Genomic DNA, 245,362 nt, shown 5'->3' with positions numbered 1-245,362 from the left:
TGGTGCAGCCCAGGCTGCAGTCGGCCTTCTGGGCTGCAGGCACGCGCTGCTGGCTCCTGTCGAGCTTCTCCACCAGAGCCCCCAAGCCCCTCCCTGCGGGGCTGCTCTCAGTGAGTTCTTCTCCCAGTTCATGTCCAGGATTGCCCTGGCCCAGGTGCAGCACCTTGCACTTGGCCTTGTTGAACCTCATCAGGTTCACGTGGGCCAACACCTCCAGCTTGCCCAGGTGCCTCTGGATGGCGTCCCTTCCTGCTGGTGCATCAACTGCACCGCCCAGCTTGGAGTCATCTGAGGGACACCACTCACCACCAGTCTTCACCTGGAGACCACTGACCACAACTGGGTAAGGCCACTGAGCCAACTCCTTATCCACCAGGTGGCCCACCCTTCAGATCCATGCCTCTCCTATTCAGAGATCAGGATGTCAGGTGGAACTGTGCCAAAGGGACAGACGGACAGATGGCATCCGTCACCGCTGCAGCCCTGGGTGCTGCGGTGCTCAGAGCCGCCCCCCGCAGCCCCTCCACTGCCCAGCGCTGCCTCCTGCCACCAGCCCCTGCGGGAACCGCCCCGGCTGCTGCTTGTTCCACCGTGACAGTCACTAACCGGGCGCCCTTGCCAAAACAATAATAATTAAAAAATAAATAAAAATCCAGGATTAACTTAGTTACCTTTGTAATGTAAGCATGCACATTGCTGGGTGATGTCTTTGGAAGTTCATTGAGGGGGTGAGTGACTAATAACGCATGGTTTGTATTACACATTAACACAAGAATACTACCATTATATATATACTTACATACATATATATATATACTATGTATGCTCCTATATATATACTATACTATATATATGTGTACACTGAACTATATATATACACACAATACTATAAATGCATACTATATGTATTTTATTATGTGTGTCTTCATTTTAAGTCACTTTGACTGAAAACTCTGCTCATTGCAACCAGTGGGACAAGTGCTGGGGGCTGCAGTGAGCGTCAGGTCAGGAACTTAAAGAGTTGCTGTTTCAGAGTAACTCCAAGCTTCTTCTTGACGAGCAGCATCGTCTTGGGGGAAAACAAACAAACAAACCAACCAAAAAACATCAACAACAAGAACAAAACCCCACCGTCAAAACTATGTTATACTATTTCCAGGTCAGATGTGGTTTTAAAGCAAAGTGATCTCGTGTGTGTACAGTTAACGCCCTTCTTATGAAGAGTTTATGAGTGTAGCAGGGGTGCCAGTGCTGCCTCTCGCCCAGGTGCACTTTATTCCTCAGTCACCACTCTGAGTTTTCTGGAGGTTGTGAATTTTCTCAGCATAGTGGCAGAATTTATTTGCTGCTGCATGGTCCACTCTGCTGGAAACTGTTGCAGCAGGAGAGCAAGCATCGCAATTGGTGATGTGTAAATCAGCTCCTTCCCCTGTTAAGTTATGGGCAGCTTTTCTGCTTGATGCAGCGCCTGGGGCCCCCCCGTACTGGTGCTGGGGCATGCCGCCAGCAGTGGCAATGAGCACCCACCTCCTGCTGCCTGGGTCAGAGCGTTTTGTTTCCCCCAGCTGTTTGCTTTGAGGTTTTGAAGGTGCTGAGGGTGGTGGGAGCAGAAAGGGTTTCAAGCTGTGGATCCTTTTCAAGTAGTGACGGACTGGAGGCTGAGTGCTGGAGACAATGATTATCGGCAGCTTGCTTGTGCTGTTTGTGGCAGGATCAGAGATCTGGGCTTAAATCACTGGCTTCAAAGCCATCCTCACGTGTGCGTGTTACCGTTTGGTTTCTCTCACACCATCCTTGCCATTTGTGCCTTGGCTTCTCCCAGTCTGTGATGAGACAGCCAGGGAGCAGGCTGGGCTGACACCTTTAAAAAAAGCAGGGAGAACTGATGGCCTTTTGCTGTCGACGGAAAGAAACACAGAATTAGTGCAGCAAAACTCTCCAAAAGGGAGCGATGCTCATGGCAAGGACTATCCACCTGGCAAGGGAGCCTTAGGGCAGGAAGAAGGCCGGGACTACCTGCTTTTCTCTTAGGAATTAGAGCTTAGTCTTGGCCAATTTGCCAATGGCTGACCACAACACACTGGAAACGTAATCCACCTGTTTCATGCCTGCATGCGGGGCCGGGCACCTTCATCCCCCTGCTCCAGCAAAGGAGCAGCTCCTCCCTGCTCCCTGTCAGCCAGCCACGCTCCTTGTGAGCTCCCCACACTGCAGGCTCCCTGCGTGGGGGTCCCGATGGAGCTTTGGGGGGAAGGGGCAGCAGAGTCACAGCTCCTGTCAGGGAGGCGCTGCCCCACGCCGGAGCTGCCCTCCTGGCCCCGAGCTGTGAAAGTCTGAAGAACTGGTGAGTAAACTCCAAGGGTTACTTTCTTCCCTCCCACTTGCTCGTCTCCTGAAGCATCTAGGAATCCCTGGCTATTTCTGATTTATGCGCCTCATAAAAACTAAAATTAGTGGTTGTAGGTTTAATTTCTGCAACATCTGAGGAGTAATTGTATGACAGCCTGCTGCCAAAAGGCCTCGGTTTTGGCTCCTGCAGCCATGTTTCTCTGTGTTGGGTTCCCCTCTGGTTTGGGTTGTTTGCTGTGTGCAATGGCATTGACTGTGTCACTGCCGTGCCCTGGGCTTGTGGCACGAACAACCTGTAAAAGCTCTGGCTGAAGTCTTACTGCTGGCTCATGAGGCTCTGGGAGGTGTAATTGAGCAATACTGGGGGATAAAGATTGTCACGTTCAGTGCTCCAGCTGGTGCCCTCTCCCAGACTCATCTCCTTTTTGTGCAATCAGTTATTTGGGCTTTTTTTTTTCCCCATGGGCTAGTGATTTGGTTTTTAATATTCATAGATGCTCCACTGATTATTTTGAAAGTTGCTGCTTCTAAGCACTCTCTAATTAGTGAAATTGGTTATTTAGTATTGTCCTTACCATTGTTTCCTTTTTAAATAAACTGTTTATGAATATTATAATACTTGATAATAATGAAAAATCTTTTACGGAGTGGTTTCATCTGCAGGATTCAGAAGGCGCAAGTCCATGGGGGGGGCACCTTTGGACTCAAACTACTCATTTTACTGATGGCACTGATGTGCCACGACGCCCAGGATGTGTCTCCTGTGCAAGATACAGACTTGTGAGTTATTTATTTTTAATTACTCTCAAGTGCAATGATCTCTTCATGGCAAAACTGAGTAAAGATTTCAATGGGATTGTACAAGCAGGATCCAGAAGGGCTTTGGCCACATAAACCAGACCAGAAGGGACCTGCCTCCTCAAACTTTCAGTCCCAATGTGCTGCTGCTGCACCTGCCTTTCACCCCCACCTCTGCCCCTCGCGTGCTGTGGGCCAGGCGCCCCCAGGACCAGTCCCTCCCTGGCGGTGCGGGGTTGCTCCGGTGCTCCTCGGGCTGAGGAGCCTCAGGCAAACCTGACGTGGGCCCAAGCGCTGCAGGAGCAGCATCACACAACCAGCGCAGGGGCCGGGTGCCCGTGAGCTCGTCTCCAGCTGCAGGCAACCAGCGGGGTGGCACGGGGAGCCACACGCTGGCTGAAGGGTGCTGAAAAGCTCTTCTGGCAGTAGATGAAGTGGCGGTTCCTGCTGTTAGCGTGCCTGAACAGCTCATGGCCCCTGGCGGGTAGGTGGGCATCAGGCTGACTTACAAACCAGGCAATTAATTTTTAATTAACTGCAGTCATAGAGTCATAGGCGTCCTTTCCAACCTGAATGATTCTAAGACCATGGAGTCCAAGCTTTAATGAATGCAGTCAGTTCCCTTACTTTCCTCTTCAAGACCATCTTTTCAGGTCTGTCTGTCTGTCCATCAGCCCCCATCACAGAGATCCTGACCTGCGTGAGGCACCTGTACACTCACCAGGAGTGACAGACCCCTTCCTGCAGCCAACGTGCCCATCGTCTCGCTCACCCAGCTTCACCACACCAACTCCCAGGCACTTCATGCCTCCAAGTACCGGTCCTGCTTCCGAAGAGTTCTTGGCCTCAATGGCTGGACACCTCTGAACCTCGCTCTCTGCAATTAACACCCTCACCAAGCCGCCTGTCTTGGCCTTCATTTCCACTCTTGCTCATCAAAGCGGTGTGTTCTTTTCCTAATCCCCCGCGCCCACTTCCAGCACACACAGAAGCAAGGCAGGGCCGTCCATTGCCACCACAGATATCATCAGAGAAGGGCTACGAAGCTGGTGAAGGGCCTGGAGCACAAGTCCTGTGAGGAGCGGCTGAGGGCACTGGGGTTGTTTAGTCTGGAGAAGAGAAGGCTCAGGGGAGGCCTTAGTGCTCTCTACAGGTACCTGAAGGGAAGCTGTGGGGAGCTGGAGGTCGGCCTCTTCTCACAGGTAACCAGTGATAGGACAAGAGGTGCCAGGGGAAGAGTGATAGGCCTCAAGTTGTGCCAGGGAATGTTTGGGTTGGAAATGAGGAGACATTTCTTGTCAGAAAGAGCAGTCAGGCATTGGGACAGGTTGCCCAGAGAGGTGGTGGAGTCACCGTCCCTGGGCGTGTTTTAAGGAAAGGTTGGACGTGGTGCTTAGTGACATGGTTGAGTGGGTGACATTGGTTGTGAGGGATGGTTGGACCAGATGAGCTTGGAGGGCTCTCCCAACCTTAATGAGTCTGTGATCACCCAGCCCTAACAGCCAGAATCTAACAAAGCTTCTCTGAACCTCACACAGCAGGCAGGCAGCCGCCTTCGACAGGAGGCTCTTGCACAAGCCCTGTGACAATGTCTGCATGTACCTGGGGAGGCACTTCGGGAAGTACAGCAGGCATAGTCCCAGAAAGTAAGGAGGTGCTTGGAATGAAGCTCCCACCCATCGCGTGCTAGGTTCCCCAGGGGCTGTTTGCACCAAGCCCTTTGTTCAGTGCTCCCACCAGCCAGCACGTGGGACAGGTTTGAGTCAGGGCCTTGCCTGGCAATAACCAGTGCCTGGAGTCACCACTGCGGCAGTTCAGTACACGAACATTTTGCCACATGCATTTATTTCTCTTCAGCTCGCAGCATCTTCAGGCAGACAAGGCAGGGTGAGGGCAGGGTAATTGAAAACAAAGAGTGGGGAAGAGGAGGGGGAGCCCAGACAACACAAACAAGATTAAGTATGCACAGGTATAGAAGTAATAGCAATTAATACTGCCTTCTGAATTAAACCACTTGAGCCAGAATCATTGAAGACCAAACACAGACAACTGCCAGCTTAGTGAAAAGAATTTATTAGAAAATGTTAAGCACTACACAAAACTAGTTCTTAGAGTATTTTTTTCAGTAGACAGCACTCCAGCCTTCTGCTACAAACACCGTATCATGGGCTTCGGACAGCCACTGTGCTCCTAAGACACATCTTTAGGATGAGACATTCAAGCAGCATGCACAGTGAGACAGTGGAAGGAGTGCAAGGAAAATCCTTATCATTTGCATAAGTTCACAGAAAGTATACAGTTTTGTCATTATTTACCTCGAGGCAATTTGGATTGAATGAATTACTGATACCCCAGGGGCAGCAGGTGCACTGTGCATTCCCATCGCTTGCCTTCAGTACTAGTGCATGTAGTACAAGGAGTTTCAATAAATAGAAATACAGCTCTCACACTATTTTAACAAAAACATGACTACAGGGTTAAAGTACGTGCCTTCTCGGGCAGTCACACCAACAGAGACCGTACTGCTCCTCAGGAAGAATAGGAGAGTCTATGTATTAAGGCAATGCATTTTGTCATTTTTGTTTTTTTAAATTCAGCATAGAAATTGTAGCGAACTGCATATTTTCTGGTAAGTTCTGAATAATTTCACTCTAAAAAATAAAGTCACTAATCACATTCTAATCTATCCCATATTCTTCATTAACGTTTTGAAATACAGAGGAGCATCACTACAGTCACTGCCCCAACAACACGGCAGCACGTGATGGCTGATCAGCCAGCCAGGAGCAGCTCTCGTTTGTGCACTCCATCATTCCTTCCCACCCAACTTCCACCTCTCCTCTACAAGAAAAACGAGACACGAACACGTATCTGGCTCCTGAAAGGAGCTTTATAGCAAGGCTCAACTGTATAGAGTAAAAAGATATATAAAAAGTCATTAAAAATCCAAAAATTCGGAGAAGTAAAATGTAATAAAAATAAGTACGCACGGCGTGATAAACCAGGATAGACATAGCAATTTGCTACATTTTTCAAAAAGTGCTAACCAATTTTAGCTTAAAATAGTTCAAGAGATCATACAAATTGCTACCACAGTGTAAAACTGAATATTTTGAAAAATCTAAAGCCTGTCTTGACTGTAGAAAATGTATTATAGCAGTCTCTAATTTACATAGCATTTTCATTTAGGCACACAAAAATAAATATAGACAGTCAGATGCTTCGTTAAGTCTGCAGAAAGTTACAGTTAAAACCAAGTGATCAACTGCTGTGACAAACATCACATTTGTACAGATCTCTCTCCGTATATAGCCATGTGTGTGTACATGGGTGTCTATCCCTTAGCTCATCCTCAGGCTTCTGCAGAAGCTGCTTAGGAGGTAAGACTGAGTTTTCTGTCTAGAAAAGTTAACTTGAGGAACTACTGGTTACTAGGAGAACAATTATCAAAAACCTCTATCAATACTTTGTGTCAGGATGTTTATTCATGCTTTTGGGCCAGGAGACCTTTGTCAGGCTGAGCCAACACTAAAGGTTGTTACCACGCAGCAGGACTGAAGGGGCAGCGCTGAAGTTTTCACTGTACCCTCAGAGAAAGGGAAAGTCTTCCTATCCCAGAGTAAATCCCAGAGAAAGGTTTCTTCCCTACTCTGAGCTGGAAGGATCCCAAGCTATTTTTCCCAAAAGGGGCTCGTATTTGTCTCCGTATTTCAGCAACCTCCCTGCTATGATCTCAGTAAAGCAGGTGCTACATTAGGGGTAAGCATTCCTCTAGCACTTCTGATAACCCTGGATCTGCTTTTAAAATGCTTGTGGTACCTCTACGAACCTCTCTGTAGAAAAGTGGTCAGGGAAACAAAAGCTGCTGCACTTGACTTCACATTGTGCATTTTCAGTGATAGCAGTTTGGCAATCCATGCTACGTCCCTAGCTAACAAGGGCAAGCATTACACAGCCAAGCCTGGCACAACTGTCAGCCTCTGATCAACTGGCAACCTGGAGACAAATCCCTGCTTTCTTGATCCTACGTGAAGTAACAAGAAACTGGTTCGTGCATCTGAACATCCAACACAGAGCAACTCCCTACACTGTTTCACTAGCTACGGGCAGGATTAGACAGGAACTGGGGTTGTCAGTGTGTAGCGATTGAGGGCTTTCAGCACATAAAAATTGATCAAGTTCATCCCCACTACCTCGAAACAAATTGAAAAACATCACAAACAAAACCAAGCAGCATAACTTTTATTTGGTGTTACAACAGATGGCACAGTGCCCATGATTTTGGGCACTGAATTTCACTGTTTATGATTTTTCTTTTAAAAATCTAAACAGCTCTTCTGTTCAGAGAACTCCATGTGCCTTTTTATATACACATTGTGACCCCTGCATTCAGCCTGTCCAGTTAACGCTAGAAGTATCTGTCAAGGCAATACATTATTTTATCTTTGCTATAATTAGGGAGAAATCAAAAGAAAAAAATTAATCTGACTGATTACATGTACTGTACATACCTGTTCCAAAACCAATGTACTTAGACAGAAGTTTCTAATTTAATGCACTGTTATTCAAGTCAAAATGCTGTACACCTAAGTATCCACACAATCGTACATTCCTAATGATTCTTCTTTACACCTTTTACTTTTTTAGACATCTGTTTTTAAAAAGGAATAAAGAAGTTGCCCTGTAGATCTATATTTCTTTAAACAAAACATTATATACTACATTGAAAAATAATTTTATCAAAAGCAGATATAAATCACTGTCATGTACAGATTTCAGTTAACGGTTTATGTTGAAATTGCACTTTGCAGATAGAATAAAATTAAAAACTGAAAATGTGTTCTATTTCCTGTCACAGGAGACTGCCTCTTCTGGATTTTTCTTCCGAGAATGTTTGTATTTGTCTACATACGCTTTCACTAGATTGGCCACTTTCGCAGAATTAACTTCTCCGCTCTTGCTATGACAAACCTACAACAGTTTTAAAGAAAAACATGTTTGAAATCCATTTGTTGATTTGCTGTTGCTTCATATTTATTTTCCCAATACCCCAGGTTTCTACATCTCAGAGTAACTCTGGAAATCGTCAAAACTTCCCAAGTACTTCCTAATTCCCATTCAACTCTTTCCATCAATAAATTACATATCCACAAGAGCTTCTTCAGCTTGTGGGAGAAGACAGACAAAGGTATTTTTGCTTTTCCTGTTCCCCCCCACCCCCCCACAGCAACCACCAGTAGTTCCCACGTGGTCAGAAAACCCACCCCAAGCCTGCCTCAACTGAAACATACGCATTTCAGATTTTGTTAACAGATCAACTTACTTTATCCACAGCTTTCCGCACAATTTCTTTATATTCTTCCTTCGTGATGTCTTTATTTTGGTAGAAAGGCTTAATAGCTAGCTTGACCTCCTGTGCTGCTTTTTCTTGAATTAACAATTTCTGATGAAAAACAAAACTGGAGTATTATTTTTTAACGCCTGCGTAAATAATCTCATAGTCAATCACAAATTAAAACTTAACAGATAAAAATTACTATAAAAGACTAGAAAACTATGTTCCCTTACTCATATTCCAGCACTTGTGAGAGCTGCCTATGTTTTATTAAGAACGTAATGTTGTCCCACAGCAATTACAGTAATATCCATAACAGTACTGCTTTAAAAACGACTACTCTAAAAAGAGTCAATTCCCAGTTTGTTGTAGCCTGGAGCTGTGACAAAAGTATCACAGAGATGACAGGATTAAAAGATACACAGAGAAGAGGTACTATCAGTCATTTTTAGTATCTCAAAATGTATGTGAGTATATGGACAACTTTGAACTTGCCTGGTCCTTCTTCGAGCTATCTGCGGTGGCTTCCACTGTCACACTTGCTTTGTTTTCTCCCGGTTTTACAGCTGGATTAGAGCTTTTGACGTGACTTGATGACGTTGCATTACCAGAACTTGGTCCCTGAACTGTTCCCACGTTTCCCAGGACTGCTGTTGGCGCAGGCAAGGCTGGAGCACTCATGTTATTACTCACATGAGCAGCATTTTGCATACCCTGTTTTAAAAAGTTATCAGGAGTTAAAATACATTGGCCTTCAGTATGACAACATATCTTTCTGCATGTTTCAGCAGCTATTGAAAAAGTACCAAATGCTACACGCTTTGGCTCATCAACTCATTTCCATGCCGTTCATTATTGTGGAAGATACGCAAGTGATACCAGATCTACTCAAAGGGAAAAAAAAAGCATGAGAAATAAGGCATCCGCTGTGTTTTCACTGTGGTTGCTAGAATCTGGCTCTGATGGAGATCCCAGTGATATGGCATCCTGCAGGCAGATGTGGAAGGTGTTAGCACATGGGTGAAGGAACCTGATGACTGCAGAACCTTTTTGTCACAGGAGAGAATAGGAGGCCCATAGCTGTAAATCGGATTAACGTCAAAAAATAAAAAAGTCACCACCTAAACATACATACAAAAAAAAAAAAAACAAACCCTTAACACATGCCTGCATTCATGTCTTATAGTTACACTGCTTTGAAAACATTCATTGTCATGTTTGTCACTGGCTTTAACTTCCATGTGAATTTCAAACATGTAAATACCTACAGCCTAACACAAGGGAGGTGCAATGCTGGCTGAAGCACCAGGGTCTGTTCTTAAGGAAAAGCCATTTACTACACATTTCCAAACATCACCAAAGGGTACCATGAACACTGTTCAGTTTCTCAATTTCTTCAGAAATTGAGAAATGAAGTAGATCTTGGCAACTCAAATGGAGACTGTTTTTAGCAAAAGCCAGGAATGTTTCTGGCAGGCTACCCTAAATGCTTCTTCCCCGTCCCACCCCAAGTAATCAGCATTACTTTTTTCAAGTCTGCGTGTATCTAGATGAAAAATAATGATTTGATTGAAATCCTGGGAAAAGAGGCAGATAATCAAACTGCTATAATCAGTACACTAAACCTTGCCAGTTCTCCATCTTCGTCTTCCTTTGAACAAGGCAGGAAAGCTTGGAGCCCTGAAGTATTTGTTAATCTGTAATTGTGCTACCACCACGGACTTACTCAATGCAAGCTCAAAGGAAAAGCAGCAGGAACTCCCCACGAACATTCAGGTTCACGGACACCACTCCACAAAAGATAACAGCAACAGATATACCAGGGGCTTTCTTAACACATACCTGTATTTTGGAGCAGTACACAATTGCTATACAATCGTACCTATTGCTGCACTAGATGGTAAATTTTGCAGAGGTTCACAGCCTGCACTCTGCCTTCCTACATTTTAGAAATAAAACATACTGGATTTCCAACTGTGAAAATATTTTAATTACAGACAGCAGGCACAAATGAAATCAACAAAGAATCTACAACCATTTTAATTCAAATAGTACCTTACTGTTTTACTTTCACTATTAAAGTATTTCCCATGGTACTTAGGTTTTTGTTTGTTTTTCCTATGTGGGTATGAACGGTCAACAGCAGTTGAGAGTGAAAAAAGTATGTTAGCCATTTATCAATTCATTTCAATTATTTTTTTTCAGAGGCATTGCATAAAAACAAAGGTTTAGAACTTGTTATTCTAGAACTTTTTTTTTTTTTTTTTTTTTTTTAAATTTGGAAGGAAGGGGAAAGCATTTCAGGTTACATCAGGAGGCCTACAACAGCAGAAAAGCACAAACCTCAGTCAAGCCCTTAAGAACCCTTTGTACATCACAGACATGGTATTACATCTTGCATGGCCGTGCATTCTCTTGGAAGTTGTTCATTTTCCTTCCCCTGATATATAAACTCCTAATACAAACAGCTGGGTACAGGAGGAGCTCACATACACAACGACTGTTTTAAGCTATCTTGGAAGGCACAAAGAGTTGGTCTGGTCTGCCCCAAGCACAGCTGAGTTTTTGAAACTGGAGAAATGAAGCAAGAGTTAGGTCTCAAACAAAGCATACAAAACCAGGAGAACTGGGCAAGAAGCAGCAAGGAAAAGGTACCAGAGAAAACTTGGAACTTATTAACAAAAAGGCTCAAAAGATTAAACAGAGAATGTGGCAGTGGGGGTGGTAGTGGTGGAGCTGCTGAGACAGTGACAGCTGGAGAATGGAAGTGCGGAACAAACCGATGCCATGCAGGACTTGATGATAATTTTACTCTGCTCAAACAACATCCCAACGGATGAGAACTGCAACAAAGAGGCTGAGGTCATTTCCTACACACTGCTGGAAGAGGATTCAAGAATTGTCTCCAGCAAAACCCTGATTTTGAAGGGGAAAACTTGAAATTACCTTTTTCTCCTTAGTTCTGGAAACAGGGCAAGGGACAGTACTGAATAAATTTTTCAGTGTTCCATTACCAGCTGGAACATCTCATTACCACAAAACCAAACAAAATCAGTTGTGGTGTTATGTATTATTTAAAAGCTACAGCCCCCAAAAACTTCTCATGTCCTTGTGTATACTTCCACTTAAAATTTGATGTGGGGTGGAAGAGAACAGGCAAGAGAGAAAGAAACTGCAAGTATAAATTTATCAAGTATATAGAACTAAATTTAAGAAACCCTTAACTCATGTGTTGCCTCATTGCTGCTCTTGCCAAGGCTTCTGATAAAGCATACCTGCAATTGTTTTCCATCTTGCTGTGAAGCAATGTAGTTGACTTGTTGAGATGGTGGGGGTGGAGGTGGAGGCGGAGGTAATCCCTGAGACAAATTTGTGGGAGCAGCTACCTGAACGAGAGGCACTCCAGCGTGGAGATGCATGGGCATCGGAGGGTGGATGTTGAAAGGACTGCGTTGCATGTTCATCATGGGAGGATGGACACCCACGGGGTACGGAAACATATTCATGGGTTGGTGCTGTGCGTTCACCTGCGGCATTACGTTCATCTGCTGCTGCATCATATTTACTGGTAACTGAGAGCCATCACTTTGCTGGTTGCCTTGGTCTTTGAGGTTTGGATCTGTCCAAAGAAAAACCAGACCGTATGTAAAACAAAATATGTATTTTATTAAGCAAAAAGTGGAACCACTTGTCTAAACTCTTCACAAAGTATAGAGTATCAAAGAGATTTCTCTATATGAATATTTTAAAGATACTGCACCACATCACTCATCACACAGCACTCAGCACCAGACAAATACTAGTTTGAGTTTAAAAAGGTCAGCTTACTGTGGAAGCCTGCATTTTGAATTTTCATTTTCTCTACTTGTTCCCACAGGACACCTAATAAATTGTTCCATCACAATGAAACAGGATTTCTCCCGAAGAACAGCAACACAACTTAACTTACCCAGCTTCTGCAATTTCAGAAGTTTAGTCTTATGTTATCACATAGACTGCTTTCTGCTCCTCTTTGCCCAGGTTATACACACTCACTGTAGCCATTTCTGGTATCTACAGAAATACTCTGCTGTGTGTTTTCACTGAATAATAAATCATTCTCAACAAACTTTAAAAACATTCATATTCAGAAAGAGTTGTTCAAAAACTTTGCAATGGTACAACAGATATAGCCTGGAAGTAAAAATAACCTCATGGGATGGCACTTCTTTTAAAAACATGGTTTTACTATCTCACTCCACCTTCAACAGAAGCTAAAATGTAAGATGTAGGTATAAACGGCGAGAAATCCAAAAAGTCAAGAAACTGGTTCTGAGAAATGGTTGATAGGTTATGGTTCAGATGCATTTCCCTTCCCTCAGAATCCGTCCCTGGAGAGCCCTCTCACCTAATTCAAATGGACTTAAAAACTTATTCTGTGCCCCAAGTCACTGCTTTTTTGTTTGTTTTCTTTTTATTATTATTATTCCCCCCCACACACCTAGCCTGCTTGCTCCAGTTTTGAGAGAACACTGTATTGCTCTCATCTGAATTTCAGGTTCCAAAAGTTAGAATGACTGTTACCAAACTATAGAATATGTTACAAGATGCACAGTACTTGCAATTAAAGGTTTGATAAATTTTCCTGCAGCAAATTGAAGGTTGACAAAGCTTCCTTAAAACTACGAAGCCTTTGATGCAGTTACCTTTGAAAAGCAGAATACATAGAATGAAAGACAAAGCAAGGTGACAATGGGAAAGGACAAGTGTTGTTGCTTTCAGAACTGGATTTTATGATTTTTAAATACAATTCACACGTGCCATTTACTTCAGAGCATTAACGATCTGTGGATGTCTTCTTAGCTATTTAGAACCTGTCTCAACTACAGTCAACTGATTTTCTACCAAAAAGTTTATTTCTATTAGGGAGCTACCTTTTAGTTGTAAAATACTCAAAAATAATAAAAAACAACAACAACTAGACTGACATTTGGAATTTAGAGGAATTTTAATGCTAAAGTAGTTTTTTAATGCTAACATACTTTTGCATTAGTAAACTCCTCTTTTTAAAAAAAAAAAAAATAAAGAGGGAAAAGCTTATTTAGAAGCAAGAAGTACAAATCTATGTTGCAGATCTGCACAGTCAATTGCAAGTCTCGTTGAAAAAAATCTCCTTTTTTTAAAAGGTGGGCAGATGCTATATGTACCATACACACATATTGCAAAGTGATCACAAATTCACCCCGGTTTATTTTGAAGAACTACACAACTATGAAGACAACATGAATAGGATTTTACTTATCTACTGAATCTGCAACCAACCTTTCTTTTAAATCTATGAGTACCTTGTTCAGGTGTCTCCTCTTCTTGTCTCATTCCCCATCCAGACTGTGGGCTTGGAGAATTTCGTCCTCTTCTTGAATAATAATTCTGCACATCAGCAGGTAAAGTCTTTCTCACAGCCCAGCTGGAGGCAGATGTCCACCCAGATCTATCAGCAGGTGTATCAAAAGAATAATCCTGCTCATTCTTATGTTTGTATGGCTGATGTTCTGAGAACCTTGTAGATTCATTCCCAGAACCATTTGAGTTCCCTGAGAGAGGTTTTCTATTTTGCCAGTGATTTTCACTCTGGTCTCCATACATGAAACCGCCTCTGCCACGTCCACCTCTGCCACGGTGACCTCTCCCTCGATTTGGAATCCAACCTGAACCAAAGTTTTTATTCCAACCGTGTCCTGAATTATCATGTCTGCTATCTTCCCAATGTGGTTTCTCTCTCTCTCTGTTCCTGCCCTCAGGTACAGAATTTATCCTTTCCATTACCCAGTCTGGACAATCATTCCTCCGCTTGTCTGAAGAACATTGTTCATCACTGTTTTTTTCTGTATTGTCCTTCTCTTTAAGATTTTCGGTCTGTTTCTCTTGATCACTTCTTCTGTATCGATCATTTCCTCTGGGACTCCTCCAGCTGTCATTTGCCCATCTCTCTTTCCATCGAGGTGAATGACCATCCCTCTCATTTCTAGAGGACGAAAACCCTTTATTTCTTGTCCTAGATCGTGATCTCGACCTAGATCGTGACCGGGACCTAGACCATCTCCTGTTTCTTCTCTCTCTATCACGATCTCTTCTTTGACCATCTCTATCACTGCTTCGAGATCTAGATTTTTGCCTTGGAGATGAATCCCTAGTTCTTGACCGAGAAGATGATCTCCTGCTTTCCCTGACATTCTCCCTCTTTGGAGATCGAGATGGCGCTTTTTTCTCATCTTTGAGTGCCTCTCTTTTTGGAGACCTAGATAAAGATCTCCTTCCCTCCCTAACAGTTTCCTTCTTTGGTGATCGGGAGCTCCTGTCTATGGTTCCCTCCCTTTTAGGAGACGGTGATTGAGATTTCCTGCCTTCTCTTCTAGAAGGAGACCAAGTTGTTGATGGAGAGTGAAATCTAGACCTTCTTGTTCGAGTCTTTTTGTCTTTTTTGAGTTCTGACTGACACTCTTTTTCTTGAGGAACAGTTTCATCTTTTTCATCAGAAGGCCCTGAAACTGATGTACAGTTTGCTGCATCACACCCTACGGAGTTCATTTCTCCCTGCTCTGTCGTTTCAGCCGGTGGCAACTGTTCAATGTGAGGCTCGTTCTGGTCACTGCAAAATGAGTCGCAATCCATTGGTATCATTTCATTGTTATCTTCTCCAAAATGTTTATGTTCAGCATTTACCTGAGACGACTCCGAAGTTCTACTCTCTTCACCTTCTGGTAAGGTCTTCTCATTCAAGGATTGTTCTGATGTACTGTCTGTAGGAGTATTGCTTATTAATGTATCTGGTTCTTTGTCCTGAACAGTTTTAAAGCTTTGAATATTTGTACTTGCACAGTCTTCTACTGTTTTTTCTTCTGCCCCAGAATCATCTATTTCTGCAGCTTCTGTATGTTCTGTTTTTTCTTCTGCCCCAGAATCATCTATTTCTGAGGCTTCTGTATGTTCTTGCAATTTACTTCTGGGGCTCTCTAATGGCTGATCTTGTTCCAAAGGTTTAGGATACTCCAGCAATTCATTTTCTGGACTATCTATTGACTGTTGTACTTTTGTCAAAGTATCTATGTTCTCCGGTAATTCATTTTGAGGACTGCACAATATCTGATCTGATTTTTCAGATGTTGCATGGTCACATACCTCATCTGTGGAACTAGCTCTTATTTCCATTTGTTCAATAGTGTTTTCACAGGTATCCTGATTCTTAAGATCTACATTTTTTTCAGTAAGATCTTTTACTTCAAATTCCTGACTTTCTCCCCCTGAAGTTAGTACTGGAGGTTCTTGGACTGAAAAACTTGTATCTGCATCGCCTGAAGTGTCTTCATCTTTGCCATGTTCTCCTGTAGTTTCCTCAGTTTCCATATGTTCATTACAGCTTTCCAATCCATTGGCAGATTCTGTTTCTGCATCATTTTTCTGTGGAACGCTTGCACTACTGCTTTCATTATCTGACTGCTGGTCTTTATCTACTGTTTGAACTGCTTCAGACTCAGCAGTGTCGTCATCATCTACTGAATCACTGGATGACTTTTCAGAACGCGCAGAACTTCTCAGTTTCTTTTTAGCCAGAGGTGTTTGTTGTTTAACTATTCTTTTAGACTTTCGTTTTGGAAGAGCTTTCTCTGATTCTAAAGAAGATTTATTCAGAGGCTGGTTGTTGCCATCAGGGGCACTGCATCCAGAACTGCTTGACCGAGGTGAACTCCGAGACTGACCCAGAGTCTCGTTTTTAGTGTTCCGTGCAGACCTTCTTCTAGGAGTAGTATTAACTGCTTTCCTTCTAGCTCCCCTAGTGCCAGATGAACCTGAAGCTTGTTTTTTCTCTTCTCCTTCTTGGGTACATGCAACAGCATATCCTTTGCCTAAAGATAAAGCAAAATACATTAAAGTTTAATAATGACCATTTACATAAACAGAGTTAAGAACATAATTTTATGTTCTCCCCTTAAACAGATACTCTCATATAATGCAATGTAAGAGTCAGTATGAAATGCCGCCAGAGCTTAAGTAGCTAAATACCAGGTGTCCCCCCCAAACCCCAGTGCAGACTGACTCTCTTTAAAGAACAGAATCAAGCTAACAAAGTGACATGTTAGACATCCGAAGGCACATTCAGAGGCATACATACATGAACAGCATCTGCAATCACAATTAAACTACTATTGATATAACAGTATTGATATTCAAAGGCAGTCAGCATTTAAACCATTAGAAAAGCAACAAATTAAACACATGACATTGCTAGAATATACAAATTCCTGTCGTAACATTCAGGCCCTGTTGGCAGTCAAGTGTCAATACTACACAAGTGAAGCTCGATACTCCAGTAAGATTTTCAAATGGCCATCATCAGTGAAGGTTTGCATGTTGATCAGAAGTGTCAGTGTCAATATGATTCTCTACACAGTCTGAAATCAGATTTTGTAAACTCAGTCGCAGATTTTAAGAAAGGCTGTGCACACTCCATGGCAAAATGGACAAACTCTGCTACATGGCAGAGTCTTAATTTAAGATTAAATCATAATAGAAAAAATATACTTAAATTTAATACTAATCTTGGAACTATACTAATTTGAGATGTCCATTAATTTGTTTTATACTTGGTGTAGACTTCAGAAAGCATCAAGAATTTGCTGTTTAAATTCTCTCTTGATAGCTTCGCTTTTATACACAAATAGTAGAAACTTACTTTTACTTAAGAGTAATTGCAAAATCTATAGGAACTAATTTATCACATAACAAACTCACTCCAAATTTTGTTTTACGTATTCTTAAATAGTTTATATAAAAAGATAGGAGTAAGACAAAACAGCACAAAATCCTCTTTCTACAGCTTACTACTTTGTTAGCAGAATCAAAAACATAAATCTGTCTATTAAATATAAACGCAATTTGATCATTTTAAGAGAATTAACTCCACAAGCACCTCACTAGCCTTTAAAAGGCTAGAAAAGAGCACAGTACTGTAATAATCTCTTCTTTGTCCTGTGTCTACACAGCAATTCAGATTCCCCACAATAATTCGCCTGAGTATGAAAAACATATCTAATTTGGAGTTTTGGATGACTACTACTCAGATTAACACTTAAGATAATAAAAAACACTATTGATTGTATAGAAGGTATCTTGTATTTAAAAGCAAATGAGTAATAGAGAACTCCTAAAGTAGTTTTAGATGACTGTCACTATTTAAAGCATCTACTATGACGGCCTCCCCAGTAATTACACTAGGAAGTGACTACACTATGGTTAATCAGCAGTTACTCATCCACATGTGGCAGTCTCAAACTATGTCTTCAATCCTATTATGATCACTATGAAAACAAATCAGATATTAAATATTTGTAATGTCACTTAACATCTGTGATAATTTTCTTCAAGGGGGAAGAAATCAACTTGCAAGAATAAAAAAAAAAATCAAAACAGAAGTGAAACATGGAAATCCTGACAGAGCTAAAAGGCGAATTATTATTGTGGCAGTTTCAAAGGCTACTTGCAAAATACAAGCAGCTTTTTAGCATAGTTTGCTACTTGTAAAATTTTAAAGAAACAACGTTCACAAACTTTGCACTTGGACAAACTGTTTCAGCTCAACAAATCTTTATTTTAAAGTACTTTAATCATGCACAAGAACTGTATAATGTCAGCTTAAGTCATAACAGAATTTGTAGATTCAGTAATGTATTTTTAGGTCAAATTACTAAACAAGGTATTTACGTGCTAAGAGCATGTAAAAAACTGCAGCATCTACAAAGAAGATTTAGGTCATAGCTTTATGACCAGTGGTACTTGTATGCCTCTTTGGACAACTTTGCAAGCAACTACCAACTACCACTCTGATGCTAAACTGCCTATTTTAGATATAACTAAGAGATGAGGGGAGTATAAACAAGCTACAATTTTTCATGCCCGATTTACTAAGAGTCGCAAGGTTATTTTCTCATTTTTTTCCTATTATCTATTTTCTTCATTTCTCTCCTGTTTTTCACCTTTGCAGAAAGTCTGTGTTACCTGTTTCCTCCATCTTCTGCCTTTTTTTTTACATCTCATATATTTCCTGTAAAAGGAGAGCTTGCTCCCTTCTTCTTAATGTATTTCCCATGCATCTCTTAACAGTGTTCAGGTTATGTTTCTCCTTGCTTTTGTCCCTAGCATTTGTTGTGCACCTTTATCGTCTCCTAAGCTGCTATAAAAAAACTGAATGGGGAAGGAACACTCACTCACAGAATGTGACCAAATCCTGAAAGGACATCTTCACATCCAATATCCACTAGTTTCACTAGGGAATTTGAAGACTCTGCCTCTTATTCCTGTATACTCCTTATTGGTAGGAAGTCTTCAAGTCAAATCTGAATATGACTTAAAATCTGAATATGACTTAAAATTTTAGTGTGCACATATTTTAGTGTCTTTTTCACTTTGTCCACAGTATAAGTGATATACTTATATACATCAAACATGTGAACTCTGGTTCAGATGTGGCAAAAACATTTGGAAATATACAAAATATCTTAAGAATTTATTTGCTTTGTCTTTTTAGCATGGTAATTTTACATTTAAAAAAATCACACCTTTGTAAGATAAGCATTCCATTTTGTCTTTTAAGTATTTAAGTTCAAACCAAGAAAAATGAAGAATTAATTTCAGTTCAAATCTAAAATATTTTTCTTTTCTTTCCCTGGAAAGATTCAGATTCAAAATCTCCTCCTCCTTTCAAAAGACAATGTAAGGGATTTATTTTCATGTTCTGCATTAGGAGTTGACAACATTATCACTATTTGCACATCAATTACAGAAATTATCAATGGCAATTAATTATATGTTCTAAGTAGTCTAATGTTGCAAACTAATTAGGAGTTAATTTAAATACTCTTCATCTAGCAAGATTTTTCTTTTCTTCCGGTACATACTAACAAAGAAGCCTGACTGTATAAGTGAGAATGGGAAAGGAAAAATCAAGTTGGAGGAGCTAGCATATACGCTTATGACTACTAAAACCAGAAACAGTTAAGCATCAGTAAATTGCACTGCCAAAACTCAGAGGCCTAAGGAAGTAACCTATCAATTTTTCGCTGGCAAATGGGGAAGTGAAACAAGTACCTTTAACAAGAATGCATAATATTAATTAATAAAGTATCTTTTCCATCATCCTTCTACTTCTTTCCCACAATTCACTTCCTCAATTCAAGTAGGCCAAAAGAGACCCAAATCTCTCCTGCCTCTTTGCCTACTAGTAAAATGAAAGTAGTATAATTCCAAATTCAAAGAAGGCATTATCTCTGGCCTTAAAAACAGCATCCCTTTGTTTCCATTTCTTTGAATTTGTGCAGCCAGTGGGAAGAGAATCTACATTCTTGATGAGTACGGAGAGACAGGCAGTTAAAGCAACTGGAGAAAGCTAATTCTTTCTATATCTTGTCTTCTACTACATTCCTGCCAGATCCTGGCATCCTTCACGTTTTTGCCCTATAAAGCTTTCAGGTATACTGAAACAGATGCATATACTGCAACTTCCTGACTGTTCTTCTCCATCAGGAAATAGTTTGTTACACAGTATACCACAATGTATGTATGTATACTACTTCGTATACCACTAAAATATGTCAAGCAACTCAAAAGTATCAAAATGTAATTTAGACTTAATAGGAAGAGTTGCAACATGAAAGAAAATTTTGAATTTAGGAAGAGAACTAAGTTAAATAAAATACTTGTTCTTGGAGTGGCTGGTTCATGTTTTATATTCTGATTTCAGAAATAGGTCAGCTGGTTTTCAAATACCAAACTGCATCAAAATATATTTTTTCCCCTTTTAACTATAACTACATGCTTTGACTTCTGAGAATCATGTTGTAATACTACTCCACATTAGCTATAAATAAAACTTACAAAAAAAAAAAATGTTTACCAAAGTTTTCCAAAGGCCTAATATTTGCTGGAAGAATTGTCCCTGCCACTGTAGTAGAAGTAATAAGAAAGGTCTCAGCTTCAGCTCCGTAAGACATTAAAGGAATTCTGGAAAATAAAATCATTAACATTAGTTGTTTTAGTTGTTTGTAGGAAGTTTTAGAAACAATGCACAAAACCATTACACAAGCATGACACTTCCTGCTCCATTACAGTTGAAGAGACAGTCAAAGCCAATAGAGAACAAAAGTCTCCTTCTTTCAAGCTTACATTAAGGCCTAATCTACTTAAACAGTTTGAAGAAAGTATGCTATGTCGAAGGAACATATATTTGGCTTTCTTCAAAGTCAAACTGAACTGTAACAAGCAGCCTACTCCAAATCAGTACGCTATACCTACTGGAAATAAAATCCTGAACACTGATCTAGCACTTCAGTGGAAGAACTGCCTTTTCTGCAGAAAGAATGAGAAACAGTCTACAGGTCACATTAGTCACTTTTTTTTTTCTTTTTAAGCACACTAAATATGTGTTGATTCAGACTCCCACACCAGAAGAACAAACCTGGTGGAAAAAAGAATTTTTAAATTACCACTAAATTGGAATGGAACTTCCCGTAAAGAAAAACATCTGTAAAAAACAAACCCACTCGTTATTTAAATCCTACATGCCATTTTAAATTTTAATTAAAAATCTCCTTTACTTACTCTATTTTCTTTAGTCTGCTTTATGCCAGAGGTATGTAATGAAATTAATATCACTGACTGAAACATTTTTTTTTTACATCTGTTTTTATGCTTTTGTCTTATATTCACGAAAACACACTCAGAATACTTTTTAACACTCATCTGCTCTCTGACAAAAAAAATAATTTTATGTTCTGTTTTATTTGATAAAATTCCTCTTACAGAAGAGTGTCAAAACCAACCCATGAAGGAAGTGTGGGTAAAAGGGAATTAGAATCAATCTTCAAGTAATGCAAATATAGTCTGATTCTAATGATAGAAATAATTTAAAAAACACATTTACAGTACCTTCTAAGTAAAAGAAAATACATTTAAGCTCTCATTTCTGTGAAAAAGTGTCAAAGATGCATAAGTAGATGGAGTTGCTATGCTCATCATAAGTATCAAAAAAGCACAATATACAGAAACTATTTACATAAAAATAGCATGCAGCAAATACAAAAGATTAGCAACTTACATACAAACATAGTTTAGTTTTACGATCAAATGATATTCTACCTGAAAAGCAATTTGAATTTAATCAAATTCCAAACTTGAAGTAATACATTATAATCCATTGCACTATGAATACAAAACTTGTACCTTTCAACTCTAGCAAGCGCAGATGAACATGACAATTCCAGTTCTTGTCTCTTCTGCCTGATCACTGCATTGACTTCTGTGAATTCTGTACTAAAATACAAATTTCATGCCATTTAGAATAACCTTGTCTGATTTTGTATTTCAATAACTTCTTCTATCAGTTACTAATTTTTACATCTTACAACTTTCAACAGTTACCATGAAAGTATACAGGTATATGGTTTAGAGGGAAAAGTAAATATAAGAGAAGTCCCAAATAAACTTCTAGGCAGAGTGAATGCAAAACAGCAGATGAAATGTGTCTTCTGGGGGGGGGGGGGGGGGTGTTAAAAGATGAAAAAACTTTGTATCCCTGACAAATTAATACTGTCGTGTGCATGGCAAAAAGGATTTTTTATTTATAGACTGTTGAAAACACACAGATTATTTTTTTCTGAGTCTGTATTATCCAAATTAAGTTATTCCAGACCATTCTTTGTCTGTTCTTTTTCTTCTACCTTCTCAATCATAAATATTTGCCATGCTCCATCTTAGGTATTAGGTTCATTAGCAAAATTACTTCATGTACATTTAAAGTGCTCCTTTTGGAGTCATGGAACAACAGGAACACTTGCTTCTGCTACAGAACAGGAGGTTTACTGTTAACAATTTTACTAACTGCTGTTGTAATACCAGGACTAGCACTTTCCTATTCAAGGCCTCAATTTTGCAAGGACTTTAAATATCAGCTAAATTCCTATTAAATCGATGAGATTAAAAGCACATGCTTAAGTATTTGAACCTGAACACACAACAGATATTGATACAGATATTGAAGAGATATTGAGATGTTGATTTAACTGTACCAATTTTCAAGTGTTTATCTTTTAAATTCTGGTTTACCATGACAAAAAAAGCAGTTGAACTTCAAAATATTTCAAGGCAGTAATACGCAGATAGAAGCAGAAGGAACTATAGTATCTACAATACAGTAACTCATCACTTCATATTGCATGCTGGTATAAACTAACCAGTCATTCCTACAGCTAAGAAAGGATTCTTCATTGCTACCACCGGCCGGAAGTGTACTATAGAAATTAGTCCTGAAGCACTCGTTCCAGCAGGTCTTTCTTCTGGGCTACAATTAGAAACATCCAAAATGAAATAATTAGCATTTAGCACATAAAGATGCATTGAAATTTAATGTCAGCTAGGCTTTAGCTCACAGAACGTTGGCACCATAGTAGCCCCATAGTTTTATACTGAGATTTGCCATTACATCAAATAAGTTTGCTCTATTCAGTCTAAATTTTCAACACCTGCTCTTTGTAGATAAACATTTTTTTTAATAGTCTTTCAAAAGCAAAAATCTGTAATGCTTCATAAAGAAATTACACATAAATAAGCCCAATCTTCACTATTTCAGAATTCCCATTTCTGCTACCTAATGAACCACAGTAAGTACAATGCTAGCACATTCAGACAGACCCCTTCAGAGCAATTCATTGCATGTTTGGTTTCAAACTAACAAGAAAACCTGATATAAGAGCTGGGATTCTTCTTTGCCTTCAGGTAGAATTAGAAAATCCAAGGTTGACTGGTGTGTCTGTTTACTGCACCCTCACACAAAGAGACAATACTCAGAAGCAGCTTCACATTTCAACAGATACCACTTTCTATTTCAGTTGCTAACAATGCCTAACAAAAACATTGTATGCTAGTGCATCGCCTTTTCATTGTATTCAGAAAACAGCTTGACTCTGTTGCTATTGCTGTGCGCTGGGCTGGCTGCAATAGAAAAAAATCTGAACAATAACCCTCCAGACGCTGCTTCCAGACTATGAAACTGACACAGTTATCTACAGTGACCTGTTTTTGCCACTTGTATCATATCACCTAAAGGGCTAATGTCAACCTGAATTTGCCTGAAACGTTCCTGTTCGCTCCCTACCAGTTGTATTTTAAGATGGAAACTTACAGGGTCTTTCAGCAAATATTTACTCTGAAGAAAAATAAGCTTTGTAATAAGACATATGTAAATGTGCACTCAAGTGTCTAGTCATTTTCTACAAGCTCTATCAAACCTCAAGCTTTGGCACGGAAAACTGGTGAGACAGGGCCATGCCTTATTTCATCACTGTAAATAATAAAGTTCATCCTAAAATGCTGTTTTCAGAAATGCTTTATTTTAAAGACATCCTGAATTTGAACATTAGTATTTCCATCAAAAAAGGATACCCAAGTGTCCTGTAAATACCTTTATGAAGTGGCTATTAGTAAATCAGTGCTTTCTTTCAAATTTTGAACATATATTGTATAATTGAGCTCTGTACCTCCTCCCAAAGGTTTGTGGTATTTATCTCTACTTTTTTATGTACGTTTTCTGTAACAGGTCCTGTTTGAGATATTGATGCTATTCACCTGTATAATAAATCACTGAAAACAAGATATGAAAGTTTTCATCAATCTTGAAGCTAAATGAGTGCTCGATCTACCACTCAGCCCTATCTTTCCAGTTCAAAACCTCTTGAAATCAATAAAAGCTTTACTTTAGCTTTACATGGTGACAGAAACAAAATTTCTAAATATCTGACTTAGAAGAGGAAGGCTAGAGTTAAAGGTAGCCCTGAGAATTATGGTGTATAAGCATCAAATAAACATGACCACTCAGGCCACCAGCTACTGAAAGTCACCTGACAATGTATGTGCCCATAATATTACATGAAACAAGGCAGCAGGCAAAATAAGAACTTGAACACAGACTTCCCTCCTGTTCAAACTTAGGTAAGAGAAAATAATGGACAGCAACATTTACACTTCAAAATGAAATCAATTACTTACAACTATTTCATGCAAATATATTTACAGGTATAACTATATACAGGTAATACAGGTATAATTTTCCTGTGATCAGGAAATCATTGATCACCAGCTCATGTCACAGAGACCTGAAATATTTCTGAAAGGAGGGAAAACAAATCAAACAACAGAGCCTTTATAGCTCTTTACTTGTTGTAAGTGGAATTTATATTACAGGTTAAAATTTATGAACAAAACAAGAAGCCTGGGAATGCAAACATTCCTAAAGTAATCTCCCGTTAAAAGCCACCTTGGCGTAAATTAGAATGTCCATGGCTTATCAGACAAATAATATTAACCAAATTACACGGTTAATTACATGTAAGCATTTTCATAAAATGAATGAAAACCTTCATATCCTTTATCTAATGATACTTAGGTCAACAGCTTGCAGCTGATCCCACCTTCAGTTGATGAAGGAAGATGAAAAGAGGTTACAGAGTCTTAGGTAACAATCTAATCTAAATGAAAATACATACCACTACAAAAACATCTGGGAGAGAACCTTATATAACCTAGCACTATATTCTATGAGCTTCCTTCAAGACAAAACAAGACAAACTAAAAAGGTTTGGATCATACTAGAATTAACAAATAGAAAAAAAAAAAAAAAAACTAACTAAAAATAAGCAGAAAGGTAGTTTAAAATAAATGCTTATATGAGAAAAATGTTTACAAACGTCTCATCATCAGAACCAACCTTGTTTATCTTCACAGACAAAGCTTTCCTGTTTCGTTTGTCATACAAAATATTACCTGTGAGAAATAAGAAGCAAAATTTTTGATCCTAGCTTTAATATATTAGTTCTTAATTGCTTGTCAAAATAATTAATGAAATGAGATGGTAATTAAAATGTATCTGAAGCTTATTTACAATGTGTTTACACAAATTCAGTAAAATTAAAATACATGCACCTTCACAATAGCTTTTTATAACATCAACCATTTTTTAACCTCTTCAGATACTTGCTTAACTTCAGGAGTTATGAACACACTCAGAACACAATACCCGCCCAACCCCCCCCATCAACCCTCTCAAACTGTTCCCCCCAAAATACTGCCAAGTGCTTCTTCTTCCTGAACCATCAGCAAAATCTTCTGTTTCTTTGCTTATCATTAGCTGTGCATTAACTATCTGTCACAGAAAATGATTCACGCTGAAACCAAATCCAATTAATTTGTGACTGAAGTTGAAGAGGTAGTCTTGCCAGTAAAATGAGTATAGCAATGCCAAATATTGCAACTTTATTCTCTTAATCTCCAAGCTTCTATTCTTTGGCATTTGGTTTACAAATGCAAATGTAAACAGTAATGCAAAACATTAGCCCATCAAGAAAAGTACTTCTAGAGTTCCCTAATAAAAAACAGCTTTTCCAGAAAATGGAGAAAAAATAATGACTTACTGTATTTTTTCTTCACAACTTTGCTCAATTTTGCTGTTAAAGGCCCTCTGTTTGGACATAGAGCTCTTCTGTGAGATTAACAAAAGATATTTCAAAAGCAGCAACATTTATGGGCATACCTAAATTATGAGTATATACACCCAAACAAAAACAGTTCCTGTTTCAAGGAAGTTTTACCGTTTTACTTTACGCTCATAAACCAACATTCTGACTGCTATTAAAACCTGAACTTGTATCCAGTATATCATCTTCCATGACTTAAATGCCTCGAAAAGCTTTAGGGTGAAAAGAATCTATGTACACAACAAAAGTTAATTTCCTGTATTAAATCTGAATGCTTAATTTTGCTTTATTTCATGGCAACTTGTGACATGTGTCACAAACTGCTTACATAAACATTAAAAGAATACTGAAGTCAATGGTGATTCAGAGAGTTGCAAAGATCAATCTTATTTATTTTCTAATAATAGCCAAAAAATGGTAATTTACTTCCAAGTTATCTTTTCTGTAGTGAAGGGTGATTCAAATTTAACCTCAAGGACACTGCATACATCATATACACAATTAAATGCTGGCTTAAGGTTATCACTATTAGTAAAATTTATCTGTGTAATCCTAAACTATTTTATACAATACAAATGTGACAAAATCTTTCAAAACATGAATGGCATTTACATACTTCCATCTCAAACTCACTAGACTGAAAGCCGTAGTTGACTACAGCTGTTTTATACTAAAACTTGGAATACCACCATGGTTTATTGTAACATGCAAGAAAAAAAGCAGTTGTCCCTTTAGATAATTGAAGACTGGTATTACTAAACCATGTCCTAGCCACAAATGTATTAATAAAAATTAGTATGAAATTTGTCAGATGTGCTTGATAAAAATGCTACTTCCAGGTCTGAATGCAATAAGTATGTTGCTCCTTACTTCTTGTTTGCCAGAATATTTGTTGGAAATACATAGATCAGTACACTTTATTTAAAAAAAAAAAAATCCAGGCCATAACATTTATAAGATTTTAACTTATATTTTGGATATTCCAAATTAGAATGTTTTACATTAAACGCGCTACCAACCTCAGGAAACTTCTCATCTTTGTATGGCTATATTTTTCCTTATTGCAGGCACAGTTTTCCTCTTCTTTCTTCCTTTGCTGTTGTTTTACCTGAACCTGAATTGAAAAATAAAGTCGATCCAGTCTAGAATCTCAATAAACATGGGCTTTGAATACATTCAAAGTCTTTTAAGGTCTACAGAAAAATAAGCTCAAGCAGAAGGACTTGAAACTCTCAAATCATAGATTCGTTAATTTCTCAATGCACAGATTTCATAAAAAAAACAAAACAAAAACAGAACAAAACCAAAACACACCTTGATACCTATATTGACTGTGCCAGAGATACACATTAATTCCACAACTCCAAAACTCCCTGACCATTCAGCCTGCCATGGCAAGTATCTCAAAGCTATGCATTTTCTTTGATAGTCTGGTAACAGAAAAATTTTAAACTAAGTTGGTTGACCTGAATACCTGAAGGTCAGCTTTGGAAAATGCTGAACTTACATTTAATTTCAAATGCTTCTTCATCATTAAAACAACAACAACAAACAAAAACAAACAAACAAAAAAACAACAACAATTATCCTCTAAAATAATGTAAGTTACGGATTTCATATAACATTCCCCCTCCAATTTTCAAAATTCTGAGAACATACAACAATCTTTATTACACACTATGAAGTTGCTTTAGTAATTACACTTTCATTAGACATTTTTTATTTCCTTATTCTAGAATCTTGACTTTATATGCAATTTCTGAAGCTATTAGTGCTGTAATTATGAATTCAGTGGCTATCACAGTGGATAAGCTGTCTGTGTGCTGATATTGCCCCTGCGCCAATGTTTCTCTATCCCTACAGCCCCATTTGACATCAGGACCCTTGTTCTTTGTCTACTTTTTATAGTGTACTTCTGTAAACAAAGAACCCTTCAAACTAAGTTTTGATACAGCCTTGAAACTTCCAAATTAAAACCTTAATTTATCTGGTTTCAGCTGCTTCTGTGATTCTTTAGAGCAGAATATACTATTTTTGGTTTTCCCTGAGAAGGAAATATCTGTGGCTGCCAGTCTGGTTGCTCTGCAGCTGACTACCTGGGGCTTCTTGTTCTGGAATAACAAGAAATGGCTAGAGGGAGCCAGTTTGCTAAACACAGCAAAATTCAAAGCCAGCAGCTTAGGAATTACTTATAACCACAACTTTGCCACAGAGTCCCAGAGCTGAGCAGAGAAATATTAGCATTTTTCTATACATATTTTCAAGATCATCTATCATAATTAAGTTTTATTTTCCTAATCAATAACCCGCTCTCCACAGCAGTGTTATTCAGAAGAACTGAAAGATGAAAAGATTCAGAAATTTACATTCACCAAGGCTTAGCATTAATTGTTTTCTCTTGTTTTAACTAGTTTTTCTTCTATGAATTGAAGACTATGGATGTACAAGATTACATAGTAATTAATCCAGCAATTACTTAAAAAATCTAGTTTAAAAAAAAAATACTTTGAGACCAATTACTAAACTTCTATTCCTGGATATATCAGGAATGCTCAAAGATAGGAGCAATAGCAACATTATTATTCCTGTATCACTATTACTTCTTGGCACTGATATTATTATACTGTAACTTTTATACAATATTGCATACGTTCTGTTTGAAAAAAACAATTAAGAATAATTCCTAGCTTCAAATATATAATACAAACGTTAAAGCTACTATTATTTTATTAGGAAACCTTATTAAACACAGACATATTAGTAAAATCTTGCAGCATATTTTCTTGAATAGCATATAAGTCTAAAACTTACCTTTATCTGATCTTCTAACGCATTAAGCCTACATACTGCTTGAAATGGTCTGCGATCAATAGGACACGAAGCCTGTGTCTGAAAAATGATTTTTCCTATTACAAAATTTATAGTAAACTGTGAAAAACCTCAATTTTCTGCACTTTCATTCAATATTATAGTGCCTTACAGAAATACAGAAGTTCACAACTTGTTCACATTAAGAACATATTTGCACAAACTACCCATACAATCCAGTACTTTGCTTCATATAATAGATTTCTCCTTATGGGAAAATTCAAAAGGAAACAAGAATGTAATTGAGAATTGCATTAAAAAAAATCATTTAACATGAAGGTTACATGAAATATTTTACATGAAGGCTTGTTTTTTTAATCCCTGTTAAGTAGTTCTGGTTTTATATCAATACACAAACATTTATTTCTTAACGTCAAACAAACAAAACAGTAGCACACAGTATCAAAAAAAAAAAAGAACAGTTCCTTGGCATAGGTGAGGTCAGATGCCATATGAGCGGTTTCACTTCTCCATTTCAGAGTTCTGACAACCGTGGTGGAACTCACTGGCTCATCTCAACGTCTCAGCTACTAACCTTTTAAATTCACCAATGTCTTTTTTGAAAGAAATCAAACATGGGACTCCCTACAAGTCAGTACTGCTTTAATCCCTGCTCCAACTTCTCAATCTTCCTTCCTCTCTGCCACCAATGTATTGTTTTCACAGTTCTCTGCTACCTACTAGCAGGTAAAAGAAAAGTCTTTCCATATTTAACCTTTGACTACACTGCAGCTCTTCCAGTATCAACCCAAAAGCCAGTTTCCAAATACAGCCAGTTTCCAAATACAGCCAAAATTCCCAATGCACTGCTTTTCTGTTGTGTGTTGCCAGAAAACATTCTGGCATTTTTGCTGTATGCAGCTTCAACAAATAATTACATTTTTTCTGCTTACCAGCTTCTCCCTCAAGCCTAACAAACAGAAGTGTAAACTGACATTCTATTATTAACAAGTAATAGCATTGGCAGCAACATAATACCAAAAAAACACAAACAAACCAACAACCCACCCACCAACCAACCACCCAAAAACCCACAAGAAGGGAGGCAAAACAGCAGAAAGAACCCAAGCTAAACCCAGAGTTCCCTCCCACCCCCTTCCTTTTAAAAAATCACAGAACTGCGCAGATCAACAGCCAACACGGTAACACCTTCCCTTCTCTGACACATCTATTTGAATATATACACCTCTCATCTTTGCAGTCAGCAGAGCGAAAAACCTCCCACGTTTAAGACAGTGGAAGTTGTACAAAGCACTTTGCAACAGAACAGAATCGAAGGTCATCTTACCCTACAGTCTGATGGAAATACAGATTTACCCACCCCACCCCCTTTTTTTTTTTTTTAATATATCTAGCCACCCAAATGCCCACTCATTTAAGCTGCACTACATCAGAATACACAAACAGAGAAAAATAAAACATTAACAACCACAAAAAAAGGAAGCTTCAAGTGAAGCTCTTATCCAGGAGGATGATGGCATCAGCTTTCAGAAAACTCCACAGGGAACTAGATGCTAGTTTTTGCTGCTATACAATTACTTATTCATTTTAATTCCATAAATGTCTGTTGGTCCCGTCCCCCCCTTCACTTCAATGGTTCAGTTTAGAAGTCTTTTAAAAAAAAAAAATAAAAAAACACACAATAGACACACAAAAACACGACACCAAAACCCCACACCCAGCTTCTAATTCACTCACTGAACAAGAACCAGTATATGAAGCGTATTATTGCTGTACTTAAGACAACTATCTGGGAATTAGGATTTTTATTCATGCAAGCAGGATGTAGTGTTAGAATTGCACGAACAGCTATGAAAAATTTGTATATGAACTCTGCCCTAAAATTCAATGATGAACTTAATTCTTGTTTTTTCATTAGGAATTTTTTTTTTGTTGATTCTGTTCCCTTCTCAGTTTTTAAAGAGTGCCCAACCTTCTCATTCATCTACTCAGTCCCCAAACCTTCAGCCTTCAGTTGAAATCAGAAGCTTCAGGAACAAGAACCAGAGCACAGCTGTACTGATTTATAAACCAAGAACAGCAGGACTTGCATGAACAAGTTGTTGAACGATAAAGGTAGAGGCATTACCCCTCCTTTTGAAACTGTAGTATTTTACCTCAACTAAAAGCTTAGCCCTAGTGGAGGATTTTTGTTTGTTCCCTGAGGTGTCATGGCCTGCGTTAAAATAAGCCTGTTGGGCAATTAAGCCAGTTCCCTAGAGGCTCAGATTATTTAGACAGCTGTTGTCCTACAGTCAACACACAGCTACCCTACAGCAACGTAGCAAGGTGTTGTTCAACTGCCGTATTTGATGCTATGAAATGCACTGCAACTGCTGAACCAGCTGCAAACTTCCAGGTAAGTACTTTGATTTGCAGATACATCAAACTGTCAAAGACAGGAGGAAGCATAATTTACCTAGTAATTCTCACTCCCATTTCAGGATTTAGCTTTACTGAAAGCTAAGCTTTTCCAAGACAATCTGTTTCTACATTAAATTTACACATGAATATTATGCTCCCAAATTTAAATCCAGTTTTTATTCATAGCAGTGACACATCATAGAATACTAAGTGTTACTAACAGCAATTCAAGTGACAAGCATTTGACTTCATTAGGACAATATTCACATTGACATGTCCAGTTCATCTGAAAAAGCATTTAACAATTACAAACAGTTATACATGGCAAGAAGAGGGGAAAACAATCCAGGAGAATCAAAAGCTACAGCTAGGTTAAGGTATGTGTCTACTCCTACTAAGTTACTTTCCATACCTCAAGCATTATCCCTTAGTTTGTAACAAATCTCAGGAGAAATTCTAGTGAAGACAGGGCAGTCTCATGTGCATCCCTGCCCCATGACCTCTGCCATAGTACAATTGCTGGGGACCCTTGAGGACAGCTAGAGGTTATTTTGTCTATACTATACTACACCTAAACGTTAAAGTAGAAATGGAAGAAAATTCCCCTGCCTCTTTTCCCAACTGGGAGACTGAATTTGGAAGGAGTGGGAGTAAAAAAAGCTGTCTGCAATTCTACAATAAAGACACATGAAGTGTGGTGGCCTTCTACTCATCTCTTTCATCTTTTTCGAGGAGATGGTTCAGTAATCAAAGAAGGTGTCTTCTTTCATTCAAGGTAAATGAACAGGTTCTCTCTGCTGAAGCTTTATCCGGAAAACACTGTAAGTAATACTGAATGTACACTGTCCTTTTGGGAAAAAGGTTATTTAAAACAAGAAAAAGTTCACACAGCAGCTATCACTTTTATTGTGCATAAGAGGGCATGCATGTGTCACAGCCTGACAAGAATTACAGCTCCATACAGTATCTTCATTTAACATAGCTATCTAAAAATCAGAACAAAATCCAGAACATCAGATCATTTAATATAACAATCACAATCATTAGAACTCTGCGGCTGATATTCAAGTTGTTTTTCTTTTCTTCTCAATACCACCTTTCTTGGAGGGTAAGTACATGGAATCGCTATTTTTAGGTCTATTTGAAATAAAATAATAAAACCAAAACAAACCCACGAGATAAACACTAAGTTTTTGTAGTTGTGCTTGACAAAAGCTATTTCTAACAAAAGAAGCTGGTTTATTTTTTCTAGAAATAAAATAGCTGGATAATAAAGATAGAGAGCACATGAGAACAGATTTTAGACTCAATATGTAATCAACAAACTAATTAGTTAGAATTTGAACAACTGTTTCCTCTCTACCTACAACATTCAGGTTAGGTAGCTTTCACTTCTTATCCAAAATAGCCATCTGTTGCTTCTATATCTCATAAAGCATTGGCATGTTCTATTGAAATTGTGTCTGTCTTTAGGAAAGGATGAAATAATTTATTACCTGTAAGGATTTGTGAAATTATGCTAAAGGAAGCTATTGTGTGTCACTGTACTTCTCTTGATACCATCTTGTTGGGAAAACTTGGACCCAAGCTCAAAAACATTCACACCGAGTTTTACTCCCTAACACAGATTTGTAAGCTGTTGCATGAATGCACTTCACTTGATAAATATGGCACAGAACATGTAATTTGAGAAAATGTATCTAAACTCTAGGTTTTCTAAAAGACTTTGATTAAAACAGTTCTCCTGTGCAGCAGTTCTCAGATGCATTGCCTGTGTATGCAATACCTTCATCAAGAAGATTTTTTTTTGTATTTCAGTTTTTAAGTTCAGGGTTTCTTTGAACACCTTGCATACTTGGTTCATGAACGTAACCCTAATTCAGCCTGCAGTGCTTTGTATTGCAGCAGATCGCTGTGGAACTTGTTGCAACATAAGCTACTTCCTTCCTCTATCCTTTAGGACAAAAGAAAAGCAGATCAAAAAGAATAATACAAGTTCAAAATTCCAGTTACCATACCAAACTCCGTACCCACAGAGAAAATATACATATGCACTATATTCTACACAGTCAATGATCCAAACTTTACTCTAGCACAAAGGTAATGACTGCTGTAAGATCAGAACATCTACTAGAAACGTAACGCAAGGCAGCTCTTTGTGCCAGTTGCTTAGTTTTATTAAGTCAGTCCCTGGTACTACACAGGGCCTGCCTGAATGTGCCTCAATGCTTCGGAGAATTTACAGTAAAACATACTCCCCTTCCAAATCCTCCCAATGAGGAAAAATGAATGAGGGAGGCCAAGTACAAAGATTAAGAGAGACATGTTTAGCAGGGAAGGGTCATTAAAATCAAAGTTATTGTGCAAGAGATGTTGATGAAACAGACAGTGTGCTCAATCTTTTCTTCAGCACTCTTCCTCTTGTGATGGTTCATAAGAGGAAATACTGGAAGAACAAAGACAGAGTTCTCTGGTGTATTTATTGGCGCTCAAAAACAGAAGGGAAGTTAAGAAGTTAAAATGCCTGCAGCACAGAAGAATAAGTGTTTTATCTCCTCTAACTTAAGATTGTCATTTTTGACGACAAAATAGTTTTCCTCTAACGCGTACAGACAAGACATTTGCTGCTGGAGCAGCTGCCTTAGCTGAGGTTTTTAGGCTACTCTTTGTATCTGTTTCTCATAAAAAAGTCAACCTCTTAAGCTTTACTTAAATGCTTTCAGACCTGCTTATAACAAGCTAGAACAGGTGTGCCTCCCAGTTCAAACATGAAATACAAGCTTACCATGTATAGTTTTGACCTGTTACATGAGAAACACATGTAACTACTTCCCTTGATACAACACTGCAGTACTGAAGGTGTTTGAAGACTCCAGAGCAGTTTTTACACCCAGCAATGGCCAAAGCTCCCTCTTCATTCTGCCCACATAGCAATGTTATGCACGTGTTCCTTATATTGAAGGTAGCCCTTCTGCTTGCCTTCAGCACTCTCACTGAAGGCTGTGCCGAACAGCCTGAGCTCCAGATTTAGACAAATGTTCCTCACCATTTGTGATCTTCTAACACCCCTTCCTGAAATACAAAGTCTCAAGCATGGAAGGCCACATTATGAAGTTACACGATGTCAGTTTACAGAGGCGGATGGGTGACAGGTAGCACAGGATGAATCCCATTCATGCTGATCTCACTGAAACCATTCCCTGTCCTTTCACCTGCCCAGGAGTTCTTGGGAGAGCACAGGTTAGCATGGCCAAAGGCACACAAGATGACAGTCTAATACCACAGGAGAGCTTAATAGTACAGGCAACAGGAACCTACTGCACAGCAATACTCTCAGGTGCCACAATTAACTACAGTAAACATAGCTATGGAGGACAGAACAGTTCAGGCAACATTTTAAAACAAGAAAGTTCATTTGAAGACTAGCTTCTTGGTGGGGATTTTAATCTTCCCTTCATTTCTTCTTTAGGAAGTGGACACCTTTTCTCAAAAGGAATGAAAATACAGCACTAACTCAACTGTAATGCTACTAAAATCAGCAGACACTCACTTAAAAGCCACACATGTATATCTTTTTACAAAAGATCTTCAGAGTGCTGTTGCTGCTGGTTGCATCAAGAAAACCTGTGGGTACAGGACACTTCCCTGTAATAGTAATACTGGAAGTCTTCCATTGCTAGAGAAGGGAGCAAAACGGCAAACACATTTACCATCTACCTAAACTACCCAGGTTTTAATTAGGACATACACAGTTACACATAAGAGCCATAAAGTCTCAGAAAACCAGTGATTTTGCACAAGTTAAAAACAGCGATTTAGATAAATGGTTGATCCTGTTATATTTTGAATTGTGGATGCAACATGGGATAGAAAAAATGCCCAACTTGAACACAGATTGCTGGCAAAGCCTTTGAGTATATGAAGCACAACTGTAGTTATGCAACGCAGCTCATCATGGAATGTAAACACTAAGCAAAATCTTTAAAAATAAAACATCGAGACTCTTATCCTTTGTTTTAATATACTCCGACACCTACAGAAACAGGAAACTGTTTTAAAAAACAGTTTATTTATACCCAAGAAAGAATGCTTGAACAACAACACTTACTTACTAAATACTAACAGTGGACACAAAAAATACATGGCACTAGCATGCTTTATATGGCCATGTGTTTGTAATGTTTCTATCAGTCCAAGCTGTAAAACCTCATCTGTTTCTCAGAGCTGAAACCTCTTAACGACTTAGACAGCTTTCAGAACAATAAAAAAATAATTAAACTATGAGATCAGGCAATAGTTTCATGCACTGAGCAGGTCCAGCCATAGAGCATCCTCTAAAAGATGGGTGGTTTTACCCATCAGATCTCACTAATGGAAAGAAGCAGTGTAAGTCTTAAGTAGCTTTAAAAACAACCCCCCATTATTTTTTTATATTTAGTTCACTTGTAAACTCTTAAGAGCAGGATTTATTTTATTCTATTTGTATAGTGTTTCATGCCAAAATAAATTTGACACGACAAAAATTTTCCTGTCAAAAGAGTTTGCAAGTGAATGATATGAAGAAGTTTTCCTTTCTTCTTTGGGCTTAAAAGCATCTGTTAGACAATGTGAACAAGCTTAAATCCAGCAGCAAAGCCTTCAGTCTACTGTACTGCTTCACTTCCCTGTGCACGTTACTGTTTATTGCCTTTCAGCTGCCATAATAACAATCAGCTAAGCAAGTTAGGATAAAGTCGAGGATGAGAATTTCTCATTCACTGCTAAATAAAAGCATCATAATCATTTGCAGAACAGAAAATCTGGCAATAGGCAATTTAGTTAATTATCTGTTTTGTAAATATAAATTAAGTTTCATCTGATAGCTTTTATCACTGTCTGAAGATTTTATGTGGGCTTCAGAGAAACGATTTTTCTTACTGCGTATCTTCAGTAATAAAAGAACACAAAAATCAAGGTTAAAAACAAAAAAGTACATAAGTGTATTGTATATGTACATACACACACACAAGTGATAGCAACCTCCTCAAGGAAATACTGAAACCAAAATAACAACTTCAGAAGAAACTTATAAAGAAACCACGTAGCAATCTCTCCTATTGATTCTATAATAAATAACCTATTCAAGTGCACAGAAGCAGGACAAAAACCAGCACCTCATTAGAGCAAGCGTTGCGTCCCCCACCACAATATAGCATAAAGTAATTCTAATTTGGTGTTTCATATTGACAATTGAAACTGCTACAGGAAAGTTAAAGATCCTAAAGACTTGATGCAATGACTACAGGACGTGTGAAGAGAGATTAAACAGAACAACAAATAATAATTAGTTCAACAAGTCATTCTCCTTTAAAGCTCTAGCACTATCTACAAAGGTATGACTATTATGGGATACATGTCGATAATTATAATTAAAAAACCCAAGGTTTTATCAGGCTCGCTTTGTAAACTAACATGAAAACCAATTGGTCTCAGTCCTAAGAGTTCACAGGTGAGAAACAGCATAGAGGGTAAGTAAGATTAAGTTAATGGTACTGCAGTATTATGACATGTCCGTAATACTGTCTGATCTTCTGAACAGCCATCACCATTTTTTACTGATCCCTAAACTCTAGTAGCCATTAAAAAGGCAGGATGGTTGGTGAAAGAAAACACAAAGTACTTCATTACACTAAGGAGAAGGTTTCTCATGATCTACATATAAAAGTGCTTCAATAACCAGTTTATATCAAGTCAGAATGTGCAACCTATTTTCTTATGCTTAGTAAAAGAAAAACACACTTTGGTTCTCGGTCTTACCTCAGCCCATTTAAGAATACAAGTCATGCAGAAGGTATGACTGCAGCTCTCAGGAACACCGATCTCCTGTTCTAGAAGGCCGTTCAGACAGATGGGGCATGTGCTACCGTCATACAATGAGGTAGAACAGGAACAGCTTTCTTCCTTTTCTTCACCTGGTATTATGAACATTGACACTTAGAATTTCTGACAGTTTTTGAAACAAAGTCCTCGTAGATTTGAATGATAAGGCAATAAAATATATTTTTCTGTAGTTAGAAGCATATTAATCAAGTTTTCAGGTCCAATACAGTCAAGATGCCAGAGGAATAGTTCCAAGCATATACTTCAGGTGAAAAATACTGTGCAACGTATTCCATAGAACATTGTCTCATGATTCGCTGTTTAAGGAAATCTAGCTCCAGTGTTAGTGGTGTCTATTAGCTCTAGTGTTAAATATGGAAGCATCACGTAGTATTTCCTACTGCCCATGGAGTCATTTACTCATTGCTCTTCTGAAATCATAATTCCACTCTCTCCATGCAGTAATTAGCCCAGCATATCCTATACTCATTATCTTCACATATACGTAGTCTACTTTTATTCTAGTTTTCCAGTCTCAGAACTATTTTAATCTGACCATGCTCAAATATTTACCTAATCAAGTACATTTAACAAAATTGGGAGCATTTTTGCATAATGAAAACAGATCCCAATTTAAACAGAAAGAGGCGAGCTTTCCTTCAATGAATTTTACTTTAATTATTTTTCTGAATAGCAATTGCCATTTCCATTTTTGTTCTGCCAGTAGAAGTCAACACATGAAAAACAGAATTCATGGGAAAGGATACAGGGACTCCACAGGACAAAAAAAATATTATGATGAGATAGCAGTTATGTTTACACAACTTCTTTCAAAACAAGCAGCATGCTAATTGAGAGAACAAATGTAAAATCTGACCTTTCACAGCTCAAACTTGAATAACATACTTGAACGTTTTCAGACACAGACTTTACCTTCCATGCCTTCATGCTTCTGACCCTCTGTGTCTTGAATACACTGCTTTCTGTTCCTCATCTTCTTACAAAATAAGGTCTGGAAAACATAGAAAGAGTTTACACAGTTCATTTATATTGCGACTTGAAGATAAAACTGACCACTACGGACTTAATGAGTGCTCTCCAGCACTCTCCATTTCATTATATCTTTGTAGAGTAGAAACACATGACGTTAGGAGTCAGATACGGATCTTTTACAGTCTGTTTGCAATTTATGCGTATCATTAATGCTGTCTAGCAACTGATACTTGTAACTGAAAAATTGTCTTTGTTCAACAAATGCAAAGTTCTTGCAGTGTTTTAAGACCACCAACAGTGCTTTAACTTTTAGAAGTTAAATGCATTGCTAAGTTCCTTTGCAAACCACCCCATTTAACACTGCAGTAACTAACCTCTTGTAAATTGCTCTTCACAAATGGTTGAAGCGACAAAATTAAACACACAAAAACCAGAAGAGTTGGTTGCTTTCCACTCCTAGCATCCCAGCGGTAGTGGAAACCAAAAAATGAAAGCAGCTTACATTTGCTTGCTTCTTGCTTTTGCCGTACAATTAGAACTATTAACACCCAGGAGAGAGAATAAAGGGGAAGCTGCAATATCAAGCAAGAGAGCACTTCACCTGTGCTTGTCAGTGAAATGCGAGCAATGAAGAGGATGCGCCTTTTAAATGTTATCCAAGGTAGTTGTACGGAGTAAGAATACCAAGGATAGAGAATATTCTTGGGATCAACACCATACAGGTTGAAAGAACTTGGTATCATGTAATAAACAGCAAGAATATGTTCTTTGGATGGCTCACCCACAACGTGCAGAATGAAATACGTTTGGAAAAGCATCTACACCTCAGTCTGAGTCTCTTGCATTTCAACCTGCTGCGGTCACACCAGAGATCCCATGAACACCTAAAGCTCCAACCCACAGCCCTAGAGAAACCAGCGCTTTTATTCTGAACTCTATAAGCTTTTTCAACTATTATTAATTGAAAGAACCAATTAAAGCTTCACAAGGGATTGAATGAATGAGAAATTACTAAGATTTACTACGTAAGCATTCAGACCCGAACCAAGCTGACTGAGGTTTCAAGACCTTACTCTTTAATGACTTTACTAGAAAAAGTCACAAGAGCCCAGAACACCACAAGCATGCTTGTCAGCTGAACTTCCTTCTATTTCACTTAAAAACTATATTTTTTTTCTTTACTACCTGCATTCAGGAGGGTAGGGGAGGCAGAATTTGCCTCCTAAAACTTTTCTTCTGCTCAAATCTTTATTGCTTGATCTTGGCAGTAGGAAGTGTTTCAATGATCACTTCTTTTTACTGGGAAAAGAAACTCCTGCATATACCCGTCACACAGCACCCGAGAAAGCAGGGCTCTGAGCTGTGCCCCAAACACAATTCGTTAAAGAAGTGGTCAAAACTGTGAAACTAAGTAGAAATCTTAGTGCATCAGCATTTCCATTAGAAGCTGCTTTTCAAACACACACACACACACACACACACACCACCCTCCGCGAAGGAGCACATACATCAAGTCAGCTGGGGGAAGGAAGGAAGGAAAGACCCCTGGTGGAAGGAAATTCCACCTTTTGGTAACCTAGAGCAGTTATCAACACTAATATTAATACAGGCTGTGCTGTTACAGTCAATGCCACTAAGTTGCAGACAAGCTCTGTTAACAGCCACCATTGACAAAGCCACCAATAAATAACCTTGGCAAGCTAGGCAAGGATGAGACTAAACATAAGCAGAACTGCTACAGTAAAGCTTCATGTCTTGAACACGTGAAATCTGCAAATCTGCATCAAATTAGGACAGATAAGACCATAAAAAAACCATATCTGAACTTAAAATAAGAGATCAAGGTCTTTTGTTTTCCCAACTGGACTTTTAAGTGGCTTTGGTTCCAAAAAGCTTAAATCGGGTGACAGCGTGCAGTATACATGTTTTATGTGTAAACAGAGACGTTCCTTCTCTATGTAGTATGTGTTCACAAAACCTCAGCAATGCTTTCAAAAAAGCAAAAAAAATCCTCATTCCTAAGAGCCTTAGGATGTATCACGTAGAGAAGAGAACTCCACATTGTGCATACATCCGCAGAAAAAAAAAAAATAAAATAGAGTTTGGATGCCAAATTGTAGCTTAAGGAGAAGCAGCAGAGTTCATACTTATTATAATAGAGGTCTTAAGATAACTAAGGCAGCTCACAGAAACAGAACCTACAGAAGCTCTTTCTTTTTATTTTCCACAGAAAGAGCAACCTGTTCTTTGTTGTACTCTTTCTAGACTTTCTAGACACAAAAATATCTCAGAAATTCTTGCTGTGACAGTAATTTGCAAAAAACATCCTAAGATTTTGACAGAATATCAGTAAATCCAAGATGTGCAGCGACTGCAAACATTTATGCTGTGTTGCATCATTCTTCCCACAAACCTCGTATTTAAACAGGTCCTGAGTGCCACCAACACATTTCACAGATCAGCTTTTTGCCAGTTTGACACTGTACATTTCTCACAGACACAGGAATTTAATACAAAATATTGTAGCATTAAGTATATATTAATTTATATTTATAAAGTATAACACCTCACAAAAATCCATATGGTATTTAACAAATGAATTTCAGAAAGACTATTTTCTCCACTCTTTTAAGAGGGGCATCACAACCAGTAGAGTACCAAGAGTTAATACTAAAGACCACCATTATATTTATAAAATTAAAAAAAGGAAAAGAGAACTTAGTGGTTTAAAAAGAACAGTCAGTACAGAAAATAGAGGATTTTTTTTGTCCCTAGATGTGACATTCCTTTAGATTCTTCTAAATTTAAGCAAGATTTGGAAGTATTTCTAAAATTTTTCATCACAGTTGCATGCCACATAAGAAATCTGTAGTCTTGGCTGAGGACAGACAGTGAAAGAGTCGAGATTAATTTTTATGTGAGATTCTCCCAGTCAAATTGTATGACCTTACATGAAGATCCAGTCATATCCATGACCAGTCATGTCCAATAAGGCTGATATATATATTTGAATGCCAATAGCCAGAGTACTTGCACCAAATTTCCTTTGCTTATGACAAACACATTTTTAACTTAGTTACAGCTATTCAGTTGATGTGAGATACTAGAAAATACCCCAAGACCTACATATGAAGGGTACTTAACAAGACAGAAACAAAAGCATAACAAAAAAAACAACACACACACACACACACAAAAAAAAAACTCTGAAGAGAAATATCTTTTAAGAATGTGTAAAGATAGGACAGCATTATAGCCAAGATGGTATTTTTCTGGTTTTCAGTGGAATTACCGTGTAATGGAAACAGCTTATTTAATCCCGCTGAATCTTATTTAATCTATTTAATTTGAGATAAAGACAAGAATACTCTGGTATATTAAAGTGAAAATAGTGAACAAGGACACTGTTACTAGTACCCCTCCTCTCCCCATTATTTTAATTGAGTTAACCACTTCAATTCCTAGGTTATTACTCATAGGAAATCCCAGTTCTTGTCTTCAAAGAAGGCAAACACCAAAGGCATTTCTCAACAGAAGCGCTTAAAGTTAATTGCTGACTTGTTACCATCAGCCTGAAGAACATGGCTTCGTGATATTCTTGGACATCTCCTCAATATATTACATCTCCTCCTTCTATATCACAAAAATTTAAGTGTAACTTCACCATTTATATTAACACAGACTACTACCGCAAACTCAACCTGAAAATACAGATGTATTTCAACACTAATTCACTGTGCATGCAGAAAAACAACTTGGTCTGTTTGAAGTTGTGCAACTGTCATGTAACTGTCCCACTGAACTAAAACCTATCACATTAAAGTCTTAATTTTAGGTAGGCACAGAAAAATCATTGGACAGAAATGCACAGCAGTGCAATAACTGACAAATGAAATTATGTCTGCTTTTTGACTAACTACAAGACAAAAGTCTTCCCAATAACTCTTCATGCCCAGTAAATGCAACATTTCAATATCCTCTTCCTCCAATACAGCAGTGGTCCAGACCTGTCTACACAGAAGTAGACTTGTTCATTTTAGAAAGAGGGATAAAAATTAAAAGAGTGTGCAACAAAACCCCCAGTAAGCAAATAAAAAATGATGTCCAATACTGTTTTATTCTTGTTTCCTTAAGGGACTTAAGAAACATTTGTATACAACTTTCCAACTTCGACACGTGTTGCATCTGAATTTAAAGGAGTGATTTGTTTTGACTGTTCTGTTTCTACAAAAATATTTTCTGTTATTTTACAAAGAGTATGGCATTCTACTGCTTGCATTTTTATTTCTTCACTAACTCAAAACACAATCTGTTTCGAAACAGAAACAGTCAGCCATACATTCAGTGTACAGAAATGTATTTGGTTAATAAAGCTACAGTAACACCCTTTACTCCCATCAATTTTTTTTGGGGGGGCAGCAAAAAGCAGGGCTCTATCCTGCCCTATACATTTTGTTGATCTTTAATAAACCTTGGAAGGAGGTTTAAGACTCTCCCTCTCAGCAAGCATGTTTTTAAGGAAAACAGATCTTGGATGTGTACAAAACCAAAAGAGTTTTAGTATCTAATGACAGAAGACCAAGAAACTGCACATTGAGAACCCTCATAGTTCTTTTCATTTGGAAAAAAACTTTTAAGTTGTCTGAAGAGCCTGGAAGGTTGACTTGTTTAAAGTGACAACTCAGTGATGCTGTTTGCCCTTCAATAAAAGAGGACTATACTGAGGATCTGGAAGCAGTTATCCTGGATTTGTTCTTAGTGTAAAGGAATCTTGTGGCCCAGGACACCAGAGAGAATAGAGTCAATTGGTGCACTCCAAGGAGACCTTTTAAAGGGGATCTTTACTCTTTGTGTGGTCAACTTGCACCTTGTATGCATTCCCAAATGGAATGCCAAAGAGAAAGAAAGAGACCAGTGCTAAGCTTTGGAGAATGAAAAAAACCCTTCTATTGGTGGTTTAAGCCTATTCATGTGGATCCAGTCTCCGAAAGAATCAGTGCTATTCAGCCAAGGAGACACTGCTGATTTAGAGTCTTTGCAGACCCACTGAGGATGCAATTACCCAAGAGAGTTAATCTAATCTAACAGCTCGATGCCACCAAAAGCAGACACATGCCAAAGAAATTACAAGACAAAAAAATGGGTGAGGGAAAAGACAGAACAGGATTGCCCCTTTTGACAGCAGCAAGGTGCTGGAATAGCTAGGACTTTCTTGTCAAACTGCACGGACATGCCAGTACCTAGATTACCTGCCAACTCCACGAAAATGGAAGATAAAGCTGGAGGAACTGGTGCAATGGCTTGGATTATCTATCTTGCAGACTGACCATCAAAAGAGCCGCGGGTTTCAAGGCAGATGTAGAACCTCACAGTGGACACACAGGGCAATCATTTCCTTCCTGAAGCAAGTTTGTAATCACAGACTGGCTTAAGACATGCCATACCGACCTTTCAAAGTCAGGTCTAGGCAGCAGGCAGTATTCTTTACTGAAGTTTAACAAAAGAGTACCTGTAAGACACAGGTGAAACACACTAGGGCACGCCATGGCTTTTACAGGTTGCTATGTGCTGGTACAGACCAGATTGAGTTCTAGCTTCTACCCTTCAGTCTGCTGGGCAGGATAAGAAGCTAGCCCAGCAATGCCAGAACTGCTGTTTTTTGTACAACTGTCCTGACAAGTCACACTCACCTACAGGTTCCTTCAGTGCTCTACATTTCCTAACAGTAACGGGAGGATACTTCATTCATTATACATTATTCACATGCGTAGCAGAGTGTAATCATGTTATAGGCCGACTAGAAAAGTCACCATCCAAAAAGCTTCGGTACAACAGAGAACTAAGCCAGGCATGCTGCCAACTTCAAAAAAAGGGAAACATTTATATCATAAGGCTCGCGTTTTGCCATTAATACCTGCATCAACAGCACGATGCCAACTTAACAACTCTTATTTAAGAGCATTATCAAAGCTAAAAGAAACCCCAAACCCAGCAGTTTTACATACATCTAGTCTAACAATAGAAAGAAAATTAGCATCACCAGCAGGTATCTATTAAGGAACATCCCATGTCTCCTGTACTGGGAAACTTGTGCACAGGCCAAGCACTCCTTCGTGCCAGAATCCCAGCCATGCAGCTGGCCGCCTGATCTACCAGCCTTCATGTTCCTCCTCCTCGCAGTTACCAGATCTCATCAGTTTGTATCTTGTGCACTGGGACAGGCTCCCCAGGGCAGCGGTCATGGCTCTGAGCCTGCTGGAGTTCCTTGAAGTGTTTGGACAATGCTCTCAGACACATGGTCTGGTTTTTGGGTGGTCCTGTGTGAAGCCAAGAGTTGGACTCGATGATCCTTGGGGGTCCCTTCCAACTCGGGATATTCTATGTTTCTAATAAAGAAAAGTAGGCAGGCTGCAGGAGAAATTCAATATTAGTACCGAGGAACAAGAGATAACACAAGGACAAAGTCAAAGGTCTCGTGCTAAACATCAGTTGATAAATATCAGAGTCTCTGGCAAAACTCCAAATACCACCCCAAGAAGCCATCTCAGTCTGAAGTGTGCAACTTAGGAGAACATGGGGCACTAAGACTCATTAAAGTGTTATACCTCTGCCTCCTCCAAAAAAAAAAGAAATACACACGAGGGCTCTTTTGGTCTCCACTGATTTGCTCACCAAAAACATAAAAATCTACACAACTAGCAGGACAACCCACAGAAAGACTGGCATTTCTACAAGACAGGGAAGGTATCATGCTTGACTAAAAGACTTAAAACAAAGAGATATTCGCTCTCTTCCAAATATCTCTGTCAGAAACGCACTGAAGAAAGTTACCTCACACACATCTGTCCTGACCGTTCTACCACACAAGGCTGAGACCCATTTCTGAAGAAGCTCACGAAGAAGTGAAGAGCAGGTAACAAGCTTGCACAGCAGTTAGCAGCTCAGAGACATGACAAATTTGAGCTGGGTACCAGACTAGTTACCTTCCTGGCACTGATGCGTAATTACCTACAGAAAGCAAATTTCATTTCTCATCTTTCTGCACCGCCAACCGTAACACACTTTGTTCCACTAGGATAGGTGGCAGAAGTTTGGGCTGTGTCCCGAGCTTACGTTAAGAGTTCACACCCAGTAAGCAGCAATGAGAAACACTGTCTCAGCAGATTCCCCCTGCAAACAACCTAAATCGATTACCCAGCATTACACATATCTGTGAGGTTAACTCAGACCACGTGAATTTACATACAGAGGTTATGGAGAAATGGCACCTCTGCACCATCAGTACATGCGGCGTGACCACTGACAGCCAAGATGGCCAGTGCTTAGGCACGTTTAGTTCAGACTAAGAACTAGATGAAGCTAAGCTTGTTAATCTGCAAGGGAAAAATGACTTTTAGGAGTTGTTAAGGGTGCAGTCTCATTTGATTCAAAGTATATATTCACAGCTGACATCTAACCTGCAACTCAAAGCTATGCTTGTCTCCCTACTACCTTCAACCAAGTTCTCCCTACCGATTTCTCTTGTTTGTGAGCAAACATTTTTCTGTTCTGAGAGGGGACAAGCCCTACTCAAGCTCCGTTAGCTCCTGAGGATGCAGAAGTGCTGGGGGACGAACCCGCATTGCTTACCTACGCATTGAAGTAAGGTTATTTTGCAGGGTAGTTGCTCAGTAGGACTGCCACTCATAACACTGCTTTCCAAAAGCTTTCTGAATTACCCAAGACAAATCCCAGGCCTAGTCTGTACAGAAGTTTATGGCTGGGCCCACGAGAACCCTAAGACAGAACAAACACTCATTGGGTTTAGCACGTGTCATGGAGCCACTGCCCCCATGCAAAAGCCAGTTCATTTATACAATGGTCAGGATGACCAGAAGCTTCTGAAGACTGATACAAGGTTAAGTGTACACCCACATAAATTAAGAGGACCTCATTTTGCTTTCCAAAGCAGACATTTTCAATACAAGGCAATAAGCACAGTGCCTGTTGTCCTGTTCCATGCGTAGGGTAAGAAACCCCCCAGAACAGGCACTGTGCCATGACCACCCCCGCAGGGAGGACACACCTGTGTGCCAGGGCAAAATCACGCCGCTCCATGCAGGGCTGATAAACACGCAGGTACCACAGCCATTCACAGCACACAAAGCAATACACAACAGAAAACTTGAGGTCCTCTCACAAAATGTACGATTCAGCACTTAGGTGTTGCTTCTAAGTAGCCCGTGGCTGAGCTGTGTGAAATTGAGATTCGCAAACAACAGGAACTAATTGGGGATTAGATACTATTGTCGTGGCACACACGGTCCAGGCAACTAAACCAAGTCAGCATAAACTCACGACCCCATCTTCCGCTGCTGAGGGTCCTTAGTCACACGTACACTCGTGCAGCTGAAAGGGCTAGCATTGCATACCAGAGTCAGCAAAAACGGCTCAGCCATTTCCAAGAACAGTTAAAGCCTTCTTTTTTTTCTAGCCACTTGGAAGCAAGCACCAATATTTTCATGCTTTCCACCCAAGAGCAGATACTTGGCAGTGGGTCACTGAGATCAAGAACATGCCTTCCACACAAGTAACCCTTCCAGACCTACCAGGGCACAAATCTGAAAAAAATAAAAAAAAGTTTGCATTTACTCAGGAAAACTTTGCTACTCACTGCATTTATTTTCTCCCCATAAATTAGATCTGTGCTCAGCATACGCTAATAATTTCAAGTTTCTATCCCATTGCTACTCTGCACATGCAGCATTCCCACAAGATGAATGAGCATACTTCAGCCAGTGCTATGGCAACACAGCAGGGCTTGCTGCAATCACCTCTCCGATGCTAAAGAAACTCGGAAGACCATCTTTATGTTTCTTAATACCATCCTAAACATGCCCAAGCGGCGGGGCTTACACACCAGGGATGCAGGAGATCAACCAAAACCACCTTGCAAAGACAGGGAGAAGTGGAAAAGCTAAGACCTTTTAACAGGGGAAGGAAAAAGCATGGCAAAACTGGTAGAGTAAGAGGCAGAGTAAGACTGACCTCAAATGAAAAGCTCCAGGGTCACAGCAATGGTGAGAATATTTAACAAGTAAAAAAAAAAATAAAATAAAAAACACAGCAACAAAACCAGAGTGGTAGGTGATTAGAATATTATATTAAGCCAAAAAAAAAAAAAAAAAAAAAAAGGAATGAATCCAGCAAAGGAAGAAATAACCTGTAATTGTCCATTTACAGATTGCCATTATTTTTTCCTTCCACCTACATTATGGTAGTCTTACTGCTCAGCTTCTGAATCTTGAATTCCTGCAAACAATGCTGTCCCTTGAATAGAATTACGCAGTCCAGAGGCTCCTGTGTCATTTTCTGGAGTTAAACTGAAAAACGCACTCCAGAAGATCACACAGAACCATACCCACACCCTTGTTAAAAATACACTGAATTTGAGTCCTCTATTAAAAGCCTGCTGTTCTTTCATTTTAAACATCAAAAAAAGAGTTCAGTGATACAACATGCTCTTTTGGAACCTATGGAAACCTTCATCTCCATAAGAAGTAATTTCAGCTAGCTTACATTCAAAACATACAGGCATTGATTTACAAACAAACAGGACAAAGAAAGTAGCGTGGCCATTTATAAGTGTTTTGCCTCGCTGAGGCATACTCTTAAAGAAGTACTAGATGAAAGCTGTGATGTCAAAAACCATGGTTCTTGAGCTCCTTTTCCCTTTGAATAACAGTATTTTATAAGCTGAGGTCAAAGACCTACACTAACCACTTATAAATAAATGTCAGACATAAAACGCTGTATTTTTGGAAAGTGGTGTAAAAATACGGAGCTTGCATAGGTTTTATCATGACAATTGAAACAATCTTGAGCATCTTATTTTGCACAAAATCTCTTACAGCACTTGTAGAGCAATGCATTAGATGCCATTTGAGAAGTAGCAGATAGACAGGGAGTAAGCAGTTTCAATTACTGTTCATCTGGCTTTCACGGTTCTTACTTACTCGGTGATCACTTTCAAGATGGCTAAAATAAAGCTAGAAAGGTATAGCCAGGAATGGAAGATGGGGATTAGAGAGAAGCTTTCCTTGACACCAATAGCAACAGACAAAAGGTGACAAAAGCTATTAGCCACGAAAGGGGGAAAAAAACTGATCTGGGCTTGAAAAGGTATCTTGAACTCCATAATCCTTACCTTCAACTGAGGACAGTCTGCTAACAAGAAAACATGTAAATCACAATTTTGAGTTACTTTCACCCTAGCGATGGCATCAAGAAATCCCCTATAACAAATACTTGGCTGTGAGCTCTTCAAAAAATCAACATAGCTTTTGTTGTAATTATTGTATCTCATTACAAAGCTTTCAAGAGGAGTTTCCCATGTCACCTCTGCTAGAATCTACTTAGAGTGATGAACTCTCTCCTCATTCACAGCTTCTTGCCGCAATAGCAACTACCAAGCAAGTGCTGGTGCCAACTGGTGTTTCTCAGAGTGGGATTAGGTACCTTCTTGCTCAGACTTGAAAAGTGCATTTAAAAAAAAATAAAAAAAATCCCAACTGCACTGGTACAGAGAGAAGGTTATATGTTACCTTCATTGCTACAGGAATCTTTCATTTGAGGTGCTACCAAATAAACTCTAATGAGCTCAAGATACTAACACACTGCTTTTCTCATAGTACTTGCAATTACTTCTTGTACACCTCTGTCCACAGGGGCCACTACCTCTTGTATCACAAGCAGCAAACTACGAACATTTAAGACAAGCAGAACTGCACAGATGTGATTATTCAGTGGCAGAGTACAGAAGGCAGAGTGTTTCATTGTCTCTCCTTGTATCTTCAGAATCACTGAAGTAATTTGTTCTAGGCAGCGAACAGCCTAATTAACACTGCTCATCTGTCTTCAGATGCTACCTGAGAACACAAGTGTCAAGTATTATTATGGCTTAGTTTCATGTAAAATTCTCCATTTCCAAGGCAGAAATCTTCCCTGCTGCAGCTCTGTCCTGTGGTGCTATCAAAAGGTACAGACATTCGCGAGGACTTCTATCCAGATGCTGATCTCAGGGATTTCCCACTCACTGTTACTGTTGGCAGCCTAATAAAAGCCAAGTAGCAAGAAGAGAGACACGTGTTAATGCACTTGACGTTTCCAGGCAATTTCATACTAGTTTGGAAAAGTTCCAAACGCCGAATGCGTCAGTCAGGTTTACTCGCAGATAGTATCCTTGATGGAAGATCACAGTTAAGCAGTGCTTACAGACCTGATAGCAGATGAACAAAGACTGCATTTTAATGGGAGTTCACCAATCCTTAAATAACATCTGCATTAAGACAGAGATTATTATTAGCATCTATTAGAAAAAGTGACCAGATACTGCTATTTGCCACAGCATTAGGCTTTAGATAACAGCTTCTGCAAGACTTATTTCTTTAATATTCTGCTTGAGAGCAAAAAGCAAGCTTTTTCTCCAGTTCTCTCTACATCCTCATTCATACATATTTTTATTGTACATGTATGTGTGTGAAAGAAACTGAAATAATCTCAGAAATTTAAGAATGCCACTAGCCACAGAGTCAAAGACAGCTGCTGTGATGTGATGGAATAAGCATGGGTTGCACGCTGATTATTCCCTGTACCAAACTGTGACCTAACACAGGGACCATCAACCAAGTCATCCCTACCCCCCTTCAAACACAAATACACTATGGTATATATAAAAAAAAAATGCTTTATAGAAGATTGACAAATAATTTCTAATGAAAATAATCCAATATCTGGATTATTATTGACATCAAAACTCAAATTTTGCATTCTTGTGGGGGAAAAAAAAAAAGTAACGCTAGCATTACATCAAGATAATTTATAGAAAGTGTTACTTAATAATAAGAAGTGAAGGGGTAAAAATATTCATTTTATCACTATGTACACAAATGCAACGTGGAGATACACATATGCCTACATGTGTACATGTATTTGTGACCTTACTAAATGCCTTTAATACAAGTTCATTTTAATCTTGCTACTTAGTAGATAATTAGATGCAGTATTTTGATCCTTTGTCATGTCAGCTAACAACTTCGCCAGCCCAGAAATGACAACTTTCACATTTGGTTAAGTTTAATTAGTTTTCCTTAAGCCTTTTAGTTGGAGAAACAATCAGAAGTGCCATAAAAATAAGCAGTAGTAAAGCAGTATGTTTCTACAAGCAACAGGCTTTTAAAACAACAAAATAAAACTGTCAGGGAAAAACTGTTTGTTGCATCTGGTGTGGGCCACGGAAGTACAGATCATGCATATTCAGCCTTTGAGTCCCTCCAACAGTCACTTGGCCTTCAGCACGCCATCAGACCTAGACGTGGGGATGTGATGGACAGCTGAACGTTAAAGGATGCACGCATTCACCTCCCATCAGCTGCAAGCCCTTTGTTATTTCACGACTGCACACTGCTAACTTCCTACTGAAGGGAACATCCGTGCTCAGGTGGTTCAGGACACCAGAAGCAAGCAGCTTGCAGACTCGCAAAGAGATGTTCACAGCTTTCAGCTTGCAAACTGTACCTATAACCTCACAACCTCACTGCTGGCTTAAAAAAAAGTCGCCACACTCAGATTAAGGTTGCTCCTCATCAGGGTACAGCAGACTAGTACACACGTATGAAATAAAACGTGTCTATGCTGCTGAAAAGCCACGAACTAGTCCTTGTTCTGAGGCACTCCACATAACACTATAGCCATAAATATCAGAGGTTTCTAATGCGCATGTTAAACTTATACCTTAAAGCTCGTTCTATCTCGAAGTTGGCAAAGTAGGCAGAAAAGAGAACAATGTTGAGACTTATAAAACCTACTTTAATCTCAGATGCATTTCAGACTTCATTCATACAAGTTGTCAGCACTGAGGAATCTGCTTGGATGTCAGTACGAACTAGACCCCACGTTTCTGTTACTGTTAACTGGAAGGACATTTCTTACCCCTCGCCTTTGATTGCTGGCAAAAAAGAACACCACAGTGCTGAAGCCGTGGACTCAAGAGGCCAGGTTTCAGTAACTCTGGTACTGGTACCACAAGTCAGCCCATCCAGCTTTTTCCAACAGCGTTCTGCCACTCCGCCCCACTACACAACATTAACTGAAACAAACCACCCTTACGGTAATTACTATATATAGTAAACTTTAACTTCAGTTTTTGCACATTTTATAACACTCAGGGCAATGGGAAACTGCAAATATTCAGCAAGGAATCTCTGTGACAGGTAAAAGAAGATGTTTGTAACCAGAGCAGAACCATTACATACCACAAGCAGAACCATACACAAGTTTTATAAAGCCAGAGGCTAAAACTCATGCATGAAGTGTGACTCAAACTACAGTCAGTCAAGAGCAAAAAGAAGCTCTTTATCTCTTGGGTGGTTTAAAAGTGACAGCTGAGTAATTGTAAAACAACAAACTTACATCTCCATGTTGAGTCAAACTCAAGATCCTTCATGCATTGTGCTTGAGCTGTACAAATTAACGCTGAAAAAAACTCACCAAATTCCCGGAGAAGCATTCCCTGTCTTAAAGTGATCTGAGCACAAGATAAACTAGTGCCTCCAGTTTTACTTTTCTTAGAGAAGGCCTGAGAAACATTCTGTTTTGAGACCATTTGGATGAGAGAAAAAGAAAGAGATGTTTTTCTGAGGCCATGGAGTTCTTGCCCACTCTGTCTATTCAGAAGCAAACTTCCAGTCACGTGGACCATAAAAGAAAATTGGTGTATTTCTGACGTGGGCCATCTATCACTCTGGAGCTCAATGCATCAGCAACTGTAAACTACTGAAATAAAACCTGCTGAAGCTTGACATTGTAACTTTTAGTAAAAACCTAAACAGCACCCACCCTGCCCTCCCCCCACATTTGTCTTGTCTCCGCTAAGGAAAGCAAACAAAAGCCATTATATTCATAAAAAATTCTAAAGGAAATGTTTGGAAGAAGCTCTTGGGAACCTTTCCAGGATTTCTCCATATGGCAAAAGAGGATGCTGGGTTTTTTTTGTGTGCACGCGCATCTCCAAATAGAGCTTCCCAATTAAAAAAAGAAAGAGACACGGTTTACCCTGTACGATCAGCCAAATAACAGGAGATTGTAGTCGCCGACATTTCATTTAGGAATCTCACTGTTATGTTAAAGAAAGAAGAAACCAAAACAAGCTGACTGGAGACCTCCCCGCTGTCCCATGCAGGGGAGGGTTTGAACAGGCAAGCAGTAAACTCCTAAGTGCAACCGCAGCTCGCTCACAGCTCCGACCCGACGGGGAGCCAGCAGCTCGGTGCACGAGCACGACACCAGCCGCTAGAGTCGGCTCCGCGTCCCTCCGAGATTAAAAATCACAACACACAGCGCGCCGCAGCGCGGCTCTCAGGCAGGCAGGGGCCAGCCCAGCCCAGCCCAGCCCGGCCCGGCCCGGCCCCGCTCCCGCAGCCCCCCGCCCGCACCCAGCACCCCCGGCACGGGCAGCACGCGGGGCACAGCGGCCCCGCCAGCCCCCGCCAGCCCCGTTCGGCCCGGGCCGGGCTCGGGAGCCGCCCGGCGGGGCTGGGTCGGGCCCTGCGGCAGGGGAAGGCCCCGCCGGGCCCGGGCCGCCCCCCGGGCGCTCCCCACCCCCGCCGCCGCTGTACCTGGCGCCGCTGTACCCAGCATGGAGCGGAGCCTGCGGCCGTCCCCCAGCCGCGCCGCCGCCGCTCGGGGGCCTCGCCCGGCGTCTGGCCGCTGCCTCCCCGCGGGCCGGGCGGCGGAGCGGGCTCAGCGGGCGCCGGGCCACATGGCCGCCGCCGCCACGGGACGGGACGGGACGGGGCCAGGCGCTGCCGGCGGGGCCCGCGGGGGGGCGCTGCGCGGGGAGGGAGGGAGGGGAGGGAAGGAGGGAGGGAGGCGGCGTGGCGGCCGCCAGCGAGACGCCTCCAAACCGGCCCGCCCGCGGGGGCATTGTGGGAAAGGTCCTCCCGGGGGCGGGGGGCGGCACCGGGCGGGGAGGCGGGGCCGGGGGCGCGGGGCACGTGACCCGCCGCCGGTTGGCGGGGCGGGGCGTGGCGGCGGGGGGGGGGGCGGGGCGGGGAGGCGCGGGGCGGGCTCGGGCGCCCCCTGCTGGCGGCGCGGCGGAGGGGCGCGGCCCCGGCCCGGGCGGCGGTGGCGTCATCACTGTGCGACGGGGGGGGGCAACCCACTCCTTCCTTCACACCAATCCCCATTTCGTTATTTTAATAACCGTGTGGAGTCGTTATTTTAATAAACGTGACCCATTTCGAGCCGTGCTTTTAATAAACTTACCCCAAACTTAACCCAAAGCAGCCTCTGTCTGTTCGTTATCCGCGTACGGTGTGGGCAGGGCGATGAGCGCAGCCCTGCGCTCACGGGGGGGCCATGGCCATGGCTGTGGTGATGGCGGTGAGGGAGCAGGGGGCTGTGGGGTGGTGGCCGCACACCCTGCAGGCTGCCCGGGCAGCAGCATGGGGTGGGTCGGGGCTTGGTGGAGCGTGGCGGCGGGTCTCCTGGGGCATGGTGGGGTAAGGTGCGTGTTGGAGTCTGTCCAGCAAGAGTGGTGGCACCTCGTTAGGGAGAATGTTAATTTAGGATTAAGTCAGAAGAGCTTGAATGAAGTAAGAGCAGCCTGTAGGGACAGCATGTGAGAAGAGGCAGGGGGAGAAAGGGAAGGACTGGCTTCATTAGCAGGCTGCAGGGAAATGTAATAAGCAAGCCGCTAGCCATAGGTAGGAAAGCACAGACAGAAGAAAGATGATGAAATGTGTAAGGTAAGCCTGACTTTAAGAGTTATTAAGGTTAATGAACTCCATCATCTGAAGAAAGGAATGAGCTGTTTTGAAGGATGAGATTAAGGAAAGCCCTTTTGCAGACTAAGACAGACGACTTTTGATGCTGCATCTTGAGTAGACTGAAATCTTGAATGACCCTCAAACCAGACACTGAAGCAATTAAGAAGGGGGAGTGATGGGGGAACAGCAACACCGTGTTTGGCTATGGCCACAGAGGTAAGGTTTTGTTGTAAGGAGGCCGTGCTACACAGAACTGCTGCATGCTTTTACTTACTATTGAGTCTCGTGGTTAAAATGACTCCTGAGTCACTTGAGACTCAGAGATGTAGTGGAAGCCTTGGTGTTTGCTGTTTCTGGCACAGGTCATGAAGACGTTGCTGTCATCCCCTCGTGCTGCACAGATCATGTTGCACAGAGGAGCCAGGGAAGCTGACGGGAGGTTTCCGTGGCACAGAGGAATGCAAGGAGAAACACTCATCACATCTGAGGTGCTGTCTGTACTTTTGTTTGATCCTCTGATCGGGTATCATACATGGGTAAAAATGTGGCATCCGTATCCTTTCCAGCACTGACCTTTATACCTACTCATACAACTTCAAAAGTACGCTGTATTAGCAGAACTGCTTTGGCCCTTTCTCATCCACCTTTGGAGATGAGCACGCTGTCTGCAGTTGAGAGAAAATCCTGGGACTTCACTGCTGTCAGCTTCTGAACTTTTCTGTGTGCCCACAAAGTTCCTGCCCTCAGAGGTTTCAAGTCCTACCTAAGCTGAAGAGATTTCAATAATAATATGGTAGATCAAGGGGAGGCGGTGGATGAAAAAGCAAGGATGAGGCAGGGCATGGTGGAGAGGAACTCTGTAGCTATCCGTGAGTGCAGAAATTAGGATTAGCTTAGAGTGCAGAGGGGGAATGCAAATACTTGTGTTTTGGTGTTGTAAATCTGAATTCTTAACTTTGAAGTATCCTTCACCGTTGAAATGATCCTGTGCCATTTATCATCTGCAAACCATTGCAACGAGGGCAAACAAGAGATGGGCAAAACTGACCTTACGATTATTTCTTTCTCAATGTAATAAACCCAAATGAACCTGAAGTGGTATTTTTGTAGTCTCAAAGCTGCCAGTACTACACTGTCTCTGAAAGAGATAGGGTGAGAAAAAAAATAAAGTAGCAAGCTGTTCTTCCTGTAGTGACATTTTTGGGATTGATTGATTAAAGCTACCAAAATATTCAATATCCAGGGAACAGAAGAACCATTGATGACATGATGTTTGTGCTCGCAGTTTTCAGATGCTCGTTTGAGCAATGAATGATTCATCTCTTTGGCTCTTGTACTCTGAGCTTTTGAGGAATGTAGGTATATTCAAATGACATTAAAAAAAGTCTGAAGTGGACTCAGAGTTGATTCAGAACTCATTCAACCTCTTTGCCCCCATGTAGGATCAGTCATGTATCTGTTACTACTTTGTTCACTTCGTGCTTCAAGGCCTCTGGAGGTAGACTGTCTCTTCCAAAGCCTCCTCGGGCAAGCTATTTCTCTGGTTTAAAATTTCTGCTTTTGTTAAGCTGCTCCTAATCCATAACCTGGATCCTTCCTGTTGCATCAGAAGCCCCTAGTTAAGTACTGTCCACCACTGGCACAGGGAACAACAGATTGTTTCCTTTCTCTTTGCAACATATTTTTATCTGGTCTTAACTTTTAAAAATTCCTTCTCAGCCTTCTTTTTTAGGTTAAACAGCATTGAAAGGCCTACTAAAATCAAGTACATCAGTGTCTACATGACTGTCTCTCCTGTCCAAAGGGCATGTTACTCTGGTATAAAATGAATTGTGATTGGTATGATATCATTTGGTGTTGGTTCATATCTTTGAGGTACTTATAAGAGGGTTGCTTTATCACCTTTTTTTTTTTTTTTCCTTTTTTTCTTTTTCCCCAGAAGGTTTCTGGGAATCTTTTTCTTCCCCTTTCCAGCAATGAGTTTTGATCTTTGCTTTAATTTCAGATTCAACTTTGGCTTGTGTTTAGATATGATGAAAAAAAAAAAAAAAAAAGACAAAAGCAACAACATCAAAAAACTTGGAAATAAACTAGGTGGCTTATCTCATTTTTCTAATAAGGTAATAGTCAGAACTCCCTGTCTTTAGTACTTGTATTCTCATTGCTTCTTAGGGAATTTTTAATTTTGGGGTTCTGGAGCATATGTCTATATATCCAAGTAAGTAGGTTGTGTATTCTGTGTGTCAAGACGCCTTGGATACTTGGCTGCACTAATAAAGCTATTTCAGTGTTTTTAATTCTTTAGTAGTTCTAAAAGTTTGATTGAGATATTGTGCTTTTTGTTTACAGGCAACACGTCTTTGCTTGTAAGCTTCATTGTTTGGAAATGCGGCATAATATTATATAAATAAAAGTAAGCAGAATGAGTCAACAGGTACTAATGAGGAATTACAGACTTCTGCTTTTTAGCCAAAGAGAATGCAAAAGGCTGGTCTGCAAAAGTTTGGTCTAAAACATGAAAAAATCTGTTTTGGGAGTGCAGCAAATTTAGGTAACTTTTTGTTTTGTTTTGTTTTCCTTGTATTTGTTTTAATAAATTCTAAGGGCTACGCTGGAAATTTTTTACAATTGTCAGTTATCAAACATCTGCTTTGGTTCACTGTCCATTAAAACTCTTCTCCCATTTCATACAATGCGCTCATCCCTTTCAGACATTGATACTGGACTTTTTTTTTCCTAGCCACAAAAGACAGTGAAGACTGTAGCCTTTTTTATTATTATTATTATTATTATTATTCATTAGAAGGGATTAATCAGCCACTGCTGATTCTATTATTGGTATTCGAACCAACCATTTAGTAAACTAAATATAGAAACTCTGTTGGCTTCATCTTTGACAACATTCATCTCCAGAAGGATCTTATGGGTGTGATCAGATAAGATAAGACTTGGCAGCACACATTTTAGAGTCACAATATTTCCATATCCAGGAACCATGCATCAGCTCCTGAGAGTTTCCTGTTCAATTAAAGCATGTTCTGGCTCTGAAGCTGAAGGGGAGGATCTTGGATAAAGCCCTAGAAAACAAGACTCTCTCAGTTCTTTGTGGATAGCACCAGTCCTTTTATATAGGATCAGAGGAATTTTATAATGCTCTTAGCCTGGGTTTTCTTCTCCGTATGCTGTTAGTGGTCACACTTTGATTGTGCTCCATGGAGATGGATTGGAATCCTCTGGAATAAATCCCACTGTAGAAATAAAAGATGTTATTAACAGCAAGATTGAATATCATGAAGAAGAAAAGGTTTCTTGTGTTTAGGGCTATGAGGAAACAGGATGTGAGATAATTAGCCATAATTTATAATATATAACCATATTGTTTCCTTGGGAAGGAATTGGGATGGGTGTTATCCTGTCATGGAGACACCATTCTTTAATTATTCCAAGAGTTCCCATGAGCATTTTACAAATATTCTAGCAGTGAGCTGTGACAAACCACATTCTTTCGCAGTCTTGAAACAAAAAATGCTTGGAGCTTTTGACACCAGCATATATTATGTACATACCTTGCAAATTCTAACACAAAACCAACAGTGCACTCCTTAGGAAAAATAGCTTGCATTCTTTTCCTGTTTCAAATAATGTTTTATAAGTTGTGGGATGTTGACTCGTCTAGCTAAACTAGCACTCTGGACTTAAGCTGAACCCCGTTATGCAATGGTCCTCTCTGCCATCCTCAAAGACTTACTGGTTGCATTCAAACTTGCTCAGACAGGTTGTGATAAATATTATTGAAAGCCTTGGGTGTAACTACCGCCCTTCTCTTGGAAGAGCCATAGGAGATAGCTCAGCAAAGCCAAGTTAAACTCAAATCAAAGGCATCCACAGGCTTGAACTCTTTGGGTGGAGAGGTTTTGCCACGCTCTGTGTTGAACTGATCCCTGAGTGTGTGCGTGACAGAGCAGCAAGAGGGAAGATGAGGGGGAGCGGAGTTAATCAGTAACGCCAAGGAAAAGCTGACAGTTCAGCTGAAGTATTTAGGGAAGTAGCGTCTTTCACATTTGTGCAAATAAACAGCATAAGCCAAAATGTGACACAACATTCCTTACCCCCCTATCAGCCTCTCCTCACACGGAGCTGTAAGAGCTCACACTGTTATCCACCCACTTCCATCGAATGGTGCAACGGCGCATAACATGTGTGAATCAACCACAAACGTGCTTCAGGAAAGCTTCTGACAAATGCAGCATGAAACACACGAGCAAGCGATATGTTTTGAAGCTACGATGTTTACTAGGAGCTGGTGGTACTACCAGCTACAGCAGGGGATTGCACCTTCCAGGCTGTAAGTGTGATTATGATTACTTTCAGATATAGCCCAAGGATGTGCGACATGATTGCAGCTGCGGAGGTCACTCCTTTAGAAACCTTACTTTCTCAAAAGACTGAGGAATGACAAAAAACAACCACGATTTCTGGTTTTTTATTTATTTATTTATTTATTTATTTATTTTATTTTTTACTATTCTTCCCTTTCTAAAAGCATTGCTTTTGTTTTATATTTCTGTTTCTTGATTTTTTTTTTTCTGAATTAATCTCTGCATATTATTTACTTAAACAGTGGCTGACTAGCATTTTTAAGATCAATCAGTGCTCTTTATCATTTAATGCTATTTAAATATGCTGCTTGGCAAGGGTTGGCTTTTGATACCTCCTTCTCACCCAGCACTGAAAGTGTTTCTCAACCCATATCTGTTGTAGATTCAGCCTTGTCTTTGGGAAACTCTTTGCTGTAATTGTCTTGAAACAGAAAACATATAAATTAAAATAATTTGTACTTCTCCCATCTGGCAGTAGGAAAAGGTACATTTAAAACTACATGATGAATTTTAAATGACTGATTCTTAATATATCTCATGTAAGGTCTTGCCTTTTCTTTCCTTTTGACATAGGAACATATCCATTAATGTTCTTGATTAATGAGAGGATGGGTAAACTGCAGCCTTCTGGTATATTTTACAATACTTCAGCTACATAAAGCAATTGTTAAGTGCAAATTCATCAGTTTAACTTCTCCAGCTCATGTCTTTATTACAAATGAGTAACAAATTAGGCATATCTAGGTGTTACTGAGGAAGTGAAGGAACCCTATGAAATTATATGTCTCAGAGGCTTGTCACATGGTAGGATTGATTGGTATTTTGTTATTTGCATGTCGACTCCTAATGTTTACCATACAGCTGGAGTCCATAGACAGATGCGTTGCTCCCACTGGATAGCAATGCTCTCTTATGTCTGAAACAATAGATAGTGAAAACAATGTTCCTTCGCTATCTTTTTTTCTTTTTGTGTACCCTAAGGGATGAAAACATCTCATCTATCAAGAGCTTATGCAGTCTGAACCATTACTGGGGAATATTATAACAGTGGAATTTAATAGCCTTGTTTTACTTGAATCAATATATTTATACTCATATGAATATCAAGAGGATTTTATTTTTTAAACAGATGCAAAAGGGTCAATAGTTGATTTTTTACATCACGAATAAGGGTAGGGTGATTTGTCTGTTCCTTTTCCTTGTATTAGCCTCAAGATGTTAGGAACACTCTTCTGACCTTTGCTGGTTCTACTGCAGAAGAGCCCCATGAACTTTATTTAAAATGCTGAATATTTAGCACAGACATTTTCTCTGAAGTATGGATTAACTACTGCATTTCAAAGGTGCTCATAAACTAACTAACTATATAAATAAAAAAATCTGGCTTTAAATCCTTTTTCTCCTCAGTTGTCCATCATTTTGAGTCTTGCAGTGTTGTTTGCCCTTTCTCGAGATTTTGAATACACCAGACTTCTCAAAATTTCCTGCTGTTGCAGTTCCCCCACTGAGGAAATCTGTATCTGTAATTCCATTGTTTAGCAACAGCAGTAACTGGAGAGTGAAAAAGAGTCTCTGAAATTCAACCTACAATGCCAGCCAGATCTGATCTAAAAGAAGTTAGAGAACCTGATGCAGAAAACATCTGTCTCCAGAAACATGCGTCTCCAGAAAACATGTCTGTTCATACCAGGAGAACTTACCTTGCCTTCCTGTCTAGACTGTTCATCTCCCTAAAATTTCAATGTCAGACAAATCCAACAAACAGACTAACAGATCCCAAACTGATCAGTGTTTTACATTAATAAGCAGGGTGAAACACTGATTCTGATGACTGTTATGGGATGGTAACCACTAGCAAAAGAGGAGAGCAGATAACTAGAGGTGTTAACACCCTCTTTGATTGCTCCACATGAGTGGTCCAGCCTTGTCTGGAGATTCATGGAAGAGGCAGGAGACGTTCCACATTCACTTTTGGTAATGCTGATAGAGCTGGTTAAGCAGTAGCAAGGAAAGAAGATTCTACTGAACTGTTTCTCTCCTGAGATGGCTCATTTCACGGTTTTGGTAAGTCTGTCTCTTCATAGACAGTTTGTGGACTCCCTTTGTTAATTGCATGGGTCTGTCACAGAGAAGGCAGAAAACAAATCTAGTTCAATATCACAGAACTGGAAAGAGTAGCTGTTCTGAGGTAGTGGCTCTCAGGGGACTAACAAAGCATTTCTTCCGTTAACTTCTAATAACTAGCTTTAAAGTGGTGTGTGTTTCTTTAATTCATTCTTCAAATGCATTCCCCAGATGTCAAGTCCTAAGCACAACAGGCAATAATCCAAATTACTAAGTTAAGAACAAAACTTGGCCATAACTTTAGGAAAAAAAAATCAGACTTTAGATTATTTGCAAACAGCTCACATGAATGCATCAATGCCAAAACCACCATCATCACCTTTTCCAAACAGCCATTTAGCTTTGTATTATTATCAAATACTTTATGTTGATAACTTAATTTGGACTTCAGTGATTTACTGCACCAAATGTGGGCTATGTTATTGCAGTCCCTAGGCAATAAAACCCAGCTGATCACCCAGAAACAGCGGTAGAGTCACCCATGAGGTTGCTAGCTAATGGTCTGACACAAACTGAAGTGCTGTTAGCTACCTAATAAACACATTTTTCATAGCAGATTTACTAATAAGGACACCACTAAAAAGAACATCTCTTAATCGTATATAATACCACTGATGTATTTTTAGTGCAAAATAAACAATCTTTTTACCCAAAACAAAAATTAAGTATCCACTCAACTAAAAGTACAACCCATTTAATACACTCTAAGAATAATTGTACAGTATGTTCAAAAGTCTGTTGAAATAAATAAATTCTGGCACTTCCCCCAAAATAACACTTCAACGAGCCTGTGCTTGTCGGCAGCTGCTTGCGTTGACATTATGGAAGGAGGCAGCTAGGTGGAGGAGTTAATGTTATAGCGTTCAAGGTAATGCAGCCACCATCCTGGGTGGAAGAGGTCCTTACCTTTATGCTCTGCAAAGAGGTTTGTTGAATCACTGAGATTACTCACAGGATATAAAGTTGAACACCTAAGTAATTATTTGTAAGTCCATCACCACATGCCTCAGGTTTTTCTAGGCTGTTCTGTTTTTCTGCTATGGTTACGGTCAACAATGATTTTCAGCAGTTAAGCTAGGATTTTTTTTTGTCCTGTGGGGCTTTTTCCACTAGAATTACCTTAGTCTTAGAGATCTTACCAAATATGTAAGCACCCTTAGACTTGTAACTCATAACTAAAAGTAGTAAAATACCCTTTCTAACAGTACATCAGTAAGTCGGGCACATTCTGATGCCCCTCTCTGCTCCAGTCTTGGGGGCCCCTTGACCCCCTGGCCACAGAAATCCTGTAGTGAACCATTGCCCTTGGTGGTCTGTGTGTAATTATCTCACTGAAACTATCCTTCTGACCCACACAGAATTGTTGTGTGCCCATTTGTTCCTCAGAAAAAATCCCCAGAACCCCAGCATGGCTGAGGCTGGCAGGCCCTCAGGAGCCCAGCAGCTCCAGCCCCTGCCCAAGCAGGGACACCCAGAGCAGGCTGCCCAGGGTGGCTTTGGAAGATCTCCAAGCCTCTCCTCAAACCAGCGCTTGGCAGAGGGGAAGGATCACCTCCCTCAGCCTGCAGGTGATACTTTGCCTCACCCAACACAGAACACCATTAGCCTTCTGGGCAGCAAGGACAAGCTGCTGGCTCACGTTCACCAGGACCCTCAGGTCCTTTTCTGCTTTCGAACAAGTACAGGAAGAAAAGAAAAGAAAATGCTATCAGATTAGATGAGCTTCTTTATAAATTTCCAAACTGGTAGGCTGGAGAGCTAAGTAGATCGTATAAATGCCATCCTCACAGGTTAGTGAGAAGGAAATGGTACAAAGTTTTAATAAAACAGAAAGCCACATTTCTGCTGAGGGAGCACATTATACATTTTGTGGCTGTTAGTAACATTAAGCTGCTATGGGGAGTCAGTAGGGACTTGCTCAATCTGACATTAAATGTGTGTCAGAGTCCATACCCTAGGTGTGACAGACCTTGTGTTTCAAGTGCTGGAGCATGCTGCTCAAAGGGAATGTTTTAAGCACGTAGTGTAAGGGTGATTATTTTTGCCTACCAATCTCTTCCAGCTGCTTTAAAGCCTGTAATGGAAGTGCTAAAAAGACTCCAAATACAGTTTTGTACCTTTTTAACAAAAATTAGATCCAGCACCAAGACTGCATGTCTCCAGCAGAGGCAGGCTGGACGCTCTGCGTTCAGCCCACTCCTCCGGAATAAGCTGGAGAGTTTGAAAATTTTCTAGCCCTGTAAAAGCGATGTTTCCTTGATGTCATCTTCCCTGTCACAGCATCGACGTACCAGCCCACGTGGGAGGCTGGTGGCGTGGTGGCCTGGAGGGTGGTATAAATTTATCAGAAGGCAGCTGTTTGCTGCTGGGTGCTGTTTTTGTGGGGGGAGAGATGGGCAGTCCTGCAGCTGCCAAGCCACACCACTTGCTCCTTGCAGAGGCTGTCCCCGAGGTGGCCGTGGAGCTGGCTGAGCCCTTGGGCATGTGAGCGGCAGGAGGACAGCTCCGGGCAGCCAGCTTGCAAGCGGCCACACCGGCTCTGGGGAATGCTGCCTGGAGCGGCAGTGTTTGGGGATTTTTAAATTAGCTTTAGCAAAGCAGATTTATGATCTTTAGAGGGAAAATGTGGATATTTCAATAGTCTGTGGACTGGCAAATAATTATTGAAAATTTTAAATAGAAACAAAAACTGTTTGCATTCTAGCCACTATAGCCCATATTTCCCCAAGCTTTAATTGCCTAGATAATTGTGGGAAAAGATGTGAAATCCTCTTTGAATAGGGCTTTTTCTCAAAATGAGTGCCAGGATGAGCGCTTGGAAACCCCCTTCAGTCAACCTTTCTGGGTCAGCTCCTGCAAAGCAGTCCCCAGGCAGCTAAGGACATGACTCACGTTACAGCAGCTGCAGAGTAACTGAGCTAGCCACATGGTGGAGCCAGTTTTGGGGAGAGGAAGGTCAAAACATCCTGAAAGGTGCTGCTGGCTTTAGGAGAAGAGATGTTGCCCCCCAGGCTGCTTGTGCTCTCCCAGACAGAAGTGAGCAGCAGGCCTGCACACAGAGAATGGGCCCAGTTCTCAGCAGGGGAGGGATTTAGCAAAGGTAAATAGGAGGGCTTGGATGCCGGTGGGCACAGGACCCCAACCACAGACCCAACAAAACCGTAAGATTTGTGAACTTTTTTTCATTTTCTTGGTGCATGAACACCAGGGCTAATTTCCACCTGGAAAGTATTTCCCCAGGACTTAAGACACAGAGCAAGGATGTGCTTGTGACGGCTTCTACAACCACCACCCTCTGTGACCACGAAGCATCTGGCCCGCAGCATCGCGTGTTCCCAGCAGGAGCAGATGGCTGCAGCAGCTTTTGGGGGGAAATTTCCACATTCACTGGGGGAAAATCCTCCCAAGGCTGCTGGTTCTCAGGCAAGCAGTACGGAGCCGCCGTTTGGAGGCTAGGCCCGCAGGTGGCAGCACGGCACCATCGCAGAGTCGTAGAATGGCTCGGGTTGGAAGGGACCTCAAAGATCATCTCTTTCCAACCCCCTGCCATGGGCAGGGATGCCACCCACCACATCAGGTTGCCCAGGGCCTCATCCAGCCTGGCCTTGAACACCTCCAGTGCTGCAGGCACCGCGCTCCTTTCTGCAATTGCCCATCTCTGTCTTTCCCCTCGAGGTGACCACGTATTCACACCCCTGTCCCAACCAGACACTTCATTTTAAGGGAGCAACACTTGTTTCTGCTGAAGTCTCATTCCAGTTATCCTTTTTTTTTTTTTAGATTTTTTTTTTTTTTAGAGAGAGGACTAAAGGGCTGCGAGCCGTGAGTGAGCACAATGGGCATCCCTTAGGGAAAGGGAGTAGCGGAGATGTTGTTAGTTCCTATTGAGGGGCGATGCCAAAACTTCACAGGATCGGGCTTTATATGACAGGACATATTTAGCATTTCAGCAGTACTGTAAGTGAGGATGTGCCTTTTCCTGTGATTGTCAGCCTTTGATGGAACTCTTGGTATGTGATGAATAATATTACAATACTGTACTTTCTTAAACGTAGAGGACATAACAAAGGCCCACCCACAAAGGTCAGATGGGTCTGACTCACTGTTGTTAAGAGTTATGAGACTTCCATTTATTATAACAATGACTTGTTTAAATAATGAAGTCAATGAGTTTCTTGCCTTTGTGGAAGTTGTCATTTTACTATGGAAGGGACAATGCAGAGTTTTGGAGTCTAGCTAAAAACATGGGACAGATACTATTGGATTAGATGGTCATTTAAGATAAATTAAAGCCACTGATGGAAACAGTGGAATATTATTTACATTCACTAATTGTGTGTTTACTAGCTACCCCGTATATTTGGAAACAGAAATATGTCTTTAAAGTATGCTTGCTAATAACCAATAATCTTAGAGATTACATGAAGCAATAACACCATTAAAATTAAATATTGTTAGATATTTTGCTTTCTCATTTTATCACAGTGAATCACCTTAGACAAAAATTACAGTTCTCATTTTTATATCACTTTTACTCTCCAGAGCTCTTGGAGAAGCACAGTACAGGTCCACTGTATTTGTATCTACATTGCATTGGAACATTTATGGGGATCTCACCAGGAGAAAAAGAGCTTGAACCACCATCACAAATAGCAATGAAATCATTATTAATCAAAGAAATTAACAATAAAGCAATCTCTATTTTTTAAAAAACTGATAATCTTATGCATTTGAAAGCCATTTGTGTGTAATTAGGTTCCCAGTTTTACTGATATGTTCACTTAAACCCAGATCTTCATAGAATCATCAGGGTTGGAAAAGACCTTCAAGATCTAACCATCAACCTGACCTGAGTCCCATTGCTAAACCATGTTCCTTAATGCCAAGTGCACACATCTCTTGTATTTCAGTTTTGAAATCTAGGGCAAGTCCGTGGGCAAGTACCTAAATATCCTGTTGGAGTCAGACATTCATCTCCTGATAATACAAACTCATTAATCTCTACCTAACTCTGTTACAGTGAAAAGTCTGTTTGTCAATCTATAAAAGAAAAAAGCAATGAAAGGCAAAACTTCTTTCTCACCTTTAAATAACAAAAGTGGGCAGAAAGCTTACATCCAGCAGTGTGAAAGATATCAGCCAAGTCCAGATTGATTTATCACAGAACAGCCTGTGAGTAGATTTAAGAATCGTCTGGGACTGCATGTGTGTATTATATGACTTTTCTTTCATGCTTGCGTGAGAGAACCATATCAGCTCACATTACGCTATGTGGTACTGATGAAAGTGCTGCATAACTGAAGCAAAAGATTTCAGCAACATCTATCAGTTAACAGAAAAGCTCAAAAAAGTAGGAAGAACAATGCCTGAAAGTGACTTCCCAAATTATTTTTCAGATCTCTGCCATTTTTTCTTCTCAAGCTGAAGGGGAGAGGGCAGGGCTCAATACAACATCAGAATGAGTCTAAATCTTGTTCACGATTGATTTTGCTGTCTTACTTACATAACCCACCTAATCCTGCCACTCAGCTCTGTAAATCACAGCCCACAGCCTTCTCCTTAGGCATCAACCCCAAGGATCATGATGAAAAGAAAATCTCATTACTGATCAGCAGAGCAAGTGATAAAGAATGGAAAGTAAAGAGAATTATAACTTTGCCACCTAGATTGAATCAATTTTATCTTCATTTTTGTCCCATGTTTATTCTTACACACAAAAACATAGTGCCAGGGGGAAGGGGAATGAAGCAGAACTGGGATACAGTGACCAGAGGAGCTGGAGGCCTGGACACCATGCTTATTCCTGTATCCCCAGTTAAACCCACAAATAAATAGAAAGGATTTACAAAGAGATATTAAAGTCTCCAAAAGAGAGGTCTCATGGGCATATCCTGGCCAGTAATAGCAACGTGAAACACTTCTAAAAAATCTACCCTTATTTATTAGACCTAAGTAGAAGCTGAGCTCTTCTGACAATTTATCCCTAATTGGGAGACTGAGCATCTGGGAAATCTGACCCTGCACACCCTCCCTTGGCACCTGGGAGGTGTGGTTTTGTCTTTGACTCTGTGTGGAAAGCAAGGGCAGTGCTGAAAATATTCACAGGGGGCAGAGACAGGCCTCAATTCAGTCACCCGGGCACTGAAACTGGCTGGGGTTTTATGCAAGCAAATTCGGTCTTGCTTCTTCAGACAGTTGCTTTCTGGAGGTAAATTTGCTTTGCACTGAGAGTGCAAGGAGAGATGGTGACTGAGCGTGTGGGGAGGAGGAAGGAAGCACAAGCAGAAGGCAGCCGGTTGTTCACAGGAGCCTCTCAGGGTGTTTGGGGAAGCGGTGCTGTCTGCTGTCCTCGGGCCACCTGCACCCAGAGAACAGCTCCCCTGGGGGAAGAGCTGAGCCAGAGGCTCAAACCAGCCCCTGCAAACTTCAAGGTCTCCTGGTGGTGGAGCACCATCCTGCCTCTGCTGTCCGTCCCTGTAGAACTTGGTCCAGCCCCTGGCAGAGCAGCGGCCTGGGACTGTTGTTCCAGCTGGATGGAGGCAATGCCATTAGAGCACGCATGACCCCACCTCTCTTCGACCAGCTCTGATTAGGAACCTAGTGTTTTGCAGCAGTAGCAGAACAAATGCAATCAGGAAGGCCACGTGAAATCAATTTCTGTTTAATTATTCATTGCCTATCTCTGTGCTGTACTGAGGAAATCATTCAAAACCCTGTAATACCCAGCTACTTTCAGCTGCCTTCCTGAAGGTAAAGCATGTGACTCTGCTTTCAATTGCTACTGTAAATATACAATTATTTATAAACTACCTCACAGGGACCATATGGTCCTCTTTTGAATAAAAATGCACAGACAGAACCAAAAAAATCTGTGAAAGAGAGGCATAGTAAATTGATACGTAGCATACCATCTGCTTCCATGTGCGAATGATGTTATAACAAACTGCAGGAGGCACAGCTAAGGCAACTGGAGAGAGCCAACTCCTTTACGGTGTTTGCAGATCTTCTGACGGTCTTCTGCCTAGTATCAGTTTTGTGTTGTCATTTGCTGTGGCACTACACCAAGAAAGCCATATTGGCTAACTTCTGCATGCTTAGGACTGATACCCATCTGTGGCTTCCTCTGATTAGCTAGTGAACACCCCAGAGTTTGATTCCGATGGCTTTGACTTTTAAGAGGTTTGTAAAACACACTGGGTATTACCAATCAACCAAGCTAAAGTTTAAAATACGTCTGACAATGTTCATCCTGTAAAATATCAAGAAAACTGATGTAAGGCTTCTCATTGTTGAAATATTTTCCATGTAGAACTGAAACTTGTTACGGATTTGCTCAGAGGATGTTAGAATCACATTTGTGTTAGATCTCACCTATGCCAAAGGACTCATGAAGGTTGCACATCTCTACTTTTTATTAGCACTGTTTTAATATCAGGATGCCGGAGCTGCATGTGTCAAATGGAAGCATTTGAGCAGAGCCTTCACCGTAGCTGTTGTTCTTGATGCCATGCAGGTTGTGGTGTGTGACCTTGCATGAGTCGCTGGTGATAAAAGTAGGGGGCAGCTCAGCAAGAGCAAAAGGGCAGCACAGGTGGCTATGGATGTGAACGCGTTGCCCCTGTATTTTGTTTGGTATTACAGGAGCCAGACTGTTGGCTGTCCCTCAAAAGCACGAAGGAAATGGCTGAAAAATGATGGCTTTATTATGGCATGAAAAGAGTGGGGTGGGTGACCAGTGAGACTGCCCACCCTAGCACCAGCACTGTGTGCCTGGCCGTGGTTTGGTGAGCTGGCCTGGCACACGCAGCACATTACTTCTGCTCTTGCATGGTCAGGAGCCATGCTGGGGGCTGGGGAGCCAGCCCTGCCCATCCCGTCTGCTGTGAGATGTGGCCCGGGCACGTGGCCATGGCTGGAGCCTCAGGTCTGCACTGCCCCAGCGGGAATCCAGCTGTGGTCACACCAGCCTGGGGCAGGGAGAAGTGCATAAATTATTTTGTAAAATCTCAGAAAATAATAATTTTCAATAAAAAGGCAGAGGGAATAAACATTTTTAATAATAAACACAATGCACATTACCTGAGTTATTACAGTATTATTCATAATAAAATTATTATTATCACTAATATTATTAAAATGCATTCAAATTGTTCAGGTTTTGACACCGAAATTCCAACCACAGGGCAGACGTTGAGTCAGACAGAAAATGACAGAAGTGTTAAAAAGGGAGATATAAATAACTGATTTATCTTACACTCTTCCTCTGCCCTCCTCTGGGCACCCAAATGCAGAGCAGCAGCTTCCCTTGCCTGGGCAGCTCTGAGGAAGTGCTGGGTCTCCTGTCTGCACTTTCTTCCTTTGCAGCTTCTTTTGTGCCTCACTGCAGAATACACTTGAGCAGAGACTTCACCATCTCTGCTGCCTGTGCATTGGAGGCACTTTGAGATTCTGTGCTGAGAAATAACGGTATGAAATGCTGAGATAAAAGGGTAACACATTACTGAAAATGAAAGCGTGACTCATCAAGGGATTATATTTTAATGCAAAGCTTTCTGACCCTCTGTCAGTCCTTCCTTCCTTCAGCCAGTATTAAGGCTGCGTGTGCAAGGACCATTTTCCTTTTGCTCCCCTTCTAGGTTTCCCAGGTGACACACAGCTCACTGGAGCATCTCTTTAGAGGGTCTACCAAACTCCTTTGGCTCTAAAGCAGCCGAGATAGAAGATAGTCCTTCTAAAAGCACCATCTGCTGACTTGAAACAGAAAAAGCAGGAGGCACCCACTGTCTTGCAGACTTGTTAAGGCCATAACAAGTAACAGGAGCAGGGCTGCTAAATGACAAGCACATATGAGAGTTGTAGTATGACTATTTTTTTTCAGCTGTCAAAGCAAAACACTCAGTATCTATTTTATCCCAGACCTAACACCATGAAAAATGCTGAGAGTAGTGCTGAGGATTGCACTAGCCCCTAGTTTCCTTCCTGGCAAGGTGGTTTTGTTCCACAGGCCCATCCGCAGGAACTCGTACGCTGCAGTTTCTGCAAGTTCAGATTCAAAATGACAGTGCAGGAAGAAACACTTCTGGTGACCTAGTTTAACCAGTGTTAAGAGCAGATGCATTTTCTACAGCATGCAGTGTTGCTGCAAAGCCTACTGGGATAGTGCTGAAATGCTGGTGTCCGTGCTGATTTGCCTCTCCATTGGGTAATTTGTGTCAGGGATTAGCCTGCGTGTGTAGGCCACAAGAAGAAAGTCATACAACTGATGATTTTCTTCTACAGCTGACAGAATACCTTGAGTTTGAAGGGAACCACAAGGATCATCAAGTCCAGCTCCTGGGTCCCCAAAGGACCACCCCAAAATCAGACCATGTATCTGAGAGCATTGTCCAAACGCTTCTCGAACTCCAGCAGGCTCAGTGCCATGCCCACTGCCCTGGGCAGCCTGTCCCGGTGCCCGACCACCCTCCGGGTGCAGAACCTTTCCCTAACCCCCAGCCTGACCCTCCCATGTCCCAGCTCCATGCTGTTCCCTCGGGTCCTGTCGCTGTCCCCAGAGAGCAGAGCTCAGCGCCTGCCCCTCCGCTCCCCTCTTGAGGGAGCTGCAGGCTGCCATGAGGCCTCCCCTCAGCCTGCTCTGCTCTGGGCTGAACAAACCAAGGGACCTCAGCTGCTCCTCATACATCTTGCGCTCCAGGCCCTTCACTATTTTTGTAGCCCTCCTTTGGACACTTTCTAACAGTTTTATATCTTTCTTTTACTGTGGTGCCCAAAACTGCACAGAGTGCAAAGCATTGTGGAGAGCAGAGCAGGACCATCCCTTCCCTCAACCGACTGGCAATGCTGTGCTTGATGCACCCCAGGGTACGGCTGGCCCTCCAGCCGCCAGGGCACACTGCTGGCTCATGTTCAGCTTGCTGTCAGCCAAAATCCTCCAGATCCCATTCCGTGGGGCTGATATCCAGCATCTTTTGCCCCAGTCTGTACGTATAGCCAAGGTTACTCCTTCCCAGTTGCAGAATTGGTCACTTGCTCTTGTTAAACTCCATATTGTTGGTGATCACCCAGCTTTCCAACCTATCTAGATCTTTCTGCAAGGCCTCACCACCCTCAATGGAGTCATCAGCTCCTCCCAATTTGGTATCATCTGCAAGCTCCTGGAGCTCCTACAACTCCATTGTGGTGGTTTTCATTCCTTCCAATGTTCTCCTCAGCAGTACAACATGGGCATCCTTTGCTATTTGTTATCCTGCCTGTTGGTTGATTATCAACGTCTTTTACAGAGTCACTTTGAATAATATTTTTCATTTCATACCAAGGTCAGAATCAATAAAATACAAATCCTACAGCAGCAATAAAAGATAAAGTCTTAAAGCCTACCTAACATTCCTATCAATCCCCCTCAAAGCAATTGACGTATACCTTAGTAGAGAAGCTTTGAGGAAGTTCTTCAGATTGTGCAAATCTAAAGCATTTAGCCTGATTGTATAAAACTAAGGCTGATTCCACTGACCACAGTGAACTTCAACCAGTTTGTAGCAGGCTGTGAACCTTGGAAAGTCTGTTGAAGTGATGTCTGGAAGTAATCTTTTGTGTATGTAATCAGTAAATTAGTCTGGTCCCTTTCAGTAGTATCCTTACCACTTTGTGGTGGCTCCCAGTGACCTTTGTGAAAAAAGCTCTGTGCCAACACAACGTCTTTGTGGCTAAATTTTTTTGCTAGTAAAACACAACATTCTTAATGGTATCATTGTTAACAGTTAACGAGCTCCTCATTCTCTGAAAACATACAGCATTTGTATATGGCTGTTGTACAGCTTATTGTAATTAGATTGTGGGTTCATCCTGATCTTCCTGAAGGTCCCTGAGACCAAATATTTGCTGGGCAGAGCAGTGGTGAGGACACGTGAAAACTCTTGCGGCTTTGAGCCACAGGACTTCCCAAAGTTAGTACTTCCCCAGCAAGGTAGCAGAGGTATTATGGACTCTGTGCTGGGACAGTGCTTCCTTTGGTGCACCTCTACAAAATAGCAGGGCTGGAAACACTGCAGGTTCTTCTTGTGGGTAAGTGCCCTCGCCACCTCCGTCCCCATGTGAAAAGCACAGCTCTCGGAGCTGGCTTCAATGAATCCTGCTTTTTGTGGATGTTGTTTTCATTGCTCAGCTGTGCTAACCGCACTGTTTTCTCAGAGGTAGGTGGGAAGGTAAAGAGCATGTAGCAAGATTATTTTTCCAGCTATTGGTTTTGACCTAGTTTGTTTGCTGGCATCTGGGCTGTTTGTAAATATCCAAATCAAAAAATGTCCAATTTTAGACAACAGTCCTGAGCCTAAGTGGTGTTCAGGTGCCCTCAAAGGAAGTATAGGTTATTTCTGCAGTAAACAGGACTAATGGTCTCTTGTGCTTGACAGAGGGTTGTAATGTAAATATGGCCATGTTCTAATTTGAATGAACTAATTTATAATTGATCTCCCTTTTTTAGTAAATTTTTCCCTAGAGAAGTCAAAGTGTCGCTGACTTGTTTGCCTGGTGAGCTGTGGTGCCACCCCACTTGCTTGGTACTTTAGCTGCCTGCCTGGGGGTTGCAGACTTCATAGGGTGCACTTTCTGCTTGGCAGGGTTTGTGCTCCACTCCATCACAAAGAGGAAGGGAGAAGAGCTGAGCTTGCCCCAGTGTACTCTGGAGCAGGCAGAGATGTGCAGGAGCACTGGGCAGCAGGAGGTAATTAGCTGGCAGGAAGGTGTCTGAGCACACTTCCCACACACCAGACTTCTCTGCATCTTGGTGGGCCCTAGCAGCCCCGTACAAAAGATTTCTGATCCTTGGCCCAGAGCAGAGGTGAGGATATTATCCCCTCTCTGGATTGCGTTGGTCCTGAGCATTATGGTCAGTGATCAGCAGGAAATAAACCCAAGTGAAGATGAAACATCTGCTTCTGTAGTGAGCCTTAGCTGGTGTTGAAGCCACCAACACAACTAGGCCTCAAGTTATTCAAGTTTTTTAACCAACCAAGTTTGATTTTTTGCCCCCAACCAGAGCTCTTTAAGAAATCAAGTCATTTCTGCATCTTTTAGCATCCCCAGTCCTGGATTTTGTTTCATTAGCTGTGTGTTCTGGTTAAAATAATCTGCCTGTGTAAAGCAACGAGGTTGACCCTGTTTGTTCTGCCCGGAAAGATGCCAATTAGTGCTCCACTCGAGTCAAAATTTAACAAAGGCTTGAATGTTCCTGTGCCTGTTGCTCAACAAGATTGTTTATCAATTTACACGGAGGCCACACTGCCTTTTCAAAGTGCTGCTGGAAGGCTGCCAGCTGTAGTAAAAGAGACTGCTTTCATTGTTTAAATGCCACTGAATGCAAGAATGGCAGACTGATGCTTGTTTTCCTTTTATTTTATGATGATCTAATTGCCAGAGATATATAATTCCTTGTTATGGCAGGGAAGTTGTTTCTCCGGCATCTGGTACTTCTCTGATTATTTACAAACGGTATCTGAAAATTAATAGGAGACCCAGCTTTCATGTAAAAATCCTAGTGGGAGCTGTTGTCTGCACAAAGCCCGAGGAGGCTTCAGAATGTGCAAGAACCGCCTTTGTCAGAGAATGAACATATAATTTTTTTTTTTTTTTTTACATCTAAGGAAATTACAGGCTTTAGTTAGGGTTTCAAGAAATGTGTTCTACAAATGTTGTAGCATCTGTATGCTGCTGTTTTTACTGCAGTCGTTGTACGGGTCATTAATCTGATCTCACGTCGTAAAAATTTCTCCACCCTCTTTATGACTTTCTTTGTTATCATAACACTTTCCAATACCTTGGCACCTAGCTCTGCTCTGCTCCAGTATAATTACCCGGGGCAGAACAACACTTTTTCATACTTGACATGTTCGTCTCCTTCGGCAAAGCCGCTGAGCACCATGTTCACCACATTTCTGTGGTGGGCTGAGCATCCAAGAACGTGGCTGGGGCTCCGCAGAGCTGGTCCTGGAGGCTAGGGAGACATTTGGCCAACAGACCCTCCGTGCTCTGGGCCATGTGTGAAAACTTGGCAGCATGAGGCTCATGCCTCGTCCTCCTCCCACCTCTTGCTTGTGGATGGAAATGGGTTGGGTGACGGCCACGATGCTGTGGTGGTGATAGTGGTGGATGTGGGAGCAGACCACAGAAGGAGCAAATTATCTGTGTGCTCTGCAGTGCAGCAGGGACAAGTACCCTCCATGTGAACCTTTGGAGAGCCCACCTGCGTGGACACATCCTCATCAGATGCTCACCAGCTCCTCTGCAGCCCCCAAAGCTCAGGGCGGGATGCTGATGGCCGCGTGAGCAGCGAGCAGAGGTGAGAGCAGTTTCCATAGAAACACAGGGAGAAGGATAAAGCAGCACATCGGAGGCGAACACAGTCTGATGGAGCATTTTGGAGAAAAACATCCAGCTCTGGTGAAGAGACTAGGTTGTACCCCATCCTGCATCGGCACACATGGTTTGAAGGCTGTGGTGAGACCCCCAGACAAACACTGTACCTGTGGTGAGGCACAGGTTTGGTCATTGTGAGTCTCAGGAGCAGAGCTGAGAGGGTGTGTGCCTGCAAGGAGCCCCTAGCTGTGCTCTTCTGCCTGTCTTCAGTTGGAGAGCAGAGGGGAAACCACATCTGATGCTACTGCAACTAGTACGTAGCTTTCATCTTTGCAATTGCTGCCAAACATCTCTGCACAAAGCTTGTTGCCATCCATTGCTGTGTGGCTAAAGAGAAGCTGCAAAGGGAAGGGATGAGCAACCCAAGCTATCTTAGAATCATCTAGGTCAGAGAAGATCTTCAAGGTCATCAATCCATCAAACCTGACCTACTGAGTCCCATCACTAAACCATGTCCCTTAGTGCCATGTCAACACATCTCCTAAATACCTCCAGATGGGGACTCCATCACTTCCCTGGGCATCGTATTCCAATGCTTGATCACCCTTTCTGTGTAGAATTTCTTTTTGATATCCAATCTAAACCTGCCCTGGCACAACTTGAGGCTGTCTTGGGTGAGGCAAGGTGGCAGCAGCTCTGCCTGGGCTGCAGGGCCAGTCTGTAATAGGTGGTAGTGGGACAGGGCAGGCCTGTGGCCACAGCACGAGCAATCCCTTGACTGCTTTAGGCCTAACGCTCACCATGGTGGCATCTGAGCACCTTCAGGTGGCCTCAAAGCGTGGTTAAATTCATCATGTGTGTTATTTCACACACTGAAATTTTGTTCTGCCTGTGGCAGATTGGGTGGTCAGAAACATGGTGTGCTTATGTGTGTGCTACACGTGTGTGTGCCCCGTCAGCAAGATGGGAGGTCACTGCCTTACTGGTTGGGGCAAAGTGATGAATGACGTTGCATCACATCACCCCCAGGGACATCCAGCGGTAACCCCAAATCCTTCCTTGGCTGTTGAGATTGGTCTTTACATCTTTCCATTGGCCAAGGCAACCTGCCTTAGCAATTTGTTCCAGCTTTTGCAAAGCTTACACAAAGTGAGCCCTACTGAAAAATCAGCAGGTGTTGGGAAGAGCTGCTTTTTACCTGAGTGCAGGTCCCCATAGGTGTGCAGGAAGGAAGAGCTCACAGGAGCCTGTCATGAGCATGGTCAGTGCCTCGTGCTTTCACAGAGTACAGCCTGAAGTAATGTTCTCCACCAAAAACCAGCCAAACGTCACCAGCTTTTCCCAGCTGGCAGCAGAGCTTGCCAGCTGTGAGGCAAATACACTGCCAAAGGGCCAGGACAGGCAGGGGAGGGGGCTGGAGCTGCACCCAACCTCTGAGAAGAGGACATGAGGCTTCTGAGGAGGGGACGTGGCTCTTGGCCCCGGGTACCTTCTGGCTGTTTCTCTGGAGCAGGAGTGCCTGTGGGGCCAGGCCTGTGGCTGCACCCCATGGACGTGGGCGGCAGCCGGGCAGGCGGTGCCATCACCGCTGTGGGGTGGCTTCAATCTGAGGATGGGCTCACTGACAGGCTGGCTTACGCCCAGGGACACACACCCCAACCATCACAGTTTACTTTCCTAGCCCTATTGTCTAAACTTCAGGCGAACTACACCTTTTTCCAAGAATCCCAATAACCTCATGTTTTTAGAGCAGTAAGCCATGGCAAGGCTGAGGCATGCTAAGCCAGTAGCACTCCCCCTTGCCAAAGCCGTGGCATTTAGCAGTATAATGCACAGAGACTTCATTTTCTGTAATAGCAAGCTGAAAGAGAAATGCATGGCACATAACATTTGCAAAAGACTGATGCCAGGCTGCCGAGAACTCGTGTCTAACAGCACCTTTAACAGGCAGCAGGGCCTACTTTGGCCAGGGCCTTTGAGCACAGCCGAACACAAAGCAAGTGGTGCTGCTGCCCTGTGGGGCCCAAGAACAAAGTGAAGCCCACATTCAGTCTGCCGTGGGCTTGTGAGTAGGTAAGGGAAGCATCCCTGCTTCCTCCACACTTTGTAAAGCTGGTGTGAGCACTTAGCTCCAGCTCTGGGCACAGCGGGGAATGAGACATCTTAACTAGGGGCCTGAATTTGGGCTTCAGCCTGAAGATTAGTTGCGATTTCACATAACTGAAGTCAAATTAAGATCTCATTTCAACCAACTGGGGGGTCTCTCCCCTTAGATGAGGCTGCATCCCTTGCCCAAGGAAAAGGTAATTTCCCTTTTTTCACCCTCAAGCAGGGGGAAGTCAGATGAACTCAGAGATCTGGCCAGCCATGGGGATGCATGAAGACCAAGCCAAGCCAAAGGTAGCAGTCTGCGGCTGCAAAGGCGGCTGGTGTTCTTCCTTTGGCTCTGTGGTTTTAGGTGAATTTGAGGTGAATTTGTAAAAATGCACTGCAGAAGGTGACAGATGCCTGTGCTCATCTCTGCAAGGAAGGAAGAAATACAGCTTCTCCTCTTTCTTCCTCCACTCTGCAGCCCACGCTCCTGTGCGTTAAGTTATGGCTCTGAGGTGATTATAGGTAGAGAACTGGGAGCAAATGGTATGTCCAAAGGGGTCAGCCTACTGGAGCAGGTTAGTGCACTGCTGCTCCCAGCACAGCTTCAAGACATTTCCCTGGGTTTGGGGACCAGGCAGAGGCTTGCCGAGGGTCACCTGGTTCACAAATCCTCCCACCGTGTGTCCTGCAGAGGGGCCCGGCACCACAGGCTGTTCCCTCCCTCTCTTCAGCCAAGCCAGCTGTCTCGCGGCTAGGACTCCAGCCAAGGGCTCTTCTTTTAAGTGGTCACTACAACACGAGAACTATTAAAATAAGCAGTCAAAGGCAAAAAGTTAACATTTTCCAGACCCGCTAAGGCTTTGACAGAGGCACTTCAGCAGATCCAGCCTGGAATGCTGAAGACATCACTGTCCTCAGATATCCTCCTCATCCATCTGCTGCAAGTTTCTGCCTCAGTAGCAGACAAGGTACAGCAGGGGTTTATCTAGTCCAGGCATTAGTCTAGCATCTGAGCTGAAACAAACTACAGCAGCCCTTAAAGCTAAAGGTCTGACTTTACACCAAAACAGCCTGGCAGGGACAGCCTTCAGGGAGTGGTCAGAAGCAAGCACTGGGCTTGACAAACACCATCATCTTCAGCAACCCCGATCTGTGGTGACTGTATGCCTGGCTTCAAGTCCCTCTAAAGCTGTATTAGAAATGTTCTGTTGATGCTCCACAGCCATGTATTGATGTTTTGCTCTATATATTGCACTGAGTCTAATACAGCTGGCTTTGCAGAGCTGCATGCCCTGAGGTCAGTGAAAGCACTTGCATAAGAGCTGGGAACACATCCTGTTTAAGGGATTAAAATGATATATATTCATCACTTTGAAAGAACGAGTACAGCCCAAGGCATTAGTTTAGATCACAATTTTAATGTTTAAAAACTATAGAGGTAACAGAGATTATAGAACTTAATACATTTTTTTTTCTTTATTTACACACAGAAACTGAAAAACTGCATCTTTTATTCGAATATGAACAGCACAAAGTATGGTGATGTTAGCAGGAGCAAAATATTACCATTCACTCACTTGAACAATCTATTAGAGATGAGCTCATATCAAGTGTACATCATTCAAACAGTATTGTTTATACTGGATCTGGGTAAGCCTTAACATATCTTGGGATGCTAAAAACAGCTTTCTATAAACAAGTTAAAGTTCAAGTCTTGTGGAAAAATACCTTTACAGATTATATTTTGTTGGCTGTAACACTGAAAACAAAACGTACACTTGTACTAATTTGAAAAGCTCCATAGAAGTGACTGCATATAAATTTTTCCTCAAATTTGTGCTCATGGTTAAAGCAAATGTTATTTCAAGTTTCATTTTCATCCAAGACCATAAATTAAACACGAAAAACATACAATTATTTTTAGATGCATTTCTCAACCTCCATTTTTAATCAGTCCTGAAAAAAAAAGCACTTCTGCGCTTTACCAGTGAGAGACTCTATGCAAAACTGTCGACAGCACTCGCCTGCAGCGCCGAGGCTGCGCTCCCACCGAGGCACTCTCGGGGCTTACACATCTGTCCCCTTCCATCGAACCCACCCTGGACATGCAGCCATCCTGTGACCAAAATGCTGGCGTCTGCCTGATCATACAAGGGATGTGCAAACTGTCCCTGGGTGGGGGATGCTCTCCCAGCACAGGAGACGCTAAGCGTTGTGGGCACACCACAGCTGCATGCCTGGGTCTGTCTTGGAGGAGCTGCCACAGGGCTCTGCAGCAAGGGAGCTGCAGGGAGCAGGCTACAAACAGAACAAATTGCTCTGGTTGTCACCTACCCCTGGCACGTGATACTTTTTTTTCTGATCTACATTTCTGCTGGCTGAAAAGGGAGTGCAGAAGTCCTGGTCTGACTTCTATCTGTACTAGTTACCCTCTGCGGAATGATATACGGGCCTGAAACCCAGCGTGGCATAATGCTGGGGCAGGCTGCTGGCTGCAGCTTGCTCTGCTTTCTGCATAAGTCCATTTCAGCATGTTGCTGCCACATGGCCTCGGCAGAGGAACAGGTACCTGGGTACCAAATGGGCACTTTATGCAGGGAGATATCTTACCCAGTAGTAAGACTGGATAACTTGCTATGGAGAAAACAGGGAGACCTGTGTTGGAACTATTCCTAGCAATTTCATTGGGTCTCTTTCTCTCTCTCTCTTTCTCTCTTTCTCTCTCTCTCTCTCTCTCTCTCTCTCTCTTTCTTTCTTTCTTTCTTTCTTTTCTTTTCTTTTCTTTCTTTCTTTTCTCTCTCTCTCTCTCTCTTTTTTCTTTCTTTTCTTTCTTGTTATTACATTAGCAATGTAATTATAATTTCAAGTTTGGGATTCAAATTGTGAACTCTTGGGAGAAAGGAAAGGATATACATTTTGCTAAGTCTGAAGCTAAAGTATTTGTATATCTATTAAAATTATTCTTAATATGCAGAGCCTATCTCAACACTTCTATATAATAGGGCATAAACAACTGCAAAAATATACAGCATCCTATTTATTTACAATATATATATATACATAAAAATGAAATTTCCTACAATACAACACAACTGCATAGATTTGTCTTCAGAAACATAGGCATGTGTACAATTTGTGAATTCTAGACCTTTCCAGCCCTGTACTTTTTATTAATTATCTTTTTTTTTTTTTTCACAGTTTGTTACAGAAATCCTTACATTAGATACAAATAAAACATTCTTTGTGTAAGTTATAGGAAATAAGGATTTTCCTGATGCCAGGTGCTCTGGGGAACTGTTTAAGCGAGCGCCCTGGCACCAAGTGGTAAAGCCATCTTGTGGAACCGCTGATGGACCTGACTACATTCGGCTGTGCCTCCCTCATAAAGGCACCAGGGTGGGACGGTAGGACTGGAGGTGGGACAACACCACATGGAAAGTTTTGCTTTGACCAAGATGCTCTTTAGCCTTAATGTAAGGCTCAAGCAAAGAAACGTGTTAATTTAACGATGAGCTAGAGATACCATTAATTGTTACTGTTAATACTCATTATCAGAGAGAGCTGTGGCGCTTGTGCATTGTAAGGCAGATGTACAGACAAAACCCATCTATCACCCAACCTGCATTTGCAGATATGACCTGTTCCAAGGGGAGCACAAGCTGTGGATCTCTGTGAGGCTCAGGACAGCAGCCCTCAGGAAGGGGTGGGTGTCCCTGCCCTCACAGGATGTGACTGGCCTTTCCCCTGCAGCCCCACACCGGGGACGGGCACTGCTTGGGTCCGTGTCAGCCCTACGAAAGGTCTGTGCTGGTGCACAGATTTGGCATTAGCTCTCTGACCAGGAGCAAGCATCACCCATAGACGTCACAGCTCCCAACACGCTGCTCCCAGGTAACAATCCACTGTGTTTTACTCACCAGGCATGCTTGCTGCTGGCCAGAGAAGGGCAGCTGTATTCTGCAACCATAAGGGTGGTTTAAGCTCAAGACTATTTTCTTTGCAATGTGCTGTGGACTAGGAGAGGCAGCAAGGCTGTCTTTTCAGTGTAAGATTAGCTCCTGCAATCTTACTGGGAGCCCCTGCTTCTATTTAGTCTTTCCTTGTCCTTCACCACTCGATTGTTTCTATTATGCAAAAAAGAAGTTTAAATTACTTTGTTGCAGTTATTAGGAGCAATTTTTCACCTAGTCTATGAAATTTGCAGTGCTCACAATAGTGATAAACTCTCTATGAAAAGAAAGCATGCTACCACCTACTAAGTAGATACGGTACTCTGGATCCTATTAATTTAACAACAGAGAAACTCCTACAGCATTTCACTGTGCTCTTAAAATCCTAGCTAAAATGTGGGACTCGTACATTGTTGGCTACAAGTTCACTATTCCAAATGAACTGAATAACAGCAGTACATTTTACAGATAACCTCATACAAATATTGTCATCCATCACTGATGTTGACAGTTACAGCAGGGTCTATTGCATTCTGTTAAGAATGTATAAACCTGATGAGAAAACAAAAAGCACGTTATTTCACGTTCATTACCACAGACATCAATAAACACATGATTCCTTTCCATAAATATCTATAAATATGATGCCAGTAAATCAGCCTAAGCAAAATTCCCTCTTTTTTTTTTTCTTTTTTTTAATTTTTTTTTTTCACAGACCCAGAAACAAAGCCTACTTAAAGACTCAATATTTCAGGTATCTGTCTTTCAGTATCTAAGATATGCTTTGATAGTCCGGTACCTTGGGTAATTTCATTCTGTGCACACACCCAGCTCATCCTTCTCCCTATGTATCCAGTAAAACTCCAGTACACATATAAACTGGGAAAAAGAAGAAGGCAGAAGAGCAAAGAGGAGGGAGAAGGATTGTGATGGAGGAGACTAAGGAAGATGCAAACAGCAATCAGCCACCCAACAGCCCTTCAAGTCCAAGGTAGCTGGGTGTCAAAAGTCAATGGTCATTATTTGAAACACAAGACTACAAAATACGGAGAGGGGGCAGATGTCATAGTTGTGACCTTTCTGGGACCCCGTGCAGCAGATCAGACCTCTAGCTCCTACCTGGGTATTTGAAAATCACTCCCAGGATCTCCTCTTTTACAACCCCCCAGTGCACAGAGAGTCACCGCTCAAAAATCAGTAGTAGGAGGATAAAGGGGGAAGGAAAGCAGAAGAGCCCTGGAGTGTTCTGAGGATAACACTGTACAGCATTCTCAGGTCTGAGTTAGGTTTTTTGGGATGAGATCCAGAGAGATTATAAGGTGCCTTGAATCCTGATATGTGATCCCAGCAAGCTGATCACAGACTGGTTTGGGTTAGAAGGGACCTTACAGACCACTTAGCTCCAACCCCTCCCACCAGACCGGGATGCTCAAAGCCCCATCCAACCTGGCCTTGAACACTTCCAGAGACGAGGCATCCACAGCTTCTCTGGGCAACCTGTTCCAGTGCCTCACCACTCTCATCAGGAACAACCTCTTCCTTACACCCACTCTAAATCTACCCTCTTCCAGTTTACAAGCGTTGCCCCTTCCCCTGACTCTACAGGCCTTGGTAAGAAGTCTTTCTGATTCAGAGAGCAGCTAGACGCCAGGCTCCTGCTTTAGCTACCAGGGAGAGTTGGGTGCCTGTGAAAGGGAAACCCCAAATGATGTCCTGAGCTGGGAAAATGCTAGAATGAGCTGAGAGGAGACAGAAGCACAGGTTCTTCTCTCTGTGGTTTCACTAACACCTGGACTTGTAGGCTACAGCATGGACTTCTGTGAATGAGGGCCCACCTAAGGCAGTATTGGTCACATCAAGGGGAGGTGCAGAGAGAACTGGTGACCTGTGCTGTCACAGGCATGGGCATTTGAGGCCACTTGCTGAAAGCCACAGGCAGCTGATCCTCAGCCTGCCTGATCCCATCTAGCTCAGCTGTCTGTGTTTTAAACCCTGGGCCGCATGGGAGGAAGGATGGCATGCTGGAGACCTTGCTGGGAGCCTGTATTGCTGGGAATAAAAGTCTGGCAGGTCAGGACAGGCTGCAGGAGCCCCACTCTGTAGGCCAGAAGGTCTTTGTTAAAAGGGATGGGATTTCCTGCTGCCAGGCTGCTCTGAAGGCCTCTCTGCATGTCAGTGCTTAAATTCCAAGTAAGGCCTCAAACTAACCTCTCTGTCGTCACCCTTAAAAACCTGCTCCTAAGCTCCTGAGAAGTGCTCTGCAGTCTCAACTCTCAGCAGCTTCAAGCCATGTAGGATAAGGCAGTGGCAACTGAGGCAATTCAACAGCTCACAGAAACCCCAAGATCCTGAATTCTCCACCCCCGACCTTACAAAGAACAAGCTGCAATGACAGATTACCCACAGGCAGTGCTGCTAATGACAGGCTCCTTCCACAGCTACAATGGGAGTCGGAAATGAACCAGCCACAGGGAACAAGAGGGTCACTGCATGCTGACAGGTACGTCTCACACGCACAGAGGGCATTACGTAGCCCTTGCATGCGATCTAGGGCTCCCCTTAGCCATCGTTTTTTTCAGAGGGAGCCTGGTTCATCTCAAGAGCAAAACTGAAGACACTTTTTAGCTCACATTTATGCTGCTGGCAGTGCACTAATAAACGTCTGCTGAGGATGGTCAACAATCACCTGCTTAGCATTTGAATCTCTACAAGTAGTTCTCTACACCAGCTATAAGGCATTAGGCAAATGCTTGTTTTGTGGACAACAGATGCAAGTTACAGTGTTTCTGCTAGTAGTAATTTAATGTATTTCCTGTAATTGCTATGGAGAACTGATGTGAAATGTAAATAAAACATTTCAAATATATAAAGTGTGTATGTTTGTTGAAATAAATGTTACATATTTCAATTTCCATTAGATATCCAGTAGTTCTGTAGGGCGAGTCAGATCCTGCTCCCGCTGCTGTCAGAAACCCTGCTGACTTCAGGGGGAGGAGGATGAGACATGAGAGAGGAGCCAGTCTCTAAAAGGCCAACCTTAGGTATGTACAGATGAATCCAAGAATGCAAAAGGCATGAGGTATGACTAAACGTGTAGGTTTTGATAAAACTGGAGCTTGCCTTTTCTTTCTGAGAAGAACGGGGCATTAGCAAACAGTTTAATGCTGAAGAAAATGCAGATTTCCTACGGATATCTCTGAGCGTCTGCTTCTGGTCAGGTTCAAGTACTCACTGCTGGCTGTCAAGTCTACTGGTGGCCAGGTTCAAACTGAAATGTAGCAGGGAAATGGTGGCTGGTGGTGATTGTCCCTCTCCTGCCCCCTGCACTCCTTTGCAAAAACACACACCTACACCCACACACACACACAGGTCTGCTCCCCAAAGCAACAAAAGAGCCAAGACTAGGGCTGGCTCCTCCACCACAACGTTACAGAGAGAAGCACCAGATTTAGGACCTAGGTTTACACAATGCTCATTTACACTCATGGTGCTTTTCCTGTCCGTACCAAGAATGCTACACTTGGTGAGGCAAATGGTGCACAAAACAGCAACAGAACAAACAAACAAACAAACCAACCGAATGCGTACAATTGAGAGCAGAGTTTTGGTTAAAAGGCAAAGGGAAAGGGTGTGAACTGATGACATTTGGGACAATCACTCCAGCTGGGATTGATAACAACAAATGCTGCTGCTTTAAAGGAGCAGAGCTTATGGTTCAAGGGCTAAGAATAATAACGGAACAATGGAGTTCATGGGTGGAAGAGGAAAAACAAACTAATTGTGATGAGTTCCTATGAGCAACGCTCTATATAGTCTCTCAACAATTAACACAGACTTAACGCTGATCTGATAACTCAGTATCATGGGACAGAGTGATATGCCTGTTGGAAAAATGGGTCTGTTTTCTGCAAGAAAATACACCCATAACAGTATTTTCAGTACTGGAAAATCATTATTTGGATTTGATTTGAGTAAACTCACAAAAGGTGGAATAGATAACAGAACGGATGGTTGCGATTTTGGTGTGTAGCAAACAGGGATGTCTCCTTTTCAGAAGGTCAGCTTCAGTGGCCTTCGGCACTGCCTCCTGACTGTACCCAGTCATAGATTACCAGAGGGATGCTCACTAGGGAAAACATTATCCCCAGTGCCAAGAAAAGAGAAGCCTGGAAGAAAAAGGAGAGAAAATTAATGAACTAAAAGAAAAGACAATTAATTCAAGTGTGTTAACTTTCCTTCTTAAGGAGATTTACAAGGTGATGTATCAAAGCTATGGGCTAAAATGAGATAGCACTGCTGGGGAAGACAAGACTCACAGATAACTAACAGATTAGTGTCATTAACAATTACTTGCTGAACACCAAAACCACTTTTTTTCCCATTTCAATTTATTTCTTAAATGTTGATCATCCCTAAAAAGGGCTAAATGAGTCCATCTTTAGGACCTATCAGCTCTGCTCTTCTCAAAGCCTGAAGACAGAGTGTGCTGTATGCCTTCTGAACTGGCACACTGAAACGCAGAAAGCTCGCTGGGCTGCCAAGGGCAGTTGCAGGGGCACCCATGCCCTGGCCAAAGCCACGGCTGCTTGCAGAGCTGCTGCTCCCCTGGAAGGAAATGTCCCCAGCTCCAAAGAGAACGGCTGGGGAGCACAGGGGGCCTTTGGCCCAGAAGACACACAGGGCAAATGAAAAAGGGGAAGCAAGGCTGCCAGCTGATGGAAGCAAGAGGGAAAAGTCAGGAGAAGCAGCTCACACAAATCTTCAGATTAGGTGGGTTTTCCATCTAGCACATTTTAAGAAATGACAAGACAAACACATTGACCTGAAAAGAACACATACCCAAATCCTCTGAGTCAGTTTTGCTCCATCCTGATGTGTAATTTTTAAATACAATGATGAAGGAAGAATGAAAATCAGCATATTGGCAGAAGTGACACCTGCAAAATTGAAACAAATGAGTATTCTTAGTTGCCAACACCATAATTATTATGCTGCTGATTATCAACAGTTTTACATTAGCAGTACAAAGCCAGGACACTGTACCTACGACTCCAAAAATATCCTTCATGGTTGGAATAAAAATGACTAACAGGTTGATGATAACCAAAAGGACAAAAGTAACCACAACGTGACGGCATAAGTCAAATTTTGTTTTTCTCGCCAGCTCAAATAATGATGAACGTACCTGTAGGAAGACAGAGAGTTTGATGTCAGGAATAGTCTACCAGCCAGTTCAAAGCTCCCCATGATTATTTTAACTGGTTCTTCATGTGGCAACTCAGCTCTACACTGATCTGACAGAAATTGTGGGGACTCTGACATAATGCTCTTTGAAACAATCCTTGCAATTAATTTGATATTTCACAACTGTATGTTTGCATACATCCAAAGTAGGCTATTCCTCTCTTTCTACCATGCCTTTTGGGGTCCTTCTGCACCTAACAGTGAACTTCACTTCTGAGTCTGCTCCAGTGAAATCATGTGAAAGAAGAGAAGGCCCTTGTGGATTCAATTTAAAACTGATTTAAGACCAAAAGTGAATCATTTATTTCCTGCAGGGAGAAGTTTTCCAGAAATTACTGGGAATCTGGTGTGGCAAAAGACCAATCCAAGCTCGAGTTCTTGTTTGTAGCTGCAGCATTACTGACTTGGAAACGACCAAACTGTGTTTTTAAAAAATCCAACCTATACAGACATTACCTACTTCCAAACTGCGTGGAGACTTTTACTTACAGTGAAAAACAGCACTGGCACTGTGAGTATAACTGCAACAATCACAGCCAAGCGCACTGTCAGGATGAGGATGTCATCTTTGCTCTGGTACTTGTGAAGCAGATCTGACTGCACATTGTCTATGGGAAAGACAATACGGTAAGTGTTCCAGCAAGTAGGCAATTCATTCACAAAAAATCATTGCTTAACAACAGCCTTCTTGAACAACAAGTGATTTATCTGTAAACAAAAGAGTATGGAATGAAACGTTCTTGAGTTAAAACAGCATTTTGAACCAAATCCTAATGCTCCTATTATTCCAGATTAATCCTTTGGAGGCCTGATTTAGGAATGCATCCTAATTCAAGACAGCACATGCCTAAGTCTAAGGTAATTTTCACTGTAGGAAAGACAACAGTGAGACACGCACAAAAGCTTGCTTACATATATATACATATAAATAAATAAGTAAAGTGAAATAAGCTACTTTTAATCGGTTCTGTGGGCTTGTTTTAAAGTTTCAAATGATATAAAAATAACCACATGCACCGCAACGGCTGAGTTTAATATAAATTACAAGGTTGAGCTAAATTGGTCTAAACAGCACATAAACTCCCAGCACAAAGCAGTGCCTCTGTTCTCAAGCAAGAACAAAGCCCGGCTGAGGTCAGCTCTCAGTGGGACATTTTGACATTTGCACTCAAACCCCCGGGCAGCTCCTCTCTCCTCGGAGGGCTGCCCTTCTGTTTTTTTCTTCTCTTGAACCTGCCGCCCCTCCTCGGCAGTGCCCGCGGCTCGGCCCCACGCCGGCCCTGTGCTCCCGGCATGGCCAAAAGATCGCCGGGGGTGCCTAGTGGGGAGGCACTGGTGATGCTTTAATAAGCCCTCCTGCAAAAATGCTTCCTTTGCACTCTGATTAAATAGTGGTAACGGATGGGAAAAGCAAGTTGCCGGGGGACCTACGTGCTTGCTTTGTGCCTTTTGAATATCTAGGAACAGCAACCCAGGGAGGCGGCTGTGAAATGCGCCACAGAAACACGCTCGCTACCCTCTGTTTTTAGAACAGCTCGAGTTTTCTTTCTGTCTGCTAATCTTAGAAAGCTGACAGGAAAACATAATAGCTTTTAAACCGAAGTCCTTAAGAGGAACTCAGTGGGCACGTGTAGATCAAAACTGTGGTAAAACCTCCTCTTCCTGAGAGCAAAACGCCTACGCTCCCCCCAGGGCGTCCTTCTGGGGCGAGACCATCTCTCAGCGCCTGAATTCCCACCAGGAGAAAGAAAACACTCTCCCACCTCCCTGCAGGTTAGGAGTGGGGTTTTCAAGCCGGGCACATGCACAGCTTCTGCGACACAGAGCTTACTCTGCTCCTGCGAGCACAGACTGCAACTTCTGTACCGCTCACGGACTGCAGCCAGGTAGGAAGTGAAAGGCAAGGCTTACAGTTGAAGGTCTGTTTTCCTTTCAGCTAGATACACCACAGAGCCCAACCACAGTGACCTTTTAGGGGAAGAAAAACACCTCTTTTCTGTAATTCTGCAATGTAAATATAGTCATAACTGCAACACTTTCGAGAACACAGCAAACAGACAAGCACTATTGGCGTAAAAAAGAAATGGCCAAAATAAAAACCCTGGTCTTACCCAGGCAGGGAAGAGGTTAGAAAACCAAGTGCACATATAAAAGGCAAAATCTTGTCAGTCCCAAGAGTAAGGAGGATTGGAGCGGAGAGCTTTCGCATTCCCTCAGTTCCTCTTTGTGCTGCCTCTCATGGCACCGATCCTGTGATCGTCAGTGCTTGCATGAGCCCCAGCGGAGCTGCGCAGAGGCACGCGGCGTCCATGTGCAGGGATGCCTGCTCCGGGAGGAAAATTCCTCTGCTGCTCCCTCCCAAGGGGGCCAGGAGGATGCAGCCTGTATCTCCTCCATGGGCTCCATGGGGCGTGGGAGGTTCCCGGAGAGGATCCTATGGGTATCTGCCTCCTCACATCCCTGGGGCGACTGCACCAGAGCTTCCTCCCTGCCAAAGTGAAGGGGTTCGTGCTGATTCACTCCCACTGCCCCCCCACAGGGCTACTGATCTAATGCATGCCTGTGACAATGTTCTAGCTAGCAGCAGTCGGGTGAGCACAGCTGCTGCTGCAGTCAGTTGCAGCAGATACCCCCTCACCTCCATCAGTTTTATGGGGAAAATTAGAACTGATGATGTCAAATTACTTCAGTGCATGCAGGCTCAAGGCATTATGAGCAGGACGAGAGCCTGAGAAAAAAAATAACAAGACAGGTACACCTTTGAGAAAAAAAAAAAAAAAAAAAAAAAAAAAAAAGCCAATTTTCATATTTACTATTTTCTTTCCCTTGTAATAGGTGGCTTACAGTGAATGGTGTCACAAGGGGAGATTGTAACAAAAAGGTCACTTGGAATACACAGTGGAGATGACTGAAGACCTTTTGGTGACCCTGAGGTAAAAGGTAAATGTCAATTTTGGCGTCTGTCTCATAACCCTTTAGTGGTCTATGAGAAAACACACTACATATCAACATTTCCATTATACTGGGAAATGGGAGTAGCTTCCTGGGCCACATTCATATTTTATCCTATTTACTTAAAAATTGTACATACTCCCTTAGGACAGCAATACAACATAATTTGTTTGTTTCTTTAAGCGAATCAATATTCATGAAAAGAGACACAATGCTAGTCCCAGACACTGAAATAACCATCCTTCAGCTGCAGAGCTGGGACATGCCTCTGAGCTTCCCCACCTTTGCTGCCAATTTATTTAACCAACACCTGAAGGAGTGAACCCTAGGGACACAGGAAAAACATGTGGTCCTTTGTCTCTCAACGATGAAAGTACCAATAAGAAAGTGAAAAAGCTGTGAAGGCTCATTTGATACCCATTTGCTAGGACCTGCTCTCAAACCTGTCACGTTTTATACAGATGTGCACAACCAGTCACACATCACTTATTACCAAGGCACACAAAATTCAGGTAGGGACTCTGGAATGCAAATCTCGGTAGGGCCCAGCTAATCCCCAGTTCTGCTAAACAAATCTCTTCCTCATATTTTGAATATGCCTTTTGTAAATACTGCTTTCACTTGTGCTTTTCATCCACAGGGGAAAGACAGGAAAGGATTTGTACCCTTAGTATGAAAACGCTAAGGAAAATTATTTGAAAAAGTATTTTAATATAAGTGAATGGACTTTTCTTTCCAGCTGGGATTCGTTACTGATTTCACATGTATTCCCTTTCTGCTTTGATCAGTAAAGTCTGCATACTTACCATAGAAAGTCAAATAGCCAAATATGGCAGTCATAAAGTACATCACAAACATGGCAAAAAATGAGATATTTGAAACCAACTGCATTTTTTTCTGTGAACGGCTGGGGAAAGAAGAAAAGAAGAGATCAAATAAAACGGTTGGATTGTCTTTCTGAATAGCTGCTTAAAAATGTATCAAGCCTTTGCATAAACATATCAATTCTGCAGAGACTCATGAATGCATTTTCATTTAGAACAGGAATTAATTGACAGCTGCATCAGGAAGAGAAAGGCGGGACAATGGACCTTGGAGTTTAAGTAAAGACATGCTGTAACCACCCTGTGGCTCTGCTCCCCAGACACACTCTTGTAACTGGAGGGAAGGGCGAAGCTGAGTGGGCAGGAGGAGCCCTTAAACACTTCAGTAATTAAATTAAAAGGCCAAAATATAAGGACAGTAGAAGTGTACAAAGAAAAACAACAACAACAACAACAACAACAACATTCTGAATGTTTGCAGAAAAAAACGTATTTGTATCCCCCATGGGTGGTAATAATGGATGTACACAGACCACTGTAGCAAAATAGATTAAGTGTAAATATTTCATTTTTAGATATTTGCTCTGAAATATATAAAGTATAGTACATAAAAATATATATGCTTTTAAATCCACACAGGGATGCCTTCAACAGGCCCCTGGGCACCTGCTGCAGCCACATGAAACTCAAAGCATCCAGCTTTGAGGGCACCCTGAGTGTCCCCAGGGGTCTGACTGTTCCCGACCCTTTGCCCAGGCCCAGGCCCCACGCCCGGCCCCAGCAAGGCCACAGCAGGGCCGGGCTCCAGCTCCCCGCAGCCCTGCCCGAGGCTGCACCAAGCTGGCCGGCCTGGCGACGGCATCGCAGCACGGGCGAGGCTGAAAGCGATTTTTGTTTCTGGTATTGCACCAGATTTTTAGTTGTGCTGGAACAACTGCCGTGGGCTGAACACACGTCTCCCTCCTATGCAAAATACAGTCGGCACAACTTGGCTCTCCCCAGGCTGCTGTGTACTTCCAGAGAAAACTCCCCAAGTATTGCATTATCCTCAGCTTCCCTCCACCCCAATGGCACATCTGGGAGGCCAGATTTCCTAGCTGACAGCCACACTCGCTGGCTTGTTTGGTTTTATTAAAGCATATCTCCTCCGAATGGCACGAATGACTCAGAGCACCTCTGCACTAACATTTTCCATGCAAAACAGTGCAAAACAATTAACTGGAAAAAAAAAAAAAAAAAGAGAAAGGCTTACTCTTTAAGTTCGCTGTAAATTGGAAGGACTGACGGGTGGCACACGAATGCAAAAGCGATGGTGGGCAAAGCGTACACAGTCTGTTCAGAGAGAGTTTCAGACAAAAAGTTAAGAAGAATAAGTATTTTACCCAGAGTCATAAAGAAATGTGTTCAGCTACCTCAGCTCCCAACTCTCTGGACTCTTTCAACCGAACGTTGAAAGCCCTATTCAGAGAAGGCAGGAGACCTGTCAACTGGCATGTGTTTAACAAAACATGGAGAGCAGCGCTCTTTCAATGGGAGGACAACATCTTGGCGCTGGTCATGCAAGCACAGCCCTGACTTTGTCCTCAGCGCGCAGTGGTGGGTGCCACGCGGCTGTGGGTTCTGCTCCCTGGGATGGGTCTCCCTGCCCAGCTGCTGCCACCGACACTAGCACACCGCCACGTGTAAGGGGGACGGACATATGGTGGGTCACCGCTACGCTACCCTGCCTCGGGATGGAGAGGGGTGCGCACCCGTGGTGCTAAGGCTGAAGTCCTGAAGATGAAGCCCATATCCAGACTGTAAGAAAAGAGAAGAGGAATGCAGAACTTACAAATAAATGGATATTTCAAGGTACCAGACTGAGCCCCTTCATTTCCCAGGCCAACAAAAGGGCTAGGAGGAGTGTGGAGGGAGCATGCTTTTCCTTGGGGAAAGAGAGAGACCGTTACGTCACTACGAAGCGCAGAGGGCCTCTGAGGGGAACCTCACCCCCTGCTCAACCAAAAATCTGAGCGGGTTTCTGTGGTCACCGTTTGGCCAAACTTTATGAATGATCTCAGAGCTCAAGCACTTCCATTCTCCACAGGAAACTGGTACGAGCTGAGATCACATGAAAAACAGGTCCTCCTGTGAGGATAAAATGAGCTGATCCCTATGGTCAGCTCTTCCTGGTGCTCTGAGGTTTCCTTGTGCTGGCCACAGGACAACCATTGCTACAGAAGTAGTCCTGGAGCTGCCCAGTGGGGTACATCCCCATCCCATGAGATTCAGAAAGCACACTATTTGCTCTCTGGTGGTCCTTCCATAGCCAGACCTGTGCTGCCTTCTCTCAATCACTTCCAGCACACAGCTGATGTGGAGTCTCCACTCTTGGAGATACCCAGAAGACATCTGGACATAGTCCTGGTCAACCTGCTCTAGGTGTCCCTGCATGAGCAGGGGGCTGGACCAGATGGCTTCCAGGGTCCCTTCCAGCCTCAGCCATTCTGTGATCCTGTGAACCTGATCTTCTCTCACACATCTAAGTTACTAAATTGATTGGCAAATTATTGGCCCCGAGAGCAAATCTCTAAAGCTCAGGTCCAGTGTGCCTAATTCAGATGGACTGATCCTTCTGATGGGCATTCATTGACTCTGAGGTAAACACTGTCACTGCAGGAGAATAAGATTTCCTTTTGTCAGTATCTATCTAAAATGTACCTACTCCTGTGTCGCTACCACATACCAAGTTGACTACTTCTTGGTCAGTCACACTGGCTCAGGGCTGATCGCTGCCCACAGCTGAAGAAAAGTGCTCAAATTAGTTCACATTGACTTCTTGGACTGAAGCTGGTAGGATGATTTTTTTAAAAAGCTTAATTTTTTTCAGGCATATACTATACATACGCATTCTCTATGAATGCAATGGTGACAATCTGAGGACCCTGCCCTACTGGATAAGGTGCCGTGCAAGGATCACTGCAAACCGGCACAGCTGGAAGAAGCAATCCTCCTGCTCCCACAGCTACAGCCAGTTGCTCTTTCGCACTCTCTTGGCACAACTTTTTGTGCAGCTGTGTGGCGATCGAGGAAAGCATCCAGCTGAAAGGCAATCAAATTTTTGCTGGATTAGCTTTCGACTGTATCCTTTTCCTGGTCCAGTTCACCATATGGCTATAAAAACAAATACCCTGTCACAAAGAAGTGGTTTGTGCACAGAAGGACAGACAAATTACTTCTGGCCTTTGGATGCAGGCTTACAGTGTCTGCTGAACCACAGCCTAGGAACTCAGTCGCAGCACAGACAGTACAAAGCAGCAGAAAGGAAAACTTTCCTAAACAAAGCATTTGTTGTCCGGTGTCAGCTGGGGCTCACAGCCTTAGCACACATACTACCAAGGCAGCTCAGCCTATCTTGGCTTCCTGGGGAACGGAGCAGCAGAGCAAGACTGCAAGGAGCTACAGGTGTTTATGGCACCTCCATACAACTGGGCAAGGACTCCCATTGTGCATTCGCCATCGGAGCACATGTGGAAGCATGGAGGGGCAGGCCCTACATGCTGCTGAGCTGATTAAGGACATGGAGTGTAGGTGCATGTATTATGTGAATCAAAAATAAGTATCATAAAAAGAAACATACCTTGGAATTAAAGATAACATACTTTGGCTTACACATATGCTCATGTGCTGAGCTATTTGATAGCATAGATGATGTTGCATTTAGCTCCAATTCGTAACAGGGAATTTGAAACTTCTTGTAAATAACCTAGGACAAAAGCAGAAAACAGCTGTTAAGAATAATACTAAAAAGCAAATTCTAATTGAATTAAGAAATTCTGAATATGCTATCAAGTGACTAATCCAATGAAGAGAGCAAGCTTAACTTACCACTATGAGGAAAAATACCATGCAGCTTAATGAAAATCCGCTGGTATAGCCAAGATACCCTGAAATAAATTAAAAAGAAATCTTACACAAGGTTATTTTATTAGCCGTATCTTGCTTTTTAATTCTCTACTTAATGATAAATTTAAATGCATTATACATTTAATATGTATTACAAGCTTCTGGGCAGGACAAAAGCATTCCTGGTTGGTGTGGGAGCCTTCCACATTGCAAGCCTCCGGCTTTCAGACAGACCAGGGCTTTGATCTAACCGATGTGACACACACCTTCCTTCCCGAAGGTAATCGTTACAGTAGTTTAACTAATTTTACTTTTGAAAGGGGCTGTGGTAATTGAAACAAACTTGAAAATGTGAAATTGCAATCAGAACGTGACCCAGATTCCCTACTACGCAGAGAAATGTGAGCTTACTATGGGTTAGTTTCTCAAAAGGAAGATCCCAAGAGGAATGCAGTGCCAAAACTTGTTACATGGCTTTAAAACACACATAGTGCACCATCTGGCATCTCTGTGGACTAAAACACATTTGGAAATGTGGTTCTTTATACACACCTTACTTACAAAGCCAACACCTCCAATTAACCCAACCACTGAAAATTTCAATGCTGATAGAAAAATAAGCAATTTTTTATAATCTTACATTTCGTTGGTGAATATATTTTTACAGGCCACACATACAGTAGAGTCAGTCACCTCATGAAATAAACACCCTCTTAACCGTATTTTTTAAAATCAATTTCCCCAATTATATGGATGAGGCTGGTTTATACCGAATTCAACCGCTGTAACAATTTAGGCCTTCTTTTTTCCAAGATGCTCAAAACACAGCTTCCTCCTGGACCAGAGAGGCTGCTTAGATTACAATGAGAGCACAATTTTTGTAATTATATTTGAGTGGCCAATGTGGCCGTCGGAGGCACAATGGGCTCCTGTATTTTATACCCATAATGGCATTTACATCTTACCTAAGTTCTTAAGGAGACATAAAGGGAGGATGATACCAAACGTCACTATGACAACGAGAATCCGCCCATCGACATACCATGCCCTATATAAAACATTAAAAAAGTACCGTGAGCACACCTTAAACCCTCTCTGGTTTTCCTCACACTTAGCCATCCTCTTTGCTGCAGTTACAGAAGCATCTTCCATATCCTTACACTATGGAAGGCAAAATAGGGACCACATCTGAACTTTGCAGAGTACCAAAGGTATTTGGCATCCAGCTCTTAAAACATGGCACTGCTCTGCCTCAGATGCAGCACTATTGGTGTTCTGTGTGATATATTTTCACTGCTTTGTTTAGTATGAAAACCCGAGGAAAGGGATCTCTAATTTCTTTGTGCTCTACAATACATCATATAACCCTGTGTAAAGGCTATTTATTACTGTAAAGAAATACCATCTTCCTATTCCTTCTATTAAAGAAGCTGGTAAATGTCAAGGAGTGCCAACTGGCAGACATCTAAGTATAATATTCTGCCTTTGTCATATATTAGTATAGAAGAATTTTATTCGGGGCCAAAAAGTCCTGTAAGATGCTAAAAATGCAAGTAAAAATATAATATCTTAAACTTTTGTTGTTCCCAATATCTTCAAGCATTGCCCTACACTGTAAAAGACAAAGCTTCTAATTCTGCACAAAAATCTGGAGTGCAAATAGAGAAAATACTGATAACTACACTTTTAATTTCCTATCCATTCTCTTGTCCTTCACAAAGTTTTCTTGTGTTTTATTAATCCACTGAGATACTCCTGTGATCTACTGTTTACAAGCCTAAAGAATATCCGAATATCCAGTACTTAAGGGTTTTTATAAACATATGCTCAAGATTACCTATACAATGTTAAATTCTGTAATCTAATCGCAAAAATGTATTCAACTTACGAAAAAGTTTCTTCTTCTCCCATTAGAAACTTTATGGCAGAAGGCAGCTCATTTTTGACTATGAAGAGATAGCTCAGCATTGCTGGTGGAACAAGAGAATCACTTTAGACAACAGATGAGATATTTTGTAGAATAAGTACACAGAAGCATCATGAACATTTTTCCACATCAGTTTCTAATGATAGAAGACCCAGAACTGTAACTGACTGTAAAATACTGATCATTCAGTAACACAGCATCTTTAAAGGGCTGCACGCAAAATGTTATTGAGACCAATACGGAGGAGCATGAGGATCCCAAACTTTTCTAAGAGAATGGGTAACCTTTATTTAGATCTTTATTAAGATCCTCCTGTGTTTTTTGTTTGTTTGTTTTGTTTTGTTTTTAAATATCCAAATCTCCTTTACCTCCAACGTTCTGAAGAGATGTAGATCCAAAGACAATCATTTTCCCTGGGGTGCCAAAGACCTGCTCACCAAGCTTTTCATACACCATGCAGCCTGTGTTAAAAGAAATGAGGAGAAAGGTAAAGAATTCACCAGCAAAAGCAAAGAGTCAAACCACTTGTGATTCCTTTCCCACTAACCTCTCCTCTGTAAAACTGTATGTTTCCATTGTTACTAAATGGAAAGCTGTCTTGTAATTGCTAGAGCTGAAACTTACGGAGTAATATTTTGGTATCTATAAATGCTGTCTTTGGCTACCGATCATTTATGAGACCCTCTTAATGAGTCTGTCTATACCCATAATGGCATTTTAAGTTCAGGTATCCCCATCCTGGCATATTAGCTTTGCAGTCTCAATGAAAGAAAGGTTGAAGGCCTTCTCTCCAGACCAGATTCAGTACAGCAGGGGCCACAAGCCAGTACTGGCAGCCTGGCCACAACAGACACCAGACTGCAACTCTGTAATTCTGCTTGGTTTGACTAAATGATCCAAATGAAGGCAGCCACTAGTTTACAGGATGATTTACTGTTTTTAATGATGATGCCTTAACTTGCGAATTCTCAAATGTGGTATGTTTTTGGTAAAAGCAGGGAACAGCTTAAATTATAACTAAAACTTCATTTTAAGTATTTGTCAAGCTTGAGAAACTCCTCTATTAATTGGATTGTGTTTCTGTTAAATGCTTTTTTTCCTTGGCTGCGATTCAGGCTGAGAAAAAAAAGACTGGATATTGTGAAGATGGTGAGAATCACAAGAACAGAAAGAGAAATACTACAGATGTTACACTGAACAGATTATTTTAAAAATGGATCTCGTTTGTTTTTCTCTACATTTCCTTATAGCTGACATTTCTTGTTTAAAGCTTGTATAAACAATAACTCTGAGCTTAGCTGTAATGATGTATCTGCGATCCAGCAGCACAGAAACCAGGGCTCAGATTTTGGGAACTAAGAGGGCACAAATGTGTCAACAATTAGGCCTTCACACCTAGTTTAAATAAGTAGTTGCTGCCTTTGCACACACTATAATAATAACTCATGTGCATCCAAATTACGTATTAAAATACGACAGTGTTCTTATGCACAGATAATTTTAAAAGTATGTCTTCAGAGGTTGTTACTCAAAGAGACTCTTGACTTAGAGCACAAAGTCTCTTTAACATTGTAAATAACTTCTAATTTCTGTGTTTAGAAATGTGTTTTGCTTAGAGTTATACTACTCTCTGTGGAGGAACTGTTTCTTTTTATTTTCTTCTAGGAAAACTCATGAATTTCACACTAGCTGTTAACAACGAGCTCTATTTCCAAGTAAGCTAGCTTACCTGGATAGGCAGAGATTCATTATATTTAATTTGCAATTGATTTTGTAATGCAAAGGAACTATTTGAGCTGTTCCTTCTAGCTCACTAAAAACATTTCCTTGCAGCAGAATCCACTCGTTGGCTTGATTTTTTTCTCTTTACAGTGATGGTCAGATGTCATTCCCCTTTGCTGTGACATTCATTATTTTTAATTCTGGGCTTCTGACCCACAATCTTTTAGGACTTTCTTTTGTGTCAGCAAAGTGATAGAAACTCTGTCTTTCACAAAGTACCTTGCCTTATACTGAGCACTTTTTACCTCTTATTCCTTACAAGTCCACTGAAATGCTACAGTAACATCTTAGATTACCTGTTTCCTTTGAACACACCAACAGGAGATATATTGAATAAATAGACAGCAATGTCACGGAAACCAAAAGCAGCCTACAAAAGAATGAAAGATAAAGCTTACTGTAAAAGCAGAGCTCTAACATTGCAATATTTTACACGTTGGGTCATATTCCCGTTGATGCCAAGATATTTTTTATAATCTTCTGAGAATGCAAAAAGCCCTATAAACAAGAGTGATTAACATGCTGTTTGCAATTCCACCAGGCTAGAGAGGAGCTATAAAACCTTGTATGCAGAGGAATTCAACTAAGTAAAACTTAGAAAAAATGCAGCCTGTTACTGAGTTATACCCTTCCTTGTTGAGGGAAGCAAGAAGGAAGATGTCTCATCATATAGGAATTAGGATTTAATCAGAGCAGGGATGAGCCAGGTATATTCCTCAGCACCCAGTCTAAAGGATTTTTTTCTGGAAGCTGAGTAAAAATTTCAGAAGGAAGTCCTCTATTTAAAGCCTTCTGTGCCAGATGCAAGCATCTCTTCCCAAGACATGTGTCACATGCCACCAGAGGGGTGCCTCAATAGTTCTCTACATGCCTCCCAGTGCCGAAGGAGTGGGAAGAGGAGGGAGGTTAATACCACCCAGACATGTCTTGCTCCATCCAGCCCTCCACAGGCAAAAAGGACCCAAATGTGAACTCAGTGCGATAAATAATGTGGTCTCTAGCTTCGATTCTGTCCGTGTCCTCGCAATGAGTGATCCCAAGGGTTGGGGCCTCTGGGCTTTAGATGTTAGTCATGAAGACAGCTGACCCATCCCCTCACCACTCACAGACTGTCTTCTCCTGGGAGTGAAGGCAGAAAGCAAAGGCTTATGTTTCATCCAGGAAGGGACAGGTGTCCCCTCACTGATGTCACTCCCCTTTCCGCCATGATCCATAATTTGACTTCGCACATAGAAGAATTGCAGGAAGCAATGACTGAACTGTTTGTGTAAGGAACTTGCTGGCACAAATGATAATTAGTCAGTGCCGGGGGCTAAGTGCATAAAAACACATTTGCTCATTGCTCTATGTCTTTAAGCCAAGCACTATGTGTGCCTTCCCCTCCGACACTGACACACAAAGACCTGATGATGTTTTCATGATGTGTGTGAAGAGCATTCAGACAATCTGTTGGCAATTCCTCTCTGTATTATGACAACTACCCTTGGGACACCGAGGAAAACAAGCCTAAAATTTAACAGAAAACATGCTGCTGCCACAGATAGGCAGCGACACATCTTTTTCATAGAAATATATAGAACGATCAGGATGAGAAGTTTCCTCCCTCCCCTTTTTTACCGTTTTGGACTAGAAATGTTTTAGTGCCAAATACTGACCCACTAGTTTTTTTGGGGCCAGAGGAGCAGGGAGGTGGTAGAAGGAACTGCTCTTTTGCGGAGAATGATGGTTGACAGCAACACCACGTTTCTCGTACAGCCCAAAGGGTGTTTCTCCTTGGGGAGGTGAGGGGAAAGGCGCTTGCAATGGCTGAGGTCACTCTGCTCCATTTTTTAAAGACTTGCTAAGCCCTGCTGCTGCCCACGTCCCCTCCAGACCCGCTACGCCCCTGTCTGCATGGAGGCACAGTGCTCGCAGCCACGGCGGCCAGGCTGAGTCACTCCCAGCCCCAAGCGGCCCTGGCTGCACAAGCCAGCACCAAGTCTATTTTAATATTAAAAGCTCCCGTTCTGCAGGCACTGAGCTCATGGAGTCTTCGCAGCGGTAAAAATAACACCCCCGAGCAGCCAGGTATTTGATCTGTTGTCCTTAGCTCCCTGTAGGACCTGCACGGAGACGCTTGGCGTTTTCCTTAGCACTGCATGAGGAACTTGTTTGTGTTAGGACTGCGGTGCGGACAGGGACACCCACACCAGAACCGCCCCTTGGAAAGGAAAGGAAACATCCCTGCCACTCGCCTCGCGCAAATTCAAAACAGAAGCGGGGTAGCTCGCGCTCTCGTCTCAATACTTATTATTTTGCCTACTTTTAAAGCAGTGCTGGCAGCTCTGCAAGCAATCAGCGCATGCAAAGCTCACCTCCCCCAACAAATCCAGAATAAACAGTTTAAGGCAGGGGACTGATACAGGGCTAGGAAGAACAAACTGTTCCTGTGGCACCGCTGCTGTTTGCTCACAGCTGCCACATTACCAAGCTGGCTCAAACACTTACTGTCCCCAGCCCTCCGTGGAGTCCAGGCTGCAGGGCCTGGGGGGCTCGGGCAGCCCCCTGCCTTCTGCACTGAACCTCGTAAGGCATGGGATGTGGAGGAGCGAGGCAGAGCAGGGCCATGCCACTGCAGGCCACCCAGCCTGGTGACAGCTTCCAGCCGACCTCAGCAGAGGCGGCTGCAGAGAGCAGAGTGAAACCTCAGCTGTCACCTCACACTGCACCTCATCCGACAAGCTCTGCCTCTCAGAAGGGTTTTTCAGACCCCATGCACTGCGGGGCTAAGTATGGGCTGAAGGCACCTCATGCCTGGGCGGCCCGCGTGTCTCTGCAGTGCAATCCATCGCTCTGCTGCGGGTGAAACCACAAGCAAGGCGAGCTACCTACAAGTGCTCCTGCCATTCCCAGCTGGCCTGGCCCTTCTTGACCTCCCCAAGCCTTTTGTTCTTTTTTGAAGCATCTTTCTGCAGCAAGAAGGCTTTCTGCCCATTTTTTTTCACACAAGAAAGGACGTTCTTCTTCAGTCTAGGTTGTGGTTATTAAAAATATTAGGATTAAGTTCCTCAGAGTTCCTCTGCTGTTTTGCCTAGAGAGTATGACACTTTACTATGGCAATCAGTTATGCAAATATGACGTGACAGTACATACCCATCACCATATTTACTTTGTACGTCTTATGCCAAGAGTATAGGATCTGAACTGATCCTGGTGCACTCGGTGCACATTTCACACTGAAGTAGCATAAAAATTGTGAGAGTGGAAATCAAGTTGGGTCTGCTTTGTTCGAGCTGAAAATGCTCCTTTAGTTCTTCCTCCTCTGCTTTCTATTTTTCAGAGCTGGTGCGAGCCAGCACTGGCAGACAGATGACCTGGACAAAGCAAACTAGAAACTTTCCAGATTTCTGCTGTTCAAGAGTAATGAATGTAAGTGCTTTCTCATGTGCGAAAAGAAATCAAATTCATGCTAGGACTTTATCTTTTATCACTTGTAAAGCAGAAATGGTTCTAAGATCTGCCTAGGACAGAGACAGCAGAACCATACATTTGTGGGAAAAACGCACTGACTGAGAGTGTGAGCAAAAATAAAAAAGTAATGGTCTACATTTAACTATGAGTCTATTGCATGGTGAAAGGGCAATTTAAAGCACTTCAATTTTCAGGCATAACTACAGACAGCACATTAGGATGCTGTATCTCCAGGCTTCAAAGGCAAAATCTCTGCTTGCCCGGTCAGAAAGGTCCTGCTAGCTTCCTTACCTTTCATCTCAGCAGGCTGATCTATCTCCAAGCTAACAGATCTAAAGGCATTATAAAACTAACAAAAACAATTACTCTCACTTAAACCCACATGGTCTAATTCTGTAGAGAATAATGCTGTTATTTACTATATAAAACCTCTACCCAGCTATCAGCTTTGGTGGTTTTTGTACAGTTAGGTGGTGCACAGCTATACACTCACTACTCGGACCAAGACTAGCCTGGTTTCCACCACAAGTTGTTTGAAGTTTTGCTAGTCTTCACACCACTTATCTGATCTACTTCATTTATAAGAAACTGCCTTTTTATATCCTTTAGAGCAAATGCATTTCACTTAAACTCTCATGAAAAACTTTGCTGAGAGAGAGAGAGAAGAGGATAAGATTACTTATGGAAAACTAAAGCAACTGAGGGTGAAATTGAAGGTGCTCTAAAATCTCCTCTTGTAGAGTAGATGTAAAAAGTTACTGTTCTTTAGCTGAGACACTGGTCTCCCAGAAGAGGTAACAAGGTTGAGCAGAGGTGACTTCTTTGGTTACAGCAGTTTTTGCAAACCCCAGTCTGTGCCCTCCAAGGTGTGCTTATCAGAGAGCATGGGTGGAGAATCATAAACAGGTTACTATCACATGCTGGTTTAAAAAAAATAAATAAATAAATAAATAAATGAAATGAACTCAGTCCCTCTGAATAAAAAACCAAAAAACAAAAAACAAAAAACAACTCAATTAGTGTCCATCTACTTTATAGCCTAGCTTAGTTGCAACACAATTATGAGACTTTGTACATTCTTAATGTAAGTGGATTAATTCCTTGGATTATTCCCAGATTTTATCCAACCACAGCAAACTGTACTCCAGCAGCATGGATGTAGCTATGCTGGCACGAAACCTCAGAGCAGATGGCTATACATACCACCTTGGCCATCCATTCTGCTCTATGCAGGGCTCATATTATATATTTTCAAAAAAAAGAAATAACGTAAGTTCTAGATTTTTAGGTTCTGACATTCAGAAAATGACACCTCTGTAGAGTGATCTGTAAACTTAATAACTGTGTTGAACAGGTCTCAAATATTGTAAATTATTGTATTTCTTCCCTCAATGAACATTTATTACTGGATTCTGCACACAATTCCCAACTGATTTCTTAACAATCACTTTTCACAATGAAATGTCTCACACTGCAAACCAGAATAACACAGTATTCTGTGTCTTACTCATTCACTGGCACTGTTTCATTTTTAAACTATAAAATTCTGTTTTATGAAATGCCTCTTTTTTGGTGGAGTTAAGTAGTCTACCTCAACTCTTTTTTATACTCAAATCTTGGCTGTATTTATGTTGGCTAATAAGGACTCTCCTATAAGAAACTGAAGAAACTGTGGAAGTGAGACAAAAACACTATATGCAACATTTAAAAGAATACAAATATTCTTTTTTCTTGGTCAAAAAAGTAGATATTGCACCATGCTTTGCTGAAAGCTGTAGAGAACCTGTGACACACGCAAGAAGTAGGTACTATCACACTGCAAGTATTACTGCTGAATAAATTTGCTGTTTTCGATGTATGTGCAGTTTGTAGACCATAGGAAAAATCCCTGGCTAGGCTCAGGTCAGTAGTCAACAGCATGGACATAATTTGCTCCAGAAGCACAACTAGTGGCTATTTCTCCCCACCACTCTGACTGAAAAAAAAAAATATTGAAAAACATAGCTAATATTTTCAGGCTTGAATGTACTTGAGTATTTAAGTGCATCTTTAGAATGTGAAACAACTGACCATCCACCAGTACTCCAAACTCCAAGCTACTTATACAGGTTGGTGACTTCAAGTAATGAAAAAGCACATCACGTTTCAAACGGACTGTAAATCACTGCACTCGCTTGCACTGCAGAGAGATCAGATCCTCAACCCGCTCACACTTACAAAAAAAGGAGAATTCCTGTGTTGGCCAATGCAAAAGCGAGGCCTAGAATGCCACTGCCCATGATGGCATTGCTGAGGTTGAAGACGGACATTCCCAGAGAAGTTGTTCCTGGAATCTGGAGAAATAGAGGTTCACAGGTCAGCAACGGCTTGGAACAGAGCACAGAAATGCCATTACACTTCGACTTGCAGGGTACATGATATATCAGATAGAAGTATCTACTGTTGTGGGAGCAAATTAGTAAAAACTGTGAGGTTTGAAAGAAAACAAAAAAACCACCGAACTTTTTCACAGCTATATTCTGATTGCTGTCCTACAGATTTCCTAAATTCCAGTAAATACGTAGGCAACAGACAACTCATACAGGTTCAGCTTTAAAACCCATCTCTCACCACGCCTGTGGGACATCTTAGGTACGGGTGATATATTGCAAGGCCATAAGGAACCGCCATGGCCTCCTGCCCAGCACAGGCCTGGGGACTTCCCTTTCCTTGAACCAGCACTTTTTCAAGACCACGTCTAAAGGCCCTCCCAACACCCAATGTAGTACAGTTCATTTTGATAGAGAAGACCAGCAAGAAGGACTTACATATTCATCACACTTCTTCTTTTCCAGGTGGCTGTTTGTGAGACTTCTTCTGCTTTCTCGGTCCGAAATAAACTTGCTGAAAGAAGTCAGAGGATTTATTTCCAGCAGGAGTGGTTAGAAAATGCGAACAAGTTAATTCTGTGAGCAGCATGTGATTACAAAATACACAATGTATAAAAGCTGCACGCGAAAAGAGGTCAAACTCGTAACTATTTAAGGAGCCCGATTACGGTTCCCTGACACCAGCACACACTGTGCCTCAGTAAAGGTACCACTTGTACAAGATCAGAATGGTATTTTAGGGAATGGTATTTTAGGAGATTTTAGGGAATGGTATTTTAGGAGATTTAGTAATGAAAAAGCATCAATTTTGTGGGCAGGAAAGCAATGAATTTGCACAGACACTAGCAAGACGTGCTTCTCCAGGTGTCCTGCAGAGATGCAGCCACCACTGTCTTTAGCGTGATGCTTGTGCCCTCCCTGACTGCGCTCCCTGGGCTTTGGTACTGCCACCACTGAGCCATGCAGCACCCTGCAAGCAAGGTAAGCCAGAGGGAATGCCACATACAAGCCCTGAGTTGCTGCCATCCTGCTGATGTGGCTGGAGTTAGGAGGAGGAAGAGATGCTGCATGCAGCCAGCTCTGGGTGGGACCACCCTGAACTGGGTGACGTGCTCTGCAGGCGGACCTCAGGTTTGGGCTACCATATTGTCATCAAAAAGCCTTTCAAAACTCAGTACTGAATTCACCATACTGCAAAATTAAACACCTCTGTGCAGGAGAGCATGTGGTAAATGATTTTTCCTTCTCTGCACCTTTGCTTGTTCTGCGCCCCCCCCCACTGAAGATCTCACTGACACCAGAGCAAGATTTGCTTCCTGCCTTTGTGTGTTGGTATCCCAGGGATTTATGACACTTCTGATTAGGGTGAGCTGATATTTTCTCCCAGACATTCTCTTCAACAAACAATTTTAGTTTGTATAAAACATTCTTTCAGCTTTTCATCTTTTGAAAGTTTATGCACAATTAAGTCCCTGGCATCTCTGCTAATTTACAGATGGTTCTTGAGCACTGCCTACTGCATCAGCCATCACACACACTACAAACTTAGCCAGAGGCCGTCACCAAGCTTCAGAGCCCTTTTTGCTGTAGGCAGATTAAGGTGGCTCTTCTTAAATGAAAACAAGCAAACAGTAAGCTGAACACAGAGTTCCCACAGCCAGGAACTTCTGACCATAGACACACAGCTCAGACTCTGGCTGTGCATTATTTCCATACATCCGAAGGCACTCAGTCTGGTAATGTAATGCTGAATTTATAAATATAGAGCTCTATCAAAGTTCCTCACTGCCCTGGTTGTGACCAAATTGCTACCAATACATGAGAGCACAGCTTCTAAGATATACTAAGATCATGCTGCTGACTTGGATCCCACAGCTGACGCACTGAACTCCATGTCTTTAGTATTTTGTTCATCAAACATACCTTGTGCTCATTCGTTAGACATTAAGGCTAAAATCCTTAGAAGCAAATATCTTTGGAAGTTTGACCTTTCTCTACTACACACACATTTTGAGTTTATCCTTAAATTCGGGCAAAGCTGGCAAGATGTATTTAGCGTTATTGCTTTTTTATTTTGCAACTTTGATTCCTACCTATCAGTCTGTTTCAATTTGCTCTATTATAAATATAAACCAACTATAGGCTTATCCTGGAATTTTACAGCTACTAACTTCAGAAACTAATTTGCTGTAAAATAGATATATGGGCCAGGTTCACCAGCCCTAAAGCAGCTGGAATAGATGGCTGATCCTCCCCTACTGTTTTAAGGAGTGAAAAGTAACCACTTCTAAGCTGGAATGATCCAAAATTAACTTTCTGAAGCTCACCGGGAAGGTATTTCACCCTCATGGAATAAAGTTTCAACCCGGACTTCTATAGGTTCAGAGCATGTGGGTTTTTTTTCCATGTCTGTTTAAAGCCCATCTCCTGAGCACGGGCAGCTGAGCGTGAGCGGTCTGACAAAGACATTCCTGCTCTCTCTTGAAACACCCTGCAGGCAATTTGTACAGGCAGGAGCACAGAGAAACGTTTTGTCTTTTTTGGATTTCTGAGCGCTGCTTGGAACATCTGTGGGCTTTGCCTCCTTCTTTCAGCCACAGAGGTCATGTGTCATTTCAGATTTCGTTAGAGTTAGGAGAGAAGTTAACAAGTCTGATCCCCCTGCTTCTGCTCATCTGTACACATTCAGTCTCTGTTTAATAATCACAAAAGCAACAAATCTGTAGATACTATATAATTATTACTCCCTGGAATTAAAGTTCAATGAAAATTACTCTTTCCTTGGAGAAAACCAGTCTAATAAGATAAACTGATCCAAAGCACTTTCTTTTGAGTTAGTTGTATGTTAAAATGGACTGGGTTTGCTGTCCAGCCTGTTGTCTCCTCTGACAAGGTGAGCAGACCTGCAAGACGCACGGTGCCCAGCTTTTTGCAGGGGGCTTCCCAGCCCTGCCTGCCAGCTGGGGGGCTGGCTGTGCGCTGCAGCGGGGGGCCGTGGGGCTGCAGGGCGTCTGTCTGTCCTGCCGGCTGCGCCCTGGCTGCGGCTGCCTGTGCTGGTGCAGACAGCTCAGCCGGCAAGCCCAGACGAGAAGGCTGCCTCGGGACCACGCTCCGTAGGTGGTACGGACGCACCGTGGGACACCCTACACTTCCCGGGAATGGAATGTGTTGCTGAACTTACAAAAAAAAAAAAAGAAGAAGAAGAAAGTAGGGCAAAGGTAGTCTAATAGATTCAGATAGATTCAACATGAATTTTCCCAAGATTTGCCTTTTTTATAAAAACTTAATGCTTTTAAAATTTCAGTGTCCTTTTTCCTATGGTATATGAAAGAAACACACGCTATAAGACTAACATTTCTGGTTAAACCACGCCATGCATCTGCTCTGCTTAACAGATTAGAAAATGAGCTATTAGTTGTCACAATGTTGTATATTTGACCTTTATAAACCTGACTGGAATGAAGTGAGATGACTGCTGCAGACTCTCCCAATTCGTGCAAGCTCTGGAGCCCCATTACAGGTGCCCCACAAAAGCACAGTGAGGCAGTCTGTGCCTTCAGCGCCTTGCGACTCCTTGACACGCACAAAACCCATTTGTGCTGTTTCTTGTCTTCACTTTGAGAGCTTAGCCTTAAAAGGCATAACCCGTTCTTGTATGTTTCTGCTTTCCTCGTGTACTTCTTACATCACAGCCAAGCATGTTTATGCAAAACATTTTAGATACATTTATAAAACATCCTGGGCAAAAGATAATCAGCTCGTCCTTGTGATGAATGAAGCCTCATTGTTGGCTTGGAAAGAATTTCTTAATCCGATTCTTTTTCTGGCTTGATTTAGTAAAACGTAGAAACTCAGTCTTATTGATAAAGTGATTTTAAAAGGACCGTGCTTAACCATGGTCTCAAAATTTAATTTATTAAAGGACTTAAATGAGAAATGTTTGATAAAGGTGATATCCTGGAGCTAACCATTTTGGCTAAGCAGAGTTAAAACCATTTAGCCATCTCAGATACGTTTAAACATAATTAACTTAAAGTGATATTTGACAATGCCTTAAACATTTGTTAGGGAAAGCTGGTTTTGCCAAGCTGACAGAACCCTATCCTCAGGCAGTTTCTTAAATGGAGCTGCAGCTTGAGCGATGGCAAAGATTTCCAGGGCAAGCAGGAACAAGAAATGCAGAAGAAAACTTGCTCTGGCTTACGCTACAGAACTTCAACCAGATCTGGATACAGCTACCAGCAACCTTGTTAACTGAACAAGGAGGGCTCCAAAACTTACGAGTAGCTGCAGACCAGGACAAGCGTTCAGCCAGCAGCTTCCTGAGAGCACCATCATAGTTACAAGTTTGCTGAACGGCTTAGTGGATTTGTCCTGCAGTCACATGAAGCAGCAGGTCACCTAAGCACTGATACATGCCATGTTCAGCGATGGCACAGTTGTGTGGCCAGGATGAATGGTTAAAAGATGGCAAATCCATGCCTGGATTTGATGCAAGTTCCTTTATAGGCATTCCCAGAAAATATTTAACACTTGCATGCAAAGAAAAACCCCTCTCAACACAGCCCCTCCCAAATGACATCCCCTCCCTACATACAACTGAATATATAAAGGCATATTCAGGTCCAGAAAATGCTGGAAATCCGGAGGGAACTAGAGGATTCTTTTCCAAGATCAGGAAATATTTGGGGTTTAAATCAGACCTGGAATCTGCTTCTCACTGCCGTATCGTCCCCAAAAGACCCTTAAAAACGTTGCTCTACATTCAGCTTGAAAAATTATGCACTGAGAAAAAAAACACGGTTCAGAATGAAATACGGAGTGTGAAATCAAACAAGTTGAAACAAAAAAAAAAGTCAGTTGAAAATTACAGATCTAATCTAAAGCTCAAGTGAAATCAACAACAAAAAAAAAGTCCCACTGATTTTGGTGGACTTTGGAGTTTCACAAGGCCTTACACGCCGTGTGTCAGACAGCACAAAAGATGATCTTCTGTATGCCCGTTAACCTCTTATCCCACAGGGACCGGGCGTTTGCTGACACAGCTGTAGGAATGGAATAACCATATAGTCAGAGGATGTGCTTGCCGAGGGGAGCAGAATGGGGTCTGGGTGCCATTAGGGGCAAGGAGTGGCGAGGTGGAGAGCAGCACGAGCACAGCGCTACGCACAGGGCACACCAGAAGTGGACAGGATGTGTGAGTGAGGAGGTGCCCATGGAGAGGGGAAATAGTGATGGGATATTTGGTACAACCAAGTGGTGCTCCGCGGAGGAAGAAAATCACCCACATGGAAAGAGAGAACTGTGAAATATGCTCATCTGCCTGAAAAGCCAGAGCAGGACTTAGAAATTCTGTCTTTCTGACCCTTTTCACACCACGTTTTTCTTCCCTCCTTTGCTTGACACTTCTCAGACTTGGCCATGCTCACAACACAGCTCCACAAGCACTCACTGAAAGAGGATGGACTAATGGGGTTTATCCCTCTGCCAGTTACCTGTGGCACCAGCCAAGAGCTCAGCCACCCCTCCTCCTGTCAAGGACATCAATCCTCAGCAGGCTCCGGGGAGTGCCTCCACCGCTGTCAGCTCCTGAGCTCCGGGGGAGCCAGCAGGAAAGTCAGCAGGTTCATACAGGAATTGTTTTGTTTTGACAAAGTCGGAGGGGTTTTTTTCTCTTGCTCTCACTTTTTTTTTTTTTTTTAACAGAAGTGGTTTGCGTTTTGCCCTGGCACTTTCCATCAAAGCAGTTGCATCAGAAAATTCCTGACCAGCCCTCACCTCCACCAGCGCAGCTGCACTGTGGTCGCAGCACTGCAGGGTGCAGCTGGCGGTTGCCCCAGGACTTCCCCAGCCAGGCTGGCTCCAGCCCTGCCCCCTGGGGCTCAGCACTTCAGCAGGAACCTTGGACAGAAAACAGCTTCGTGCTCTACAGCTTGCAAAACCCAGCCGGGGCACGGCAGCAGATCTCAGCACCTGTTGGATGCTGGTGCCCGGCAGAGACACCTGGCAGATGTGCCATCACATCCCTTCCGTAAATGACTATCCTGTAGGAAACTCAATGGCCAGTTTTCACCCAAATTGATAAAGAGCTGCGCTCCTCAGATGGACACGAGTTAGATGCAGATCTCTGACCAGCCCCTTGCTCTCCCTGCCTTGGGGACAGCTACTGCTGCCTGGTCCATCCCACCCCGGAGCGAACAGTGAGTGCCAGCCGCACGTGCCACAACCCTGGAGCCAGGGATGTGGCCAGGCAGGTTACAACTGTCACAGCAGAGACTGAAGGTCAACAAAGTGATCTGCCCCCTGCTATTCTCTTGGTCGAATTGCATTTATTATTATTGCCTCTCCACTGTATGTGAGTTGAGGTCCCAGAATGTTGGCTTTTTGCTACGTTATATGTTTGTGCATTTTATTAGACTAATTTGAAAGATTTGAAACGATGAATAAATTGCCACTCTGTTTGCTTTATCTGCTGTTGCAGCCTATGCCCAACAGATGTCACATATGAAATTCAAATTACATCTTCAAATGGAGCATGACTTGGTGATGAATAATTCAAAACTTATACTGAAAATTAGAATGCTGTTTTTAAACAGTGTGTTTCTTAGCGCAGGCAGCGTCAGTGGAAAAATACTCACCTATTTATCTGGCCATTTTCCACCTCTGTGAAATCATTTGAATCATTGCTGATGTTATCATCTTCGGGGACAGTCATATTCTGCAATTCAGTCAGTTCTAATCCAGCTTTGAACGGCATCCTGGGCGAGGAACTGTACGTATCCAACTGTTTCTCGAAATGTTAGTGTTTGGTTGAGGTCTTGTGGGTAATCTGCAGCCACAGTGTCAGTGACCTAGGTGAAACAGAAAAAGCCCAAAATGTATGTGCACACCAGCAGCAGGCAGTATGACCAGGAGAATGCAGTGACACCTGGACAAGAGGGACCATGCTACCAACCAATTTGATATTATTAGAAGCACTTCAGGCTGCAACATAAATGCATTGCAGAAGAGTAGTGATGTTAAACTCCTCAATGAGATCCTTACAAAATTACTCAGTCCTGACCTTACAAGTTTAACCAGTCCCACAACCGATTACTGAGGATGGTACTGGTAGATATAAATTGGTGAGCAAACCAATTCTGTTTGTTTCAGAAGAAAGAGACTCACGACCTACAAATTAAGGAATAAAAATGGTTTGCTTGCCCAAGGCCCATTTAGTTACTCTGTGTTCATCTTCTGTATGTTCTCGCTGTTGCCTTTTACTTAAAAATATAAAATACCTCACTTCTGTGCCGCTGCTAAGTGGAGAAACAGAGGGACAGAGTTATCACAGTGCTCTCCTCTGCTGCTATCTATACTCCAGGTAGTTGAATGTATGAATTTTTTTTTTTTTTTTTTTTGGTAAAGAAGATTTACAAAGGATACTCTGTGTATGGATGAACTTATGCTGAACAGGGACAGAAACAGGTCTCTAAGCTTACACCTCATACATAGAAAGAATAACGTACAGCTTGTGCCAAGCAATTATTATTTAGAGATCAGGAGGTCTCTTCACTGACAGATGCATTGCATAAAAGCAAAAACACCAAAGGCAGATCAAGCAAGGCTGCTACAGACACATTTCCTTGTCAGAAATGCAAATCAACTGAAAGACCAACGTTTTCCGGAGCCTGACCACTCTCAGCTGAACAACTCCTGCGTGATGCTGAGGCACTGGATTGTTATTCAGAAACCAGCTCCCGCACCACAGCTCTCTTAATTCCCATTTTGTGAATGAATGGTCTGCCCGACTGCCAAACAATGATTTGCAATTCACCCTGGGGTACTTGGGGAATGCTCACATACCAGATCCATTTGGGGATATTTTCTCAAACCCTCAGAGCTACCTCAAAACCGTCGAACTACTCACAGGCAACCACGGAAGCAAGAGCATCCCCAATTAACTTTACAGGACCCGATGCTTTGGGCTGGCTTACACCACCTCCCCAGCGCACAGAGGAGGCCTTTGCAAAGGGGCCCGTTTCCCTGTAAGTGGTTTCTCCGAAATAATTTCATCTTGAAGTTTAGGTGTGCTCTTAGAAAAGTCCATGCTGCCCCAGGGCACCAGGTGTAGAGCTGGGGCAGCTCCATGGGATCAGGGCCTGTCCTCCTGGGTGCTTCAATGGCAGCACAGTGCTGACAAACGGCTGCAGGCTGGCAAACAGGGGGTGGCTCTGGCGGTGACATTCTGGAACAGTCTTCCCAGAGGCATAAAACCGTCTACCTATTTTGGAAGGGAAGCGTGATCTTTTTCTGAAAGGATAAAGCCATAGGAGGCAGCAGCTGCTGAGGTAGCAAGGGCCGAGCACACTGCATCCTGAAGCTTCTTGTGACCGTGAGCTCCTAAAATAAACAATGCCTTAATAGAAGTGGCAGTGCCTGTGCCGAGATCTGTATCTGCTGACATTTTTAAAGCTATGCAGAGGCTCCTCTGAAATTCAAGCAGTACAACTTTCCCTTTGGGGGCTGTTTTGCATCTCGGTCCCCCAAGAGGATTTTCCCAATCGCTACCTGTGTGCTTAAGAAATTCCACACTGAGCATGTTCAAAAACAGGTGCTGAAATTCACCCTTCTGTGAGGTAAACAGTGTGCTGGAAAGCAGTCTGCACAGCTCACTGACGTGCAGCTCCTGCTTCTCCTTTCTGCTGTGGTGCAGCTGAAACGCTGGGGCTGGACCGACAGGAAAGTGGCTCGTTGGTTCATTTGCATGGCATCTTTGCAATGCAAAAGTGATGACTTTTTGTTTGTTTGTTTGTTTGTTTGAACTAAGGCTCAGATTCCACACACACACACACACACAAAAAAAGGATTGAATGAAGATGCAGCAAAATGCTAGTGCAACTGAAGCCAGCTGAAACATTAGCAACAACTTCAGCAGATTCCAGATTTCAGACAGATGAGTGGCTCCTGCAACAGCGTGACAGTGTTTTGGAGCCTGTACTAGGTTCTCGCTAAGTTAAGGGAATTACTTAAACAAAACAAAACCCTGAAACCAAAAACACTGTTGAGCAAAATAATTCATTGCACTTTCAAGTATGAGAACACTTGATCTCAGTGCCAAAACATGAGGGCAGCGAAGAGAGAACCACGGGGCTGGGGACTGAAACTGTCACAGCGTGAACTCACTGCAAGCCTTTGGCGAAGGATAACCACACCATCCCTAGCACCTCCATCTGTAAAGCTGGGATGACAATAGCAACAATACTGCTCAGTCTGTGAAGTGCTCACAGGTTCAGAGAGAAAGGTGATATGCGTGATATCTGGAAAAAAACTCTAAGCAAACCGCCACAATTTTGCAAAGATAACTTTCCTTAGATATATATAGTGCAAATCCTTTGTCAGAGCTAACCACCCTACGCCCCCTCAGCAGTCAGCAGAGTACTACAAGTGGCTGCAGGAATTTCACCCCCAAAACTCCCATTTTACATTGCAGGCTTTATTTTGCTCATTGTGACGATCAGCACACAGGTCCCAAAAAACACTGACAGTCCCCAGGGTCAGGGTTCACATCAGCCGGGTTTTCTCCCCACGTGCTGCCCATCAGCTTTGGGCACTGCCAGATGACAACCTGCCCAGCCATGCTGAGCTGGAAAGGCAGAGGGAAGGAAGCAAGCTGTGCCTCTGGTGTAGGTGCCAGTGATGCTGTGGGAAGGAAAAAATAAAAGCTTCAACTAGTTAAGGGTCACTATATGTTGATTCTGAGCTGTACTTGAAGAAGGATGTTTTTTTACCCGAAGGCCTTTTCATTCAAGCAATGTCATAAGATAAAAGAAAATAAAAACGTTATCTTGGCAAAAAAAATCCTTGACTGAGCTTGATTATTTAATATGAATTAAAAATAATCTGAAGAGTGGCTGCAGCAATCCCACTGTGCTTGCTACTCTGACCATCCTTAAAGTTCCCAAACAGAGAAGTTTCAGATACTTGCAGTCAAACCAGACAGTCTCCAGACACACAGAATAAATCAGCAAGAAAAAATAACACAAGAATTCTGCCCTTACTTCAAACTTTCCCACTCACATGGGCAAATAGTTCATTGAAGTATGAATTGCCCTGAGAGAAAACCAGAAAAGGCTAAAGTTACTTCTAAAGGAAGCTCAAAGGTCTGTGTTTGGTAGCTGATTCAGGCCCTCAGTTCAGTAGAAAAAGCTCTGCTGTGGCCTATGAGCTTGGCTTTCTCTTTAGACATCCCATGACATGTCCTGTAAAAACCATTATGGATACTTTACTCATCGTGTGCTCCTTGCAGAAAATGGGAAAGATTACAACTGGTCACAGACTTCAGGAGGAGGACAGTGAGATGACACAAGAAGATAAAACAAGTTTATTTTCCTCAAGGACATGGAGACCTTTACAAGCCATTAAAGCACATTCCAAGAGCTGGGCTCCTTTCTGTGTTGCCTTCTGAAATATCAAAAGAAAAAAACAAATCCTGCTACTCCACTCTTCTGGACTGTCAAAGTTCCACAACAGTAGAAACAGGCTCAAAAAGTTTGTATTTGAAAAAATATGGTCATGAAGACAATCTAACTCTATTTCTTCTCCTGACTTGGGCATGAACCCTTCCTAGGCAGTACCTGGAAGAGCTGTATTATCAGAAAACCCTTTGTTAGAAGCAGGATATCTAACACTAATATCACTACTGGTGGTAATGGTGATGCTGTAACTTACAGGTATTTGTTGTCATACCCTGCAAATGCGATCACTCAAAAAGTGCCATCTTAGGACACATGGCTGCCCAGAAGCTGCCCAGCTATGTGGCAGGGTTTGGGAAGGGCCGGACACCATCTTGCCCATCTCTGGGTACGGTTTTCATCACGTTGACTTGTACACTCACCGCACACTTCATTCATTGCACATTTCCCGCAGTCTTTGGGATGGCAAATATCCAAGACACACTAAGCAATTTTAAGCATGGAATTCGAGACAATTTACTTAAAAGCTGAAATATGACTCAACTTTCTGGCCGGAAGGAGTTTTGCCAATAGAACTCCCTCTTGTTCGGTTAGGAGGTATCAGAATCCAGCACCCGAGTTTCTCACACGCCGTTTCACTCCCGCAAAGCCTGAGATATGATACATCTTTCTTTGCTCGTACCGTTGAAAGTTCTTTCAAAGAAAAGCAACGTGACCGGTAAGACTCCATGGATATAAATAATGAAATGCCGAGCCTGAAACTCTGCGTACGGACTATTCACTTAGATGACAAAAAGCAATAATAGGCTTTAGACGTAACAGTATCACGTTGAAAGGCTGGGAAGCAACCACCTCCTTTCTGTGCAGCATTAGTGACACCTGACATCTGGAACATCAAGTTCCTGTTTTACTCCTAACCTATATGAAGGACAAAATGGAGAGATGAGAGAAGCACCACTGAGATAACAAAAGAGCTTGGAAATTAAAGACTGACTCACATCCACTGAGCAAACATCTGAGCTGCTGAAAATGTCACTGCCTCCAGCTATTCGGTACTGCCCCTCTGCAGCCCTGGGAGTGGGAGGAAGGAAGCGGGTTCACCCCAGCCACCCTGGCTTGGGGGGGGGGCCAAGGAGGTGCTGGCGTGCCCCTGAAACCAGCAGCAACACCATCAGGCCGTGGGGAATGAGGTTGCCAAAAGCCCTCCCAGCTGCAGCAGCTGTTGGCTCGGCGACTGCAAGCAGTCACCTTCCACATCCAGGCTCCTCTCGCACAGAGCCCTCCCAGCATGTGGAGAGGGAACAGTTAAAATAAAGAAGGTAGTGGTGAGAAACAAGCCAGTGAGAGGAGACTCGACAAGGAAGCTTGGAGAAAGATGCGATGAGAAAGGAGTGATGTGCACAGACGCAGATGCTCAGCCCTCCTCGGCGCTGTGACCTTGCTTCGCAACGGGAAAATGCTCCTGCTCTGCCCCATCGCGCTCTGTGCTGCCCTTCTAGGCTGTAGGAAGGAAGGGAAGAGTCCCCGAATTAAGTCTCGACAGGCTACTCAGCTGATCAAAGGCAGGCAAATCAGAAATCATAAAATCCTAGTCTGATTCACCCAGTGATTCATTACTTCAGGCAAAACACTTAAAGATGAGCCATAAAGGAAAATGGTTTTAAGTACATTTCTGTTCTGAGCCCTTCCCAGTCAATTTAGCGAAGGCATTTGGCAGAGGAATATAGTCACATTTTTTCCTAATTATATTTATCTGTGAAATCCTCTCAACAGTCTCGGTTTTGCTGAAGAGATCCCAGGATGCACCCCCACAAATAAACGAACTCTTGTGTTGCACAGGGGCTGTGCAGTGGGAGTGCTGCAGGATGGGCTACAGCAGGGCAGCAGACGACCAGAATGAATCCACAAGAGCTAAATAGCAGCTTTGAAACTCTTATTTAAAATAAATTTTGTACCACAGAAAGAAGAACTCTTTGCGTAGGTTCACATGTAACTCACTTTTCCTTTTTTCCTGTTTACGTGTAATTTCTTTACTTCACTTTCCTTGACTGTACAAGACTCAGAGTAGTATTTACCTGATAACCTTACTCAAATATTATGAGTTAACTGGAAAAGGGCTGTAAAGCACTTTCAACATGGAAAAGCTGCTATTTTTCCCAAGAGTGGCTGCTCAGGCTTCTTGGATTAGATTAAGGTTACAGCAGTAAATACGTATCAGAAAGAAAACTTCATTCAGGCTTGAAATATTTACATATTCCCACAACATCTTGTTTTGCCTTTTTAACACAAACTTCTAAGGCAGCAGTAATCATCACTCTGGGTGCTCAGAAAAAAAAAAAAGAGAAATAACACAGGGGGAAAGGAGAGAGCAGGGGAGGAAGGAAAGTCCCATTTCTGCTCAGTCACCCCTCTGCCCCCGGTAAAGAACATCCCCCCAAATTAGAAAATCTGGATCAGAGAGAGGAGAAGGAGGAGCCTGCAAACACAGAGCGCCCTTCCTCCCCCTCCAGGCACTAAAACCCTTGTAAAAAGCAGGGTTTGGCCAGGAAGGAGGATCGATCCTCCATGTTCTCCCGCAGGCTGCAGAGAGGCGAGGGAGAGGCCCGGTGCCAAGGGCTCGCATGGCCCAGCAGGCCGGCCCCGCTGCTCCCTGCCACAAGCAGCGAGGCAGGGGATGCTGCTGCTGCTGCCACGGTGTGCTCTGCTGAACCACGCTCTCTGTGCTGCCTCTTTGGACTAAAAACCTCCAAAAAGGCAAAGTCAAATAGCAGTCATTCGGTGCGACCCCACTGTAGTCGGCGCCGTGCCACCAGCCTGCCGCAGAAGGCCTCTGCTCACCAGAAGCGCGGTGGTTCCCAGATCTCAGACAGGTTTCTGCCCGGTGGCCTCAGAGCATTTGGGAGTGGGCTCCTAGGCTGGAAATGGCAATTGTTGGTGCTATGTATCCTTCAGCAATAGATGGATTTTCCTTACAAAGGCTTTTTAAATGAAGTTCATGCTTCGGGGGTGAAGGAAGAAAAAGTTAGGTGGAATGGTGCTCTTGCTTTTTCTCCTTGTAGCACCTTTACTTCTGAGGTGGTCAGGCTCAGAATATATCCATGGTTCCTTCCAGAGCATGTTCGATCGATCAGAAAGGAGCTTTTTCTACTTTTTCTAATACTTTTACAGCAATGGCTGGCCCCCCTTATTTTGCCTTTCAAGCAACAGGAAAACCCAAGGCCACCAAGAGGGGACGGACACAGCCCGGGATGCCCGCACCCGCTGGCGGAGGTGCCCAGCAGCAGCAGGGCTGTCGGCACGCGGCAGGATCCCCGCTGTGCCTTCCACGAAGCCAGCTGCCGCAAAGGGCTTTCGTTTCACTTCCTCCAGTGTCACATAAACAAAGCGCAGTTTTACACACTTCCCCATCGCCTCTTGCACAAGGGGGGCTGTGGGGGGTGGTGGAAATTACAGCTACAGGTTGCGTTGCAAAGTCGGGGAAACAATGGATCGATACCACTGCCCTACCAGCGAGCTGCAGGTCCATGCACACACCTGTGTGTATGCACTGTGAGCTATAGGTCCACATGTGCATATACTGCGAGCTCTAGGTCCATTCACACACGTGTGTGTTTGTACTGCGAGCCGTACGTCCTTGCACACACGTGAGCACATGTACAAGCGTGCATCCAAACCTGACCCTTTTTTGTCCGCTCCTTGGGCTTGCCAGGAGCACGCAGCGTGGCTGTTCCCCATGCACACGCGTGCCCTGGGCCCTGCTGCATTTCCCTACAGCCACCCGAACCCCACAGGCCCCTTGGGTAGGGAAAGGCACTGGGGGGGCCCAGCAGGGTTCAGCCCGCAGCAGGCGGCGGCTGCAGCACACGTGGGGCCACCAGGGCAGGTGAAAACCCTCATTATTTCAAATTTCTATTATTTTTTAAAATTATTTTGGCGCTGCCAGCAAAAGCTCCCGGCTGCTAACTGCCATTTTACATTTTTTTTTCCTTTAACATTTTGGGGTCGAGGCAGCATCCTGGCACTCATCCCCCCCCCTTCGTTTTCCTCCCCTATCTCCAAGCTCCCCCCTCCGTGTGTGTGTGTGTATGGGGGGGGAGGGGGAATGCCGCATGCCTCCCCCTCCCCAAATGCAAACCTCCAAAAAGGCAAACCCCCAAATCCAAACCTCCAAATTCAAACCCCCCAAATCCAAACCTCCAAATTCAACCCCCCAAATCCAAACCTCCAAACGCAAACCTCCAAATCCGACCCCCCAAATGCAAACCTCCCCAAACGCAAACCTCTCCAAACCTCCCCAGATCCAAACCTCCCCTCCCCATTTTCCCCAAGCCGGCCCCGCTCTCTCCGCGCATTTTTCGGGGGTCGGACCCGGCTACGATTTTTCTTTTGGCTTTTTTTTTTTTTTTTTTTTTTTTTTTGGGGTGGGGGCCGCTCGCGGCGCAGACAAAGCGCTGCCGGCGGGGGGCCGGGGCCCGGCTCCGCAGCACCGTGCGCGGCGCGGAGACAAAGGCGGCGCGGGGAGCGCGGCCCCGGCCCCCGATTGCATCAGACGCCGCCTTACCTTCCCCGGAGCCGCGGGGACCCCCCCGACGTGTGATGGATCCCCCCCTCTGCCGGCGGCGGCACCCCCGGAGCGAGGATGCGCTAAAGAAATTCAATAAAATAACCTCAGCGGCGCAAGCGGGAGGACCCGGGAAAGAGAGGAGGGGGGGGTGGAATTAAATCGCAGGGCAGAGGACGCAGAGGATGCCGCTCCTCCTCCTCCTCCTCCCGCCGCGGGTGTGTGCATGTGGAGGTGGGCGGGCGGGCTGCCGGGAGCGCGCAAGGCGCGCCGCCGACGCGGCATCGGGGCCGCGCAGGGGACGGGGCCGCGCCGCCAGGTGCCGCGGAGCCCCCCCGGGACCCGCCGGGACCCCCCGCCCGGGGCCCCTCCCGCCGCCGTCCCGCGGTGCGAACTCTTTTTTCTTTTTCTTTTTTTTTTTTTTTTTTTTTTCACGAAAACCCGGTGTTTGCTCGCTTTTTTGCAGCTCCGCGGCTGGCCCAAAGGAGAGCCCCTTCTAGCAAGGAGGCCGCGTTTTTTTTTTTTTTTTTTTTTTTTTTTTTCTCCCTTAATTAATTCTATTTATTTATTTATTTATTTTATCTTACATATTTATTTATTTTGGTGGAGTCTTCCCCGAAATGGCCACGGAAGGTTGGGCACCAGCACGTTGCCCGTTTCCTGTTTCGTCATGCAAGATGTATGGGCTGCAAGCGCTGCGATTCGCGTGCAGGGTCACAACGTCTTCAGCTAGGGCGAGACACACGTTTTGTTCAGATGTACAGGAGGATTCGATGTGAGGACGATTTGCTGTAGCTTATTTCTAGAGTTACATCCATAAAGAGCCACAGGAGCCTTCCAGCAAGGAAGGAGAACTTGGGAACAAGCCTGAAGCTAGATGCTACTAGGGCTGTTGGGGTGACACCGCAGTCCCTGCCCTCACCCCATGCAGCACTGGCTCACACAGGACATCCCAAGGCAAGGAGCAGATGCTGGCGTGCACAGCTTTGGGGCCGCTAGCCCGGCTGCCCATTGGGGAGCTCCCATGGCTGCTCCACCCACAGCATCACGGGCTGCACGCTCTGGGACATCCCCTCCCAGGGCCCCTAAATGTCAGACCAGAAATGCAGATGTCATACATGAAGATCTGTGGTTTTCAAATCATCGTTTTTGCATGTTGGAGTTGGATTCCCTTTATGGTGCTTGTAGAGCATTTTAGTTTTTCCTCACTAGGGTCGTTCTTTGGGCAGGAAGCAAACCACGAAGCAACCCCACTGCACCCTGTGAGGAAGAGAGCCACTCACCCTCCTGGCAGTGAAACAGGCGAGAGGAGGAGTGAGCTGCCCAGGGTTGGTGAGCCCAGGGCTGCTCTTTTGACACTTCTTCCCCTGAATGAATCACTCCCAGGCGGCCCCATAGAAATTTCATATCGACAAAGGATGTGGGGTTGCATCCACGACAGGGGCTTGCCTCTGGATCCAGCCCTGTGGGCACAGCACCAGACCGTGCACTTTGCTTGACACTTTTAATATTTCCTATTTCTCCACTCGCAGTCTCTTCCTGATTTTGATTCTTTGGACTCTGTTTGCCAAGATGTTTTATGAAACTTTAATGTTTGTGACCAGCGCCTTCTAGTTCTATCTTTTACAATTTCTTGTAAGATTTGTTCAATAGGTTTTCATGCCATTCACTCCTTATTGACCTTATTCACTCATGGGCCTTTATCTTTTAGTGTATTAAATCTCCCTGGCTTCGGATGTACGAAAGGTTCAGGAATTTGCTTTTATATTTCAGGCCCATCGTTTTTCTTCCTGTTGTCTGCCTAGAGCTGGCAGTTCTCTCCTTGGATGCCTTTCAATGCACCTTTATCTCATCAAAATGGATCCTCTTCCCTTTCCTCTGCAACAGTCTTGAGCCTTTCTCTTTCTGTGAAAACACCATTTCCATCCTTCTTTTGTTCAGTCCTGCAGCCTCCAAATGTTCTGTAGATTACATTTCTGCTGCCTAAAATGCATCAGCAGCCGTGCTCATTTTCAGAACTGCTCTCCGTAGTACAATGTTCTTCCAGAGTTTGGAAATTTCCTGTCTGAGCCGTCCTTCAGAAATTTCTGCTTATTGACTAGCTCAAACTGCCCAATAGAAACTGCAGGTATGCAATGAAATGCTCTACCTATGGAATACAAGTGAACTTAAGTCAAAAAAAAAAGCAAACAATCCTTTGGTTGACTAAATCATCACACGTCTGAGCACTGGGCAAGTTTCTCCACGCACAGTTTATGAATGCTGCTTGATTTGGGGTGCATTTTAAATGGGGACTTGGTTGGCTCCTTGGCTCTCTTATGGTTGAAAATTGCAATGATGCCTGCAAGAGATTCTGGGCATGACTCTTGCACCTGACACAAAGCTGGTGATGGTGGGTTGTTGATTTGGGATGATTACCCATTCTGATATTGTACCCCCAGGCAAATGCATGGCTAAAGCCCGGGGGAAAGCAGTTACTGTGCTGGAGGTGGCTGTGTGTGGGTAGGGGGAGTCATGGGGAGTGCTCACAGAGTTCTCTTTATTTTAGTGCGTCCATCATTGGCACGTTTGGACTTATGTGTTAGGGCATGTGTGAAAGAGGGGGGAATAAAAGAGAGAAGATCAGAAACAGGAAAGGAGATGGAGGAGAGAAATGAGAGATCCCATGTTTTGCAGAAAAAGCTGCTTGCCAGAAAGTAACCTTGAACATCTCTGAAGTCCTGACGGGCTTTCAAGAATGGCCAAGGGTGATGAAGAAGCACAGCGTGTAGGCAATGGCTGCACCTCTGTGCTACATCTATGTCTTGTGCTAGTTGAAATAACATGGACTTCTGGGGCTATTTTTTTTTTTTATTCTCCTTTTTTAATTTTTATTTTTATTAAGAACTCTATGTCCAGTTGCTGCAGAGTGCCTATGAGCTTAGACCTGTGAAAAGCAGCATCTAAGCTCTACTGGGCTGTTCACAGGAAGGCTGATCCTCTTTTAGGAAGTAGTTTAACAGCAAGATCCTCTTCCCACCAAGACTTCACAGAGACCTTGTGCTCAGATAGTGTTGCAGATGTGCTGCAAGGAGGAACAAAGTGCTGATACCTACCTGAAGGTTGAGGGTGCTTCAAGCACTAGCACACCATCGGTATGCTTGGAGTCCACTGAGGAGGTTGAACTCTGCCAGGGAGGTACAGCAAATTATTGCACTGCCTTATGCAGCATTCTTCTTAGAAGTAAACTTCTCAGCAATTACCTATGGTGCCTCCAGTCTGAGATGCTAGGGTTTGCTCTCAAACAAAAATAAAGGTTTCTTGGAAATCTACCACCATGGGGAAAGCCTGCTGGTGCTCACAGGGTCCCAGTGTGGGTTCTGTGATGGTCCTTGACAAGGATATTTTGTCTAACAGCTGAGCAAGGAAGAGCATCACTGACAATGATGCGTAATGGAGAGATTTGTACATGACTGGTCTTGCATGACACTCTGTAAAGAACTGCCCACACTTGTCGCAGAATTCATGAACAATGATAGCATCAGCTGTGCTTAAACGTGTTCAGCCGCCTCCAACTCTGCAAGTTGAGGCAGTCAGTTTTCTGAGGGCTGCGAAATGTTGCATGCATTTCTGTGACTCCATGATCATGCGATAGTACCATCTGTTGGCTTCCTGGCCAAAGAGTGGTGTTCAGCTGCAGTGACTAACCCTTGGCTTAGTGGGAGGAGCTCTCCTCTCTTACTCCTTTTTAGATTCAGGAATTCAAGCAAGGAACCAGGGAGCTGTGCTTTCTCTCCTTAACTTCTGAACATCTGCTCTAGCTCTTTTCTCTGATCTGAACAAATGTTTTACTAGGATAGAAAGGCTTCAAACTTCTTGCATGAGCCTAAGCAAATACCGGTGACTAAAGCAAAGGGATAGATGCCGATAGTGATAGTGAAAACTTCACTAAAACACACTTTAAAAGTATGACTATGTGTAATGAAATGCTCTTTTGTTTATGTTCATTTAAGGCGTTGCTTCTTACCATGAATTTATAGTGCTATAGACCAATTTATATGGTCTGACGAGACCATAAAACTTTGATCTTTCTGAATGAGTAGATTCAGACTTTGTTGTATCCATGGTGCTGTGTTGTGATACAATGCAAAGAAGAGATTATCTCTCCTTTCCCCCAGAAAAGGATAGTTTTGCCAAGCCATTTGTACATAGTAATTTTAAAGGTTTTCTCAGTGTGTGGAGGGGATGTATCTGTTAGGTCGGAGTGCCAGAATTGGTCCTGGCAACCTGCAACTCCCAGTCCCAGCATAAGGCATAGCTGTGGAAGATGGGATGTCCCTAGAAACATGAAATGATTGGTAACTGTTGTGCATTAAATCATACTGAAGATAATTTCTTTAATCAGGGACTGGCCTCCTAGCGCACAGCCCAGCAATTGGATCCTCTGTTAAAAAATATTTATAATAAGATACTTACATAAAAGAATGTGGAAGTTTAATTTGGAATTTGGATGCCAAATATTATATATCAAAATATCATTAATTAGAAGCACTCAAAGTTGCTGAGCATCTGTTGGTCCTTACATCTATGGGAGCTGAGGGAGCTCAGTGTCTCTAGCAATTGGCGTGCTTGTTTACCTGACAATGTGTGAAATTAGAAGCTAACCTGTAAGTGTCCAGGTTGCATATACCGACCATATTGTAATCCCACAGTAAGGTATCCTGGAGATGTTACGGGACCTTGAAACAACACAAAGTTGAAAAAAAAAAAAAAAAGGAGGGGGGGAGAATTCTTAATTTTGACAATTCCTATCTAATAAGATGAAATCAGCCTTTCAGGATGGTGGCAAAATGAGGAACTAATTTTTAAATCAACACAGTAACCAACAAACTAATACAGATTAGCTTTAGATACAAGAAACTCATATTTAAGAGTAGAGGGCTAGATTAAAATGAAGTCCTTTAAAAAAAGATCTTGATCACTAATATTTTTAAAATAATAAAACTAAGACAGCTATTGACATACCCAAGGGTATGTTGGGAAATATGGCAGAAATATAGCAGAAATACAGCAGAAATACTAAGGTTATTTGAAAGCTGGGGCTGTTAACATGTCTCTAGGACTGGACAGGTGACTCGTGGTATCTGGTACCTATGCCATTGCTCCTCTGACAATTACATTTTCTTTTGCAATTCTTTAAAATGCAAACATTTATAGTTTTGTTTGTTTGTTTGTTTGTTTGTTTTTTGGTGTGCTAAGCCTAAATGAATTGGAAGCAAAATTTAATCTGTAATTTACAAGGCTCTGGATATCATGTATGCTGGAGATTCCTTCCCTAGAGATGGTGACAGCACTTGAGGCCACAGCACTGCACGTGCACTCGGCGATTATTAAATGTGCAAGCTTTTAATAATGTGTTTGTGGAGGAGTCAAGTTCTGCGGGAAATGCATTAGATGGATCAAGTGAAGCTAGGTGGAAATTCTTGTTACGAATACACCAAAACTTCCTGATCTGCCTCAGATGGGGAAGTGTGCAGCATCACTGTGTGCTTCCCCTGCGCCTCCCCTGCTGCACGCAGCTGCCCACCCCTGCTGCACCCCTTGGCGTGCCACTGAGCTCAAGCTGCAGTGAGGAGAAGGGAAAACAACGTGCAAAAATGCTGAAGTGTGCAGGCCTCTGCTTGGAGGCACAGCTAAAAACTTTCTGAGGTACCTGTGGGGTATCCTCCTGCATTCTCTGTTTTTAGGCTTCGTGTAGCAGCTGTCATTACAGCAATGAAGTGATTAGATCTGCTCTGTTGCCTAATTACAGGACTAGAAATGGCATGCATTCCTGCAATCTCGTTAAGTACTCCCTATCTGAACTGTCTGATTTCAAGGATAGTCTTTGGGAACTTATCTTTAAAGCAAATCATTTTTTTTTTTTTAAAGCGCACTTGATTAAAGTGAGGAGTCTACCATATTGTAGAATTATTGATTATGAGAAGCACTTTGAACTTACACACAGTTTTTCATCTCAGAATCTCCTAATATTTTGCTACAAGTGGCAAGTATTAGTAGTCCCACTGCAGACTGAACACTTGGAGGAAAACTGAGAGAATACATGATTTACTCAGGATTCCCTGTCAAGTTGTGGAGCAAGACTTGCTCCACAGCTTGCATGGCTAGCTGTCCTTCCCTTTAATGTGCTTGAGGGGATTGTACCAGCAAAAGGGCTTTTGTTGGGTTTCTTTTGGATGGAAACCAGGACTCTTCCATGCCAGACCCAGTGCTACAGATTTTGGGTACAAAACACAAATGCTCACATTTTCCTGTTGGATACAACACTTGCAAGTTTTCTCTTTGAGAGTTGTTGCCCTCTCTTGCACATCAACTAGGAAGACTTACACGGTAACATTAATGATAGGAGCACAGTACTAAGAGAGAGAAGACGTTTAAAAAGACTCCATACGTCTTTCTCAGCCATCAGTATGTCCCTCTGCAGTGGTAGGTCTGCCTTCGTGCCAGCTTCTGGCATCTTTGGAGGTGGAAAGATGAACCTGCTCCCACCAGTGCTTGTTTTATTGCCTCCCAGTGGCTGTATATCTACCCACCTAAACCTGTGTTGCAGAGCTGTGGGCTTGCAGCCCTCTCCTATGCCAGGCCCGGGCTGGGATGCTTGGAGTGACCAGAAGTTGGACATATAACCAAGTGAACAACCTGGTCCTTCCTCCTCTTCTGGTAAACGGGGCTTAGCAGAAGGTGCTGCTCACTTAGCAATGCATACAGCTAACTGTGTACATGCTTACAGCAGACGAGATAATAATTATCAGTGGCACATACACAGACATCGGTAGAGGCCGTTCACACCAGAAAAGGGATTCGGTAGTTTTGGTTCCCACTGCTTTATCTCATCTGCACATCCCTCCTATTTTTCCATCTGTTTCACATTACTTAGTCAGGAGGTGAAGAAAGCAAGTTACATTTTGATAGAGCTGGGTCAGAAGAAAAGTGCAGTAACATTTCTAAGGCCCATGTAGAAAACTAAAAGTTGGCTTAAAAAAAAATCTGGATATATGGGATAGCAGAAAAAGTTCTTACAGCATGAGTGTAACACGTGCTTTACCAGCAGGTCTGGTGCATAGAGCTCATGATAATCAGAAGGCAGAAGATATAGTACAATATGTGGTATACATAAATTCATATATATTACTATTTTATACCACAAATTTACAGATAGATTATACGCAATATATACTATGCTAGCAGACATCTATTTTACCTCTTAAATAAATATATAAAAAAAAACCTGCAAATGGGTTTAGAATGTGTATTCAATGTATGAACTTGACCATGTTTTTATTAGGGGTTTCTTAGTCTCAGACGGCCACTAGGAAAGGCTGTGCTCCCAAAGCCTTGCCGTGGCTGCAAATCATAGCCTGGTCCTGCAAATTCTGTGTGCTCATGTATTGAGGCCGTATTGTAAATATTGTTATGGACTGGACTACACTAAGCTGCTCGATCCAATATGTTTTCACTATTAGCATAGTCCCTAATGCAGTAGTAAAAGGAAGGAATAAATGTATTTTGTAAATGTGTTTTAAATTACATTACTCTGAACAAAGCATAACGTATTTGGGGAAGCTGGAAGGGATCATGCGTTTCCCCCTGCTCCATGCAACTGTTGATTGGGCACCAGGGAGCCAGAAAACTGAACAACAACAACAAAAAAATCCAGCTGCCAACAGCAAAGGGGAGTAACAATCTTTTCACGTGAATTTTCAACAAGATCTTAAGGTTTTAAGAAATCAAAATCAGGACCTTAAAAGAGTGACCAGGCTTTTGGGAATGCCCACTGCCTGCAGTGAGAAAAAGCTAAACAAACACAGCAGCATGTGCTACGGGGAACTGAGGAACTAAAAATATGGCACACCAGAGCTCACTTCACATTCACAGCTTTGTTTGAAAATGTGCTGGGTTTAACCACAGGGCGAGCCATATCAAACTGATGGGAACCTCACCCTTCTCCTGGTAAATACTCAGCGAGCAGAGGGGCAGCGTCCATAAACTATCAAAAGAAAGCTCTCAAAGCTTAGAGCATTATGCAGTTATTACAATCTGAGCATTTTTTAAGCAGAGCAAACATTTGCTTTCCATTTATTTCAGGGCTGGCTGTTGCTGGCGATGCAGACCCAAGGATCTCCCTCGCTCCATGTTTGCTTTCCGTTTTTCACGCAGGAGGAGGGTTCAGTGCCCGCATCTAATGTTACATGCACAAAGTTGTTTGCTTTTCTCTGACGTCCAGGTAATTTTAAATGGCAGCTGATGCTTTACATTTAATTTCTCAGGTAAGTTAAACAAACATGTGCCACTCACGGCCAACACCGCTGCTTATGGCTCATTAAGCCATGTTTCCGAAGCAGGGAATCGATTGCTGGAGCGTGCTGCCACACCGGGGCTGTGAGCTGTGCAATGCGGAGAGGCAGCATAACCAAAGACCTCTGTGTTCTGGCCTTCTGCAGGCAGCAATGCTGTGTTCTAGAAGTAGATTTATTTATTTATTTATTTGTGTCTTTGTCATTTTAATCTCATGTTTGGAAATTTCTGAATTTCTGAATTAAAATTCATGGTTTTGATCCCCTGCCAACACTTAGTTTCTCCTCACACACCTTTTTCCTTCCCTTTTTCCCCTTCTTTTATTAAGGGCCGGGGTCTGTCAAGGATAACATCGTATCATGGGAAGGGTGAAGTGCCATCATTCTTAGGGCAAAAGTGTTTGCTTTCCCCTATGCCAGTGACACGAGAGTATTTAATACCTTGCCTGTTGCAGATGTCATTATGCTAATGCCTGAATTATTTACATCCTTGTCACACTGCTGTCGTAAAACTTGCCCTCTGGTTTCTTGTCCTGTGGCATATTTTGTGCTAACACATTACACTGCGTGGCAATAACGCAGGGGACAGCTCGTGCAGATAGCATGCAAACCAAGGTGTGCAGGCTGAGATAAGCATCGTTTACGAGTTTGATGAATATCACCGACCGGGTGATATTCAAACTTTTGAGCTCCCAAGGGCTCCTGCGAACTTTTTTTTTTTTTTTTTTTCTAATTAGACCTTTTAATCTAATAAAGGATATCATCTCTACCTATAAATCTTGCCTCATGTCCTTATGCTTTTTTTGGCTACAATAGTGCAACCTCTTTTGACACACTTTAAATGCACATCAAATACAACTTACTTTGCTATGCGATAACATAATCTATTTTTTCACTTTACAGCATGTGAAAGAGAAAATATACTCTTGTGGCAAAGTTATTTGAGGAAAGGAGCAAAATTAAATCACAATTCTTGCAGGGCAGTCCAGGTTCTGGGAATGTACGTCCTGCTTCTCTGCTGTTTTTTTCACAGTCCTGCTTAAAATGTGCAAAAAGATTTCAGTGTGGGTTCTTTGACACCAACACCAAAAGTTCTTTAGTTGAGTTCTGTTTTCCACACCGGTTTTGGTATGCATTTTGTTTGGCATACATGGGTTTGTCGCTTTTCCCTTTCACTTTTCTGGGAGATAGGTGCACACCTTTTAGAAAGCAGGAAGTGCTTTATCTTTATAGAAATGTGTTGTGACAAATAATACCTGTATTGATCTAGGGTGGTGTTGGTCATGACTTTGCTTTCCCTCCAGAGACTTTTTTCAGAACCTGGAGTTAACAAAAAGAGCAGCTGAGGTCCTGATAATCCCAAACTAAATCTAAATCATGCTTGTAAATCTAAGTATAAAGTGAAGAGCAGGATGTGAGCAGGGTTCGCATATGTCAGCTTCATTTGCAAAATCGAATTCTGACAGGAAATGGAAAACAAGAAAATCATCCTCAAGAGGATTCTAGTAACTCTGAAATTTTGATTTTTTATCTTTATTTTTTTTTTCATTTGATCTTCTTTAAGGATTAATACAGTGCGTCAGGACGGTGCTTCCCACACAGGAAACTTAGACACAAAATAATGTTAAAAGACCTTATATCACAGCAGAACAAAAAATGCTGGCAACAAGAGGGAGAATGAAAGTGGATTCAAAGGGAGTGGTTGATTTTTCCATAATCATTCTGCTTAATAACATCAGACAAGAGTTGTCCTAATTCTCTATGAGACTAGCCTGCGATCAGCCCATGGGAAGGAGACACAAATGCAGCTCTGTGCTGCGTCACCTCCAGTGGATGCTCTTGGTTTCATTGCCCTGCATGCTGAGCTGGGGGAAGTGCTGCCCTGGCTGCTTCCCCAGGCAGTGTGGAAACCCCAAAATCTGACTGGGAGCCCCACAGGCAGCCCCACAGCTTCAGCACAGGCACGCTGATGGGGTCCTGATATCCGTCCACGAGTGACCGCCCGTACCTGTCTTCAGGTGCCTTCAGGTCTGTTATCTGAGCATCAAACCATTTGTGCATCAAACCTATATCTGTGGTACCTATATCTGTAAACCTATATCTATCAAACCATATCTGTGCATCAAACCATTTACTGCCACGGGGCAGCTCTGAGAAGCCCCTTGGTTGGGTAATGTGTCTGAATGTTTCTAAGAGATCACAAAACTGAAAAAAAAAAAAAGGTGAGTTCCAAGACCAAATACCTGGTAAATGTGTCCCAGAAACACCGCAAGTTTTTCCACAGCAGGCCTTATTGGCCCTGTAGAAGCTGTGCCCCGTGTGCCAGGCACAATGCTGTAAGGCACACACAGGCATTCTGGTCTTGAATTGGAGAATATCACAAGAATAGTTTTGGTAATGATCCAGACACAATTTCTAATAGGATTAGGAATAAGCAGTAGGCCTGGGAGTGGGGTAACTCTTCCTGTGCCGCAGGGCTTCTCCCCCTGCAAGCACCTGGGTCGCTGGCTCATTGCGGTGCAGAATTTGAATTCTGTTTTCTTGCTTTTGGCTTTTGAATTGATTCCATGTACTTGAGTACAGAAATAACTTATTTTAGGCTCAGGTCCTGGCAGCCACCTGGGCTGGGGCACTGTTCCCCACACCATCCTTGGAGGCTCAGTCGTCGTGCGTGGTGTACAGGTATTCATGTTTCTGCAAAAAGGCAACCCTTCAACTGTCGTGGCTCTACATTCAGACTTGGAGATCATTTTAATTAATGCTCCAGCCACCCTTCTGCTTAGAAAGGTCAATTAAAGAGGAGTGAATGCCTTCATGGGCTGCTGGAGGGGATTTGTGTCTCTGCCTCTGTTGTTGCCTCAGCTAACCCTTGTTAGCTGGGGTTGAGGTGTGACTGCTAGTACCGGTGTTGCATGAGATTGCTAATGCTGAGACTAAAATGTCTCCAGAGCAACAGATTTATCCATTTCTGTCTCTTCTACATAAGTGAACAGCTTTAAAACAAGTATCATAACCCAAATTAATCATTCAAAACCTAAACATTGTTCAATTACTGTTGCTGTACTCTTAAAAAACAACAACAAAAAACAAAAAACAAAAAACATTTCACCAGTCCTCTGCTTTTGTAAAGCCAGCTATAAGAAAAAAGGAAAGAAAAACAACACAAAACCCCAAAACCACCCTCTCACACCATTAAAATACTTCTTCCCCTTGTTAGTTTCTTCAGTAGACAAAGCTATTCTTTCTTGAGACTCAGTGATGGCTCAGACCATCCATTTTGTTCCACAAAAGCTGTTTTTCAGTCCCCAAGAACAAAGATATTTTCTATGAGTCAAGCAAATTCCTCCCTTCAGATGTGAATACCTCTCATCAATCTCTTGGCTGGAAGGAAGTATTCGCCTGTGTCCCTTCCTGTCTGCATCCTGGAAAATCGCATCAAATCTACCATTTCCCACTAGTTTATTTTCAGAAGGTGAAGTTACTGACTCATGGTTGGAGTCTTGTTTGTGGCGCTGAAATTCTTACATGGTCCCGGTGATTCAGACTGCGTGGAAGAGTGCAGGGCAGTCTTGGCATGGTTTGGTGTTGAGTAGGTCCCTTGGGGCCGGGGGTCAGGCTGAGCATTTTCCTGCAAAGCAAGTCAGTTTTACCTCTTACATCTGTAGCATCAAAGCTCATCACTGCAAAAACTTTCCAGGACGGCAGAGAAGGGTTTTCTGGGGAGCGACATGCACCTGGCTGTGTGTTCAATGCACATCTGAAAGAAGGAGGAGGAACCATGTGCACGTGAGATCTGGCCCTCCATGCTCTTCAGACAGGCTGTCTCCTTCATTTCACCAAACACTTAGGTGCCAGTATTTGCTCTGTCAGCAGGAAAGGGCTCTGGCTTATGGTGATTTATTTTATTGCTTATGTTAATGTGCCGGTGGGATAGAAGATAGTCCTGTGGGCACTAAGGAACGGGAGTTAAGTAATGACTCAGGCTTCTCTTGGAGGCTGTCAGCATCTACCATTTTCTCCTGCCCTTTTTTCACATGATTTCAAAATAATTTTAAATGATTCTTTAAATGAAAATTTATTAATTAAGCGGCTTTGTGGGCTGGGCTGGCTGGTGTTGAGTGCTTCCCACATTCTGTTATACGTACCTCCTTCAGGACTACTTCCACATTGCCCCTGCTCCCTCTAAGAGAAGACAGAGAGGCCAACAAATCTCGGTGGGATCACCTTGGGATACAGCTGCTGGTGGTGGCAGCTCCCACCTAGGGGCACAGGTCTGGTGTGGGGGTCCTGAGGCTGGGACCACCCTGCCCCATTGCCTGGCTGCTCCCCCTTTGATAGCAAACATCCCCGTTTTTCTCTCGGACACCTCTCTTGTTGGTTGTCACACTGGCTGACCTGACACTGCAATATTTATCACTGAGTCATGCAAAAATTCCCCCTTTTGTGTAGTTTTATAAAATCCCATTGTAAAGCTATCTGGCAATGTTTGCTAGGCTGGGTGAAAGGGGCATATTTACTTCCTCTTGGAAATGAATTCTTTGCAGCCTCTGGGATCTTTACACGGGAAACTACGTAGCAAATGGAAAGTAAAGGCTTTTCTTCTTGGAAAAAGAAGTCCTGAGAAGTCTGCAAAACCTCATATGAGTATGAAAACTGAAAGTTTTTGGATGGCTGTGGTGGAGGGGAGAAGTGAAAGCCACGGAGTATTAGCCTGAAGAGAAAAAGAAATGAAACCAGGAATGATCTTGCAGAAGGATGCCTCTAGCTTTATCTGTGTGCTGTTTGACCGTGGGCAATAACTCATGGCCCACGGATGGGGACAGCACCCGTGTCATGGGCAAGGGAAAGGTCTGGTGGCACACAGCAATGCTGCTTAGTCAGGGAACAGCAGAATGGACAGAAACAAAATCACCCATAAAAGCATTTCAGATTCTGTTTATTTCCTCTGTATTTATAAAAATTGAAAGGTAAATTAGTTACCAAAGGAGTTGTCGATGCCTTTTGCTAAAAGGGACAGTTTTCAGAAGGGTTTTACCCTACTTCAGACTTTCTGGATGACAAAGAGGGGAAGTGATTCTTTCCCACACTTAGCCATACACAAGTGAGAAAGAAAATACTCCAGAGGTTTAGCTCTGGTCAAGCCGCTGCTGGAAAAAGCAGAAGAGAAGAAGACCGCTGCTGCCTGCCAAGCTGAAATTTGCAGGGGAGGATGGATGGATGTGCTAGCAGTTAGCCACACTCAGACATAATAACCGTCATAAGACTTCTCCACTGGGACCCGGAGATAAGCAGCATGTTGATCCAAGATAGGGATTGTTTAAATGGGTTGAGAAATTTAACCACAAGATGGAAACCAGCTCTGTTAAGTGCAGGAATAGGGAAGTGCTGTGTTTGACCTGCCATAATGGCTGGAAATCTGTAGCAGCGAGGAATAACATTTGTTTTATGTTAAATGACAGACTTGGTTTGGAAACACAGTTCATATGCTGGTGTCATCCAGCTGGTGACACGGACTGGGCTTTCCTTGCTCGTTCAGAAGAGCTTACTGCAGAATTTGGGGCTGGCTTCTGGGAAAAGGAGAGGCTGCTGCCTTTCTGCCTTATAGTGGATTTGGGGTTGAAATTGGCTGTTTAAGGTCTGATGGAGCCATGGAGGTGCAGTATGGCGTACACGAAATGAATGCTCTTGCAGAAGAACCAGAGGTGGAAGGCCAACTAGCAGAGTGAGCACAGGCTTCAAAACATGCAATGGGCAGTAGGAACTGGGCAAATCACGGACCTTTCTGGGATGGAGAAAAATAGTGTAGGTGTGAGTTTTTGTCTGGTTTGCTACAAGAGGGACTTGTGGGCTTCTCTTTCCCATTTGACCTCTTGTTGGCTTTCCAGGTGGGTCCAAGTGGATGAGAAGCCCAATGACTCCGAAGCATTTGGGGATACACACTGCACATCACTTTGTTCTGCTCCCCTTTGTTTGGCTGCAGTCTGAGCTCTTTGCAGAGGACATGAAGAAAATGTAAGGGTCACCAAGAGGAGAGTTACAGAACCTACGCTTCGTTTCCGAGACCCATAATGAATGTTTATGGTATTGTTGGTACCTATCCAACATGTTATCTATCAATTTATGTTTTGCAACTGGAAAACCTTAAAAAAAATAATATATGTAAAATAAAAAATATCACATAATTTAAATAACATTGTCGAGCTCAGTTGATGATGCCACCTAGTACAGATATTACCTGACAGTTCTCTTACTGGAACGTATTTCTGTTCTTTGAAGTTTTATCTAGCTTCAGATATTCGTCCTGGCACTTTCCAGTACAAGAGACTGGGACAATGGACAGGACTTCTCGCTGTGCCTGGGAAAGGTGGGAGCTGGGCTGTGGCAGGTGGTCGGGCAGGCAGTGGATGATGAGAGGAGGCAGCTCATGGAAGAGCTGGAGGTGGTGTGACCAGGGAGCAGGCTGGGACTGGGCAAAGAGTGAGAGCGACGGAGCTGACATGAGCCGCCTTATGGCAGCCCAAACCGGGTGTGTGAGGACAGAAGCAAGAATGGGATGGGGAAGGGAATGGACTTGAGAGGAGGTGGGGTTTAGGCTGTCACATCCGAGGAACTGAAACTGTGATGTGAGGCTGGGGAAACAGGCACTGGACACTTCTGCACTGGAGGTGTGAGGGCACGTCCAAACGCCTGGGAGGACAGGACTGGGGGTCCCTCATGGCATCTGGGCTCCTTCCAGCACCAAAACCTGGACGTACACTGCCCCTCTGCTTGTTTTCTCTAGAAGAGAAGCCCAGGCATGCTTATTAGAAGGGAGCGAGGCTGCTCTGTAACAGGAACACAAGCAAAGTAATGGGGGCCTTTGGGCACCATCTGACAGGATCTAGGCACTGCACGAACATTTGGAGGCGAGGAGAGTAGGCACGGCCTCGGGACAGAGCTGCTGGGCAAGGATGGAGGGGAAGGAAGACCAAAAGGTGAGAGGAGCCAGGAGAAAGTGAAGATGCTGCCTCTCACCTGCAGAGGACTCTGGAAATTCCCAAGTCTGAGCATTGTGAATAAAACCTCCCTATTCTTCTTTCAAAGCTCATTCTTAATACTTAGGAAAGATGAAGATTCATACAAATTGATGCAAATTTCTGGACAATTAAAAAATTGGTATGTTACACATGTATCTTAGCCATAAGATATAATTCAAAACACACAGAAGCCCCCCTTTTGATTTTTTTTTTTTTTTTTTTTTTTTTTACAGAATTACAGTCATTCTCCTAGAGATTAATCTGCAGGAAAATGGAACAAGATTTTGGCAAGGCTCATTTATTATGCTTATACAAGACGTAATAGAACAAGTCTTGTCTGCAGATATTTGTGCCTGTGCTGCAAAGACTGACATAACAGAGCTTTCTTGCTGAATTTCATCTCTCATTTTCTCTGATGTTCAGACTTGTTCTGGTTACTTTGGCAGTTTTATAAGTTGTAGATTTCATTGGATGTAATTCGCCCCACTCCCTTCCTAAAAAGTGCTCGTAAATCTATTAAACATGCATGAAATTATAGGTGCACTTCAATACCAGCTTTACAGAAAAACCTCCCCATGCCTCCCCCCCCCCCAAGAACCACCACAACACTGTTTAAGATTATGTTTATTTATTTAATTCAGTTAAAACAAACATACAATGTTTCATTGAAACTGTGTTGCGCTCTTTGCCAACAAGTGCCCTTAGACTGTTGGCCTCTAACAATACAGTGGATATTCACATATGTACACGGATGTACCGTAGGATGCCTGAAGCCGACGGCCTAACAGAGCTGTTAGATCGTAAAAGTTGTTAAATTACTGCATTCAGGAGATTGTAACATCCATGGTAGATTTTACAGGAAAAGCATACACGAACCTGAACTACGCTTTTTATGGACCCAAGTGACGCCTGTGTTTACTGCAACATATACATTTGTAATAAATACAACCGTAGTGTTTCCTACACACCTCAGGTGTTAACACGTTACCTCCATTTTTGTAGGTATTCCATGTTGTAAAAGGACCTTTCTTTTGACAGTTGTTACACAGATGTACAACATGAACAACTCATTGAAATGATGTAATATTTAGTAATGAGAGAGGAATATATACATAAATCCCGAATCCCAAACCTACATTATATACATCATACTTACAGTATATACACACATACAAGTTATGTACATAGACTATCATAAATATTGAAAAATAGGCTTAGGCTTAATGGATTAATGTTTTATAAATAATGTTACATTTATGACTGAAATATCATGGAAGACGGTAATGTCTAACTGAGGTGACAAAACAGTGGTTTAATACTGAAGCTGCTCTTTCAGGTGGTTTGTTATGTACGTGACTTTAAACAGACAAGTTTCAAGAAAACCATACATTCGAAATCAACCCAGCCAAGTGGAACTCAACTGTTGCAGGTAGAGAGCCAGTCAAAGGACACCACAATGCAAAAATCTAGAAATTGCTACACTAGGAGAATTAAGTGACATGTATCATGCAACATTATGAGGTGTCACCACAAAATTTTTTCTCCTCTGTCTATGGAGTGACTTCTTATTTCCACCTCCTCTCCAATGGCTACTGAAAGAAAGGAGGCTATTTTTCACTTTTTTTTTTTTCTTTTTAAATACTGGCAAGGGAAGTGTTTCATCCCTTATGTGCTACAAATTGCTCAAAGGTAGACAACATTTTAAATCTCTTCCACCCTTCTACATTTGTGGAGAGAAAGAAGAAAGCTGCCAAAGTACTGAGGCGCACGCTCAGCACTCCTGTACAGTGATCAGGTATCATGGGATAGTTAGCCATGGATGTCAAGTACCTGAGGCAGAGAAGTACCTAAGGAGCTTTAGTCAATGCTGACTCCAGGATCGTTAATTGTCAGTTGAGTACCACTGAACTAATGATACAAACAACACAAAAGGAATCTAACTTCTCGTTACAGTTTTACGTTACAGACTTAGCGACCAGTACTTATAGCCATGCAGAAGTATCGATACAAAATACCTGCAGTTTTTTTTCATAGATTTTAAATGGCTGGGCAGAGCTTGATGTTATCTGTCAAACAATGACCATGATTTAGATTTGTTCCTGATTGATTCTACAAGAGCAAAAAGTCTTGGGCACTGTCTAACCAATGGAATACAGGCCCCTACTTGTTCCCTCTGACATAAATACCGAGCAGAACACTAAGTTGGATTTCTAAAACATTAAGTTAAATGAAGACAGCTGACCACATTGCCATGATTATTTCATTAATAATCTCTATCTAGGCTTTTGTACCCAATATTGTTGTGTTTGAGAACCTCTTATAAGCCAAGTACGCTGTTACACGAGTGTTATTTCTCTTCAACCTGGGATAAGAATGAGAGATTAAACATGCACTAGAAACAAAACAGCTATCACAATCATACAGCACCTGTTTCATCAGCTAGCTAGCTAGGGCTCGTAAGAAACTTACCTATTTCTGAAGCAAACAAGGATGAGATGACTATCCAGTCTATGAGGTTATCTTTAGTACTACTATACAGTATAAATTGGAAGAGGAATCCCAGTTGTGTTTGTGAAGAGAGTTTGTACCAAGCATGAAACACTGGTGCAGTTATTTTGTGGATTTGACTCAGAAACAGAATAGTCAAGTAATTCAAAATCCAATAATGGATAAGTAATTTGAGAAATACTGTACAGTTTTGGAATATTATACAACTAGTAAACTACATTAGGACCTTTTTCTTTTCCTACTGAGTGTTTCAAGATTGGACAGAAAAAAAAACAACAACAAACATTGCTACAACTGACAGTGGACCTTATTAATAAACAGAACTCCAGGAGGGAGTTTTATATCAATGGCATGATGCGCTTCAGTGCCATTTAGTTTATATCTACAACAGAAAACAAACAAAAAACAAACAATAAAAAAGCAAAAAACCCCAAACCCTGTCTTACCCAATTGCACTATTAAGTACCTCAAGAAGGGAAATGTCAACACCATCTTTTTGAGTTCTACATTAAGTATGTTTTCCTCAAACATACCTGTTCTAAAGGGTCATTATTTTTTAAAGCTTGAAAATTTGGGTTTCCACACCATTTTTGGAAATGAAGATAATTGTAGTTTAAGTATAGTGAAATAGGACTGTGAGGATTATTTTCACTATACTGCAGATCTATTGAATTTTATGGGAAGCATTTAAAATTGGAGGATTTTAACTTAAATTGGTTCATCTTCTGTTTTGGTCATCAGAAATATTTTTAAAATAAATTTTCTTCTAGTTATGCCTCTACAGAAAGACAAACTAGATTTAATTTAGGACACTGATTAAATACTTTTATGAGTTCTTCTATGATATTCTCTCATGCTTTTTAGAAAAAAAAAAAAAGTTTCTTAAAGTCAAAATAGTGCTTTTGAGGTCCATAAGAATTTTTGGTACAAAAAATAATAGTGTTTCTCTTTCTCTCTCTCATTGGTTATTTAAACACTCTGCTGTAAATTAAGAGTCACTTCTCACATCAAATGGTTCCATTAGGCACATTCAAGTAAAATAACAAAATATCCAAGTAACAATGACGAAAGCCAAACATGGCTTGATAAAAGTCTACAGAGAGTTCTGTCCATTCTCTGGAATGGAATAAAGTTGTCACTTCCTTCAGCCAGACACTCGTGATTTGATGTCAATACCCATTTCCATCATGCAGAATAGTTTCTTAAAGGCAGAGTTCAGGTATTCTACAATCTGAAGAACCATCAACAAAGAATCTGCATTTTAAAGGAAGCTGAATAGCTCATTTTCATTCTCAGTAGGTATCTGAGTGAACACTGGCATTTGAAGTGGAGTAGCGAGTATTAGACCAGGACAGTTAATGGCCATCAGATACATCACTATGGGTCCAATCTAGAATAATCAGCGTCATACACCCAGTCATCACAACTATACCACTTAGAAAGAATAACGCAGCCTGAAAAGAGAAAATATAAAGAAGCGTTATCAGTTTTTGCTAGTGTATCTATAAGTCATGCTCATATAAGGCACAAATGCTGCTGCTCATGGGGGAAGGATCAACTATCACAGTAAACAATAAGGAGATGGACATCTGTCTTGTAACTGGGGTCTTTTTTCAAATACCTTTTTTTTTTTCCTCCAGTAGAGCAGACCTCACCCTCAACAGAGGGAAATTAATGTAGCTCTGCTGATAGCAGTCAGGCTGTGCCACTCTGCACTGACTTGACTGTTAAGCCAGTAAGTCTGAGATCAGTAAAAGCACCAACACCAGTCAGTCAGGAAGACCCAAATCATAGATGGCGGTAAACTGTCATGAGGTAAATTAGATGAGTAAGTCTTGAAAGAAAATTTAAAGGGAGAACCACGAGGCTTTTTTGGATAGCAACTGTTGAAAGCTGGTTCTCATCAGCAGCAGAATGAACTAAATTTAGCACTATCACTGAGATGAGATTAAAAGAAAAAAAAGCCACTGAAATGAATTGAGCCTTGTGATGGCTCTCTCCTCAGTTCTGAGTACCTATATAACTTCTACATGTTAATTAAAATGACATTCAATGACAATTCATTGACTTCCTCCTTTACTAGGATTTCAAAGTCATGAAGAAGGAAACTAAAGTTCTTGCTCTGCATTAGTAAAAGCAAGTGTAACCATTCTGTGTTTGTCTATACATACCCCAATCTTTTGCACTGACTTCATTGGTTCCTTCTTCACTAGTTTGATATAGAAGGCAGAAGGCAGAATAAAGATCAGCATGGCAGCTGCAGATGCACCTGTGTTTACAAAGCACAAAAATAAAATTTTGTGAACAGGTAAATGTAAGTGAAGAGGTAAGTATAATTTAATTAGATTGTAACTGCATTTTCCAAGACTTAAGGAACTGCCTGAACTGATATGAAAATGCTTACCAATGAATCCAAAGATGTCTCGAATAGTAGGGACGAAGATAACAAGCACGTTGGTAAATGCCAGAAGAACAATTGTAATAGAACAGTGACGCCACCAGCTGAACTCTTTCCCTGCCCACAGTAGCTGGGTAATGGAACTGCGGATCTTTTAATGAGAAGAAAAATGTAATAAAAAAAGACATTAATTTTCATTGTCAAAGTCAGGGGAGCAACCTGGATTTGAATATTTTAGCGTTTTCCTGAAAACTTCAGATTTTAAAGTTAAAAGAACTGAAAGTAAAATCTATTTTAACTTTCAGTTACCTAGATTTTAACAACAGACAGTAATAGACTGAAAAAAGTCCCAAGGAAAAACCTCTTTTTTTAGTAACAAAAATCCTTTTTTTTCCCTTTAAATATAAGGATGCTGCTCAACAATATACACTTAAGTGGCCATAATTCCTATTAAAAATGTACTTACAAAAACATACTGATTTCTGTAAGCTGATAACGTAACATGACATCATAAGACGATAACATAAATTCTTTTAGAAAGTAGCAATCTGTACCACCACCAACAATTAAATCAGATCAGGAAAACAATATAGCTGTGTCTTCGTATCTACTGCTTTGTAAATGTTGGCTATTTAGTTATTTCATTTAACAGCATAGAGACATTTCAACAAGCTTATTAGAATAAACTTTCTTTTTTTTTTTTCCCCATGTTAGAGAAAAATTCTAGAAATTAATAAATTGAAGTTGCCAAATCAACAAATTACCGTAGCAGGACAGATGAAAAAATGGTAGTAAGACTAAAAGAATCACTTACTGGGAAAATAACTACAGGTACGGTAAGGGTTACAGCCATAAGTACAGCGAGACGCACAATAAGAAGAAGAACATCAGGACCCAGATAAGCAGAGTATGTATGAAGCAGTTCTGATTCAACATTTCCTAAAAAGAAAATGGAATTTTAATTAGATGTAGTTAACACACTTCTCCAGTATGTCTCCAATTTTATGCAGAGATAACTTGGAGGCAATGAATCTGTTTTAATCCAATTTTAATCCCGTGCCTTAGGCATAGTTCTACTACCGATCTACTTTTGGGTGCAAACTTACAGAAATATTAAAAAAAATACAGCGTATTTGGAACCCAAAGTTAAAACTAACTTGCTCTACCTTAAAAATAATACTGTGGTTTTGCAGTGCATTAATTATGTAAAAGAAAGCAGAGATGGCAATATTTACCATAAAATGTTAGGTATCCAAAGAGAGCAGCCAATAAATACATGAGGAACATGGCAAAAAAAGATACGTAGGACACATTCATCATCCTTTTACGGCTTCGGCTGTAAGAAGGAGAAAAAGAAATACTGTTAGCAATGAGAGGATGACAGTTTACACTACTTTGTTTATGCAGTAAAATAATGGGATCATATCTAGCATTTACCCTTTCAGTTCTTCATAGATGGGAAGAATTGCAGGATGGCAGACGAAAGAGAATGTTAGGATTGGGACAGCATACACAGTCTGGAAAACACAAATATGTATTTTTTTATTAAATAAGCAGACATTAGAAATACAGTTAAAAATTCCACAAATTTCCAGTTTTGACTTAGGTTCTCTCTTTCATTTTTTTTTTTCCCATAAAGACTAGCTATTCGTTGTAACTGAAACTTTGGCAAAAGTGAAACAGCAATTTTATGGTTGTTTTCTTAAACTCAGACCCTGAGATACCAAATACTCTCAAATCTCACTCAACTGAATAGATTTGTGTTTAGAATTATTTCTGCAACTCATCATAGCCTGATCTTTATATTGGCTATTATACATATTTCTTTCCCATGTGTCAAGATTCATCACTGTAATTGAGTTTATATGTCAGAGTCAAGGCTTGAATAAATTAGGTCCTTCTTCCCTTGTGTATATAGTTTCTTTCAGTGATTGTCAACACAGAATCTGATTTTCAGTCAGTTACCTGTGAGTTGAAGATGAAGTATTTTGGCTTGCAGGCATCATCACTTATGTTTTCATGTACCGAAGGTGCCAGTGTCGCATTTATTAATGTCACGTTCACTATGTCACTGCCCATAGGGCAAGGAATCTGAAACATCTTCCAAATTACCTAGAAATAAAGTAATGCATTTATTGTTACTTTGGCTAATGCAGTATGTGAAACTTTTCAGAAACTCTGTTTAATTCCACTTCAAAATGCAGTTGGAAGTCTACAAAATTATACTTACAACAATCAGGAAGAAGACCATGCAAAGTAAGGAAAAACCACTGGTATAGCCCAAATATCCTGTAATCAAGAAAGATAAAAAAACAAAGTCTAAGACACAATATTCATGCCATAATAAAATTAAGACAGTATTTTCTGAAAGTTATTTCCTTGGATTGCCATTTTCCTTGCATTGTGTTAAAAAAATATATATATATATATATATATATATATATATATCAACTTTGCAATTAATCTCTTCTCTGGAAGTTCTCAAAGTGAGTTTGTGCTGGTGAACTTTATCTCTCTCTCTTTTTTTAAGTAAAAAATGTTATTTTTCATTATTATATACTAAATGTGACTGCAGGATTAATTCTAGTGGAATACCCCCAGCAACAAGTTTGCCTTCCATTCTGTTTGTATTGATTCATTTAACTTGTAGGAATTAATAACTGGAAGTCTTAATGTGAATTGCTTTCTAAAGTTATTAAGGTTCCAGTACAGGATTATTTGAACAAATAGTGTGTTATCTAAGTTACACACATATATCACTGAATTACAGACACTTCACGTAAGGCATCTGGTACAAATATTCTACTACTGCTTGGGAACTAGAATGAAAAAGGTGACTTCCGTCTACACTGGTAAGACAATTTAACTGCCCAGGGCTAGCATTCCTATTCTTTTGTTACAGGATGGGTAGTAACACTACTATACTATTTCACAGCTGACCAAGATAGGTCAAACTTTGTGATTAAAACACAAAGTACTGCTGATCCGTGTTCTAGAGCTTTCCTATCTATTGTCCTTTTGTATTCCACAGACACATCTGTTGCCTTAGAGGCACTCATCTTGACCTTTTTTTTTTTTTTTTTTAAAGCAGGTTGAGAGCAATTACCTAAAGACTGAGTAGTCAGATGAGACAAGCTTAGAGACACTGTCAATTCACACAGCACTCCAAGACTCAAACATCCCATTAGCCATTTCCTCACAGTGTTTTCAATGCATTTTTAATTCAATTGTACTCTACTGCTTACCTAAATTTTTCAGTAACGACAGAGGAAGAATGAGGATGACAGACACCAGCAGCACTAAATAGTCGCCATTAAGATACCATTCTCTGTAGGAAAAAGAGTATTTGTAAGTAACTGAAGCATTGAAAAAATTACATTTGCTGGTTAGTCTTCACACTTATCTTTTCCTACAACACGTGGCTGCTATTTACATAAATGCACTATCTGATATCACAAGGGATTAGCATTCAACTTACTATATGGACCTAGAGCACTACAATACCTTCCTATCTCACCCCAAACCTATGTTGTGCCTTTCCTTTAGTGTCCTTTTCCAAAATTAATATGCATCTGGAAGTCAGAAGACGAAAGTAAATGACTGACCAGAAGGAAAGTCAAGTGGGATAAACCATGAAGAACAGTAATTTGCTTAAATGTTGATTCCCAACTCTCCAGATGTATTAGAATATAGCAGGGCCCCAGCAAGGTAATAATCCACTTTAATGCCAATAAAATTCTGTTGGGTACCCTGCGGGAATTACAGAAAAACAGATGAGGGCTGGAGTTAAGGCAGTAGCTCAAGCCCACTGACTGAAAAATACCAAAAAAGCAGTGGGATTCTACTGGAAGCATGTTTAGTCCCTTCCAGTAGGGAAACTATGGTAAGAAACTTAGAAGTTTTTTCCTTCATATTGGTTTTGCCCTTTATTCCATAAAAATCAAAAGCTATTTTTGATCAGACATTTTAGAGAGCTAGAAGGTGACCATCTTCCTTTGAAATATGGGAAAACAATCTCTGTAAATATAATGCAGTTTCACTGAACTAACAGGAAAACTGATCTTGAATAGTTTATCGTGGCAGAGCAATTGCTTCCTTTATATCATCCTACAGGAATATCCCATATTCTTTAAGTAATTCAAGTAACACTAAGCATTTATTTCCAAACATTAATACTTTAAATACTGTTAGATAATGTATACAGAATATATTTCAAAATTGTGTATTATTTAAACAAAATTTAATAACCCAATTGGAAATTTGTCCATTCAAACTCAACAGCTGCGTTATAAGCCTATTATAAGCCCATATGCTAGTTGAAATACGGAATAACTTTAACAGACTTGCTCTGGATATATGTAGCAAGTAAAAAAATGATTTGATTCTTTCCCCAGCTTTACCTGGGACAGCTGAATGTAAAAAATGTATTTTACAAAGTTCAGATGTGTAGGACATTAACGTGGTAAGCTCTTATTTCTCCTCTCTTATTTTAAATGTAACAGGTAAATTTAAAAGAAATCAGAGCAGACTCATGGCATTTGCAAGTCATAAGAATGTGCACACTGTTACAGTGTATGTACAACAAAGCATTGGGACTTTCAAACCAAGGACTTAACAGTTTTTCAGTACTGAGGACTGAAGAATGGGACTGCACAGCTTCAAAATACAGCTGAGTACTTTAAAAATTGCAGAACAAACTGTAAAAATGGAGATAGTCTTTGTAATGTTGTTGCAGAATTCCAGAACATTTTCTTCTACAGTAAGCATTATTTTGGGACATTTAAACAGGTAAGTGCTTACATTTTAGGCACCAGGCTGCCAGAGTGGAATCCATGCCAATGGATGCCAATTCCCAGCCTCTCCTAAGCAATGCATGGAGAGAGTCAGTTAAATGGGGTCCACAGTTGCTACAGCACTGAGAAAAAAATTTACTTTAAATCAGTGTACAGCTACCTAGTATCAGCCAACAAGAAAACACTGTAGATACAAATCTCTCAGACACTGCTGCCTCAGTTGCAGAGCAGCAACTTTATTTATGCAATGCAACTCACAGTGCTGAAACTTCCCTCTTGAATTACAATTGATTTTGAATTCTTCTCTGAAGACAGGTCAGTTAAAAATATGTCTCCAAGCCCCTTTAGTAAGTACTGCCGACTTCCTTAAGAAGTGGAACATAAGGACTTGGATTCAACCAAATGAGGGAAATGAACTGTCCCACGAATGAACTTGTAAGATCTACATTATTAAGTAAGTCAGGTATTGTATTCTTCATCTGAATATATTAAAAAACAAAAAAACAAAAAACTAGCACTGTCATCATGATAATATCCATCAGCAAGCTGTATGAACACCAAATGGCTTGAACCCCTTGGGGAACACAGGCAGAAAAATGCCTACCTTCTGAACTCAGGCTTAGGTGTAAGTTGGAGTCTTGAGCTGCTCAGCCCTCTCAAGACTGGGACACTTCAGGACAAGGCACAGAAGTACAACTCTGAAGAGTGAGATTTATAGCACTTAACTCTATCCATCTAAGTTAGGCGTCTTGTTTTAGATAGCTGTTTTTACATACCCTCTCAATACAAAGTGATGTGATAAATCACTCATCGGAGATGCCCAAAACAGGTGTCTAAGTCAGGTGCACTAAACTGACCACTGCAAAGAACCTGCTCTCTTCAAAAATTATGCAAAGACCAGAGCAATGATGAGCTCAAAATCTAACTTTCAGACCAGTACAGTTAGGTAACATGAGCTCTCCCCAAGGCATCCTCATTAAGAGCCAAGCAGGAAAGCCACAAGGGAGTTAAATTGTCTCCAGGACTAACTGGCATGATTCAGTTCACGTCATGAGTTCATGATTCTGGTCTTGGGCATATGAACTCTTTTAGTTCAGTGTTTAGTCCCCATACCTTTTTTGAAAGCTGCCCCTTTTGACATTTATTACATGACTTCACCTAACTTACACATTCAATCACTTCCCACAGCGTTAATATGAGAAAAACAGAACAATAACTGCAAACTAGTTGGAATATAATTTAAAAAACAACACATAATAGCATTTACCTTTCCTTATCATGAGTATGTACTGCCATACATATGTTATGCATACATATGTTAACACTTACCTGATGTTCTTTAGAGAACAGCTTTCTGTAATAAGATGCAATACCTGTGTTTTTCTACCCTTTTCCAAGGACAGGCTGGATCTAAATGAAGTGGAGCACTCAGGGGAAGGGCAAACTTACTGTATCTGTCTGAGTAAGAAGCTACGCTATGGTGTACCGAACGTGGTCTTCATATAAAAATATATACAGTCTCCAGATTTGTTTCTCCTAATAGTTTCTCTGATGAGGAGTTCTAACACCTACCCTGTGTTCTCTTCGATGTTCATAAATGTCTTGATGACCAATGGTAACTCATATTTCACTATGAAGAGGTAGCTTGACATAGCTGTAGGTGAATAACATCATAGATCATTACAAATATAGAATATGTCACAAGATGCAAGAATCACATAACATGTTTCATAACCTCACTTGAACACAAGCAGTTAATGAACACATGTTGTGTGAAAAAAAGTCTCCACAATAAGTAGGGAACAATTATTATTGACAATATAGACATTTTAAGATCTTGTCCTCACCTCCAATGTTCTGCATTGTGATTGATCCAGAAGCAGCAAGTTTTCCAGCCATACCAAATGCCTTCATTCCCAATTGCTCATATAATAAAGATCCTAAAAGAAAGCAAAACAACCCATTGGTATGGCATTTCCCCAAAATACAGCATGAAACAAATACTACGCTTGCAAAACAGTACTTTGACATACCTCCTTCATTGGCAGTCTTCAAAAGGAGATGCACTGAATACAAAGAAACTATTGAGACAAATAGCAGAAGTATCCTGGGGGACGGAAAAAACATGCAACTTTGTAACAGCCATAAATGATTTATTGTAACCTTATTAAATAAAGGCAGATCAAACAACAAAAGAAAAATCGTCTTAAAATATTATCTGGGAATAAACTGTAGACTCTAAGGCCAGCTAAAAGCATTTTGAAAACCCAATTAATGCCTTGTTTAAAAAGGATTTTATATGAAAATATATTTCAGAGGAACACATTTTAGAGTAATGCTAGTGTAGAATTAATCTATTCAGTATAAGGTAGCATAAGCAAGGACAAGTATCAGGTCATACAGTTGGATACATTTGATATAAATTATTTAACAAACTACCAATGGCAATGGTTTTGTATCATTATTGGAAACTGTATTTCTCCTGTCTTCCTTGTTCAACAAACAGTATGTCCTGAGTATATCATCAACTAAAACTGCAGCTAAAGTAAAGACTACCTTAGTCATGAACAAATCAGCCTTTCAGCTTAAACATGTAAACATTTTTTTTTTAATGTAAAGATTAAACTGCAAAAGGAAGGATGTACTGAAAATGAATAAATGAATGTATGTTGAGAGCTGTGCACTTGGTCTTTAAATGGAAATATGAGCTTACATTAAAGAAATACTTTATTGGCTCAAAAGTTATTTTTCCTGTGTGAATTGATAGTGGCTTGTTTATCTTCTCCACAGATTTTACATATATTACTTGTAGAAACACAGCTTTGAAACACCTAAAATTCAGATCTCTGAAGTGAACCAGAGCAAATGCACTTACTGGAGTGGCACACTAGGGGGGACTTCTTTACAGCTTATGAACACTGTGGAAAACTACAATGTATTCAAAACCCCCTGGCCTTTCTTACACCAATAGGAGCACGCTACTTTATTGTAAACTTAAGAAGCAGCACATCTGCTAAAAAACGTGAAGCTCCTTTTAGAGCTCTCAGTGTAATCTGTCAATTTCCTTTTGTGTCATTTTTAGCGTTGCTGGAATTAGTAAATATAGTATAAAGACATGGAAACAAGAACATTTAAGAAAAAAGCTTCACAGATCTGTTCAAGGGATCCAGGAAACTTGTGGTAGCATGCCAATTCTACACCAACGCATGCACACACAAATAAACCTCTGTGTTTCTGACAGGCACAGATTTAACCAGGATTTAATTTAGGCATCAATTAGAAACAGCACAGTGAGATGCATAAAAGGTTACATTTAATTACGTTTAATTAAAACAATACAGGCTCTGGATCCTTTAGTCCTAACCTTGAATAGCTGCTTAGAGTGTTGACAAGATCAGTCAGCAAACTCATCTAGAAGCTCACTCAGTTTCTGGCTTCAGGACCGTATCACTCGTTTATTTAGTACAGCGCTGACAAGTGATTCCATGCAGTCTTCTAAGAATTTACTGTCATAATCAACTGCATCTGGATCTGAATCTGTAACCTAGTTATTAAAAGATGTCTGTAATGCCCTCATTGTCATCATAAGCCCTCAGTATCATTAGTGATTGACAATTCTGCTTTCCTGCATCAGAACTCTACCAAGTACGTCAGATCTTGAAGTGTAACAGGCTAGTTTATCTTTGAATCAGCACTAATGCAAATAGATTTCAATGTACTGTCTGGAAATGAAAGGTAAATAAATGACCTCAGCACCCAATTGTTAATTTGATAGCTTTAAGCATTCATTCTTCTTCAGAAAAAGAAGCCCCCCATCATGTGCAGATCTGTTTAGATATCCAACTTTATATTTCCTTCTCCCTTCATTTCTTTTTTTCTTTTTTTTCTCCTCAGAGACGTTTTAACACGTATTATTCTGGTTATCTTATGCCTGCTACAAAGTATCTTCATAGGGCACAAAACTGACATGTGAACAGGTGAAGTATCTCCCTATTCTTAATTCATGGCAAATTGTTCCTTCTGCTTAGTATCATCTAAGCGAGTATTAGGATTCCCATTTGCACACAGTCACTTAAATTGCATGTTGTGTGAGCCAAACTGCCTTCAATATATGAAACATCTCCTTTCCCAGGACATTTTAGAAGCACTGTAGGTAACTGTTTCCTCATGCAATTTCCAATTACGCTACTACAGTCTTCTCTTACACCTGAAATGTTCTGCCAATACAGACATAGCAATAAAGACACGCTGGTTATTCCACATGCAGGGAGACAAGAGATTTTTATAGGTGTAGTTCAAATCAGTTCCCTGAATTGAGTAAAAGCACAGCAAGAAAAAGGATTTCTGCATTACATTACGTACATTATTCCTTACAGGCATAACTATGTCAGTGGAGGAAAAGGACACCCCATCCCCGATCACTGATACCGGGACACAGGATTTTTTAAGAGTAGAGAAGGCCAGATTTACAGAGGACAAAAATAATCATCTTCCTCCTAGTTTTTTCTTTTAACTCCCTATAGCCAAATCCCATACTTTCTGTGCAATTATGACTTCCAGTAATGACCACAGGAATTTTTCTATTGGTTTTCATTTGAATGAAGTACTTTTCAAGGGAAGTCTATCAGTTATTCACGAAGAATCTACAGCTAAGAAAGCAGCAGAAAAGTCACTGTAAATCATGTTGTACATGAGACAACTTGGAATGTAGTTGTTTAGTTTTTACATGTCTCTCCAAATGTATCACAACTGTTTCAATGAAAACAATCCATAAATACTAAAATGCAATCCTGCACTTACGGCAATGACTAGGTTATTTTGTAGAGGTCAAATTTTTACTTCAAACATTTATTCATTATCAGTTACACAACAGAAAGTTGTTTTTTTTTTTTTGATGAACCAAAAGATACTTACACAAAAAGAGCAATTCCAGTGTTAGCCATGGCATAAGAAAGACCAAGGATGCCGCTACCCACAATAGCATTGCTCAGATTAAATACTGACATTCCAAAGGAAGTAGTACCCGGATGCTGAGAAAAGGGAGATAGGTCATAATTAATAGAAAGTCGTTACTCATTTCAGAATAAAAACAAACATCTATTTGGCAAGAAAGCATTTTTTCTGGTTTTGAAAGGTCATGACTAGGTACTTACATACTGAGTTTCATATTTCTTCTTTCCAGCGTTGGAATCGAGCAAGAAATTCTGATTTTCCGGATCCATATCTGCGTAGTGGCTGTAGAAAACATCACACCGTCAGCGACCATCGCGGACAAACTCGCACAGCCACTTCCCGAGTACCGTTTCCATTAGAAAGCGAGGAAATCGCGCCACCCGCCCGCAGGGGAGAGCCTCCCGAGGGCACGGCACACCGCCCGCACACCTCTGCGGCGGCTGCGGCCCCGGTCCGTCCCCGCACGCCTTGCCCCGTGCCCGGCGGAGCCCCCTGACCTCTTCATAGCGGCCGGCTTGGTGGGGTAGGGATAGCTGAAGTCGTTGCTGTTGGAGCTGTAGCTGCTGCTGTCCTCGTCGGGCGAGATGTTGAACTTGCCCATCTCGGCGCTGCTCATGGCGCGGCGGGGCTGTGCGCGGCGGTGGCGGCCGCTCTTTTGTCCTTGGCGGCGGGGCGGCCGCGCCTGCGGGAGGGGAGGGAGGGGGGGGGGGGGGGGGGAAGGAGGATGAGGGGGGGGGGCGACGTCAGTGCCGCAGCGGGAGCCGCGGCCCGTCACGTGGGCGGCGCGCGCCGAGTGGAAAAGTACCAGCGCGCGGGGCGGGGGGCGCGCGGCGCGGGGGCGCGCGCACAAAGGTGGCGGCGGCGGCGCGGGCACGGCCCCGGCCCCGGCCCCTCGGATGGGGCTGGGGGAGCGCCCGCCTCACCCCCCCCCCCCCCCTCCCCCTCCCCCTCCCCCAACCTCCCCTCCCAGCCCCGTGTACCGGAGCGGGGACTGATGCAACACCGCCCGGAGATTGTCACAGTGCCTCCCCCCCCCCAACCCTCCTCCCTTCCGTCTTCAGAGGGATAACGCCAGGCTGCGGGGCTCGCTTTATTTATTTATTTATTTGTATTTTCCAGCCCCTCACGCTGCCCGCGATGCGGCACAAAGGCTGAGCCCTGCCACAGCCTCCCCCCCTCCCATCCGGACCGCGCCTTACCTCTGCTGTTGGAGCCGGGGCGAGGTTTCCTCGGGGCAACCAGGCGCTCCTCGCACGGGCGAGCAAAAAAAAACCCCAAATCCTTCGCTACAAAGAGCAGCGGCGGCGGGCCGAGCGGCCGGCGAAACCCCTAAATAAATAAATACAGGCAGGGAGGAGGGCGACGGCTCGCCCCAGGTGCCGGCGGCGCGAGGAATAGCGTTTCCCGTGGGGCGGGGCGGAGCGGAGCGGTGCGAGTGCGGCGGCGGCGCTGCCGGTCTGACGGCCCCCGCGGGGCGCCGCCGCTCTTCAGGCAGGAATGCGGCCGCGTCATCGCGGAGGGGCCGTCCGCCGGCACCGCACCGCGCCGCCCCCCGCCCGGCCCGGCCCGGCCCTGCCCTGCCCGGCCCTGCCCGGCCCTTCCCTTCCCGGCCCGGCCCCCAGGGGCCGGCTGCGTGCGGGCGGCGGGCGGCGAAGCGCGGCCGCTGCTCGCCGTGGGGTCGGTGCTTGCGGTACGGGGAGGGGAGCGCTGGGATTCCCGTCAGGGAGCGCCTCAGGCTGCGCCGGCCCCGCACAGGGGCGCTCCCTCGACGAGGAGCGAGGCCCCTCCGGGCTCCCGGCCCCCAGGGGGCTGCGTGAGGCGGCGCGGACCGGGAGGGGGGGGGGTTGGGGGGGGGGGAAGTGTGAGGCGCGAGGCCCGGCCGCGACCGTTAGCGCCGCGGAACGTTCCAGAGCGCGCGGCCCGCGGGGGGCGGGGCCGAAATTTTTCCATCCCCGCAGTGCTGGCCCCGCCCCCATCCGCCGGGTGACGTCACTCCCCCCTCAGCGCCCCCCTCCCCTCCCCACCTCCCTCCCCTCGGCCGCTGAGGCGGGGCGGGGGCGGGGGCGCTGCGGCGCCTTCCCGCCGGGTGCCCGGCAGCGGGGGGGCGCTGAGGGGCCCTGTGAGGGGACCCGGGGATCCTGTGAGGGGACCCGAGGGGTTTGGGGGGCGTTTTTCGGCCCCAAAACCCCTCACGGTGTGCCCCGCAGCCGGGTCGCCCACCTTCTCCAGTCAGCCGTCAGCGGTATTTGTGAGGGAGGTGGCGCCGACCCCGCCGCTGTGGGTTTTGCTCCCGTCGCAACCAACGAGGAGGCAAACCCCTCATGTTTTGGGATGCACCTTGTGCAGGCACTGCCAGCAGCACCCTTCTGAAGGGTGTTTTGCTGCGCACAGGTCGCTGCTCAGTCCAGCACAGCACACAAAGTACATGCAGACCCCATCGCAGGTGCGGGCCGCTTGCTGTGATCAGTGCAATTTCCATCACGGAAAAGTTACAAACTGAAGTTACAGAAAAAAAAAAACCAACAACAATCACAAACTGATGTTAGATGTGACAGAAAAAAAAAAAACAGCCTCGCTGTACAAGTGCTTGATTTTTTTTTTTTTTTTCCAGAACTGTCCTCGTATATAGAAAACCACGATGAGGTTCCTGCGCTCATTTATGAGAACAAAAACTGGCAAAATACATTTAGGAAGAAAAATGGCAATTTCTGTATCTAATGGCTCCATTATGGAGGGCTCAGCGTGCACCATGCGGAGTGCTATCCGCACCGTGCTGGAATATTGAGTCTGTAAAATCTTTACCCATTTAGCCCGTTTGATGGTCCAAATGGTCTACTTTTTCAAGCGGTTTTAAGTAATGCCTCACTGATTGAATTATAATTTTCCTGACTGTAATTGCCAAGAATGTCCTTGGCAAAACATACATACAATGTGTTTCATCCAATTTTGAAATATATTTTGTAATCAGAATAATAAAAGTTAATATTCATCAGTTCCTCCCACCATAGTTTCAACAATTCGTTTGTTTTCATTGGGACATTGCTTTTCTTTCTCCTTTTCTTTAGTATTATTTCTTCCTTCCCTTTCCACCTCCTTATCCTTTATTCCTCTGTCTCTCCTTATCATTTTATCTTCATTTTTTTCCCTTTTATTTTGTTCTGTTGAGCGTATCTACTCATTCCAAGCTTCCTGACAAAGTTTAAACACTTAGGATGGTTAAGAAGGAACTTCTTGCACAATTTTGGAGACTAAAGACTGCTGAAGATTTTTTTTTTTTTTTTCTAAATACTTAAAAATATGTTTCTGCACTTTCTTGCATATAGAGCTGTGGGTGATTTGTCCTGTTCTTCCTATGCTAGTTAGGTTCCTCTTGCTGAAAGACCATATAATCATTTAGGGAGTAGTATTTACACTTTCAAAACAAAACAAAGCAGAACCAGACAAACAAAAATAAGGTATATTATTATATGGATGTTGTAAAATAAAGTATGATTTAGTCTTTAGTTAGGTCTTGAAGAAACTGCCTTATCTTCACATGTATATAGAAGTGAACTAGTGTTCCTGGGTTTTAAACAGGAAAGCAATAGGGTTTTTGTAGCTGGAGAGCTATGCACTGTACACTTCCAATTTTCTGTTTGCAGCTTTATCTACACTGTAGGGTCACCTCTCACTCTGATATGGCCTACCAGCTCTCAGCCTGTGAACGACTTCTTTTAAAATTGGATTTGATTTTTTTTTGTGTGTGTGTGTTTAGAAAAAGGAGTGGGTGGTAACTGTGAGTGTGTTTTCTTTGTTATGTTTTAGCAAATAGAAGGCCTTTATAACATGGGAGGTTCTTGTTTCATACTGTTTCTTCTTACATATATAAACAAACCTGGTAGAGTACTTCAAACTACCTGTAGCACATGACCAGCAGAGTAATTTATGTTTATGGTATGCATCGAAAAGTTGCGTGTACAGTAACACTGTAAAAGCCAAGTCTGTCCACATGGTTTTTGGATGATACTTCCTAAACTGCCCAAAGGACATATAATGAAATATGTAATATGGTATGCAAAGCAATCTGCACAGAAAGCTGCGTAACATTCAGTTTGCCTGTGTCTTGTGTGTGGATACTAGAAAATTTTTTATACTGTATTCTGCATCTGGTGAAACCCTAGGTCCTGCTGAAAGTTTGCAGAAGGGTGGTAATGCAGTGTAGTGTCAGAGACCTGAGGGCTGTATTGTACCCTGACTGAGCATCTGCACCCTGGCCTCCTCTGCATGGCAGACACGGTTGATCATGAGAAAGGTGGAAGTGTGGGTGAGTGTGGAGAAGACAAGATTCACAGCTCTTCCATGTAGACCCAGTGGTCCAGAAAGATGCCGATGGGGCTGAGGATTCCAGCTCCCTTCCAACCAGTTTGGTTCATTCTTACCTCACATTGACTGCCTGTGGCATGCAATTAATGAAATTATAGGTTTTGATTATATGCTTTCTCAAACAAAACTTCTACTGAAGCCAAGAGGAATTACGAGTGTGTAAGGAATGCAGGATTGCATATCCTGCCTCTTGGGCTTTGTGATGGTGAGTCGGAGTTACATATTAAACTTGGTTTAAGCCCTAATTTTTTCCCTCTGTGTTTATCCTAGTCTAGTTTCAGTTTTGCAATATGAAAACAACAAAATCACTATGTTAAGAGCATAAGCAACAGCATTCTTTTAAAAAATAGTACATTTACTATAATTATAACTTGGATTTAAACCAAAAATAGGGAAACATTCTGAATATGAGTTTTAAAGCCATCTGAGTATGCTGCTACACTGCGGAAAACTCAAAACAGTGGGTGCTGCATATGATATGTAGTACTACTCATCCACATGAAACTGTCAGCCTTAAATGGACATTGCCAACTGCTATAAAAATAAGTTTTATTTTATGCTTTTAACTCCATAACATTTTTAGGGGGCTTAAAAATAGCATTTCTCCATCAATCCTGACTCATCTGTTCCACTCAGCAAACACTGATTATTTTTTTCCTGTGTGAAATTAACATGAGTTTTTAAGTATATCTTTTCATTTTTTCAGTGTGAGTCTAGAAAAGTTTTGGGAATGGGATTCGTTAATTAACTGAAACTAGCATTTTCTATAAGCCATCCCATGTATATATTTTTTTTTTTATTTAAGATTTTTATGGGAATAAAAGCTACTATTTTTGTCCTTTTACTATTTGCTGGTGGCAGAGAGTACAACTTAAGATATGCATTTGGATTCCCAGAGATGTTTTCACCATAATTACAGCAGTCTGTACATCAGTACCACTTACTATGTCAGCAGATCTTTGAGCATATTGCTAACTAAATAATGCTTCAGATCTTGGAAAACTCACTGGCATTTTTGTGGGGCCCTTGAAAATAGTGTAAGTTTAAAAAAATTGACAGAGCTCTCTAGGCAAGGCTCTGTGAAAGAACCGTATTCAAAAGGGAAAAAAATCTGTGGTACTTGTGTAGTTAGTGAGATGCTTCTGTGCTTCACCAGTTAGAGTAAGGGATGGAGCAAAAAAGGCAAGCTAAGTCAGGAGATCAATAAGCTGTATACTTTGATGGAAAACAAAGCCTCAGTGAACCACCAAGGTTAGCATTGCTTGCCAAAAAATATACTGCAAACTGATAGCAATGCAAGCATATTTTAATTGGATCTCCATTCTGTAAATGCTAGTGTGAAATTGTATGTATTATCTTCTTTTTTTGGAAAATTGCTGGCATTCCTAAATATTTTGAGGATTGGATCCTGCTTTGTAGGCAACAACCACTACCTACTGACCTTAAAATTCCACTTTTCATCTACATCTATGTAAAGAACAAGAATGGCTTTTCACAGTACCACAAAAGGCCCCAAAAATCTGATACTTTGTCCCTGACAGTGGCCAATTGAGGATTCCTCTGAGACAAAACATAGAAAGAAGCATAAAAAGGAGAACCATGCAGTTTAGGTTCTAGGTTATTGAGATTGTATCTACATTTGTATTTAATGGTTTCCAATACTCACCTGCATGAAATTGTTAAACCCACGTATAATCTGGCATTTATCATAAACGATGGCAGAGCTTACTTAGGCATTTACAAAAACTACTTCAATTTGTTATTTTTTTCCAAAACATCTTCTTGATCAATATACTTGAGATCCCTAGAACTGGGTTTTGTGTATACCTTTATTATACTTTGCACAGTGGTCTTTCCTGAAGCCAAGGAGCCCGTCCTAGTCAGTCTGATAGAAACTTTCATATCTTTACTTTTGCTGGACTCCTGTACTAGAGAAAATGAATAGTGCTATAGGTTTCTTCTCATTTCTTAAAGAATAACATTTAGAAATTGAGACCTGGACTCCCCTACGGAATGGCAGGAAGCTGATTTTATTTTATTTTATTTTTTGGTGCATGAACACATTTGTGTTCAGTCTGATGTAATATGCATATGCATATTTTAACTTCCTGGGGAAGGACTTTTCCACTGGCTTTTTAGATTGTTTTTGCTGTAGATCTAAGTTGGCTGGTGTCCACGTGTATAAAATTTGTAGCTGTTTATTTTTTATTCTGGAAAGATGGTTTTTAATTTTTAATATTTATGAGCAACATTTGTAAACATTTGGAGTGTGGTAAGAAAAATCGTTCTACTACCCGTACGTGGACGGTTTTTTAATGAGCAAAATGGACATCTTCAGTTTAGTCAGAAATCCATGTGGATCAATTCCTTGCAAAAAGTTGGAATGGTTAGATAAAGCTCTCTCCGTTATATACAACAAAAAGATCAAAAATAAATTGGTGGAAAACCTACCATGTGCACTCAGTACAGTGGGAAGGACATTTTTGTTTATATACATACTGGGGAATTTCTTTTCTTGTAAAGATGTTGCCCCTTCTGTTTATCTCCCATGTGCAGGGCACTTTTACTTGCTTATTTGGCAGCTGCTGAGTCACACTTTTGCTGAATGACTGACAACCTCTGTTTCTCCTTAGAGTTGTTAGACCCTCCCTGCTGTGTATCAGGCGAGGAGTGTTACGCCCCTTGCTTGGGAAATGAAAGTATGACACAGCATTACAGCTGAATTCACTGAAAATGCTCTAAGCGGAAGAAGAAAGGCGTTTAGGCAGCTATGCAAAGTAAATCAAAATCTATCCACATTAAATCATTTACTGGCAGTAATGACTCGTTGTTATTTAAAGGAAAGAATATGACAGTGTTCATTCCAGTGTGCTGAGCTAGGAGGTTTGCAGTGCGGTAATCCAGGGGGAATTTTGCTTGAATATTTAAGGAGTACTAAACCTGGGGGATAGATGTTACTCTGTTGGCTATGTTTTCTGAACAAATATCTTCATAACTACAGTGGTTGAATCTAAGTCTAGATAATCTGCAGTTTATGATACCAATATATAATCTATATTGAATAGTTTGTGGGGTCAAAATAAGCTGCAAGAAGCTGTAAACATTGACTGCCTTTTCATAAACGTAGGCAAGTTTTACTATGGAACCATAAAATATGTCCATTGCATTTGTTTCTCCTTCCTATATGATGTTTTAAATTTTCTCTGCCTCAAATGTGTAAGTATGTGTGGATCGTGACAAGCAGAATCCAGTGCAAATTTACAGAAGTATCTACAGCTATTGCTTATTTTAAAATCCTTGAAATAGTTGGTTTATGTAGCTGCTAGGAACACAATTAACCCATAAACATCATGGCACTTCACATTTTGTTTAGCTATTTGCGTTCTTTGTACAATGCATAGCTATAGTCTTTTAACTGAGACTGAAATTTGGCTTTGACCATTAAAGATTTTACTGTAATTTGTCATGTAAATGTGTGTCTTTTTGAGATTTATTGTACCCCTATGATATGGGATAAACATTTTCTGGATCAGTACACACGTGGAACAATACACTTACCTCGCAACCACCCCCAAAGAAATGCAGAAGGTCTACATCACATGTTCTCCTTTTTATTCCACATAAAATGCTCTTGCATGCATTTTATAAGCACATGCAAAGAAACTTAATAAGAAGGTGATCGTGGCTGCTGCTAACAAGCAAGGAGGCTACAGGAAGTAATGCAGCCTGGAATCCCTTCACCAGAAATTTAAGATCATTTATGATCTTGAGAAATATCGTTAAATAGATCCACTAATTAGTGTTGAAATTAGTAATATTTTTAAAAAGAGAAGCATGCTTTTTAGTCATCTTTGGAGTTAATTATGGCTGGTGAATGTTATTATTAAACACAATTTGTTCCTTTCTGTTCTGATTGCTAAGTCATTTTTAACATCATGTTAGTTTACTGAACTCCTCAAGGTCATAATCCATATTTGTATAATCTTCTAGTAAAAAGTCCAAAACGGACTCTCACATGAGAAATGCTAAGATCATACCAGCAAGAGTTTGGCTGCAGGATGAAGCAGAGTTTAGGCAATAATTACTATATCAGTGCACTAGACAGATACATTATTTATTTGTTTTTCATATGCATTACAAATATTACTTAACATTTTTTGTATTATATGTAACAAATACCATTCATTGTTGAATGGAGACTCAGAGATCTTCATTGTTGTGAAAATTGACTTAGAAAACATACACATTCTTTAAAAAGTTGTTTTCCTTTCTCTTAAGATATTTAACACAGTATCACAATAGAGAGAATTAACTGATCTGGACAAAATCACATGAACCTATCCTGGAGTTTCCCTAAGTGCAGGCAAGACATCTTGTGTTCAATTGCTTTTAGCTTTGCTTATCCCTGTCTACCTAATGCCCATAACCCATACTCCAGAGATCAGATTGGCACCTTGTAAAACCTTTATGACAGAAAAAAAGACTTATTGATTGTTTTTAATTTTATACAGAGTTTTGAAATCAACTTGTAGCAAAGCTTTACAAGAAAGAGAGACTAGAGGCAGAGGAGGACATGTTAGAAGGAGTCACAGAGAGGCAGAAAAGTCTTCAGCAAGGCCTGTTCATTACTTTATTCACTAGATTATCATCAAGAATGTGTTGTGGACCCTTCACCACAGAATTACCTAGGCTGAGCCCTTGCCTATTGTGTTGTTTCAGGTCAGTGGCACAAAATGATCCTATGCTGTCATCCCCCAGACTGCAAGACTTGAGATTAAGGGTACCTATGACTAGCACAGAGCTACTTTGGCAACTCTTTTTACATTTATTCCTGATATCCCTGAAAATCTATGACAACCACGAAATGGCTGTGCCTCTGCATATCCCTTTGTCCTAACGATCCCTTCAAGTTGTAATAAAATCTCCTGCTGGGGGAGGACGTGTGGAGTAGGAGTGGGGTGCTAACCTGATAGGAGCTAGTGTCAGAGTCAGGATGTCAGCAGTTCGCCTGAGAATCGGGCCCTGTGAGAAACCTCTGCATTTCAGTGGATGCTGAAACCTTTAGTGTGTGATACCTTCTGCTTAGATTGAGGAAAGGAGCGAGTCTAAGGCTGCAGCTGTGGTGGGGCTGGAGCGGGGCTGCAAAGATGGGAGACCCCCTTCTATGTGTGCTCTGTACCACGGGCAATTGCAGGGCCTTGTGTGAGGCTCTCTCAGGTCCCCTAGGGCACAACCAAGCCTTAGCTGACCCGAGCAGCCTCACTTGTGACACACACCCTTCCCCTGTAAGCTCAGATCTGGGCATCCCGTTCCTGCTGGCATTGTGTTACAGGCATGCCCGTGTCCAGCTCCCTTGCAATCTGGGTATGCTGGCTGCCTTCCTGGCTGGACTTTGGACCTAAGTTACATGCAACTTTGTCTCCATCCCACTTCCCGGCCTGACCTTGAACTTGTATTATGGGAAGCCTTGTCCCTGGCTCTCTCCAGCAAGAACACCTGGCTGCAGCCCCTGGGTGGACCATGGACCTAGTGCAATACCCATTTCTGGAGCTGCTGATGGACTGTGTCCTCCAACCAGCCTGACCCTGTCCAGGTGCTGTGGGACTGCCCTGTTGGTGGTGTCTGCCTGCCTCTGCTGGGGTTACCCTAGGCTCCTGGCACGTCCTCCCTTGTGCCACACGTGGGGCTCAGACCAATGGAACAACCGTGTCTGGGCAGTAGCGTGCTGCAACCAATTCTGGCAGGGCTGGCCATGCTTCTCCTTTTTTGATCCTGGCATCTAGTTTCATCCTTCTTTCAGGTGCAAAATCTTTTTTTTTTTTTTTTTTTTTTTTTTTTTTTTTTTTTAATGTTTGCAAGCTACTGTTAAGTATTTAAAAAGAAAAATGTATCTACCTCATTTCTTGGTACCGCCTAACTTCGCTGAACAGCTTGGAAAGAGCACACCCTCAGATGGAGCCCACTTCCTATACTGCCTTCATAGTCTACTAGCCTTCACGACTCCTGGAAAGATGGTCCAGCTTCATTCTAGCTACCTATATGTTTTCTGATGAATCTAAGTACATGCAAAAGAAATAAATATATATATTTTGACCAAAATATTACAGCATTTATATCTCTTACTACAGTGAGGATTTTGTATTTACATATTATGTTGGTTGTAGTTAAAGGCATTCAGTAAGAATTTGGCTCCAATCCTGTAGTTAATAAAAGGAAGGTGTGGGAGTCTCACTGTGTAGAGTCTATACAAGCTTTCATGGGTAAACAAAATACTTTCTTACTGAGTACTACACTTTATTTATTTATTTATTTATTTATTTATTTATTTATTTAATTTTAGTTCTAGTCTGAAGCTCCAGCTGCTTATAAATCACGAGGAAGGCAATATTAGATTATGATGATCTATTTTTGAATGCATAGCTTAGTTAATCTCTAGGTGAGCATCTGAACCCAGTGTTCAGGGAACATCCTTTCCATTTTAAAGTATAGCTAATCTTTCTTAACTAGCACAAATCTGGAAGCTTTGAAGTATTCTTCAGTATTGAAGAACAGTAAGGTTCTGTATTGATTACAGAGTATAAAAATTGCAGTACTGTTATTTTAACATCTTCTGTCTAGGTTTTATTTTCCTTATTAACAAACAAATTAAAAAAGCAGTATTCTATTTCTATAATTTAATAGGAGGACTATACAGATATATTTATTTTGTAAAGCACATAGGGTTGTGGTACTTCAGAACATTGCCTTATCTGGTTACATGCTTATGTACACACAAATCCAGTCATACATACTATCATATGTAGATGATCATCCCTGTATGAGACCACGTGGTTGTTTAAAAAAAATATTCCAGCAGTAGAAGTTACAAATGTTCATGTTATTATGTGCTCATAAAATGCGTGCAGTTTCTGTAATCAGTCTGTGACTTTTTTAAAACATTATCAGGACTTGTATGACTAATTCGGCCTTTTATCTATCTTGGGATAATCATGTAAAAGCTAGGCACGCAGGAATGCTGCACTGATAATATAATTGGTTGTGTAAATCTGAGTGGGTAGGCACTTGGATTTTCTTCAGTCAGTTCTTCCCAGCCTCTGTCTTTGAAGCTGTAATCCTTTTGAGCCAAGCACGGTCTCAGGTTCCAAACATACATTAGTGCCGTGATAAGAAACTTGTTGCAGAAAGGTTGTGCTTCGTTGAGGTGTTACTGCTCCCACGGCCAAACCAGCAGAGCAGATCATGTGAAGTTTCCTCATTTGTTTCAATGCAAAGTCAATAGCTCTTCAGGACAATTTTAAACAACCCAAGCTATTTTACATGAAATGCATAAAGAAGGCTCACATGTCTTTCATCAGCTCAGCTCTGGATGTCGTATCTTTCACTAAATTTGTGATCACAAACATCTGGTGACCCATAACTGTTCTTGCAGCTGGACTGAGTTCAGATACATAGTGTGTTCTGCAGTGCAAATGAGAGGAAGAGGAGAAGGAACAGGGGATGGTGTAATCTCCTCTACTTTTGTAGCTGGCTTATCTTCATTCACTGGGGCATGTGGAGTCCTAGAGACCATTGAAGTGGTTCCTTCACAGACATGCAGATATTATGACTGGAGCGCTAGACTGTAGTTTCACATGCTCAGTGCCATACAGAGCATTTAAAACTTTTCTTTCTGTTGAAATAATCAAATACAAATGTTGCCTGTTTTAAAGCTAGTGAAGCTGCAATAGAATGAAGGTTAATGTTCCTCTTAATTTTCTTCTGATATATGAACAGGTGCTGCTTATGCCAGATAAAGTAGGGATGTAGGTAAAGAACCATCAAACTTAAAAATGGTTGTTTCTATTTCTCCTTTTCATTTGTTTCCACAACCAGATATCTTTAATACTATGCCTAAATATACAGGCAAAATAGTCTCAAAGGTGTCCTAAGATAAGCTGACATTGGGTTTCCTAATGATTTATGCATTCTTTAGTATAGTATTTCACCATTTTCCAGGTCTATAAATAAATAAATCCAAGTAATAAGTGATATTCTTGGCTTTCTATTTTAGTAATGTTGCATTCCCGGTGGAAATGAAACATGAAGTAACAAAACTTTGATGTTCCTCTCTTGTGGAAGTGATTATTTCTTCTTCTGGTCTTTTTGAGGTGTATTATTGAGGAAGACATTCTACATTCAGATATAAATGCTTACTGTGAAATTTTAAATTTCTTTACATGTCTAAAGTTGCTCAGAGGCTTGTCTGACCAGTTGGCCATATATTCACCCTCGGTTGTTTTATAGGCAAAATCTGAAATACCAGCTTTGGTAGCTCTGGTTTGGTTGCTCTTTCTGTCTGTCCATCTTTTACATGTAATCTTCATTGTTTGACATCTCAAACATTTGATGTTTAGCCAAATGATTTTGTGTATTTTATTGTTTTACACTTGTAAAGCATGAAATGACTCTGATTGTATGATACTCTGTAGTTGTAAGATAACAATCATATTAATGAGATGCAGGTGTTGACCAACATCAAATACTACCATATGATACAAGCTGTGCAAGACAGAGGACATTGAGGCAGATTCCTCATTGGTATAATATTACTGCCTGTAGCTGATCAGAGAATTTATTCCAAATCATCTGCACAATCCTTCCACTAAGTTAAAAATAAAAATAAAATAAAATAAAATATGCATTTCTGTTCACATGCAGTTTTGAATGAAATCAGAGTGAAAATCAGTGACAGTGAGATCAGTGAAATGCTCCTGTCTGTACAGAAGTATATGACACAAAACATTAACTTTTATCCTGCCAAATGAGACAACACCAGGAAATATGATCAGTGTTCCCAAGCAAAGAGATAAATTAGTTTGAGCCCCAGTTAGAATTTATCTAGATTTAAAAACCAACCAACCAAAAACAAACAAGAGGGAACACTGAGCCCACCTCCACCTTGGAACCCAAAGAGTGGGAACTTAAAGACTCCTTCCTAGTGCTGCTTGGTGTTAAAATAATTACAATAATTAATCCATTCTAACTCTGTAGCTAAAATTCTCCTATGGGAAAAAACATTCCACGAAAAAAAAAAAATGACGTAGAAGAATGAAGCGAATACATTATTGTAAAATGCTATGTCTACATGAGAAACAGTTATTTTGCTAAAACTAGTTGACCCGCTTTGTCATTAAGCAAGTCCTTATAACAGTCCTCATATAAATTTGTCTGCATTAACACATTCATGAGTGCTTTGAGTAACCATCTTGTTACTGTGTTTTCTCTATTTTGGAAAATACTTCTACTGATTCCCTAAAAGCTGTTTTTCTTCCTTATACCTTTTCTCACAGTTGGTGTGGAGATGTTGGTCTTTGACTTTTATTTTTGACATTGGAGGCAGCCATTTTTAAATGGGGAGTAGTAGATTAACTTAAACATACCATGAGTAGAAAAGGTCTCACAAAGATCTCATGAAAGATGAAGAAATATTTGTATTTTGCTTCTGGAGAAATTCAGAGGTTTTTTTTTTGAATGTTTCATTAACGAAGTCCTAATAAACAGAGGAGGAAAATAGCCCTTGAAAACTCAACTTGTCCATCTTCTGTCCTTAAGGCATATTTAGGGAGGCCTGAACCATTCTTGGCAGATATTTGTCCAGCCTTTTCTCAGAAATTCGCTTTCCAGCCTCCCCAGGCAACCAATTTCATTCACTGCCCTCCTGACAGGGAGTTTCTTCTAATCTCTGACCTGATTCTCCCTTGCTGCAATTTTAGTCCACAGCAGTGTTCTCTCCGCGTTAGCCTTTCACGTGTCTGAAGACCATTACCTAGTTTCCCCACGGTTTTTTCATTTGTAGATGAAGGGCTAGGTCCTTCCAATGTTTCCCGACTTGGGAAGCTCTACCTGCTGTCTTCTGTACTCTCTGCATTTGATTCCTGGCATTACTGGAAATGATGCTTCAGACCAAATGAGGTACTCCATCTGAACAACGCCTTCATATTGACACTTTTCCAGGACGATATTTGCTTTTCTTGCAACCCAGTGGCATTACTGACGCATGTTCAGTCTGTGACCTCTGATCCCTTGTGCTGAACTTCTGCCTGGGCAGTCCTTCCCCATCTTGTATTTTTTCAGCCACTTATTCCCAAGGGCCGTGTGGATTTGTCCTTATTGAAATGTGCTCCATTTGTTTAACGGCCACAAGAATCTTGTTTCTGTAATGCGTCCTCTTTGTTTCTTCATTTCATCCTTCTGAACTCAAACTCTGCTGTCTGTGTAGGGTAGGGCTTACAGCTTTTCCTTGCATTGCATCCTTTGTAAAGCTAATATGAGGGCTATTGATTCCCTTATGCAAATCATTAACGAAAATACTGCAGAATGCTACATCTGGGATAAGTACTGTACAGTGTAATGGGCATGGAATGTCCTGATCAATGACTCCTTATTGCTACAGCTTGTAGGAGAGGCACAGCGAGGACAGAGAATTATTCCACTGAGATGCCAAGATCTGACAGAGGTGAAATGGGGTTGTGTCAAATCCTCCAGGACTGAGGAGTGCTGAGCATCTTCCATAGCAGTGCTTATGAGAGTTGTATTTGCTATGGTCTCTTCCTCTCAGTGTTTGTGGATATAGAAATCAGCCCTACATAATCATACTAGAACTTTGTTTTAGTATTTTCATAATTTCATATTTAAACCCTTCCACAAAAAATTAAATTGAATTTAGCCTAGTTTCTCAAAAAAATGTGAGTCAAGTTGAGGGAGAAGGAAAAAAACTAGTAATATGGGCAGGAAATAAAAGTATTATTGGAAAGGAACAATATTCAGGAGCTAGAGCTGTTGTGGTGGTCTGAGTACATACATGCATAGGACATAGGTCTATTGATATTGGTGCATATATTCTGCTGGTCGTGGATAAACTTGTTATTTTTCACTTTGGAAATAATAAAACTTTATTTTTTTTTCTTCCTGACTTAAATGGTATGTTACATTAGAAAATTGTATTTTTCTCAGAAAATGATAGCAAGTTTTTTTTTTTTTTTTCCCTCTCATTATTTTCATTCTTGTCAGGGCTCATCCATGAAAACGACCCACTCAGTATTTGGGTTTCTCACAACATTTTCAAAATCTCATGTGTTTTAAACTTATGTTTCTATTGTAGCTATTATTTTCAGTAGCTTTTAATAAACAGATACTTTACAAGAATGGTCTTCTAACAACATTACAAGTGCTTTTCACTCTTACAACCTTTCCTTATCCCAACTTGTAAAGAAAATGAATTTATTCTTCTTGATAACAATTGAAGTCTTCTCCAAGGCCAGTTACAAAAAAACATAAGTAGTTTAGTTGCACTGGCATTTTTGCTTTGTGTCATTTAGCTCAGCATATGAAAAAGCAGAGATCCACTACCAAGTGTTTTAAAACTTCGTGCCTGTCCACCCTTGAAATTAGATGCAGAAATAAATAATGCACACTTATACACAACTCCAGTGTTTTAGGCGTGCTAAGGCAGGATTTCTGAGGCCGAATTTACTCTTTTGTGAGGGCTTTTAGGAGTACTTGCTTATTTAATACAAGCAAAGTTACTGAATCCCACACCTGTTACATATTACATGGGTTTTAAAGAATAGCCCTTCATTTCATTTGAAAGGAGTAAGACATGGAAAAATTGCATTAAAGAATGATGTGTCAGCCAGGTAATTTTCCCTTAAGGTATTAATGATTCAGAGAGTCTGATTTCTGCTACTGTGTTACTAAGTCAATAGCAATGCAGCTTGATGTAAATAAACGTTTTGTTTTATACTTCCTTATATAGTTGCTGACCGAGTAATACTGCATTACATCAGCAAAATGAAAACAGAATCACATCCATAGTAACTCATACATTAGAATAACTAATAAGTGATTTTGGCATCGAAAAAGTCCAGCTCTGGCACAGCCGAATTTGGAAGTAACTGATTTGGATGTAGTTCAAGGTTTGCTCAATACGAGACCCATTCAAAAAAGAGCATGTAGTTACCTAATTAGTAACATATGACCAGAACTGAAACATATTTGATTGAAAAAGGAATTGGAGACAATAAGATAAGGCAGTGGTGTCTCCATGGTTTATTAAAGTTTGGAAAAGTACATCCTAAGAGACTAATTTGCCCGATAATTGTGCAACTCTCATTCAAAGTCAGTATTTTGAATTTCAAGCAGTGTTTTCACTTGAAAAGTTGAAACATAAATGTATATTTTAAATGTTTGTGCTTTACAGTGTGTAAACAAAAGTTCAAAATTTATTTTTTAATAGTTTTATTTTTGTTTGTTCATTACTTTTTCTTCTTTTACACCCAAATCCAGATAGTCTGGGCTAGGGCACTCTTGAGCTGTCCTGTCTAGCTTGCTGTTGAATAACAGATGCTGTTGACTGACTGAAAAGCATCACTCAGGAGTAACTGAAGGCTTGGGTCAGACTTTGATAGCCAGTATGAGATGAGTCTACATATGGTGGCTGCCAGCAGGGTGAAGAGACTGACTTACTTGGCTGCTGTCACCTGCCTGCTACTTTCTTCCAAGTGGAAATTTTTGCCCCCCTCCCTAACCCCAGCCTACAGCAGGATTGAATGTCTTGTTACTCATTAACATTATTCTGTCAAAATGATTTGAGTTAGTTTAAATACTTTGCAGTGAAAGATTTTTTTTTTTTTTAATTTAAAAAAAAGCATGGATAAATTTTGACAGAACTGGGTTAGAAGAGGCTATGCCTGCAGTGATTCTAGCAGACGGGAAGGTGCAGCTATCTCTCTTGGGATGGGTGGTGAGGCCTGGATAAACAGCTTGGGGATGTCCATTGGGTAACCATTGGCACTGGATCTGCCACAGTCAGAAAAAATCATCTAACCTTTCTTTGGTCTCACGTTCAGTGCATTTTTGAGTTAACAAAGGGGTGTAAGGTGACAGCAGCATCAGTGAAATAATAATATCACAATATCTGAAGAAATAAGTGACCCCAAGAAAGGGAAGAACTTTTAGCTGTACTTTGTAGATTTTGGGGGTAAAGAGGAATGGGTTTGTAACCTCTTTAATGCCTGTGATTAATTTGCCTTTGCAAGTCACGACTGCTGTTAAAGATTCAGTGCCTTCTCCCCTTTACTGAAGGTGTTGGGAACTTGTTGCAGAGCTCTTCACACCTTCCCATTGCTGTTCCTGAGCCACAAGAGGATATTTCTCAGGATGTCAGTCTGTGTTACAAAGATAATGTTTGTTGAAGGAGTCATCTCTCCTCCCATGTGCCTCTTCTGCTTGTCTCTCTATCCTACCCCTACACCACAGTATATCAACCTCTCCAGGGCCACTCATAATCCAGAGCCTTTCAGCAGCCCACCTTCTTGCAGAGCCCCACAAACTGCTCCGTGGGTATTGCTGGGGAGGAAGCAAGCTGGTGTGGTGAAAGAGGAGAAGCCCAGGCTTCTTAAACTGGTTTTGCTGCTGAAGCCAGTGAAGCAATCACTGAGAAAATAATTTCTCAATTTATTCTGGGGTAAATACATTAAAATGGTCCATAAATAATTTGAAAGACTGTGCAGATGATTGAGCACAGGTAAGACATTTTTCAACTTTTTTAGGATGAATAGTCTCTGCACATATATTATGCTTTTCACCATGACAAAACAAGATCAACCAAATTTTGTCTTTGGCTTTAAAACCCATAGTACATTGCAGTATGATGTATTAAATCTAATTATCATTGCCATTTACCTCTGAAAGTTTCTATTTAGAAGCATAAGAAAGAAAGCATTTACTTAGCATTTTAGCTCCTGTAGAAAAACTGCTCTTTTTAAAAGCCAGCTATTTTTACCCTGGCCAAGAGTACTAGAACCATTACAACGTAATTCTTTAATGAAAGTCATGTGTCATTTTGGTTAAAGGGCTTTAAAACCTGTAGCATCTGAACAACAGCGAGTCCTTTTGTACTGTTTCTTTCTATATTTGTAAAGCTCCTGCCATAACAGAATCCCAGTCATTTGAGAGCAATAATACAAGCACCAATCAGTTCAACTGGCTAAGCACTGATTCACAATATACTTTGTAGGCAGACTACTAGCAGGCAGCAATCCAAAACATTTCAGTGACCTTAAAAGAATTTCCAAGAAAATATTACTGGTTTTAATAATGACTATGCAATATGTAGTAAACAGAAATGCAAGAGGTAAAGAGATCAACAGAGTTCTCAGCAGAACGAATTTAACACGGGAAGCAATCGTGAAAGAGTAAGGTTAAACTGTTCTGTTAAAGCCAGAACGGAAATTGGGGCAAGAAAAAGAAAACATGGTGTCATAAAAATGATGACATCTCTATTTATACTAGGAAGATGACTCACAGTACAGTTGTAAAACCTGGGTACAAAAAGTTCTTGTAAATTCTAGAAAGTAAGGCAAATTCAGTAATCATGTCATGTTTTTACCGCAAATAGATCTATTTCCTCTTTGATTAAAAGATCAGGCAGGTGAAATGCATTCAGATAAAGCGTATCACATGCTCAAAATACTCAATGTAATTATGAAATAGAACAATGTGTCAATGAGTCCAGGTTAGGCAGAGGCTGGTTTTTCTTTACACAGTAAAAAAAAAAAAAAAGTTTTAAGTGTAAAGGAAAGCTAGTTCTAACTCGCTTTTATCTATAATACATCAACTGGTTAAAACAGCTGAGGAAGTTGTCAGGACTATCTTTAGAGTTTCAAATGAGGAGAAAATACAAATGCTGCAAGAAGTTGAGTTCTCTGGCTTTGTATCATTAAAGCTCTTGAGCATGTTCTTAACTTTAAGCACAAACATTCCCATGGAAATCATTGGGTGGTGACTTGACAACTTGCAAGTTCAGGTCCTTAAAATATTTATTTTCTTTCATTATTTTGCAGATGTTTTGCGGGTTCTTCTACAGCAAGGCAGCAAGCTGCTACATGTCCTTTATAACTGTGGGTACAGAGGAATTTACAATGTAAGCTTTCTGTAATATATTTTGTGAAATCTATGCCACTACCTCAAATCTTTTCTGTAGACTTATTGTAGCACATAAGTACTGCAAAACTAACACGATTCAGCCAAGAGGAGTGGGAGATACGGCTTCTTTATCACCAAAAGACATTTGTTTGTGAGAGAGTTCATGGAGCAAGAGCCACGTATCACAAGGATTATTACTTCACATGTGAGGTTGGGTAACTAATTAACAAAGCTGTATTGTTTACTGACTGAGTCCTGGCATTTTGTAAATGAAAGGAACCTCCTCTGAAGTTCATAAAGAAATATTCTGGCTGTCATCTTCGTAAAGGAAATAATCTGTTTTTATTTCTCAATAATAAAGTATTTCGAGATTATGCAAGTACACCAATGCAAGATGGTCATTAACTATTTAAATGTCAGAGTCTAACTACTCAATACTGTTTTTGTTTTAGTTCTTTCTGTTTCATTCATAAGATTTACCATTGGTTTGCACTTACAGCCTCCTCTTTGCTTCTAGTGAACAAGAAGGGACCTTTCAGATGTAGGCAGCTTCTGGCCTGCAATATGTAAAACTGCAGTTTCCTTACATTTCAGTGTAGCCTCTGTCCTTATTCTGTGTTCAGATAACATTTTAAGAAGTGGAATAACATCCTCTTCTCCATTGTTTCTGTTGATTCTGTGCCTTGGGATTTTGACAGGAAAAGGGGTTCTAGTTTAAAACCAGTCAGAGTTAGCAACTAAGGGTTTCAAGAATGCAGACTAAGCAATTATCACAGAAGTGGCCAGAGCATCTAGTCTGCATGTGGGTCCAAGATTCTCCAAAATTTTCCATTGAGCAGTGGTTCTGGTTACAGCTAACTCTTAATAATAACAGTTCATTTTGACCTTCTTCACCAAGTTCTGTTTGCAGCATCTAGACAGCCCAAATCCTGATGTGTGCCAAGGACTTCCAGGCAACATAATAACAGGCAATTCTTATGCTAACACCGCTGTCAGTAATAGGGAGTTTATCGTTGTACTTTAAGAGACTGTAAGCTGAGAATAGACTGATATGTTTTTGGGTATTTCCTTTAAAAATGCAACGAAAAGATATTCAGGTCCAAAATCTACTTACTTGGCTTCTGGCAGTAGCTCTGCTGCAATAAATGCTTCTAAATGCATACATGTGCAAAATAAAATATGCTCAGAATTAATGCACACTTCCTTTTTTTTACCTGGATATTTAAACTAATGTGAAGTGGGCAGCTCTGGAATCCTTCTGACTTTCTGCTGTTCAGATAAGAGCGGATCTATGCACTGGGACAGATGGAAAGGATTTTAGTTTAGGGGAGAAGAGGTTATAGTGTTTCAAAATACAGAAGTTTGAATCACTGTAGTTACTATATATTTTGCAACACAAAAAAGAATCAATAAGCTTCATCCTCTGTGCAAAGCAGGATCAGGAACAGCATTTACTGACATGAGAATGCACCTCCTGTTTACTTTTTACATTTAAAATATGCCTTGTAAAACATATACCTCTGGTAGCATATTATTTAGGATTCTTTAGAAGTAGTTTTGCTTTATAAATGCTGAAGTTTTCTTTCTTTGAACCTTTTACCTGTCAAGAATTAGCTTTTATTTTTCTTTTTATTTTTTCAAACTGGTTTGTATCTGTTATGGTTCTTCTTCTAGAGCCAGACTAAAGAGATTGCCTAGTTTATTCTGGGGGTCATTTTTTGAAGTCTTTTTTAAAAAGTAACTCTTCTCTGCAAGAGACAGTGTAATTTTACAGATGAAATACAGTAGGCTGATTTCTTTTTAACATTCCTTTTTCATTATTGACTATGACTCTCAAGTAGCCAAAAGCAGGGGCTGCTTGGAAGATGCCCTTGGACTTGGAATTATCTGTGTCTGAGGAAGGATGTTTCTTATAAACTGATGGGTTTTGCTCCATCCTTTACATAAATACTATGGTGTTGCTCCAGTGGTGAATAATATCAACTAAACCTCCTTGACTTTAAGATGTTTTTTTGTTGGAGGAAAGGTGAGATCTGAAGTGTGTGTCACACATAATGACATACCACAGTAACAGAAGCTGTATTTAGTTTTAATTTTCCTTCTAGAGCCAGTGGTGATGACCGCAAAGACAGGACTGTTGCTATGGAGTGGCCAAATGAACCATTAATTCAGCCCTGTCTCTGAAAAGAGAATGTTCAATATTCATGATGAGTATTGTATTGATACTTATCTGTGTATATTAGACTCTTTTTTGTAAAGAAGTCCCCATTAAATGTTTACAGCTATCTCAAATTTATTCAAAAACATTTTCTGATAATTTCTAGGAATTCTTTTTGATCTCTGGGTCCTTCCCAACAAATGATTTTTTATATCTTTATTTAAAATTTACTTCTTATTTTGATCAGTTCTGTCATCATTTCACATATCAGCATCTTCATGATGAATGAATGAAAAAGGGAGCATGAAGACACCTAAACAAAATCAAATTATAATTTGAGGTAGTGCTTTTTGAATATTTGGCCTAACTATTCAAAATGCAGTGCTTCTGAATCAGAAGCGATAAACTCACAAGAGAGAGTGCTGGAAATAATCCACGGACATCCTGTTCTTATTAGAATTGGGCTAAGGCATTCTGACAGATTTTAAACCTGCTGAAACATTATTCATTAAAATTTTTGACTCCAGCATTACTGGGAGCACATCTTACTTATCTATCTAAGGGTGGTTACAGAAAAGAAAGAAAGATAGAAGTATATTTGGTGAAAAATAGGGTGAGAAAAGCAGAGAGCTGCATATGTGATAAAAAGAAAGAGACACCCTGGGAAAGCAGCAGAGAAAAGAAAAAAATCCTAATTTTTCTAAGTATGTCTCTTTAGAACTGAGCCTATGCCAAACCTTGGACTTGGAGGCTATTCTGTCCTTAATACATTGCACATGATTGTCTGTAGCTAGAAAAACATTTTTTGTGGGTTTTTAAAAATTGAATTATCCTTATATGAAATAAAACAAACTATGAGTTTAAATGGCAGAGTAAAAAGAGACCAAATTCATTTTGCAAACCTTTGGAGAGTTTAAAAATCCCTTAGGTTCACAAAAATTCAAAATCCATAAGATTTGTGTATTCACAGAGTAGCATGTACAATGGATTTCCACCTACTTTAATTAAGTTTACATCAGACTCTTTCTGTTTGGTTAAGTGATTCTCCTCTCAAGACATGTTTGCATTAAGGGTAGGATGCAGAATGCCACATAGACACATCCTGTGCAATCCAGACAGAAGTCAGGTGAAGAGGAACCTTACTTTATTGTTTTAACAGACTAACAGGGTCGGATTTTCAGATATTTTACTGCCTTCCTAAGCAATGTGAAGCTGGCTCTGAGCATTAGCTCCAATTAGAAGCAGTCGTGATTCTGAGGGTCAGCCTCATCCCTGACACTTCTGGTATGCTGATCCCTGCAGTCTCTCTGACCCATGGAACATGCTGTGGGAGACTGTGTTTGTATGTTTTCCCGAATTAAAACATAATCGTACCCCCAAAGTCCCAGTAATCTTAAATGGATGCCTAGGGAAGGTCATAGGAGAAGGTGATCTGATTGCCTCTTAAGCTCATATTTACTTTTGGCATCTTTGATGTTCCTTGTAATTAATCCCACCAGTTTCATGAGAACTACGTCTTCTAGTTCAGTTTGAATTCTCATTTGGAACTTCATTTAATGTCCTTCAAACTTGAATGGGAAGTTACAGTAAAAGGTTGCTGCCACACTGCCTTTTCCATGACACTTATTATTTTACGTGCTCTGCCGCATCCCTCCTGAGTAGTCTGTTTCCCGGACTGCAAAAGTCATGAACTATGTGATCATTTCCTTACGCAGAAGTTGTTGCAGACCTCTGACCATGTGTCCTTGCTCTTCCCCTGTTTTTCTGTACTATAAAGTATGTTCTCAGACCCATTTCTTTACCAGCTTTGGAGCTAACTCTGGAGTGTAGGTGGAGCCATCTTTCAGTCAGGAGTTTTCCTTAGAGTTGGGTGCCTTTGTTATTCCTCTAAAAAATAATGTGTAGTGATTTATTTTTCTTACGATACATTTATATATGTACCTGTGTGTGAGCATATGTGAGTACTCGAGATTTTCTTTACCTGCTCTTCTACCATGGATAGTAGTTTAAACAAAGCTGCTTATGTGCTACTGTACCAGTAGGACTGAGAATTTGGGTTTCCTGCCTTCCAGGACAGTATGTGACCCCTTGACCAGAGAGTCACACAATCTCTTGCACTTATTAAATAATGGGATTAGCACTTATGCCATATATGCTGTGGCTGCTCCAAGAAAACCCTTACAGAGGTGTGGCCCCAAGCCTCCTTCTTTAGGCAGTCTCTGCGAGATGGCAGAGGTGGGTCTGCACTTTGGGAAGTGGGTGTAGCTTGTCCTTATCTGTAATTGCTAAGCCTTTGTGTAACAGGATTTTTCTCTTCCTCCTCTAAGTGAAATAGCAGCTGCTGTGGTACTTCCTCCGGTGCTTCCTCCTGTGGATGTATTGAGCGTGTTCACGTGCCACACAGGGCTAGGAAGCATGCACTGTGGCACTGTAGTATCAGAGGACATGGGTCACAGAGCAGTTGCTGATGTGCTCAGACAGTGACCTTGAGCTGCATGCGGACAGGACCATACACCTAACAACTCTGCTGACAAAGACATAGGTGCACACAGGATTCAGTAGGAAAGATGGCATTTCAAGACTTTCTGTTTGTGCTTAGGTGTCTAACATTTGCTTACATCCAACTTAGAGGCCTAAAATTTGATGAGAAACTAGTTCTTAGCCGCCTTATACATTAGTATTTATCTCTTACACAACCAGTTCCTCATGTGAGGTGGGTGGCTACACAAACACGGGTAGACTATTTATACTCTGATACTATATTATTTGGGACTAAGTCCACAGTTCAAACGAATCCATATTAGATGTTATTATATTGTGCAGAAAGTTGTTGAGCAACTATTGCACCATCATAAGTGCCTACATCATACGTCATTTTCAACATGGATGTGAGGTCAATAATGTCCTAGGTGCCTGACATAGGCCGACTTGGAGACAGATGCTGCAGTAAGGAGCTGCCTCTACAGGTTCACAAAGATGGTATTACTGTTATCCCTGCTTACCCTGGGACTTGGGACACAGAGAGATTTTGACTTAGCTAAGCCAAGGTCACTTAAAAAGTCTTTGATAGAGCCAAGACGTGACATCTGTTCTACTGCATCTCACTATCATTATTGGCCACCAAAGCCCTTTTCTTTTTCGTTATTCAAATCTTTTGGAAGAGTTGTGATCACTGTTCATATGCTTTCTACTCTCCTCCTGAGAACAAAACAAACCCTTTTTAGGGAAAACAGAGGAAGATATTGATGGTTCATGGAGCTAGTGAGGATAATCTTTCTTTTAGTGACTTTTCTTTTCCTGTAAGCACCTCCAAATCTTATTGCTCTCCATGGAGTAGTTTTATAAAATAATGGGTGAGCTATCTCTTCTGCAAACTGCAAGGGCTGTCTGCTTTTCATTTAAAGAGGAAGTAAGTCAGCTTTCACATCCTTACTCGAGGAGACCTAGTTTAAAATATTGATGATTGGAAAGGAACTGCAATAGAGATAATTCAGTTTAGAAATGTATTATAGAATGCTGACATTGGGATTTATCTCCACAGCTAATGCAAGATTCAGCCATGTGTTTGTTGTGAAATTTCTACTCATCCTTATCTAGTGAGGCAAGACAAGTTTCTGGAGAAGTATTTACAATGTAACTATGAACTAAGTTGGCAAAATACTGTACTGAAGTGATAATAATGAAAGCATGTCAGATTTTCTTGGTTTGGGCTTTGTTCACCTGTTGTTGTGGGTAAAAACAAAAGAGGAATGGGGAGAGAATAATTTTTTTTTTTCAGAAGGGGAGAGGTAATGGTTAATGGTAACGTGAAGTTATAGAGCTGTTCCAGCCAGAGCAAGTCACCTTGACTTCTGGTCGAGTGTCTTCAGAGGTGTCAAAACAGAGGCTGGAGCTGTGTGGGTGCTGGTCCTCTCACCCACTGAGATCCTATGTGGTGGTTTTCAGAGGAAACTTTTTGGATGGCACCCATCTCGATGTGTGTAATGAAGTATAGTAAAGCAGTGTTGGTGATTTCTTGGAGGAAGCTCCCCAGCATGTGGAAAGTTATTGTGTCTCTTTGGTGGTGTGCTGGTTCTTTGCTCAGTGGGATCAGGGGTGAGAGTGGTGGTGGTGATGGTAGAGACAAATCACATGTTGCATAAGCCCACATGGGATCTCCCCCTTCTTTGTATGCGAAGGAATAGGGGCTAAAATTAGGTAAGGCAGGTAGAGGAGAAGGGGCTCATTTCTCACTGGAGTACAAAGAAGAAAAGAGCATGAGAGCTTGTCTCTGAATTTGCCTATTTCAGTCTCCAAATGTGTTGATTTGTACATAGAATTTTTGGGTGAGGTTTTTTTTTTTTTTTTTTTTTTTTTTTTACAAATGCAGAAAGACTTTTCTGTAACCATGCACTGTTACTTGTACAATAGCAGCACCTCAGCACCTTTTTCTGTACAGCTGTTTGAACTGAACAGAATTCATAATTAAAAATAAAATAAAGATATCCTTAACTTAACCGCACAATACCTGATCAGTATACCTTTCAATTAGCAAAATAGCAAGTGCTGCTCTTCTTTGAGTCATAGCAACCAGTTGGTCAATGTCAACCAATGTCAATGCTATAGCACCATACTGATCTATGAAGATGTCAAGGTAAGATTTTCTTTTTTGATATGTCATCATGAAATTCCATCCCCACAGGGGGTATTAAAGTAGAAATCCAGAGATACCTGGAAGTAACTTTAAGTAATGAGCAAAAATGATAACAATAAAAATAGTTTGTTCTTCATGTAAGGGAAAATAAGTGTTTTCCCAAATACAAATCATTTCCAGTAACATCAATTTCAGGGAGATAAATACAGTAAATGCTTCACTGTGCAAAAGTATGCATTTATTATAGTCTGTATGAACCTTTTTGTGCCCATGAGTACAGAAGAAGGAATTCTGTTCTCAAAATCTTAAAAGCTGTAGTGCTGGTGAATTCATGAGGAAAATGCTGCTAACAAAAATCATTTTTTTTCCCATCCATTTCCTCTTTATTCCCATTTAAGTGACTAGTGTTAACATCATCGTCCACATATATTCATGCACAGGAGCATATATTCTCAACTTTCCTGCACTGAGTAGCTGTGCGTACATGAACACACAGTTGGTATCATGTTAAAAGATGGTGCAATGACTTCTGTCCCAAGTATTCTCTTGCCAATTACTCTTTTTTAGGGTGAAGTCACATAAATGTCCTTTCCAATTTCCTTTGTTTAGTAATGTATAAGCAGTTACATCCTGCTATTGAAATTATTATTATTATTTTTTGCTTAATGTTGAACAGATACAATATGCATTATACACACTAATATAATATACATTTTATAGAGGGATTAATGCTTGTTTTTAGCTATTCTTTTATAAAAAGTGAAGAATGAATAGGGACATACCTAGTTATATAATTTCTGATGTCTGCCTTGAGTACTGTAACCTGCTAATGTCAGAATGAAAAGTTGTACGGTTATTCTTGCAAAATAAGGATAAAAGAGCAGAACTACCAAAAAAGCATTGGCTATGAGGAAGGGTATATAATCAAAAATTATTGTCAGCTACATTAAAAAAATACTAGATTTGACTTAATGTCATGTTCATATCTTAATTGATATATACATTGGTTTTGAAGAAATTTAGCAAATGCTATTTTATATTTTATAGTACAGACAACTTTTATAACATAAATTGTGCAATTCATTGGTCAGACTTTTTTTTTTTCTTTTTTTTTTGGTATTCTGGTCAGAACTATTGTTTGAATGATTTGTAACATCCTGCAGAATGTATTTTTCATTCTTATGTCTGCAAAACAAGGGTTGTTTTCATCTATACAAAAATAAAATAAAATAAAACCACTTAATCAAAATAGTGCATTATGTAACTCTGAACCAGATAAGGATGTAATATGTTTTGGAAGCTATTGTCTGTTTATTAGATAACAATGATTTGCCTTTAGTTTTGTGTCTAAGCATTTATTATTTTCTCATTTTCCAGAGACACTTCATGACAATGTTGTTGATTCAGTTGCTACCGGAGTGTTAAAAAATTCTGCTATTTATAAATAGAAATCTAATATGGGTTATAGTTCTTACCAAAGTTGGAAATAAACTCTTACTAGGTTATGGTGTCTCATATAAGAAATCATTAATATCACTCACGATTCTATGAATGACCTACCTTTTCATCTGAGAGCATTAGGAAAGTGCAAAGACAACACAGATTGTTTTTCTACTGCACCCCGTTTGTAGGCAACAGTACTGCAGACGAATATGCTGTAAAAAGAAACAAAGTCTGAAAGTTAATACCCCAGGCGCCAAACACATGTCTGAGAAAGAGGAATGCAACCAGACATTTCTATGTGCAGTACATTAATTCCTAATAGGCCCTTTCTCTTTTACAAAGGTCAGATTATTGGACAGAAGAGGATCCAGTCAACAATGTGTATTACCTACCTTAATGTGTGTAGAGGAACAGCATGGTTGTGTTTCCTTGCTATGGGGTTAATACCCCTTTAAGTGGTTAATACTTCTTCTTGTAACTCAGGACAATTCAATTGGTAAGCCCTATCAGAGCTGGCAACATGCAAATCTGGCTTTTTAATTATTGACAGATAACTCTCTGTTGCAAAGTGTTGGGTACTGCTGTAACAACAGGGGGATGGGATGCTGAGGAGGAGGATGCATGCAGGAAGGCTCATACCCCACCTGTTAAAGCCTGGAATTTTGTTCCATATAGCACTCGCTTTTCAGTCTCCTGCTTCCCTTTTTGATGGCTGATGACATGACGGAAAATATCGGATTGATAATTCAGGTATCTGGAAGCAGGGCATTACACCAGTCTTGCCTTGAGTTCAGTATGGCACTTGTGAGGTTCTGCCAGGGGAGAGGCTGAGCCTGGGCATGGAGGAGAACAGAGCTGCTTTGTAGTTGGCCTCCCTGCTCCTGCACAAGTGCACAAGGTTCTGCCAGCTGCAGTGACAGTGCCTGGTTGTGGCCAGCTGTCCTGCAGAGATCACCAATTTACATCCCTTAAACCCCCAATCAGCTGAGAAACACAGCCACTTTTCTGTGTTGTCAACCACAGCTGAATTTATAGAAGAATATGAAATGTTAAAAATAATAAGCAGGTCCTTCAGTTATTGACTCTGTTGGGACATATTTTTTTCTCTAAATTGGTGCTCTTAATTTAGATTTTGGAATATCACTGTTTTCATATGCAAACAAACAACTGTGCAGCTTATAAGTGCAGGACTTCAGTGTGCAGTCCTGGTTTGTCAACATTCCTCTTGGCTTCTAAAGTAATTTTTCTCAACTAAGAACTACAAAATTCAGTCATGAAGCCAAATTTATGCAGGATATAAACTTTAACAGGCAGTGCAGTGTTATTAGGTTACCTTTTGTCAAGGGAAGCTGCATGGAACAAGAACAATGGAGCCTGGAATTTCTCACTGCCTTTATTACCCCAAAACTTGACAAAGATCAAAATCCTTTTTTTTTTTTTTTTTTTTTTACATGATTAATTCTTTTTCAAGAAGGAAATTGGTAACATACAGTGTGAATTTGTGTTCCAATGATACTTTATGACTAGAGTTCTGTACAAAGTTGTAATCAGTATATAAAACTTGTGATTAGCATAGTTTGAGCATTATAGATTTCATATAATTGTGATTATTATTTTTCTTCTAATTGTTTCTCTAGCCTTTTCAGAATCACTTGAGAGCCCTAAATGGTGAACATAATGTTTCTCTACTTAGATAATTCTTGTTGAAAAGGTAGTGTTTTTATGATGTAGCGAGAATGGAAGTTGTGAAGAAAGTCTAATAAAAATGTGATCATACCAGAGAGTTTGAGTCAGATGTGTCTTGTTGACTCAGACTGTACCATCGACTATGAAAATTTTAGGGGAAGAAGAGAAAAGCAGGTTCTGGAATTTCTACCTGTTGTCTCACCCATCACTCCTTTGGGATGAGCAAAATTTGTGGTAAAGCACAAAAGGCGCAGGATGTGAAATCTGCAGATGCTCAGAAAGACATATTATAGTGTTATGTAATGAAGTCTGATGGGTGGAAATGCCCTTCAAAGGCCGTTTCCTTCCCTTGAACAACAAATGCTGTCATCAGCTATTTTTGATTAGCCAGTGAATTATGGTCCAGTCACAGCAATGGAGCTCTGGTTACAAATGTTCCTTCCAGCATAGCAACGGCCATGTCATCGTGAGCAAAACATGGCCACCTGCAGTGGCATAGAGTGCCACCAGTGGCACTTGTTGGCATGCTCTTGATGAAACGTGGGGTCAAGACTCATCTTTGAAGATCATGCCTGAGCCTATGGCACTATGAGCCTATGCACCTATGGCATTGTTTGTGGTTGTAATGTTCTTGTTGCTCAAATGCAGCACAGTCACTCCTAGAATACATGGTTTGGAAATGTGGAAAAAGTGGGAATAACAAATGCTCAATCAGCAGTAAACAATTTCTACTCTTGTCTCTTGGCTACCACATATGTATGTTTTTAGAGAGAGTGAAAAAGCTTTTGGGGTGGCAATCCAATGTATTGTGGTGATGTTACTCTACAGAAAAAGTTGCATTAGTCTGTACAAAAAGTGGAAAACTTAGACATAGGAACAACAGATTTGAAAGAAATGCAGTTCCCAGTTTCCATCTTCAAATGAGACTACCCAGTACACGATGTTTATATTTCTTCAGTAGTACAGTGGGTAGGATAAGTTACTGTTCTTACTTCCATTTTCCTGTAGCAATCTAAACAGTTTAATTCCTTGCTGTTCACACTTTTCAAATACTTTATAAGAGTTACCATATTTTTCTTCTACCCTCAGGCTATGTGTTAACCTCTTTACTCTCAACATACATTAGTCTCTAGTTCTTTTATCTGCACTGTTGCTCTTTGCTGAATTCGTTCCAATTTGTGGCTGTCATTCTGGTATTGAGGTATCCAGATGTGTATATAGAGTCATACAAGACAGATCAGCATATCCTCATTCTGTACCAACAGCACTGAATTATAAATTTTTAGGCTTATAAACATTTTGACATTCAGCATCAACTTGGTCTTTTCTACTAGGGCTGCTCCTTCTCAAATGGTTTGGAGCTTTTATTTCCCCTATGAATTTTTTTCTAAATCAGATCCCACTTGGTTGTTTTCCACCATTATTTTTTTTTAATCTAATGGTTTCATTTGTGAACTCTGATCCAGTTTTGATCTTTATCTGGCATCTCACTCATCGTTAGAAAAGCAGCCTTCTTAGATGAAGGCAATTGCTGGATCTTGGCTTAGCACTATTTCCAAAGAGAAATTAATTGCTGCTTACTCCTTACTTCCATGTCTTATACTAGGAAACTAGATACAACTGAGCTTTTCACTGACCCATGGGACATTCACATACCACCTCCAAATTCATTATATAACTTTGCAGTGCTTCCTGGTCTTTCAGGAGGTTTGATGTCTGTAGTCAAACCAAAGCAAAGACTACAAGGCAAATTATAAAAGAAGGAAAAGGACAACTGCTCCGAACTCTGCATGGGCTCCTGCTCAAGAAACCAGGGGTGACAGGCACTGACCTTGTCCTTCCAAGACAATGGAGAACAACCCCAAAAGCCCCACCTGGGCTACGTGCTAGCAACTGTGCCAGCAGCAACTTTGCTCATGTCAGCCCCCTGCAATAACACAGCTGCTCGCTGACACAGGGAAGGCCAGAAGCATGGGTTACAGCTGTGCAGTAAAATTCACTCCCACGGGATGTAAGGATGGCCATGAACCTCCAACTGCAAAACTCCTTCCTTTGATTTAGCACTTGCCTCAGATTCTCTCATATGCAACAAACAAGTTATTTATTCTAGTAGCTGGAAGGGGAGAAAGAGGATTTGTGTTTGCTTGAGTATTTTGGTTGTACTTTGTTATTATGGTTGAGTGGGTTTTATGCTTACCTAAACAACCAGAAATATTCCAAAATACCCTGGTTAACCAAGTAATTTCATTAACACTTCAGTAGTGATTTAATTTAACTCACCATTTTTGAGCAAACATATTTTTCTACAGATTAAATAACACAGTTCAGTTCCTCAGCTGATACCAAACAGTGCGCAGGACCTGAATCTCGGGACAGCCCAACTCACATAAACCACAAGGAAGCATAGAGTGTTTGGCTGCTGGGCTAGTTGTCCATCACCTCCATGCTCCTTGCTCTGTGACCAGGACTTCACCCTGGTGCCAGCAGCCTCCTACCCAGGGCACGGTGGGCATGGAGGGCTCCAGCCTTGCCTCACCTCCCAGGCATCCCCCTACCTAGGAAGAGGGGCAAGTGAGCCTTCGTTTCGCTTGGGTGAGCAGACCTAAGGGCAGAGCTGTGACTCCCATATGAAGAACTGTTTTCCAACATCCTGATTTTGGCTTTGTTGTCAGGAATAAGAATGATGCAACTGCTCAGAAATGTTGAAGCAAAAGAACCGTCTTTAAAAGTAATTGCTTCCTCCCTTTGTAAACTGACTACTCTTCGAGCACTGCGAATCATTGTAATTAATCCTTCGTACAAGTTACTGTATATATGTTGCATTGTTATGTTTACTCAGATGTAAAATGCATTATTCTTTACAAGGTCAGGGTATAAAATCCACCCCGGTCTCTATGACAGGCACAGGCAGCTCTAAACCAAAACATTAGGGGGAGTTTTAAAAAGCTAGTTAGATGCCAATATGTTAATTAATTAATCACAGACATGTTTCAAAGCATTCTTCACACATCAGGTGGGGCTCCTGGGCTATTATGAAATGCCAAACTTCCCTTGGGGCTTTGAGGATTGCACTTCTAAATTCCTCAGAAGTTCAGGGAAGTAAAAGGGTATGTTTTTGGTATGAGTCACTGAAGTGAGGTTGGAGATAAAGACTTCTTATTTTGTTTTATATTATGGAGGAGCAAAAACCACCAAGCATCTCAGGAAGGAACAAAGTGGAAAGCAAAGAAGTATTTTTCAAAACCTGTAAGCCTATTTTTCTAGAGTCACTTATCTTTTAATTTAAAATTAATCTTAATTTTGCTGAAGTCAACTTTACTTTCAAGTCTTTGGTATATATCAGCCAACCTCCTCTCAAGTTCTGGGGAGAAACCCATGGTTACCCTTTGTGCCAGCTCCTCATGTAGTAAAGGGTGAGTGAGCATAAGTAACTTTTGCCATTCAGTACCAAAAACTTGCAAACAATGAATGATTCCCTTTTGTTCTGCAAACAAAACACTAACATTTATGTCCATGAGCCTACAAGGCTAGATCTGTAGATGCTCCTTGACAACTAAATTATTGTTTTTTTTTTTTTTTTTTGGTAGTAAAAGAGCAATGCCTATCAAATAGTTTCATTCCATTTCAGTGGAGCTCTGAGTTGAGCAGGAAATATCACCAGACTTGAAGAAAGAAAAATGAAAGAATTAGCAGACTCGATGACTATAGGGATTTCCTATTATTAGGACTTTTTTTTAAGCCACACTGCTGTAAAGTTGGTATGTGCTGCAGAAGTTTAATCTGCCCAGGGAAGCTCCTCAGCTCTGTAGCTGTGTGGTCAGCCCTGTGCTGTGAGTGCAAGGTAGCACCTGGAAGGTATCAGTGGGAGGTTCAACAAGAGAGACTGACTAATGGCCTGTGCCAGCCAGAGTCTGGAGTGTGTCAGGAGCCCAAAAACAGCCTCCCAAAGGACAATAGTGCAAGGTAGGGGTGTGTGAAAATGTGGTTGGTGATGTTTGCATGCACAGGTGCTGTCACCCTCTATTTCATCCCAGCCTCTTGAGCCAGAGGAAAATAGGTAGTGAATTGTGAGCCACCTGCTCAGCCTAAAACTTTCACTTTAACTGGCAGGAAGAGTAAGTGTAATGGAATTTTTTAAGGGTTGGGCAACTGTTTACATGTGACTCATATTGCATGTAGATTCATGAAATCTAAAGCGATTCCTGGACTAGATACAGAAGAGAAGCGCCTCACATGTCAGGACAAAGCTAGTACTATGTGGCATGTTAGTGCTGAGGGAAGGTCACTCAGTTTCGAATTTTTTCTAATTAGCATTCCCACTCAGTATCTCATGCTTTACCTGCGGCAAAATTGTGTAATGCCCTGGGAACGCTGTTCTGCTTTCCCAGCGAAGGTGCAGAGGAGAGGCAATGTTCAGAGAACCCCTCCTAAGTCCTGCACAATTTAGCCTGGAATATGTTCAGGCAGGACTGTGGGAGTGCATCCAGTACTGCATAGATATCACTGATGAAACTAGATATCCAAATAGTTGGGTATGATTCAAAGAGTTCTCAGTCCACTGGAGAAATGAGGAAAGCAGAAAAAGCTTAGCTTTTCTTCCTTTAGAAACTTCACAAAAGCTCCTTAGAATAAGATCTTTGAAATCCAGTGTGCAGTTAAATTGCTTTGTGAAAGGTGCCTTGTTTCTCAAGAAAACAAAACTTCAACAGAACTTCAAATATTTTGGTTGAATTCTTCTGGTTTGTTCTAAGATTTCAGTTGATGGTTTAAGAAAATGCCGTCGAGAAAGGGGAAAAACTCAGATGAATGTTGGTGTGAAACAAGAACAACCTTTCACCTGGATTTGTTCTGCAATAATCATGGGAATACAGGCATAAACTCAAACAAATATGGAAAGGGAGTGGCTTATTCAAAGCCTTATAAATAAAGTACAAAGGTATCGCAATGGGATCTTTAAACTTGGTAGAGCATTTGGTAACCAGGAAAGATTTGGCAAGGATCTCTTATTTACATTCTACTGGATTCAGCTGTTTTTAGCTTATTTGCTTGTTGCTTTCAGCTAAAATGGCTAAATGTAAGCCCACAAAAAGAACTCCTCTGTCACAGATTTTAAAGTGATAAGTATCTGTGTATTTTTGACTGTGGTAGGAGAATATCCTGGATTAAAATGTTAAACAAATATTCTAATAAAGGAATTGACCTTTTTTTTTTTTGTTTTTCCTGTTAAGGTGGTTGCAGAAGTGTGCAACAAACACAGATCTGTCACAAGTGCAGGAGTAAAAAAATATAGAAGGAAGGCCTTAAAAATAGCTACAAGTTTTGACTTTTAATAATGTTTTGTATTTATTTTTTCTTGATCTGTGCTGCCAAGTGGCCCGTAATTTACAGAGCTGTCATGAACTTGAATGCAGTGGAACAGATTGTTTTGAAAGAAACTACAGAACAAAACTTGGTTTTATGTTACTGGAAAGAAGTGTGCTTTCTTTCAATATCAGCAGGCAATCAGAGTTTCTATGGGCCTGGTGTTAACAGAGTTATAACAGCATGAAACTTGAATAATATGGTGATGAATGAGCCTGCAGATTGGGGATGTTGGGGGGGAAATCATGTGCTTTGGAACGGAAAGATGTTTGGTAGCAAGGAGGATGCTGCCTCTATATATGGTCTCTCCTTTGTTCATGTTCGTTCAGGAAGAGCCACGCCTTGGACGCTTCATGGGTTGACACTGCAGGGTGATAACTGACTGTCACTTCTCTCTGTTTGTGGGAAGAGCACTAATACTGTGATTTGTAATACTGTGATTTGGACAGGCCTGTTTGCATGTTGCAGCTTGTGTTATTTTCACTTCAAGCTTGTGATCACAAATAAGAACTGAATTTCTGCACCCCTGTCCATTGGCATTGATGGAGTGGGGTTTCTCAGCAACCATCTCTGAATAATTCTGGAAGGATTCATGTATGTAACATAGCCACTTATTTACATTAGTAAATAGCCAAATAGTCTATCTTTATGGCTGCTTATATCTCTACCTGTCACTGAAATCTGCATGTTTTCTTTCCATGGACAAATAGAGTTCCCTGATAGCGAATGGAAAATCCCAGCAGTATAAATGGAATTGAAGATTAACCCATTGTTGCTAAGCAGAGAGAGAAGTGGGGATAGACAAATGAATCAGGTGGGAAAGAGGAACAGAGGCTACATCTATTTCAGGAAATGAATTATTATATAGTAATTGACTCGTAAAGCTTAATTATTTTAATTAGATATTACATAGATATATACACATTGCTTTTCAAAAGTGGCCTTGAGGACATAAGTTGCTGCCATTTTGTTTTCTCTTGAGCATTTGCCTGTGCTTGACTATTGAGCCTGGCAGACACCCCAGCTACTACACGTCCCAGCAGGCACCTTTTGGCTCCTCCTGGGCCGGGGATTTGCTCTTCATGTGGGCCATGAACGTGGCATTGATGATGGCCTCCAAAGACAGCCTGTATTCACCTGTCATACTTCCCACATTGATGCAGGATGAAAAAATGGAGAAAGCACAAGGCTTATCTTCCATTATGCAGCTCCCTACTTGGTGATTTCCCACTTGCCCTTGGTCTTACTGAAGCCCAGCAATGGTGCCGTTTGCCACTGAAAAGGAGCCAGACTCCGTCTCCCCAGCCTGTGGCTAAGGGACACAGTAGAGCAGCACATGGGATTAGCAGGCTTCTGCCTCGGAGATCAGGGGTCAGAAAAAAATAGTTTAAAAAGATGGATGATGCGTTCCGGCAAAACTTGATTTCACTGTGGTGCCAACTCTGCGGAGAGCAGCATGAGAAGATTGACTACTTGTCTGGGTAATATTTCAGGTGACTTATTGCATTAATTTAACTGACAAGACACAGAATCAGCTCAGTGATTTTCTCCTGCCTGAGTGGGTATTTTGTGAGAAATGTGACAACTATATGTCTTCCAAGCTGGATCACAGCCTGTATCCAATGCATCTCACAAGCATATAGAAAAACTGTTCAATGCAAAGACTCAGTCCTATATGCCTACTGTAATTACTGCAGTGAGGACTTGGACCTTTATTTGGGTTGTATTTGTATCTAAAGAGCTGTGATAAAAGGTCTGAGAGATCAAAGCAAAAAAAAAAAAAAAAAAAAGTATGCAATCACGGTAACCTTCAGAAGTTCCCATGCATAAAAAAAATTATGGAGCTTTAGGAACAGTCAAAGGATGGGCCAAATGCCTAATGGTGGGCCAAGGTTTGTCTGTTGGTCCTGGTTGGTAGATTACTGAAATCTGTCCTTCTCCCAGTCTCAGCTACATAGCATGGATGATTGATGAGAGTAAACCACTATTGCTTCTGAATTGACTGTGTAGTCTTCCAGAGCTCATCTTTTATGCCCATAGGGAGTCTAAAGACCTCTTCTCTGTTCAAAATTCCACCGGAGTTCTTTTTACCCAGTGTCACATCAGGGTGTGTTCACATAACATTTTAGTTTGGATCAGGAACGCTTTTTGCAGCAAGCATTCCCTTCATCACCACCTGCTGTGCTTTGAGTCGAGCTGAAAGTCTTGGAGCACACAATTTGATCGAATTCCTTCTGCATGAAGCTAATTCTGTCGATGTTCTCCAGGAGCACACCTAGTGGGCCATGGGGTCAGACTACAGCTCATCCAAAGTAAACCTTAAAATGAACATGGTGTGGTTGCTGGATCCTCAAGCAACAACTCCCTTGCCCTGCAAATCTGCCTCTGTTGGGGCAGAGAGGTTACAAAAGAGATCTCTTTGCCTTGTCGTGTCTCCTACTTTCAGCAGCTCTGTTCTGGTCATTCCAGATTGTTCCTTCCTTCCTTCATGTCCTTCCTTAAAACCAAACTTCTTCACACTTACACTATTGCTTTCCAGTCACAAGCAGGCTATCTCTGAGTGTAGGGAGAGCATCAAGCAGACCGCAGAGTGGCCAGGAAGCCACAGGCTGGGTGTCTGCATTTTTTTGGGAGGAATTAATAAGCCGGACAAAGGGGAGGGTTGGGCTCTTAAGAATTTCTCTGTCTCCTGTTCTCAGTCCTCACCAGCCATGAGATTTGCTCTCTCAGCTGGGTGGATGTTTTTACCATTTATTTTCAAATATGTGTATTTTATTAAATTTAAAAGGAGCTAGTTTAAAAATGGGATACAGTGCTCTAGACTGTCTCTGCTAGGCAGTATAAAGACAGGAGGGTGTGTATGTGATTCTCATTGTCCCACATGAGCAAAGTCCACATGTTTTTACTGACCAAAAAACAGCTAATCCAGTGATGTTGAAGATGGTTGGAACTCAGTTTCTGCTCCTGAAAATGCTGATGTGTATTTAACCTTGTGCATGGGAGTGGTACAGATATATATTGACTACACACATATTTTGGGACCTTCAGGGAGCAAGGTGCTTAGCTAGTTAAATACAGACATGTGCACATAGAATAAGAATGATTAAACTTGGCTGCATGAAGCCCTACTCTGGTCCTTCTCCTCCTCCTCCCCCCAAGTCTTTCCTCTAAAAGTGCATTAAATGACTTCCAAACTGACTAACATGCTCTAGGGATTGTGACTATTTGAGATTACTATACTTCCCAAGCTCTGGAGGCAATTATCATTTGGCCTTATCCTTCAAAGTTAGCTGGGTACAGTGCTCTTATAGCTGCATGCCTCTGGAATATTCCTTACATAACTCTCAAGTTATGAAAATACAGTGTTTGATTTTTACAGGCAATGAGATTGTTTGATCTATTGTTTCCTGTTAAATACACCATACCAAATTCCATCCCATGGGAACTGAAGCCAGTCAGTAACTGAGATGAGGATTTAGCCCATTCTCTTCTGGGAAAATCAGGATCTTTGAAACTGTGCTTGTTAAGGGACAAATTCTTGTGCAGTATATTGGTTACTATGTGTGTATTAGAATTTTAAATGCATTAGGTTTCAAATTGTCGAACATTCAAATTTGTCGAACAATTTAACTTACTGAGCAAAAATAAATATATGTTTTTTCTGTACTCATTGATCCTGTCTTTTGATGCCATGCCCATTGTGCTACAATGTGTCTGGAAAACAGCCCGTGATATTTCTTGGGGCAGGAAATAGTTATGCCGGTACAATATTGTTTTACAGTGCAAATGATCAAAAGATTACCAACTTAATTTTCAAATCAAGTCCAAACAATAACAGAAGCTATCAAGCTACTGTACTTTGTGTCACAGTTTCTCAGGAATATGCCCAAAATTCTGCCATCACTAGGTATGGTTCCAACACTATATGGTTTGGTGCCTGAACAGATGTGCTGCAGGCTGAGAAAGCACAAAACAAAGTGTAAAATGAAACAAATTTAGCAGTGAAACATATCTGTAACGAATAACTCTAATAGATATATTCCTGCCTGTATATTGCTCTACAAGAAGCAATATGTTGAGTGAGGGTGAGCAAGAATTTCTGTACATCCTTTAATGATAAGTTGTATAGTTTTGGGGTAGCTGCATTCAGAGTTGATAATCAGGCAAAATCTTTTTCTTATAACACATGATTAGACAGTGGAGTTCTTTGCCACTGTGTGCTTTAGAAAATAATAGTTGGCAAAAGGGAACAATTCATGTGAAAGTTCAGGTAGGCAGCTGCCATACAGCAATATCCTGAGAGGCCATAGCAGTGAGTGTTGAAAAAAACCCAGGCTGTGAAATACTCTGCAATTCTTAATGGTTAGGATAACTTCAATGGGAAGCAGAGTCTTTACATCAAGCTATTGCAAGGGCTCATGTATCTTTTTTTCCTTAATGTGGTAGTGGTAGTACTTGGGGATAATGAACTAGCTGGAGTAGAGAGCTGGTTGCTTTTGACAAATCCAGCATTTTCCTTTCATTTTCCTTTCCCTTCTGTCTACAAAAATGTGTCATTTTGATTCTGCTGAGAGGAGGGTTTTGTGCAGGCTTCATAATTTATCAGTGTAGTTTCTGAGGGATATAGTTGTATGAAGATCTCCTCTCTTCAGGAGGAAAAAAATCACAAAAAACACAACAAAAAAACCCCACAAACCATCATTAACTCTCACCTCTCAGGTTTTCTTACTGTCTGTAAAGATCTACAACTAAACTGCATGCAATATGGGTTTAATTAAAGCCTCTTGAAATATACTTTGTTCTAAAAGGAATTTCGTTTCTTATTCCTTATTTTGGTAATAATATATTATTTATGGTCTTGGGGTGGTTTTAAAATAAGATATTTATACTGTCTAATATCAGTAGCTGACCGGTGATGCCATGGTGAGACCATTCCAGTAATGGGGTACTTGATGAGCCAAAGGACCAAAGTGCCTCAGTGTCCCCTTTCTCCATGGTGCTGCATCAGCAGGAGCATGCTCTGCAACTGCTCTGGCTTCTTCTTTGTAGCAGGAGGGAAGAAGAAAGAGCTCACAGAAACTAGGAGCTGTATCGTCTGTCCCTGGCTTCAGCAAGCCAAGGCCACCACTTCCGTCGTGTGACTGTCACACAGCGTGTGTGGGCACAGGTAGGAGTTTCTCTCTGTGGTGTGAAACCTGGCAGAAGGGAATGGCAACCACATAGCTTTCTCCTCCACTCCTTCTGTGCCTTATTTACACTTCTGGGAATTGGGTTTCCGAGGAAAGATGCTGGAAACAGATGTTTTCCATATGGATCTGCAGGGCATACCAATTGTGCGTTGTGGTGAGACTGACTTGCTCTGAAAGTTGCAGTCACCTAAGGATGCCCAGAGTCCTTGAAGGAGTGAGTATGTTATTGGGGTGAGAGCTGTCTGAAGCCTTCTAGAAGCTATAAAGACCGCCTTTTCCTTACAGCCAGTGTAGAAACCTGAAGCTGCAGTGACAGCTGACGGTGACACAGGATGCATTGGAAATCACCTGGGACATGAGCTGTATCACAGCAAAGGCTTCAGAAAGGGCGGAAAGCAAGGGATAGGGTAAGTCTGGGTGTGGGCTGGATAACTGTGTAGGCAGTTATCCAGGATACCACAAGAGCAGGCAGAGACCACTGGAGAAAGCCAAGAGTGGTCAAAAGAGCCTCAGTAGTGGAGCCCTAAGAGGAGAAAAAAAAATAAAAACAAAAAGAATAATGTTCACACTTTTTGGGTGAAGTCCTGGCTGGTGAATAAAAGGCTTGGAATAAAGAGCAAAGAAATTCCTTCTTACTGTTTGATGATTGTATTAAGAGAAATACAATTTAATGCCCATTTTCAGTAAATAAACAGGTTTGCTACCCTGTTTATACACAATTCAATCTTCAGTTTCCTCAACAAAAACAATCTAAGCATTAGCTAAAGACTCTGGCCCAAAGGGGTAATAGTATTCTTTAATGGGAATAAATAGAGGGTAGGCAGTGCTCTTTCAACGCGTTCTTTGAAGAGCAAGCTGAGTACAGCCTTTAAGAAAGGTACAGGTACACAAATATTTACCTATTAGGACTCTATTCACCATGGGCTCAGCCCTATTGTACTTGGCATTTCTTTGCTTTTCCAGAGATTTGCGTTCAGAGGCGTGAGCTACACCAAAAGCAGCAGTGACACAGGGTGGCCACACACTCTTGCCAGGTGTTTCATACTTCCAGGTCCGTGCAGAGCTGATGGTGCTGGGCTGCAAAACCCTGTGCGTAGTTCTCAGACCTGGGTCAGCTCCAAATTGCTCCCTGTTTCAGCATGGAGCTCCTAGTGCTGATACCTGGGAGCCAGTGGTAAGGCTCATGGAGGATTAGGGCCTCGTTATGGTAATTGCCGGATAGAAAGTGTCGTCTTGTGTAAACATCTAATCACAGAGCTGCCTTTCTCATTTACCTGTCCTGTAATTAAGATACAAATGTGAAAGGTATTAAGAAATAACTGCCACTTCCACATTGTGCATGTCAGGTAGTTAGGTCGTGGTAAACCATTTTTATGGGGTTAATTTATTTTGATCTCGGGTTTGCACTTTTGTAAGATTAGCTGAAGCGGTGTACTTTTTATCAGACCCAGTAGATGCTCTGGGATTAAAGTGCTCCAGCCCTGACCATCCTGAAGGACCTTCTGAACAGTGACTGGCAAGACCTCAATGCAAACACACATCCATGAAGAATGGGGCTGGGGTTTGTGCTGTGTCCCCCTTTTTGTTTTCCTTCATCACTGAGTGCTACAGGCAGGGCACACCAGGGCAGGGCCTCTCCTGGGAGGGCTGGGGAGGCCTCGGGCCCGAGCCGAGCACCAGGGCTGACAAAGGCCCCATTAAGGCGGGTGGGGAGGAACATGATAGCTGCCTCTCGAAGCCAGAGAATCTGTAAAGTAAACCGCCGGGCAGTGCGGACATGGAGGTGAGGAATGTGAAACTGGAGTCGAGCTATTTGAGAGCAGCGCCCGTCCAGCGCTGCGCAGGACGGTGTTGGCTCGCAGAAGTGGCGTAGCTGGTTATAAAATACAGCGTTGATGGGACAAATGCCTTGTTGGTATAAATAACTTAAACTCTAGTCATATTGAGCCATCTCTGCCTGCTTATGCTGGGGTAAGCAGGCTCAGTGTCCCCATCCCAAGTCCGGCCCAGCACAAGTATTGGTGCAGGCCTATGGGGAGCTTATGGGGCTGTGCAGGCAGAGGTGAGAGGGGCAGGAAGCAGGCCCTGCTGATGGGAAGCATGGTCCCAAAACTGCCCATGAGGCTTCGTCAGGGGTGGCAAGAGCTTGGCTGGGCATTCAGTGCCTCTCTAACCCACCTGGTGGCTGGGCTCTAGCATACTGTCATGAAAGGGGCCCTAACAACAGTCTGTGCTGAAAAAGCTGATCAGAGGGCAGGAAAAAGGTTAAAATCCTGGAAACATTTTACTAGAAATTTCCTGAAGAGCAGTCAGCAAGTTCAAGATCCTCACCCTCTTCAGTTTTGTTCCTCTACTAGACCAGCTGTTAGCAAAGCGGCCCAAACCAGCTGAAAGTAGTGACTGGTGCATTTCAGCCAAGGGTAACGAGAGACAGAAATGAAAAACCCCAAGTGTGCAGTCAGTCTTCCCATTGATTCCCATGTTGCGTTATTTCACCCTTAAGAAATCTTACAACTCTAAATGTTAAGGAATGTTGCAGTTGAATAAAAAGAAAAGAAAGACCCAAAAGAACCAATTCCTTTTGATGCAAAACAAACGGATGAGCAAACGAGCAAAGCATATGGTAGGCAAAGCCGGTTTTAACCACCAAACCTTCCTATCTGACAGATTTTGTGTAACATCAACTTTGTTTACAGTTCATAGCATTACTAAGAGGAGTGCTCTGAACTGAGACTTGTATGTTTACTATCATAGCAAAGGAACAAACAAACAGAAAGTGGAATAAGATCTGTTTTAAAAGGAAAATGCCGGATTAATACTAAGACAACTGAGCTATTGTCTAAACAGTGGTTTCAAACTTGATTTAGCTTGTAACAAAATGTAACAGTACCCACCACAACATATATTATGTCTAATGCTTTCCCTTAGGCTGAAATGAAGGAATAGTTCATTCTTCTAACTTGTTCCAGGTATAAAATGAATGCTGCCTTTTATTATTTTTAAAATGTTCCCAGAAGCTGATGGCATTATTTCATAAGACGCATCGGTACCTTGTGCTGTGTTCCTGAAGAACACACATGCTTCGGTGGAACATGACCAGCTATGTGTTAAACCATGTGAATGAGGAATATGGCAATGATAACCTATTGTGCATGACTTTTGCTTATCTCTTTTGGTTTATGTCGCTTACCTGTATGCATTTCATGAACCTAAATTCTGATTAAAATCAAGCAATAAACTCTAAATTTTCAGTCATAGTGTTCCTGTATCCTCTCTTTAACAGCAATGTTCTAAGAAAACTGAAAATATTTGTAGCTTCTCCAAGTTCTGGATCCATTTTCATTGTTTAAGTATTTAAAGGGAACTAACTAAATATTTGTAACCAATAAAGAGCATTTGATTTATTTGTGGAGTCATTTTATTCATTCTTTGTATATATTGGAATGACTTAATTTATACTGAGGTTCTTGAACAGATGTTTAGACATTTCAGAAATCGCCTGAATTTTTAGTTCAAACAATTATTCCTAAAATGGAAGTGATGTCTTGCTATTAGCTGATATTAACTCTTTGCTACTCCTGTTCTTCCTAAGTTTGGTTCTGCCTGGGCATTACAGACATCCCTCTGGTTTTGATTACCTGGATGTTATTATCTGGCAACACACAAAATTAATGCTTTGCGAATTAACTATAGGCTGAGATTGCATTCTTCACCTAAACACTGAGATTTAAACACAATCTAATAACCTAGGCACCTTTTCATGAATATTTTAAAAATGTGAAGAAAAGGAAAAGGAGTTATAATCCGTAGCATCTCATTCCTCTGTAGACTTTTCTTTTTGTTGGGATTCATGGTATTAGCTGTCAGTGGGAGCTGTTGCTTTTAGTTGTGTATTGCCATATTCTCATGTACATGTATATGCATGCATTACTTCATTTTCAGCAAAGTCTAAAGTTGTTCATCTGTGTTTCCAGGAAAGAGGCTTTCTTGAGAAGTACTTAATTATTCTGCATTGCTGGAGGAGTATCTGTTTTCCCCAGTGTGTCACATGTGTTTTGTTCTTCCCTGTAGCTTGCTGGCCTAGCAATGGAAGTTGAATTCTGGCTCCAGCCTAAGTTGTGCCTATTTATGGTAGGACACAGATTTAGAGAGCAAAATCCTTCCTTTCCCCCTTTAAATGTAAATCAGTGCTAGGATATGTGATGACAGTCCTGATGAAGTGTCTGAAAGCCTGTCTTCTTGTGAAACAACATGTGCACTTAAACAGAATAATTTCTAGCTTTCTTCTAATATAAGAAAGCTATTTATTATGTAACTTTCAAATCCTTTTCTAAAGATAGACTTGCTTGTGAAAAACACTTATAGCATTGGAGACTGAAATTCTCAGTAAAGCGCTGCTGTTGTGCCTGTGGTATTTTGGCCATCAGTTTCTGGTGGGTTGCGTGAGGATCCAGAGACAGGGCAGCGTCTCTCTGGATCTGTGCTGCTCTCCGAGAGGCTGCAAGGCTTCTAGCTGTGTCCATTCTTCTGATGCTTCCTCTGCCACTTCTCTTCCTCACCTTTCCTCCATCCCAATTGATCTGCATGTCCAGAAAAAGTTGGACAGAGTTCAGCCCATTTGGCTACCAGCAGATGTCTGCTGCTGATGACTTTTGTTCTATCCTTACTCGTACTGTACGTAAATCAGTGGAAATGAAACGATCCATTTTATGTTGGTAAACTCCCATGTCATCTGATCTCCACTTAGGAATTTAGATTTAATTGTTCTTGTGTAGGCTGGTAGATATTTATCTGTGGTGTGGGATAGGCAGTCTTTAATATTCTTTTGGATTGTGTATTTCAGCTTTTGCACTCTTGTGCCCAGAGCATAGGATGCACATCAAATGTTAGATCAGACTTCCACTGAAGTCAACAGAAGTGAGAACAAGATTTGCCTCTAATGTAACATTTTATTATTCTAAAGAAATAATTGTTCATCCTTGTTCTGTTTTGCCATTTTTAAAATAACTCATAAAAAAAAAAAAAACAAAGAAATGCCTCATATAGAAATGCTTGTAACGCGTGTATCAATGTTGTATCACAAATTGAAATGCAATGTTGCCTTTTAGAGCGTCATTCTTGCTTGGACTCTTTGTTCCCAAACATTTGGTCTTTAAAACAGAGAATATCAACACGTATAATAGTATGAACTCTCTTTTGAAGTGCAAGACGAAGAGATGAGGGCAAAGGGGAAAGTGTTATGTGTGTGTACTGTTTTAAAGCAGGGCACCGTATTGTGAGAAAACTACTGTACTTGCTTTCTTCATTCAGCTGGAGAAGAATCACAGGCCTGTTATGTCAAAACGCAGTGCTTTTCCAACTCAACTGTTCTTATTCTCCTGAGTTGCTGCCCGGGAAACTGAATAGGAGGTTGACAAAGTATCCAGCTAAAAGGATGTCATTTAAAAATGTACCGCTGTGTTTATAGTTGTGCAAGACCAGCCAACAGATCACTTGAAAGCACAGAAATTGGAAAATGGCAGTCTAGAGTTGTGGAAAATCCCATCTCTCAAAATTCAGATGTTTTGTAAAGGAGAGAATTTTCTGCTGCAGATTTGGCTGAATTTTTCACATTCTTGTATTATCTCCTTCTGCTGGAAGAATGTAAACAGTACTCATCTGTCAGTGTAGCTGTTGCAGCTGGATGGCCTTTGGGACTGGGATTTTTTTTTTTGTAGATGGAGATGTATCCCGAATGTGGTGCTTGCATACTGTCAGCTCTAAACAATAAAATTTCCACTGTGATGGGTGAGGTACGACAGACATTTGCTTTGTGCTGCCTCATTGGTCTGTCTGCTGTGACTTGCAGAGGAATTAATTCCAGGCTGGATATGTAATCAGATTTGATGCTTGACTTCCTGCTCCACTAAAGTGACCGATAAAGATACCATTAATTAATAGTGAGCAAATATGAAGGCCGAAACTAAAATCCTCTTTTTGTCAGTTTCTAGAAGACCAAAAAGTTTGTCCTGTAATGATTAGAAAACATTCTCTTTTCCTTGTCAACACCGTCTACAGCAGTAAAATTAATTCCAGTCCTGATCTACCCTGCATCTCTGGCTATCTCGCAAAATATGATTTTCTTAACAGCTGTGAACTTCAGACTGGGAACTGCATAGTTGTTAACCACCCTTCTGTCTGCTTCCTGCTCCTTCATCAGAGCTACCCTTACCCATTAATTCCCAGTCATTTATTTTCTGAATGTTATGACTACAGTGCAGGCAGAAGTTCATGCAGATACCTGAACTCATCTGGAAAAAGCCAGCTCTGGAAAACAGTCTAGAACAGTGGAGTCAACTGTTCATCTCTGCTGCAGCTTATTACTTTTATCATTTACTAACCAGGATAGGGCACAGGAGAGTGAACTTAGGACTGCTGTCCCCTTCTTTGGCTTTACTCTTGCTCTGAATATTGTATTCTTCCTTTTTGTACACCAGCTTGTCATCTCCAAAATGAGGATTAATCTCCAGCTAGCCCTTCCCAGCAGCAAGGTTTTTAGGGCAGGAGGTGATGGGTGAGGGTGCTGGGTCCATACCTGACAAGAATGGAGAAGGTGGATGATTTTTAGGCTTAAGACATGCCCACAATGTTTTAGGCTTAACTCAGCCTACAGGCAGAGTTTGGAGATGCTCAGAGAATGCACAAGAACTTGAACACCCCACAGCCCAGGCAGCTGTGTGGAGAGCTGGTGGATCACTTGCTTGAACTTGCATACCCAAATTTCTCCTAAATTGCTCTAAGTACCTATTTATTTATTTATTCATTCAGATTAGGTTCTTTCTTTCTCTTTGCCTCAGTCGCCATCCAGAAAAGAATCATAACAATTTTCTGCCTCTCCAGGATGTTGTGTAATGAATATTCAAAGGATTGGAAAACACCTATCTAATATGATAGTAGGTGTTAGTACGTACCAAGCATCACTGAGTTCCCTGGTCACTGCAGCTTCTAACCCAGGAGAAGCAGACTGAAGAAACTGTTATTTCTGCCACCTTTTCTAGATGGATCTTTATGCTGATGAGAATTTGTGGAAGGATGCTTTTTCTCCATCTATCTTCCCCTTTATTTTCTCTCCCCTACACACAAAAAATTGAGCCACTCTTTACACAGTTTGTCCTATGCAACCATGGTAGAGAAAACTCTTATTTGCATCTTGTTATCATTTCTAAGTATAATGGGGTTTTCATTTCCTGTTAACACAGAGACTTACATAAAAGTAAAAGTGCATTAATTTGTCAAAAGGTAAAATGCCTGTGTGTACATGCACCCTTCCAAGCAAGAGTGAGAGGCACTGCTGTGGATGCACTTAGCCCTTACTGTATAGCATTATCTTAGTCCTATATTTGTAAATTAAAACGTTTGTGTGTAAAGCCTTTTTAAAAAGCATAATCCAATTGTAAATTTCATTAACAAAATGACTAATCTTACTAAATGTTACAATGAAAGTGCTGACAGAACTTAAGTTCTAATCTGTGAATGCAGCATTATAATTTTACAAGAGTAGCTGTTCTTAATAAACATCAAAGTGAATGTAATTATTATGTGACTTTAGCCCTTTTTTTCCCACGATACTGTAGTTAATCTTGACAACAGCTAACATTAAGCACAATGTTTTAACTCCCCTGATGATAAAGTTTAAAAATACTTTAAGTTCAGATTGTTCCACTCTGCCATTATCCCCCTTTGGTTGCCTCAGTGGGTGACCTTCACTCTTTTGGCTTGGATGTGTTGGACACTGTCCTGTAAAGAGTGTTTTGTATGTGCTTTGGGAGATGGAACCAGGACAGAGGACAGTGTGAAGAGCCCCATTCTCTTGTGGAAGAGCATCCCCATTCTGAAAATGAGCTTGGACTGCATTAGTATCTGGAGATTCCCTCCATATTTCACTGAAGCTTATTGATCTCAAAACCAAAGCAAAACAAAAGCTGAACAATTGTTTTAGATTTAGAGCAATGAAGGGTGCTTTGTCATGGTCAGAGCTCAGTTTCCCCCTGCCCTGCTGAGGGAGAAATCCAGTGCATGGCTGCACACCCTGCAAGATGGTAGGCATTGGGGCTGGGTTTTGGGGAAGGGATTATGCTTTTGTCTAAATAGCCTCTATTGAGATTGTGATAATTACTTGGTGAGGGGGAATGATTTAAATTAAATCTTGCACAGCTGCAAAGTGAAATGGACAAGGGTCTCTTTTTGGGGGTTTAAGAAGCAGTTGTGGTTTAGATGGAGACTACTTGGAACAGGATTGAGATTATCATTTACCTTTGTAGATTTTAGACATGTTTTTTCCCCTCCTCTCCACTAATGATATCATCTGCCAAGCCCAAATCTGAAATATTAATTTGAGAAATTCCCCTAAAATAAAGACGAGCACATTGTGTGCAACGATTTCAGCACATCTGCTGCCACTTGCAGTCTTCCCTTCAGTGTTCTTTTTTACCTTAAGCTTGACTTCTTGAGCTGGCTTGAAGAGGTCATTTTCTGACAAAGCACATTACAGCCTGAGCCCTATTAAGTCTTCTTCAAATCATGAATCTCATGAAAAAAATACTTGTTGTAGTCTCCAGACAAATGGAAATACATTAATAGTAACAGCACTGTTGCTGCAGTTACTGGCATCTTTATTTTTTGCCTTACATTTGCTCTTTGTGCAAACAAATGTGTATTCAAAAACCCTAACTAGAAACAAATATTCACACATAGTACCCATATTTCTTGACCTGAGTATGCGACAAAATCAAACATTTTTGTCAGGCATTCTTCATAACCATGCATTCCTACATATAAAGGCCCAAGCAGGATCCTTCTTGAATGACACACACGATTATTATTTTGTTCCCAAGGGAAAGTGGTATTACGGCATCAGTATTATCCACTGGTAATGAGGTGCTCACAGATGAAAAGAGGAGGGGAAAGGCAGATATAATGTGAGTGACTACCCTGTGGCAAATATTGCTTTAAAAATGTTTTCATAACACTTCAAAGAGTCTGAGTGAGGGGATCATGTGGTAATACAGTCTCTTGCTTTAAACAACGGGGACTTCCACCCCCAATCCTGGATAACCCTGTTAATATTGCTAGCAGTTCCTTTGCTTGATGCCAAGTACATGATTAAGACTCTGATTCAACAAATCAGAGGTGATCACTTAACCAGAAAGTATCATATGATAGATGAAAGGCTTCTGAAAGGGAGCTCTGTGCATCTGTAGATCTGCTTTGTGTTTTGTCCTCACCGCAGGCTCCGCCACTATTGTTAATATCTGTGAAGGACTCTGGAAACAAAAACGCTGGGACAGTGGCTAAACATTTTAACAGTGATGAGTGTTAGATGAAAATATGGGGATATGGGGGAGTTGTGCCAGTGACAAGATGTTCTTTGCTTTTGGTCCTCAAATGTCATGTGGTGAGGTTGCATTTTTGTAATTGCTGAGATGATGGGTGCAGCAGAGACCCAGACCTTATCATCTGCAGGAGATGGCTTCCTCAAGACTTTGCATGTCTGAAGCCTGTCTGGGGTTACTGATTTGCACAACAGCAGGAGTGATTCTCTCTCCTGGTTTCACTAGAGATCTGATGGGGAAGGGATTTCTGAACTGATCCTTTTGCTTGTTATAAATACAGAAACACAATTCAACTACCTGTAAAGTGATGTAGCAAAGAGTCAGTAGCCAGTGGTTTTTTTTTTTTTTTTCAATACGTGAAATTTTCAATGTGTGTAAAAGAATCAGCTCTTTGTACCCGGGTGATACACTGGGTGCTGATAAGCTGTTCCTCCACAAATGCAGGGAGGGGTTCTCAAATTGCTTTATCTGTGAAAGACTTTTTATTCCTTTTTTTTAAATTATTTTTAATTTATATATTATTTGGTGTGGGTGGTCACTTAATTTCAGTGACATAAATGCTTCTTTCACTAAGCATGCATTTTAGTGATGCCTCTCCCTGGATAACTGGGCAGCACAGGTTGTACAGAAAAAGAACTGCATGGACAAAACCCAATGAAGAGGGAGGTGTGTGTGTGCTGTACCACTGAGCACGGGCTGAGCAAGCTGATCTGCTTTGGCAGATCAGGCAAAATACCCAGAGTTGCTCCTGTCAGCTGGGCATAGCCACAAGTCCATGCCCAGATGCTGGGGGAACAGCAGGACAGGACGTATGTAAGCTGTGAATGATCCTGCCATTGAACTCTGCTGCAGTAGGGTGTTTAATGTTAAATGCTTCAAATAAAAAACAAATGGATCAGCTGGAGATTGCTGTTTCCTTGACCATGAGGATGATGGGGAGTATACTTAGAATAAGTGGAAAGACACAGAAAGAAAGTTGTTCACTTTCCTTTTACGAGTGAAGAAAAATGTAGTGATAACCTAGAAACAAATAAATGGTTACTGCAGAATGAAAGGCAATACGACATTATTATACATCCACCAGTGCCAGGGCAAGAGTCAATGGGTTTATGTTTCAAAAAAAAAAAAACAAACAAAAAGAAAAAAAAAGAACACAACGACTTTAACAAGAAGTTTCAGTGGAAAAAGGTATTAGGAAATACTTTCTCAGGAATAGGAGAGTGAAATGTGGGAAGTGGTTGTCTGAAGATGGTGAAAATTGACACTGAAGCTTTTAAAAATAGGTTTGAGAAATACCTGTCAGAAATGATCTGTAGTCAGTCCTTAAAGCACAGGGATGCACTACTTGATTTCTCAGGCTCCCTCTGGCCCTGATTTTTATGTTGTGATTTTAAAGCATTTAGTGTAAAGCCTTTATCCCTCAAACTGATTTTTTTCTATTTGCCTGCTTTTTCTTAAATCCAGCCTTGTTCTTGGTATTGTGACATATATTTTTTTAATGGCATTTCACTTGTGTATGTCTATGAAATGATAAGCCGTTTTCATAAAGTGCTCCGTCAAACCAAATTCTCTCTGCTGTTTGAGGGTATAAAATTGGTTCTTACTGTGAAGAAAATGCAGGTAATGTACTGTTCAGCCACCTTCATTAAAGATTCACGTAAGCTACTGTGAACTGGCCAGAAACATGATGAGTACAACTGGTCTGCTCCTGGATTTACATTGTGTGCTTGTGGGCGCAGAGTGGGGCCATGACCGTGTATAAGTGTCTGGAGGTGAGCACCTAACAGGCCACTGATGTTATGGGTGTTGGCAATGAAGTCAGCTTTGCAGTTTGTTTCTGGGATGATAATGGATTACAGGATCTATTGAATTATCCAGATGATTTACCTTAATCATGTCTTGCGTGTATTTGTTGCTCACGGCCTTTCAGTGTGCCAGGCTGCCTGGTGCCTTTTGCATTGGGGATGCTTTTTCAGTTAGATAATCAAATCATACATTGCACTTTGAGTAACAATGAGTTTCTTGTCCCTCTCTTCCCAAATCCAGCAAGTAGCCAGCATCCCAGAGGTTTTCTCCTCAAAATGTTGAATGCCTGACTTCCAAACTTGGCTCTGCCACAGATCTGACTTGCAGCTCTCAGCAAATTGTTTCTTTCTTCAGCTCAGTGACTCACCCAAGTGGAGCAGATGCTGCTTACCTACATTTCTGCTTTGCCAGGTAACATGTTTGCATGTTATATTTTGCATAGAGCCTAGTACAGCAACTGTAATTAAATCCTGGCAGAAGTCAGTGGAGAGGCCAAATGATCCAGGGGTGCTGCTAATAGTAAAGCCAAAATTCACCCACCAGAGAAATAACTCGAGTGCTTCAGTGCACTCTAAAACCAGAATGACCTCCTTTCTGAAGGCCAGGTTTTACATCCACACACTTGCTAGGTATTTCATCACTTCCTTCAGAGACCTTGGTCGAAGTGGTGTCTTTGGCTTTCTTTCTTTCTCTTTTCCTTTCCACTTTCTCAGATATTCTTGGACTTTGTTTCTTCTTTGCACTTTCTGCTATGTTGACTAGCACTGCTTGAGGACAGAGGCAGCAGGATGGTTTAAATAATGGTCCGATATAAATCATCAGTGCACTATTTTCAAGTATATCAAAGGGGAATACCCAGATAAAGGAACAAGCACTGTTACTATTAGTAAAAACACTTAGTGTTAGTTTACATTTTCAAATGGTCTCTGCTCTATCAGCCAAGATTGCTCAGTTTATTTATTCAGAAGATCTGATTTGATGCAGTGTAAAGATTTTATGCAATTTGGTAAGACTTGAAGTGGGATCTACTGAAATATGGATATGCTGCTTTACATTTTTTATATCTTTCATGATATCTCCAGTTCCAGGGAAGTCAGGTTCTTTAAAGATGCCAGAAATGCCCAGTGCAGCACAGAGTGTGCATGAAGAAGTCTCCCTCTTGTAATACTATCTGTGAGATTCTCAGAAACTGAGAGTGCTGGCCAAAATAACTCCAGAGGGACCAGAGGCAGGCCAAAACTAACATGGTTTTAAAATCTAGCTCTATATGTTTGCAAGCAGCTTTTCTAGGAGCTGTTTCTTCAGTGAGCCTACTGATGGGATTTCTAAAACTGAAATAAAACGAGGGTCTGTTCCTCAAGTATTTGTCCATGCCACAGTCTGAAGTCACTTGCTAAGAGAGTGTGGGCAGCAGTGTATAACGTGTATAAATAGCAGCTGGCTCCTCTTCTGTCTCATGAGTAACTCGTGCCAGACTGCTGCATTCCTGGTGCGCGTGTTTGAGATACAGAATGAGTTAGGTTAGAAGAAATTGCATGGAAACTGTCTGCATAGCTTTGAAAAATTATCTAAATCTGAGAAATATACTCTCACATAACTTTTGATTACTTGCTGTGATGGAATCTGGCCTCTCGGTGACTCCCTGGGTTACTTTCCTGGGTGTCTGCCTTGGGGATAAGTGCTCAACTGATGTTGCCTCTTGCGATACTTGGGAATTGCACTGCCCACCCTCTTACACCTCACTTCTTCAGGAGGTCTGTAACAAACCAAAAAGCTTTGCACAACACCAAAAGCTTTGCACAGGTGGCTTTTATCCCAGAGTTGCTTTGCTCAGGGTTTAAGCACCAGGCTTTGCAGGTAGAAAGCGAAGCAAGGCATCTCCTGTTTCTGGAGATCAGCACTTCCTGGGAATCTGTCTGAGCTGGAGGAACCATGTTTTTCCCCTTTCCTTCACTGAGCCCCTCATTTGAGAGGCTACTGAGAAACCCTGACAGGAGTAAAAAAGAATTGCTGCTCCTTTCAGTACTTTTTTCTTCCTCTGTTATCCCCTTGCATCCTCCTGGCCACACCCTGCAGGGAATCCTGACAGGTGATTTGGTCCAGAGGGACCATGGCCCTGACAAACAATATTCTCTCTCCACGGGAACCATCCTCTTGATTAGGATTACTCAATTTCAGTGGTACTGCACTGAACTGGGAGAATTAGTCTTGTTACCTCCATGCCAGTGCTCCCTGAGGTTTTAGCTCATCAGGGAGGTGGAAAGAAGAGAAGGCACAAGTGTGTATGTTCAAAATGGAGCGGGCAGCTCATTAAAGTGAGACAAGAGACTGTAAACTGAGACATGAGATCATAAACTGTCATCACGCTGCATCTATTGCACTTTTCTGAGAAGTTCTTCTTTGTGGCAAAACAGTTTGTATGATCGATCATATTAGTGGAGGACTCTATTATTTGGAGGTTGACAAAATCCTAGGTTTAAACTCAATTTTTTTTTTTCCTGCTGGTTATTATTATTTTTTTTTAATGGGCCTTCCACATTATGAAATGCTGTCTTTGCAGTTTTATCAATGCTGATGTTCTTATAGTTTCTTTAAACAGCCAGAACATAAGGTGTTTTTTTTTTTTTTTTTTCCTTCTCCTTTCACAAGCTAGAAGCAAAATAAAACTTCATAGCTGCTTTAAAAGACCTTTATTCTATTTACCATGATATTTTTACTTCTGTGAAAAAGCACAAAGTATCCAAAGTTGAGTTTTCTGGTAGGCTTCCCAAGGGGATTATAGAGATAGACTCAGGAGTGAAGCGCCACTGGTGGCCCTCTGCTTTCTTATGGACAAACCATCACTGGGTAGGGGCCCAGTATCTCCTGGCAAACAAGTGACCATGCAGACCTGTAAATAACACCTGCTTCTGTTATTGTCTGTCAGGCTAGGCTAAATGTGGTCTAAAAGAATGAACAACATTTCAAATTTGGAAATAATAAAATGCAGTTGTCTGCGGAAGATCACTACTATGAAATCTATGCGGGGCGCCCAAATACAATCTGGTATATTTGGGCAAGAGAGACTGGGAAGAGAAAGAAGGAAGGAACTTTGATGCAATAGGAAACTTCTGAATTTATCCAGGCAGGTCCTCTGGACAGCTCTGGGGCTGAGGCCATATATATAGTCTTTGCTATTCTTAGAGCATGCAGCAGAACAATGGCTCCGTTTGAAGAAGCTCTTTTATAGCTTGCCAATATAAAGAAGGCTGTGCAAAATGATATGATCACGTAATTGAACACTGTAAATAGATATTCTGACCCTGACGATAATTTTAAATTAGTTCACTTTCCTGCCACATCTCAACTTTGTGGACTTAACAGAATGAGCGAGATTTGATTAATTTTTCTGGATTTATAAATGTTCATCTTACATATATGCGATTTATAAAATCAACTGAGTCAATGGAACAGTGATGGAGCCTTCTTTCTATTCATCGAAGTAGAAGCTAGATTAACTTAATCCCTTTGCTGGTTTGACCTTAATGTACAGTCATGAAATTAAGACCTGTGAATTCTGCGAAATCCAAACCTCAAATGCGAAGAAGGCCTTTTGCTTTTTATAATGCTGCCACAGTTTCCCCTATTAATTAGGATTAATTGGGATTATTAAAATTGGTTCTGTGCAATGCAATAGAACTGGTGGTACAGGCTTGAGTCAGACAGATGTAGCATGCAACAGCAATTTGAATGGCTGCTGCCCAAACAGCAAGCAAATATGACAACTACCACTGGCTGGTGCAAGCCACCAAGTGTCCCAGCTTGCATGACATCAAGGGGACTGCTTTGTGCCCAGTGCTTTGTGGGAAATGAGCAGTGTTTCACTGCAGAGAAGGTTTTTGGTAGCTCCCTCCCTATCAGAGCCAGCTGCTGCTCCATGCAACGGCCTCTGCAAGGCTCTCAGCAGCAGCAGCCTCAGAGCAGGCATCTCACCCAGCTCCTTTTCCCTGCCATCCTGGGCAATGCTACGCCAGCCTGAATCTGTACCCAGTCACACCCTGCAGTCACACCAATGCTTTCCGCTCTGCAGGCAGGCTTTCCGCTTTGCCATGTACCACATACAGCAGCACATGGCAGCTGCAGAGAGGGAGCTGCTGGGGACGGAGCAGGACCTTGCACCTGCTGCTGGCCTTGGGTAAAGGTTTCTGGGGAATAGCAGAAACTGAATTCCCATTTAGGACAAAGTTTGGATCATCCCCTGAGCACTCTTGCCAAAGTCCAGCCAGACCTAGGGTAGGCACATATTTAACCTATGGATCACCAGGATCCTCCTTGGAGAGGTTGCGATCCAGCACCATGAACTCACACCAGATGAATGTGCTGTGTCATGGGGCCGTGACATTTTTCTTAAGGCTTCTACATATTGCATTTCTCAGAAAGAAATCAAGAATATTGAAGTAAAGCATATGCTTTTAAAGCATTACCATACAGTACTTTAAGCGCACGGCACCTAGGAAATTACTGAAGGGACTAGCCTGCAGCCATTTTAGCTTGGCTGATTCTTCCGTGTATTGCTGTGTACCAGCTGTGGCTTCTGCTGAATTGTGCATTGTTTCCCTAAGCTGTGGGCAATGAAAGCCATGAGAGCATGAAATCAAGCTGCATGGCAAAGGTGTCGTGGTGGCAGAGAGGCATCCTGTGTGCAGTAAGGAGAGATAAGTCACTTCTTCCTGCGGTGATCGCGCTGGGTGGCTTCTGGAGAGAAAGCCTATTTTCCTGTGCTCAGTTTTGCTGTGGTGTTGGAATTCATAATAAATGTGGTGGTGGTTTCTCTTGTTTCTCTTATGATTTAAACCATGCATTTCTGACATGGCAGATAGCAGCAGAAAATGTGTGCGTGGAGGGCTAAGCTGGGAATGGGAACCAGAAGTTGGAGCTGCCCGACTTCTGAGTGTCTGGAGTCTCAGCTGGAAGGCTGCTTTGCGTTTGTTTGATTTGCATTGGTATACTGTTACATCATATATATGATACAATAGATTAAAAAAAGCCATGTGGCTCTTGTCAAGAAAAAGTGAACAACTATGCACTTCTAGTAATTATTACCATATGGCACTTGTGCTGTTTCTACATATATAGTTGAGTCACTTATATCCCACTGAAATGCTATTTTTTGATCTGAGAGAACAGTTGAAACAACAGCTTATTGCTATGATAATACTTTTTTTTTTTTTCTTCATTTCAGCTCCTTACATCTGCTTAGTAGCCACATCCTATGTGCCCAGAGAATCTCTGTGCAAGAAAGTGAGCTTCAGATGTGCATGCTTAAAGCAACTTAACCAAGTTTTTAAGTAAATGGATTAAGCAAGTCATACTCCTTTTAAATTATTTTTAAACTGGTGGTGATAACACAAAGCAGAGGCAGGAACAGACTTCCATGTGCAGGGATTCGACATGGCAAGTGGAACGAGTTGTTGCTTCACAGAGAGGTCTTACGTATCAAATCTTTTCTGAGCGAATTCACATAACACCAGAGTGTGAATGGTCATATTTAATCTTGTCAGTGGCATTTTCGATGCTGCACAGTTTGGACTAACCTGCTTTAAAGCTCTGCTCCTTTAACTCGTGCTGTTATTGTCTGCTACAGTTGTTGACTCAGTAGATTTTCTGATGTGGTCTGGGAATGAGTTCTTTTGGACTTTCACATTATCATATTACAATATACACCACACATTATTTATACTGGGGGTTAATTACATCATCTGAATGGAATTCATTTTCCATTGTATCTTCAAGTTTGTATTTTAAAATACTATTTTCTCTTATGGAAATGCAGAATAGAAATACATTGATTCTTAAGGAAATGAGCTCTGCATCATGATTTTTGGTATATGTTTGGCTTTAAACAAACACATTCAGTTGCAATAATTAACTGGGAATTGTTATTACAGGATGAAATACATCACTTCTGAACTGTAATGGAACATGGAATCTATCCAGCTAAATGTAGCAGATAAATAAAATAAATAACGTTAAGCCTTCTCCAAGGGACAGAGTTGTTAAGTAAAACTTAACATGTTTAGAGTAATCTTAACTCTTCTCTTCTCTCAGCCATTTCTATTTATTTTTAAAATAAAATTTGGAAAAGTTTCTTGTGACCAGGAACTGAAATATGTAATCTCATTCATGTGAAAAACAAGTGGAAGACAGCACATCATTGTGTGAATACTTATTTTTTGTTTGGTTGTCAACACATAAATGTGAAAATAAAATGGAGGGATTAACTAAAAAAAAAAAAAATTTTTTTTTTTTTTGTCATGGTTTATTAGTGAATTTAAAACCCTAAAGTTCATGTTGGGTCAAACAAACATTTCATTTTCTCCCTGAAACAAAATGCCTCATTGAGCAGTGGGAGAAGTCAAAGCAGTGAAGGGCTGGATTCCCCAAATTGAGGAGGTGAGTCCTTCCCTTCCCTCCCCGTGCTGTTGTCACGCTGCAGGGACAAGGCTGCAGGATGTGGACGGCTCTGCCTCGCTTGCCTCATTTAACTGGGCAGCTCCAAGCCAGCATCTCCCTTCTCCTGGGAGCATGTTCTCACCATGGCTATCCTCATCCTCCAAGGGTGATTTCTCGCCCTGGTGTGCTTGGTCCCCTTTCATGAGGGAAGAAGAGCCCATGCCACCTTCTGCTGGGAACGTGCCCCAAAGGAGGACCTTCCTGCCTCTGCCGTCATGCGCTTGCATGCAGAGCCCAGCTACCTTGCTGCTCCATGCACCCAGCTCTGTCTTGTTTTCCTGGAGCTTTTCGGTGCACCTAGTTTTTCAGATTTTAGGTTTTAAAATTTAGGTTTTAGGTTTTAAAAATTTAGGTTTTGATTGATGAGAAATTAGGTTTTTGAGCATGTGTGAGAAACTCTCAGGCGTGACTGAAGCTCAGCTTCCACACTTCCTTTTCTCCCTTTGAAAGCAAATCGCTCTGAAAAAGCTTTGGATATTAAAAATAAGAGAGCTGTTTTCCTCCTCTTCATCCCAAACAAAAAGCAACACGGGAACTTTATTTTTTCCTCCCATCTTATAAATAAAACAATCTCTTCCCTCAGATGGCCTTGCAGGAGAGTCCTGTCTGTGCTGCACAATGGCAGAAGGAGGCCTCTGAAGTAGTGCCAGCCCGGCTTGCTTTGAAACTGGAGGCAGCTGGGCCATGTCGGCCCTGGAGAGCCTTCCTGAGTGGTGGGGCACTGGGTTGAGAAGTCCTCCTTGATGTTCCTCCTGTTCTGATGCCTGCAGCACAAGAAATGTTGGCCTTTTTCTCCCGCCTCACCATTTTACTTTGTGTACTCTGGATGGTTTCAGCTGCAGGCTGGTAACAGGCTGTGGCCCTGAGACACAGGAGTGTTGCTGCAAACCACAGCTGATACTGGTCTTCAAAATCCATTTGTAAAGACAATGTTTAGTGCTTTCTGGTCACTTAATTACAGGTATGAAAGCATGATGAAACTTCGGTGCGAGGGAGTGAGTCCATTCTTACCTGGTGACCTTCAGCTCTGCTCTCTGAAGCATCCAGGTTGGTGCACACATGCTTGAGAGTGCCCATGTTTTGCATTTTCTCTTGGCAATAGTGGCCAAGAGGTCTTGCAGAGGAAAGATAATTATTTTCCACCGCCTTTGTGTTTTTCCTCACAAAAATCTGGACTGAACTGGAAACCAGTTAAACAAATCCGTTTGATCAGCTCTGTAAAGCTTTCCTGGTCGGCTCCCCGTTGTGCTGTTGAAAACTGGGGGAAGCCAGAGGAAGGATTTGTCAAGATGAAAAAAACCCGAGCCACCAAGTGCACATGTGTGTATGTGTGTGTCTGTGCACACAGAACAAAGGAAAAGGGGGAATTATGAAGCTGTTAATTTGCTAGTAATGAACAGAGAGTTGCCAAGGCCTAATTTTCATTCATGGGCTGTGTTTAGTTGCAAAGCATAGAGGATCCAAAGCAGGGCCTTGGAAAGGTTCTCCCCATCTGTGTTTCCTCTGGAGGCACTAGGGCTGGCGTGGCACTTCCAACCCCATAGGATACAGCACATCAAACTGTCATTAAAAAATTCACCCCAGGCCTACTAATATGCAAGAGCTGATTCAATATGAGCAACCAGAGATGCAAGACACAGAAAGGAACAGAAAACAAAAGTGTGCTTTGGGTCAAATTGAAAGTCGATGAGTGAGAGGATTTTAATTTAATACAGAAAGACTGCATGCTGCCCAGTAAGACACACATTTGCTCCTTGTGCCAGTCTGTCTAGAGGTACTTTCTACCATTCAAACAGAAAATAGTGCAATAGTCTGGGGGCCCAAATCACTTTTATTTTAATCTGTGCCTGAGACTTCCTTGATTCCTTATAGAGGGGAGCATCAACAAACCCCTCCTGGACTGGAGTTACTGTGGGCTAGGAAAGTAAGTGTTCAACATACGCTGAGGCAGAAAAAGCTATCTTTTGGGTCTGCTCTTTGTTTTTAATCTAGGAATGAGGGGGAAGTTCATGGAGAGCTACCAAACCATTACAGGTGGTTGCAAATATTTAACTCTGTTTTTTTAATAATAGGCAAACATTTACACTTAAAAAAAAAAATGGTTCTAAGATCTAGCTGACTCCCTACAGCCATTCAACAAGTTACTGACAAGATCAGTCTGGGATGTGGGATTCACTCCATGAAAACAACCTTTTCCCTTCTTCCAGGGCAGAAAATCCCTGCAGGAGCCAGTCACCACTGCGGCCCCGTCTATATCGGCCAAAACTGAGGGGAAGCACTCTAGCTAAAACAAACACCTACCTTGCCTGCAAGGGGTCTTTCTTCTGGCAAGTTATGAGGACTGAAAGGCTCTTTTTAAATTTTGGAGATGGGATCACATCTGTTGAGCAGTGGCAGTGCTGGGGTGGGAGGCTTCTTTACCTCATCGGCGTGGGTGTGCAGGGAGTGCTTGTTTGTGGTTCGGTTGGTGCAATGCTAATGGTTAATGAGGTTACGGTCCTCCCAGGTTGCTGCTAAAGGATGTCCTGCCCCCTCCCTCTCTTTGGCTGCTGCTGCCAAAACCTGCCTGGGTTATTCAGCTGCTCCTCTCATGGTGAGGTTGGCGAGGTCCTCCTCTGCCAACATCTTGGTTCAGACTCCTCCAGGCCCAAATCTTGAGCCTAATGTGCTTGGCTGGACATAAATCAAAGCAGAACTGAAAAAAAAAAAAAAAGAAAAAAAAAAAAAGAAAAAAAAAGTTGTTTGTGTTTTAGAGATATCATATCATTCAGACTTCAAAATACAAATTCTGTTTAAAGTCTTTTTCCCTCCCCTGTGGTTTGGGCTCGTTAGCTGCTAGACTTCCTTAGTCTCAGATACAGTTTTAGTCTAGATTAAGAAGGAAAACAGGATCTTTGTTTGTGTTATACATACATCTAGATTGTGCAATGATTGCTGATGTATTTTTCTTCCTCCAGCTGTTTGTCAGCTTGGGGTGAACACTTCATTGATGTAAAGCCACCTGTACAATGGCAAAGTACCAGCTGAATCCGTCTGTGGTGCAAAGAGGAAATGAAGAGACTTCGATCCTCTCAGCAGAGCCCCTTATCACCCAATGATGGTGACTTGGATTAGCTTTTGCTATCACCTCCAATATGAAAAATGACCAAGCTTTTTATCTACCACAATATCACTCCACCAAGGCTATCCTGAGATGGCGTGAAAATGAGCTGCATTGACTTCGTTCTGCTCATTGTTGTGCAAGGCTGGGGTGCCACATGCAACAGGGTGCTGCGACACCATGCGAGCTCCTGGTGGTCTCCTGGTCTGGACTTTGAGCCCTGCCCCATTCATCCTCCCTTGTGAGGGCTCAACCCATGCCATCTCCATGGTTGCTGACACAAAGAATGGCACTTCTGGCAGTGCTATGTGCTGTGAGGTCCCCAAGATGTCCTGTAGAGAATAATTCCTCAGGGTGAACAGTAGTAAACAATTTTGTTTTGTTTTGTTTTGTTTTTCTCCCTTTCTGGAGATGCCTGGATTTCCTTACCTACTAGGCTGTTGACGAAGGTCACCATAAGGAAGGCTGTGTGTCCACAGCCTCAAAGTATGGTGAGAGTGCTAGTTTTCCCCAGAAGCTGAGGCTCTGTTCCCTGCTTCTGTCACCAATTTGCCCAGTCTCTCCTGTTCTGGCATTGATGCTTACACAGCCAGATATGTTGGTCACCCTTCTTTCTGCTGGGCTAGGTAACCAGCCAAAACAAAACTTATCATGAGGCTGCAGCTCCTTGCTGCCTGTTCCCTCCTCATCCTCAGGGAGATGCATGGTAAGAAAACTAACAGAACCACAACACTAAAACCTCAGTGATTTTAATTTACTTGGGGTTCAGCTCTCCCATGTTTGCAAGCTAGATGAGTAACAGAGCCAGTATAAGAGGTGGGACAGGGACTTTCACTTCTGGCATCAGCTCAGCCCTACTTGGCTCAACTATGTGAAGAAGCAGAAGCCCCAGCCTCTAGCAGGTTCTGGCTGTCATTTAATTTCATGTGGTATGTTAGGGATTTGGCTCATATTTGCTTGACAAGCAGCTAGAACGGGTTAAAATATGCTTCTCCCTCAGGCATACATCTGAGTTCCTTTGCCGAAGCAATCAGGGTGCCAAGTGTTTTTTTTTTTTTTTTTTTGGTTTTTTTTTGTTTTTTTTTTTCAAGGCTGGTATCAGCCCCTGGGTGATGGCCTCTGGCAGTGGGCAGTGTGGAGGGCTGAGGGCACTTCTCCAGGTGTTGTGGCTGGATTTGCAGGAGCCTGTCTCCCCAACCCCTTCTACATAATGGGGCTCAGGGGCTCTCCCTGGCAGTATGCTGAAAGGATACTGTGCTGCCTTTGAGAGGAGGTGGTTAGCTGCTCTATAAAGTAATAGTTTTTTCCTGAAGTGTAATGTGAATGGATTGTAAGCAATGCACGTGGTTCCCTTCTAGGCTCACCATGCAAGAATGGTCTGTGTGTGTGTGCGTGTGTGTACGTTACCTCTTTTGCCTCCTCCCCAGCAGCCATTTCTTCTCCAAACAGTAACAATTCAGTTCCTCTAGTTTCTCATCCTAGCTGAGCCCTTTGATCAATCTAATATTTCTCTGAACCTTTTCCAAAGTTTCTGTAGACTTTCTACCTTGAAGGAGCCTCACAGAAAAATGTAAACCTTTTTTAGGCAGAATATTTCTTGTTCTTCTGCTCCTTTTTTTTTTTTTTTTTTTTTTTTTTTTTTTTTTTTTTTACTGAATGCTCACAGCACTTTATATAAAATCTAGTGTTGTAGGAATTTCTTGAGTATTTCTTCTCATTCCTGGTGTAGGGCCCAACCAATGCCCATTCAAATCTTTGGTGGGCTTAGAGCAATAACCTCTGTTGGAAAACTTACGGTGTTCCTTACTCTGGATGTCTGCTGTATCTCAGGCTTTCCCTTCTTCAGACATACCCTCTCCTACCTTGCTCCTCTTGTCACCTGTGAATGGCACAGATGGGGACATTTTGCCTGCAGGAGCTGTGCAGAAACTCTGTGAGTCCAGAAGGAAAAGCGGAGGTACTGCAGCTGCTGGCCAGCCTCTGCTCCTGCCTGTGTCTGCTCATGTTCATGCTCAGCAGCCACCCTGCTGTTGGATGTCAATTTTACAGCTGTTCTCAGACCTGGTTCTGTTGCAAAAAACATGCAGGAAGAATTGTTTGAGGGACTTAGACTCTGCTGAAACATACCTACTGTATTACTGCTGGATTTCCTTTTCTTCTTCACTGCCTTCTCCTTCACCCTCTTCTCAGTGTAGCGTGACTATAGGTTCATATAGTTGTGCAATGCAAAACACGAGATTTTAAAACAAAACAAAAACACAAGAAGCCTGAACTGAAATTGCCCCTTTAAAGCAGCAGCACGAAGTCTGGCCATGATCCAGCCTGGAGGCTTTCCTTGGAACTGCTCTTTAGGACACAGATTCCTGCAAGAACCCGATCAACTGGGCTTTGCCAGGCAGCTAAGCCCACTGCAGTCCAGCAGAGGATCTGCTTGTTCTCCTCCTACAGGCTTCTCTGGGGCTGCTTGTCTATAAGAGGGAGTAAAGAAAGGGAATGGGAGGACAGAAATGTAGCTGTGGTTTTAAATCCTCCTGCTTCTTGAAGGATTTAAGCCATGTAGGTGAAATAGTTCAAGCTTTCTTTATGGAAAATGATTATCTTCGTTTCACATGTTCTTTCTGCTGTGCCTCATTAAAAGATTGTTTTATTGTTGGACTGTGCTGAACTCTTACTGGGAAAATTATTGCTCTTTGTTTTCTGGCCTGATCTGGTTGCCTTTAGAGCAAAAAGAAATCTGTTACGTTCAGTGGGTATAAGTGGGGAGGTGAGAACAAGTGTTGCAAAACTCAGTGCGTGCTCTGAGCGAGCAGAGCCGAAGACTGAGGTCCCTTGTGTGAGCCACAGTATAATTGAGGGCAGAAAGCACATAAACAGAGTTTATTCATTTCTAATTTGGGCAGTGAAGAGTCTACCCACTTCTTACTGTCTGGCTCAGAATGACAAACAGGTGAGCCTGCCCGCTTTGTTTTCCACCGGGACATGGCTGGTTTGCAGGGCCAACTCAAAACCGGCGCATATGTGTGCTGCTCCTCACAGCAAGCGCTATTTAGGGGCATATATGCGCTGCTGCTATTTAAAGCATCTGTGCCAAGTCAGTGTTTGAAACCCTGCCTCTGACCTGGTTGGCAGGATTGGCGGCATGGAACGTATGGATCAACGTCTCCTCGCTCTGAGCTGACTCACAGGCCAGGTCTCTGAGGCAAGAGTTAACTCAGGGCATGCTCTCATCCCAAACGTCTCAATCCTGCTTAATTTCAATGAATCTGTCATTGCATTTCGCTAACAAGGGTGAGGCGATCGCAAACATTAGTGTAATCTCTGCTTTCATTTATTTATTTATTTATTTATTTTCTGCTGGGAATGAAACATTTATTTCTGCTGCTTAGAAAGCCCAGCCAAAGCTCATCCATATTTCTGATGCTGGATGCTGTCCACGAGTAGATTGTGATTTAGTTCTGTATGACATAGAGTTTTATTTTTTTTTTAAAGGATATAGTTTATATAATTGCACATGCGAGTTCTTTAAAAGCCCATCGACTGAGCTCTTTCTTCATAGTACTCAAATGAGAACACAGTGTTTTCTGTATTGTTTGGAATAGCCTGGGAAACAATGCCTCCCAGTGTGAACAGATCTCCTTCAGTGCGCTGGCAAACTCATCTCGGAGGAATGTGGTTATCGACTAACCCATGATTTCTGATAGCAATAGCTAAAAAGAGTGGAAAAGTACTCGGCTGCCTGCAGCCCAATAGCATAGCAGCTCAGTGACGTGCATGATAGAGTTGGTTCTACTTAAAATGGCCATAAATCCCCTTGGCCTAACGCGGCATCCTGGCTGGCCAGCAGTGGTAACACAACTGTGGGCGAAGGCCTCCAGAGGTGTAAACTGGTGCAAACTGGTGCAGTTCTGCTGGTGTCAGTGAAGCAGCCCCTTCCACACCCGCTGAATATTTGGTCCTGCCATACTTTAGAGCAGTGTCACTTGCAAAGTGCATATCATGAATTAATGCTTGCACTTGTGGGAAGACGTTTGGATGGAAAATGTAATCATCCATTGTGAGAGTGTCTGGATTCAATGACTGAAAGTTGGCATCAGTTTGTAAAATATAAATTAGGGAACATGAGGAAAAAATACACTTGGAGAGAGATTATTTTTTTTTTCCCCTGGGTGGAGATTGGGAAGAGAACAGGTTTTGAGCTATTTCTCCAATGAGAGGAAGGGAGCCGAGGGATTTCAGTTCTTGGAATACTACAAAGGTCACTGACACTTGTCCTTGCCTCAACTTGGAGGCTGCCCAGATTTTGGGAGCGAGCTACTACTTCCACCCAACGTCCTATGCGGACAGCATTCTGGTAACTTTCCGGGGGCGGATGAGCTGCAGAAGGGGGCTATGAGGGGCTGCTCCCTCCCATGCCACGAGGTGTGGCTCACAGGGAGCTGCTGGCTGGTCAGTGGCAGATTTAGGAGTGGGCCATGGTGAGAATGGAGGCCGGTGGTTTGCGTCAAGTGGTGAATCAGGAGCACGGGACACTGATCTGATTTCCCTTTCCTGATTTTCCCTTTCCTCCCAGTGCAAAAGAGACATGGACATACTGGAGAGAGCCCAGTGAAGGGTCATGAAGGTGATGAAGTGACTGCAGCACCTCTCCCACGAGGGCTGGGAGAGCTGGAGCTGCTCAGCCTGGAGGAGAGGAGGCCAAGGGGGGATCTAATCTAGGTCCATAAATGTCTGAAGGGAGGTTGCAAAAAACATGCAGTTAGGACATTTTCAACATTGCCCAGTGTCAGGACAAGAGGCACTGGGCACCAGCTGGAGCATAGGAGGTTCCCCCTGAGCACCAGGCAGCACTGCTGTGCTGGGTGGGTGCCTGAGCACTGGCACAGGCTGCCCAGAGAGCTGTGGGGTCTCCTCCTTGGGAATCCTCTAAAGCCACCTGGACGTGACCCTGGGCAGCCTGTTCTGGGTGTCCCTGCTTGGGCAGGGGCTGGGGCAGGTGGGCTCCTGAGGGCCTGCCAGCCTCAGCCATCCTGGGGTTCTTGGTCTCCACTTCCCCTAGATGAGCTGGGGCTTCCTTTCTCCAGCAGATGCTGAAGGCTGAGCTCTCCAGGCTTTGTCAGCCAGACTTTGGGGGCAGAGGGAACATGGCAGGAACATGCTGTTGGAGCATCACCTGATGATGTTTTCACCGTTCTTCCTGGATTTCAGAGTGGTGTTTGTGAGGAATACCCGAAGAAGCAGAAATCTCTGCAAACCCAAAGGAAAGCACTTACTGCCCTGGCCTTTGTTGGAGTTATTGAGACCCAGCTGGGGCTGGCAGTTCTCTGCATTGCACAGCTGAAGCCAAGAGATGCTGCTAAAGCACCCAGCACCCCCAAATCCCCTGGGCCTGCCTTGTGTGGCTGGTGCCTGCATGAACACTGGTATTTGGAGCACAGCCTTGGTGCCCGCCTTCAGCACTCTCATTTGTTTGGCTTTTACATAAGTGGCTTTCCCAAGAAATATTTTAACCAGCAGAAAGGCCAACAAAAGGCAAAGCGGCACTGACACCACGGCTGCGTATTTCATCAGAAAGACTGCCCAGGTCTGGCACCGCCCTGGGGCCCCCTCTTCCTCTGGCTGCTGTCACCTCTCCCTCGGGTTTTAGTGCTGCAATCTCACATGCTGCGTGTATCGGGGGGAGTTCAGCTCCCTCGTATCAACATGAACGTGGATTTCCTGGGTTGCAGGCTAAAGTGCAAGTTTCGGAAGCTTTCTGTTTCGAAACAAAAGGATTTGAGTTCCTCTTTCTGAGGCAAGGCGTGCGCACAATGCAGTTGCTGGGAGCAGCCACACCACGGCACCAGCAGTGAAAATGGGCCTGTGGCCAAAACCCAGAGCTCATGTCAAAACACGCTACAATAGCACATTTTACTACAGCGCAGGAATGTTAATGCGATACAATTAAATATTATGTTGCAAGGAAATTACATGTCCCGAACCACTGCAATATGGACGTGTGACCCTGGGGAGGCTCGTTCTCCCCGCGCTGTGTTTATAGCTGTGCCAACCCGCCTTTCCCACAGCTCCCCTTTGCCATCGCCCTGCAAAACGCAACCCTCGCTCCCAGCCCGTCCAGGCTGCCTCTGGCACCCCACGTCTTGCGCAAGGGGGCCAGCTGACCTTGCTGCTTCGGGGAACTGCCAGCTCGTTTCGTAAGGAGACAACCCCAGAAAGTGTTTTGTGCGGAGCATCAACCAGAAAAGGGGGGCCATACCCCCTCTCGCCCCCCCCAGCAGGGGTGGGAGCTGTGGGGCCTGCGCTCCCCTGGCCCTGCTGCGGTTCCCAGGGGACGATGCTGTGAGCAGGGCCGGGTTTGCCTCCTCCCCATTAGGCAAGGCCTCGTCCCCCTGGCCCCATTCTCCCCCTGGGTCCAGGGGGACTTCCCAGAGAGGGGCTGCTGACGGAGGCGTGCTCCCACGTGAGGGCAGAAATAGAGCTGTGTAATTGCATTTCTCACGTGGGACGGGTTTCTCAGGTGTTGTGTCACTGACTGAGCGGTGCTGAGCGAGGGGAGGACACCTTAATTACCACGTGTCACTGCTGCAGAACATCAAAATGTCTTTAACAGTTGAAACGGTTTTCCTAGATCCTACAGACTGGGAGAGAGCCATCGCATGGGGAAGTGATGGATTTGCAAGCCAAAGCCTTACATTAGTCATTACTTGTCTCACTTTGCTAGTTCTGAGTTACAGGACCAAAACAGAATACGTCACAAAGAACTTTTAAGCAAGTCATTAATGGTTTTTTTTTCATTTTGGAGGCTGGCAGGCCTGCAGGTTTTTGGTTTCTTTGTACGGTTCTGTTCACCACTTCTGAAATACACCTTGTTTAATTTTAATTTGCAGGGGAGAGGAGAGGAGAGGAGAGGAGAGGAGAGGAGAGGAGAGGAGAGGAGAGGAGAGGAGAGGAGAGGAGAGGAGAGGAGAGGAGAGGAGAGGAGAGGAGAGGAGAGGAGAGGAGAGGAGAGGAGAATCATAACTGAATTAAAACCTGCTCTGACTCCTGTGCATGACAGGGGTCTCTGGGAGCAGATAAGGCAGGCTGCCCCTGAGCTGTCCCCGAGAAATGCCGAGGCGAGCCAGGCTGCTGCTGCTGCGCTTTCCCCAGGAGAGCACACAGGGCCCGGATGCTGATCTGCAGCTTGGAAAGCTGAACCAGCCACACGAGCCTCACGCAGGCAGCAGTGCAAACCTCAGGATGTGTTTGTTGCCACAACTTGTATGATTTTCATCAGCCGTTCAAACTGGAGCCAGTAATTTCCATTGTTGCCGGGGGAGGTGGTTGGGAAGAGAGGGAGAAAGGCTGCATTATGGAAGAACTTGGAAATTTTTGTCCTTTCTTCTGTCAACAGATAATTTTTTTTTGTGGTCTAACTACTGAATGTTTACTTTTTGGATTTTTCTAAGGATGAACTGCTGCTTTGGGGAAGCAAAGCAGCTATGAAAGCTGTAAATGGGTATCCTAAATTTCTATCAAAAAAGAGAAAAAAATTAATTTTGTCTAATTGCTGTTTTCAATGCTAACATACTAACTGGGCCTTCTTCATCCTCGGTGCTTTTGTCCCAGGAAATGAGCCTGCCTGTTGGCAGCCCAGGGAACAGCAGGGCCAAGGACCTCCAGAACCTGGGTTTTCCCCACCACTGCCTCAGGACACCATTCTCTGCTACCTGCCTGATTGACCCAGGATGCCTCCCTGGCCAGCTCCTTGGACACTGCCTCTTCTGTTCAGTTGTCTAGTTGAGCCTTTTTGGGGGGCTGATTTGGATCAGGTCTAACACTGATGCATTCAGTGCATTCACAACACAGTGCATTCAATAATATTTTTGGTGACACTGAACCTCAGCTGAACCAGGTGCATGATTGTCAAGACGTCTAGCATTTAAGGTTGAATGTCCTTTTGCCACTCCACAGAGTACAGGTACTCACATTATTGCCTTTTCCACACAGAAAAGGCAAGGTAAATCAATTTACACTGATTTACATCAGTATAAATAATCCCTTTTGGCAAGTTCTTCAGTCAAAAAATTAGCCTATGAGCTAAAACTGTGAGGGCAATTCCTCCATCTGTAATCCAAGAAAATGTCCTGAAATTCTGGGCAGTGGGAGAGAGACTCCTTATAGTTATGCAGACAAAAAATTAGCAGTCGTTCATTTTTCAGAGATCACCAAGCAGTCGTGTTTGCACTACTGGCTCTTTAGTGGTACTTGTGCTGACGTCTGTGCTGGACGTGTCCTGCTCCTGACGACATGCATAATTAGATGTAGCAACATCATGGGCTTTTTAATCTCTTAAAGACTCCTTGACTAATATTTATGTTAGTTAAAGTTGTAATTTAATAACATCTTATGCAAGTCCATGCACATTTTTATGCACGCAGCGGGTCAAGTTCTTTCCCGTAGGCAAGGTCTGCTGGTGACAGGTATTTGGAGAGCTGGCTGTAACTGTAGCTACCTACACAGCACCCTGCACGTTGTCCTTACCTGCTGTATCTGGACAATGCAGACAGTGCTGAAAAACTGCTGTGGTGTGACCACATCTTCTTCCTTACCTTTGGCTCCTGCCTGGCTTGTTGCCCTCAGAGCTGGAAGGGTGGTGCAGGGGGACTGATGCTGTCTCTGCAGCCTGGTCACTCGTGCTGCAGCAAGGAGATTCCCACTTGGTGTGGAAAGGGAATTCCTCTCCATTGCCCTGCTGGATAGCTGAAAAGGGAGGATTTGGCCAACCCTTTAGTCTGTTAGCTGATGCTTCCACCCAGCCAAGGGCCATCTCCCCATTGCAGCAACAGCAGCATGACACCAGGGGCATCCAGGCCCTTTACTAAATAAAAGGGGCAGAAGAGGCTCCTTGGCATCTATTTGGCAATTTTGCAGGTCAGTTTTTGTACTTGAGGTAGATTAACAGCAACACATGTGAGTTCCTCTGCATTATGCAGTTTATTTCAGCCCCCGATTGGGTTACATGGTGTGCACTATTCCTCCCGTGACACTTGACACAGCAGCTGCCAAGGTTGGTTTCTGGACAGGCCTGTCCTGGGAACAGAGTGTGCCGTGATCTTGATAAAGGGTGCTCAGCCTGCGTGTATGTCTCTGCTTGCCCCTTCCATTGCAGCTTTGTTGTGGGAACTTTCACGAAACCCAGGCCAGCTGCTTCCTAGCTTAACACAAAGCACGTTAATTGGGGCCGCTGCCTTTGGAGAAGCGGCCAGCTCCTACAAGTACTTGTTGTCTACATACACTGCTTGTCTCCACACATTGCAGAAGTTTACCTCATCCCCAAGTTTGATACAGAGAATATTAAACATCGGTAAATGGAAACATATAAAAACTTTGCAGCGAGTCCTTCGTGGTCCTGTACCTATTAAAAATAGATGTCGACAGATTTGATTTCCACTTGTCAGGGCAAAAAAAACTGCCAGGAGGTTCATCTGTGTCTGTCACTGACTATATTTTCTGGTTGCCCTTTTAGTCAGCTCCTTGCATGAGTTCTCCTCAAAAGGTGTGTATCGTATAGAGTATGGTGTTTAGTGTTTAGTGTTTAGTGTGTAGTGTGTAGCGAAGCTACAATAGTGAAGCATCCCGAATCAGTTCCTCTAAAAGGTTATCAGCTACTAAAAACCAAACAATTGCTAACTACAGATGTAGCAGCAGCAGGAGTGGAAATATTTGCATCTTCTTACTATGCTTAACTTGATCATATTTCTGTCTATGTGTTTAAGATGGTTCTTTGTGCCTTTCTAAAAGATTCTTACAAATTACAATTTCTGTGCACCTTTTAAAACACATTAACTTTTCAGAATTATGTAAGACATGTTGGCAGGCAGAGCCTGTATCTTGTTATGGCACCTTTTAGTTTTAGGATAATCATCCCCATGCTACGAGCTCCCCCAGCCACTTGTGCACCAGCACCTACCAGTGAGCACGGTCGGTTTTGTGTCGAGAGTCACTGTGCAAACCCTTCCAACCCATTCTTGCCCTGCTGTGACCTCCTGAGCCCCTCAAAATAAGGGCAGAGCTCTCCTGACGTTAACAGCAGGGATGAGCTCCTAATCCCTGTAAGCACCTTTTCTTGATGACCCCTTGGTGCCCGTGGTTTGCTGTTGACTGTCAGTGTACTTGGGGCAGCGTACCTCTCCCAGCATCACCGGCACCCACGGGTGACCTGGGCGAGCGGTGAGGAGAGACCGAGGCTGGGGCCAGAAGTGCCCTTTGGAGGCAGCCAGCGGGGAGGTCCAGGGGTGCCAGGAGCACACATGCAAGGCTAAAGCAGAAGGACTCGATGCTCACAAGCCACAGATGCCTAACATATCTAACATGGTAAGCTCCAGTCCTGCTGCCTGGTGCCTGGGTCACATTAGTTTCGGCAGTCAAGCGGCTGATTGCACTGCCAACTATTTTAGCTCAGTGACCTTCTGGAGAAATGAAATAGGAACTGAGCGGTTTTGTGGTTCAGAAGCACCAGTTTGTTTCCTAGCATGACAACACTGCTGCTCTTTCTCTAGGAAGGTTGCTTTCTTGGCTAGTACCCTGGTGGCAGCAGCCAGAATAATATCAGCAGCCTCATGCCTCGGTTAACTCGGCTGTATATGACATTAAAGAGCATGCCAAGGCAGTGAAAATGGCAACCTGAGCAGTGGTGGGCGGTAGCCATTCATCTGCTCCTTGATGTTTTCTCTGCTGTAGGGCCCCTGTCCTGGTCTGTTTGCCCCTCACAATGGCAGGATAGATAAGGCCAAGTAGAAACTGTACATGAGGAGGAATGGCCTCTTGTCCTGAGAGTGTTGTGTTTGTGGCTTGTGAAGTCATGCAGTGAAATTGTCTGGGTTTGGACAGGGTATGGAGAGACCACCCTGCACTGCTGGCTTCGTGGAGTGCTTGGGATGGCAGCTAGGCTGGTTTCCCTGGGTGTCTGGTCCATGCTGGTGGTGGCTTAGCTGTGGTATGACTTTACCACAGCCTGGGGAGGGATCTACGGTGTACAAGAGAAAATGCTGACCCCTGTGCCTGGCCCATCCCTCTGCTCTGTTCCTATGCAGCCAGCTGTGCACCCCAGTCCTGCATGGTGTGGGGAGGAGGAGAGGGCACAGGGGTCTGTGCCCCTTGCACAGAAACCCGTGTATGAGCCGTGAGCCAGTGCAGGGGCGTGCAGCAGGGAGCAGGGGCAGCGCCGTGCCAGCACAGCGCTCCCCTTGCTCAGCTTGCAGCCTGACAACATGTAGGCAATGAGATCCAGAGCCAGGAAGATGCTTAGTCCTACCTGAGCAGTGGGGTGCACTGGAAACCAAATGCTCCCAGAGGAACTGCCACCATGCCTGTGGGTGCTCCAGTTTTCACTGGCAATGTCCTGGAGATGCTTTAAGTTCGGTGGAGCTGTGTTGTCTGATGCTGGCTCCATTCAAAGTGCTTCCCCAGCTCAGACCATGAGTGGTTCAGCACCATGTGCTCGGATTTATCTCCCCAGCTGTGCGGTTGTCATCCCGGGCTCCTTTCCTAGGCCAGGAAGGGAATTAAGTGTGTATGGAGAGAGCTTTATCTTATATTAAAGCTGTTGTTTACCATCATTCTTATCCAGCAGCTCAATGCCTGCAGACCTGCTTGGGGTGTGTGTGACAGGGCTTGGGGTCCCCTCTCTGCCTGAGCCCCTGGATCACTGGGTATAAACCACCCTGCAGGAGAGGTTTCACGGCAATGCCTCCTTGCCTTGTGATGCATGTAGTATTTTTAAAAGGCTTTTTTCCCCAGGCCACTGCTTCTGTGACCCCTGTGCCCACTGTGTGTGGGGCTGGGCACCCTGTGGGGCAGCAGAGCACTGAGGGTGCTCCCTGAGTTGTTGCCCAGAGCAATGCAGGACACGGCCTCATTATCCACCTGCTCCCCACAGGGATCACCTTTACTGTTATTGGCACATTCGGTTAAGACTCAAAAAAGAGGCTGTCAGCAGCTAATCTTCCCCAATTTTTTGTCTCCGTGTGAAACATCAGCAGCTGCCCTGGGCTGCCTCACACCTGTGTTAGCACCTTCGCACACACTGGAAATAAAGCTCACAGTTTTATTTCTCCAGGATACTTTTATCGCCTGCAGAGAGATGCTGTGCCCTGGTCTCTGCCGTGATCTGGCCAAAAGCAGAGGCTGTGCTCCTGCAAGCATCCTCCTGGTGCAGCCAGCACAGGGAATGCTTGGGAGGTGCAGCCACCCAGAGCACAGCGCTGCCCAGTGAATCTCCCAGCCCTGTGCCTCTCCCCTGAGCCCCAGGGCCCTGATGCTATTTTCTGGTTTTACTCCCTTTCCTCATGCAGAGATCAAGACCCCAGAATGGAAAACAGAGAGCAGCCTCCAGCCTTTTTTTTTTTTTTCCCCTGTTAGCGTTCAGGGAAAACAGAACTGAAACCAAGTGCTTGGGGACAAGCTAAAATTAGAATTCCTCATGAATGATGACATTCCCACCAGAGAGGAAATTAGTTAAAATATACTTCTTTCCCCATGGGGCCTGAGTCTTCCCTGTGGCATACAGAGCTTTTCTGTGCAGCAGGGAGATGCCCAAGTATGCTGCTTCCACAGCAGAGAGCTGGCTGCTGCTTCATTACAACAATTAAAAATGGAGTTGGTAACACAATAAACACACTTATCAAACGAGTTTGCTTTTTAATTCTCTGGACTTTTTTCTGTGAACATGATGCTGGCAGGAGGTCCTGTTGAAGCCATGGGCATCTGATTCATGTCCCCACTGCCCATGGGCTGGGGACTGGCTGCCCCACTTGGCTGAAGCCCTGAAGCCCATCCAGGGATGCTGGGACACGTTCTGGTTCCAGATAAAACTGCAGGAACTGCTGCTGGTGGTGCCCCCTTTTTTCATGAGCCTTAACAAAATGGATGGGTCAAGGAGAGAAAGATGCCCTCTGGAGTCTTTGAAGGGCCATGTATCTGTTGCATAAATCAAGTTTAGAGAGCTTTTCTACTGTGTCCTCAAGAAAAGAGCTGCTGTGGAGCAAAGGAGCTGAAGTGTCTGCTGAAGCATCTATCATGACACCAAGTCTCTAGGCTTTAAATAAAGGAACTGCAGCTGAATGAAGTAGGCTGACTAAAGCCAATCAGCCGCTTGTACTTTAAACAAAGAAAATAGATTAAGGTCTCTGCCAGCCATGTTGCTGGGAATAATGGTTCTGTGCTACATGCACTGAACCTGACCTGGGATATGCTGATTTATCTGCCAAAGCCAGGCTGGGTTCAATGGCCCTGCCTGACTGCAAGGAGGCTGTAAAGACGTACACTCTGAAGAAGGCAGCCCTTGCTTGCACTGAGGTGGGAAATGACTACTTCTTTTGGACAGCATCAGTGCCAATCAAATCCTAAAGATCAATAAAAATGTGCTGTAAAAAATCCCCACAAAACGACCAGTCCAGCCTGTTGAGGGAACAGCTCTGGATGGCGACTACCATACTTATAGAGTGAGAAATATTGATATGGGCTGCATTTCTTTAACACATATTAACAATAGAAGACATATTTTCAGGTTTGGGATTCAGATGTTGAGGTAGGTCTGTGTGGCCAGATTCCTTGATTCCTGATTCCTTGGAAGTGTGGTCAGCCTAGGACTTGGGGGCCCAGCACAAAGTGGTGTGAGAAGGCCTTCTAATGCTCTGTTTGCCATGAAAATAATAGAAAAGCCCTTAAAATAGGCTCTCAGTTCACAAATGAGAGGTTGGGTGTGAGGAGGGGTAAGTACATCACATCTTTTCTTCCTATCCGCTGTGTACTGGTTAAAGAGGAGAAGTTCAGAGCGTGCCCGCTACAGATACCAAAGAACTAATGAAGCAGTGGATAGATGGAGAATAGCTCCTCTGGAGACAGCGGCAGGCATTAAGCCTGTCCTTTACATCAGGCAGGATCCTGAGCAGAACTGTTAACGGGCTGCAAAATACACGTGCTTCTTTCATGACCCTCCTTCTATGGACACACCCTTTTTCTGTTTCTGCAGGATGTTTTCCAAGCAGTAACTCCTGCTCCCATTGCAAGGTGATACATCTCCTGAAGATGAAATGTTTCCCCACTGGTATTTGTCAAATTAATGTAAAAGTTCTCTTTAAGCATGCATATGTTTAATGCAATTTTAGAGCCTTATTTTAAAACATGTCTGTTTTTGTTTAGGTAAGCGTAGCAAACTTGGTGGTTAGGAAGTAATGCTCATTGCTACTGCTATTATGGTGATAGTTAAGCCAAAGCTTTTCAGCATGAGTGGGTGAAAATAGAAAAAATATCATGTGGCATCATGTCTTCATCTCATGACATGGATTTTTCTCTTCTCTTCTCTTCTCTTCTCTTCTCTTCTCTTCTCTTCTCTTCTCTTCTCTTCTCTTCTCTTCTCTTCTCTTCTCTTCTCTTCTCTTCTCTTCTCTTCTCTTCTCTTCTCTTCTCTTCTCTTCTCTTCTCTTCTCTTCTCTTCTCTTCTCTTCTCTTCTCTTCTCTTCTCTTCTCTTCTCTTCTCTTCTCTTTTCTCTTCTCTCTCTTTCCTTCCTTCCTTCCTTCCTTCCTTCCTTCCTTCCTTCCTTCCTTCCTTCCTTCCTTCCTTCCTTCCTTCCTTCCTTCCTTCCTTCCTTCCTTCCTTCCTTCCTTCCTTCCTTCCTTCCTTCCTTCCTTCCCTCCTTCCCTCCTTCCCTCCTTCCCTCCTTCCCTCCTTCCCTCCTTCCCTCCTTCCCTCCTTCCTTCCTTCCTTCCTTCCTTCCTTCCTTCCTTCCTTCCTTCCTTCCTTCCTTCCTTCCTTCCTTCCTTCCTTCCTTCCTTCCTTCCTTCCTTCCTTCCTTCCTTCCTTCCTTCCTTCCTTCTCTCTTTCTCTCTTCTCTTTCTCTCTTTCTCTTTTTCCTTCCTTCCTTCCTTCCTGAAAGAATTCTGCCCGATGAGCCTACCATGCCTAGCTGGCTCTGTTTGCCTTTTTTCCTACAGGGTGCTCATGGCACGCGGAGATGCTCACGTATAAAATAGGACAGGGGTTTCTGTCCTGAACTGGGGACAGGGCAAGGAAGAAGTCTCTGGGGGAAGATCAGTGGGGATTTAGAAACTGGCATTCTTGTGAGCAGTCACTGTGAATGTTATAAATTGAATTCTGTTTCTTTGGAAAGCTTTTTATATGGTCTGAAACCCTTCTCCAAAGTAATTACAGTATTTATTAAAAATTTTTACAAGGCTACGTGGTATGGAGGGGAACACATACATAGCAGGGACAAACCAGGAGAGGTTCCTTGGCAGGAGTCATTAATAAGCTCAAAGGGGAAGAGACTGTCAGAAAAAGGAAATTCTCTGGCATGGCAGAATGGCAGGTAATTAATAATTACTGCAATTATAGTAGGTAATAACTACATATATTCTGACTGCTCCTCAGTGGCTTGCCAGGCTTCATTGCTTGCAGATTCTTTCTGGTTAAAAAAAAAAAAAAAAAAAAAGCAAGCAAATCTCATCAAGTTTTGGTGTGAGTGCAGCTCTTTATGAAATCTGCTGTTTGATATCAAGCCAGAGCAGCTCTGCTTTCTTAATGGAGGCAGAGGAGTCCTGAAGGCTTCTGCAGGCTGCCCGGGGCTGGCACCAGGGCTGCCAAAAACCCAGGCTTCTTCTGCCAAGCCTGTGGGCAGCACTGCTGGGGTGCGGGAGCGTGGCTTCTCCTCACACCCATCCTGCCAGCACCCAGCACATGCTGGCTGTCCTAACAGACCACACGGCTCTGTTCCTTGGGGGCCAACACAATGCTACGGCCTCAGGAGATGGAACTGGAAGAAAGTGATTTGCATTCCTGAGGCATTAGGATAAGGGAAAAACTGGGAGGTGAAGTCTGCCTGTGGAGGAGAGTTGCGTCTTGTGGCAAAAAGCGCCTCAAAGTGAGGCTTTTTGTTAGTGCTGCTGTCAGAAAAGGTCACACTTCCAGGAGCATTTGCATCATATCCAGGTTGCATGAGTGGTTCTTGGCAAAAGAAGTCCCTGTTGCTTACACAGGGATGTCAGAGCTGGGCAGAGAAAATAACAGGGAAGTGGATTTCTCTGTGCTAAGAGGCAAAAGTGCAAGAGAGCACCTCTGCAGGAAGACCTCAGCTTCAAAAAAATAGTGGAATAAGGGTACAGGGATTAAGTAATAAGGGTTTTGGGTATGTTAAAAATAGGAAGTTGAAGTAGTTCTCAGCAAAATACATGCTCTTTTAGACCACTGATCTCTGACAGCCATTAAAATTGAGTAGGGAGAATGATTTATTTATGTACATTCATGCAAAACAATCAGCTCTTGTATGCTGTGATCTAACTGTATGGGTGAGAACTGTTCAATCAGTTGGCTTTTGTGGAAATCCAATAAAAAAGTACATGCAAACTTCTTAGCTAACATGGGACATGTTTCAAAGACATCACGTTTTTTCTTGACTGGGGAAAGGTCAGCTACGCAATAGTGAAACGAGCTGGGAAGCTTGTGCACTGAGGACGAGTGTGCAGCTCCAGCGACTTAAATGCTGGTGGGTATTTGGAAAGGTTGATTTGACTGATGGGGAATATCCCCAGTGCTGAGAGCTGTCTGCCTTTTATCCTGCTGTGTACAGCAACTGGCATATCGAGGAAGATGTCGTTTGCAGTGACAGTGCTGTTGAGCCACGGCTGTGTCAGCATGTGCCATTTTCAGGTAGCATCCCTGGCAACCCAGGACAGGAATGATTGCCTCGTCTGTTGTACAATGGATTACACAATGTCTCATTGTGAACAAATCTTGAAGATAAAGGATGGCTTCTGAATATAAGAAGAAATGTGACATATCTAGTGGACAATTTAAGGCTGAAAAAGTGCTTTAGACTATGAGATGCCCACAGTATTGTTCATAGCACACACTGCAGAGGTGCAAACATTAGTACTTGTCAGTGAATGTTGGAAAGAAAGGAAGGGGTCCAGAATTCACAGGTAAGGTGGCAGACCTCAAAGGGGGATGCAAAGCTTTAAGCAGAATTTGTCACCTCGCTCAGATTCCTCCCTAGGAGGTTTGGGTTTGTGTCCTGAGAGGGTTCTGGAGGGGTGCAGCCTAGAACAGGCCAGTGATGCCCAGCAGGCTCCTAGGTAGGAGTTTCAAGAGCCAGGCTGTTTTGTAAACAATTTTACCACTGTTGATGATAAACACAGAGTTTTTGGATGTGAGGGGTGCCTTTCCCATGAGCTTGATGTGGTAAAAAGGTGAACAGCCCCACTGAAAAGCATCTGGCCATTGTTATTACCAGATTTTTCTCAGAAAAATGAGGTCTATAATGAGATCTGTGTGGTACCGGGAATTTGGCAAAATAGATTAAGACCTACAGGTTTTCAGAAAACCAAGCTGATTCAGTGAGGGTGTCCAAGACACTGACAGGACTCTCCCACTTAGTACCCAAAAGAAGAGGAACAGACTGCCCATCCTGAAACTGCAAGTAACCAACACCAAATGTGTTCCCAGGTTCCCCAAATCCATCGTGGTGCCTCTCAAAGGGCTTTGGGGTTGTAAACATGCTGAAGGGGAGTGCTTCCTTCAGAGAAGGATGTCTGTCTGTTCCTCAGTGCCTTGTGTATCCCAAATAACCCTGCTGCACATGTAACAAGAAGAGGTGCAATGCTGGCATTTGGTCCATGGAAAATTTCTGCGTGCCTTTGAAGAAGGGGGGCTTATATTTAAGGGGCTTATATTTGCCAAAATTGTGGCATTTATATGGTGTTTTTCTCAGAGGGCCAGACAAGTTCCCTTACACAAAGCACCCATTCAATGCAAGCTGGTGGTACCAGGATTTCTGCTGTGACTTGAAATGGGAAGGACAAATGGAGCACGTTCTTGTTTGCTAACCAAGACAGAGAGAGATGACACATCTGAGAGCTTTGTGAGGAATCAGAGTTCTTTCCAAGGCTGGAGAAACAAAACTGATAGTTGCTAGGTCACTGGCACAGGAACTGAAGGAAAACAGAGGGATGCCTTTAACACGGTGAGAAACAAAGGCCATCTTTGGAAGGTCTCCTAAAGAGTTAGCTTGTGACAAACACAGGCTGTGACTACTATTATTGTTATTATTGTTGTTGTTGTTATTATTATTATTATTAAATGGAATGGCCTTTGCAAAGGGGTTTAAGTGTCACAGGAGAAGGGTCTACTGATGAGACATGAGATAAAGGGTATTATATTTGTACATGGCAAAGCAGGACGTCTCTTTTCTGACTCTCTTGAATGCTGTCACATTTCCCTGTGCACTATAAATGGTGACTTGTAAAGCCCTCAGAAAACATACCAGATTCCTGGTCCTAATTTGTGACCTGATGGTTGCTGAATTCCTCATCAGGAGCCACTGAAATGATACCAGACTCCAAGGACCACTTGTAAAGCCTCTGCAAGAACACATTTACCAGCTGTTTGGAAGAAGGAGATTAATTCTTAAAGTTGAAAGCATTGCTAAAACAACTACTTGTGAAGACACTGAGTACATTTCCCCCCATGTCATTCTTTGGATATTTTGCTTTGGTGACTACCAAACACTTGTGTGCCCAACACAAGTTTGTTCCTCCCGCCCATCTTCCTAAGCAGGTATTTGTGTGGGAGGCTGTTTATGGATGCCCTCTTCCAAACACAGCTGCACTTCTGATGAGATTAGTTCTGGCAGTCGCCCATCCTCTCCCCTGTGACCAGCCTGTGAGCTGCAAGGTGGCAACCTCCAGCAAGGCACAGCAGCAAAGTGCTGCAGAGGTGGGATGTAGGGGGCAATTGTGGCTTCAGGTGACTTTATTGCTGCTGAGCCCTGGAAGGAACTGTTTCACTAGGCCATCTGTCAGGCATCAGAGACCCTGTGAGCCACAAGTTAAAATACTCCAGAATTAAAAGTTACATAAACTGGGCTGTTCTTCCTGTGGGAATCCCTTGGAACAACATTATTTGGTATAATAATTCTTATTGTTCCTTTTTTCTTCTGTGGTGTACAAACTAAGCACTATGGTGTTGAAAGGCTCCCTCCAGCAGCTCATTTTACTGGGCCATCCCAACCACTTCACCCCAGGCTGTCTCCTTCCTTCCTCAGGGGGAGCACAGTACAGTACAATTGTCATGTACAGTTGTCATACAGTACAGTTGTCATGTTTGCCTTTACCTACTCTTTTTACATTAAATAGGATTTTTCCTTTTTCTTCTATTCTGTCTGTTAAAAACTCCACAGTAATTCTCTCTCTCCCTTTACCTTTCAAGCTGCATGTAGGCCTCTGCCTCTCAATGATGGCTATATCCAGAAGGTTTATACTGTTTTAATAAATGGTTTACAAGCCTGCTTAAAATTCTTTCCTCTGTTTAATCTGCAATTTTTCAAAACAGTTTAAAAGGCCTTAGGGATTTCATTGCCCGTCTTGTCTTTTTAGGCTTAAGGCCCAGGAACTTTTTGATAGACTGCCTGCCTCACTGCAGATGTACTTTTAACCACAGTTTTGTTTGGAGAGGTAATGCATACCTTCACCCTGGAATCTCCCAACATGAATCTGCAGTTGATCCCTCCCATTGCTTCTTATAAAACTTAGTTTTGGGGGGTTTAGGAAAAATATAAACAGTCCATAGTTAGAAAGCCATGTTTTTACCTGCTTCTGAGTTATGATTTCTGGCTGCCGCAGAGGGGTTAGGTCCTTTCAGTCTCAGAACCTCACTGGGCTGCAGTAAATCCTGAAGACCCCCTTCACTGTAGACATGTCTGATAGCTGCAGTGTCACCTGCAGGACTTGCTTGTACCACAGACACTGACATCAAGATAAAGCCCATTTTTATTAAGCAATTGGTGAAAGATATCATTTCAAAGCAGTCTGAGAACAGAAGACACCTGTACTGTTAGAAAGTGAGGGTCACTTAAAGCTATGTTCATTTAACATGCCATCTTAAACATCTGTGCCAAGGACAGGGATGGAAAAAAGCAGCTAGAGTCTGCAGCCAGCCCCAGCTCTCCGTGATCCAGCATGCTCCCGAGAGCTGCCATCAGCCTCCCAGTTTAGTGCTGTGGAGTGGGCTTGAGTCCCATGGGAGACCTTCTGCAGAAGATCAGCCACAGAAGATCAATGTCAAGATGGGCATACATGGCCTGTACCATACTTCTAGTGCAGGCTAGGTAACATCAGGTTAGGAGGTGTACAATCTGCTCAGATGTTTATATGTAACAGACCAAACATTTATTAGGATGAGTCCCAGCTTTCTACTCCCAAAGCTGAGCTCAGCTGCAAGCTGATACACATCTGAGGATGCCTGTAATAGATACTGGCTGAGTCTCCTGAGATGCAGGAGGCTCTCTTGGGCATCCAAGGGCTGTAACCTTGGAGTTATTGATCCCTGCTAGAAAAAGTTTCCAATATGATCTGAGAAGGGATTAGGAAAGCCTGGCTGCTGGTTGAATTTATGTTGCTGTCAACTTTACAGCCATAGAGAGCTTTTATTTCTACATGCAAGTTCCCCTTAGAATGAAGAAAAAATACAGATTTTTGTTTTCTGCATTTAAATCTTTTGGCATGTTTAGGAAAGCATTAAACACCTCAGCTCTTTCAAACTGCTGTCTGTTTCTTTGCCTTTGGAACTATGACAATTGACACCAGCTGAAGCCTGCTACGCTCCAGCTCACTGATGTTCCCAAATGGTGCAGCCCCGTCAGAGAGGCAGCCCCCTGTAAGGAGTCTGGCTGTAAAAGATTGAATTACTTATTTGCAACCAGAGCCACCACTCAAGTCTCTTCTCCACAAAATACTTGTTCAAAAAGTAATTAAAAAAATGTTTGAGACTTTTATGTTACCTTTAACATACACCCAAATGATACATCTGCTATTCCTGTCTGAAAGCTTTGCCATAAACTCACTGGGCCAGGGATTTTCATGGCTCTTTTCATTAACATCAATTCTGGGACAAGCAAGGAATGAATAATGCTCCTAATTTCAAGCTGATATTTTTGATTACAAAAACTCATCCCATAATTGAAGTGTATGCTTCTTGATATTTCTTAAAATCTGCTGCTCAGAGCTTCTGAATATGCATGTAACTGAGATCATAATTGTGCTGCAGCATCTTAAAACTGTTCAATTTTGGACTCTTTGAAGTCTTGTACATCTCTATCTTCTGCAACAAAAATGAAATCAGAACAAGACATTAAGATTTATTTTTCCCATGAAAATAGCCCATTCCAGCTAGCATACTTTTAAACAAGAATTGGAATGTGATAACACATGCTAGTGCTATTTGAAACTGCCTATATTTGCTTTTCTGTTGTGTTCTTACAATAATTGAAATTAGGTGGAGGATGAATACCAGCAGGTGTCCTAATTTCAATTCATTTTTTTTTTTTTTAAAGACTAAGCCAGAAATGAATACTAAAAAATGTGTACACATTTGATTCTAGGAAGATATCTGATATATTTGAGGCAACTGTCACCTTTTAGAAGTTGAAAAACTTATTTTTGGCTGCCCATTATCCCTATTTCGGTTCTGCGAATAACAGCAGAAAATTAAGAAGTGTTTTGATAGAGCAAAGCTTCCTTTATATGTTAATGTGAATTCCAGAAGGTTTGTGCAGTCTAAATGTAATGCTTACTGGGCAACTGCTGTTGCTGAAAGGGGCTGCAATAACAAGAGCCTAGCAGTTAGTTTTGGTACAGGGAGACTTGCAGGAGCCAGGAACTTCCTGAGAGCACAAGTCAAAGGGGCAACTTTTTAGATTTTTCTCCTAAATATAGCTCTTTTGAGCAATCACAGGAGTTAAACAAGCATTAAATGTTGTTGTTAGGGTTGCTGGAGTGAGGCTGTGAGGTATGTGGGAGGCTCCACCTTGAACTCCCCTGGACTCGGGGCCAGGGAGCAGAGGTGAGGGATGGGTGAGGTGGGGGTGCACCCATGCCCAGGGAGTAATTCAGAATTTGGATAACCTAGCAGGAGTCTGTCTCGATATCATCCTGAGGGATGGGGCTGGAGAGGTGAAAGAAGTATGAGTTACATCAATAAGGGATTTGCCTAAGCTCCCTGCAGGCTCTTGGTTTTGGCTATGTGTGACAAGGATGTGCAGCCCCTCCTGTCTCACGCTGTGATTTAGAGCCATAGTCTTGCCTCTTGGTGGCTTTGGGGATTTTGACATGGACAAATTTTCCAGAAACTCATTTCTTAAATTTTCCCTCTTCGTCTGTGTTTGAAAAAATAAATCACTGTTGCTTGTCTTGAACTCCAACTGGATATTAAAACAAGCTGGACTTTTATTTTATTTTATATTTTTAATATCATCAAATAATTGTTGCTCTGCAAATGCATATTAGCTGTTGGTGCCTATAGATCAGGTTTGAATGATCAGAACATGGAAGAACTATTCAGAATTATCTGAATGGGTTGGTTTGATGTTGCAGATATGAAACAAATATGGTGAACAGAAACATTCATAAAAGAAGCCAAGGGCTTAGGGGGTAAGTGGTGGAGCCAGCCTCTTCTCTCTCCCTTCAGATATCCTATAGTCTCCTGCCTGAGGTGCTTCCTAAAACAGCGGTTTGTAAACCTACTCTGAATTGGACCCACGCTCCTCCTCTGAACTTGTCCTACATGTCGGGAAATGGAATTTGGAGGAGAGCCTCTATCAGCTTCTGCAGTGACAGTGTGCTGTCTGGTGCAGTGGGAGATAAAGTAACTGAAAAAGGTTAATGTTTGGCAGCAATTTTAAATATATATATATATGAAAAAATCTCCAAACAGGTTTTTCTTCCATTTTCCTATTCTCAGTGTACCTCCTGTGCATTGGGAGAGGCTGTATGTGTGTGATCTCTGGGGACAGTCCCGCCCTTCTCTTCTCTGCTGCAGGTTTTAGTAGCTGGAGATGTTTACCAGCAGCAATGTTTGTTGCAAAGACTGCTATTCTGTGCTTAATGGTGAAGAACAGAAATCAGCTCTGTCCTAATGTATCTGTTCAAAGAAGGAGGAGGCTCAGAGGTGTCATAAAGGAGCCTGTATTTCCAAACTCAGCTCCGAGGCACTCTGTGCCCGGTATGGTGCTATGAATCCTCCCACAGACTCAGCACAGCTTTCTGGACGCAGACCTGCTGGGGTGCCAAGGGGACATTCCTCCCTCCATCTGGCAGCACCGCCAGCACAGCTGCACATTGTGGTGCTGAGGTGCCCCCCTGCACACACATACCCTAACCCTCCCCACTGGCACAGGGCCTTGTCAAGCTTCTGATGGAGAACATTTCTGTTCTCCTCTCCTGGAGGTGGCAGTTGTGCCTTGGAGCCACTCACACAGTGTTTGATTTTGATGCTGGGTCTCAGCAGGCTCCTCCTCAGGTGCCTTTGGACTTGATGATCCTTGTGGGTCCCTTCCAACTCAGATATTCTATGTTTCTATGATTTTGGAAAGCCAGCATTGCAAGGGGGAAAGCCAACATTGCAAGTGCAGTAGGGAAAGGCAAGGGTGCCTGCTTCTGGGAGGATTATGACTCACTGCAATGTCGATGCCCCCCATTTACCTTCTTTTGCCGTCAGCAAGTACACTGGCTACCCTGAGAGAGGCCAAGCCACAAGAGAACCATGTCCATTTTGCTCTCCTTAGGTAGTCTGGTGCCTATTCTGCCCATACCTGGAGCCAGCCCTGCCTCTGAAGTACCCTAGTGCTGGTGCTGCCGTGTGTGTAGCCCCTTCCAGCCAGCTACCAACCCAAGGAGCTCCCTAGATCCAGCTCCTCACTGATGGAGGGTGATACCTGTCCCGGTCCAACAGCTTGTCCTTCCTGGAGCACTTGTGGATACTTATGGCTTGCTGTATATCATTAAAGAGCTTCATAACAAAGAATGACTTTTGTGTCCAAAGCACTTGGATTTCCAAGCCACTGATTTAAAACAGAAGTGTACTTACTTACATGCTGCCGTCCTGTACTCAGCTCTCATGCCCACAAGGAGATGAGGCTGTGTTCTCTGGGAGACCAAGCCGCAGCCTACCCGGGGCAGACTTCATGACTCTGTCAGTCTGGGTGAGCCTCAAAGAGCTTTTGCAGCCCTCTGTCCCTGCTCCTCCTGCAGGCTTGATCTTGACCCTTTGATCTCCGGATCCACAGCCTTAGGAAAAACAAGAGTTTCACTGGGGCTGGGGCAGAGCCGTCACATCTCCCAGGCTGTAAATCTAACTATTGTGTTTGAGCCCTGCCTGTGATGCTTCTTATCGAGGTCATTGTTCTACCCTTTCCTGTTTGGTTTCTTTCACAATTTCTTTTGAATGGGCTCCCTAGTAAGGAGCCCATCATAAACAAACACATCAAGCTTTGCACAATGCAAAATAACACTGATTTCCCAGTTCTCATCCCCTGCACTATAAGAAGTGCACCCCAAATTTAAAATGAAAGAATCCCAAAGGGATGGAAAACATCTAAGAAAGTCATGGCCTTGAGGGGCAGCCACCACAAGTAGCTCGGTACCCCACAAACCAGTTTCCAGCTTACCCAGGGTTTTGGTAAGTGGGGGAAAATATGGGTGTGGGCACATGGAGTGCCCCCCAGCCCCCCGGCAGCACTCCTGCTCCAGCCCTCCAGCAAGGTCCCGTGTTGATTCAGTGTCCTCTAGTGGCAAATCCGTGGCACAAGCGTGGCAACAGAGGAAAATGGGGACCCCTCCTTGCCTGGCTTCGTGACAATCAGCAGAGCTTACGTATCTTGCGGGAAGGAGGGGTGTTGCACATCTTGTCCAAGCCATGTGCGTTATGTGTAGCACCTGTGTGGTTTTCCCCTGCCACAGGTTGCTGCGGTCTGCTTTGGCCTTTGGTGTTTGACGCGCCAAGCAGGCTTCTGGAGGGTGCTGCTATTGCAACACTGTGAGATATTCTTACAGCTGGGGAAATGTCCACAATTTTTCAGGGTTGTTCACTATGAGCTAGATACTTCAGAGTAAAAACAAAAAAAACAAACAAACAAAAAAAAATAAAAACAAGCAAACAAACAAAACACACAAACAAACAAACAAACAAACTGCTTCACCTGGATTAAAGATAAAAATTGAAGCTGAAACAGGGAGACTGAACTGGCTCTGCTCCTGCAGCTGGCAGGGAGTCCTGCAGGGCCTTTCTCAGCAGCAGCATTACTCAGGAGGGCTGACAGACCAGTCCCCAAGTCTTTTCCCTGCATGCACTGGGAGTAACACACTCACTCTTGATGTCCTCAGCATATTGGCACAAATTCTTCTTGACATATTCAGTATGAAGTATGAAGGCTTTGATTACTTAAAGAAGAATAACAACCAGACTATATTTAAAGTGCTTCCCTTGATCTCCTGCTTTAAATTACGCTATTTCTCGCTCTTCCCCCTTGCACTTTTATTCCCGTCCTCCCAAATTCTTCCTAACTCTGCTGTTGGATGCTGTTTCCCGACTTATGATTTAGTGATTTCAAAACCCTTCAGACTCTGGGTATGTTTTCTGTCTGGAGATGAACTCTGGCTAAGCTCATTTCTAGCGGTGACATGAAGGCATGACTTGTTCTTTTGGCATGCGGCACAAAGTTGATAGAGAAATCAAAAGATCAAATGGATCTCTGCATTAGGCTGGCTTCCTGGAAAAGATGATGCACTTTTGGTTGTTATCAACACAAGCTCCCAATTAAAAATATGTCCTAACAAACCATTGAGGCATAATGATTCAATTTCTCAGATAATGGAGTATTTCTCCACACTAGAAACACAGCATTTTAGTGGCTGCAAACGCCTCCCCTCTTCTCCCCCAGTGTCATTCTATGTTGCAAAAACACATATCAAACCTTTGGCTGTATTCATTCTCCCACAAATGTGATGTTGAGTACTATCTAGTGTTTTCCTTAAGCAGATGTGGAAAATTCCTTTTTTATCCATTTATTTTATTTATTTATTTATTTATTTATTTATTTATTTATTTATTTATTTTTATGCCATTTGTCCTATTTCTGCTGTCCTGAAGAGGGCAAGGAAAACTCTTCAAAACGTCTGAGGCTTTTCAGATGATGCTGGCTGGCTGACTGCATTTATTATACCAGGAGAAATCAAGACTGCATAAAATTAATTTATTTCTACTTTTGTTTGCACAATGTTTTGCATCAGACAGACTGGTTTCAAACATCGCCAACAGATTTTTTTTCTCCAGCACTCCCAACTGTATGGATAAAATGCAGAGCTAGTTCTTGGAGGTGGTACAGGAGCTAGGCCTTCCCCCTGCCTTGCTAAGTGTTGAGAAGCTGCAGAGTTCATTCTAACACACCTCTGGTCTCAGTGATGCCTCTTTGTAAAGTGGAACAATTTCAGGCTTAAGGACTTCTGAGTTGATTCGGGTAGAAAGGAAGCTGCTGTCTTCTGGGAGGAACCTAGACCTGGCTCTGCACCTGGCTGGGGCTGGCACCAGCTGAGGACAGCAGCCCCCCGGGATGGTAAAACAGCCCTGGACTTATGACTTGCATGGACCAAGCTAGTGCCCTGGAAAGCCAGGTTTGCTGCTTTCTTGCACTTGAGGATGTGCAGAGGTAGATGCTGAGCTGTGTCTCTGCCCTGCACCATCCCTTCCTCTTCCTCCCCAGGTAGGACCATCCTCTTCTCAACCCCCTGAACATAGCATGGCAAAACCCACTGCTGGCCTTGAGGCTAAGAAGCCTAGAGCTGGCTCAGATGGAATCTGCTGTTAGTCATGGCTGGGGAATGGGTAGAAAAGGCAGGACTCACACTGGGGAAAGTTATTGAGGCTGGGTTAGGGCTCAGCTGGAGCTTTTGTCTGATTGGAAGTATTTTGCCTCAGATGCTCCTAATTCCTGCTGGTTGTAGAAGCCCAGGGGAGCTGGGAGCAGCTGCTTCTGTGCTAACTGAGCCAGGGTGCTCCGTGATGTCTGCAGAAATAATGTCCCTTGTAGCTCTTGGCAATATTTCCATTTTCCCACCATGTTCCTTGAACCTATGTATAGAACCCTGCCCTTTTCCCTAGCTGCTGGCTGGGCAAGAGGTAATGCATTTTTTGTCTGGCTGGAGGCACAGCCAAATGGCCAAACAGACCAGAGGAAGCAGGATCAATCTGCAGCCTTTCCCCTGGTAAAGGCCCTGATTTACATCCTTATTCTCTCCCTAGATACTCAATTTCATACAACTCTTAGAAACGTTAACTTCTTGAAGGCTGTTATGTTCTGTCAGATTGTGCTGAAATGGGCTAAAAACTGGTACAGAAAACAGCAGGAAGATCTGACAGACAGAGAGACAAAGAGAAATTGCATGATCTTCATTCCTGTGGGAACCCAGGCTGATGTGATGTGCTTTATCCTAGCAGTTCACTCTGAGCAGCGAGACTTGATAAAAGATGATATGGTTTGTGGAACCGGAGGCTGTAGCTTCCAGCATGGCTTCATGCCTCTGCGCTTCTCTGCCATCTGCTGCTCATTACCACCCCACATGGACCTCTCACCCATGCCAGCTAGGCTGTCCCCATGGCTTTGCACTGAGCAGCCTGCACAGGGGTGGTTCCCTGCCCAGCTCTCACACCCACTCACTTTGTGCAGTGCAGCATAGGTGGAAGCTCAACAGAGATTTGAAGAATTTTTTTTTTTGACTGGAGTGTCTAGATCATACTTTTAAGTGCCCAAATCCTTTAATTATTGGACGAGATCATTGTGATACTAAAACTACTGGGAAGCTTTCTGATGGATCCTATGTGAGAAATTCTCTCTGAGTTGAGGCAGCCTCTCGTGAATGAATAGTACTGATGGACCACACTTTTCATTTGATGCGATCTTTTGCTTCAGATTATGCAAAATGTTTTTTAGATGCTTATTTGCTCCAAATAGTTATGTAAGACAACTTAGAATCATAGAAACATCTAGATCAGAAAGGACCTTCAAGATCATCAAACCCACCTGTCAACCTGACCTACTGAGTCAGGGACACTAAACCATGTCCCTTAGTGCCATGTCCACACCTCTCTTCTATAGCTTCAGGGGGTGCCACACCTCTCTTCAATACCTTCAGTGGTGGGGACTCCACCACTTCCCTGGCCAGTCCTCCATTAGCTTACTTAATCCTTCCCCATTTAATCCTCTCAACTACCTCATTCTTCTATACTCTGGGGAAGATGAACAGGAATTTGATACCCAAGAAGAAATGGGAAGTTTCTACACTATTCTACTTGTGCCTTGTCACCTTTCTTCTTAGACAAGGTGATGTAGTGATAGTGCATATCCCTTCCTTTAAACGGGGTTTGAACAAGAGTCCCTACAATTAACTACACAGTGAACAAGTGAATAAAGATCAGGCCTGATCCTATAACTGGTCAAAAACAGGAGAAGCTGATCTGATAACACAGGGATCTGTCCTGACTGATGTTTTAAAAACTGTTTCTTCTTAAGCTGGTGGAACATGGAATAATGATGGCCAGATATAAAGCTGATAACATTTTATCTAGGTAAATAAGAATACTGTGAGACTCAGTTATTGGAGGGACCAAACTAAGCCAACCAACACAATGATACAGTAGTGTATTAAATGCTGTATATGCATTTGGGAAGAGTAATAGGAGTTGGAAATGATTTGTAGTCACTCAGGAAATCAGATGTCATTGTGGATAGCTCAGTGAAAACATCTGGTACAGAAGATCAAAGGCAAATGCTATTTTGGGTTGGAGTACAGAGCTATTGAAAGTAATATGATAACATAATGTTTCAATCAATACTGCTTGGTAAGTTGTGTTCAGTTTCAAACATAGATATACAGCCAAAGAAGCACAGTGGAAAGGACTAGATTGTCAAAGGTGGTGGTATTGAAGAGACAGGTGGTCGCTGGGGTCATGAGATGGCTGGGCTCTCTTCCTGATGCTACTATTGGATTGTGGGACACTTACATCAAGACAATATTTATTTATCTGCAGTAATGTAGGAATCCTTGGAATTGCTTACTTATGGCAGTGGTAGATACTACAACACTAGAAATCCTTCACTCAGGTGTAGATTTTTTTTTTTTCCTTTGAGATTTCAGGGAGTCTTCTTGTCTGTGTTCTCATAAAGACAGGTAGTAGTCCCTAGCCTTTACGTATATCAGTAGGGAAGGAGTAAGAGGGGAAGGAAAACTTAAGAAGTTGAGTCACAGTTTACAGATGATATAAAAGATTCTAGGAACACATCTGAAGTAGGGGAAGAAATGTAGAGTTGTTTTTTAATGAGGAAGACTAGTGAATCATAGACACAACAGAATACCTTTGTTGCTAGCTCATCCACTTTTATGTGGCTGAGTTTCCCAGGTTTAAAATCCCCAAACTTAAAGTCTTTCAATCAAATTAGAAAATTTTTCCTTATCCTACAATGAAATACTTCTTATGTACCAAACCAACACCTGACCTTCTTCCTTTGGCCAGCCTGTAAAGGAAAACAGGTGGCTGAAGTATTTCATGTACTGTTTTTTCCAAACTTCTGGTTTTGATACGATTTTATCTATGAGGGGCTCAGAACGTAGATTAAAACTGTAAATATTTTGATAAATATTTATCAGGGGCTCATGGACATTAACATGAGGGAGAGGAGAAATGCAAGGCCTAAGCAGTCTAAGAGGGATGGACATTACCATGGTGAATTTCAAATTAAATCAATTCAGGAAGCATCACTATTAAACTTCATCTAATTAATTTAATGACTCTGCCCAGAGAGGCAAAATCAAATGCAGCATTACAAATAAGGTGCAAGTGCTTATACAGCAGCAATGCTAAAGAAGGGATCTGGGTGTTACATAGGATCACAAGCCAAACAGCAGTCAGCCACTTATATTCAGAATAGGAAGCACGGGGAGGCATTTTCCTTCCTCTCTGCCCTCCATAAACCAAATTGAGTGTGAAGATAGACTGCTAGCCTATTCTCCCTTTCTGTATAAAGATTGTTCTGCTACTGAAAAGGCTGCAAATGTAATTCTGGAACATGTGAACTAGGATGCTGTGGGATCTGGAACAGAAAATACAGACAAATTAGATGGAGAACAAGAGGTGAGCAAGAGAAACTCCTGAAGGTTTAGAAAACAGCCCCTGTGAAAAACATTGAGAATATATGATTCTTTGGATTGTTTAAGATGGCTGAGAGAGAAAAAAAATGAGTAGAAAGTGGCCATTTTAATGAGCTACTCTGAATATTTAGCTTTGATAGCACAGGCCCCAGAATTTCTTATGGTAATATGTCCTTCATAGGTGATGTCATGCAGCCACCTAGGGGGTGTGTTTCAGAAGGGCATGACATTTTGAAATAAAAACTTGGAAGGAGGACTGCCCTGCTGGTGTTGATGACATGAGCTCTGCATTTTCTCTTGGAGAACTGTTTGGATGTTCTGGATTTTGGTTCTGCGTTTTGGCCCTTAGATGGGGGTGGGCAGGGCAGGCTCCATGGCCCCTGGCAGCATGTGGCACCTACTACCCATGACTAGGAAACACAAAAGTGGATTTCATAGTGTTGTGCTGTTTTGGTGCATCAGGAAATGGAAGCTCTTTAGCAATGGGTTCCTCCCAAGGCAGTGTCATTAGAGAGTTGGCAAGCAGTGGCCACTGCTAAACACGTGGGGCATTATCTTCAAAGACTCTTCTTAGGCTCCTTTATGCAGGAAAGTTTAATAACTCATGAGAAGGGTATGTAAAATACAGAAGGGTTGATTTGGCAATTACGTGCTCTTTGAAGACTGTTTAGCCTGCTCTGGAGTGGCCAACCTTTCATAGCCTGGGAGACAGGAAACAACAAATATAAATGGCATTAAAGTGCCGTGGGCCTTAAAGCACTCAATTTATTTTTTTCATGGATGTTATGAATATAACACATGCTATTCACTCAATCTTTGCTTTCTTTGACTGTTTTAAAAGTACAGTTATTATTTATATATATTCACAAAATCCTGTTCTTGACAGCAAACTCATCAGTTCTAGTTGTCTGGAGGCAGAACTACACAAAAAAAACATCTAGAATTAGTCTGTGACTGTTTCATGCTACCCTGCAGCACTTGTAAGGCTGAAGTTCGGTACCCTGACAACTTATCCCCAGGTGTAGTAGCCTCTCCTTGAAGTACTTGGACCCTATATCTTTACTTTCAAGTAATGCACAGAAAAAGGATTATTTTAGCAGTTCTCAGCTGCTGTAAAACATAGTTTCCACTGCTTTCCAGGCTGAAAGAGTAATCCCCAGCCACTGAGCAAAATGCAAACATACTGGGGAGCAGTGCAAACTCAGATAGTTTTCTGGAAGGCTGACCACTGCCAAGATGCAACACAGCCTCAGGACACAGCAGAGATGACAGTGGTTGAAGAGCAGCAGCAGCACACTTTCCATCAGAACTCTTCCAGGTATTTTTGGTGGGAGGGATACAACAGCCAAGCAAAGTCAACTCTAGGACTTTGATACTGCAGATTGTGCCTTTGGGGTCTAAAACACAGCCAAAGCAGACAGGGTATGCATAGGTGGTACCACGGAGGGGATGCATAATTTTTTCCTGTCCCACTGAGGATGTGTCTGTTCAAGCATCTGAGGAAATGTGATTCAATGTGTTCAATATGGGAACAATGGTCACCAATTAAAAAAAGCCCCATGTGTTGCAATGTTTGAATTTACAACGTTATTGCCCACAGCGAGCAAAGCCAGTGTAAGACCACAGACTTAGTGAGCTGTTATCAGGACTTTTTAAGGCAATTGCTGCTGTACTGAGGAGTATCTCATAAAGTTGAGGGGTTGAAATTTCCCACTGTTCTGAAGATTGGTATTTATACCTGGGTAATGATGGACCCTTGTGTTCAGAAACACAGCATACAGCTCTGATGAGTCCGATGTGAAAATCTGAAGACAGTGTTGGTTATTTTTCTCAAATTTGGTGCCAATTTCCGAGCCAAGGTTGTTCAGCTAGCATTAACCATGTTAGCTGTAGGGACAGCCCTCACATGGGAACCTCTCCTTCTCTTCCCCAGTTTCCTGGTGTAAAAGACCAGTGGGTTACCTCTTAGCTGGGTGAAGTATCAGTGATCTATGGCTATGGGCTGAACTTGAGCTCCAAGTTGCAGATAAAGTCATCGGTGTGGCACTTAGCTTAGTGGAGCCCAAGCTAGCTGGAGCCTTTTAGCACAACAGCAGTAAGAATGTTAATAATAAATCAGTGAATGGCTGAGGGATTTGCCCTAAAAGGAAATCTCTCCAGCTCTATTCTTTCCAGCTATGTTGTTTCTGGGATGTTCGTGTGCTGTTTTCCTACAAAAAAGGGCCCTTTTTTAATGCTTGATACAAGATGCCAAATCTTGAGGTCCCACTGCTCTGAATAATTGAGAACACAACGTCCTTTCCTACAAAGTGATTTAAGTCTTGTGATCCACTATGGTCTTCTCATATCTGATTCTTACTTTAAATGAGCAGATTTCGAATTCTATATGAGGGTGGATAAGTAGTTACTCATACATGCAACCTGATTTCATTGAATGGAGTTAGCTGAGCATGACTGCTTAGCTGCTGGCATAAAGAGCTCATGACCTGCCTGAAGTGACAGTACAGTCATTTTTAGCAACAGTACATTTTCCTTCCTTTTCAGACTTGAAGCAAATATGTTCCTGGATGCAGGAAAAAAAAAAAAACACAACACAGTACCCAGGGTCCCTTGCAAAATAGAGGAACTGACTAAGTGAACAAAAAAGGGGGAAAGAGTCCTCAGCTGAGCATGTCAAACCCATGAATCAACTTGTGAAGTTGTTATTACTTTTTTTTTTTTTTTTTTTTTTTTTTTTTTTTTTTTTTAAGCTAGCTTGCTAAAACAGTGATTCAACTACAAGGCTGGGGAGGGCAACCTGACCTCTTCTAGCCCCTGAGGGATTCCATTGCGCTTTTTCCAAAGTAGCAGGTGTTAATTCCAGAGTCCTGGCATAAGTGAGTTTGGGATTACGGTTTCTGTCCTTGGGCAGTGATTACTGAATCAGTAAAGCTTTCCTTCAGCAAGAGCTGGATGCATACCAAAGACGGTCTCAGGATGTGACCGTAGAGATCTTACCCGAAATCCTTTTTGTTTTCAGTTGACAAATCTATTTTGTGGCTGCTTTCCTTCCTGTAGTTTTGCTGTTGTGTAGTTTTGCTGTTGTGTAGTTTTGTGTTTCAGTCCAGAAATGGTAACATTTACTAAGCTGAAGTACCTCATCTGTTATATCATTGGCTAAAGAGGTGTTAGATAACGATACTTCATCAGTTAAAGAGCAATCCGGGACACTCCAGATTTCATGGGAAGATATATTTGTAGTTCTTAAGCCTGTTGATCAGATTTACTTTTGTGGTCCTAATTTCATGATAAAAGTAAGTTGTGCATACTCAGAAGGAATATAAGGTAATATAATTATTGTGCAAACCCCTATGAGAGACTGGGAGGCAATCTGAAAGAGACAAATCTGGGAGCAGGGGTATCTGGGAACTACTCTGCATAAATCCCCCATATTATCAAATTTCCTTGTTGGCCCCCACAACCAGCAGAATTCTCTCTATCTATAGAAAAGCTTATGGACAGCTGCCAGTAGATGATGCCTGGAAAACAAGAATGGGACAGCTGGTGTGGGATGTTTGACCTTGCTTTATGTGATCCTGATTTATAAAAGATACTGGAAATCTCAGGGCTCCCATGACTCCGGTGGGAATCACCCTTTCCAGCCATGTGGAGCAACCTTCTCAACAAGATCTAGAAGCCACAAACAAAGTTTTCCACGAGCCCTGGAATCTTCCTAGTCATTGATTCACACCCCCAATGGGAATTTCAAAGATGTTCATTGGTGGTGGTTTCATTCTGTGCAAACCATTTGTAGGAGACATGGAATAAATTATGTCATTGCAGCTTGAGAAAACCTACCTAATAATCATGCAAAAGATTCAGCAAATTGCTTGCACAGCGAGAATTTTAAAATCTCAGCATATAACCTGAGTGGCACAAGGGTTTTCAGAAGTGCATTAATAATGAAAATAATAAAACATGGAGGAAAAAGGATGAGATGTGTAGGAGCTCTCCAATGCTTTAAAATAGGGCTATTAACCCAACAAAATGTTCCTCTCTTTCTTCTTCTTTGTGCTCTGCTTTTGTGGTCTGTCTTCTCAATCAAACAAAAATAGCTCAGAAAAATTGAACACTTCAGACAAATTTTCAGAATTCCTGGGCCTTCCAGTAGAGGGAAGTATTGTTTCATTTCCTTTGGCTTTGAAAGGTTTTGTCAGTGAAATAAGGTAAAGTACAAAGAGATAATCAATACTATACAAACACAGAGATGGAAACAGTCACTTGGACCTTAGTCCTTCAGGATTATGTATGCCCCGTTGTCTTGCAGAAACAGATGCTCAAAATAAGTGAATGCATAAAAACTTGGGGATTAGGCCCTAAATCATTTAATATGCATGTGAAGGACAGAGAGACTGTACCAAACAAAAGTCCTGCAATGGAAGCTGAAAGTACAAGTTAAAGTTTATGTATGCTATTGTAAGCATTTTCCTGGATGACAATTGTTATCTTAAACTTGCTTATTTCCTCACTGCTGTAGATATATCCTGTCAGGTTTCTGCTACTGAAGGGGCTGGAAGACCCTCACAGTATAGGTATTGCATCTTCCTGAGGTGGTTCTGTGTAAAGCAATCCCAAATTTCTGCATTACACCACCAGGAGTGCTTGTTTGGGGATGGCTTCCCAGTTGTCTTGTGGGTGCCTAGAAGCTGGCTCACTGAGGACCAGAGGAATCAGATCTGAGCCAACTATATATATATATATATATATATATAAACATATATATATATATATAAACATATATATATATATGCCCTCCTGCAGCAGAGCATGAGGGAACAGGGTGCAGCAGTACGGAGCCAACTCAGGTTCACCAGCACCTGGGGCTGCGGGTGTGCAGTTTCCAGCTGGCTCAACACACATGAACCTAATTTGGGAAACTCAGTTGTACTGAAAATATTAGGGCCAGAATATAGACCTGGATGGCTGCCCTTAATTGTTCACATACCCCTTGGTAGGATTTTCCCCTCTGCCAGTTACCAGTCCTGCAGACTGAGGTGGACGGGGACAGTTTGGACATGGGCTGGTGACCATTCCTGGGGGCAGTGTGGACATGGACATCTTGCCCAGGGGTGGAAGCAAATTTGTCACTGAATCATAGAATGGGTAAGGTAGGAAGGGACCTCTGGGGATCCAATCTGGTCCAATGACTTCTTCAAGCAGTGGCATCTAGAGCAGGTTGCCCATGTGGACGGTCCAGCTTGTCCTTGGGGTGAAGCTCAGAGACATTTTGTGTGATAGTATAGCCACAGCCACATTGCCCTGAGTAGAGCTGGCTTCGGTATTTCCGTCCTGGGACATGCTGTCTGCAGAGGAGACAATCTGCTGTCTGCTAACTGAGAGCTGACCAAACTGATGTTACTGCTGAGGGCAAGCCTGGCCACAGAGCCACTTGGCCCCCCAGCATGACTGCACCCCATGTGGCTTCATTCATTCAGGCACAGATATGGTGTGTGGCCCACCACAGGCTGCAAAAGCAGCCTGCCACCCTGGGTGAGCACTGGGATCCCTTCTTCTGCTGCTCCATCTGTATGGCTATGGCTATCATTACCCCATCCAAACACCCTACTGCGCAGCTCATGGAAGGCCTCAGTGGTGATGGTTAGGTGAATTCCTCCAGGTCGCTTGCCCCCCCATTTTTTTTTTTTAAACACCTTGAAAACAGACAATGGCTGACTTCTCCCCAGAGGGTCAAGACAGACTCACCTGCTGTCATCTGCTCCTCCCCAGTTCAAAGAAGTATGAGCACAGAGACTGAGCTGGCATTTCCTCCATTATAATTGGAGTAAACCAAAACATCTCTGAAAATCTCTCTCTCTACTTCTGCTCACAGCTATTGAGGAAAATTTGTTATTTTAAATTTGTTTGTGCCACTCCTCCTGTGCTGACTACTTGGTGCCTCAGGAATGGTGTGAAATTACCTTTGCCACATGAAGCAGCATCTCATAGCATCTTCCTCAAAACGTGAGTCAAAGGGTTGGACAGACAACAGCCGCTGCTCTCTGTGAGGCAGTGTAGAGCAGCAGTGACTGTGTATGACCTGTCACCATGCCATTCAATCAGTTGGCAGGTGGTGCTTTTAGGGTCAGGAGTGGGTATGGCAGAAATTCCTCCTCAGCTTGTTTGTAGTAGTTTTCAGGATTAGTATGTCATGGTCTGCAGTAACTGAAGAAGTTGTCATGCTCTTTACAGAGGCATGAGCAATCAGGAAACAGCAATTAGAGATTATTCAAAATTGCTCATTTCTCTTGTGCACATTGTGTGTTACTGCATGCAGAGCTGTTTGATCTCAACAGAAATGCAGAGAGAATTTTTCTTTCCTCAAACAGAGAATTATTTTGTTGGTTACAATAGATATATTAACTCAGAAAACAGATATTAGTCCATTTGTTTTAGTACCAGCTCCATTCTATTCATATCCCAATGTCAGGACAAGAGGCAGTGGGCACAAACTGGAGCGCAGGAGGCTCCCCCTGAGCACCAGGCAGCACTGCTGTGCTGGGTGGGTGCCTGAACACTGGCATAGGCTGCCCAGAGAGGCTGTGGGGTCTCCTCCTTGGGGATCTCCAAAACTCACCTGGACGTGGTCCTGGGCAGCCTTCTCTGGGTGTTCCTGCTTGGTCAGGGGCTGGGGTAGGTGGGCTCCTGAGGGCCTGCCAGCCTCAGCCATCCTGGGGTTCTGTGTGATTTTGAGGTACCCTCTAAGTTAAGGGGTATCAGCTGGCTGCTGTCAGTAACCCTGCACACAATGATGGACAGGCATGCATTGTCAGAAGAAAGGGTTTTGGCACTTGAAATAGTGCTTTTCCTGTACAATTTACTACTGGCATTTGCTGGAAATTCAGTTCCTGCAGTGAAGCCTCTGGGACAGACACATGTGCTCATCACTCGTTTTGGATCCTGCTCATCCCACAGTGTTCATGGTGCTGCGGGCTGCCCCAGCAGGAGATGCCTGGGCACTTCTGGGTGTCCACATGGAGGTGGGATGTTGAGTAGTGCCAATCTGGAAAGTGCATTTAAGGTACAAAAAAAAATCTAATTGGTGCATAATAAACAGACATCTTGCCTTGTGTCAACAGTACTCTGTGCACATCACTACAGCTTCCTCCTACCCTGTGACTACTCTCGTATCTAGCTTTGCACAACAATGTTTAAAATAGTCACCCCCAAAGGCTGGTTGTCTTAAAAATGATATTGCTTTGGGCTGTGACTCATCACTATGATGAGAGACATGGAAGAAATTGCAAGATGCAATTCCTTATATTGCATAAACTTCAGCACTAGTTTTGTGAGCTCCCTGCTGTCAGGTTGCACCCCTGCCTCCCCTTCCATAAGGATGTAACTGCAAACAGAGGTGGCAAATGAGGTTATATCTTCTTTCTGAAGATGGGACAAAATCACATAGTAATAATAATAATCATCTAATATTTTTGTTTTCTGATTAGGATTTTTCCACATCGACGTTAAAATCTGTTTGAACTT

The 245,362-nt window shown here is 42.2% G+C and overlaps 3 protein-coding genes and 1 long non-coding RNA gene across 10 annotated transcripts; 1 reads left to right on the top strand and 3 right to left on the bottom strand.

The window, feature by feature from the left end:
* Window positions 1-7,372: 7,372 nt before the first annotated feature.
* On the bottom strand, window positions 7,373-52,999 carry SCAF11 (SR-related CTD associated factor 11). 3 transcript variants are annotated; one of them, XM_084508292.1, is made up of 15 exons: window positions 52,776-52,999; window positions 38,062-38,140; window positions 37,066-37,220; window positions 28,849-28,926; window positions 27,057-27,151; window positions 25,975-26,042; window positions 25,272-25,327; window positions 22,744-22,850; window positions 21,734-21,823; window positions 20,409-20,515; window positions 13,807-16,365; window positions 11,758-12,101; window positions 8,978-9,196; window positions 8,471-8,590; window positions 7,373-8,118 (listed from the first exon to the last, which is right to left on the bottom strand). In XM_084508292.1, exons 2-15 carry the CDS (start codon window positions 38,120-38,122, stop codon window positions 7,990-7,992), a joined length of 4,188 nt encoding a protein of 1,395 aa, XP_084364418.1. In that variant the 5' UTR covers window positions 38,123-38,140; window positions 52,776-52,999; the 3' UTR covers window positions 7,373-7,989. The 3 variants fall into 3 exon arrangements, with proteins under 3 accessions (XP_084364418.1, XP_084364417.1, XP_084364416.1); XM_084508291.1 differs by having other exon boundaries at window positions 11,869-12,101; window positions 52,776-52,909; XM_084508290.1 differs by lacking the exon at window positions 52,776-52,999 and adding an exon at window positions 52,213-52,356.
* A 489-nt stretch (window positions 53,000-53,488) lies between these two features.
* On the top strand, window positions 53,489-57,645 carry LOC311436822. 2 transcript variants are annotated; one of them, XR_014693100.1, is made up of 2 exons: window positions 53,489-53,541; window positions 54,290-57,645. It is a non-coding gene; the product is annotated as an uncharacterized lncRNA (long non-coding RNA). The 2 variants fall into 2 exon arrangements; XR_014693101.1 differs by lacking the exon at window positions 53,489-53,541 and adding an exon at window positions 53,684-54,143.
* A 22,591-nt stretch (window positions 57,646-80,236) lies between these two features.
* SLC38A1 (solute carrier family 38 member 1) lies at window positions 80,237-117,466 on the bottom strand. Of its 2 annotated transcripts, XR_014697077.1 has the most exons (17): window positions 117,273-117,466; window positions 108,896-109,108; window positions 102,696-102,771; window positions 102,106-102,221; window positions 96,735-96,808; window positions 95,025-95,117; window positions 94,618-94,699; window positions 93,695-93,777; window positions 92,712-92,770; window positions 92,464-92,589; window positions 90,097-90,176; window positions 88,827-88,927; window positions 85,558-85,676; window positions 84,868-85,009; window positions 84,664-84,761; window positions 83,806-83,990; window positions 80,237-80,376 (listed from the first exon to the last, which is right to left on the bottom strand). XR_014697077.1 is itself a non-coding variant. In XM_084532979.1 (16 exons), exons 2-16 carry the CDS (start codon window positions 109,012-109,014, stop codon window positions 83,889-83,891), a joined length of 1,470 nt encoding a protein of 489 aa, XP_084389105.1. In that variant the 5' UTR covers window positions 109,015-109,108; window positions 117,273-117,466; the 3' UTR covers window positions 83,757-83,888. The 2 variants fall into 2 exon arrangements, 1 of the variants encoding a protein (XP_084389105.1); XM_084532979.1 differs by lacking the exon at window positions 80,237-80,376 and having other exon boundaries at window positions 83,757-83,990.
* Window positions 117,467-134,168: 16,702 nt separating this feature from the next.
* On the bottom strand, window positions 134,169-149,141 carry SLC38A2 (solute carrier family 38 member 2). 3 transcript variants are annotated; one of them, XM_084508235.1, is made up of 16 exons: window positions 148,473-148,732; window positions 147,771-147,955; window positions 147,474-147,555; window positions 147,235-147,350; window positions 144,354-144,427; window positions 144,168-144,260; window positions 143,893-143,974; window positions 140,773-140,855; window positions 139,758-139,816; window positions 139,493-139,639; window positions 138,965-139,044; window positions 138,763-138,863; window positions 138,342-138,466; window positions 137,534-137,678; window positions 137,301-137,398; window positions 134,169-136,583 (listed from the first exon to the last, which is right to left on the bottom strand). In XM_084508235.1, the coding sequence occupies exons 2-16, from the start codon at window positions 147,887-147,889 to the stop codon at window positions 136,485-136,487; spliced, it is 1,503 nt and encodes a 500-aa protein (XP_084364361.1). In that variant the 5' UTR covers window positions 147,890-147,955; window positions 148,473-148,732; the 3' UTR covers window positions 134,169-136,484. The 3 variants fall into 3 exon arrangements, with proteins under 3 accessions (XP_084364361.1, XP_084364362.1, XP_084364360.1); XM_084508236.1 differs by lacking the exon at window positions 147,771-147,955 and having other exon boundaries at window positions 148,473-149,141; XM_084508234.1 differs by having other exon boundaries at window positions 136,345-136,583; window positions 137,301-137,678.
* Between the last annotated feature and the right edge of the window lie 96,221 nt (window positions 149,142-245,362).

Source organism: Aythya ferina (genome assembly GCF_964211825.1).
Source record: "Aythya ferina genome assembly, chromosome: 1".
NCBI lineage: Eukaryota > Metazoa > Chordata > Aves > Anseriformes > Anatidae > Aythya > Aythya ferina.
This window is presented reverse-complemented; position numbering and strand designations above follow the sequence as displayed.

Excerpts from the sequence above, each read along its gene's own strand:
- SLC38A2 (XM_084508234.1), bottom strand. The coding sequence starts at position 147,889 with ATGAGCAGCGCCGAGATGGGCAAGTTCAACATCTCGCCCGACGAGGAC. Across the intron at positions 144,261-144,353 it reads GAAGACTGCCAATGAAGGAG|GATCTTTATTATATGAGCAA; the intron begins GTATGTCAAAGT and ends GCTTTCTTTTAG. Across the intron at positions 138,467-138,762 it reads TGGATACCTAACATTTTATG|GAAATGTTGAATCAGAACTG; the intron begins GTAAATATTGCC and ends TTTTCTTTTTAG.
- SCAF11 (XM_084508292.1), bottom strand. The coding sequence starts at position 38,122 with ATGAGGAACAGAAAGCAGTGTATTCAAGACACAGAGGGTCAGAAGCAT. Across the intron at positions 20,516-21,733 it reads GCGCTTGCTAGAGTTGAAAG|AATTCCTTTAATGTCTTACG; the intron begins GTACAAGTTTTG and ends TTTATTTTCCAG. Across the intron at positions 8,119-8,470 it reads TGCGGAAAGCTGTGGATAAA|GTTTGTCATAGCAAGAGCGG; the intron begins GTAAGTTGATCT and ends AAACTGTTGTAG.
- SLC38A1 (XM_084532979.1), bottom strand. The coding sequence starts at position 109,014 with ATGCCGTTCAAAGCTGGATTAGAACTGACTGAATTGCAGAATATGACT. Across the intron at positions 95,118-96,734 it reads GGTGTGTTCAAAGGAAACAG|GCTGCATGGTGTATGAAAAG; the intron begins GTAATCTAAGAT and ends CTTTTAACACAG. Across the intron at positions 85,677-88,826 it reads TGGCTATTTGACTTTCTATG|ACAATGTGCAGTCAGATCTG; the intron begins GTAAGTATGCAG and ends TCTTTCCCATAG.